This window comes from Trachurus japonicus, chromosome 16 (genome assembly GCF_045865225.1).
Source record: "Trachurus japonicus isolate A0001 chromosome 16, Traja_1.0".
In the NCBI taxonomy this organism is placed as follows: domain Eukaryota; kingdom Metazoa; phylum Chordata; class Actinopteri; order Carangiformes; family Carangidae; genus Trachurus; species Trachurus japonicus.
In genome coordinates, this window is record NC_140922.1 from 4,357,754 (window position 1) to 4,581,376 (window position 223,623).

General features: G+C 42.0%; 9 protein-coding genes across 10 annotated transcripts in view; 6 read left to right on the forward strand and 3 right to left on the reverse strand.

The window, feature by feature from the left end:
• Positions 1-8,147, forward strand: part of tbx20 (T-box transcription factor 20) — a 13,106-nt gene extending 4,959 nt beyond the window's left edge. The window contains exons 5-8 of one of the 2 annotated variants that reach the window (XM_085803502.1): positions 1,277-1,435; positions 3,292-3,368; positions 6,265-6,377; positions 7,345-8,147. In XM_085803502.1, the coding sequence (XP_085659628.1) occupies positions 1,277-1,435; positions 3,292-3,368; positions 6,265-6,377; positions 7,345-7,673 (678 nt within the window). In that variant the 3' untranslated portion in view covers positions 7,674-8,147. Of the gene's footprint in view, positions 1-1,276; positions 1,436-3,291; positions 3,369-6,260; positions 6,378-7,344 lie in introns of both variants that reach the window. The other variant, XM_085803500.1, reaches the window with a different exon arrangement.
• Positions 8,148-21,280: 13,133 nt separating this feature from the next.
• On the reverse strand, positions 21,281-35,112 carry herpud2 (HERPUD family member 2). The gene is made up of 9 exons (XM_085803480.1): positions 35,031-35,112; positions 33,868-34,262; positions 30,582-30,659; positions 29,357-29,470; positions 28,308-28,468; positions 27,472-27,597; positions 25,745-26,080; positions 24,899-25,007; positions 21,281-22,130 (listed from the first exon to the last, which is right to left on the reverse strand). Exons 2-9 carry the CDS (start codon positions 34,012-34,014, stop codon positions 21,942-21,944), a joined length of 1,260 nt encoding a protein of 419 aa, XP_085659606.1. The 5' UTR covers positions 34,015-34,262; positions 35,031-35,112; the 3' UTR covers positions 21,281-21,941.
• Positions 35,113-35,417: 305 nt separating this feature from the next.
• Positions 35,418-37,952, reverse strand: pkdc (protein kinase-like domain containing). Its single transcript, XM_085803481.1, has 3 exons — positions 37,926-37,952; positions 37,230-37,632; positions 35,418-36,490 (listed from the first exon to the last, which is right to left on the reverse strand). The coding sequence occupies exons 2-3, from the start codon at positions 37,598-37,600 to the stop codon at positions 35,854-35,856; spliced, it is 1,008 nt and encodes a 335-aa protein (XP_085659607.1). The 5' UTR covers positions 37,601-37,632; positions 37,926-37,952; the 3' UTR covers positions 35,418-35,853.
• Positions 37,953-40,906: 2,954 nt separating this feature from the next.
• Positions 40,907-44,281, forward strand: LOC146971519 (secretory phospholipase A2 receptor-like). The gene is made up of 5 exons (XM_085803289.1): positions 40,907-41,013; positions 41,165-41,539; positions 42,165-42,500; positions 42,724-42,818; positions 43,925-44,281. Exons 1-5 carry the CDS (start codon positions 40,977-40,979, stop codon positions 44,030-44,032), a joined length of 951 nt encoding a protein of 316 aa, XP_085659415.1. The 5' UTR covers positions 40,907-40,976; the 3' UTR covers positions 44,033-44,281.
• A 27,616-nt stretch (positions 44,282-71,897) lies between these two features.
• Positions 71,898-82,234, forward strand: LOC146971520 (secretory phospholipase A2 receptor-like). The gene is made up of 6 exons (XM_085802383.1): positions 71,898-71,934; positions 72,010-72,160; positions 73,525-73,745; positions 81,297-81,632; positions 81,842-81,936; positions 82,127-82,234. Exons 1-6 carry the CDS (start codon positions 71,898-71,900, stop codon positions 82,232-82,234), a joined length of 948 nt encoding a protein of 315 aa, XP_085658509.1.
• Positions 82,235-84,423: 2,189 nt separating this feature from the next.
• Positions 84,424-95,057, forward strand: ankmy2a (ankyrin repeat and MYND domain containing 2a). The gene is made up of 10 exons (XM_085803482.1): positions 84,424-84,610; positions 85,084-85,148; positions 86,679-86,817; positions 87,045-87,143; positions 88,599-88,759; positions 90,942-91,156; positions 92,212-92,347; positions 92,434-92,562; positions 92,703-92,832; positions 94,068-95,057. Exons 1-10 carry the CDS (start codon positions 84,544-84,546, stop codon positions 94,199-94,201), a joined length of 1,275 nt encoding a protein of 424 aa, XP_085659608.1. The 5' UTR covers positions 84,424-84,543; the 3' UTR covers positions 94,202-95,057.
• A 1,800-nt stretch (positions 95,058-96,857) lies between these two features.
• Positions 96,858-98,989, reverse strand: lrrc72 (leucine rich repeat containing 72). Its single transcript, XM_085803290.1, has 7 exons — positions 98,975-98,989; positions 98,807-98,880; positions 98,657-98,726; positions 98,498-98,579; positions 97,252-97,365; positions 97,063-97,152; positions 96,858-96,984 (listed from the first exon to the last, which is right to left on the reverse strand). The coding sequence occupies exons 1-7, from the start codon at positions 98,987-98,989 to the stop codon at positions 96,884-96,886; spliced, it is 546 nt and encodes a 181-aa protein (XP_085659416.1). The 3' UTR covers positions 96,858-96,883.
• Positions 98,990-105,329: 6,340 nt separating this feature from the next.
• Positions 105,330-108,482, forward strand: sostdc1a (sclerostin domain containing 1a). Its single transcript, XM_085803483.1, has 2 exons — positions 105,330-105,600; positions 107,395-108,482. The coding sequence occupies exons 1-2, from the start codon at positions 105,393-105,395 to the stop codon at positions 107,841-107,843; spliced, it is 657 nt and encodes a 218-aa protein (XP_085659609.1). The 5' UTR covers positions 105,330-105,392; the 3' UTR covers positions 107,844-108,482.
• Positions 108,483-109,616: 1,134 nt separating this feature from the next.
• crppa (CDP-L-ribitol pyrophosphorylase A) lies at positions 109,617-192,671 on the forward strand. The gene is made up of 10 exons (XM_085803487.1): positions 109,617-110,003; positions 113,538-113,841; positions 119,813-119,962; positions 129,466-129,570; positions 131,069-131,114; positions 136,234-136,331; positions 142,318-142,395; positions 142,498-142,590; positions 153,819-153,956; positions 190,257-192,671. Exons 1-10 carry the CDS (start codon positions 109,774-109,776, stop codon positions 190,359-190,361), a joined length of 1,347 nt encoding a protein of 448 aa, XP_085659613.1. The 5' UTR covers positions 109,617-109,773; the 3' UTR covers positions 190,362-192,671.
• Positions 192,672-223,623: the final 30,952 nt, after the last annotated feature.

Consider the following 223,623-nt stretch of genomic DNA (forward strand, 5'->3'; position numbering starts at 1 on the left):
TGTCACATTCATTTCAATCTCAGACTCTTTTGTTCAGCAACGTTATTAAAAATGTAGAGGTAGAAATACCAACAACAAAAAAAGAAGAAGAAGCAATTATGCATAAATGATATTGAACATTAATTGGTGATGAGACATTTATTTATTTATTTTAATTTGTTTTCTTTTTCTTTTTTTGTGCTGCTGAAGCACTGATAAAAAATATAATTTAACCTTGTGGCCTAACAATTATTATGGAAGAGAACTATTATCTGTATACTGTATTACTTACTCATTCATATTTGTAATGGTTTTTGTTTTTACAGATAGACAATGGAAAAAAATGAATGTAATGAATTACAACTTCAGTAAAAAGTCTGAGTCTGAAGCCAGGAAAAGGCAACAATGATTTATTTAGATATTAATCACAGGTTTATTTGTTTTATCATTACATGTGCTTTATGTATTGACTTAATATATTGTAATATATTTCTAAAATAAGAAATGCCAGGAAAAAGATTTGAAATGTCCTGGACTAACCCTTTAGATGTTTCTAAGTTAACTGAAACAAATATTCTCACTACAACATCCATCAAGCAGCTGTTTTCTATCAGCGAATGGAGATGTCAAAACTTACATTTACATTTCTTTAAAAAATACAAATCAGACCAATCTTTGGAAAACATGTTTTTCATATGTAAACCTGCAGGTTGAATGTGTTGTAACTGTCCAGACAGATGGCCCTCTTTTTTATTGCTTCATGTTTCACATCAGTTGTTTTTATATTTTATTTAATCTAGTGAGGATGAACATCAGCTCTGCTGCTGACTGAAGAACAGTAGCTTCTCTAACTGAGCATTTTAAAGGAGGCTGCTTATATATTGTACTTCTTATCTTTCTGTACTTATAAATCTTATCGTCATCAAATCCTGTGAAAAGACCAAATTCCAGCTGCTCCCGTGTTTGGGGTTCATTTCTCAGTATTTTCCACCTCCTCCTCCTCTTCCTCTGTGGTTCGGCCCTCAGCCCACCGACTCCTACTGAAGAAATACATCTTCAAAATGGGTCATGACATTATATTCTTTTTTTTTAAGAATAGTGATTTCCTGAAACAGCTGGTCATTGGGGACAATAGTACATTTACAGTGGACTACTTTGAGCTGTGGATGAACACGTGCAGCAGTGTGTTTGGTCTTTTTAATGGAGGTTGTTAGGAATCATGTCATCAGAACAGACATGTTCACGGTGTATTAACTTCACCCCGTCTCACTCATGTTTTTGTCGTGGTCCTCTGCAGATCATCCTCAACTCCATGCACAAGTACCAGCCGCGGGTCCACATCATCAAGAAGAAGGACCACACCGCCTCGCTGCTCAACCTCAAGTCCGAGGAGTTCCGCACCTTCGTCTTCGTGGAGACCGTCTTCACGGCCGTCACGGCCTATCAGAACCAGCTGGTGAGTGATCGACAGCCGACACTCGCCGGTGCTGACTGACTGCTGAGCTCTAACTGTGGCCGTTCCCCGTCAGGTTACAATCAAACAGCTAAAAGCTCCATTTAGTCGCTGCACTGGAGCTTCTGATTGGATCAGACGTCTCCATCACATTTACAGTTGTCTTTCTTTCTTTGCACTTCCTGTTCCTTCACGAGGAAGATCACGTGATACAAGACTAAAGCTCCTACTGCTAAACACGAGATTACACTTAACACTGAACAGCACAAACAATAATTTGATAGAATAAAACCAGATCATCTGTGAACACGTGACTGCATCGTAAAAAGTCTCAGTCCACTCCGTTTGGATACTCTGAACAGAGACTGAACCAGGACCCACAGAGCCATCATGTATTGACTATGTGTAACATTATCTAGAGTTTTAATGTCAGAGGCTCATGGTTGCATAATTAACCACATATTTGTGACACAAGTTATACACAGTTTATTGTTTATTATTAAATGGATCCCCATTAGTTGTCACAGTGGTGACGACTTTTCTTCCTATAGGGTCCGCAAGACAAACAAACCAAAAATAACAGTTACATAAAAGTAAAATAAAAATAACATAGGAAGCCATACATATGCACACAATTACATACATAACACTTAGTCCTAATTCACAATTCCAGTTATAGCTATATCATAATAATAGACATACATAGCTATCTAATAATATGTCATACAACACATACAATCATACATGTACAGTCCAACATAGATGAGTCATGTAATAGTTATGGTTCTAGAAGAACTGTAGTGTAGTCATATACACAGTATCATACCATCCTTTATAATAATCACATACTGTTATTATTCTCATCATACTACTAATACACAGTCAATAATGCACAGTTATATTAAACATTAACATAACATGATACTGGGCCAAAGCAACACAATGCTTCAGAGACATATACGTACGTATAATAAAATACCGGGAATAAAAATAGATATTTTCTCAGTGAGTTTTAGCGTGAGCAGTCACATTGTAGTCCATGTTACTGTGTCAAGGTCCACCTGGTCCCAGAGCAGCGAAGGAGCCTCTTACTTAGACATTTGTGAATGACTTTAATATTATAAAACAACAACAACAAAAACTTAACACATTTAATTTTCTTAAGAATATAAAGAGTTGCTCAGGTTACACAGAGCTGCACAATTAACCACAATGTTGTCAACATCATAATATGGCCAAATGCAATATCCAATTTCCAGGAGATGCAATATTTAGATTTTCAATATTATATTGAAAATATAATATAATATAATATATTATATTATATTATATTATATTATATTATATTATATTATATTATATTATATAAATATCAAGATGTAAAGGAGCACGACAAAAATTACACCATCAGTTTTGAGTGAAAATGGAAAAAAGAAACTGACCATTCACACTGAAGTATCTGCCTATATAATTGCAATATGATGTTGTATGCATGTGCATATTGTGCAGTTCTGTTTACACAAGTTAGATTAGGAAGGAGCACAGGGCACACCGAGCTATGAAATGGTTAAACATTGAAGGTTGAAGGTTTTCTACCTTGCCTCTCATTTCATACCTTCATTTCAGACCTGTTGTATTTCTCTGCATCAATGTTTGACTAAATGTACTAAAGAGTCTTTAATAGACCGTTGTGTTGATGTGATGTGGTAGGATGAGAAGAGAGGCGCTGCAGGAAACAGCACAGTGAGATGGACTGACAGCTCAGAAAGAGCGTGAAAAATAAGAGAGAAATAGAGGTGAAGAGAGGAGGGTAAATAAGAGGAGGACTGAGCTCTCTCTCTTCTCTCTGGTTCTGACAGATCACCAAACTGAAGATCGACAGCAACCCGTTCGCTAAAGGCTTCAGGGACTCGTCACGGCTCACGGACATGGAGAGGTACAGGGGATTCTGGGTCCTGCACTCTGTGTGTGTGTGTGTGTGTGTGTGTGTGTGTGTGTGTGTGTGTGTGTGTGTGTGTGTGTGTGTGTGTGTGTGTGTGTGTTTCAGTGTGAAACAGATAAACCGTGTTACATGTAACAACATTCATCATCATCAGACATGTCTTATGCTTGATTCTTTACATCTTTTCTTTTTCTTCTTTTTTAATTCTGAATCTTTCCTCCATGTTGTTTCCATTCTTCCTTATTCTTTTCTTCTTTGTCTTTTTTATTTTATTGTCTTCCATTTCTTCTTCTTCTTCTTCTTCTCTTCCTGCTCTATTTCCTGTGTTGTCCTTCTTTACTCTCATTTTTTAACTGTCATTTCATCTTTACTTTCCTTCATTTATTTCTCATTTTTTCATTATTTCATTCTTTCCTTCTCACCTCTCTTTTTCACTATTTTCCTGTCTTTTTTGCAGTCATTCCCTATCTCTACTTTTTTGTCAGTTTGATTCTTTTTTCTTTTATTGTTTATTATTATCTTATCTCTTTTATTTGTTTAAACCATTCCTTCTTATCTTTCTGGCATTTCCCTTCTTTCTTCTCTACTTCCTTTTTCTTGTCTTTCTAGTTTTTCATTATTTGTGCTATTCTTCATTGTTGTCTTTACTTCCTCTGTTCCACCTCTCTTTTTTCTGTCTTTAATCTTTTCAATGAGTTCTTCATTCCCCACCATTTTTTGTAGTTTGTCTTTCTCCCATTTTTTTTTCACTGTTGTTTGTTCCTTTTTTTACCTTTACAGTTGTTTTCTTGTATATATATATATTTTTTTATCATACAACGCGTCTTCATAAACACACACACACACGCGCGCACCTACAGTCATCCGTCCCCCCCTCCAAAGGATTTTTTCTGATGCTGCCAAAACACACACTTCTCTTTATTCCTGATTCCGGCACAACGGCCAAAATTAGCTGCTGAAATCAAACCATCTGCCCATTTCCTTCAATCAAACATAGGCAGAGACCATGAAAACACAGACACCCAGACACCCCCCCACCTAGCCCTTTACCCCTCCCACCCTTTACCCTCCGCCTGCTTCTTCTTCTCTTCTTCTTCTGTCTTTCTCTTTTTGAGGGCTGTGAATTAGACCTGATCAATTGATCTTCGGGGAGCTGCAGAAATCACATTAGTCTGGAGTCGGCCACTGCACTAAAACACACTGTAATTCAATTGGCTGCAGTGACTGATTGAAACCAGCATGCCCCGCCTCCCCCCCGCTCTGCCGTGCATTGTGGGAGTTCTCTGTGGCCTCTGCGCCTGAGGGGCCCGACGCTGATAAAAACACACACATTTGTACTCCTCTGCTGACAGATATTGCACTTTCCTAACCTAATTGGAGGGGTGGGGGCCGCAGAGGGCTGCTAATGTGGACGCATGGCTCTCATGATGCAGACCACTTGCCTGTCCACCCACCCACACACACACACACACACACACTACCTCCCCCCTTAACAATTTGTGTCACTGTGTTTGAGAAGTGCTGTCTGACAAGACTCAAATGAGCTAATGCACTTTGTGGAATAGTGAACACACACACACACACACATTCAAAATACATGTACAGTCAACACAAACATGAGAAGGGCAATGCACACACACAGTGAACACACATGTTCTGATGTTTATATAAATACTGTAAGAACATTCACAAAATATGGAGACAAGAACTTAGCATGACACTGGTGATTCAATGAAAACTTTATCTCCAGCTGGAGCTCTGCAGATAGACATGCTTTCTCAGCCGTCAAATATGGAGCTACTTTCATGTCTTTAAAACACATGTGTGAATATTTTAAACATGTTTTGGGAATTTGTGAAGTTCTGAAAACCAAAAAGCCTACAGACTTCAACAGCTGTTAAATGTGTGACCATAGGGAGGAAATTCAACTGGACATTCTCACTTACACATTAAAATAATTCACAATAACAATATTAGAGGTTAAAATTAGGACAGTCAAATTTATTGCAATAAAAACCTGTTTATGCAAATTCCTCTTAATGCAACTTTTTTTTAAATCCTTTGAATTCATGATTAACACTTGCTCTACTGACTTTTGTCCCGACTCATACACTGCAAAAACTCAAATCTTTCCAAGAATATTTGTCTTATTTCGTGTCAAAATGTCTCATTTCTAGTCAAAACTAATCTCTTTCCATTTAAAATGAGACTCATCACCTAAAAATTAATTTGTTTTTAGATCATTTTCACTTGTTTCAAACAAATTTTTACTTAAAATGAGTACAAGAATCTGCCAGTGAAAGCAAGTTTTTTGTGCTTGTAATAAGAAAGAAAAACTTGCTCCACTATCAGATTTTTCTACTAATTTCAAGTGAAAATCTGCTTGAAAGAAGTTTAAAAAGTGTCTAAAAACAAGCTGCTTTTTAATGTGATGAGTCTTATTTTAAGTAGAATGAGATTTGTTTTGACTAGAAATGACATTTTGACTAGAAATAAGACAAATATTCTTGGTAAGAGTTTGAGTTTTTGCAGTGTAGTTTGAATCAGTTGCATACAGTATGGAGCCGTTGTTTTGATTTGAGCAGATTTTTTCATACAAAATGCAGTGAGGTCTTCTGAAAAATATGTGTTGTTGTTTTTCATCAGTGTATAATAATGTTAGATTTACATGGCAGCATATTGTTATTATTATTAAAAACGTTCAAAACATCCCGTCAGGTACATTTAGACCAAATAAGAATAAAAAATGTGATCAGTCGTGGTTAAGCATGGAAGTGTTAACTGAGAATAAATATTTTAACAGTGTGTGTGTTGTTAGCTTCAGGTGTATCACTGTGGTTGGGAAAAAAAGAGATTTATTTTGGGGCTCTCTCTTCGGATTCTGCTGCAGGGAAAGTGTTGAGAATCTGATCCACAAGCACTCGTACGCCCGGTCGCCCATACGAACCTACACCGGCGACGAGGAGAACCTGGGCGAGGACGGACACTCCACACACGCCAGAGGTGAGCAGTCATCTCTCACACACACACACACAGTCACCTGATCCTATCAGCACAGATACAGGGGGGGGGTGGATGGCAGATCTGATTCTATATTTGTGTTATTGTCAGCAAATCTCATGGAAGGATCAAATGTGTTTGCCTCTAACTCAGCCCTGTCTGACGTCCCTAACATTACGTGTCACTGTCAAGCCCACTGATTCCTGCTGACACCAACCACAGTGTTTAATGACAGAACAGAATCTTCCATTATTTCTACTAGTCATTACTAATCTGTTGTCAATCAGGAGGGAGCAGGGACTATTTTCAGGGGCGGTATTTGTGCAGCAGAAATGTGGGATAGAATCATCAGCCTTGTCCTTAAAGGGACATTTCAACATTGCGGTGCAAGTTGTTTTTAGATCGGCGGGGCAGAGTTGTGAGCTCTGCACGGCACGTGGTATTTCCGCCTTTCCCTCATCGGATTCATCAAATACACAATCCAACAACTCCAAAACGCTCTAATGGACAAGTTGTGACCTGCACATTCACCACACTATGCGATACATTACGAGACGAGGCAAATGCGTAGCCGGAACTACATTCCAGACACGGCTGCTCGGCAGAGTGACTTCAAAAGCGCAAGTAGTTCCGAGTATTTGCTTCATGTGTCGTAATGTTACATAATAATTATTTTCTCACAGCGTGGTGAATGTGGAGGTTACAACTTTTCCACGACAGTGTTTTGGAGTTGTTGGATTGTGTATTTAGTTTGATGAGGGAAACGTTGCGCCTCTGTTGTGTTCGCTGAGCAGCTTGCGTTTCTGCCCCACCGATCTAAAAACAGCTTGCACTGACAATTAAAGTTAATGAACCTACTCCTAAAACTATAGGGATTATGGCAATAGGCCAATTTGCCCAAGTGTTGAACTATCCCTTTAAATGTGTGTAATACTCCTCTAACATCCATATGTCCCTGCTCCTCCTGCAGGCTCGGCCTTCACCGCCTCAGACAACCTGTCTCTGAGCTCCTGGGTCACCACCACCTCGGGCTTCTCGGGCTTCCAGCACCCGCAGTCCCTGTCGGCCATGGGCACCGGCGGCGCCTCGCTCCCCCACCCCATCCAGGGCTCGCTGCCCCCCTACAGCCGGCTGGGCATGCCGCTGACGCCCGGCGCCCTGGCCGGGACCATGCAGGGCAGCGGGCCGTCCTTCCCGTCCTTCCACATGCCCCGCTACCACCACTACTTCCAGCAGGGGCCCTACGCCGCCATCCAGGGACTGCGCCACTCCTCCACCGTCATGACGCCCTTCGTATGACTCGGTCCTGGGGAGGAGACCGCCGAGCCCCACGCCAGCGCCCACCCCCGGTCCAGTCACGTCTCCGCGCCGGCTCATCACTCCTCATCCAGTTTGTATCTTCCCCTCTGGTCTTTGTAAATAGCTGAGCTCAGTGAGCGAGCTGCTGGTGACAGCGTGAAGAGGAAGCGGTTCACTGAAGCCCGTTCAGAAAAAAAAGACGGACTGAAAGACCCTCAAACGGGTTTCTACAAACTCTCCGGTGACATTGTACAAACTATGAGACCTAATGCAAGATGACAAAGGGAGCATGTTTGATCTCGGCCCTTGAAGAACAGTGGATCCTCAACATGAACTCATTTTAACTATATTTAATACGACCCTGTCTTCCTGTAAAGACCCCACTCTCACTACTGGCCACAGGGTCTCCACCTTAGCTTTAAAGATGGCAGGTTGCCGTGTGATCCTTGGACTGCGCAACCTGAGCCGACTGCCGTGACGCAGCAGCAGCAGCAGCAGCAGCAGCAGCAGCAGCAGCAGCAGCAGCAGCAGCAGCAGCAGCAGCAGCAGCAGCAGCAGCAGCAGCAGCAGCATGTTGGACAGCGGGTCCCAGACTGCCAACGTTTCAGCATATCAGCTTTTCTGTGTTTTCTAGAAAGCCAGCCATATGTACAGTGCAAAGCTACAGCTCCGTTGAAAATAACGTCAAAAACATAAAGTTAAAAAAAGTGTTGTACAAAGACAAAGATGCTACATTTACTCATAGGAAAAAAATCTCATTGTAGAGTGAAGAAAATGAAAGAAAAAAAAAAAGAAAGAAACCATAGGACGCATGCAGTCGGCAGTAGACCAACACACTGGGTAAACTTTATATGGAAAAATGTGGGATGAGTAAGGGTGAAGGTTTGACGCTCACTTTAAAGGCCCGGTCACACCAGCAGAAATCTGCAGTCATCGTTTTGGATTTACTCTCAAAAGGAAGAGAGATTTTTCAGTTTCTCTGCCCGTTGCAAATCTGATAACAAACCACACAGACAGCGCTGACGCAAGACCGTCCTAAACAGAAGAAACTACAGCTTTAACTGCAGCCCATTCGCTCTGTTACACCATAACCCTCCCCTGTTGCTAGGCAGAATGCTAACCGACTGTTAGCATTAGGGCGTTGGGTGACCGGGCCTTAACCAGGAGAATTCTCACCACATTATGTGTTGAGGTCATGTTTTAAAATATTCATAGCTCAATAGTCATCATTTTTACATGTGGCCATGACTGTAGCCCAAATCACTCCGTTTCCAGGCCGACTCACTGATCCTGCGTTCTAATCTCTTCCTCCATATCAGAACACACCGAGGCGTTTGAAGGGGACAGAGCCATTTCATCTGTTTCCATTGCAAACAAACAGCAGCAGTGATGTAGAAACAGCACGTCCCAGTCCAGCGGGTTCTCTGGCGCCCCCGGTGTGGACTGCAGCCTGTTGGCAGAGGTTAGCGCGGCTGATTCATGGCGGCGCGGGAGCGTGCCGACAGGGCGTCCACACCTGGGGAGTAATGGCTCTGTGCCGTTCATTTAAAACACACAGGGAGGAAGAAGCTGCGCGCTACACACTCTGAGCTGGTGTAGCCCCACTAGAGTGTGCAGTAAAAGCAACATGATTCATTGGAAAGTTTAATAAATGTACGAGCAGCACAGGTGAGATGGCTCCACCTGGAGTGATGCTGCTGCTGCTGCTTTATGCAGCTCAGAGGCTTCACAGCAGAAACTCCACATTTAAGAAAAGTACCTGTTTATAAGAAACAGCCGATGCTGAAAGTTCATGAACTACACAAGACTATTTTTAGACAGATGCTATTATTGATCAGATGAATTAAATCCTGATAATAATTTCCCACAATTTAACAGGGTATATTCAGATTTACGGTCGTATGTGACACAGAGAAGCCTCAAACATTCACATCTGAGAAGCTGGAAGCTGGAAGCACTGAAGTTTGCTCGATCAACAGATCAACTGATCAATGAACGGATTTATTGTCCAAACTGGTTTTAACATTCAAAGTTAAATGATCCTCATCAAATCTGTGTCTGTGTTCTACACCTATGAAAAATAATGATATGTCTGGTTTTTAAACCCAAAAATACCAAAATCTAGTTTTATTCATGCTACACTAAAATCACTCGATTTGTTTCCAACATGAATAGCTACTAGGACTTTCTATTTAATCACTTCCTGGACAGAAACTGACCCTTTTAAAATTACGTACTGACACAGTTTAAAACAAATTTGAAAGACAGTTCAATTTGACTTTTCAAAAAGAAAAACAATAATCGCTGATGAATTTATGACGTCAGATTGAGATTTCCTGCTGTCATTTCCTTTCATTTCAATTCAGCTAAATTCAGTTTATTGTCACTTCCATGAAGACGTCCCGATGTCATGTTACGTCCTGTTATCTGCTTGACACATTTAGGACAGGATAGGCCATCCTCAAACCCCCCCCCCCAAAAAAAAACTTTCTGTACAAACTCTTGTTGGCTCATGAAAACACCAGCATCGGCTTGATTCAGAGGTGTGTGATGATGAAGATGTTTTTAGTGCTGTTCTGTGGAGGCTTTTGGAGGATTTTGAACTATAGTTGGTCACACAGACACACTGTAGAAGTCCTGGTTTGACTTGTGCCACATGTTCCGACCCCTTGCATATCATTCACATGCGAGCAGTTTTATCTCATCTGTTTATTGTGGAAACACAAGTGCACGGTTCCTTTTTCTTCCTTTTCGTCTCTTTTTTTTTTGCTTTTGTAACCAAACCCTGGTCGTTTTCTGATGTACAGCCTGAACTACGCGTCGATTTCCATCTTTCTAAATGTGCAACAACACGTCCTTCCCTTCCAACTGTACGCACATTCCTGACTTGCCACTGAAAGTAATCAGTTTTCCTTTTCTATTGTGTTTTTGTTTTGTATGCCATAATCTGACACCGAACGAGATTGTGTTTCAATGATTTTTAAGTGCAATATATTTATTTTGCTCTCTGGAAATAATGTGTAATATACTATGCCGCATTTAAAAAAAAATAGTTATTTGTAAACCTTGAGAAATATATATCACCACCAAAACACTTTGAGTTTTTTTTTCCTCACAGACTGACATCATGTACAAGTTTCTCCATCGCAGTGAATCACAGATTGTCAGAAATAAATGAAATCATGAAATGACTAAAAAAACACACACAGCTGATACACAGATATTTAATGAGCCTGTTTTTACTGTTTTTAGCCAAAGCAGATAAGACTTTTTAATCTGAGTCATTTATTTTCCACATGCAATCGTTTATGAACGCTCCATCTTCTAGTTTATGGGATAAAATATCATTAAATATACAGTATATGAGGAGGCCGGTGCAGAAATGAGTCTCGTAAAAGTTCAGTGAGACAAAATACAGACAACAAAAACAAAACAGTACTGTTCTGTTTCCACAGCTTCATCGAGACTTGAACTGCTTTGTCACAAAAACAAAGCTCGCTCCGCCACCTAGTGGTCAGCTGTGTGCTTCACACTGCCCAAAAGGAAATGAGCTCACATTATAGTTGTTCCCTCAAGAATGGAAATGTAACAACAAAGAGCAGAGAATAAAAAATAAGATCATCAAGATGACATATAAATATAAAATGTTGTCTGTATGTGTGTGGGATAAAGTCAGGATCATGTTTATGACTATAATGCAGCTCTGTGATGGACTGGTGACCTGTCACACATAGACATATAGATATAGATATAGTCCAGACCAGGATTATAATAGAAACAAAAAGGTTCCTCCTCTTTCCCCTCGACATCACAGCTTCACAAACTGATCTAAACATCATCAGCCTTCTCCAAAGCAGGAGTAGGAACAACATAGGTTTTACTAACGACCAACAGGCTCTGCTTTGTTCTATTCTCTTTTTGTCCACCATCAGACTTTCTGCTGTTCTATTTAGGGGAGAGAGATAAAGACAGGTTATCCTACAAGAGGAATGTGTTTACATGTGCACAGGTTGCTCTGGATATGATCAGGACTTTGGACAATCTGCTCATGTCTTTGCACATGGGGGAAAAAAACACCTGAGTTTTGATGAAGGCAGAAATGATATAGGACAAGATAAAGGTCCTTTCTGTCTCGGCCCAAACTGTTCCATTCTTCTTGTTCCATGGGTTTGTCCCAGCCGTTTCTATTTCAACACTTCTATGTTGAGATGTTCTCTTACTGTAATGATTTCATGTTGCCTCTATGTTCTGTTAGTTATTGATTTGTGAGGCTGGAAACTCTATTGAAGATACATTAAAGTGAAGATGAACTGTTGCTTTTCTTTATATAGTTGAGCAGTTCCTATTGGATCAGTTTTTACAGTAGGGTTATTTACTCTAATGTCTACCAACTCTACTGCATTACAACTCAACAGTTGGTCTCAAATGCATCATGAAGGTAAGAACCTCCACTAATTAACTCCTGATAAGTCACAGCTGAGCATCCAGCGTCTCCCAGGACAACGCCTGCAGCTCGTTGAGATCATGTGTTGTTCCAAGCTGTCATCACATGAAACACATTTAGTTTTTAAGTCTTTATGGGCTATTAAACATGTTTTGCCCATTAGCCTACACCTCATGCGTTTGAGGGAGTAAGTAGATAGCTACTGTAGCTTGACCTTCTTTTTTCGTTAGGCTGTGTTTCTTCTGAGCCTTAGTTTTGACATGTTGAGGTCCTGTTGGTACAGTACATGTCTCTAAATAAAAGAAGAGAACAAGCACATTTGCAGTTTTTAATTTAATTGTTATTATGGGATTTAAACTCACTTTCATTTCCCTGACATAACTATAAATGTCATTGTCTTTAGGAAATCAACTATGAACTCACGCTGTGAAGATAATAATAAAATCATTGCATCATGGCTGTCCTCTGGGTCCGTGCATGAAGTATAATTCAGCTGCGTTGTTCACTTCGTACCATGAAAGATGCTGTTTTTAGGGGTATTTCCTATTTGATTGACGTGAGACGTACAACGCAATTCAGCGCACCAAAGTGGGTCCGTGCATGATGTATAATTCAATTGCATTCTGTTGGTTTTGCTCTTTTTTGGGAGTGGAGTGGCAGTTTGTTGACAATAACAACAATCTAAAATTTCATTTAATTTCTTTTTATTTGTTCATTCCAATGCAGGATGAAAAGAACTTATACCTGCTCCTTTCTTAAAACAACAAAAAGCATACATCAGATAAAATGCCATAATAATGAACAGCCAACAACCAAAAATCCATAACTATTGTTTTTTATTCCATGTTTTTATATAATTTCCCTATTTTTTAGGCTATAGCTACATCCTCTTATACTGGAAGATATTTGTAAAGCTTTTTTTGTCGACTGTTAAGGAATTCCATATTTTGACACAGAGAACAGAAATACACATTTGTTTTAACATAATCTTTGCAATTTTGTGCTTGGAATTAAATTTTCTTCTGTGATTGTCGTCCTGTGATACTGATACAAGCAAATTTGCAAGTAAAAGTCCACTTTTTGCTCCTCAATTGTTTGAGCTTCATCATCCCTGACTTTGCAAACAAACTTTGTGTTCGTAGAAAATCAATCATTGTATAATATTCTTAGTGCTCTTTTCTGCAATAAAAACAATGGTTTTGTGCTGCTCATATGGGCATTGCCCCACATTTCAATACAGTAACTCAAATATGGCACAATAACCGAACAATACAAAATCCTCATTGCTTTATAAATAAAATACATATTTTTGCTTTACTAAATAAATGAGTAAAACAAACCATAAGCTCTCACTAGAGTCGTTTAGAAGATGCAAAAAAGCAAAAGGAGGTTTAGAGAAACGGAGCTAATTGAACAGACTGGGCCTAAAACTTCTCCAGTCAGGAACTTCAAGAGTTGTTAAATTATTTAAGTCAACGGTGAGTTCTTTCAAGGATGCTGCTCTCCATTAAAATCTATCATCTATCATAATATTCTGTAAAGCTAATAGATCTGTAATTGATGTGCATAAAAAGTGTCTTCAGATAGGAGCAGTTTAATGTTTTACATTTACATTTTAGACATTCAGTCTATGCATTTATGAGTAACAGGGTATGAGCATAAACATTATGGGCTAGCCTGAATGTGGATATTTGAATGGGTTTAAAAAAAATAGAGAAGAAAATAATTCACAAAAACAAACATGATGTCAGAACCCGCTCAAAATGATTTTCACATGAGCTTTTGGTGTTGTCACCCTCTCAAGTCAAGGACTGAAAAACACTGCTATATCTGCAGTATTGACTCCACTACATAAAGTATACACTCTCATACATATAAACACACACACACACACACAAGTCGTCTATCACCAGAAGCATCGCCCGCCACCGCAAGACAAACTGACGGATCAATGGCTGGACGTTAGTCACCGTTTCACCAGGAAGAAGGCCCCACTTCGGCCCTGATAACAATCGGTTACATCCTTCGAAAATAAATAAATAAACAAATAAATAACATCCATTGTGGCTGTGATTGGATTAGAGGGAGAGGGGAAGGGCAAGACAAGCCGCCATGAGGTATGGCCCAACAAATTGGAACTAACAGTCGGGCCAGAGAGTCCATTTTGGGGCATAATTTACACGGTGAGGAGCATGAGCTGAATCTAATGTCATTTCCATCAATTTTGCATTTTGGCCCTTTTTTCCTTCCCCGGGGCTTTTAGCGGTCATTTGAATCGTCTGGCGGAGGACAGCCGGCCAGCATTACAATGTCGGAGACGACGTTTAGCACAGCAGCAGAGTGAGAGGTGGTTCTTTATGGCGTGGTGACTGGCTGCAGCACGGCAGCGCTCATCCATTGATGCACCATCCTGCAAATGGCTAAGAATATGCTAATAGAGTAAGAGCACAGAATCGCCCCAGACAAGACACTTAATGGATGTTTTATCTGCAGGTCAAGAGTCTCATCAGCTGCAATCTCCCCTGACAAGACGTGCCAAGTCAAATTTAGCGATAAAGTGCTTTTAACAAACAGGCCACAAAAGTGCTTCAGGGAGGACAAAGGACACAGACACACACGGGAGTTTGTGGTGAAATGTGAAACCTGTTGGCAAACAATGGGAAATTGTTTTAGAGGAAATACACCTTGAAAGCAAAGTTGCCCCAAGACAAACAGAGATGACAGGACTTCCTGACAGAGCTCAGACTAATTTCACTTCCTGCCCGCAGACATTTGGGTTTCCGCTCAAGTACAAATGATTTTGCCAAAAGTTTCTCAAACTAAATGCAGTTAGACACAGAGGTTATGCTGCGTCGTCTTCCAGATCTCTCCTGATGTCAGTGGGACTTCATCTGATGCTTTAACCCTAACCCTTTTTTACTCTAACTGCTTTGACTTTTAACACTTAAACCAAGGCCGTAATTACTATACATTGGGGGGGCCACATCCCCCCCAATATTCAGATATGTTCAAAATGTCCCCCCCAATATATAGCTAGCTGATTTAAAAATAAATAAATAAAAAGGTATCCCATGTGTTAGCGAATTTACTGTGCTTTCCGGACTATAGAGCGCACCTGAGTATAAGCCGCACCAGCTAAATTTGAAAAAAAAATACATACATAGGCTGCACTTGAATATAAGCCGCAGGTTTTCATGTTGTAACATGAGATATTTACACAGAAAGACAGTAGGGAACAATGCAAGTCCACTCGCTTTTCCGCTGTTTTGGTTCCGCTCCTCTCGCCCATGTGCATTTGTTTACAACGAAGCCGGCCAAAAATCAATAAATGGAGCGTGGATAACGTTACATAACATATACGATGTTACAACGCGTGTGTTTATGTAGTCTTAACCGTCATAAACAAAAGATTATAGGGGTTACAGAGCTGGAACACTGGGGTGGGGAAAAAAGTAGCGGCTTATAGTCCAGAAAGTACGGTATATATAGAAAGAGAGAAATCTGGTCCCCCCCAATGTTGACTCCATGGTTACAGCCTTGACTTAAACCCACTTAAAAGACTGAAGTGTATAGCTCTAACACTAACCAACCCAACCCATACCCTGATCAATGGAATAGTAATGGGTGCCAATTTATGGATCCTGTACACAACAAGTAAGACAAGTTTTCATTGGAGGTCAGGCTTGCATCAACCCTAACAACAATACGACCTCTAGTTTGGTCTCCACCTCATGATGAGGGAATTATCTGTCTCAGATTAGATTACATTAGATTAGATTTTATTTATCATTCTTATGCATCACATTAAAACAAAATTGTGTTTCCCACATCCACCACTAAGAGTTCAGTGCTTTAGTTGCTAAATGCTTCACTGTGTTCACCAGCCGGCTGCTATCTGAACAAAGCTACCGGCAAGTGCTGAGTCTTGTGATGACCCTCCATCATAAAAAAAACTATACTTTAAAAAAAAAAACAGTTTTGCTTTGACCTGTTCCTGTGTACTTCCTGATCACCTAACTTCACCTCAGAGGAGCATATTTAAAGGGATAGTTCAACATTTTGACAAATTGGCCCATTGCCATAATCCCTATAGTCATAGCAGTAGGTTCGTTACCTTTAATTGTCGGTGCAAGCTATTTTTAGAACGGTGGAGCAGAGCTGCGAGCTGCTCAGAGCTACGCTACAGAGGGTCATGGAATTTCTTGGTTTCCCTCATCAAACTCATCAAATACACAACCTAACAACTCTATTCAACAATATCCTTGTGGGATACATCAAAAAGATTTCAAAAAGGTTTTCGCAGCAGGGATAGAAGAGTTTTTGTGCAGTTGGTTTTGCACCTTGGCGAATCTACAACCTGAAGGAAGTACTGAGAATTCCATAAACAAGGGGCGGGAAGTGTCGGACGAGATATGAGCCTTATGAAATGTTGTTAAGAGTGGAAATTTTAATCTTGGTGCAGACTTTAATGATGACTCGAATTCTACTTTTGTTGTGCAGAGGCAGTGTACCAAACCAGCTGATAAAAGATCAAATAAAATATAAGTAAAACATTCTCACAAAAGTGTTCTTGGTCATGTGAGTTGGTCACTCATCTAATTTTGAAAGTAAGGCTGATGAGAGTGGGAACAGTTGTGTGGCTGAATGTAAAAGCAAAGGAGGTGAAAGAGGCTAAAATGTAGAACTGAAGGAAACTACAGGTTTCTGGTTTTGTCATTACAAATTACACATTTTACATTTGATATATTGTTGATATACAAATATCAAATAGATAAATGGTGTTTGCACCAGTTTTAAGGACTTCTATTTATATTCCTACAAGGTCATATTGCCACTTTGTCTTGATTATAAGATCTTAAAGGGTCCTAAACTGAGCAAGATGGGGATAGGGAACTATGATTAGTTAATTGGAAACATAAGGGACTCACCTGGTACCAATCTGCAATCGAGCCGCCACCTCACCTGCTGCAGTAACTGGCTCTGTCAATCTGTCCAGTCAAATGGTGTGTGTTCACCTGCCTCAGGTTGCTACAGGTCCAGTACTCACCTCACCTTCCTCTGCCTCCTCGCCTGGTCCTGGTCTGCAGACTCACCTGCTCATCTCTGGAACTTTGGACCTCTTGCACAATACACAATCAAATGGTCAAATGGTGTTGCTTCACCTCACCATCTCACATTATCCTGGTTCTCTTTGTTCTGTGCAGTTGAGTCATTAAACTATGGATCCCAACGGAACAATGGCATCAAACTTTTTTCACTAAAACTTTTGAATAAATGTCAGGTTTGAACTCCAAGCTAATGCAAAAAATAGCATGTTGTTTTGATGCAGATGCATTTGTGTTTGTGAGTCAATTGAATCATGAGATAATCATGTTAATCCCATCTTGTATGAACAGTAGCTTTGACAGTTGTGTGTTGGAGGATTACAGCGGATACAAGATTTCCTTTCAGTGTCAGACTTAGCCCAGAAATTCACTTACTATGTTATATGATATTACCTCTGACACACGCCTGAGTGTGTACCAGAGTCTGACCAAGTTAGATACCAGGTTTCTGATATGATGCAAATAATAATGCAAGAAATGTTAACTCTCAAACAACACAAACATTTGATGATCCTGAGCTCCACGACTGAAGATGTGCCCTGAAATGTAGGATTGACCACCTGAATCAGATATTTAAAGCCTTCGTATCTAACGAAACACAAAACTCAAGTTGAGTTTATTCCATGTAGGAACCTGATTGAAAATCTCACACAGAGAAAACTTAACCTCGCCCTGGAAATGTGAAAATGACGATCTGCAACACAGACATCTCACATAAAGTAATCCTAACACAATAACAGCAGTAAAAAGCCACAAGAAAATCCACTGAGGTCATTTGGTCATAAATTGGACGGGGTGGGGTCATCAAGTAATCGAGATAGCTTTGATCTCAACCAAACACTAACATATGTTCTAAGCGGTGGCGTGCACAGACGTTTTGAAGGTCACAGGAGGCAGAGCGGGTTGTTCACTAAACGGAAAGTCGGCGGTTCAAACCCGGCTCCTCCAGTCTGCAGGTCGAAGTGTCCTGAACCCACACTTGGTTTCTGATGTGTCATCGGATGTGTGAATGTGTGTGAATGATGATTACCTTCCAAAGCCTGTCTGTGACCAGTGCTGTATCAATGTGTGTGAAATGGTGAATGCAACAAATACAGTGTAAAGTGCTTTGAGTAGTCCAAGGGGTTAGAAAAGCGCTGTAAAAGTGCAAGTCCATTTAAATCCACGGTCCCTCTGTGGCTCATGAGAGTGCTGCATTTTAACCATAGCCCTGATCCCAACTCTAGCCCCTATAACTCTATAATGTCTTCAAGATTCTTCAGGCCAAGGACCCTCAAACTGATGGAGAGATGAGTAGGGGGCTGTGCCACTGCCATTTATAAACACACCTAATTAACTGCCAATGCCAGTATCAATGATGTCTGTCCATTGCATGTTAATCATGTAGACAAGCTATGCCAATTGACATTTTTATTTCAAACATAAGTGTGGAAACAAAAAATTTTAAAAAATTGTTCAACCAATGGAGATACTGCCCCCACTGCAATACCTCCAAAGACCCCCTAGGGGTCACAGACCCCCTGTTGAAGACCTCTGCCCTGCACACAAATAGAATGATAGTACTCAGTAAAGGTGAGGTATGGTCAGTCAATATAGTCTATAGTCTGTGGTAAACTGACACAAATTAGACCACGGACCCCCATTGGACAAGACTTTGAAACAAATACACAAATATTTGTTCTGACACTGAATAACGTTACTTTTTAATCAATGTATGTTCAAATTACACCATTGGCCCTAATTTGAACATACATTGATTTTGGGGAGAAATTTAGAGAAATTTCTGGAAATAAATGTAATATTTCTGGAAAAAAGTGGTAAAACTTTGGAAAAAGTTAGGGACCCCCTTGAACCCTCGCAATGACGCCTGGGGGTCCCTGGACCCCACTTTGAGAACCACTGGTCTACACTATTACTAAAGCAAATGTCTCTACATACTGCGCATGCTCAGTCAGGCTCGTTCTCTGAAAGCAGGTGCGTCAACGTCCCGTCCTCACAGGTGTCACACTCTCTATCTGTCCTCTTCATCTTCCCTCTACTCATAATAAACCGAGTCTATCTGCTGCCCCCTCCTCCTCTGTGGCAGGTGTCCAGCCCAACTGCTGCCTCTGCAAAGACAACGAGGTCTGATAGCAGGGAAACAGGGCCGAGCTGGCTGCATAACAAGGACTTATTATGATGATGAAATGTCCTACAAGGCCCCAAACACCCTCTTAAAGAAATCTCTCCCTCCGATAAGGGGAGTCTTACCCTCACCCCAGGGGGGAGGAGGGAGGTAAGAGAGGTGGTGGGGATCCTAACCTGATTGGATCGGCGGCTCGGAGGGGGCGCGCGTAACGAAATCAAATGGCCGTCAAGCCGCTGTCATGCATAATTAATTGGGTCTTCTACGACCAACTACACAAAAATCCATGGTCATTTGATTAGGGGGTTTTGGAGGACTCTCTGAAGTGCATCGCTGTCTGAGCTGCTTCCCCGCTCACCTCTCTATCTGTGAGGATAGTGTCAGAGCAGCGTTATCCTGGCCTGGACAAACAAGGTTCTACCATTAAACCTCTAAACATCCAACGCAGACACAGTCCTGCTTTTCTAGAAGTTCCTCTCCGAGCTCAAGGACACTTTGCCTCCTGAGATGTGTGAGGTTTGCTGAGAGACAGTAGGATCTTTACAAACCCAGCCTTCTCAGGGGGTGAATGAAACACATCCCACCTACCACTGACTGAGCTGCCCTTGAGAAAGATACCCATCCTCGCTCTCAGGGGCAACAAGAGCCTCCTGGATTTAATCTCTAGTAGGAGTCCAGAGCTGCACTTCTGTGATGTGAAAGGTTTTGACCTTGTGTTTTTATGACGGCCTGTGAAGTTGTTGTCTTTTGCATCTTCTCATACACTTTTTTTATTCTCTGGAAGCTCTGGCACAGTTTTCTGGGTTTAAACAAACACTCTTAACTAAAATTTACATCTGTTTTTATCAGACAGCTTAACATGATTTTTATTTTGCCTTCAGATTAATTCTCTTTTTATATATTTTACCTTGATCGTAATTTACATGGCTTCAGTTTGATTAATCACCATTTCCATTTGTTCCTGTGACTGTTCATTTACTTGTATGATGTCATTAGCTTTTTGTCTTGTCACTTACTCATCTGTTTAATTATTTATCTGTTGCTATAATTTCTATGTCATCTGCTGTCTATATTTAATCCTTTGCCACAATATTCATTTATCTGCTGCTACATGGCCCTGTACATTTATTATCAGATTCACTTGAACTGTCTTATTTCAGATCTATCTCTGCTGTTTTTAGATTTATTTGTTGTATTTATTATTCATCTCCTGTGCACATTTTGCTATATGCTACAAGCTTCCTTGTATATATTTAATACCTTATATACTTTATCTATAAATTTAGCATATTCATTTAATTCAATTCACGTGTTGTGTCAAATTTGTGTCGTGACATACTCTCCGTGCCCTAGAACTGCCCTCTGTGTACAAATAAAGTCACTGGCTCAGTATTAGAAACTTTTTTCTTTTCTTTTTTTAAATAAGAGACAACAGAATAAATACGGAAATAAGAAATTGTTGAAATTAACTTGTTTCTTCGTACAAGAACCACAACTATAAACGCAGATAGCATGAATATACGTGAATATCCACTGTCAATTTAAAATAACAAAACATGGAAGGCATTTTCTTTTATTTCTCTGGTGGTATTATGAATCCCCCCTTAGAGATAAATGAAGTATCTATCTTTCTATTCATATATCTAATTGTCTATCTGTCTGGAGGAGAGTCAGTATGGTAAGAAGTTGCAGTAAGAGTCTGTGGTATGTGATAGACAATTAGAATATAATGGAATTTGTGAATATATGACATACCTTTTACCTTTAAAATATATTGACATCTACGGTATTACACAGACGTCTATATCTACAGGAGAAAGTTCCATGCGTCCCTCCCCTCTCCTCTGAGTCAGTGTAACTGTGTGAAATGTCGCCACCTGCAGGACCTCAGGAAAACTTCAGAGCACAGCACAGGAGGAAAGACGCCAGCAAGTCCAACTGCAGCAAGATTTTTATTCAAAAAAGCATATATTCAGGAATTAAAGATGCATATACTTACATGTGTAAATTACATGTGTAAATACACAAAGTGGGAAAACAATGTGCTTCAGTAGCTGCAATGTCAGTATGCACGCAGAGTGCATACATAAGAATGTCTTTAGGGATGCGGTTTCATGGTTCATGATGTCACGCGTCTCCCTGTGGTTCCAGGGAGTCGGTTCCTACTGATTCTTTCACATCCCTCATTTGAAACGTTTCAAACTCATGACCTCTTCACTGCTTAAAATGGAAGACAGCTCTCTCCAGCGTCTCTCACTATCACCACGAATCAATGAATACACGATCGATGAAATTAAAAAATAATAATAATAATAATAACTTTCACTGCTGAAGCATTTACTTCATTAACACAGCGTTACATTTGTTTTTCTAAATGTTCATTTATTCCCCTAAACCCCTGCTCAGCTCACACAGCATCTGCTCTAGACGTCAGGGCCGTCGGCTCCTTGGTTGGCAGCATGGAGGAGGTTTGTAGCCCGGTGGCAGCGGCCGTGCCCGGCGGTCTGGGGGATTTGGGACAGTATTAAATGGAGGCAGGAGGAGGACAGGGGTTTGGAGAGGTATGGGGGGGCGGGGGGGGGCGGGGGGTCTACCTAGTTGGCTGCATGGGGCCGTCCCTCAGGGATGAGTGAGGTGAAGAAGGTGCTGATGAAGGACCAGGCCGTGGTGAAGAAGCTCGGCTCAGGGAGAGCAGCAGCAGCAGCCTGGGCCTGGTCCTCAGGGCCCCCGCCCCCTTCCTCACCACTGTCATCGTCCTCCACCCCCTCGTCCATCAAACGCTCCTATGAACAAAGACAGAGACAAGACGCTATTATTTGTTCTTCAGCATTAAAGATAATATTTACTCTAAAGACACACTGAAGAAGAAAAAAAAGATTCATTTTTGGTGCAAAGAATTAATCAGAAGTTTTTCCTAACAACTTCTGAGGTTTCCTAAACATTTCAGATGATGATGAAAATGAAAATCAAGTTTCACTTAAACCTGGGTAAATAGAGTCTGGAGCCACCACCCTGAACCTCTGTGGTTCTTAGGCTGTCTTTACACTGCACGGTTCAAGTGGCCCAATTCAGATTTTTTGCTCTCAAGTGGCACAGATCGAATCTGGAACATGAACGTGTAAACGGGACAAATACGCATGGAATCAATCGGATATTGTCCAATCAGATTCAGGCCTCCATCATATGTGGAAATAAATCAGATACAAATCGTATTATCTGCCAATACGTCTGCAGTCTAAGACAGATCGGATCTTTCCTGGCAATGTGTGTCATATGTCATCAATGATAATATTAATCCTGTGCCCACACGTTTTACTGAACCTCTGTAGCCCATGATTGACACGTGGGGCTGACCTGGACTACCATGGCCAGCTGTGGCCAGCTGTGGCCAGCTGTGGCCAACTGTCACAGGAATTATAGTGTTTCATTTTTGTGTTGTCTGCGAGTCTGTTCTTTTTTTTTTACTCACTAGTTCTTGTTTTCATATAACATTAATTTATATGAGGATCGAGGGCAAGAGGGAGTGTGAAAAAAGAGAGCGTGCGAGACAAACACCAGATTTCACGTTTTCCTACCAGCAAAAACTGACACGAGCCGATTAGAAATCAAGAGAGGAAAAACAAACAATATGTGTCCAAGAGGCTTTGTCCCGTCCTCACTACGTGAGCGACAGAGAATCGGAAAGTGGCACAACCGACGCACTGTATCACTCCACCTCGGCGGAGTGACACCGCGTTTAATGGAGCCTGCCTGTGTGGAGGAATACTGAGCAAGTTGGTTAGTTCCAGATAAACAGCTTTTTTCTGACCAGTTGATGAACTGAAAATAATATGTATATAACGTACACTTTAACAGGTGTATTATTTTCTGATGGGACTTCTTCAGTTAAGTAACGGTGAGTAACAGTGTATCTTACTGTCAGTAGCGGTAACTTTTTTGATTATTCGTTACTGAAAAAAGTAGCACTATCTATTAATAACGCTGTTTATTATAACGCCGTTATTCCCATCACTGATTCAGACACAGGTGAAGCATCAACATGGCTGCATGAGCTGATAACAGTGAGGAGACCAACATCTCAGTCGTCTGAAGGTGGTTTTCTCTGTGCATCATCACAACTCATTTACTGAGCTTCTCAAACAGAGGCAGCAGGTCTGTCACAGTTATTACTTAATCGCCTAATGCCAAATATTTGAAATGACCATAATCATTTTGCAGCATCGTTTAAATTGTTTCCATTCATCAGTATAAAAACAGCTGGATGACACTAACAGAAGTGTCATATCTCCGGCACTATTTCCACGTCGTTTTCCACCATTTGCAGTTTGACTGCCACTCTTTTAATGACATCATCACATTTGGATCCACCACCCCACCCAATTGGCCAAACTTGGAAAAACATACGCAGCTTCAGTTCTGTCCCAGCAATTAGCTACCCCCGAAGCATCCGGACGAGTGTCTAAACATAAACATGACAGTACCAGATGCACATTAACAGAGAGAGTTAATGTATGTATGTAACCAAAGATAGGCAGCCGTTTAATACGGTTGAAAAACCAGCAAGACACGTTGCAAAAGTTTAACGAGCAGAAAAAGACAATTAAACTGTTAATCATAATTAACTGTATGGCAATTATTCATCGACTAAAAATTCCTAATCATGACAGCCCTATATGTGAGCTGCAGCCCTCAAACTACTGCTAACAAGCAGCTTAGCACAACCATTTCCCACAGTGTCCTGTATGAGGAGAAGAGGAGGTCCCAGTGGACAGACTTTACAGATGAGGTGATGTTTCACATCAAAGACATAACACCGTTTATAAAGACTGAGTTCATCAACATGTTTAAGTCAGTGGAGCCCAGATATAGACTACAGAGTTTAATTTGAGTGATCCCTTTGTGTTCTGTAGTTGACTCCTCAGGTGGAGAGGGATCGAAGTGTAAATTGAGTGTGGGTGAAAAAAAATCTGATTATATTTTCTGGCCGTATTGCCAAGCTCTAGCTCTGTGTGAGCGCTCCCCTTTGACTGTAACAGTGTGACATCATGAAACTATATGTCCGTCCTTTCACTTTATCCTGCACTGAAGCTTTCTCACATTCATTTTTGACATTCGGTGATAAAAATAGTGGCACATAGATGCTTTGGGGGAACTGGCAGTTCTGTATTCTTAAGAAATGCATGTAAACTGCAGTGAAGGCACATTTGCATATTAAAACATCTCCATCAGTGAAAAGACAACATTTTAACAGAGGAAAATAAATCACCTAGTTGTCATGTCACAGATAATTATAGATTCTACACATACAGTGTTTTGATTTATCACTAACTGATTGACTGAGTCAGTTTATTGGGTGTTGCTGTGGTAGATGGAAGCAATAAAACATTTGTGGCTTTTGTATCTAATTGAATTATATCAGCCTGAGACATGTTGTGAGCCATAAAGCACTTCCATATGAATAGATAAATGTTTTATAATGCCATGTGGACATAGCACCAATTTAAAAAACTCATTCTACTATGATTTTGGGACATGGCAGCATTCAGCTCACCATTTCCTGTATGTCCTGATGTCTCTCTGCTTCCTCCTGAGGAGCTCCAGCCTGTTCTCCTCGGAGATTCTGCTGCTCCGGCCTGAAGGGAAACCAACCAGCCTGGTGCCTGAAGACACAAACACACAAACACACTCATGGGTCTGGGTTTTAAGGTTTATATTTGAAGGGATAGTTCAACATTTTGGCAAATTCGCCCACTGCCATAATCCCTATAGTCATAGCAGTAGGTTCGTTACCTTCAATTGTCGGTGTAAACTGTTTTTAGAGCGGCGGAGCAGAGCCGTGAGCTGCTCAGAGCTACGCTACGGAGGTATATGGTATTTCTTGGTTTCCCTCATCAAACTCATCAAATACACAATCCAACAACTCCAAAACGCTCTGGTGGACAAGTTGTGAGCTGCACATTCACCACGCTATGAGATAATAGCGTATAAATATGTAACATTACAACACACGAAGCAAATACTCCGAACTACTTGCGTCTGGAAAGTAGTTCCGGCTACGCATTTGCCTCTAAAACAACTCTGTCTCGCAACGTTGTGTTATTATCTCATAGCGTGGTGAATGTGCAGGTCACAACTTGTCCACCAGAGCGTTGTGGAGTTGTTGGATTGTGTATTTGATGAGTTTGATGAGGGAAAGCCAGAAATACCATTATTCCTCCGTAGCGTAGCTCTGAGCAGCTCGTATCTCTGCCCCACTGATCGAAAAACAGCTTGCACCGACAATTAGAGGTAATGAACCGACTGCTATGACTATAGCGTTTATGGTAATGGGCGAATTTGCCAAAATGTTGAACTATCCCTTTAATGTTCACATGTATAGAGACAAACATTGACTTACAGGTAGACGAGAAGCATGGCGCCGACCACCATGACGAAGCGACTGAAGGAGGAGTAGAAGTAGACGATGCTGAGCAGAACGCCGGCGCGGGACACCGTGTACAGCCAGTCCAGCCAATCGCGGTTCAGCTCGTCGTCGTTCAGCACCGCCCCGCCCTGCGCGTTCATCTGGATGTTGGGGTTGGCCGGCTGGTTCTCCGGTAGAGGGTTGGGGGCCGGGTTGGGCCCCAGCGGGGGCTGCACGGCCTCGTTGGGCGGAGGGGGCTGGAGGGGGCCCGGCGAGGGGGAGGGGGGGGCGGGGTCGCTGGGAGGCTGAGAGGCTGCTACTGCTGCTTGGCTGAGAGGGGGGAGAGGAAGAAAGCACAGGGTTGACATGTTCTTCTGATCAACACAACACAACAGGAGGAAACTAGTTCTACACATCGTTGCATTAGTGTGTCCACCAATCACACAAAACATTATAACCACTGAGAGATGAGGTGAGTAACAGTGAATAACACTTCATCATGGCTCCTGTTAGTGGGTGGGATATATGAGGCAGCAAGTGAACATGTTGTCCTCATAGTTGATGTGATAGAAGCAGGAAAATGTCAGTGTAAGGATTTGATCTGATTGATTTGAAAGCTGCAGCTCTTGTGGGCTGTTCCCGGTCTGCAGTGGTCAGGATCTATCAGAAGTTGGTCCAAGGAAGGAACTAGAGCTGCACCATTATTGGAAAAATGTCACTGACAATTTTTTTTTGCTTAGAATTGAGATCATGATTCCTTGGCTTATTTATTAGTTAAGCACAGTCAAGTGGCGGGGTGGCAAGCATGTTTTTTCTGATGGGGTCCTGACACAGGCCGTGGCAGGTGGCAGATAGTTTTGACATACCAACTGTATAATGGAAAACACCATGGGTCTTTTGTTGTTGTTTTTGTTCTTTGATTGTCTGGGGTTTTTTTTGTTTTTTTTTGTTTGTTTGTTTGTCTGTCTGCTTGTTTTTCTTGTTTCTTGTTTTTAATCATTGTGTATTATCTTTACTATTATGAATTTGTATTCTTTTGATGATTTCTTTACAAAAATAAACGGTCAGAGATATTTTGGACATTACCACTGCACTGCTCCACCGTTTATTTTTGTAAAGAAATCATCACAACAAGGACAAAGTGTTAGTTTCTGTGGCGGGGAGAGCAGGCGCTCTGCGATCGGATAGTAATGTCTTTCTGGGATGTTTCAGAGTTCGGCTGTCTGAGGTGAGTGGCTACATGCAAAAACACAAGTTTATACTGTTTATACTCTACACTTTATAAGTTCAGTGGTGTCTCTAAAGATTCCAGTCATGTAGATGTTTGATTGTTTTTTGGGTGTTTGTTGTGGTTGAAAGAATTGCCCCCATAGTTTAGCGTTGTGGCTATCCCTAGCGCCGTCTAGCCATGGTGTAACTCCGGTTTGCCTGCATCAATTTTAGTCACGTTTTTTGGGTGACCATCAGGACAACGATTTAGGGGTCAAAAATGACCGGAATTCTCCTTTAAGTGAATCCAGTCAGGAAGTTGTGAATTCTTTATAAACATGTCTTTTTATCCGCTAACAGACATACTTGGTATAAAAAAGAAATAACATTTATACACTGAAATAAAAGGGAATCAGTGGCATGAACACCTTTAAATTCACATACCTTGAATATATACACATACACATACACAGTGTGTGTGTGTATGCAGAGAGACAGACAGACAGACTTACTATTGCATGTAGTAATGGCGTGCGTACATCTGCTGCCACCACAGCATCTGCATGGGCATGTACATGGGGTGGGGGGGTACGTTGGCAGGGAGGCCGCCTTGTAAAGGAACCTGGGCTCCTCCTGGCCTGGAGACACAGACACACAAAACACACACATTAACCACGACAACATCCATCCTCTGCCTTTCTAAATACAGCATCTCTGTGACTGTTTAAACATAAGGATGTTCATTGTAACTGTATATGAGCAGCAACATTTTAATTTAGTGAGTAACAAAATTCAAAACAAAAGCTAAATAAAACACCAACACAAACTGCAGTCTGGAGATGCAACAATTAATCGAACAATAATCAATTAATAAATTAATTTCAAAACTGAGTATCTCTTTGGTTTGTGGACAAAACAAGACTGAGAACTGAGGACGTCATCTTGTGGTTTGAGAAACGCTGATTTTATCTTTTATTGATCAAACAACAAATCGATTAATCGATAATAAAAATAATTGTTAGTTGCAGCCCTACTGCAGTCTTTAAACCTGTTAACAGTCTCAACTAAAACTGAACATCACCAGCTTCTGTTACCTTGTATTACCTTACATTATACATTTCCTGTTTGTTTTAAAAACCACAACATCAGAAAGATATTGGAGTAGCGTGTGTGGTAAATAAAATTGAAACAACTTATTAAATAGGCAAAATTAAAATTTGTTTAAAATTTGTCAAACCAGTACAGATTTACAACAACACAATATAAGGATTTTCTAAATTCGGGAAAAGTTCTCATCAGTCCTGGTTCATCTGAGTTCCATCTATGAATGAAAGCTGAGTCTTCTTACCACTGAGGGACACCAGGCGGGCTGTCAGGGTTGTAGGGGGGAAAGCCACCACGGTACCTCAGCCCATCATAACTACCGGGGACAGAGGAGGAGGAGGGGGCTGACTGAGGGTCCTGATTTGGCGTGGTGGCGGGGGAGGCGGCGCCTGCGCTGTCTGGACTCTGAAAACACAACAACCAACCATAAGACACTGTTTGGAGCGCACACTCATCTTGTAATCTTCAGGGGTTTAAGCTGAAGCTGCTCACGCTGCAAACAAGTGGGAGTCATCATGGCTCAGCAACTCCCATCAGTGTTTGACGGAGTCCATTGCCATAATCCCTTTAGTTTTAGGAGTAGGTTCATTACCTTTAATTGTCGGTGCAAGCTATTTTTAGAACGGAGGAGCAGAGCTGCAAGCTGCTCAGAGCTACTAATGGAATTTCTTGGTTTCCCTCATCAAACTCATCAAATACACAATCCAACAACTCCAAAACGCTCTGGTGGACAAGTTGTGACCTGCACATTCACCACGCTATGAGATAATAACACAACGTTACCACACAGAGTTGTTTTCGAGGCAAATACAGAGACTGCTTGCCGAAAAACTGCCCTCGACGGGCACACGCATCAGCGGTTTTGCATGAATTTGCCTCTAAAACGACTCTGTCTGGTAACGTTCCGTTATTATCTCATAGCGTGGTGAATGTGCAGCTCACAACTTGTCCACCAGAGCGTTGTGGAGTTGTTGGATTGTGTATTTGATGAGTTTGATGAGGGAAACCAAGAAATCCCATGAGCCTCCGTAGCGTAGCTCTGAGCAGCTCGCAGCTCTGCTCCGCCGTTCTAAAAACAGCTTGCACCAACAATTAAAGGTAACGAACCTACTCTAACTCTAACTATAGGGATTATGGCAATGGGCCAACTTGCCAAAATGTTGAACTATCCCTTTAACATTTCAGCACATGTGTTTCCTGTAATGAGCCTGGGCTCCAGACAACAGAGCTGCAGGCACACTTTAGTTTGTTTTTGAGGCCCGCACGAGGAGGAAGAGGGAGACGGCTACTCACGCTGGAGTCAGAGGATGAAGAGCTGGAGTTGGCCATGGAGGGGCTGCGAGGCGTGGGCGAGCCGGGGGGGCTGTGAGAGGCGCACACTAGATGCATCATGTGGTATTCATCCTGCTGCAGGGTCGGCAAGGTCAGGACGAGACACAGAGGAGTGGGTGGAAGAGGAGGAGGAGGAGGAGGTGAAGACAGCAACAGAACAGAGACAAAACAGGAAACAGATAGAGAGAGAGAGAGAGAGAGAGAGAGAGGGAGAGGGAGAGAGAGAGAAAATGGGGGGATTAGTGTAGAAGTGACCAGAACCCCGACACAAAGCTCGGCCTTTGTTGGCAGAAACACATCAGATCAGCTGTTGTTTCCCAGGCAACATGTTTCACTACACACACACACACACACACACACACACAGTCTGAACAACTGCGGCTTGACAAGTCATTAGAGGACTCAGTAGCTGCATGGGTACGACTCTGTCTTTCCTTCCTTCCCCCTTCCTTCCTTCCTTACGTTCTCCCTCCATTCCTCCGTCCCTTCCTTCTTCCTTTCTCCCCCCTTTTTTCCTTTCCCTTTTGCTTTCTTCCTTTCCTCCTTTCTCAGTTCCTTCCTTCCTTTCTCTCCCTCTTCCATCCTTTCTCCATCCCTCCCTTCCTTCTCTCCTTGCTTTCCTCATCCCTCACCTCTTTCCTTCCATCTTCTTTCCCTCCCTCAGTTGATAGTTAAATACTGTGACATCACACTCAGATTAACACTGTTTAGTTTTCCTTTCTTTTTCAAGACAAGAAGTTGTTTCTCATACCTTGTTTGTTAACAGTTTCGGCGTGTTCTTCCGCCTTCTTCAGAACTGTCAGCGTGACATTACGGTGACAGTTCTGAAGAAGGTGGAAGAACACGCCGAAACTGTTAACAAACAAGGTATGAGAATTGAGAAACAACTTCTTATCTTGAAAAAGAAAGGAAAACTAAACACTACATTCGGACATAATGAACTTCTACAACAGATTAACACTATATTACTGTGACAAGCACATGGCTTGAACAAATTAAAATAAATCAAAGTTGATAAGAAATAACCATACAGAGCATCGGCACCTACAGTAAATTCACAAGCTGACTAATTATATTTCACTAAGGCAATCAGATGTCAGAGTCAATTAACAGTGTTCCCCAACTCAATTATTTATATGAATACAAAATATTAAGACACACAACAAGCAGTGCAGTCGGGCCTCACCTTTCTGAGCACATCTCTGAGCTGCAGGTGGTCCTGAAGGAGTCGTCCTGAGTACACCAGCCGCTGGTCTTTAGACAGCTTTAACACAGAAACAGCATCATGTGTCTTCATTGGCTTATTTCAAAACACTAACAGCAACAGCAACTCAATCTCTCTCAGTCTTTTCTGCACAGTTAAAAGGGTCAAGCGATAAAAATACTGACCTGACCTGAAATGTTGTGGCTCTTCCTCGGACATAAACTCTAACACTGACTGGGGTGGAAGTGATACTGCCGAGGACCCGGAGCAAATCTGGCTCTCCGAGCTAAAATTAACCCTCAAACATTCTTCGAGAGGTTTCAGAGGAAAGAATTTTTTTTTTTTTACCTCAGATCTTAAAATGTAAACTTGGATATCTAGTTGAGTCAGTTGAATAACAACTGGGTGAACTCAGTGTACACGATACAAATCGAAATCAACAGCGTCAAAATGGACACGACAGTAAAACTAGTTTCTCAACTGGTGTTTTGCAAAGTGGCGACAACAACAGCTTTGTTTTGAGGATACAGAGCCAGGGTGACGGGCCCACAGTGAAAGGCTCGTGTTTCATACAGCAGAAACATGAGCCTTTCAGATAAACACAGAGTAAACACACTAAGGTTTTAGCTCAGGTTATCAGAGCAGGCAATGGAGTTTCCATGTAAAGTAACCAGGCACCTTGAGACAAAGATTAAATTAGATTAGATAGCAGGACTCGATTAGAAGCTAAAGGCATTTTCTGTGTGTACGAACATATTCTCTGTACGTCACAGAGCTTTCACTTCTCCTCAGTGGAGGAGGGACACTTGACCACAATAGAAAACTGACAACCAGAGTCACAGAAACTGTTAGAAGCTGTCCCCTGGTTCAAAGTGACAATGCAAAGACTATTGATGTGTTTGTTCTTATAACATTTGCTTCTATTATAGGTTTTAAAGGGCCAGTGAGTGGGATTTAACGGCATCCCCCCTATCTCTAACTCTGTAACCTATGTTGGCCTGAAAGTTAAACATATGCAACTCCCAGCCTTTTAAAGGCAGTATTTGATTTGTCTGTGTTGGGTTAAATAAAAATAATAATACATTTTCACCTCATGATGTAATAACGCCACATTTTGTTATAAAATTCTTGAACACAACATGTAATAAACATTGCCGCATTTTGTAATAAATTAATTATAACAAAATGCGGATGTTGCACTTTTTTTTATGAAAAAAATGTAATAATTTGGTGCAATATGTAACAACTTATTACAAAATGCGTTCAAGAATTATATTACAAAATGTGGCAGATTATTACAAAATGTATTATTACATTACTACAGTCCCAGTTCAGGGGCTGGATCCTTCAGAGGAAGCAACCTACCCGGTCTACGGAGGCAACGGCTTCCAACCTCCAACGGCCACGTCAACCGTTGGTCAGTGGGAGGGTCTAGCCTTCGGAGCATTTCTTCATTGCGTCCGAGCGTAATCAACGTCCTAACGTCAGACATTTGAAAGTGTCGGCTTTTTTACCCTTCCATCGGCTTCTCAGCTCCTCGCCTCGGGCTATAGGCTACAGCCTTCAAGCCGGCTGCAAAGTGGGGTTACCGTGGCTACAGCACAGAGCCGCCTCAACATTCCCATAGCTAGCATGCTAGGTGGCTAATATCTAATGGCACGCAAAGAATCCTGGGACACGAGAGGCCAAGAAGGATATGTGTATGTGTGTCCTCCTAGGACAGGCAGCAGAAGGCCGGATGTGTCGGCCACATTTGGAGGAGCCTTGGAACTGGGAGAGGCCTCGTCGTGACGCTGTGACCTAATCGACCTTCAAATGCGTCCTCTGAAGGATGCCGCCGCTGAATTGAGACACAGCTCCTATGTGGATATGAAAGGCTCATTCTGGAAACGCAGTTTAGTTGCAGCAAACCTGGTAGTGGAAAGTCCTACATTTCGAAAAACATCTAAAATATCGGCAAAACATTTTTACGCTCTCATGAGGTGTTTTTTCAGACGTGTCGATATAAGAGTGTATCGCAAAAGTGTAATGGAAACACTTTTCTCGCATTTACACGTGACTCCAGGTCTGATCAGATCTGATCCCGTTGGTCATGTTTTTCTCTCTCCCTCTCTCTCCCTCTCTCCTGTCTGTTTTGAGTCGTGCCGTCCCGTGTACCATTTCCACCCAACCGGGTTATTTTAATAAAACTTCGGCATGAGGTCCAATCATTCAACTCAGTCTGGTAACTCAGGCAGTGTCACACAATAACAAGTCCTCTTGAATAACCAAACAATAGTTCCTTCTGTTACAGGTGCAAGACTAGACTTCATGGGAATTACGGTTCAATTGCAAAACACCTTTCAATGGAAACACCTGCAATTAAGAATTGTCTGTTTTGCGAAAACCTGCAATGGAAACGCAGCTACTATCTCTCTTCATATCTGTGGCCTGTTTTTTTATAGTGACAAAATGTTGTGAGGTACAGACACACATAGACTAGAGTGTCCCCAAGCATCTGAAGGCCTTATCTTTGGAAATGCAGCATTATCTATCCACTAAACACAACAAAAGTCAGAGAAGACATTATTTCTACCAGACGTGGGAGCAGCATGCAGGTGCTCCACTGTGTAGAAACCAACACAGTGCACCTGTTCATGACCTCAAAAGAGCCGTTGCACAGCGCGTGTGAGGTATTCAGTCATATGATTGTTTGAAACATACTGAGCTGACTTTGGATCGTGCTGCAGGAGTACAGCAGGTAATTAACTATAACTGACATTTAAAAACACTAAGCCACATACCAGCCCTACAGGGGACCACTAGGCTCTGCTCAACAAATAACTAGTGTGTCAGTTGGATTTAGTCTTCATGCTTTTTCACTGCATTGTTTCCTGAACACCATGGTTACTGCTGAGTCCCAAGTGAAGACATTTAGTTTCATAGACAGAATATCACTGACACGTTTCTGTTTACCAGTCAAGCTGTGAACACGTGTTTGTCTACAGCTGGAGCAAATTATCAATTAGTATAGTTTATATGATTATTATTAAAGCAAAACCGATCGATATTTACTGATTCCATCTTGTTGAGTATGAGAATTATAAATAAATTGGAAAATGAATCGATAATTAAAATAATTTTAGTTTTGGCTGCTTATGTCTTTTGATAAACTTCAACCAAAGGCCCAAACACATCATCATGAGAAATCCTCCTCGTCTATAAGTCATTTTAAACACAATCAATCCAAGTGGAGCAACAAGAGAAAACATAAATGAGAGCTGTTTACCGGCTTGCTGGGGTACACGATGGAGATGTGACTCTTCAGCTTCTCTACGGTCCAGTTGAGGAAACAGTTAATGGTCTGGTCTTCATACTTCTGGTTGGGGGCCTTGATGACCAGGGTTACAGGACTATCAACTGCCCCAGAGTCCATGGCTCATATTACTAGCAGGGTTGGCTCTGAAGAACCTGGGCTCAGGAGAGCGTAGTGTCACAACTCAGGACTCACCTGAGGAGAAAACTTCCTCAAATCCTCTCCATTCTGGACTAAACAGAAACAGTCCCTGCCGTACTACAAGTGGAGGACTTGACGTTCCCCCTCTATAACATCTGCTGCATCTGGTAGATCTGTTTGTGGTTCCCAGTATAATGTATTCTTGTGTGATGGCTGCTCCTGGGTTTCTGTAGAAAAGATAAGAGGAAGAATCTGAGTCTCTTTGCTCTCTCAGTCTTTATATTGATACAATATAGAAATCTGTTTAAAAACTTGAATTTAGGAAGTTCAGAAATGATCACCGTTACCAAAATTCCTTTAAAAGGGCTCTGAGATATTATTATTGTATTAGGTTAAGCAATAAATATCAAACACTGGATTTGCCATGTCTTCCAGTCTTATGCTGTGGTAAACAGAATGTCTTTGGGTTTTAAAGCTAAGTAAGAACATCTGTTTGGGCTCTGGATAATGACTGTGACAGGATGTCAATCTAATATGTAGCCTACGTTATCATATTATTATGAATTCTGTTTGATGGGCATCGAAACGGAAAGTAGAGGTGGAGGGAGGGGTTCACACCTGCCCTGTTGCTTACTGTAAAGTGTCATGATAACTAACTTAGTGTAAATGAGCCGGAGTCAAGCTGAGCCGGGGGTTCAGAGCTAACTTAGCTAACCACTCCGTTTACCAGCGCAGGCTGCGTGTTCACAGGCGGAGTGACACACAGTGTGAGCAGGCTTTATAAGGCAGCTCACTCCGGACAGCTCTGTTTATATTTTGACCCTTGTCATAAAGCCAGGCTAGCGGGGTTAGCTCGTCGGCTAACGTTAGCTCCGCTGAGGTTCGCTGGGAACTGGTTCGGGCTGACACGACGCCTCGGTGGTGACAACACATTCAACACACTAATTACATGAAACTAAAGCGGGTTAGGTCCTCGGAAGTGTCTCGTCTTGTACCTGTTTGGTGTGGTGGTGCCGTCGCCTCTCTTGGCCCGGGCGCCTCTGCGCTAGCCTGCCTTGTTGTTGTAATGTCGGGTGTGAGAGCGGAAACACGTCATCATCCTCAAAAACAGCTGATCAGGGGCAAAACACACCAGTCGTAGCCGTGGAGCCGTGGTCGTAGCACAGCTACAACACTGATGTAGAATCCACTGCATCGTTGCATTTATTTTTAATGCTAATATGGTTGCTAGGAGACATCTAACGATAAATTAAAATCAGATTGGATAATCCTTTATAATCCCGCAGTACTGGGGACGATAAAAGGAAGATAGCCTATACGACAAAAAAAGAAAAAAGGAAATAGGAAACGTTTTCGTTAAAAGACAATGTTTTTATTTTAAAAATTAGTAATTTGTTTGACAGTTAAACTGCATAACAACTTCACCTTCAAGAAACCTTTAGGATATGTGTCCTATTAATCCAAATCTTTGTCAATTTATTGATTAAAGTATTTTTCAGTATTAAAGTCTGTGGGAGAATCTTTAAATTATCTTACACCACATCAGAAGGCCCAGTTCATGAAGTTTGGGTACAGGACAGTTCTTTCAGGTTTTAATGGATTCCTCATTCAGTTCTCAGTAATTAATGGGTGTATGGGCAGAGAAGTTTGTCACGTTTCATCCGAAGAGCTGCAGCATAGACAAGACAGAAAGGCCCAGGTATTTTTCAAAAACTTTTATTGATCCACAAACGTTTCAATGAGGATGCTGTAGGCATGGAAAGAACCAGGTGTGTGTTTGTGGATGATTAATTTTGTCATATATGAATTCAAAGCTGATCAGTTGTCAGCCACAGGCTTACTTCTCTGTTTGTCTGCTATTTGGTGCCGTTTTAGTTTGTGCAGCACCTCCTTTGTCAGCTGTTTGCTGTAGCGGTTAATCTTCCAGTGTCCAGGCATCCATCCCAACAGGAAACGGTGGAAATCTGTCCAGGCGAATGCAAACATCTCCCTCCACTCCTTCTCTAGGGCACCAAAGTCCACATCTTTTTTCACAGCTAGCTTCAATTCTGTGAAATAGTAGTCCAGTAAGTCTGGCACCCTCTTTTCACACTGCTTTTCCTCCATGCAGCTTCCTAAAAAATACACCACGTCTTTCATCCCACAGCCCCCACCAACATACTGGAAGTCCACAGCTGCCACGTCCTGTCCACTCTGGGAAAAACAGAAGTTGGCTAACTTAGCGTCTCCGTGAACGATGGTCTTTAAGGAACATGCGTTGAGTATCCTGTCGATGTCCCCGGCTGCTGCTTTCAGCTCGGCGTCGTCCATGGCCTCCAGCTCATCCGGCCTGGTCTCCAGGTGCCAGTAGGTCCCGACAGGCCACAGCCCCTCTGGCGTCACACCCAGGAACAAAGCATGGAAGTGAGCCAGCCAGCTGAGGCAAGCCCTTATCTCTTTGTCCTTCACGCTGGTTCTACAAAAAAGGTTAAATAATTTAAATTATGCGCTTATTCATAATGTCTCACTCTTCATGCCTTGAAAAACCTGGAATTACGCAATATGAAGGATGTTGAAAAGGAAAAACCATTGATTCTACAATTCTGATGTTATTACATCCACATCTTCTGAACTTCAGAAAACAAGATTATGTTCATTATTCTACAGAAAACTCATGCTGTGGTTTCTGCTCCAAAAACATGTCCTTAGCATGGTGTTTTGGAAATGTGGGAAAGATGAATGAGTTTGTCTAATGTAATTTAAAACTATTTGCACAGGGTGGGTTTTGAGGGCTGAGATTAGGCATTTAAATTGAACTGTTTCTGAATATTAGAAAATGTTATAAAAGGGATTTTGTATTTCCATGTAGGCTATGCCTTGAACATGTATATAGTTGGATAAAATTCACAGAAAATATAATTAAATATTTTATTATTTGTTTTTTTTTTTAAATGTTTTTATAAATTACTTATGTCACAAAGTGTGTTTTAAAATGTGCTTCTCATTAAAAAAGCTCAGGTGTGTGGGAATGTCCTGGACTCTTGACCCCACTCTTTCTAGAATCTCTTTCCATTGCAGTCATCTCCATTTTGTATGTTTTGTGGATACTAATCTTGTCAAAATGCATTTTTGCATCGTTACTAAACTGTGTTTAACGGTGTCATATTATCAGCCAGAAGCCATCGAGTATTCCATGCAGCATTCAGTGGTCATACCTCCTCTGATCATAACCTGCCACATCCAGATCCTCCAGCACCATCAGCATCTCGTCTCCGTGGGAACAGGCGGCCAGGCAGGCAGGGATGCGGCAGCTCAGACCGGTGGAGTAGTTCTGGTACCAGTGCGTCTCCACCTGGTAAGATCTCACTTTACGCATGTGGGACAGATCAGTGTTCCAGCCGCCCGGGTGCTCTGCGTCCTCGGGGAACTTGACGTGTTTGACCACCACAGAGGGCCGGTCGCAGCCCTCCAGGTGTAACCTCACTATCTGACCATAGCCGCTCCACAGGGTCTGGATCTTTGCACCGACACGCAGGGAGGAGGCACCACATGCCTGCAGGACCAGGTCCTGGTACTCCTGTTTCATTTCCCAGGCAGTGCTGGATCACCCAAGAGCATCTGTGAAAAAAATATAGGTATTATTCATATAGAACCATTCAAAACAAAATGCTTTACACAGCAACAAAATGATGGCATGTTCTAGTGGATTAGAGCGCCTCACAAAGCTTTATTGTCAGCTACCTTGTTATTACCGGTGTTTGGTCACTGTTCTGTGTCACTTGCTTTGTTCACAAACAACCAAGCCTCACTCTCACACACTTTCACTTTAATGCTGCTATGACCGATAATGAATACTGACAACATTACTGTAGCAAATATGTATAAAATAGAATGAAACTGCTGTACGTTACCCTCTGCCTCCTGCCAAATGTGCCTCTGATGGCCAAACAACAGGAAGTATAGTCTCCAGCCTGCTGCTGTGGTGTTTAAAGACACAGACCTGGACTAAAGTCAGCCTAATAAACAACACTGCCACCTGCTGAGCTGGAGGGCACAATACAACTTTTTCAGGGTGAGACCATATGAAAAAAAAAAAGTGAGACACATGAGTCTAATTCATTTCTCCTTCTAGTGCTGCGTTTCAGGAGCTGCTCAACATATGTTCGGACTGTGAGGCAAAAATTAATATTATTATAATTTATTATAATGCCAAAAAGAGCTCTGTTATGTTTTGTAGACCTAAAGATGTTAAGGAACTGATGTTCCCACTTTTTTTGTCAGGGCAAGTGTTACCTTTTGGTAATAATGTAAAGTATTTGTGACACATCACTGATGATTTGTCTGATGATGATGATGATGATGATGATGATGATGATGATGATGATGATGATGATGATGATGATGATGATGATGATGATGATGATGACATGTACAGCCAACGGCCAGTGTGCTGAAATGTAAATTCTTCAGGTGTTCAGACAATGTTAAAATGAATCTCTTCAGAGCTACTGTAGGCCTACCCCTCTTTATACCGCCCCTTTGTGGGTTTAGTTTTAAAAAGTAAGTAGGCTACTCGCAAACTTCAGGTTGACTATAATGATTGCATATGAATTCTGATGACAAAACGACTCACTTGCAGTGCACCACCTATAGTTTTTCTCAAGTGCGAGTTAATTCATTTCATGCTCTATTAAGGAAACAAAGTATGTATTTATCTGTTGACTGAATGATACACATAATGCTGTCATAATGCTGCTGTCCAATCCTGGTCTCAGTGCTGTGATCTATCTATCTATCTATCTATCTATCTATCTATCTATCTATCTATCTATCTATCTATCTATCTATCTATCTATCTATCTATCTATCTATCTATCTATCTATGTGTCAGTCGTGGAAAACCACCCATTGTTTCACATACAAAATCATGGGTATAACAAGAACTTTACACTTGTATCAGCTATTGGCCTCTAATACAGTAATATTTAATTCACTGGGAATATGAAACAGCTCATTTGCACTCAAACATATCAGAGATATTCAAAAGCATTTTCAAAGGACATATGGATACAGTTTATAAAACAGTAACTGAACCTTCTTGTAAACCTATAGCCTCCCAATGAAAAGACAGGTTGTCACAGCTCAGTACTAGGCTATGCCACACACACTAGATGTCAGCATGGAGGGTTCACCTTTAGTTTGCCCTTTAAATCCATTAGCTTAGTTTGCATTTATCATAACCCAGTGTTTTCATATGTTTTACATACTACGGAAGACAAAGTAATCAATTACATCACTTTGTTGTGCCTTTTCTTTCTCTCTCTTTCTCTTTTAATCTTATTGTACTTTATTCATAACATATTTCGTTCCTTCCTTCTGAAGGAATATTCTACGTTTGAGTGTGAAGAAGTAAATCTTCTTTTCTCTTAACATTGTTGGGTCTAATTCTTCTTCTTTCAGGTCAATTGTATGCCTTTTTGTACATGTAAATTTCAACCCCTTCTTCTCAGCTGAGGAACATATTTGAGTGATGTGACATTAAAGGGATAGTTCGACATTTTGGCCCATTGGCCCATTGCCATAATCGCTATAGTTATAGGTTCATTGTCTTTAATTGTCAGTGTAAGCTATTTTTATAACAGCGGAGCGCAGCTGAGCGCGTGCTGCTCAGAGCTACGCTCGGAGGCTCATGGGATTTCTTGGTTTCCCTCATCAAACTCATCAAATACACAATCCAACAACTCCAAAATGCTCTGGTGGACAAGTCACACATCGGGGCAGTGTGTGGGGGCCTTAAGATCAAAAGTATGCTCTCCACACAGGTCCAGCCTGGTTGCAGTTAATATCACCTCTCCAGCCTCCATCAAAAACTCATATTGCTTACTTAATGTAAGATCTATCGCCAACAAGTCTTTTATTTGCCAGTATTTTGTTGTTACTCACAATACAATACTCAATTCTTTCTAATCACTGAGTCATGGCTAAATCCTGATGACTGTGCCCCCCTCATTGAATCATCTCCCCCTGACCACTCATTCTTCCACCAGCCTAGAATGACAGGCAGAGAAGGGGGGCTTGCTGTTATCTATATAGAAGTATGTTCAACTGCTCCCCCCTCTCTCTGGACTCTTTCTCCAGCTTTGAGTGTCTCAACCTCATTCTAACTGCCAATTTTATGCATGTTAGTTTACAGGCCCCCTAAGTCTACTGCTGGTTTTTAACTGAAATTTTCTTATCTGATTTTAGGGGATTTTAATATCCATGTCTGCTGTCCATCTGCCTCTCATTTATCTCTGGTTTTATCAGACTTATAAAACTGTTTTAATCTGACTCAATCTGTAAAGCAACCAGGCCTGGATAGAGGACACTGGACCTGGTCCTTTCCCACGGGTTCTGTCTGGATGATGTGTTTCTGGCATGACTTTGTGGCCTCGGATCACAACCTTTCAGGGTCCCTCACCTCTCTCCAGTCCCTAAACCCACCTCACAAATCCACTGAAGGTATTTATAGGAGTTATAGGAGAAAATAATTCAAACAAATCATAATTTTTGTATTTGCACTGAAGTCTTTGTTTGGTTGTTTGTTTTTACATTTGCTCTCTACTGGAAAGTGCCCTTGACAGTGTTTTGAATTGAAACCCATGATGAATGGCCATGCAAAAATCTGGATTTAGGAGATGAAGGAAGAAAGGATTAGCCTAAGTGTTAGACTGAATGCAAAGTGTGTATTGAGAGTTCAGCCCCTGTCAGTCATGATCTTGAGCAGATGAACCATCTCTTAAATAATGAACCAGCAGTTTAATCCTCGAGGTGACCGGCAGAGTGACTGATGCTTTACTTTGTACAACATTGCAGAACAGCAGAAAGTCAAATTATTATTGTTGCTACCTTCTGAAGGAATATTCTACATTTCTAGAGTTTGAAGAAGTAAATCTTCTTTTCTCTGTTATGAACATTGTCATATGGAGATGATCTCACATCTAACTCTGCTTCTATCAGGTCAGTATTATTCTTTATAGTTTTTTTTTATAGTAGTATTTTGAATATCAAGTCTTTGAATGTCTCTTCATTTCTTTTCCTCCTCTCATTGGCTGTTGATCATTTTTACCACTGAAACACAGCCTAAAGTGTTCTGGTATTTCTTCCCCAGGACTCTGCTCTCTGGCTTCATGTGTCCCTCAGCATCAATATGTTGTAGTGACGACTCCAAAAACCTGGTCTGAGGCTCAGAGCTACTGCACAGAGAACTGTTTGGACCTGGCCACCATTGATGACATGGAAGAGATGGAAAGGCTTCTCAGAGATGTTGAGGACAAATATGATGACGGCCTGTGGATAGGACTTCAGACAGGAACAACTAGGACATGGCACTGGTCTCTGGCAGACAAAGATTTCTACAAAGAGGGAGAAAGAAATTATTTGGTTTGGGGTCAAGAAGAATCAAATTCAAATTGTGGTTATTTCCAACATGGGAAGCTGTATAAAAATGGCTGTTTAACAACGTATCACTCAGTTTGCTACAATGGTGAGTGTCATCCATTCTCATTCTGGCATCACACATTGAAATGCATGCATGCAAGTTTGTGTTTTATAGATACACACAGACACACACTACATACTGTATTGATCATATATTTTCATATTGTACATGTGCACAACTTACCCTGCAAAACATAATAATAATAATACATTTTATTTAGAAAGCGCCTTTCAAGCCACTCAAGGACACTTTACAGAGGAGTGCATCAGATAAAATCATCAATAAACAACATCCAAACACAAGAAACATACAATAAACAATATTCAAAACATCAGTAAAAATAAGAGCAAATATTAAATATATAACAACAATGAATAAAACTGTGGTTTGTTTGAGTTAAGGGTGGTGGAGTGGGTTTGCATGTAACATGTTTAGTTTGTCAGATGTGCAGTATGAAACGCTTATTATTTCATTTGTTTGCTGGATCTGTTCAGGTGCAGGTAACAACAGAAAAAAGACTGACTTTAGAAAATTCTTACTGCATGGGGTCCAATGTGTCCTGATAACTAGCAGACAGACAAAGACAAGAGACCACACAGACTCACAATCCTGCACACATTCATCATGGTGCAACACAATAAGTGGCATTTATCTCTCCTTTTTCATTCAGGGAAAAATCTTGGTGAACAACAGTATGTTCTCTCTAACAACATGGTAACTTGGATTGATGCTCGGGACTACTGCAGGACATATCACACAGACCTGGCCAGTGTGAGGAATGAGGCTGAAAGCCAGATCATTCAGAAAGTAGCTGGAGACTTGAGGGTGTGGGTCGGCCTCTTCAGAGGACCATGGACATGGTCAGACGGGACCTACTCCTCATTTAGATACTGGAGACAGGGCAGAAGTAACATGGCTACAGACCGCTGTGCTGCTATGGTGAAGAGTGAATCTGGTAAATGGGGAGCGCTCCTATGTGATGAAGTGCATCCATTCATCTGTAACTGTGAGTAAACCACTTCATTTAGGTTCCTCCTACTCTTTGTTGGTGACGGTTGATATTCTAATTTAAATTTAAATTTGAACTTGTAATTTGACAGTGCTGATGTTCATTTTCCCTATGATAGAAATATTGTAAAACAGCAGGAAACAGCACAGAACACTTTACATCCTACTGTGTGTTGGCCTGTCATGAAGGTCATGATGAAACGTGTTTGTGTCATTATCAGGTCCCATTGTGAGGATCATTAAAGTTAGGATCAGCTCACAAGACTTAGTGCTGGAACATAACAACCCTGAAGTGGAAGAGGACATCTTAAAACAAGTGAGTCAAAGGGAACGTTTACTTGAAGGAGGCATTCCTTCATCTACATAGATATGTCAGAGAGACAGACAGTGTACAGACTGTGGGGTCAGGGGAGGGAACAACAAATAAAAGAGGATGTCGTCTGCATAGCAGTGGACTGAGAGGCACATTATTAAAGGGATAGTTCAACATTTTGGCAAATTGGCCCATTGTCATAACACATGTGTGTCTATATAGGTTATGTGTCTCCCTTTCGTCCTTCGTGCACCCCAGCCCCCGTTTCCAGTTATTGACCACGTCCATAGTTTAACTTCACTTTCTTGTTCCCTTGCCTGTTTTGCCTTTTTTGTCTCAACATCTGAGTGTTTTTGTTTCCCTCCTTTGGAGTGGTTTTTGGTTGTTAAATAAAGCTGGCTTCGGCCTTTTGCCACGCTGCACCTGAGTCCTCTTTCCAGTCCAGACGTCACAGAATTTCCCTCTAAAACAACTCTGTCTGGTAACGTTGTGTTATTATCTCATAGCGTGGTGAATGTGCAGGTCACAACTTGTCCACAAGAGCATTTTGGAGTTGTTGGATTGTGTATTTGATGAGTTTGATGAAGGCAACCAAGAAATCCCATGAGCCTCCGTAGCGTAGCTCTGAGCAGCTTGCAGCTCTGCTCAGCCGTTCTAAAAATAGCTTACACCGACAATTAAAGGTAAGCAACCTACTCCTAAAACTATAGGGATTATGGCAATGGGCAAATTTGCCAAAATGTTGAAAAATCCCTTTAAGAATAAGAAATTGGATGAAAATAAACAGTAAATCATACAGACAAAACTGACTTAAAAGTTAGCGGTGAAACATGTAGATCTATATGAATGAAAATTAATAGGCAATGACATTCTAGAGCTACAGTGTTATTTCTAACAAGTATACCACGATCATTTCAAGTGCATCATGTACACCGTACAGTATGAACCCAGATAAGCAGCAGATGATGGATGGATGGATGGATGGATGGATGGATGGATGGATGGATGGATGGATGGATGGATGGATGGATGGATGGATGATGGATGGATGGATGGATGGATGGATCATCTCTTTCTTTGAACTGTAAATTTTGTTCTGTGTTCCTCAGATCACACAGCAGCTGAGGAACATGACTGGGACCACTCATCTCAGATTAAGATGGAAGAAGTCTCCTGATGGAAGAGTTTTCATCAAGGAACCTCGTCAGGATGGATGAGCAGATGAAGGATCAATCAGAGGCAGATGAACTACAACTCACAGCAAAATCACACAACACCAACTTACTCAGCCAAAACTGACATAGACGACATCACTGATGAATTAGTAAACCTGGGATACTAACAATGTGTCCAATGGAGAAGTGGTCAAATCTACTTTACTGTGGTTTCACCTGCAGGTTCAAGTTTAACCAGCTCATCGTGCTCATCTGCTCTCACCTACACACACATACACACCTACATTCTCTAGCAGTCTAGTAAAACATCACAGATCCTGCTGCACATACTGTATATCAATGCTTTTGTTCATGACTATACATTTAGTTGTGTTTTTAAATGAGCTTCCATCTGTTTTGTGTGTAACTATAGTTGTACTACTATTGCTGTAGAAACAATCATTCCGTTGCTGGTGTTTTAGTTAGATGTTTGAAGTTAAATAACAGTGAGCACTTAAGAACTGACATCATGTAAGTTTCATCATCTTAACTTTTATGAAGCCTTAGCTGGTTTTGGTTTTTAATCTATTTTAAATGTGTCCCAATCAGGCCTCTTTTTATTTATCATATATCATATATATCATATTATGTATGTATTGAAGTTATGATATGTAACTTTTTCCACATTAAAGTCTTGAAAGAAATGTCTAGGTTTATGTTATATTTTTTGTGTTGTGTACTTACATGATCCAAAATGTTTCTAGCAACATTAGTCCATAAGTTATGAGAGGACATGAAGACAGCAGCAGTCTCAGCTTGTGTCATCTGTTGATTGCTTGGGTCCCCTATTTATAAGCAGTTTCTGCTTCTTTGGGGTTCTCTTTCATGTACATCGTTGCACCTGCTCATTCTGTAAGACATTCTCTTGCTAAGTACATAAATGAAAAATCTGAATCTGAATCTGAATCATTACAATGTTGGTGAAGCTGCAATGATTTTCAACTACTTCATGTCATCCAACACGGTCTGTTATCATTGTCCTGAGTGACAGCCCATAGTAGCAGAAGCTACAGATCTGTTGCTACACCTCAAGATTTTAAATCAATTTGTTTTCATGTTAAGAAACTAAATATTCACAGTCTGCAGTTTGTTCTTGCTCAGGTGCAAATTTGAACGGGACTGGACAACAAGTCCTCCAACCTAATAATAATAATTATTATTACATAGACACGTTACATGTTTTCAATATTCTCAGTTGTCATGATGATCATAATAAACATGGCATGCATAGCACACTTCTCCCTCTGCCCCTGCCATCATTATTACAGCCACTGGAGGGCGCCCACCAACACACCATATCTATGGGTCATGATAACCTGCAGCTCATTTTCCACAGGAGCACTGTCTTAGATTGGATTTAAAATGAAGAGAATTATTTATTCTCAATCAGCCACTGGATTTGTATATTTCTGTCTGATTTCCAAGTGGGTTAATGGGCATTTATTTGATAATGATGACTCCACTATGAATTCATATATTCTAAACATATTTTAATATGTTTAGAATATCTTTCGACGGATTTGACTGAGTTATGACTGATTTTATACACAAATGAGCAAAAGGAACATTAGCTTCTTGATTACCAGTGCTGCTGCAAAACTGTTCTAAGTCCACAACTACAGGACAATGGCATGTTCCTGTTAGGTTCACCTCAGTGTCCCTTTGCCCATAGCTGAACTTTTCCTTCTTGTAAATCTCAAATCAACTTTAGCCTCCAAATGAAAAGATAAGATGACCAACTGGTGTCTAAACACTGGGTGTCAGCATGAAGGATTCACCTTTAGTTTACCCTTCAAATCCATTAGCTCAGTTTGCATTTATCATAACCCAGTGTTTTCATATGTTTTACATACTGAGGAAGAAGTTATCATTAAAAAAAAATCTCATTGTGGTATACAAAAGAGTTCATGTCCTTATGCAGAAGACTCATAATTGCTGTGTCATCAGCAAATTTAAAAATAAAATTATTTGGATGTACTTTACTGCAGTCATTGGTGCAGAGCGTAAAAAGGAGAGGTGAAAGCACAGCCTTGTGGAACTCCTGTATTACAGTGTTTGATGTCTGACAGTGTCTGATTAACCTTCACTTGCTGTGTGCGGTGGGGTGCAACCTGATCTCACAGAAATGCGTGAAATGACCACGAACACCTAGTACCAGATTCCGTGCTCCTTTCACGTAATGTGTTAAAATTACGTGAAAGAAGCACGGAAACAGTCTCCACTGAAAGCCAATGAGTCCAAATTCCGTGAGATGGCCACGCAAACCGTGTCGTGGTGGATGCACGCATTTTTTTTTACTTTTCCTTAAAGCTTTATTGAACCTGATGCTGCTGTGTCTGACGTAGTTTACAGCAAGGACGTCCTTTCGGTTATCTATTTATTTATTTATTTAGTGATCATGGTGTTTGGTGCAGAATAATCAATCAATCAATAAATAAAATAGGTCGGAAGCTACGTCAGACCGGGGGGGGGGGGGGGTTGTGGATTCTACCTGTGGTGAAGACCACTTCCGCGTTCAAAAAGCTGCTCTGTTTAATCAATATTCTGAAGAAAGATCTGATTATTAGCCACAACGCTGTAACCATCCAAGGAAGACTGTGTAACAATATTATGTGCTTCTGCTGAGTCCAAAAGCCCTGTGTAATATCAACTTTATTTTAAGAAAACACGTTTTGTTTCCAATGTCATATCACGGAGAAGCACTACATTACCCATAATCCTCATATTTATCAGCGACGTGTCTAATTGGTTGAGCTTGCTGTTACCAGCAAATGAAAAAATAAAACAAATTGAGCTTATATTATTTTCTTAATAACTAAAAGGTCTTAACATCTTTTTTGTTTTCAACATTGAATAAAAGAACGGTGCGATATTGTTAAAATTCAACAATAAAGTGCATAAAAGTTGGCTTGACTTCTTTCTTTTTTTCTTTTTTTTCATAATTTTCACCAGCATCTTTCTGGTCCACATCACATCACATTTATTGTAATTTAATTCAATGAGTGACATTTTATTTTTTATCTGAAAAACATTATTATGAATTCAAGGGTCAGAGGTAACTGATTAGTGTTAAATTTAACCTTTTTGACCCTGTTTCCTTGAATAAATCACTAAGACTTTGATGCGGGAAGCTGAGATTTTGATTTGATTTTGTTCAGAGCACTAGGGACAAAGTTTCTGTAGAATTTCAGACCTGTCGGACATCCAGAAGGGTCACAGCTGACCGTCCAGGCTCGTTTCTCGGCCTTCAAAGCCTAGATTTAGAAGCCTTTTGTCTAATAAAGTCCACATTCTTGGGGTTATGAGGCTGAAAGTTTCATGTCTTTGTCCGGGGCCTAAGGCCATCCACCATGTGCAATTTCAAACCCGTGTGACCTTCACAAGTGTCAAAGGTCACTGATTTGTGACCTTTTTGACCCTGTTTCCTTGAATAAAACACCAAGACTTTGATATGGGAAGCTGAGATTTTAAAATGTGGTCCAGAATGTCTAGAAGATTGTGTGTGCAAAGATTCAGAGCTCTGTGACATTCAGAAGGGTCACAAATAGCCAAAAAGCAATGCTGCTTTCTCTGACCTCTTATTAAAGGAGATATGTTTCAACAGCAATTCTTTAATAGCTTCCAGATGCTTTGGCCTATCAGGCTGAATTTTTAGCTAAAGGAGCTGGTGTACGATCAGGAAGTAGGGGAGCTGTGCATAAAGCCAATTGGTAAGTGTCAAAGGTCACAGGGGTCAAACATCAAAGTGAATCCAGCCATTCCTGCTTTTTCTCAACAAAACATACACGCTTTAAGTTATCATCATGAAATATTAATAGGTTGTATATCAGAGAGTCCTCTATCAGAATATTTTGGTCCCGTTGCTCTAGGGGCCCCGGGGGGCCACTTGGCTTTCCCATGCTCCCACAGAGTTGGGTCTCGGGGTGATGGATAAGGGCCTCACCATGAGTCCACAGGCCAAGTTTCAAGTGATTTGGTCGGTTTCTATGGAAACGGCGGCCTCAAGGATACAGAGGAATGCGACTGTTTGAAGCCCCGCCTCTCGAAAAGTAATGGCTCAATCAGGACCAAACACACATCTACGCGTTCGTCTTGGGCCCTCGAACCATATATTACGAAATCAGAACTGTACGACTTTTGGAAATGTGTTTTGTCCATTTCGGCTTTTCTGACTCAGAGTCTGTCAGACTTAAAGCTTGAGAGACCCTCTTAGTCAGAAAAACCGAAATAGACAAAACACATTTCCAAAAGTCGTACAGTTCTGATTTCGTAATATATGGTTCGGGGGCCCAAGACGAACGCGTAGATGTGTGTTTGGTCCTGATTGAGCCATTACTTTTCGAGAGGCGGGGCTTCAAACAGTCGCATTCCTCTGTATCCTTGAGGCCGCCGTTTCCATAGAAACCGACCAAATCACTTGAAACTTGGCCTGTGGACTCATGGTGAGGCCCTTATCCATCACCCCGAGACCCAACTCTGTGGGAGCATGGGAAAGCCAAGTGGCCCCCCGGGGCCCCTAGAGCAACGGGACCAAAATATTCTGATAGAGGACTCTCTGATATACAACCTATTAATATTTCATGATGATAACTTAAAGCGTGTATGTTTTGTTGAGAAAAAGCAGGAATGGCTGGATTCACTTTGATGTTTGACCCCTGTGACCTTTGACACTTACCAATTGGCTTTATGCACAGCTCCCCTACTTCCTGATCGTACACCAGCTCCTTTAGCTAAAAATTCAGCCTGATAGGCCAAAGCATCTGGAAGCTATTAAAGAATTGCTGTTTAAACATTTCTCCTTTAATAAGAGGTCAGAGAAAGCAGCATTGCTTTTTGGCTATTTGTGACCCTTCTGAATGTCACAGAGCTCTGAATCTTTGCACACACAATCTACTAGACATTCTGGACCACATTTTAAAATCTCAGCTTCCCACATCAAAGTCTTGGTGTTTTATTCAAGGAAACAGGGTCAAAAAGGTCACAAATCAGTGACCTTTGACACTTGTGAAGGTCACACGGGTTTGAAATTGCACATGGTGGATGGCCTTAGGCCCCGGACAAAGACATGAAACTTTCAGCCTCATAACCCCAAGAATGTGGACTTTATTAGACAAAAGGCTTCTAAATCTAGGCTTTGAAGGCCGAGAAACGAGCCTGGACGGTCAGCTGTGACCCTTCTGGATGTCCGACAGGTCTGAAATTCTACAGAAACTTTGTCCCTAGTGCTCTGAACAAAATCAAATCAAAATCTCAGCTTCCCGCATCAAAGTCTTAGTGATTTATTCAAGGAAACAGGGTCAAAAAGGTTAAATTTAACACTAATCAGTTACCTCTGACCCTTGAATTCATAATAATGTTTTTCAGATAAAAAATAAAATGTCACTCATTGAATTAAAAATTACATTAAATGTGATGTGATGTGGACCAGAAAGATGCTGGTGAAAATTATGAAAAAAAAGAAAAAAAGAAAGAAGTCAAGCCAACCTTTATGCACTTTATTGTTGAATTTTAACAATATCGCACCGTTCTTTTATTCAATGTTGAAAACAAAAAAGATGTTAAGACCTTTTAGTTATTAAGAAAATAATATAAGCTCAATTTGTTTTATTTTTTCATTTGCTGGTAACAGCAAGCTCAACCAATTAGACACGTCGCTGATAAATATGAGGATTATGAGTAATGTAGTGCTTCTCCGTGATATGACATTGGAAACAAAACGTGTTTTCTTAAAATAAAGTTGATATTACACAGGGCTTTTGGACTCAGCAGAAGCACATAATATTGTTACACAGTCTTCCTTGGATGGTTACAGCGTTATGGCTAATAATCAGATCTTTCTTCAGAATATTGATTAAACAGAGCAGCTTTTTGAATGCGGAAGTGGTCTTCACCACAGGTAGAATCCACAACCCCCCCCCCCGCCCCCCCGGTCTGACATAGCTTCCGACCTATTTTATTTATTGATTGATTGATTATTCTGCACCAAACACCATGATCACTAAATAAATAAATAAATAGATAACCGAAAGGACGTCCTTGCTGTAAACTACGTCAGACACAGCAGCATCAGGTTCAATAAAGCTTTAAGGAAAAGTAAAAAAAATATGCGTGCATCCACCACGACACGGTTTGCGTGGCCATCTCACGGAATTTGGACTCATTGGCTTTCAGTGGAGACTGTTTCCGTGCTTCTTTCACGTAATTTTAACACATTACGTGAAAGGAGCACGGAATCTGGTACTAGGTGTTCGTGGTCATTTCACGCATTTCTGTGAGATCAGGTTGGTGCGGTTAGTTAAAAAAGAATAAAACCATTTAATCAGGGTAGTGTTGACATTTATGTCATTAAATTTTTCTAAAAGTAGATGAGGTTGCACAGTATTAAATGCTGAACTAAAATCAATAAGTAAAATTTGAGCACAAGTCTACGTCTCTTCCAGATGCTTAGAAACAAAATGCAACATAGAATTGCATCTTCAGTACTGCATTCATGTTGTAGGCTAACTGACATGCATCTAACATGGACTGTACTTCTGTTTTGAGCAGTAACAAAACACATTTTTCACAACATTTCACAATTTTCGAGGTCAAGGCTACAGGTCGAAAGTCATTGATCTCTGTAGCAAAGGCTTTTTGGGCACTGGTGTTATTACTGACCTCTTACAAAGAGCTGGGACAGTGTGGGTGTCTAATGACCGCTGGAATATTGTTGAGATGCATTATATTCTGTTTATTTTTCTCATGGTGAGGATGTTTTAAATGTTAAATTGTGTGTTGGATATGTACCAGATATATGCCAGAGGGCAGTTTGTGGGTCTGAATGTTCACTTTCAGAGAGAGAGTGAGAAGCACCAGGGTGATGAGGCTTGGTTCAACACCTGGGCGGCCTTTTGTCTGCCCTGGGTGCAGTTTGAGTAGAAGAAGCACAGAGACGCTATTGGTATGTATGGTTACTCTCATAGCCACAATTAATGCTCAGAACAGCACCAAACTGCATCAACAGTACACAGGACGAAAACAACTCACACACTCTCCTCCAGGCATCTCTCCCTCTTTCACTTTTCTCATCCATCTCCTTCAGCTCGTCTTCGGTGAACTCGGTCTCAAACTGAAACCAGACGACTAGGTTTCATTGCGATGGGCGACCCTATCAATTTGTTGGACCTGTGGGGTCTGAGTGGTCAATCATGTGTGGTCACTGCCTGCCAGTGGCCGCTGAGACTGAATGTTTGTGCTGCCAGTCGGACGCCGACGTGTTTTGTCAGTGCCTGGACACTATGCTGGACGTGGAAAGTTGCTGCATAACGTATAACTGGAGGAGAGTGGGTGAGTTGTTTTCGTCTCTTTTCAATAGAAATCAGGCTAAGCTAACAGATGTTTGGTGCCTCATATTATGGGATGGGACCCTGTTTGTACTGTTGGTGCAGTTTGGTGCTGTTCTGAGCATTATTTTTTGGCTATGAGTGGCTTTTTGATCACGGTTTGCACATGGAGAAAATAGACTTGCTAAAGTTGCTACAACTAGAGAAGCTAGCGGTCAGCAGACTTCATCTCTCGAGGGGGGGTCTAACTCGGTGTCACGGTGCGTTCGACCATAGGTTAAACTTTCGCCGGAATATCCCTTTAAGATATGAAATTGTAAGATTAATTTGATTGAGGATATGGATCTAAATGTATTTAAGACAGAGAGCTAATGGCATGTATGATCCTGATCATGAGGGTCCGTGTCCACCAGACGTGCTTTTGGAGCACTCGCTCTCTCTCAGAATGCTAACCAGGTTACAAAACAAGCCGTCTCACACCGCTTGATGAGCGTCATGCTGTTCCAAAAGTTGAATAGATTTCAACTCTGAGCGCTCTGAGCGCCGCGACAAAAAAAAAGGAAGCACCAAGAGTGTTTTTTCCGCCGAGGGCGCTGAGCGCCGAACTCCATAAGATCTGAATGGTAAGGAGACGCCCAGAGCGCTAAAAGCGCGTCCAGTGGACACGGCCACTTACAGTGTTGACACTAATTTCTGTTTCTTCTCTTTTGAAGTTATCAACCTGACTGATCAACAACAAAGCAAGTCAAATAAAAGGAAATAAGAATTGAGTTGACTCCTGCGCCCTCTGTGCCAAGCCTGGTCGAGTTCAGGCAGATGAAGTTGTAATAACCTCAACAAATATAGAACACCATGCTGGCGTCAGTTCCTCTGCACAGCTTTTGAGCAGAAAAGCCGTCAGTTTGTCCGGGCCAGTGGATTTATCAGTTCACACAGTATGAAAAAGACGCTGGGCATCATGGGTCCACCTCCAACCAGCCAGTGGTGTCGGTTTCTGGTACTGACTGCATCACTCTGTCACACTCATTAGAAAGAGGCAGAGGCAGATGAACTACAACTCACAGCAAAATCACACAACACCAACTAACATCACTGATGAATTAGTAGCTAAACCTGGGATGCTAACAATGCAGTATTTCCCATACATTCATTTATTCGGGGCAGCCCGCCACAAATAAATTACGTCCACCACAAATAGATTCTTCGGCTTTTGGTTCAACCAACGCAATAACGCACACAGAGAGAAGCTCGCATGCATGACAGCAGTGCACGGTAAAAGCAAAGCCCTCCCCACCAGTCTCCTTGCAAACCTGGCGAGAAACACTGCAATGACTGTGTCCAATGGAGAAGTGGTCAAATCTACTTTACTGTGGTTTTACCTGCAGGTTCAAGTTTAACCAGCTCATCGTGCTCATCTGCTCTCACCTACACACACATACACACCTACCTTCTCTTGCAGTCTAGTAAAACATCACAGATCCTGCTGCACATATGGGTGGTTGACGTGACACTCCATTTTTGTGTTCTTGGTGACAAATATAAATAATAATTTATAATATTTAATTAAAATCTCTGTTTTTCTATACAGTATAAACTTCCAGAATAAATACATCTGTAATTAATGAGCATTACAATTTAAATATGTAAATATTTAGTTTTAAACATGACATTTGTCCACTGGCGTGACTGTCCGGAGTAGCATTGCTCATCTCAAAACCACTGTATTTAAATTAAAAATAAGTGAAACTAAAGGTTATAAGTCTTAAGGTCACCATTTAGAATAATTATGACACATTATATGTTGTCCGCAAAACTGGTGTCCACCTGGTGTGACGCCACTCTGTAGATATAAAACAGGCATTAATTTGGGTACCCTATTACTGAGAGGGGTCCTTCTTCATCCAGTAAGTACAGTAAACATCACTGGAGCATATGCACTGCAGACAAGGTGAGTTCTGTCTCAAATATTTTCATGATTTTTCTATTTCCGTGCATTGTTAGATATGGGATCCATTGTGTAGTCCTTTGGTGTGACGTAATTTAAGTATTGATCTGAAATTTTTTATCAATTTATATTGATTGACTATTGAAAATAATGTAAACCTTTACACTGCTAGTCAGGATTGAAGACTGTCTCTCATATAGCTAGGATACAAACTGTCCTTGATCTTGAAAACGTCCACTGGTGTGACAGCACTGTCCTATGGTGTGACATGAAATCAACGTCACACTGGTGGATATGGCTGTCACACCAGTGGACGTAGGTTCTGTGAAGGAGTACAAACCCAACACTCTCTCCCTCATACTCCCCCTCCCTCCCCCCATTCTATACTCCCCCAACCTCCCCCCTCCCTCCTCCCCCTCCCCCCATTCTATAATCCCCCAACCTCCCCCCTCCCTCCCCCCATAATACATATCCTCAGAGGAGAGAGAACACCAGGAGAGAGAACGCAGAACGTAAATTTGACAAGCTACCAAAATCTCAAAGGAGGTTAAATCGAAAGCAACTGGACTTAGTTATTTGTCTAGGAAGACGTTTCACCTCTCATCCAAGAGGCTTCATCAGTTCATGTAGCATCTGACCAGGCTGGGACTGGTCCAACTAACTGGTGTGGAGACCCAGGTATTTAGCCTCTTGTGTGGGCGTTCACAAGACTGATGATGTCACTGGTTCCCTTTTCTGCTCCAAGTGCCAACGACAGTTGTTTGAGTGACTGTCTTTGGTGGAAAGTTGGTTTCGACTTCGTTAGTGCCCTATGTTGTTATAACGACAGTCGTTGGAGGCACTTGCCACTTGTGAACAGTGGTTGTTCTTTCAAAGTTCAAAGTTCAAAGTTCAAAGTGTTTATTGTCATTTGCACAGTGGAAAGGTGAGTTTCCCTGACAATGAAATTCTTACTTTGCTGTCCTCGTCATAGAAGCCAGCAATTGATAAAAAGAGCAATTACAAAACAACAATAGTACAACACAACAACAACAATGGGCAGCAATAATAATAATAATAAAATAAATAAAAGAAGAGAGAAGGAGGTATGATGTGTGTGTGTAATATGCACTATGTATAATAATAAATAAATAATAAATAAATAGTGTGCAAGTTGTGCATGTGCAGATGTGGTGCTACTGTGTGAATAATGAGTTACCGACTCATATTGTTTAGGAGTCTGATGGCAGAGGGAAAAAAGGAGTTTTTCAGCCTAGAAGTCCTGCTTTTCACACTTCTGTACCTCCGGCCTGAGGGCAGAAGTGTGAACAAGTTGTGCTGGGGGTGGGTGTGGTCATTGAGGATGGAGGCAGCTCTCCTGTGGACTCTGCGTTGGTGGATGCTCTGCAGAGAGGGCAGTGGGATCCCGATGATCTTTTCGGCCGTCTTCACCACTCTCTGCAGGCGTTTGCGGTCCATCACTGTGGTGTTACCGTACCAGACGGTGATGCAGCTGGTCAGGATGCTTTCTACCACACAGCTGTAGAAGTTGCTGAGGATGTTCGTTGACATCCCAAACTTCCTCAGCCTCCTGAGGAAGTACAGACGTTGTTGGGCCTTCTTGACCAGCTGTGTGGTGTTGAATGCCCAGGTGAAATCCTCGCTGATGTGGACACCCAGGTACCTGAAGTTGCTCACCCTCTCCACCTCCAGCTCTCGGATGTATAGTGGCTGATGAGGTCCCCTCTCTTTTCTCATGTCCACTATCATCTCTTTGGTTTTGTTTGTGTTGAGCGTGAGGTTGTTGTCATCGCACCATGACACCAACCTGGCCACTTCCTTCCTGTAGGCTGCTTCATCCCCCCCAGTGATGCGCCCTATCACTGCTGTGTCATCCGCGAACTTTAAGATGATATTGTCGTTGTGGGAAGCGACACAGTCGTGGGTGAACAGGGTGTAGAGGATGGGGCTGAGGACGCATCCTTGTGGGGTGCCAGTGTTGGTGATGATGCTGGCTGAGGTTCTGTCACCAATCCTGACAGACTGAGGCCTGCCAGACAGGAAGTTTAGGAGCCAGTTACAGAGGGTGGGGTGTAGACCGAGTGTTAATAGTTTGTGGGTGAGTTTGTTGGGAATGACCGTGTTGAAGGCAGAGCTGTAGTCTATGAAGAGCATCCTGATGTATGAGTCCTTATTTTCCAAGTTTGAGGCTAGATTGTTGAATCTCCTGGGAAGGGATGAAAGGGCAGCATTGTAAATTGGAGATAGGTGGTGTCTCAGGCCACCTCCCCTGTTGAGGGATGGTTTCTCTACTTTTACAAAAATAGCTTCTTTAACTCCTCTTTCAAACCACCTGTCCTCTCTGTCTAGGATGTGGACATTGCTGTCCTCAAAGGAGTGGGCTTTCTCTTTGAGATGTAGATGGACAGCAGAGTCCAGGCCTAAGGACTTAGCTCTCCTGTGTTGGGCCATGCGTTTATGCAGTGGTTGTTTTGTTTCTCCAATGTAGAGGTCTTTGCATTCCTCGTTGCACTGGACTGCATAAACCAGATTGCTTTTGTGGGTGTGTGGTGTTCCGTCCTTGGGATGTACCAGTCTCTGTCTGAGTGTGTTGCTGGGTTTGAAAAACACAGGGATACGGTGTTTGTTAAAGATTCACCTGAGTTTTTCTGATACTCCAGACACATATGGAATGACTATGTTGTTACTCTTGTTTTGTTTTTCTTTCTCAACCACTTTGCTGGTAGTAAAACAGTAGTTTTTAGGTCAGTTCCATTGTTTATAAATTGTATGGTTATTTGAAAAATGATTTTACTTGAGTTAAACAGTGTGACAGAATTTAATACAGAGAAATCTAATTTTAACTCTTTATCCTGTATAAAAGTGAAATTTTAATTTTGACATGAACAAAAATGTAATGAATTTTAAGATAAATTTGAAAAAGAAAAGTACTAAGTCGGGACAAATTTGTTTACATGTTCATGTTGTGTTGCTAAATGTTAAAATAGCTCCCAAGTCTTTTTTATGGGAATGTTAGTTTCTTCTTCTGACTTATTGTACAAAAAACATTTGAACTTGAAGTTGTAACTGTATTTTAATGAATTGATAATGATTTTGAAGGTTAAGAAAATTAAAAACAATTCGAACAAGAAATAATAAATGTGACTTTGTAACAAAATATGGGCATACGGTACTTTTTGTCCACTGGTGTGACGGAATGTCCTGTGGTGTGACAAACTGAATTATGAGTGGAAAAGGCATTTTAATGCACAAATTAATGTAAAAGGTGCTGAATAGTATAATAATGATATCATCACTATGCACATATAAGGATGAATTGAAGCTTCATTAGGTTTTATACTAATTATAAGGAATATAGCCCAGCCGTTTAGGTAAAGTCCCTATGTGTACATCTTATAATAGTGTAATGACATGATTATGAATTTTTATTGGTTACTTTTGATGTGGAAATATAATTAGTACAAATTGATAAGGATTGTGCATATTTGTCTTATCTGGCAAACAATCTCTGAATTAAATATTAATATTTAAAATGTTGTCACACCGGTGGACAATTTTTAGGACAACCACACAAAAAAGTGTAAAAAAAATCTAAAATAGATAAGGAATTGGTAATGAACACATTCAATTTTGAGTTACTCACATATAAAGCAATACAATAATGTGTCATTTGACATACATTTTAGAAATATATTTTTTTCCACTTTGGATTTGAGTTCACATCAACCACCCATATATCAATGCTTTTGTTCATATACATATAGTTGTGTTGTTAAATTAGCTTCCATCTGTTTTGTGTGTAACTATAGTTGTTTCTCTTATATATTTTTATTTCATGGCTAGCAGGAGATGAAAGTGTTTATATATCATTTCAGTTTTGACCCTTACATGTTGAGATCCCTGTGTCAATGACATTTGATACAAAAACCTTCTTATCATCTGACTCTAAAGGTTGAGTTCATTGATGTTTTGTGTAGCCTACTACTACTATTGCTGTAGAAACAATCATTCCGATGATGATGTTTTAGTTCGATGTTTGAAGTTAAATAACATAGTTTCATCATCTTAGCTTTTATGAAGCCTTAGCTGGTTTTGGTTTTTAATCTCTTTTAAATGTGTCCCAATCAGACCTACTACTCTTTGCTATATAAAAAGAGGCCATCATCAGCATAATGTTATGTATTGAAATTATGATATGTAAGTTTTTCCACATTAAAGTGTTGAAAGAAATGTCTAGGTTTATGTTATATTTTTTGTGTTGTGTACTTACATGATCCAAAATGTTTCTAGCAACATTAGTCCATAAGTTATGAGAGGACATGAAGACAGCAGTCTCAGCTCCCAGATGTCTTGTGTCATCTTTACAATGTTGGTGAAGCTGCAATGATTTTGAACTACTTCATGTCATACAACACGGTCTGTTATCATTGTCCTGAGTGTGTTTTATGTTAAGAAACAAAATATTCACAGAAAAACAGAGTAGTTGTGCGTACATCCAGTGCCTATTTTAGGCCAGGTGCCGGATAGTCATAGGATCATTGAAAAAGAAAAAAAGGGAATATCCGCACACTGGATTAAGGCTCCCATTTATTGGATAATTGCAACGTGCCCTTAAACGCAAAGGGGCAATGACAGGACCGTGCTCTGCAGTGAGCACTTTGATAGGACTGGACAGACTGTCCAACTAAAAGTTGGTGTTGTCCATCCATCATATCATTAGGCTATTAGACTATGAGAAGGACCACAAAAACCTCAGAAAGAGCTGAAGAGAACCTGGGAATGGATTTGACTCAGCATCATCCTCAGCCTTGTGTTGTGAGTATTTGCATGTGGAATGTTAGATAATAATGAGAGCATCTCATGCCTTGTCATTAAGTCATTTACAATTGTTGTATAAAGTATTCTGAGGGGAGTGATCTGTGGGAGAATTGCGTGGGGTAGTGGTTAAACAGCAGAGCTCTTTAATTCTACAAAGGTGGTCAGTGTGGTGGGGGGGAGCTGAGCGATCTTGCGCTGCAGCTGAGAAATTAGCGCGATATAGCGCATTTATCGTGCACAGTACGTAGACACGCGTGAGAAAAAGAAAAAATAATTAATGGTAAACACTGGTGGTTGAGCTCCGTTGATTCCAGACCTGGTCTCAAAATGATGCTGGATATGCTGGGAATACGACACCAAGAAGATGAGGCTAAGTATGGATGCGTCACTCTGATGCTCGATGCCATGGCCATCTAGAAACACATCCAGTACGATCCCCGGACCCAAGCTATGTCTGGATATGTGGAGATGGGGGGTCGACTAAATGAAACGGATGTTGCCTCTGAGGCTCTCGTTTTCATGGTGGTGGTCCAACCAAGCAGCGAAGGCAACGTCACGGCACAGGACAACACCAAGTCCCTACCAGCCGTAGCAACGTCCTCTACTGCCCAGTCCTCCCATCACGGCATCAACACATCTCCAAACCTGTCTGCTGCAGATATGTCCTCTGCAGAAGAAGCAGAAGATCTGCCATTGCCCTTTGCCAACATTCCTGCAATTATACATGACCACAGCTACCTTCCCACCCGCTTCAGTGGTCTTGTGGATAATGCTCTTGTCTACATTTCAGGATTTTTTGTGCGGTAGACTTTGAAGAAGCTCTCCTGTGATGTCTGCCGTGCCAGCCTGGTGACAGATGTCAATCAGAAAGGATAGAAGCTACCACCTGTTGACTCTAAAAAACAATGGAGGCCTGATGATTCCATCAGAGGGCACAGTGAAGGTTGTTAGAGCAGCAGAGTGGGTCATTCGGCAGGCATCAGTGGACTCGGAGGATCACTGCCCATCAAGGTGGCAGAGGTCCTCTACATCGTTCAGAAGAGGATAGGTCCAGATGATGTGTTTTTGCTTGGGGAGCACATTAATGACACACAGTATGGCATTGACAATCACCACCACATGTTGGTGGCATTAGTTGTGTCCCTGTTCTTTAAACTTTTAAAGACTACACCATGTAGCTAAACTTACAACTCTTGATTTACAGATGGCAGCATTAGACAGAAGCTCTGCTAAACTGTCCTTTCAAGGAGCATTAGCTTTGCTCAGCTCAGTGGAAGAGGAGGAAGTGTGGGTAAGTGGGGAAAGAGGTAGGTGAGTGTGTGAGTGTTAAAAAGCGCATGAGTTGCACAGGTACTGAATAAAATGTGCGGCTGCAAGATTAACAGTGCATCTATCTTTGCATAAGTTTACACTGTTTGTGGTGCCAAACTACGAAAAGACAAATGCAAACACAATGGAAAAAATACATTTAAAGGAGGGTGTGTGTGTGTGTGTGTGTGTGTGTGTGTGTGTGCGTGTGTGTGTGTGTGTGTGTGTGTGAGAAAGAGTGTTGGTGAATGAGAGTGAGTGGAGGTGAGTGTGACTGTACATTGAAATGCTGGGTTGGTATTGTCAACAAAGTACAGTCAAAAACATTTGTGTGGAGTTTTAGCAGCAGTGGGTGAGTTATCTCTAGGCTGTATTCGAAACAGCATACTACAGTATACTGCTAGTACGAACTGATTTAGCCAAAATGCAGTATGTATGTGTGGTGAGGTTTGTTAATTAAAAGAAACTAAAATAATAATTTAGTTTAAAAGGTTGCCAACAACGCCACCTAGGTTTGAGAGCCTAGGACTGTAGCACAGGGTGAGCAGAGTTAAACCACAATCATTAGAATGGAAGTTCACACAAAATTTATTATAAAAAAAAACCAGTCCTAGTCTCTTTTCAGGTTCACACAGTCCTGGATGGGTTCTTCTCAGGACCAGATGCCAGGCTCGGCTCCCAGAGGTAGTGGTGGTGAATCTTTAGACTGGAATGTTTGAGCCGAACAGACACGGGCTGCTGTGCTTCAGGCATAGGTGGTCTCTGCAGTGGCGGTGGTCTTCTGGCTCTCCGCTGGTCCTCTATCCTTGGTGTGTGTCATCTATCCTTGGAGTGCCTTTTTCCTGATACACTGCCACTGTCGAAATAAAAGGGTTACCTGTGCATGCCACACCTGTGGCTTGTTGCGCTGATTAGCCTGCTGGCTGGGTGTAGTTCAGGGTCAGTTCGTAAAAAGAAACACTACATGTAGTCCAACATAAATCTCAAATAATAAACCCTGTAAAATACACAAAGTAACATAACTACTACAAAACAACACAAAGTAACACAACATGCAATATACTGTAACAAGGCAACACATGTTTCACAATTTAAACACAAGAAAACATGCAACAAAAAAACTGACCCCGTCACATATGCAGTATGCAAACAAAAGCAAAATCTACAGTATGCGGAAAAATTCCCAGATGTCGTACTGATTCGGAAAATATCTCCAGTATGCATCTGATCAGTCTACATTGCGTACTCCACAACGCAATGCGCCCCTGACGTCTAACTGTAACCAAAGACGTTTTAGAGTATGTTATCTTTGCCGTGTACCGTAACCATGTTATATAGCGTAATAAAATAAAAATGAATGCAGACTGATCGGTTCATTGTAAAACATTTATTTATTTTTGTAAATGTGGAGATTTCTGAACATACAGAGCCATGGGCGGCTAGGGAAGGCTGAGCCTTTGCAAATGTTATTCTGGAAAATTGTTAAATTACCTCTCTCTGGAAAATTATTGCAATCGTTCAAGAATAGATTCGGCTTTTGGCTCGACCAACGCAATATCGTTCCATTCATTGATCTCTGCATAGCGCTCTTTCTCCGTTATTGGCGTTCACACACACATAAAGAGAAGCGCACATTCATGACAGCAGTGCGCGGTAAAAGCGAAACTCATATGGTCCGATCAACCCCCCCGCCCCCCCCACTTTTCATTCACTTTTCATTCAAACAAACTAATGCTACTGCCACAATTGTTAGATTTCATCAATGAGACTAGGGCTGACCCAAAAAATGCGAAGCTTCGAAGCTTCGTTCGTTGTCATGGTAAGCGATCATGAAAGTCCGTGATCGTTTTCTCCCCCGGGATGACGATGAAAGTTGGCCGGCCGACCAGCTCTGCAGACCAGCTGCTGCCGCTGGGATGTTGCTGTTGTTGCGGAGCTTCACTTCTCCGAAAAACATTTGAGCAAACTTCTAAGCAGCCGTCATTTGGATAAACTGGCCGTATATTTGGGATCTAAACAGTTACTTTCTCACAGGAAAAAATATTAAAACTTAATAAAGTTACATAATAACAGTGCGAAAGCGGGAAATAAAACAGCTTTTCGCCTGTTTTACTGCTGCTGGTTGCCGCGAAATGCATTTTGGGAAACTCGTATACTGCATACTGCAGTGTGAACGGTGTCGGTCTGCTGAAGTAGCATACTGAATCCCACATTCAGTATGCAGTATACAGTACATGCTAACGCAGATTGTAGTAGGCAGTATGTGGTTTTCTTAGAAATATCAATGGTGGAAACACTCCTTCCTTGCCCCGTCACTACCCTGCCACACCTCCTCGTCAGCCTCATCATTTCCTCCTGTGGTTCCAGCTGCACAACATCACTAATCAAACTGTTAGCAGTCCCAGGGGCACACTTTGGTGACGTTTTGCCGGCGGAACGTATATTTAATGGTGCGTTCCAGGCAACCCGTAACTCGTATTTTTCCGACCTGTTCCTATGGTTACCCGTTAGAACGTACAGTCAAACTCGTAACTTCCCACCTGTGAACTCGTACTAGACCGATCTACTCCCAGTTCCCAGTTCGTAACTCGTAACTTGCCTGGAACGCTACAAACTCGTAACTGGTGACTTGAAGTCGTGACTTACGGGTTAAAAAGCCTGCCTGGAACGCACCATTACATATAGTGTGCAAGCATGGATTAAGTGGCCAAGCGTGTGGGGGGAGATTTAAAAGCAATCGGGACACACTTGACAAGTGCAGCCTGTGCCATTGCGCACAGTAGCAACACACACACACACACACACCACAGCAACAGTTTTAATAAACAGTGCTGCTGGATCACAGTCTCATCTACTCCTAAAGAGTCTCTATGCGCAAGATTCAGATCATAAATGTGTAAACCCAACTCTGCCTAAATAAAACAAACAAGAAAAACTAAAAACATGAACAGAGCATGTTGAATATAAAATATGACATTAAAAAGTCATAATTATGAGATAGAAAGTTAATTTAATTTTATTGAGATTAATTCAATCGCATTTCCTAAACGGGCTTGTGGCTGCCGGTGACCTGGGACTTCACCATGGTGCATTGTGGGATGTATACCTCGCCAAATACCGCTCGGATGCGGTCTTACCATAAGTGTGGGTAAAGTGCAAATCAAGCGTGCTGCACTTCTGGTCGTTGGAGAAATGGGACACACTTGCGCACTGACACTAAACCCATGAACGCGCACGGCAAGTGCCCAAGTGTGTAAGTGTGATCGAGTGTGCATATTGGGACAGGCCCCCAGTCCACACACTCTCTGTGCCCATTTTCAGACTTAGGCCCCGTTTACACGACAACACTCGCGGATGAAAATGCAAAATATTTAATCGGGTGGGCCTTTCATTTAGACAGCAACAGCGTTTTCGGGGCTTGAAAACACAAAAAAGTGAAACCACCCTCCAGAGTGGAAGTCATGAAAACGCTCCGCCGTTGCGTCTCCGTGTAAAGGGCGAAAACGCAAAACTTCTGCTCCGATTGCAATGACCTGTGGAGGGCAGCATAACGACGGCCGGCATACAGCCTGCCGGAAATCAAGAGGAAGAAGAAGAATACACAGGCTTGACTTGGTGGTGTTGTTGTGTGGCGTGCATACAACACTGAATTACACAGATTTCCACCCCAAAGACGCTTGTCTAAACGCGGAATAAAAAGTGAAGACGCGACAACAGAAAACACAAAAGTGGCGTTGCATTCTCACTTTTTATTTCGCGTGTAGATGAGCGTTTTTAGGGAGGAAATCCGCGTGCATACGGTGACGCAAAAGTCTGTGGAATTTAATGTTGTATGCACGCCAGGCGCCTAGGTAGCAGTATGCCACACAACACACAACACCACCACGTCTGCACGCCTGTTTATCATTATTAGCATTAAAACATAAAGAGCATTAGAACAATTAAGAATAAAACAGGCAACATTTAAGCATTCAAAGCAAGCTTGAAAAGGTGGGTTTTGAGGGAGGTTTTGAAGGTGGACAAGTCAGAGCAGGTGCAGGTTTGTTTGGGAAGGGAGTTTCAGAGGGAGGGGGCAGCAACGCTGAAGTCTCTGTTGCCCCAGGTCCGGGGCTTGGTCATGGGGGTAATGACAGGTTTGCATCAGAGGAGCGGAGGCAGCGGTTAGGAGGATCTGGATGAGAGGGTTTCATATAGTTTATACTAGTCCCGTTAGCATCTAGTGTTAGCACGATGAGCAGTTAGCTGCTGCCCTTTCTGCCAAACAGACAGCGGTATACCGTCATTTCAGGGTCTCAGACATTACAAAGCATAACCTTACACAACACTTACCGACTGCACTGCAGGTGTGTCCCTGATGGTTGGAATCGCCCCTTTTTTTAGACGTAGCGCTGTAGCCAGCTGTGCCTGATACTGCCCAAAGTTTGTGAAGGAGTCTGTGGTGAAGTGGTTACCACAAACATGAAGAGCGGCAGGGAGGGTACCAGGAACCAGGAACATTGCCGTCATATATGAAATTGATCCATTGGTCCCTGGTGGATTGGTCCGCCGATGCAGGGATATTAAAAATACTTGTGTTGATTTTGGCAACCAACCACCATGCAGTTTAGCCTACATGTGAACGACGTTTTGACATCTTGCTCTCCTGTTCTCCTCAGTAATGGCGGCGCTTCGGTAATTTCAGGTAGCGGACGGGATTGCGCCCTGGGCGGTCACCCACATTGCCCATAGCTAAAACCGGCCCTGACGGTAGGCTACCAGAGCTGAGGGAGGTGTTGATGATGACAAGGCCAAAGACTACACAGAGACTCAGTCGCAGAGTGATCACACAAGCACTAAACAGTCCAAGTTCCAAAAACCTTTACTGGAGGGCAGGCAGGGTCATACACAGGAAGGCAGTCCAACAAACAGGCAAACAAATCTGAAAAAGGACAAGGCAGATCTCCAAAAACCAATATGTCAAAAACAGGTCATACACAAAGGGTTTCACAAAAGACAAACGCGAGAGAGCAAAGCACACAAAGGTGCGTTCGAGATTAACTGCGCCTCGCCTGGAAGGTCGGCGAGAGCAGGCGGCAGCAGCAGGGGGCGCTGACGGAAAGCTGCAGTCAAATTGGACAGTTTCCAGCTGCCGTCATAAAAAGGAAGTCACAGAAATAAACATCCTGTCAGATCCAAAGGCTGCTCGCAGTTTGTTCTGATGGAGGAAATAGCGTTTGCATTTTTGATCACTGAGAAAATAGAGTTAGAAGAGATCCCCCTACTACACGAAGATGGACTGGAACGGAGAAGGTGATGTGTAAACATTGAAAATGAACCAGAGATATGTATTCTACATGAACACACTAAACACCAAGTTGCCGTTGCCAAACAGTGTTCTTGCGTGTCTGTGGACTCTTGCCAACCAGGAGTCATACAGGGGTGTGGTGGACCGATTTAACATCTCCAAATCCACAATGTCATCACATCTCCATAATTTTTGCTCCCTGGTTAACACACATCTGTCTCATCACATTTCATGGCCCAGAGGCACTTCAAGACATCCAGGTTAAAGTTTGAAGCAGCAGGATTTCCAAATACCATCTGTGCCGTTGATGGATGCCATATACCCATTGTCAAACCACACAACAATTCCATAGCCTATTATAACAATTATAACAACGCTTCTGTCACGCCAACGTAGGTCACCCTGGTAGTTGGCATGACGCAAGGGCATTTCAGAACACAGATGTTGCACATCTGTTGGAGGAAGATCCCCAGGCCCTGGTCCCAGAGGGGATGTACATCATTGGGGATTTAGCCTATCCTCTGTCCATCCACCTGATGAAGCCCTACAGGGATAATGGCCACCTAACCACCAGGCAGAGGCGTTTTAATCAGAAGCTGAATTCAGCTCGTGTGATCATTGAGCATGCGTTTGGCATCTTGAAGTCAAAATTCAGGAGGCTAAAGTGTCTGCACATGAAGGATGTGGCAAACATCAGTGCAGCAGTCACAGCATGTTGCATCCTTCACAACATCTGTTTAGACCCAGGTGACCAGATGGACGAAGATGAGCAGGGTCCATTCGAAGAGGATCCACACCCACCACAGCCCAACAACCAAGATGCATCACATTACAGGGACATGATTTGTGCTCGCATTTAGGAACAGGATACACTTTCAGAGGATAGCTACACTTTCACACTCACCCTTTTTGTAAAAATCTTCTATTCACATTTTGTGAGCTGGTGGAAGCATGCCACAGGGTGATGTGAGGAACTCTGGTCAAATATTGGGTTTAAAATAACTACAGTACCACCTTGCAATACTTAGTCTACAAGGCATGAAGTTAATTACCATGTGATTTTAAGTGCCTCTACATCACCAAGACTTCTGCTGTGCCTCCACGTGGCAGTTCATGGTAACTGGGTGGTAAACCCAGGCAAAACCAGCAGGGGATCTCAGAGTGTCAGCGGTCCCCAGAGGCAGTCATTTGTGAATGTGAACAGCCAACCACTGAGCTGTTGAGTTTCTGATGAGATGTATCGAACAAACAAAACACAGACACACATATCTTTTTTTTTTCAACATTTATTTGTTGTTGCTTTCTTCTAGTAGAGTTATAATGGTTTGTTGCTGCTGCCCAATTTCTTTTAGTTGGGAGACTATTTGACCCATGCATGTCAGCATTTTTTTCTCAAAGTTTCTTCTCCTTCTCTCTTTAAGTCGCCTAGACCTGGCCAATTCCGGCCTCACCAGAGCTTCCAGGGCAGTGGTCCTCCTCTCTGCATGGGCTTCATACGTCTCCTGGATTGGTCCATGGCCCTTTTTTGGTGCAGCTCTTCTTCTCTTCTTTTGGTGCTGTGAGTGGCTGTTGAGGGACCAGGCTCCTGCTCGTCCATCCCACCTGGCTGGTCCTCAGACGGGGGAGCTTGACTGGGGGGCTGGTCCTCAGGTGATGTTTGACTGGGGAAGAGCGGCGTGGACATGATTGTTCCAGGTGGTGCACTCCCCACCCCGGAGCCACCAAATATTTCATCCATTTTCTGTAATGACACAAGAGAATTTCCAGTAAAATCAGAGAAGTGGTATTTTCACACAAGTTTGCTTTCATAATAACCCCCCCCCCCACACACACACATGAGGCACTAAACAAAATACTGAAATGCTGAAGAGGACAAATGGGAGATTGATATCTTCAGAAAGGTCAACTAAAAAGTTTACAGAGCAAGCACTTACCAAGAAATATTCCCAGGTGATCTTTTCTTCTCCTGTTGCCTTGGATCTGTCTTTGGCCCTTTTGTATGTGGTTAACATGTTGCCGAGCTTTTTTCTTATTTTATCATTTGTGAATTTGTACCCTTTTTCAGTGAATGCTTTTTCAAGTTTTTTGTAGAATGCTATTTTGTTGCGGTGATAAAGGTCTTTGTATGTCCGGGTGAGTTCAATCAGAAGTAATGTGGTCCTGTGTCTGAATTCTGAGAAAACATAGCATTGTTAAAAACATTCTTATTGTATTTTAATCCACAGATTAGAAGCAACCACTGTACCTGTCTGGGATACATCGCATTCTGGCTGGATGGATGTAGATGGGAATAATTGCTGTGGTAAAATGTGGGTTTCAGGAGTGGGGGGCACCTGGTGAATGTGGCTGCAGGCTGGGTTCGGACCTGAGTCGGGGTGGCAGAAACTGTTGGCTGGGGAATAGGAGCGGGGCACAGGGTGAATGTTGGAGGTGTGGGAAAGACAGGAGGTTGGGTGACGCTGATTGGGTTTACTGCAGAGAAAGAAAGCCAGAAGATTGAAAAGACTCATCTATACGTATTTGAATATTCATGTTTGGCTGGTATAATAAAAAAGAGAACATACCTTGATTGTGTTCTGTGGCTCTTATTTGCTTAACTAGGTCATCAGCATACTTTTTATCTGGGAAAAATCAGATTTAATTTAATACATGCCATCCAAGTGTCTCATACTTTACTTTTGTACTCACACTATTGTTATTCGGTTCGGCCATTTTCTGCCTTTCTTCGGCATTTAACTAGTCCTTCATACTTTGTGCTATTTCAACAATTCAAATATCAAAATGTTCAGCCTTTTCGGGACAGGTGTGCTATGTCTTTTCTCTTTTCAACTATTCATACTTTTTGCAATATTCAACTATTTCTGATTTTTTTTTCCCCATAGAGAATGCATTGGAACAGTCTTGAAACTCTTCAAATCTTCTTACTTCTTTCAGCCTTTAAAGCGTCCACATACTTTCAGCTAGAGACTTCATTCAAATTCTGAGCTGTAGACAAACTTCTAATGTATTCATCCTGTATTTACAACTTTTTCATAGCTTGTACCGTTTTTGAGATAAATCCTTTAAAAGCACATGAGGATTTCTGACAAATTTCACACTTTTCAATGAGTGTGTATGGGGTTGGGTCAGAGTGGGTGACATCATCGTTAGAGTGAGAGGGATCGAAAAAACATTCAGGATTTTTTCTGGATAAATTGCCAGCACGGCCACAAATTAAACTCTAGACACATGATTTCCTCACTGGTTTGTAGCCACACTTGTCGTGTCGCATTTAATGTGCTCAAAACAGCAGACAGACTTACAGAATTGTCTCCATGAGCCTAATTGTCCAGCTAGACCCGCTCCAGTGGCTCATCCACTTCAATATAAAAGTAGGAGCTGATTTTTTTAGAAAAGCAGAAATGCCCCCCTTTTCTTGCGACCCTGAGAAAAGTTTTTGCCCTACAAACATTTAATGCACATCAATGTGCTCAGGAAGGTCTCCTTGCCCAGATGGTCAGGACCACATTCTGATAAGAGTTACGGTTCTCTTTTACTGGGCTGTTTTCAGAAGCTGCTCCGAGCTCAAATCTCTCTGCTCTGCTCTGTGTGCAGTTGGTCCAGCTGTAGTGGCCAGCTCGTTATCAAAGTCTATAAATAGAACAGTGCAGGTGCAGCCTGGCCGCTCGTTAAGATGTTTTTAAACACAGCCCCACACACACACATGATAAACCAGACTGACAGAGGATGTCCACGCACAAACACAGGCATCACACTCACACAGACAGACACACACAGACACTCACACATGCACACATACACAAACAAACAATTCCATTCCATTCTTCATTCTTCCATTCTTAGATAATAATTTAAAATATTTTTTAAATGCAGCCAGGGAGCTCTCTGCTCTTATTCAGCCCAATGCATTTTTTTCACAGCAGCAGGAGAAGGAGCTCAACTTTGTAACTTGCTGTTAAAGCAGAAGTAAGTGATATATTTGTGTTAATATAAGTCTTAAATAGTTATATCTTCCGACAGCAATCACTTACATAGAGTGTTTGGTCTGAAACACGGGTCTCTCAGTCACTCTGCTCTGCTCTGAGCCGAAGAGAAAACATTTATCGTATCCTACAGTTTTTATCCAATGAGGAGAGAGAACGGCATGCAGGGCTGTGTGTGCAGCCAAGGAACGCCGTGAATGTGGCGACGTAGGGACGAGGACTGTTATGGTGCGTTCAAGGAAACTCGTATTTTTCCGACCGTGAAGTCGTACCAGTTCGATCTGGTACGAGTTCACGGGTCGGAGGTTACGAGTGGCCGTTATAGTGACTTTCACCGGTAAAACAGGTCGGAAAAACACGAGTGGGTTGCCTGGAACGCTACAAAGTCGTAAGTTGTGACTTGAAGCTGTAATTTACGATTTCAAAAGCCTGCCTGGAACGCAGCATTAGCGAAAACGACCGGATCGCTTACTTCTGCTTTAAGTGCTTTTCAATTCATTTTAATTCACCAAAAAATAGTCACAGGTCACAAAAAAGTCCTTTTCTTGCTTGGTGTGGCTAATTTCTGCACTTTCCTTACTTTTTTTTTTAAGCATCATTGAAAAATTTCACATTCATCAAAGTCTCAACCTCTTTTGCACAACTTCACTGTAGTGTAGGGGGTAGGGTGGCCGCTTGCCAACCCCAAGGTCACTGGTTCGAATCCAAGGGAAGAACTCTTGTTATGTTATGTTGAATTCTGCTCTCCTCCCCCGCCTTCAATTGGTTACAGGTGTTTGTTATCTCCTTGATTACTCATACCAGTTTGCAGCACATCATCACATTACGATGAATGACAACAGTCTTGAAAGCAGTGTGCTCTCTGTAGCCGAGTGGCAGAGTAAAGGCTTAATGATCATAAGGTCATGGGTTCGATTCCTGCCTCAGTCATTTCTCATCATTGCTTGACTTTTGATTCCAATTATTCAGCTGTCATTGGACAGTCTTTGATTCCTCATAGTATAAAGCTCATTGTAACTCAGGTTCTCTGTGACCGTATGGTTAGTGTGTTAGGTTACTGCTCATGAAGTTGTGGGTTCAATTCCTTCCATGGACATGTTTCTTGTATGCCATTCCGCATGTCTTTGTCAATTTATTCTGCTAATTCAGCATGGTTCAGCATTGGGTTTCAGCATTCACACGCATGTTCCGTTAGGAAATGCTGTTTCTAGTTCTTTTTGCAGTTTCTCTGCTTACTTTTAACTGAATGGCACCTTCGTTATCCCTCACGGTAATCACAACTCTATCCATTGTTACAGGTCAAAACCAGGTTCTGCAGGTGCCTTATATACCCAGCTGCATTAAAAAAAAACTTACCACACCTACTTGAAATTAAACAGATCTCTTTCTTTTGCGGGAACCCTGTGACCAGACTATTGCCAATCCCAGTGATTGCAGATTTGGTGATTCTTCGACCAGAGTTGTATGGGAGCTGGCCACCCAGAATGCCAGGAAAAGGAGATTTCCCTTTACTATAGGCTACATTTTATCACAATTGTGGACCATCATTACTACATTTATAAAAGAAAAACATAAGACTTTTGGGGTAGGGGAAACACTGAACCACACATAGGCTACTTTTTCCAGGACCCCCTTATGTAAATGAGGTTGTTTTTGTTCTTGGAGCTAAGGGAGGTCAGAGGGTGGGGATGTCTGACAGAGATAACAGGTTGGATGGCATAGGGAGGATCAGGAGTAGAAGAGAGCAGAAGCAGCTGGGGTGATGAATCGTTGTGGGGCTGTAGGGGAAGTGATGAAGATGTTTGAGGTTCAGCTGCCAGAGGAGGAAAATCTAGCAAGGACATCAAATTTATTGTCCAGTTGGATGTTATGGTGGGGTGCTCGAGGAGGCAGTGTGTTTCTTCTGTTCCCATTCACAAGGGACCAGGATGCATGTTTCTCGAGGAGTGGAGGTGGTAAGAGACTTGGGTTTAGCCCCCAGCCTGGTCCAGGAGGGGTCACAGTTGGATGGTAATACAGGGGGGCAAAGGTAGCCGCTGTAGGATTGGGGGCAGAGACTTTGGGCACTGGAGAAGAGATGTTGTCAGCAGGGCCAGTAGCAAAGGCAGGGCTGGAGGTTGGTGTGGACTCTGGTGAAGCATAGTGGAAGGTTATGGTGTCCATTTGCTCAAGAAGAAGTACTCAAGAATTCAACAAAGTACTTGGCAACATTAAAGATGTGGGGATTTGGGTAGGAGGTCTGACACACTCAGTGGTAACACTCACACACTCTACAGGGTCACATGGTGTCTCATGATCACATGACTGAAATCAGGAAGTGATAAATGTTTGGGAGATGTCAGAGAACACAGACCACTGCATGGCCTTTTCACATTGACGGGACCACCACATTGTGACTCCAGCTGGAGATATGGACACTGATATGCTGGTAACAGTGTTTCCCATCGTTTGGGCCCGCCACAGTCTCTCACAGAATTTTATTTTTTTTTTAATTTTTTTAGCATTTTTTTTAAAGTGGGGTTGTATGATCTACAAATAGCCCCTAAGTACTTTAATTGCAGTAGCAGACTCTCTGCACTCCTCCCGTTAGCAACGCCAGCCCATAATAGCCCTGCCCAGAGATTTACAACTTACAGTGTTGTGAACAGACCCAAAGAAACGGCCTATTTTCGCGGCCTAATAGAGGTTTTCCCTGAAAAAAAATACACAGTTCCATTGTTCACTATAATATAATTTTTTCCAGCCCCTCAAAGTGCAGGAAAAACACAGTTTTTATTTGGACCTAACCAACTGCTGATCGGCGGGTGCTAACCCTGGGCGGGGGGAAATGTGAGTTGGTTAGGTCCAAATAAAAATGAAAATGAAATGCACGGTTAATTGCCAGGCAAACTTCTGGATGAAGGAGAGTCGGGCAGAGACGACTGAACTTTGTGTGAGGGCAAGTCTTGGGTTTGACTGATTTGTGAAGCAAAGGCTGAATGCAAAGTGTGTGTTATAGGTGGAATAAGCAGATGAACTATCTCTCGACCAATGAACCAGTTTTATCCTTGAGGTGACTGGCAGAGTGACTGATGCTTTACTTTGTACAACGTTGCAGAGCAGCAGAAAGTCAATTTATCATTGTGGCTACCTTCTGAAGGCATATTCTACATTTCTAGAGTTTGAAGAAGTAAATCCTCTTTCCTCTGTTATGGACATTGTTACAGCTATGGAGAGGATCTCACATCTAACTCTGCTTCTATCAGGTCAGTATTACCGTACTCTTTATAGTTAATGTAAATGTAACTCACAGCTAAAGTTTTCTGGTATTTCTTCCCCAGGACTCTGCTCTCTGGATTCATGTGTCCCTCAGCATCAATATGTTGTAGTGACGACTTCAAAAACCTGGTCTGAGGCTCAGAGCTACTGCAGAGAGAACTGTTTGGACCTGGCCACCATTGATGACATGGAAGAGATGGAAAGGCTTCTTAGGCCTAGTCCACACGAGCCCGGGTATTTTTGAAACCGTGAACGTATGTTCCCGGTTGTATGTCCTGTCCACATGCAACCGTGCTTTTGGAACCCTGAAACCGTGGTTTTTTGAAACCGGAGTCCAGGGTGGGGTTTTCGGCCGGGGTTGGTTTCACCGGGTGCGTGTGGACACTGCAACCGTGATTGTTTTACTCGTTTACGTCATAGCTGCACACGTGCTGATGTAAACACTGCCAGCCTGCAGAGGTTGTTTGCAGCGGTTTGCAGGTGAGCTCGCAAAAATGGAGGTGACAAAGTGGATTTTTATCACTTTTTTTTTATTTATTTTTTTACATCATCTAAATGCTAGGCTATTTGTATAGTTTTTCGATGAGAAAAATATAACGAAACGGTCGTCAGGACGATCCTCTTGTCAGCTCCAAACTCACCCTCAATCACAGACCACAGCTGGTTTTCCACACAGCATCATTTACAGTAACAAGTGACGCTACAGATCAGCTGTTTTTAAAATGACAGAACTACGACAGTAGCGCCGCAGTTTCTTATTCCCCACCTTGTTTGATTGAGAGCTTTTCGGGATGATTTTCATGAATGAACAGGCAATAGCCTATGTCACTGTCAGACCGGGTACGACGGGAGGGGGGGTCGCGCTGCTGTCATGTAGTGATAAAAAGAGCCTATGCGGAGATGAGGAACGAGCCAAAAGCCGAAAATGTATACGTGACGTCCGCGGTCGATATAAAGTGGATATCATGTTTCATTCATCCATGTTTTGACATACACAACAGCCAGTGATAAAGAGTTGCGCCGCACCGACAGACAGTCATGTGGCTCAGCAGCCAGGTGATGCACACAGCACAACAACACAGCACACAACAACACAGCACAAGAGTCAAGACACAGCGCAGCAACATGTGCAGGCTGCTGCAGCAGTGCACGTCAAAGGGACACCGCCGAAAATAAAATAAATAGGCTACACATTTTTATTAAATTAATTAATACCTATTTAATTGTTGGACTTGGAGTCTGTGAAATAAAGCTATAATAACACGTAGTTTTGAAATGGTTTTTGCGCATGTTTTCATCCATAAAATGACCAAAAATGAACACTATAAGCGGATTTCTTGATAACGAATTATTTAAACAGCATTTGTATAGAAATGATTTCGCCCCAAGCCTTTTGATCCAAGCGGTTTCCACTGTATTTTGATTGGTTAAAACAGCCTTCCACACGTGCATTGCGTCACTTGGTAGCGGATTTCACGGTTGCGTGTGTACGGAGTGTTTTTATTACACCACTGGTGTGGACGCGAAGCAAAACTCCGGTTTCAAAAATACCCGGGCTCGTATGGACAAGGCCTTAGAGATGTTGAGGACAAATATGATGACGGCCTGTGGATAGGACTTCAGACAGGAACAACTAAGACATGGCACTGGTCTCTGGCAGACAAAGATTTCTACAAAGAGGGAGAAAGAAATTATTTGGTTGGGGGTCAGAATCAAAAAGGGGACTGTGGTTATTTCCAACATGGGAAACTGTATAAAACTCACTGTTTAAATAAGTTTTACTCGGTTTGCTATGATGGTGAGTGTCATTCATGCTCATTCTGGCATCACACATTCAAATGCATGCAAGCAAGTTTGTAGATACACACAGACTATTATAGTATTTATATATTTTGTTTCATTTGTCAGTGCAGTATGAAACTCTTATTAGTGTGAATGCTGGAAGCATTCACACATACTTCATACTTCATACTTTGTGCTATTTCAACAATTCAAATATCAAAATGTTCAGCCTTTTCGGGACAGGTGTGCTATGTCTTTTCTCTTTTCAACTATTCATACTTTTTGCAATATTCAACTATTTCTGATTTTTTTTCCCCCATAGAGAATGCATTGGAACAGTCTTGAAACTCTTCAAATCTTCTCACTTCTTTCAGCCTTTATAGCGTCCACATACTTTCAGCTAGAGACTTCATTCAAATTCTGAGCTGTAGACAAACTTCTAATGTATTCATCCTGTATTTACAACTTTTTCATAGCTTGTACCGTTTTTGAGATAAATCCTTTAAAAGCACATGAGGATTTCTGACAAATTTCACACTTTTCAATGAGTGTGTATGGGGTTGGGTCAGAGTGGGTGACATCATCGTAGAGTGCAGGAGATCCAAAAAAGCGACTGGAACTTTTCTTCTGAAACTGCCAGCAAAGCTACAAATGACACTCTACACTCATGATTTTGGAAACAGTTTGTAGCCACGCTTGTCTTCTGTCTCACAATGCCGTCAAAAATGCACAGAGACTCAGAGAATAATTAGTTGTTATTCGGTTCGGCCATTTTCTGCCTTTCTTCGTCATGTAACTAGTCCTTCATACTTTGTGCTATTTCAACAATTCAAATATCAAAATGTTCAGCCTTTTCGGGACAGGTGTGCTATGTCTTTTCTCTTTTCAACTATTCATACTTTTTGCAATATTCAACTATTTCAGATTTTTTTCCCCCATAGAGAATGCATTGGAACAGTCTTGAAACTCTTCAAATCTTCTTACTTCTTTCAGCCTTTAAAGTGTCCACATACTTTCAGCTAGAGACTTCATTCAAATTCTGAGCTGTAGACAAACTTTTTAAGTATTCCTCTATGACTCAGCTTATTGATATCTTCAACAGTTTCTGATATTTGGCCGCTTTAAAATCATTAAGTTTTTTGACAAAATCCAGCTTTATAATGGGTGTGTGTTGCGTCTAACGAGCAGGGCTTAGAGTGAGTGACATCATCGCTAGAGTGAGAGGGATCGAAAAAACATTCAGGATTTTTTCTGGATAAATTGCCAGCACGGCCACAAATTAAACTCTAGACACATGATTTCCTCACTGGTTTGTAGCCACACTTGTCGTGTCTCATTTAATGTGTTCAAAACAGCAGACAGACTTACAGAATTGTCTCTATGAGCCTAATTGTCCAGCTAGACCCGCTCCAGTGGCTCATCCACTTCAATATAAAAGTAGGAGCTGATTTTTTTAGAAAAGCAGAAATGCCCCCCTTTTCTACCTTGCGACCCTGAGAAAAGTTTTTGCCCTACAAACATTTAATGCACATCAATGTGCTCAGGAAGGTCTCCTTGCCCCAGTAGTCATGGCCACATTCTGATAAGAGGTACGGTTCTCTTTTTCTGGGCTGTTTTCAGAAGCTGCTCCGAGCTCAAATCTCTCTGCTCTGCTCTGTGTGCAGTTGGTCCAGCTGTAGTGGCCAGCTCGTTATCATGTCTATAAATAGAACAGTGCAGGTGCAGCCTGGCTGCTCGTTAAGATGTTTTTAAACACAGCCCCACACACACACATGATAAACCAGACTGACAGAGGATGTCCACGCACAAACACAGGCATCACACTCACACACAGACACACACAGACACTCACACACAGTCACACATGCACACATACACAAACACACTGTTCCACACAGTAAAATGTAAGCAGTTACTTGAGTCGCCATGGTAACTTCTGAGGGCAGGCTGCCAATCAATCAGATCATTAGGGAGAGAGGAGTTCTGTGGCTTTCTACACATGTACACGCAGACAGAGAGACCGTCAGACACACACACACACACACACACACAGGTTTTCAGCTCACATTCATCAACCTCTCAATTATTTTATACTTTTGATGTAAACATCTCCAACAATTTGTATTTTTCTCATGAATTTAAGTTCAGACGTTTAGTCTTTCCAACTCTATTAATAGTAGTACAATTACAGGTGGAGCCTGGGACATAGGACGCAGCTTTTAATAATAATAATAATAATAATAAACTTTATTTGTATAGCACCTTTCACAGGTAGAAACCACAAAGTGCTTCACAGTGTCAAAACAATAGCAACAAAGCAGAGCAAAACAAAACAAGATAAAAGACATACAAGAAAAGCATAGATACAAAGACCCACAGGTTAACCAAATGCCTGTTTAAATAGATGGGTCTTTAAGTTCTTTTTAAAAGTATCGACAGAATCCAAAGAGCGTAGTGAAAAGGGTAAGGTGTTCCACAACCTAGGAGCTACAGCAGGAAAAGATCTGTCACCTCTGGTTTTAAAGTGCGTGTGCGGAACAACTAAAAGCCGTTGGTCAGAGGACCTCAGACTGCGGGTTGGGGTGTAGAACTGTATAAAATCAGACAGGTAAGAAGGAGCTTGACCGTGTAAGGCTCTAAAAGTGAGAACTAAAATTTTAAAATGTATTCTAAAATGCAAGGGTAACCAATGCAGTGAGGCTAAAACAGGCGTGATATGTGCCCTTCTGTTTGTGTGAGTTAAAAGCCTTGCGGCGGAGTTCTGAATAACCTGGAGACGGTCAAGCTCTTTCTTATTAAAACAAGTAAAAAGACTGTTACAATAATCTAAACGAGACGAGATAAAAGCATGGATAATCATTTCCAACTCAGCCTTTGACACCAGAGTTCTTAGCTTGGAGATATTCCTTAGTTGGAAGAAGCAGTTTTTTGTTAAAAGTTTTGAGTGGTGCTCCAAGGACATTGCTGTATCAAATGTAACGCCCAAGTTCCTGATCTTAGGTAGGACAGACAAGCCTAAGGTACCAATACACTGCTTGATCTGCGGAATACTGCTATCAGGGGCGATGATTAGTGTCTCTGTCTTATCTGAGTTCAGCTGTAGATAATTCTCATTCAACCACTGCTTGATGCTCGACAAGCAGTTAATTAACTCATTGAGTGCCGCGCTCCTTTCCAAAGTTTTAGTCAAGTGTACCGGCAAATTAGACCATATTTGACTTTTTATTTTAGAGCCATAGTGTATTCTATATTATTGCCACCAACACATACTGTAGCTCATTTGAAAGGTTTAACTTTATCCTTCAAATGGCCACAAACCGTTTGTTTCTACGTGCCTCCGTTCCTGAGAAAAGTCAAGCTAAACATGGCTGGGTTTCACCAAAATCCCTCCTTTTTTTCTAGAAAAGGAGATAGAGCGTCTTTTATGAAAGGTGCGCTGTTTGTGTCTGTCGCTCTTCAGACACTCGCATTTCTGGATCAAAGGGCTCGTATAAGATAAATATACACAACAATTGTTGTTCTATTCACAAAACCACCATCGGGGGCGGGGGGGGGCGCCACTAAACAGCAATAACACAGACGCACCGTGCCGTGTCACAGCCTCTCGCCGCGGAACGTGAGGCTCTGCCGGCCACAGCGGCTCGCGAACACCGGTCCCGCCGGTGGTCGCGGTCCGTCTGTGGTACAGGTCGGTGACGCCGGTCTGCTTTGGTCCAGAGACCATCAGATTTTACCGCGGGAGGACTTTGGGGAGGACACGGTGTTGCTCCAGATGAAGACCGGGCGAGACAGTGGGCTGAGAGCTTCCTGGTTCAGCTCCCAGCTGCTGCAGCCTCGCGGGTGAGAGCAGAGCAGCTGCGGCGCAGCTGCGCTGCATCCACATGCAGAACTCCGTTTGCAGAAGCTGAGTTATGATAAAAACTTCCAGATCATGAGCTGTCATGTGACTTTGATCGTCATCTATTTCAGTTCTCCTCGTCGTAGAGTCCCCAAATTTACATATAATGTGTATTAAAGTGTCTATTTTCATAATTTAAAAAAAAAGCAAAAAACGAAAAATTTCGTTTTTGGCACTCAACGCATGGGAACGAAAAACGAGAAATTACGTGGTTGGCACTCAATGAGTTAAGGAAGACAGTTTGTGTAACTCAGTCGCTTTGAATGAACAGTACAATTGGATATCATCAGCATAAAGATGATATGAAATATTCTTGAACTGTCTGATTAACTGACCAAGGGGAAGTAAATATAACAGAAACAGGACAGGTCCTAGGACAGAGCCCTGGGGTACCCCACATGGCAGCCCTGTGGTTTCAGACATGATATGATTAGCAGAAACACTAAAACTTCTCTCAGAAAGGTAAGAGGAGAACCACTTTAAAACCAGACCAGACATCCCAACCAGATCACAAAGTCTATTAATCAAGATGTTGTGGTCAACTGTGTCAAATGCTGATGATAGGTCTAACAAAACCAAGACTGTGTGTTCACCAGAGTCAGCTGACATCAAGATGTCACTGGAGACTTTGAGGAGTGCAGTTTCGGTGGAATGCTTATTGCGGAAACCAGACTGAAATGTGTCTAAGACCTCATGTTTCTCTAAAAACACAGTGAGTTGTTCCGCTACAGTTTTTTCTAGTAGTTTGGATATGTAAGGCAATTTAGAAATTGGCCTGTAGTTTTTTGGCTGTAATGGATCCAAACTGGGCTTTTTGAGTGTAGGTTCCACAATGGCATGTTTAAAAAAGCTAGGAACCACACCTGTTGAAAGTGAGGAATTAATTAACTCCGTGATACAGGGGCCAGTTGAATCGAAGACTTTCTTGAGCAGGACAGTAGGGAGAACATCAGTAGGGCATGATGTGGGTTTCATTTTATTAAGTAAAGCAGTGACATCCTGTAGTGACACAGGTTTAAAGGAGGACCAAATATGAGGGGGAGACCGATCAGAGACAACATTGAGGCAAATTGATGGAGGGATGGTGGACCTTATGTCTCTTATCTTATTAACAAAGTAATGAAGGAAGTCATTGCTGTCTGTTTTAGAAAATACAGGGACGTGGGGGGTAGTGGGAGAAACAATGGAGTTGATCGTATCAAACAAGACTCTGGGATTATTCTTGTTTGAGGATATCAACTTCGAAAAATATTGGGTTCTGGCCGTTTTCAACATTTCATTTAAAGAGGCCCTGAGTTCTCTTAGATGGAGCCTGTGCACCTCAAGGTAGGTGGATTTCCATAAGCGCTCTACTTTCCGACACTTTCTTCTAAAACTCTGGATGGAGTCATTGAACCAGGGACTGTGCTTTTTCTGAGAGACAAAGTTGGACTTCACAGGTGCCACTTCATCTAAAATGGCTAAACAATGACTATTAAAAGACTGAATAAGAACCTCTGGATCATCATATCCTGACAAACAACGAGGGTCAAATGAAGCAGAAAACCTCTCGACAACATCCTGGGTAATGATCCGCCTTCGGGCCTTCATCTTTGGGGGCGGAGGATCCCGAGCAAAGATGAGGTCGAAGCGTACACAGCTGTGGTCACTCACATGTAAATCCTCCAATGACACATTTTCAATGTTTAGGCCAAGTGAAAACACAAGGTCTAAAATGTGACCCTTAACATCTATCTTTAACATCTATCTATCTATCTATCTATCTATCTATCTATCTATCTATCTATCTATCTATCTATCTATCTATCTATCTATCTATCTATCTATCTATCTATCTATCTATCTATCTATCTATCTATCTATCTATCTATCTATCTATAAACCCTTTGTCTCTTTTTTTTTCTCTTTTTCTTTCTTTCTTTTACTCCTTCATTTGTATTTTACATAACTTCTTTCTATCTTTCCCTCCCTATCCATCCATCCATCCATCTACCTATTTCTATCTATCATCCCCCTCTCTCTTTTTCTTCTTTCTTTCTTTCACCCCATTTCTTTTTACTTCTTTGTTTCTTTCTGTTTTTCTTTCTACTCCTTTTCTCTTTCTATGTTTCTACCCCATTTCTTTCTTTCTTTCTACTGCTCTCTGTATATCTCTCTCTTTCATTTATCCACCCCAATATCTTTCCTTCTTTCTTACTACTCCTCTGTCTCTTTCATTCATTCTCTATTCTCTTTATGTTCTATTATTCTGTTTTTCTTACCTTTTTCTTTCTCTATCTACCCTTCTCTCTGTGTCTTCTTTCTTTCTGTCCTTTTGTTCTTTCTTTCTTTCTCCATCTACCCTTCCCATTTTCTTTCTTTCCTTCTGTCCTTTTCTTCTTTCTTTCTTTCTTCAGCTCATTCAGCATTGTTTCAACAATTTCTTCAGCTCATTCAGCATTGCTTTCAGCATTCACACCATTTCCATTCTTGGAAATGTTTTTTCTAGTTTAAAATATTTTTTAAATGCAGCCTGGGTGCTCTCTCTCTGCCATTCAGCCCAATGCATTTTTTTTCACAGCAGAGTAGCAGGAGCTCAACTTTTTAATTCACTGTAATGGGCATTATACTTTGTTTGATTTCATCAAAAAATAGTCACAAGTCACAAAAAGGTCCTCTACTTACTTGTTGTGGCTCATTTATACTATTTTCTGCTTTTTTTAAGCATCATTGAAAAATCTCACATTCATCAAAGTCTCAACCTCTCTTCTCCACAACTCTGTCTGTAGTCCAGTGGGTAAGGTGGCTGCTTGCCAACCCCAAGGTCACTGGTTCAAATTCAAGGGGAGCACTCTTTTTATGTCATGTTGAATTCTGCTCCCCTCCCCCACCCTCAATTGGTTACAGGTGTTCGTTAAGAGACGCATTAATTGCTACTGCCACCGTTTGCAGCACATCATCACATTACAATGGCAACATGCTTATGTCTGTGCTCTCTGTGGCAAAGCGGCAGAGTAAAGGTTTAGTGAACATGAGGTTGTGGGTTCGATTCCTGGTTCAAATCTTGCCTCAACAACAATTATAGTGAATTATTTTCCCAGTCGTCCTCTGTTGACTTCTGATAACTTGCTTCATGTTGAAACTGCTGCTCTCAGCCTGAAATTCACAGACATTTTCATTCTAAGTCATTCAAGCTTGACTCTCAAGCTTTCTTGGTGTTGACACACTGTGTTTCCAACAGGTGCAGCTTTGGGCTCGTTAACTTCAGAGTGAGACAGAGTGCAGCTCATCAGCAGACAACAGTCTCTGTAACTGTGTGTATACTGTGGCTTTGAGGCAGAGTGGAAGTCTACTGACCATGAGGTTGTGGGTTCGATTCCTACCTCAGTCAAACATTTGTATGGTGATCACTGCTTGCACTGTTTGCTAATTCTGCAACAGTGTTCAGCTGCTTTCAGCATTCACACCATTTCCATTCTTGGAAAAGCTTTTTCTAGTTTACTTTTGTTTGCTGGATCTGTTCAGGGTCACTGGTGCAAGCAAAACAGAAAAAGGTTGGTCAGAATTTAATCTTACTGCATGAGGTCCAATGTGTCCTGCAGACAAAGAGACCACAGAGACACGCAATCCTGCACACATTCAGCAAGGTGCAACACAATAAGTGGCATTTATCTCTCCTTTTTCATTCAGGGAAAAATCTTGGTGAACAACAGTATGTTCTCTCTAACAACATGGTAACTTGGATTGATGCTCGGGACTACTGCAGGACACATCACACAGACCTGGCCAGTGTGAGGAATGAGGCTGAAAGCCAGATCATTCAGAAAGTAGCTGGAGACTTGAGGGTGTGGGTCGGCCTCTTCAGAGGACCATGGACATGGTCAGACGGGACCTACTCCTCATTTAGATACTGGAGACAGGGCAGAAGTAACATGGCTACAGACCGCTGTGCTGCTATGGTGAAGAGTGAATCTGGTAAATGGGGAGCGCTCCTATGTGATCGAGTGCTTCCATCTGTAACTGTGAGTAAACCACTTCATTTCCTCTTTGTTGGTGATGGTTGATATTCTAATTTGAATCTAAAATTTGAACTTGTAATTTGACAGTGCTGATGTTTATTTTCCCTATGATAGAAATATTGTAAAACAGCAGGAAACAGCACAGAACACTTTACATCCTACTGTGTCTTGGCCTGTCATGAAGGTCATGATGAAACGTGTTTGTGTCATTATCAGGTCCTATTGTGAGGATCATTAAAGTTAGGATCAGCTCACAAGACTTAGTGCTGGAACATAACAACCCTGAAGTGGAAGAGGACATCTTAAAGCAAGTGAGTCAAAGGGAACATTTACATTTGTCATTTAATCTGTCTTGTATCCAAACAAAATCCAGAGGAGATTTACTTTTGCTTAGCCACATTTGCATGTTGGTTTTCCAGGCTAAATGCAAATCAACAAATCTACATGGGGATATAATGAATGTCAAGCTGTTTCTTCTAATTCAAGTCGTCTCCTCCTCAGATCACACAGCAGCTGAGGAACATGAATGTGACTGATGTGACATTAAGGTGGAACAGGTACCCTGATGGAAGAGTAGTGACTGACGATGTTAACAAAGAAGGTGTCTAATGTAAAAGTGGCGTGTCACTTTTCAAAGTTGAGCACATGGCATATGAATTATCACACCCTTCATGTACACTACACACGTCTACACACACACATGCACATTATTCTCCCTGTGCAAAGGACAGTAGCCAAGTAACCCACACATCATGTATCATGTTGCAGTTATATTGACAATTTTGCTTCAGACTAGTTGTGGCCCTGGGTCACTGTTGTTTTTCATTATTGTTTTCTGTCATAGTTAGTTGGAGAGCAATGTCACATTTCACTTGTACCAGGCAGTTATCTACTTTGGCATGTGAACCTACTCTCATAAATGCTAGTTTCAAAGCAAGTTCTATACATAGTCTATAAACACAAAACTCTTTTCTCACACTACATTCACAAAACCTCAGCTTCTTTTTGCAAAACCAAACCATCGCCTCAAAATAGTTTTACCTGTGCTCAAAACCAAACAATGTCGTCAGATTTTGCTCTAATCGGTCAAAATATAGACACAGAGAATCTATTGATGTTTGGTTGGACCCTTTGGCCTCCCTCATTGTCATGCCATACACAAGAACATGGTCTATGACAGTAGTCCGAATGTCATTAGAAATTATCACTGTCTACTTGCATTCTAAAAGGATTTATATTGGTTTTCACATTATGAGAAACAAGTGTGATAGGAGTCGTGTTTGACAAATGACATGTGTGTTTTATTTGTGTTCATGTTTTATTAGTGATAATAAAGTTGTGGGCTTTTCTTTCTTTCCCCCTCTTTTTTTTTGCCTGAATGACAATAAAGTGAAGTTAGTCTGTGTAAGTCACAGTGAATGCGGTGGTGGGGAGCTTCTTTCTTCTGCTGCTCCTCTTGTACAAACTTGTCAAGTCATCAAACTACAAGGACACTGGCATGTGCCCATCCAGTTTACCTCTCAAAAACCCTTTGTCAGTGTGTCTCCCTCTCAACCTTCCTCAGTTTGAAAATCTCTGGATGCAGCCAAATGTTTTGGATTTAAAAACTGCCCTAATGAGTCGAAATTATTCATTTTTACCTTCCAAATGCAAGAATAATTTGTAGAATTTGATTTGTGAAAGAAGCTCATCCTTAGGGGTGTGTCTTGGCTGGGTTAGAGTTCATAGCTTGATGAAGAATATGGTGCTTTGGGATCAAATTTAATGAATTGTATGTCCAATGTTAAGCCCATTTTAAAATTTTGATGATTCATTTCTTGAGAAAATTCAAAACCATGATTTAAACTTGCCGGTCTTATTGGGATCAAAGTTGTGTGTATGTGTGATGTTTGCTTTTTATTCTGGCTGTGTAAAAAAAAAAAAAAAAAAGTCAACTTCACTGTAGGTTTTTACCACAGCGCACAAATGTTGGTGTGTGTGTATCCATTACAACAAATAAAGATGACAACCAATATATTGGTATGGGCAGTTGAACAGCATCACAAACAGTCTAACCATGAACACCACTCCACAGAAACTGAACATTATAACTGTCACAAGGGTAGTATTTATTGCATGATTGCTGCATAACTCTTATCTAAAGGCCAGCAAAGTGTAGGCCACTTCCACAGTCCATCTTTGATTAACACATTGACAGAGACAAACACCCGACTACAAGCAACACATGCAGAAAACAGAACCCAACAACATACATTGAGAACAGGATGAACTACAGTAAAATGTAAGATTATGTTATCAGCTAAATTAGGTAATGAAAGGAAGTAGGTATTAAACAGCATAAAGCACAGAATTGAGATCAAAAGAATTAAAACATGTAAAAGGCAAGTAAGAGGTTAAAAAATGATATAACAAAATAAGATGAAAATAAAAAGGGTTAAAATAAATAGCGAGAAAGCAGAAAACATAAATAAAATGTAGATATAACAGCGCTGGTTGCAGAGGAAGTTGTCTTTTTTACATACAGTCCATGAACAGTGAAGCACATTCTCTTTTGTGGATCTGATTATTTCCGTTAAAGAAAGGGGTGTACGTAACCGTCATAGCTGCGCCGATGTTAAAGTTGTGGCTTTAAATCATTAATTTTATTATTGTATGTCTCAGAGTCAGTTGTGGATATATCTGCTGAAGACATAATCCAAGCTTCCTGTCTAATGTTGCAGTTTGCCCTTTGCTTGTGACCCAGTCTCCCCTACTGCCAGGACAAGATGGTACGTCCTGAATGACAGCTCAACCTGTGCTAGCCTTTATACCCGAGCGCAAGCAGCTCTGGAAAGTCGTACACACACGTGCGTTTTAATAGTTATTTCTTGACTTGACTCGTGTCTTCATACTCTAGAATCAAACTATTAAACACCACCATGTCTGCTCCTAAGAAGGGAGACCTGTCTTCAAGCGAAAAGGAGTTGTTTGAGGTTATTACTGCAGGTAAGTCCCCCTCTCCGGCTAACGCTAATCCCTGAGGAAACCATGCATGCAGTAGTTAGTAGTAGTTAGCGCGTGTTAGCTTCTTCGTGATAAGTTAGTGATGGAAATAATACAGGATGATGTCAGTTTATCACACGTGCTGACCTGGGACTGCTTTGTGGAAGCGGACCAATGCGTTTAATGTGAAGTGTAACGACGAAGCTTGCTAGCTGGGCTAACGTTATAAGAGCTAATGGGTAGCTTCCATCTGATAGCTTGTTGTGTCCATGTCCCCATCAGCTCCCAGGATGAAACCAATCTTTGATGCAGTTTATATAGAAATGTCCGCACTGTATACGTTTAAGAGCATGTGCTATGTAAGTTAACTGATGCATAAACGTGACTGAAGACATACCATTAGGGCTGCATAAACTGCTGATGAAGCTATAGCTGCTCTGTCTCTGTTGGATTAATGTTGAGTTTTGTGCCTTTAGGAAATGTTCAAGAGGCCTCAAGGCTGCTGGGCTGTAAGGATGTTCGAGTCAACTGTCTGGATGAGGTAAATTGAACATGTCTGACAAGAATAAAGTCTCAAAAACAGGCTCACACATTTTGCCTTAGTCCACATGTCTCCCAACTCACATGCCAGGACACTGATGTGTGCTGTACTGGTGTATTGGTCATTCACTGGTAACATAACACTATAAAAAAAATAGTTAGTTAAATTAGTTGTTCAAAAACAGTGACTGAGCCTGTCAGCTGATATCGTATTTATCCTTAATTTTGCATCTTGAATGTAACCAGAGTGGCTTCTTTCCCAAGCTGTGGCTGGTGCATTTCAGTATGACAGCTTTTACTGAAGAACCCATGATGGGATCTTTAGCAAAGCTCTTCCTTTGTTCACTGACATGTGTGGGGGACAAGAGGACTCGTGAGCCTCCACACTCAAGGGTTTTGGAGGACATCCGTCACGTCCTTCTTTCTTTCTGTCAGTCTGTTGTGTCGACCTGCCAGCATCAGCTGTCTGACACAAGTAGGCTGCTAAGTAACACAACCTGTGTGAGTCTTTTCAGCACTTCAGTAGATACCGGACATATTACTCCATTTTTTCTGGAAAACTGTGTTGCAAAATTAGCCTTTGTCATATAGCAGATAACTTGACATCTACTGTAGAGGTATCTTCTATTACATCTTATGTTCACAGATTTGTTATACAAACAGTACAGATTAATATACATATAAAAAATGTGATGGATAGTTGCCAGAAATCCTCAGAGGGGTTTAAAAAAAGATTACAGCGCAGGAATTAATTATAAAAATTAAAAGAAAGGCAAAACCTAACTTAGTAAAACTGAAAAAGAATAGTAAGGATTCATTAGTTGGTTAGAAAGATGATCAATAAGTATAAAAATGGCAAAAACAAGAACAGCTTTATAATAGTGCATCTGTGCCAAATCTAACAATTTCTTTATCACTTTCCAAATCTATCAAACAAATTATTATGAAATTGATGACAGTAAGATTACAGTTAATGACAGTTGAGGAAGAACCTGGCTGAAAAGCTGTAAACAAATGAAGCCATCTGTAGTTGGTTGACTTGATAGACTGAAGGAAATGCCTGATCTCATAAACAAAGGCTGAGTTTTATGTACAGTGGGTGATTCTCAATGCAGGAAGAAAAATAGACAGCAGTGTTGGTGGGATGAGTATTTCCCCAGGTTGGTGCAGTAATAAGGAAATATGAACTGCAACAGGTGGAGGTAGCTTCTCTTTGCAGAATGGGATTCAGTTTATGTTGCCCATGAAGCTTCATAACAATAACTTGAAAATATTTGTTTGGTGCAAAAGACACAAATGGAAAAACAATTAAACTTATGCATACAAAATTCAAGCACCTTTTGATTGTTATGTAATTGAGATGTTTTATCAAGATAATTACATGTGACAGTACAAAAGTGTTTTTGTTTGTGGTTTTGATAAAAACTGTATATGTTTATGCTGTAAATAGAAACCATGTTTGTTTTGTGGTTTTTCCACATTGTCCATGTGAAGTGCGGCGGATGTGTCAGTGTTGTTGTGTCATCCACAGTATGGGATGACCCCTCTCATGCACGCTGCTTACAAGGGGAAGGCCGACATGTGCAAGCTGCTCCTGCAGCACGGAGCGGACGTCAACTGCAACCAACATGAGCACGGATACACGGCGCTGATGTTCGCCGGCCTGTCGGGTACGTCGGTGGTGGAACAGGTGGAACGGTTCAGGGGTGTGGATCGTACGGCCATTATGTTTTGTAAAGGGACAGTTCTTTAACTGTTAACATCTTAATAATGATATTGGAATTCTTCAGATCAAGTTGCGCTGTATGTGGCCCCTGAACTAAAATGTTCAGCCCACCGTCTCTGTTGTGTGTTGCTCTGACTTTTCTCCCTCTGTGCCCCCCCCCCCCCCCCACAGGGAAGACTGATATCACGTGGATGATGTTGGACGCGGGGGCGGAGACGGACGTGGTCAACTCGGTGGGAAGGACGGCTGCACAAATGGCCGCATTTGTCGGTACGTCTGGATGCGACGCGTCCTCAGTCGTTGTTCTGCTCATGGGCTTTTCAAATAAAACCTCCATCATCTGGATGTTTACTCACTCCAAACTAAGGCTGCACCACATCAGAAAAAACTGATATTGCGATTTTTCACTAGATGACTTGAATAACTCCATTTGGAAACAATTAGGTTGACACACCATGATACCGTCATATTCTTATAATACCCTTCTATGAATCTTAGGCTTAATAACCTAATTTTCATCATATTTATATAATATATTTAATAATATTAACATTTTAATAATATTAAAATTAGGCTGAGTCAACGATCTAACATGAAACTCAGTGGGCTCATCTGTGGATGAAGAAGATCCTGAATGAAGAGTGTGTGGCTGACAGCGTGTGCATTGGGGGGGGTGACTGTCAGCTGACTGCTGAGAGAGAGAGAGAGAGAGAGATCTCAACCAACCCGACCTGCCCCGGGCCAAAAAGACATACAAATAACTCGGGTTGAGTCGGGTCTTGTGCTTCTTTTTTTCTTTTCTTCCATTATTTTTGGCAAGGTTCAGTTAAAGCAGAAGTAAGTGGTCCGGTCGTTTTCGCTAATGCTGCGTTCCAGGTAGGCTTTTGAAATCGTAAATTACAGCTTCAAGTCACAACTTACGACTTTGTAGCGTTCCAGGCAACCCACTCGTGTTTTTCCGACCTGTTTTACCGGTGAAAGTCACTATAACGGCCACTCGTAACTTCCGACCAGTAAACTCGTACCAGATCGAACTGGTACCACTTCACGGTCGGAAAAATACGAGTTTCCTTGAACGCACCATAACAGTCCTCGTCCCTACGTCGCCACATTCACGGCGTCCCTTGGCTGCACACACAGCCCTGCATGCCGTTCTCTCTCCTCATTGGATAAAAACTGTAGGATACGATAAATGTTTTCTCCTCGACTCAGAGCAGAGCAGAGGGACTGAGAGACCCGTGTTTCAGACCAAACACTCTATGTAAGTGATTGCTGTCGGAAGATATAACTATTTAAGACTTATATTAACACAAATATATCACTTACTTCTGCTTTAATGCTAGTGAGTCGGGCAGCGTTGGGTCAACACCCACGGTTGAGGTTTTGATTTTCAGGCCCGTTGAGAACTGTACAGCTGAGCAAGAAGCTGGTTCAGAGATGATTTCTGAAGCAAAACAAAATTTAATATGTTATAAAAAAAACACGTCCTGTGATTATGGCGATGCTCGGACGACATATCGTGCAGCCCTGCTACAGACCTACAGTGCTGCCATCTTGTTCGGTCCATCTGGTCTGAAGCTGGTGGAAAGGTTTGACGCTTCGAGGCCTGAATTCCTCCACACTGACACAGACTGTTTGACTGCTGTCAGACTAGAACAGCTCTGACTACACACAAACATGTAACTTACAGTGTGATTATTCATGAATCTGTTTCCTCCTCCTCAGGGCAACACGACTGTGTCACGGTGATCAACAATTTCTTTTCACGTGCCAGACTGGATTACTACACCAAGGCCCAGGGTTTGGAGAAGGAGCCCAAGCTGCCGCCCAAACTGGCCGGACCTCTGCACAAGATCATCATGAGCACCAACCTCAACCCCGTGAAGGTAGAAGCCCACTGTTCACACACAGACTCAATTCATCTCTCTAGTTGCCCCATCCTCTAATAGACTGCCTCTTAATACATTTATTATTTCCTCCTCCCCCTCCTTAAAGGGATAGTTCAACATTTTGGCAAATTCGCCGAATCCCTATAGTCTTAGGAGTAGGTGCATTACCTTTAATTGTCGGTGCAAGCTGTTTTTAGATCAGCGGGGCAGAGACATGAGCTGCTCACGAAAAGATGTTTTCGGCTTTCCCTCAAAACTCATCAAATACACAATCCAACAACGCCAAAACGCTCTCGTGATGAAGTTATGACCTGCACATTCACCACACTATGAAATAATAACGTATAATTTTTAGGGCTGTTTTCGACTAAGGATTTACATAGTCGAATCTGATTCGTCAGATTTTGCCGTAGTCGACTGATCGTCGAACCTTTTTTTTTTTTTTTTAAAGATAGCAGCAAATTTGCGACTTTTTCCCCGTTTCAAACAAAAGAGCTAAAACACCCCAAAAATATGGTCGGTGTAAAACAAATACCTTTATTTATTTCCCACACTTTGGATGATTTTTAGTAGCCATTGGCCAGGGTATGCGTTTATGTTACGTTGCCCTGGACAACGCTCCTTTTGCTCGGACTGAGTGGCAAATCAAACATCCCTCAATGTGGTGAAGGATAGCGGTGGTCGTGGACACAGAGAAACCAGGTAAAACATGTAGTATCAAAACAAACTGAGGTCAGAAGGACTCGACAATCCGTACATTACGTTGTGTGTTTTAATTAATCCTGTAACACACAGTGTGACCGCGGCAGCGGCAGAGTGACAGACAGGCTCAGTGTTAAAGTGCAGAGGGACGAGATCACAGCTGTTCTCGCATCCCGACTCCCGGCACTTATGATGCGTTCATGACAACTCGGAAGTCGGAAAAAACGAGTTCCTCTTCTGAAAAACTCTGACATGTCAAACTTTAGGATGTGTTAGGGACTAATTCATCTGTCTAACCATCAGAACTATTAACACTTGAAACGGTAAACACAGCTGATCCATCGAAAAAAAAAATTACACCTCGAGTTAATTTATTTTCCATGGTTGAAAGCAGGTTCTTGAATGTAACTCGGTCAAAGTCAGACGTATCCTCACAATGTTTTGTAGTTCTGTTAGGTCATGCATGATAAATGCTGACAAAGTTAGACTGTCAGACTTGATTTTAAACTTTGGCGGCTCTGCCTGTTCTGCAGTGACTTCTGAGTACCGTGACGTTGACGGTCCTGTTGTTGTGTGTACTGCTCACCTCCGCTCATTTGAAAAAAAAAAAAAAAAAAACCTCCGCTCATTTGTGCAACTGCAGTGGGTGATTTATTAATACGTAGTAAGAAGCTAAGACTACCGTTTAAACGCACACATCATTTTGAACTCTTTATTAACAGAAAGTAGCCAGATTTTGTATCAAAATAGGCTTTTTATAATGAAAAAAGACATTCTATTTATGTAACAATTTATGCTCAGCAGCCGTGGGCACCCCCATATAGTCAGAATGGTACGGTCTTATGTAGATTCGACTACGAGGTTCATAGTCGAATCAGACCTCTCCGAATCGAATCGTCGAATAGTCGACTTTTGGAGGTCAGCCCTAATAATTTTGTAACATTACGACACATGAAGCAAATCCTACTTGTGTTTTTGAAATCACTCCGCCTAGCAGCCATGTCCAGAATGTAGTTTCCGGCTACGCATTTTCCTCGAAAACAACTCCATCTCGGAATGTCCACGAGAGCGTTGTGGAGTAGTTGGATTGTGTATTTGATGAGTTTAATGATGGAAAGGCGAAAGTACTGTGCGCCTCTGTTGCATGAGCTGAGCAGTTCACATCTCTGCCCCGCCGATCTAAAAACAGCTTGCACCATCAATTATATGTAATGAACCTACCCCTAAGACTATAGGGATTATGGCAATAGGCGAATTTGCCAAAATGTTGAACTATCCCTTTAAGGAATAATAACGGTAGACAAATATTCAGTTTTGCCATTTGAAAAACTTTTTTTTTTGCTCCTTTTAATCTGTAGTAATAGTAAAGATATTTGAAAAATGACAAATCACAATGAAAAAAAAATTAAGTTTGATTATTTCTGGATAAATGGACCATTTTTTTTAAGAGTGTGTTGTGTTTTCTTCTTTGTTCCAGATGGTGATGCTGGTGAAGGAGAACCCCCTGCTGGCGGAGGTGGAGGCTCTGGACAAGTGTCGGCGGGTGATGGAGCTCATCTGTGAGAAGTGCATCAAGCAGCAGGACATGAACGAGGTGCTGGCCATGAAGATGCACTACATCAGCTGCTTGCTGGGGAAGTGTGCGTCCTTCCTCAAGGACCGCGAGGACAAGCTGGAGGGACTCATGAAGAGGTGAAGAAAACTGCATCACGATGAGAAGCTGTTCGCCGTCAGGAGAGGAGAGAGAGGGAGGGAGAGTCGTAACGTGATGTGCAGTTTTAGCGTAGTAGTTGTGCTAAAATCTCCCCCATCTCATCTACTCCATGAATTGGAAAGGAAATAAATTATCTTAAAGAGATAGTTCAATATTTTGGCAAATTGGCCCATTGCCATAACCCCTGAAGTTTTAGGAGTAGGTGTGTTACCTTTAATTGAAAAAAAAATAGCTTGCACGGATAATTAAAGGTAACGGACCTATTGCTATGACTATAGGGATTATGGCAATTTTTATTTGCCAAAATGTTGAACTATCCCTTTAATATGGCAGCTTACTCTTCAAGTTGAGACACTTTCTTCCCCTTGAAAGTTTTCTTTCCTTGCGCCAGTCTCTATTTGAGCCTCATTTAAAGATATTGTAATGTTATGGTGTAACACATATCCTAGCTATCTCAAAAAATTACAGATCTTACAAAAGAACGTTGAGCTTTAAATGCTCCCTCTGATCCTCTTTTTTATTATTACAAACTTGTAATGTATAATGTAGCATTTAGACCCAACGACAGACTCTGTCATCTCATCCCAGTTTATTCTCCCACTCATGAACACAACACCGAAACTGAAATGAACAAGTTTTGGTGTAACCTGTAAAGGTCCACACTCCACAGATTTGGAATGAGGTTGACAGCATGATAAGAGTCAGGATCTCTGTCTGTTAAAAAGAGATTTAAACAACAGATGTTATTAAAATATATTTAATTCTAAACCCAGTACAGCCGAGGGTTCAAATTATGAGAAATTATTCACTTGCATCTCTGTTTAAATCCTTTCATGTAGTAATATCTGATGTGTTGTATTGTTTTGATGTTGTTGTGCTCCTAATAATCTTAATGTGCTTTAGATTAGAGTTAGCTAGAAATAGAAAATTGTCTTATGTGATGTCTGGGCCCTGTTTAGAAGCTACAGAGAGATTCTGGGGAGTCTTATTTTAGAAAAATGTATCTTGCTGAAACTGAAACTCTGTCCTGCAGTTTGCTGAAGGGGCGGGACAGCGACGGTTTCCCCGTCTACCAGGAGAAGTTCATCAGAGAGTGCGTTCGCAAGTTCCCGTACTGTGACGCCACTCTGCTGCAGCAGCTGGTGCGGAGCATCGCTCCTGTGGAGATTGTGAGTTTGTTAAAGAGGCCGTCTAAATGTAAAGGTTTCTGTGTTAATGTTACATTGTCATCATTCGTTTCCCCTCCGTATCACAGGGTAATGACCCCACAGCTCTGTCGGTGCTGACTCAGGCCATCACTGGTCAGGTCGGCTTCATGGACGCTGAGTTTTGCACTTCCTGTGGAGAGAAAGGAGCTGAGAAGAGATGCTCCATCTGTAAAATGGTGAGAGTCGAGACAACCGCAGTGTTTCAGCATTCACACTACTATTCTTCTTACTTTAGAAAATCCCATTTTTTTCTGTATCTTTTAATACAAATTGCACATGTTCAAATGAAGTGACTTGGGGTGTTTTTGTCCACCAGGTGATCTACTGTGGTCAGGCCTGTCAGAAGATGCACTGGTTCACCCACAAGAAAGTCTGTAAGAAGCTCCAGGAGCAGAGAGAGACGCAAGAAGCAGAAACAGCCAAACTGAGGATGCAGCAGAGTCAAGGTACTTCACCTGTTCAGCACTCAGTGAGGAGCAGATAATTCACTGCAGCACAGTCTGAGCAGACTAGTAACATATGAGGTGATGACTTCATAACTGTGAAACTTCGACAGAGGTTTATTGTTTAAACACCTTTTTTTTTGGACTCCAAAAGTAACCGGTGTCTGTGCAAAACATGGAGTCAAGTTCGGGGAACATAAAAAAAACAAGCTTTTTGGAGCTTTGTTGTACATTACATACACAAAAATCTGTGCATGTGTTTTTGTTTTGGGAAAACATTTCCAGAGCTCCATGTTGAGTTTTCAAAGGGGGAAAAAAATCAGGGAATCATCATTATTCCCATTATTGATAAAAATTAATGAAAATCTAATAGTGTTATAGTGTGAAATCTAATAACAGTAATTATCAGCTTGTTTGCGTTTTCTCTTGATTTTCTAATGCACTTTTCATAAGAGGATCTATTTAATGCTGCAGTGATCAGTGCCCTCAAAAAAAGACTTGTCATGTAAAATCAAGATTTACATCTGTCTGTTTAAAAAAAGAAAAAAAAAGCTTTGAAAATCTCTCAGACTGATTTAACTCTGAGTCTTATGTCAAAAGTTTTACCATTTTTATTGGCCAATATAATGATAAAAGTCTGGAGCAGTAAAAAGCAGATGGATAATTAATCAGCCGAAATCCCACAGGGGAAAAAAATGACATTATTGTAAATGAAAAATCTTGTTGAATTTCCGTGCAATCATATTGGCTTGTGCGCAGAGTTTGCAGTCATCATCACATAGGTCATCTCTCATTATGTGGCCCACATATGTTTTTATTATTCTCAGCTTCTTTTTATTATTTAGTTTTATTTAATTTTATTTCAATTTGACTTCTCTTGGTGGTTTTAGTATGTTGTTGTCAGGCAATTCTATCTGATATGTTTTTATTTCTGCTGTACAGCACCTTGTAACTCGTTTTTGAAAGGTGCTATATAAATAAAGTTATTATATCTAACTTTGTTCACAACACCAAGCACTTGATCAGCAAGACAAAAGGAAGGAAAGTCTGACTTCTTATCCTCCTTGGTTTCTACAATCATAACAACACTCTTTTTGGAGTTAAACGTTACGTCATACTGTAGCGGGATCAGTTTCTAAGCAACTGCTGTAAACCACCACCAGAGGGAGACATAATGACCAGCTGGGGGTCTTCAACACCTTCACTGACGGTGTCTGTGTGTTGTGTTTGTGTTTCAGAGGAGAGTTCAGAGGTGCAGGAGGCCACAGACTCCCTACAGGAGCTGTCAGTGGAGAGCAACAGCGAGGCCGCTCCCTCAGAACCTTCAAACCCCCACGCCGCCGCTGCCGCCGCCACAGCCGCTGACAACTGAGGAGCGTCTGACGAGTCGCGGTCAGCAGAACACATCCATACTCCACAGACAAGAGGCAGCACAGCAGCATGAGACTGAAGCCAGACAGACGAGGCCTGGTCCGGCAGCAGAGAGGAGCTGGTATTTATTGTCGGCCTGAGGCGTCTCGAGCGCCGGGCGCCGCTAATGAGGAAGGTTCGTGCCACGGCGGCCATCTGTGTGTCATTTTTATATCTGTTTTTTTTGTTTCTTTTTTCTTTTCTTTTTCCAGGACATCGTCATATGTGAATGTGAGACTTTTCGTTAGGCTGGTGTGTTTGTGGTAGAGGTCACTGAGAGGAATTATGGGTAATATTTAAAGAGCTAATGGTTCACATCCACGATGGAACATAAATCTGCCTTAAGAACCTGTAGCAACCGGTGCAGGAAAGACGTGACTGTGTAGCCAATCAGAGCTGTGGTTTTGTGTTTTGTACCAATAACGTGGTGGTAGATTGTGAGTGGATAGCAGGGCTGCACAATACTGACCAAAAATGTATATTTTTTAAATAAGGACATAAACATGATTTATTTTTAATGTTAAAGGATGATGTTAACACTCAGGATTTTCAAAATTGTAACTGAAAGTTTGTCTGTTTTTTGTTTTTTTTTCTCCATGAAATGCTACATCATTTGTTGACCAAGCGTTGTTGAACGCAGCACAAGAAACATCATGTCCAGGAAAAAAAAAAAAAAAAAACTCAAACAAGTCAGTGATGCTCTTTGGTTTATGATGCAGCCTGAATGGACAGAGACGCCGGAGGCAAACGACACGTCAGCTGAGGCGTCGTTTCCTCCGAGTCGTCCAAAAACCTGATCTTTATCATGGTAATAAAAACATCTTCACCATTCTTCTGCAGCAGATTTTGATATTTCACCTGTTACCTGTATTTTTTACCACACATTTACTTCTCTGTATCTACAGTTGAAGTCAGAACCCCAGACAGATATTCACATATTTTATTTATATACAGTATATGCTTAAAATATATATATGCTTAAAAGTTTACATACCCTGGAAGATTTTGTAACTGTGTACCATTCACTAAGGAAAACATGAGTGATCAGACAAAACAGATTTCTCTTATTTTTAATGGGATTCAAATTACTGTAAACTGTTGAGACATCCAGAAATAACACAATCATTAAAAAAAAAAGATCATCAGAGAGTCTGACCAACAAATTTTTGATGGTACTGGACCGTGTCTTGGTATCAACAGAACCCCTCAACTTCCACTTTTATGAGAGCTTGAACACTGCTGATTGGCTTTCTCAAGTCTTTGAATATCTTTTTATATCTTTTTTCTGTTTTATAAAGTTGAACAACCTCCTCCCTCAGGACTTTAGACAGTATGTGTGTGTACATGTGTATATATATATATATTACTGATATAATATAATAATTCTTCGTCTTATTCGTTAACAAACTTAGACTTAGGATCACAACTTTATTTTTGAGAACATTACAGTAAATGTCAGAGAAATAAGAGAGTGAAGCAGTTGTACTCCAAATTCAAAGACCTCTTATTCTGCAGGATTGATCCTGTTTTGATTCGTGTTCACTAGTTAGTCAGTAAAAAAAGTCAGTAAAAGTGGCACAAGGGTTTGTTAGAAACACAAGAGTGTATCCATGTATCCATCCATCTGAGTCGGGTCTACATCTGATAAATCAGTCACGTTTAAAGTGTGTAATCCTGTTGACTACTCAACAGTAAATCCACCCAATCGTCTTCAACCTGCTCTATGACCTCATCAGCTGTCACAAATCATATTGTATAACTGTGCACTAAAAAACTATCATGGGTGCTATCTCTACAGAATACATTATTTTACACACTAGCTATAATACATACTTTGAATTATTAATAAAATAAATAAATAACTTATCAAAAAAGATTATCTTAATAAAGAATTATTCTAACTCAAGTCAGTAAATAAAGTTTAAGTATATAGTACTTTCACAGATAAAAATCACAAAGTACTTCTCAATAAATGGTAATAGACCAAACACACTGGGGAGTGTTCATAGGTGTTTTTTCTACTTTTTTGTTCAGTACTTTATGAAACATTTAGTAAAACACATTGTAGCAGTGCAGCGTAAATGTTCATCTGAATAGTTTCTTAATCATTTACTGACACTTAACATAACACAATTATGTTATGAGCCACTGACGTCTCCTAAATAACTGATATGATATTGATATAGTACTACCGTTGTATATATGAGACAACAGATTCTAACTGTGTTTATAAATAGTTTTGAATATCAGTGTAGAAGAATGCATTATGAATGATAAATTAAGTACTTTATGGTGCCTAATTAATGCTCAACAGTGTGTAGATACAGCTCACTTCTCCCAAATGCTGTAATTATTAGAATTTTTTCTCTGCTCATCCAGATTTTTAATGAGCTGAGGTGAACGAGCTTAAAGCTGTTAAATGAAACAGCATTTTACATCTTTTCTGCTCACTGTTGTGGTTTAACATCCTGTTGTTTCCCTGTTCCTGCTCCATCAGTGGTAAGAGCCTTATTTTGAAAGGAGCATCCTGTTTTACTTGTTTTTTAATGTACTGGATAACCACAGACCTCAGATCAGTTTGAGCAGACTTCCAGACACAATGTTACAGTGGTGAAACCGGCCGTCATCGTCCTGGTCTTCATCTCTAGTGTTTAAGTCGCCTGCCGAAGGCCACGGTCTGGAGGACACGGTGACTGTCCTGTCTGAACATCTGGAAGGACTTCCTCCTCTCCTCTGGCTTCACCTCTGCACACACAGCAGGTAGAGACCAGACTACTGACAGATGTTTGGAACAATCAGGTGTGAAATGTGACGTGTTTTCACCTTTCCTGTCTAAGACCTGGACCGAGGGCAAACAGTGGATCGCCTGGTGTCGATACCCGGGTTCATGGGAGATGGGGTTGAGGAAAAAAGCTGCAAAAACCCAAAAAGAACAGTACAGTCACATTTCAGGACCTCTGAGTGGATGTGAACATCAGTGGAGCTGCTGCTGCTGCAGGAAAAAGTCCTCACTGGCGCTGTGGAGCTGCTGCATCCTCCTCAGCTCGTGCATGGTGTCCTCCAGACCTCTGATCCGGTTGTTGTGGAGGAAGAGGAGACGCAGGCAGGTCAGGTGACTCAGGGCCCCTGAGTGACAGAGGAGGGCGGGACGGTCAGATAAAGATCTACCGTCTCTTCTAAAGTCTGTTTGTTTAGGATTATCTGATATCTGCACAGATTTATTCCTGAAACAGGTGTTTTACAGAGCTATTGAATAGAAAACATAATGAGGGACCACTTTTACAGTTAAAGAGAAAATATATAAAAGGTAAAAATCAATTACATCATTTATCATTTATCACTGTTATAAATAGCAAAAGTGCTGGCAAAGTGCAAGGATTAAAATATTTGAAATGATTAATTTGAGTAAAAAAAAAAAGAAAAGTAAAGCAACAGCATTTTTAGCTTTGACTTGAAATGTTTCCTACCATAGTAATTAGTTTGTTCTATATAAGCACACAGTTATGAATAACTCTGAACTAATCAGCTCATCGGTAAGACTTTATAATAAGTACACACTATTAAGCATTAGTTACGCATTATTATAAAGTGTTACCAGCTCATCTATAGTAATGATTGTATTTTCATACTTGGTTTATATTGATATCATATTTAAAGCAGAAGTAAGCGATCCGGTCGTTTTTGCTAATGCTGCGTTCCAGGCAGGCTTTTGAAACCGTAAATTACAGCTTCAAGTCACAACTTACGACTTTGTAGCGTTCCAGGCAACCCACTCGTGTTTTTCCGACCTGTTTTACCGGTGAAAGTCACTATAACGGCCACTCGTAACTTCTGACCCGTGAACTCGAACCAGATCGAACTGGTACCACTTCACAGGTCGGAAAAATACGAGTTTCCTTGAACGCACCATAACAGTCCTCGTCCCTACGTCACCACATTCACGGCGTCCCTTGGCTGCACACACAGCCCTGCATGCCGTTCTCTCTCCTCATTGGATAAAAACTGTAGGATACGATAAATGCAGAGCAGAGTGACTGACAGACCCGTGTTTCAGACCAAACACTCTATAGAAGTGATTGCTGTCGGAAGATACAACTATTTAAGACTTATATTAACACAAATATATCACTTACTTCTGCTTTAATGTAGAGTTGGTAATAAATGACTTACTAATTAGCATCTATAAGGTTTTATAAATGACTAACGATGACATTTTACTGGCGTCATGACGACAGAGAGAAGACACGCTCACATTCACCTGTGATGGACTTGATGTTGTTGTTGTGAAGGTGGAGTTCAGTCAGGCAGCAGTTGAGGGAGCGACAGCTGAGTTCTCTGATCTGAGGCAACAACATCAACACAAGTAAACGTCACTTTAAGGTTTAAAAACATAAAACCTGTTGTTGTTGTTGTTTACCTTGTTGTTATTCAGACACAGCTTCCTCAGAAAGTGAAATCTTGAGAAGTCTGGGACACTGGTGAGTTTTCTGTTCAGTTAAAGTTGCATGTGAAGTGAAACTGCACCAGTGAATCAGTTTGAAACGCCACAAAGAGAAGTCAGTCTTACTTTGACATGAGGCTGAGGTGGCCGACGTCAGCGTCCCTCTTTATCCCACACTGCTGCAGGAAGTCATTTATCTCCTGTGTTCACAGGAAGAAAAGAAAAGAAACTCACATAATGTCAAAAAGTAAAACTCCTATGTCTTTGCACTAAGGTTTAGATAAAGCTGCTCACCTCGCCCACCTCCATTGTCTGTCTTTTGCATTTCCAGTTGCTCCTGTTGCCAGGAAACGACAACAACAAAATGAAATGTGATTCTCCCGTTTTTCAAAAGATTATACTTTTTTTGTTGGTTTTCCCTCCATGCACAGAGTCAGTGTTATTATCTTTAGTTATTTTATTAAGCAGAGATTAGAAATAAAAAGTTTCCTTCCTCACCTGCAGGGGGGGTAGTGGTCCAGCAGAGGGGGGTGTTTCACCAGAATTCACAGATGAATAAGGTCAACTCAGTTTCCACTTGTTCGCCTGTCGCAGTCAAACAGATGATTTACTAATGACATGTATTCATAAAGCTGCTGAAGACTTTGTTTTCTTCTTGCCTCATTACATATTACTTACTGGTTCTTACTTTATTATAACTATTATTAAAGAAATGGTTTGGGAAACTCACTTATAGAGTCAGGAGATCTATTGTAAGGAGCTACAGTGTGCCTAAACAACACCTTTAATTTATATGCATCTATTGTAAGTATCTTCTTTGTACATAAAGTGTTTGAAAAGTGCTTGACAGAACCACTCCAGACTGGATTATCAGCCTATAGCAACAGCAGGTAAATGCCCAGGGGCCTCAGACTGCAGAGAGACCCCTGGTTGTCTCCATACTCTACTCTCTCCAATGTGAATACAGTAGTACCAGTATCAACTATGACACCTCCATCCTGAAGAGAGGCCCGGTGTCAAACTCTAGTTTTTGTGTGAATGAATGTGGTGTGTATGAAATGTAGTGAAACATATTTTGTTTTAAAACATACTAAACTGTTGAATTTGCTGACAATGAGGGGTCTTTTAACACTGTAAAGCACTTTGTGTTGCATTTTTATATGTATGAAAGGTGCTATATAAATAAATAAAGTTTGAAGTTTGACTGGAAAAACAGCAAATATTCATTTAAGAAGGTTTCCCCTTTGGATTTTTAGCATTTTGATGGGAAGGGAATTGAGTTATTGATAACTTATTAAAATAATTGAAAAAAAAAATCATATCAATTGTTTTATCAGTTGAACAGCCACAGTGAAGATTAGTAGGAGTCATAAGACCTAAGTTTTGCAACAGGACCCTCGGGGAGATTTTAGCCTGACTGTGGTTTTATGAATAAGAAAAGTATCTTTGATTGTGATCTGAGGGAATAACTCAGGCGATTGAGACACAGCCCTCATCTATTGTTTGTTTCCTGTCTGGATCAGTTCCAAACCTTCCTTCTTGACTCTTTCCCAGGTGTTGTGTGCACCCCCCCCCCCTGACATGCTGCTTGCCAGTGAGCTATTAACCCAGCCACCTTTCATTTCCCATGAGGGTTCGGGGCAACTGTTGGTGTTGGAGTTTGAGTGCACAGAGAGGGAGTCAGCTCCCAGCTTTGTGTTTCCTCACACAGTGAGGGCACAAAAGCTGAGGGGTGGGGGGGTTGGGGGGCACTATCATATTCACTGTTCAGCATCCGTTTAACCCGCTCTCATAAGAAGCTAAGAGGGGTGTCGGGGTGTAAATGGCTTCCTGAGAGGAGCGGGCCATGTTGTCCTTTTATTTTCTCTCGGAAGTGGTGTGAATGAGCCTCTGGTGTCGCTGTTTGAGGAAAAACAAAAGAGAGGAAACAATAACAGAAGCTGAGTGTGTAGCTTAGTGATAGGCTGGGGTCACCTGCCCAGGAGGTTTTAAACAGCAGCATCAGGAGGGAACAAAGACACTTACAGCTCTGCTACTGTAGATTTGTATTTGAAAAGTTAGTTTTCTTCTGTCTAAAACCAAATGAATATGTGAACAGCATTTTTTAGTATTTGCAGTGGTCAGAAGCAGCCAACTTTCTGACTAAACAGCAGCTGAGGCCAGTTTTCTTAAGTTGATTGTTGCAGTTTGTTTAGTTACAGGCCATGTTAAATCAGAAGGCCAATATTCTATCCTATCAATTCTGATCAGATTGATCCTTGTTTTAACATGATACGATACAAATTAGAGCATCAGCATAAAAAAAAAAATTTAAAAAAAAGTTCACCGTAACTGTAGGACCACCTATCCAGAACAACATCAACAGAACGACATCGTCATGAACAAAAAGGCATGTTCATTTAAACCCTTCATTGCCTGGCCAGTTAGACCGCTATGTGGTGTTTCCTCACCACTCTGTTAGAGTTCATGTATTCAGAACAAAATTCAGGCTGTACGAGGGTCACATACTTGTTGTCTTCTGGCCCGGTTCCTGACCCATGAACAGATGCTACTTCCACATCTGGATGAGTCCTGGTGCACAAACTGAACATCATACATATATCAATGAATGCCTGGGGGTAACAGCCAGACTGTTGACCCAGAGGTGGGAGTATACATGGGCCAGACTCTGGGAGGCGGACCAAGGCATATGTTGGACCAGAAGCTTCAATTTGCTCCTGTTATTTAAAAGGCAAACATGCAATATTAAGTACAAACATGAATCTAACACAAGACAACATTCATTTGATCTGGAATTGTATCCGTTAGACTGTTTGTGGATTAAACTCTTGCCTCTTTCTAACCTAGTTTTAACCCTGTGTTTCGCTGAATGTGATCATTTCCTCCACTGCTGATTCAAACGATAACCTGTGACTCTTAAAAGGAAAGACGACACAGCCTAAGGCCTTTATTATTCCTCTCTGCATGCTCTCTCTGAAAAGGGGCCACAGCCCTGAAAAAAGTGCTGGTGTGATAATAAACCAGACAAGTGATCTGCGTATCAGCTTTCCCTCACATGAGCAACAATTAGTGTCTCTGCACGACGCCTCTTTTCAAATCAGTAAGACAAGCCTGGGTCGAGCGTTCCCCACAAAAGTAATTATATCTCCGCTTGTTTTGTGCAGCGGACACACAAAGACTCCAGTTAGTCTGGGCACTCGGATCATTAGATGTGTAACTGACAGGGATTGAGAGGTAGGCAGACGGACGACGACAAAGACAGACAGCAAATTACACACAGACACTATCAGCTTTCATCCTTGAATTAAATGTGCGCCTGTGAGAGACATGTCGCAACGTGGAGAGCCTCCAACACGAGGAGCCAAACGGGAGGTAAAATATGAGTTGGTGTCTTAAATCTTCAGCTGTGCACACACACACATGTGATTAATGCTGCTGAGGACGGGGGTGAAAGACGTGCAGCTGTGGACAAAATCAGGGTCGAACACACTGAAGAAACTAGATGTCACAGAGTTCAGACACGCTATTAGTGAAACTCTTCAGTTTACACATGTGAGTCTGTTACCTGGTAACACCAGGTAGGTAGGCAGGTAGAAAAGCTGGCTAGGTTGGTATAGGCTAGTGAAGGTAGGTAGCTCACCAGCTATGTAGATAGATAAGTAGGTAGCTGGTGCACTTTGTCTCCCTCAGGTTTACCTCAAAGATTTTGGAATAAAGTAACATTTATTTTGCATTTTAAAGCCTTAAATTGATAGATCCATGTGTCTTTGGATTATACAACACAAAAAACAATAAATCTTAAAAAAGAAAAAAAAGAAAGGCGTAGATGACAGCCAAATTTGTATGTTCTTGTTGACCAGAATCACTTTTTCATTGAACTTAAATAAATAAAACAAATAAAAAATTGCAATTAACCTTTTGGTTTTGTTAATATAATAATATTCCTGACTACTTTACCCAAAACAATACAAGAATCTCTAAAAAAATGTATAAATTATTTATGAAATAGCAATATTTTATCATGTCCCCCAGTTTTGTTCAACCCCGTAACAACATCCCAATTACCCCCGTTTTAGAAATAATGGTTCAGTTCAACATCTTCAGCACTGAGGAAGTGACATCACTGAAGTCTAAAATACTGTAAAGAAAAGAAAATGTTAGCATATTTATTATATTTCATTGTTTTTATTGTGAGATTGACATAGTCAAGCTCAACCTTTCAGCTCAATTATATGAATAAATGATAGTTAATATTTAGGAAAAAACAAACAATTATGTTACAAAATGTTATAATTTCATGATTTCCTTAAAGCAGAAGTCTCTGTCCTCATTGGATAAAGGTTGTAGGATACAAGGAAAGTTTTCTCCTCGGCTTACAGCAGAGCAGAGTGACTGACAGACCCGTGTTTCAGACCAAACACTCTATAGAAGTGATTGCTGTCGGAAGATACAACTATTTAAGACTTAGATTAACACAAACATTCTGTTTACTTCTGCTTTAAGTGTCCTGCGTTGGCTAATTAAGGATTTTTGGCTACTTTTAGCCAAAATCTTCAACCCTTTAATAAAAAACACTGGTAGGGGATTGAGTCATTGTTACAGGGTTGAAAGTATTTTTTTCAAAAATGAGGTAGTAGAAGCCTACTACAGTACCAACCTTTTTAGCCACAAACCTACATCCACCTTCTAGTTGGTGCAGGTGGGTAGGTAAATAAGTAGGTAGCTATGAGGGTAAATGGCGGGTAGCCTACTGCCTCTTCCTGCTACAAATAGGCGGAGGTAGGTAGGTAGCTGCTGCTCTATCCTGTCTGGTCTGAAGGTGAGGGCGGCTGATATTGACAAAGATGGCTGCATCTTACAGAGTCTCTGTACAATAAGTGGTGCACTGTCTGCAGCCCATACAACATGAACTGTGATCATTTTGTTGATCCCCTCAGTTTCCATCTACTGCCACCATCAGGTCAAAATGTGAAGTTGTTGATAACTAAAACATTTCCATCAGCCTCTCCTCCTCATCCCTTGAATCAGCTGTACAAATCAGTCGTTCAGGCTACAGACCAAACTCTAAAAACAGACCAGACTCAGCTTGTTACCGCATCACAGCATCCAGGATGGAAGATTTACTGCAAATAATCCAAAGTGGAGGTTTCAAAGCTTTTTTTCTTTTACTGGATTTAGTCTCAACAGCTGTAGAAAAAAGTAGCCTATGATCCAGGACGGTTTTGGGCGCTTGTATTCAGCTGCCAAGTCCCACTAAATTTAGATCCCAATTTCTGTTGTTATTCTTAAACAAAGACCTTTTCTCATGCTGAAAGAATCTGAACTTTCATGTCGTTTTTTTCCTGGAAGAAGCAATATGTGATTTCATGATTGCAAACCGTTTCTGTCTCATTTAGAACGAAACTGCTGTGTTTAGATAATCTGAATATAGAACAAAAACTGAAGCTGACCTCGGATCTAATCAGGACATCTTGATTTTGAGAAGTAGCCTTAATCTTTCTGTGTTGTGAACCTCCTCTGCCCAGCCTTCAATGCACTGCATCCCCCAAAGCAGCCACTGAAATCACTGAATAAGACAGGTGGATGCCAAGTGGAGACCAAAAACGTATTCAGAAAATCAATTTGTCCCTGACAACAGAGGCATTGGAACAGGGCAGGCAACCCAAGCAACTGTCTATAAAACTTTAAACTTTATCTATTTTATTTTATTTTACTTTTATTTGCTCTTGCTTTTAACTCTGTTTTTAGTGTTTGTTTTTATTCTGTTTTATGCTTCTCTTTAAAAAAAAAAAAAGTTTTGTCTTTATGTAAAGCACATTGAGTTGCCTTGGTATGAAATGCGCTATATAAATAAAGATGCCTTGCCTTGCCTATAGGGCCCAGGGCTGACGGGGGCCTCCTGGGACAGCTGACATTGAGGCTGTGACGAAAGAATTTCCCACAGGGGATTAATAAAGTATGTTCTATTCTATTCTATTGGTCCATATCAATGACAACAGATGTTTCCAGTGGCTGTCTACACAAAATACTATGCATAGTATACACAATGCTGGCAATGCCTAAGTTAATTTCTCCCATTTATGCATTTGTTGTCAAATGCTGATGATACATCAATTCTGCTGTCAGATCAGCTTGTTCTGTCCTGTTACTCATTTGTATTTGGAAGAGGAAGGTAACCTATTATTTATCTCCTTGAATATTCTGGTATAAATGTTCCATTAAACTAAATGTTAACATTAAGTAGAGTTACTGCACAATTCAATCATCAATGGTTTGGGGCCTAGGGTGCCTCTGCCTGGGGACCCAGAGTGTCTAGAAACGCCCCTGCCTGATAATATGTTGGTTTACTACCAGAAGTCAATTACATGATTGACATCATCATCATCATGCATGAGCATCCCTCCCAGCATCCACGATCAAATTTGACACTCCAAAATAAAAGCAGTGGGCGGGATGGTATTGTGAGTATGGACCAATCAGAGCCTCCCATCAGAGACGCACCTGAGCAGCTGCTCGGAGTGGGAGGGGGGCCGGCTGCAGCGCTGCATAAAACCAGCGGGACAGACGAGACCTCTGTGCAATTCACCCAGCATCACCCTCCCACAAGCTGGGCCAACATCCCATAAACTGGGCCAACATCATCTCATCTCATCTCATCTCATCTCCATCCGCCGCGCCGCGCTCCACCCCACCTCTCCCCCCGCAAGCAGCCATGCACCTGAGCGCGCACGAGTCGTGTCAGTCCCTGGTCTTACTGTGCCTCGTGCTGCGGACCAGTCCGGGCCAGGCCCTGAAGAACGACGCCACGGAGCTGCTGTTCTCCCACGCGAGTCCACCGGCACCGGAGCTGCAGAGCAACGTGTCCCTGAACCGAGCGCGCACTGGCGGGAGAGGAGCGGGCGGCGCGGGGCACAGAGACGGTGAGTGGAGGGGGGGGGCTTCCCTGCTGCTGTAGGGATGAAGCTGCTCCTCTGGTTTTGCTGCAGGGTCTAATGTGTGTGTGTGTGTGTGTGTGTGTGTGTGTGTGTGTGTGTGTGTGTGTGTGTGTGTGGTCCTGTGGAGTGACTATGTTCACTTTGTTTGAGAAAACTTCGAAAACAGCATCTTAACTTTGTTTCCTTTCCTGATGATATCCATATATTTTAATGTTGTTGATGTTTGCATGGCTTTAAACAGTCATAACATTTGAACATCATCTTTGTTTGATTTGGTAATGGCTTCATGCTGTCCAGCGTCCTACTTTTCTGCTGCTCATGCAGCCAGAGGAGCATGAACAACAGATGAGAGTGAAGAACCAGGAGAAACTGCTCTTTCTCAAGTTCTCCCATGTGCACGTTGCAACATCTTTTCCTTGTTATTTTTCTTGATCTCTTCATTCCTGCTCATTACAGGCTGCATGCAACACAACGCTGTGTGATAAAGTTCAGGTTGAAACATCACGTTTTCCTCTTTCTGAGAGGCAGGTGATGGATCTTTCCATCAGGAACTTCATCCTCATCGTTTCAGTCGGTTTACACATGATTCTCGCATCCATGGAGGGAATTATAAACTAAGAAAAAAAACTATAAAAAGTAGCCTAAGCCATTCACATCCTGCCACTGTAGAGGAGTATAGAACCCCACAAGGTGCACTAAGGTCACTGTGAACTTGCCACAGTCTTGTATAGACATTATGGGGTTGGAATATGATAAAACACAGGAGTATAATCCCGTCAGTGTGATCACACCAGTGTCTCTGCTGCTGTAATCACGACTCCCAGCAGAGAGAGCTGTCCCCCCCCCCCCCGACTGGCCGGTGTCCAGCTCAGGATGAGAGGCTCCGACAAACTCTGGCTCTGGCAAACTGACCCGGGGTCAGTGCAGCTGAATGGAGGTGTTCTCCCTGTGACTGGGACTCGGAGCTCCCCCAGCAGCCGGGGGGGGGGGGGAGTCGGGGAGGGGAGAGAAAGATGGAGCCTCAGTCTTGTTCATTCATCAAACACTGTCATGGAAGGAGGATGGGGGGGGGGAGGTATTGTCACTGAGGTGTATGCAGTTGTATGAATGGACCTGAGCTTGGGTTACAGAGGTGGAGGGGTGGTAGGGGGGGGGCAGTGTTTGCACCCTGCAGCAGAATATTACTGACTAGTTCAAGATGTTGCACAGAAATAATCCTCCTGTTTAATCCCTGATATGAAGACAGTTTTTCTTTTCCACAACAACATAATTCCTCAACTTTTTTGAAGTAGAAAGGTCAACATGCCTTTGTGCTGCTTCCCTGCACTTAGCACAGGCTGCAAAGAGGCTCACATATAAAGGGCCTGTCAGTAATCCACTGCTTTTTATGGATTATCTTTCAATATATGTTATAATAATAACACTGAGTCACTGGTAGATGCTATAGGTCGTTGTCTCGATTCGTGCTGGAGAGGAAAGTCATGGTCACATCTCTCAGGAAATATAAGAGCTGCAATAATCAGGCAGCAGAAATGTAATAACTATTTCAGTTGTTTTGGCTTCTCACATGTGAGAGTTTGCAGCTTTTCTTTGTCATGCATGATAGTAAACTGAATATTCAGGGGTTTGAGACTTGGTCAGATGAAATAAGCGATGTGTGGACGTCACCTTTGGACTTTAAAAACTGTATACAGAACGATGAATTGAGAAATCAGAGGATTATTAATGCTATTCCTAAACTGCAGCCCAGTGTAACTGATTAATTGTGTTTCTCCACAGAACGAAGCCAAATCGGATGCAGAGAACTAAGATCTACTAAGTACATCTCTGACGGCCACTGCACCAGCATCAACCCCATCAAGGAGCTGGTGTGTGCCGGCGAGTGTCTCCCGGCCCAGATGCTTCAGAACTGGATCGGCGGCGCCTACGGCAGGAAGCTGTGGGGTCGCCGCGGCAACAACCAGGACTGGAGGTGCGTCAACGACAAGACCCGCACCCAGCGCATCCAGCTGCAGTGCCAGGACGGCAGCACGAGAACGTACAAGATCACCGTGGTGACCTCCTGCAAGTGCAAGAGGTACTCCAGGCAGCACAACGAGTCGGGGAACAAGTTCGAGGAGTCGGCCGTTTCGCCGCCGCAGCTGCTGCACAAACACAAAGCCAAGGGGAGGCCGAGGAGGCTGGGGAAGAACCGGCTCAGCCAGAACTGGCACGAGACTGAACCCTGAGGCCCCACGAGACCTGCAGACTCTCTCTGAATCCACATCATCCTACAGGAGTTTGGTCTCAGTGATGTTGAGACACGACATCCAGAGCTTGCAGTTGTGGATTATCTCTCAACGTGACTGGGACTCGATTTATGTGAAGCTGGTTCCTCACTACGATGGAGAACTCCAAAAGGCATGCTGAGGACTTTTTCTGACATTTTAATCCACGAGGTTAAAGATAATGTGAAGAGATGGGGGATGCTCAGCCTGCAGAGCTCCCTGGAGCCCCAAGACAACACACATTGTCCCAGATGTAGCCAAGTGCATGTGTTCATAACTATAATCATTTTATACACAGATGGAGATCTGCCTGTTTAGGCACCAACACCAGTAAACCACAACAAACATCTAAAAAACAAAAAATCTTGTGTAAATACTTGTACATATATCAAATTCTTACTTGCCTTTTGAAGTATGGCCATGTGTATAAAATTTTACCATGTAAGATTTATGATGTATGATGTAATATATTTTATGTGGCAACATATTACAGTCCTGCTTACGTGGTGGCGTCAGTTTGTGGGTGAGGTCTGGAAAAGCTTCTCCATCATTCATTCTTGTAATAACTCTATATGAAATAATAAATATCACTTTTTATCACATGTTGTTGTCAGTGGAGACTTTACCAAGTGTGACAGTGTTTGTTCCACCGAAGGATTCACATTTACATTTAGACTTGATCACAAATGCACCAACAATGTATAGAGAATGAAGAAAATGTGCATTTCTAGTGGAATTAGTTGGAGAAAAAAAAAAGTCTGTATCATAAACTGCACACTAACACAAAATAGGATTTCAGAATATCTTTGGCATGGCTTTCCCTGCAGTAGTAGTTTTCTATTGCTGAAACACAATATCACGAGAGTTGTTACCATAAATAACTTTCCACAGCGTGAGAGACTCTGAAATCACGCGAGAATCTTGACTTGTGGCGGCTGAGAGAGCAGCTGTCAATCTTTTTCAAGGGATGCGTCAAGTGGGGGGGGGGTTTACTTGAATTTGACCAGAAATTAAATAGTTTGTTCTTAAAAAATAAGAGTATTCATCAGCCAACTAGGTGTAGACATAGCCTACATTTTAAATGTAAGAGCAATTAAGTAGGCTACTTCCATTTTTAGAGACTGAGGCTACTCCTTTTTTCTCACTCCATTTAAAGGGAATAATCTGTAGGCTAGGCCTACTTTTCTTTTTTAAATTATATTTCTGTCATTTGTCTTAAATAAATTAGGCCTATTTTGTGTCCGAATGGGTTGAGAGTTTGGTCTTATTCCAGTGCATCACTTACAGTAGGCTACTCAACATTACAATATTATTGCATTTTATTAGGTAGCCTACTTTAATGCAAAAATTGCATTCATTCAGTCTTTCCTCAGTTGAACTTAGTTTTTTTTTTTTTTTTTTTACAGCTATCTTAGAACTGTAGTTATATCATTTTGATACAAAGATTTTACTGGCAAAGAAAAACATAGAATACACTGTGTCACCAAACATTAATATAGCACTATCATAGCTATTTATTTTTATTCTTAGGGAAGTAGGCTACAATTTTAAACATTTAATGGACCACTTGTTATTGACAAGGACTTATTTACAGCGTTGGCATTGTAAGTAAAGACCTGAATATTTTTCTTCTTACTCTCTTTTTCATGTGGTTTCCATTTCATGAACTTTCCAACGCAGAGTTTAGGAGCTTTATTTTGAAACACGTCACCGGAAGTGTGGTGTTGTATCCAACCTGACGGCGGTGTTTCCCACATCTCCCTCCACGTTACCGGTGTTTCCACCCCTCCACCCCCACCGCCCATCAGCTGGGGGTGGACAGTCTGGGAATGCTCTTCCTCGACCCCCCACAACCCTCACCCATGAACTAACATCGATACGTCTCATCAATATGGAGGGTGATAGCTGTGGTCCAGGCAGGCCCGCTCATCCCGGGAGTTTCCCAGCCGCAGACCCCGGCCGCAGCCCCCGGCAGCCGGCGGAGCGCAGCGTGGACTTCCCGGTGTCTGTGGTCCTACCTGCCGGCGGCACCGGGGAGAGAACCGGGCTGCAAACCCCGAAGCAGTTCTGCTCGTTCCTGGGCAGACCGCTGATAAGCTACACTATCCAGGCCTTCGAGAGGTAGGAACACATGGAGACGAGTTTATTACAAAGAGATGGTGACTGTTGCTGAGTGTGTCCAGGTCCAGGTGCAGGGGGAGTGACTGCTCAGACTTCTCCTCCAACGGGCAGTGAGTGTCTGTACAGGCAGTTTACACCATCCACTTCTCATGTCTTGATTATCTGACAGGAGTAAGTGGTCACTTTGTCCCCAAAACAACATTTTATGGGGGAAGATCAACTTAATATTTAGTTTAAAGTGAATTATTATAGATTAAAATGAATAGCCACACTGGCTACAAAAATAAAGGGCTGCTACACCTTAATTCACAAGTGTTTATTCAATTATTTAGGCTACTTTTTAATTAACGATTTTTCGTAAAAGAGGGGCAGATAGTATTTATTCTTTTTATTCAAGATTAAAGTTTTACTGTTGCATTTTTAATACATTTATAAAAACAATCTAATGTCACACAGATTTATGTTCCAAGAACTTTTACTTCTTAATAGCCTACATTTTTGATATTGTAGATAGGCCTACTGAACTGTTCAAAAAAATACAATAAAATATATAAAACAATCATTTAAAATCATCATCATCATCTTCTACACAGTCCTCTTGTCATGGAGATTGCACTGTCATAGCCTAATCTCTATGACAACTGAGCATAGACCTCAGAGATGCAGTTGAGGGGCAAAAGTTTGGGGGAATTTTTGCTTTTTTTAATTGTCAAAATGTGCTGATATGTTTACATGTGCTGATTAATCCTGTAACAGTATCTGACGGCCTGAGGGTGGGTCTCTTTTTATTCACAGCACATGGAGTAAACATAGAAAATAGTTTCAGTGAAGTCTGTCCGCCCCCTTTCTGTGGAGCATCACATTATGAACTGATGCACGTCAAAAAGACCAAACAAAGCTGTTACACCATCATAATGTTTGATTTAAGGTGAACAGAGCAGTGTGGGGATAAGGATGTAATATATTGATATTTGTTGATCAGTGAGAAACTAATGATAAAATAATAATTATTCATTAAATGATTCTATTTGGCTAGTCCAGAAAAAAAAAGGATTAAAGACATAAGGAACTGTTTATTGTCTTTGAGTATTTTAAACAAAATTTCATTTTGGTATTCTCCTTGTCACAGCAGCAAGATTAAAATAGAACTGGAACTGAATAAAATAAAATGAAATGAAATGAAACAGAGTGAATTAATGAATAAATGAATTAAGAGCAGTCATAAATAAAAGGCAGCAGGAGAATCAGTGTGCATTTAACAACATCAGACATCTGATATTGAACAGAAGAGCAGGTAGGCTATATTGTTTTTTTTTTTATCATAGAAATCTTATGGTGTGGCAAACCACAGGTTGACAAGTTCTTTGATGATATGAGAAGTAATATTGTTATCTGGATGAATTGATCATTTAATACTCCCCAATATTTCTTCACTGTTATTTACTTTTTAATAGAATAAAGCTTGCTCACATACCTTCTGTAGTTCTGAGTGACCTGGCTGTTCCTCCCACCACTGACGGACAGAGCCTGATTTTTTTTTTGTTCTGATTTCAAGCTCCATGTCCTGTGATGAGAAGGTGGATGTTTACAGTTTGCCGTGATCACTGCCTGACCTTCATTATAACCATACAATAACAACCGGTGTTTATAATCAGAAGTGTCTCTTCCCAGCTCATGGTCAGTGTTTACGTGCTGTCAGGAAGCGAACGCAGCAACATCCTGGGACCAGGGAGCGGCGTCGGGTTCTGCCTGTGTGGCCCTGTGATTACAGAGGAAGACGACCTGAGCGGAGGGTCAGAGGCCGTTAGAAATGAGCTGGACCCAAAACCCCCAGATCTGCTCTCTCATTGGAGGGATGTGGGATGTGCTGTGTTGACATGTGCAGATGTATTTTCGTGTAGGTGGAACACATCAACCCTGATATATGGAGCTAAATATGGGTTACATGTTTTCAAAGCAGTTATTTCAGCAAGGAATGATAAAAATTATTAAAAATCTTGTAATCTTGAAAATGTAACATACAGTCGCAAGAAAAAGTATGTGAACCCTTTGGAATTTCTTAGCTTTCTGCATTAATTGGCCATTTAATGTGAACCGATCTGCATCTAAGTCACAAGTATAAACAAACACAATGTGCTTAACCTAATACCACACTACAATTATAATACTTAATGTCTTTATTGAACGTATCCATTAAACATTCACAGTGCAGGTGGAAAAACTAAGTAAACCCCTGGATTTAATAAGTGGTTGAAGCTCCTTTGGCAGCAGTAACCGTCCTCAACCAAACGTTTCCTGTAGCTGATCACAACTGCACAACACTCAGGATGAATTCTGGACCATTGGTCCTGACAGAACTGCTTCAGCTCAGCCATGTTATTATGGGATGTCTGGTGTGAACGGCTCTCTGGAGGTCATTCATAGCATCCCTATTGGATTCAGGTCTGGGCTCTGACTGGGCCGCTCCCAAAGCTGGATTTTCTTTTGTTGAAGCTACTCTAGAGTCTAGATTAGCTGATTTACTTCGACATTTAGGGTCATTGTCCTGCTGCATCACCCAACTCCTACTGAGCTTCAGCTGGTGGAGCCACCCTGACATTATCCTGTAGGTAGCCTTGATAAACTTTGAAAGTCATTTTGCCCTCGATGATGGCAAACTGTCCAGGCCCTGAGGCAGCAGAGCCCCAAACCATGATGCTCCTCCACCGTACTTCACCTTTAACATGATGTTTACATGCTGATGCAGAGCCATTTTTACACCATACAAAAATTACAAAAAAAAAAAATTAAAACAATACAAAAAATTAAATCATCATCTGTCCCCAAAACATTTTATCATTAGTGTTGTGGAGTGGCAAACTTCAGGCCTGCAATCGAAAGCAAAGCAATTAATGCAGACCCTATGATGCTTAAGCCAGAGACCATTAGCTTAGCTTGCAGCTCAAGACTGGAGACAAGCTAGGTAGCTAACTACAACTTGTCATGTCTATGGCCTATATGGCTTCAAAGAAAAGCTTGCATTTGTTAATTAGAGCTCATTACAGCTGCTGGTAGTGAGATTTTATTGTGCTTGCAGCTTCCACCTGTTTTCAGGGTTTATGCTAAGGTAAGCTAAGCTAACCATTCACATATTTTAGAGAGTGGTGATGATTTTTTCGATTATTTCTTGTTGAAAAAAAGAAAATTTCCAAAATGTTATTCATTGAACAATCCTAAACACTGATTATTTTTTAACTTTTTAATTTTTATAGCAGCTTTTAGTTGTCTTTCTGTGCTACTGTAAATAGAATATCTTTGGTTGTTAGTCTGGCAGAATTTGTGATGTGTATGTTTTAAAGTCTGCAAGTTAAATCCATAATGAATGAACATATTGATAGGTTATTGACAGGACAGATTCCTACATGTAATGTAATGGATGAGTGTTGGAACCACCTCTCCTGCTCTGTCCACATCCCTTATCCCTCATCCTTTATAAACCAGACCTCGCTGAGCAGCCACTGTTGCTGAGCAGCCACTGTTGCTGTTCTCTCTCAGGGTGTCGTGGATCCAGAGCATCGTGGTGGTTGTTGCCAGAGAAAGCACGGACCTGATGACAGACATCGTCCAGCGCTTCCAGCACAGGAAGGTCCGCGTGGTGCCAGGCGGCGCCACCAGACACAGGTCCATCTGCAACGGCGTCCGGGCCCTGGGCGGGCCGGGGGAGGGGGAGGAGGAGGAGGGGGAGGGGGAGCGGCCGCCAGCAGACAGGCCCAAGGTGGTCATCATCCACGACGCCGTGCGGCCTTTTGTGGAGGAGGAGCTTCTGTACCAGATCACCATGGCTGCTAAGGAACAAGGGGTCAGTAGAAGATGGATTTGATCTGCTGATTATTTTCAGTTTTAACCCCCTGTTGTCTCCTTCTCCTTCTGGGTCAAATTGACCCAATCTGTTCCTTTCCTCCCTCCGTCCTTCTTTCCACAATCCTTTTCCCTTCCTTCTTTCCTTTCTTCCTTCCCTTCCTTCTTCCTTCCTCTTTTGATCCGATTGACCTGATCTGTTTCCTCCCTCCATCTTTCATTCCTTCCTTTTCCCTTCCTTCTTTCCCTTCTTCCTTCCTTCTTCTTCCTTCCTTGAACAAATCTGTTTCCTCCCTCCCTCCATCTTTCTTTCTTTCCTTCCTTTTTCCTTCCTTCTTTCCACAATCCTTTTCCCCTCCCTTCCTTCCTTCCCTTCCTCCTTCCTTCCTTGAACAAATCTGTTCCCTCCCTCCATCTTTCTTTCCTTCCTTTTCCCTTCCTTCTTTCCACAATCATTTTCCCCTCCCTTCCTTCCTTCCCTTCCTCCTCCCTTCTTCTTCTTTCCTTGAACGAAACTGTTCCCTCCCTCCATCTTTCTTTCCTTCCCTTTTCCCTCCCTCCCTTCCTTACTTCCTCTTTTGATCCAATTGACCTGATCTGTTCTCTCTCTATCTCTCTATATTTCCTTCATTTTTCCCTTCCTTCTTTCCTTCCTTCCTTCCTTCCTTCCTCCTTTCCCTTGTAGACAACTACAAGTAGAAAACTATCACATTCAAAAAGTTACAACCTTGATTTATTTGAAACACAATTGTTACTGAAATAACTCAAAACTGACAAGTTAAGTACCAAAGGACGTTCTCCCAGAAGCTTTGTGAACATATGAGACAAAACTGGAGCTTTTTGATCAAGTCACATCAGCTCATCATCGTACACAGATGCAAAAATGAAGCATACAAAGACAAGAACACTGTAGGCTACCTACTGTGAAACATGGATCAGGCTCAGTTCTGTTCTGGGGCTGCGTTGCTGCACCTGGCACAGGGTGTCTGGAATCTGTGCAGGTACAATGAAACCTCAAGACTATCAAGGCATCTGGAGACAAATGTGCTGCCCAGTGTCAGAAAGCAGGTCAGCTGTCCTCCAACAAGGTAATGACCCAAAAACTCACAGCTAAACACACCCAAGAATGGCTCAGAACAAAACATAGACTATTCTGTAGTGGCCTTGTATGAGCCCTGATCTAAATCCTATTGAACACGTGTGGAAGGAGCTGGAACATGAAGTCTGGAGAAGGAGCCTTCAGACCTGAGACATGGAGCAGTTTACTCACCAGGAACCCCCACAGGTGCAGAAGTCTCATTGAGAGTCATAGAAATCACCTGACTGCAGTGATTGGCTCAAAAGGTTGTGCAACAAAATATTAAGTTAAGATTAAGTTAAGGGTTCCATCCTTTTTGTCTGGGCCAGTTTCAGTAGTTTGTTTTTTAAAATAATTCTGTTGAACCACAATTTCAAAACAATGTCTGATTTTCATTATCCCTAAATTTCTATTTATTCTAACTTGTCAGTTTCAAGTTGTTTCAGTAACAATTGTGGGTTTTACTTTCTTTAACAGAAGGGTACCAACAATTTGGTCCACATCTGTATGTATATTCTTTTTAATTAGTTTTCTGTTGGTGGACTAATTAATTCATTGGCTGATGGATGCAGTGCTTGTTTTTTATAGCCTATGAATTATAAGGTCAATATATTTGTGCTTTGGTTTGTTGTTGAGATAAAACAAGACATCTGAACAACACACTGTGGACTCTGGGAAAGATTTTCTCATGTTTAATACTAATAGGCAAAGAATAGAATTGATTGAGAAAATAATGTTCAGATTAATAGAGAATAATCATTAATTGAAGCCGTGGCCTGTATGAGACAAAGTTGCAATAAATCCAAGGCAAATGTGAATTTGTCACTATGTCAGGGCATTTGAGACAAATAGATTTATAGATAATTAGCAAAAAATAATCAGATTGATCTATAACAGGGTGGGCAAACTTTAATATTTAACAGATGGGTGGGGTCTGTATCAGATGGATGGATGGTGTTTGTGTGAACTGATAGAAATAACATGTAAAAAGCCATTACCTAAAAGTAAAAGAAAACATACATTCAAATGACATCCAGTTTCAGTGAGAACAGTGTTGTCGGTCTTGCCAGTGCATTTGTGGTCTGGATTAAAAAGCCCTGCTCTATAATGAAAGGAATCAATAGTTGCAGCCATTTAACACAAAGCAATTCTGAGTTCCTACTAGTTTAACTTTGGCCAACGTTAAAACACGGCAGATATTAAGGTTTCAAACACAGAAATACATATTTCTTCTGTCAGCAATGAATGGAAATGAGTCTTTGCTCGCTTCAAACACTCAGTTACTCGTCCTCTGCCGTGACGAAGCCTTCAAAGCTCTGCGAAAAATTTGCAAATTAAAATAATCATCATTACCTCCATTTGTGAATATGAATTGAGGATGTATTGTCAATGTTTCCAGTAGTTTATGAAGGGCAGGATGTGTCTATTTCCAGGAGCAGTTCAGAGAGATTGTAATCCCTCTACAAATAGAGGAAACAAGCTGAAAACGCCAGTATTTCCTCATGCTTGGAAAGAGCTCCACATCTAATTTAATCTCAGCCGGAGCTCATACCTCACTGCTGCTTGTGCCTTTGAGAAGCAGAGAAGGTCATTCACATCACAGCTACAAGTATAAACAGATCCATCACGCTGAGCAGCAGCTGAGTGGAGGCCTTCACCTGGTGGGAAAAACACGCCACTGTTGTACGTGTAGATTTGTCAACCAAGTAGTGTGAGTGTAAACAAAACAAACAGTAAAGAAACTGACAAAGTCAAGATTCCCAGAGCCGTGCTCACACCTACGACGACAAATAGTCCCTCTGACGACAAATAGACCCTCTGATCGCCGCCTCCATCTTTTCCCAAAGTGTTTATCAGATTGACGGTGTTTATTTCATCAGTGACGGATGGAAAACACCAGGTCGGAGAAAACTCACACGTTCATCTGCACCCTGATTCATGCGTGAGGTTTAGCTGAATGCACACACTAAAACAGTTGGGTTAAAAAATAACCCAATTTTAACCCAACTGCTGGTTCAAATAAGAACAAACCCCTTTTTTGGGTTAATATTAACCCAACGGGTTGGGTTATTCTTTTTTTTTTTTTCTTTTTCTCTTAACCCATTGGGTTAAAATAAAAAAGGGGTTTGTCCTTCTTCAAACCAGCAGTTGGGTTAAAATTGGGGTTGTTTTTTTTTAACCCAACAGTTTGGTTGTTAAAAACTACAGAGAGTGCTCCAAACTTTTCTACCAAGTGACACCACTGTCACAGAAATGAATGGCAGTGGCGTCACTGGTTAACAAGTTTGGAGCGCTGCCTGCAGACCTAGATTGAAAAGTGGTTAAGTGGTCCTCCAAGTACAATTACTTATCATTAGTACCTCTTCAAAAGAGAAAGAAAACTTTCTCGATTGATTATCTTATGTTATGTTACTTGAACAACCCAGGAATTGGGTTAAATTCATAGCCTATAACCCTGAAAATGGGTTACACTCTGGAACAATAACCCAAAATAATTAACCCAACACCAATAACTCAGAAATTGGGTTACAGAGATAACCCAACATTTTTTAGTGTGCAGGTCACACAGGTTGTGAAAAAAAAAAGACAAGAGCTCTCTTTTTTTTCTTTGTGTGTGTGTGAGGTTTTGTGATGAACTTTCGCAGCAGGCGGTCTGGTGTTCATTATTCCTCCTGCTCATGACAGAAAGCCTGTCTGCACTGTGAAGCAGGAGATTAATTTTGATTTTAACAGCATGTGTAACACGCAGAACACATGTTTGCTTTCCTTTCACTCGCAGCAAAGTTTTTATCCCGCACACGCTCGCTGGCGTCCGCGCCGCTGGAAGCTGGCTTTAATCACGCTATAGAGAGGAGGTGAAAATATTATCGCGCAGACGATGATTATTTTCAATATCCGAGGGAGGAAGTGTGAGCGCTGCGAGCTCCAGCTGGCTGCTGACGAAAAGTAAATGTGCAGCGGCGGCTGGACAACTCATGGTCAACTTACTCAACTTTTCTTGGGTGTCTACATCACTCTCTGGTTTTCATTCATAAATATAAGGTTTAATTCATGATTACCTGTGCTGATTATACAGACGTTACAAAACACTGCCTTTCCATCGTCCCTATAGGAAGAGGAGTCGTCGTTAGGGACGTAACACTGTGTTTACAGTAGTTGTGGGGTCAGGCAGTGGAGTTGCCTATAGCAACAGATGTGACAGCTCAGCAGTTTTTCCTATTTTCTGTCTTCATCTTTGAGCTGTTTATTAACATGACAGAGTTGTTTTCGAGGTAAATGCAGAGACTGCTGCCGAAAAACTGCCCCTGACAGGAATGCACATTAGCGGTTTTGCATTAATTCGCCTCTACAGTACAACGACTCTGTGTGGTAACGTTGTGTTATTATCTCATAGCGTGGTGAATGTGCAGGTCACAACTTGTCCACCAGAGCGTTGTGGAGTTGTTGGATTGTGTATTTGATGAGTTTGATGAGGGAAACCAAGAAATCCCATTAGCCTCCGTAGCGTAGCTCTGAACAGCTCACGTCTCTGCTCCACCGTTCTAAAAATAGCTTGCACCGACAATTAAAGGTAACAAACCTACTGCTAAGACTTTATGGCAATGGGCCAATTTGCCAAAATGTTGAACTATCCCTTAAAAAACTGATCAGTTTCCCGAAAGATTTGAAGAAACTTCAACTTCATTTCATGCTGCACAGTCTGGATCTTCTGTTCAATGGCATTGAATGTCATCTAACTATTCACAAAACTAAAACAATAAATAATACAACAGATAATCGCAGCAGTCGACACATTTCAGAGTGAATATTGTGATTTTAACCCATAGACTGTAAAAAGAATGGACGTAGCGTCCGTGACGTCCCCCATTGGTTTTGGGGAGTCGTTTTTGTGACTCAAATATGGCGGCCTGAACAGCGCCATGTTGGATTGGCCGGCCGAGAGCCCGCCCACTGGCCTCGAAGCAGCTGTCCACGGAGCTGCTCGGACCTGTCACTCAACGTTTCCGCGCCCTAATTGGCCAGAGTTTTAACCTAATAACAGTAAAACGGTAGAGTTAAAAAAAAATTCACCCCCCTCAGAGTGTGTGCGGGGGTAGAAACTATCGATTGAGACGAAAAAACGCTCTGACACCAGGCTTTTAACATGTTTACTGAGGATGTAAAGTCGGCGATTTTAACATGGGGGTCTATGGGGAATGCTCCCTTCTGACACCAGCCCCCAGAGGAAGCCGGGGGGATTGCAGTTTTTTGAACGCGGAAGTGAGCTTCACTTCTCAGACCGACAACTGCCCCCTTGTTTTAACCTCAACCAAGATGTTACTCCAATATTCTTTTGTCTGTCTTGACATCTTTGTTCTTTACTGTAATTTAATATAGATTAAGGTATTTATAAAATATGGATCTGCTTGTAAAATCAAGATTCAAAACAAGCCAACTAGTGTTTGTCATGTCTTTTTCTCTGATGATGTCATATAGTGTGTCCTAAATTGCATACTTTTGCACTTGCACTTACACTTAATATTTTGAGTACAGAAGTGCAATTGACTGTATCCATATAAATATGGAATATATTTAAACTAGGGCTGTCAAACGATTAATTTTTCTAATCGCGATTAATCGCATTTTTTCCATAGTTAACTCGCAATTAATCTCTATTAAAAATATTATATATGGCGCTTTGGACTTTCAACACTCCAAAGTGTTATAATCTGGTCCCACACTCCAGTCCTCCAGTCCAGCAGACAGAGGACAAAATGGGCCGCGATTAACCACGATTAAAAAATTTAATCGCGTTAATTTTTTAAATTAATCTGATCGCGATTAACACGTTAACTCTGACAGCCCTAATTTAAACCAAATACTAAAAGCTGAAACCTCTTTTTTCTTCATTCAGGCGGCTGGAGCCATCCGACCTCTTGTCTCCACGGTGATCGCCACCACATCCGAGGGATACCTGGACCACTCCCTGGAGCGAGCGCGCTACAGAGCCAGCGAGATGCCTCAGGGTTTCACGTACGACGTCATCTCTCAAGCCTATCAGAGGGTAGGAGCTGCCTTCTCTTTTACCTCTAACACACCTGAGGGCGTCGGTGTGTCAGTCAGAGTCTAGAATGAACTGATGAACCACCCTGGAGGTTTTATTGGAACTATTGATGCATTCAAGTGTGGTAAACGTCACATAGTATGAGCAATGTGTCTGCTGGTTACAAAAAAACCCAATGCCATAGCAACCAGTCTGTCACTGTAACTGAAACACAGATGTTCTAACTTCATATAAAAAGTTGAACTAATTCATTGACTTTATTACATTTTAAAAATGTATTTGATTAATTTATTATCATTTATAACTTTTTGAATTTTACACAAAACGTTACATAAGAGCCCACATAGAGAGGTGCGCTACAAAACTGTCAGTAGTTATCAGACCGTGCTGCTCAGCTGAGGATGTCAGAGCTCAGGGCCTTTTAATGACATTTGCACATGCAATCAAAAGTGCGATTTCCACAACAGCAACAGCAACACTTGATCTCACAAGACGGAAAAAAAAAAAAAAAATCCTGCAGGCATGAGTCGCTCGCTCGCTACCCAGTGTGAAATAATTACAAAACAAGTCTCTGGAAGCTTCAGAAACGTCAGTCAGCCCCAGATTTATGCCGCAAAAATTACACCACTTTAAGACGACAAAGGAACTCTATGGCTCTCATACATCACAGTCCCTCATTGTTTGGGCTGATGCGCCAGAACCTGCAGGGTCTTTTCACTGGGAGCAGCTCGCGGCCGTTCGGTGCTATCGTTTTCACTGCATCTGGGAAAGAAATGACATGTTAATACATTCTGTCACACTGCAGCAAGATTAGTCTGTGGAACAAAAAGTGAGCGAAGGCCGAGCTGGAAAAAAAACAAAAAAAACTGAAGTGACATGGCACATTTAGGTGGATTCGGATTAATAGTCTGAGCAGTAGAGCGCGTTTTTAATATGTGTACCTGAAAAAAATGGAAAGAATTCCTCAGCTGATGTAAACCGTAAATGTGTTGATTCTCCTCCGAAGGCGGCGGCTTATTGTAAAGACCTGGCAGCACGGCTTAATGCGGCAGAAGTTGAACCTATTTATTTTTCAGACACTTTGAGTTTGCTATTTCAACCTTGACTCCATTTGATGGGTTCTTCCGATAGCCGCTTTAAAAAAAAAAAAAAAAAGAACCGCTGCAAACTTTGAGCTAAGAGCTAAAGCATGCCTCCAATTGGAGCCCCATTAGACTGCAGGTTATTTTTATTCCTGGCACATGTGGACGTGGAGATTGCTTTCAGAGCCTTATTGGCTTTGGCCTTTTTCAGAAAATGAGCTCACGTTTGCGCTGCAGTGTCAAGGCCGGTCAAGTTGCGAAAATGGAGACAAACTATGGAGGTCGCTGGGGACGGAGGAGGAGGAGGAGGAGGAGGAGGAGGAGGAGGAGGAGGAGGAGGAGGAAGAGGAGGTCGGGGGGTCGACTGACTGAGTCTCTCCTCTTGTTTTTCGTCCCGTTCAAAAGAAGGGAAGTGTCAGGTTAGGACTGTAGGACATGTGCATGAAAAATCTCCAGAGCTGCACATTTGTAGCCGGGCATCCATTGAGCACAGAGGAACTCAGGGCTGAAAAGACAAAGGGGGGGGGGGGGGACACTTTATCCACTCCCCACTGACGGCTTTTGTGCTGGGAGAAAACGCTAAAGGTTAAATTACCTCAGGACCCAGAGCGCATTTCTCCTGTAATTTCTCTCTCTTCACTCCCAGGGTCTCTGGAATAAAAGACCCCTCTCTCTTTTATAGCTTGATAAAATATTACCCAGGTAGCAGGGTAGCAGGAGTTGGTCTTTGTAGTCCGGACTGTATTTTAAAGCAAAATGAGCTCATCGATTCGCCTGGATCCAAACTTCCATGTGACCTGCACAAGCTGAGCTTTCCCAGCGAAGGAAACGTCACCGGCACAATGAGCTGTAAAAATATTCATCTTAAATCAGGTTGGTTGAGGGAGAATAAATCACAGCAGCAGTGATGACATTAAATACAGACATAACAAGGGCTGGATGTCATATGACACTGGTGCCGACATAATACCTTAGATGATAAAATGATGGCGTTTAAAGCTGCTTTAATGAATATTTTATAATAGCACTGGATCAAATGACTCTGTAATGCAAAAGTCATCATTTGTTGCCCAACTGTCTAAATTCTCAGCAGAGAGTTTTTATTTATCATCTTCAGGGCTTCATTCTGGTGACAGGACAGCCAAGCAGAGAGAGGGTGAAATGCCCAACAGCGCTGTGACACATTTTAACCTTTATTGAGAAAGAATTGCAGCACCAGATTGCATTGGTATTAAAGGGATAGTTCAACACTGGCAAATTGGCCCATTGCCATAATCCCTATAGTTTTAGGAGTAGGTTTGTTACCTTTAAAGGGGAATTGCCGTTTTTTACAATCTGGACCTTATTTCTAAAATAAAATACGATCATTTACTCACACAGATAACTTTGGTGTCATTACAAGTCGTTCCGACGAAATGAGCTCCAGCCGAGAGGCGCGTATATCCATATAATGCGAGTCTACAGGGCAGCAGAATGCAGCCTCTAAATAACACATTATCTGCCACGATACTCGTTCATTTCACCAATATTTTGTAATGATACACTAGTGCTATTCCCCTCTTAGTCCGGGATTAGCTGTTATCAACATCTGTGGTCGTTGACCTACTGACCTCTGACCTGGATGATGTCATCTCCGACCGCTGCCCAGCGCGGCTAACTTGCTACCGCTAATGCTGCGGTTGGTTTCTGCGTGTTTCTGACTTGTCAGAACAAAATGAGCAGCTGGACGAAGTTCAGCTTCCACAGGCTTCCTCTCCTCAACCTGGACTCACTAAAGCTCCGGCTAGTTGAGATAAAAATGGACCCGAATGCCGAAGCAGAATGATTATTATCAGAATGAGCTGTGCAGCGCTCAGAGATGACATCATCCAGGTCAGAGGTCAGTAGGTCAACCTACAGACCCCGGATGTTGATAACAGCTAACCCCGGACTCAGAGGGGAATAGCACTAGCCTATCAGAACTAAATATTGGTGAAATGAACGACTTTCACGGCGGATAATGTGTTATTTAGAGGCTGCATTGCGCTGCCCCGTGTACTCACATTATATGGATACGCGGCTCTCAGGCCGCAAGCTGCTCAGAGCTACGCTAGAGGCTCATGGGATTTCTTGGTTTCCCTCATCAAACTCATCAAATACACAATCCAACAACGCTCTCATGGACAAGTTGTGACCTGCACATTGACAACCTATGAGATAATAACGGAACGTTACGAGACAGAGTTGTTTTAGAGACAGATGCATGCAGAGACTGCTTGCCCCCAACGGGAACGCACATCAGCGGTTTTGCACGAATTTTCCAAATGCATCTGTTCGCCTCACACTCTTGGCCGATTTTGAGTCTGTTGTTGAGTTCTGTATCAGGTTTCTGCGCCAACTTGCCATGCTGACCTGACCAAACTAATGCTGACTGGTGCAGACGAGGTCCAAATGTGAATCATAGGTAAAGTTGGGCAACTGGGAGCAGCAAAGTCTGGTAGCTTTGAGTTTTTACTCAACCTTTGCTTCATTTTTGTTGTGTTTTTGTATGTTTTTGTCGTATTTTGTCAACTACTGATGGATACTTCTGTGTGGAGAGAGAGGAGCTTCTTTCACTGAAAATGGAGCAAGTCTGGAGGACGCCGCCCTGTTGCCATGCTGCTGGTGGTGCAAAGGTTAAAGGCCTGGAAGTGGAGATGAACTAGGTCCTTTCTGCTGTCAGTCATCAAGGGGAAGATCAACTCTCTGCCCATCAAGAGTGATGAGCCGGAGATACTGGTGACGACTCAGAAAGTAGACATTTTTTCAAATCCAACAATACTTGTGTACATCCCACCAACGGCTACTGCTGAAGTTCCATGTGAAGTTCTCCATGAAGTTGTCGCTAGGATACAGGCCAAACATCCTGAGGCCATTCAATCATGTTTCCCTGATGGGCTCACTGGGGGATGTGGTGGAGAGATGAAGACTGAAGATGGTGGAGGCCGTCCTGAACAACTGGGATCATCCACTTCCTGGCACCTTGGTGGAGCAGGAAAGCAGCAGTGGTGGTGGACGGCTCCTTCTCTTTGCTGCAGGACCAAGAAAGAAGACTCTTTGTACCTCCAGCCATCAGGCTTTTTTATTCTTCTGCAAATGGTCGGTGAGCTGACAGACAAATGAATTTCTCTTTGGGGATTAATAAAATAATTTGTATTCGTATCGTATTTAGTGATGCAGTTCAATGTCCAATGTATTCAGGAAACGACTTTGCACCTCTGCAGCGTGAGGGACGACAGGACAGAATCCTGCATCAGAAGACGTGGTTTCTCTCTACTAGACCCTGATCCTCTGCTGCTGCTGCATTAACACACATGTTTTACTGATACAAACTTCAAGGTAGAACATGAGTCACCTCACGTGGATCCTGCTCAGACAACACCAAACACCAAAACTAGGGCTGCGGGATCTTCTCCGTACTCAGAGCTTTCATCACCTTGTGAAACCACCAGCGGTTGCAGGCTAACTGGATCAGAACAAACTGAATCTGTGGCAGAGAAATGAGCTGCTCCATTTGTAAAACATACAGCGCTGCACCTTTCAGGTCCTGTTTCTTTAGATTTTGCACCTTTATATTTATTTCCCTTCTTTGAGATGTGATCTTATTGTGACACTGCCCACTTCTGTCATAGCGTGTGTAGCTCCTGTCAGAGATGTTTATGTTATGTAAGTCATTATAGAAAAAAGCATCACATTTGCATGTGTAGCATTTTCCTTCAGTAAAATCCACCAGAGCCACATGTTTTTAACCTACTAATGAGCCTTGGAAACATTTTCTTGAAAATCCATGGAAACAAACTGATGGAATAAACAATGCAAGATCTCCGCTGTTGCGACGGGCCCATAAAATGTAATCTGCTTAAACACTTACTATAAAAGTTGTTAAAGCATCTTTGGTTTTTGAAAATAACAGGTGTTTTTGTTGCAAACTGTGACCCAATTTGGTAGAAACCCCCTCGCAGAGTCATCCAGAGGAGATACATTCCTGTGGGTCTCAGTGTTGTGAAGTCTTTTTCAATTGAGAATGGGAAACAAGATTTAAGATTTAAGAGGAAGAAGAGAAAGGGAAACACTACAGGATCCTGAAATAGATGACGCTGCTCCACCCAGATGAACGAGTAAACACGGAACAACTGTGCGCTGTGCACCACCGCTGGCACCAGACGACCAGACGGTTTTGCAACTTCATGCACAAGCAGGATGAAGCATTCGCGTATCGTGCACGGTGGAAACGTGGGAAAATGTCTCATGATCTGAAGGAACCCCAGCTCGCACCTTTTAAATCTTAATTCAAGAAGATAAGAGCGTTGCAGCACCAGCGCTCCCTTGGCCAAAGAAAACAGAATCCACTCAAGTATCTTTTGAAAAATGTGGTGATGGCAGCTTTGTATTACGAGACAGTTGCTCCGCAGCGAAGACGCAGTGAAACGGCTCCGGATTGTGAGATATTTGATGAAATATGTGCATAAAGTTCAAGTGAAGGGGCCAGATTATCTGAGGAATGCCTGGACAGCAGAGCAAGTGGTAGATCAGAGAGGGCACAGCAGGTCAGGTTGTGATTTGACAGAACGTGAACCTCCTGACAGTAACAACGTGAGGCTGAACACAGCTGATGGACTTCTCAACGGGCCCTGAAATTAAAACGCGACCCGGCCCGACCCCGTTGAAGCCCCGATCTAACAGACCAGCTACTTCTGCTCAAACTGCTGAAGAAGTTCATGCTGGATAGATTTCCATTGGTCTAGAGCATACATGGGCATTTTACGGCCCGCGGGCCAGACCCGGCCCGCATGCCGTCTCAATCCGGCCCGCGAGCCGAAGTGCGAGCCGAACTGGTATTATGACCCGATTGCTTTTATTACGTTGATGCGCACTAATCAGCTGTTTGAAACAGTGACAGCCCTGTTAGAACAGGAGCCTGCACATCGCAGACAGAAAGTAACAACGTAACCTCCTCCAGGTAGAAGACAGTGATGAACGGCTGCTCAGTCTCTTTCTCTGTCTGACACCAGAGCTCCGACGGAGGAGAGAGAGCAGCCGCTCTGCTGCAGCTTTTCTCCACAGCGGAGTTTCTGACCACCGCAACCTGTCAGCGGTAGCCTAGACCGCGGGACCGGGCCGGTGTTTCACAACCCTCCGTCAGCCGAACCATAACTGCTGACGGTTATAAAGCAACATCGCGGCACCTAATTATTATTTCTCAAACACTAAGGTTTAGCAAACTGTGATTAAATCGCTGGGTTTTCTGACGTGATCGACCATAGGACTGATTGTAGCCACCAATGGCTACGCTTGTAATCAAATCAGTCTTTTTTTTCATGTTGGTGCTGTTAGGCAGCAGCAAATTGTGTTTCTTCATAAATAAAAGGTTATCTACATACAAATAGAACAGTCTCACTGAATCAGAACTGAAAAGGATCTGAGTGCTTAATTATAATATTCAGGTGTCTGTGAACATTATTAATTGGTGCAGTCATTTATGGTCAGTAAGTTTTGATAAAACAATCTGCCTTGAGTCCATATTTATATCATAATACAGCATGTTTCTTCAGTGATCTGTGATGGATAAAAGTTGAAAATGCGATTACATTGATTGTGGGCGGTCAGCCTATTGTAATGCAATCATTTCCACCAAATATATGTAGTTATATAGGCTAATATATAATTATATATAATTCAGCAATAAATATTTGATGTTTCAATTTGATTTCGAATCGTGTGGCCCTTCACTCACTTTATCAGAGTCAGTGTGGCCCTCTGGAAAAAATAATTGCCCACCCCTGGTCTAGAGTCAGAGGTCACTGGCTGGCTGCTGACCTTTCTCCTCCCACCAGTCTACAGAGATCTCCCTGTGCACTGCTAATCTCCAAATCAGAACTACAGATTTATGAGAATTGTATTTGTCACTCTCCTCAGAGAATCAACTCTTGTCACTGGGATTTCTCTTGAAGGACCTAAGCAACAGAAACTTAAAGCAGAAGTAAGCGATCCGGTCGTTTTGGCTAATGCTGCGTTCCAGGCAGGCTTTTGAAACCGTAAATTACAGCTTCAAGTCACGACTTTGTAGCGTTTCAGGCAACCCACTCGTGTTTCTCCGACCTGTTTTACCTGTGAAAGTCACTATAACGGCCACTCGTAACTTCTGACCCGTGAACTCGTACCAGATCGAACTGGTACCACTTCACGGTCGGAAAAATACGAGTTACGGGTTGCCTTGAACGCACCATAACAGTCCTCGTCCCTACGTCACCACATTCATGCGCATCCCTTGGCTGCACACACAGCCCTTCATGCCGTTCTCTCTCCTCATTGGATAAAAATTGTAGGATACAAGGAAAGTTTTCTCCTGGGCTCAGAGCAGAGCAGAGTGACTGACAGACCCGTGTTTCAGACCAAACACTCTATAGAAGTGATTGCTGTCGGAAGATATAACTATTTAAGACTTATATTAACACAAAAATATCACTTACTTCTGCTTTAACTTTGCACATAAGATCTGTCACAGTCTAATCAGCAGAGTTGACGTTCAAAAAGAGCATAAACTGTAAAATCACTAGTTAGGTTAGGTAAGGTTAGTTAGTCCAAAACTTTTGTTTTGTTTGTTGGAATGATCATTGTAGCCACAGGGGCCATAGAAAGTATCAAGACTTATAAACAATATTACTGCCAATACGATAATAATAACTTAATCGAAGGGCTGTCAAAGCCCTGTGTCCTTTCAACACAACTTTTTTTTTGATGCACCAATAACACACGTTCTGTTATATTGATCTTTGACCTGACCCAATGACTGAAATGAATCAGCTCTCAGTCTCTGCTACCAGTTTGATGGTGCTGCAATGAATAATGAAACAATGGTGACAGGGAAATGAATGGAGTTGAGTTGCTCACAGTCAGCAAAGCATGCTGCATTTTTGTAACTAAATGTCACTGCGTTCGGTAATCGACTTGTTAGGGCTTCCACATTAGTAGGAAGTGACTGGAGGAGAGTGGGTGAGTTCCTCAGACCATGGGTTAAACTTACTGCGGAATATGACTTTAAAAACAAAGTGCTTCAGCACGAGCAAGAAGCACTTGCTGTAAGAAGTAATGTTACAACATAAAGCTGCAAAGTCAGGCCAAACTAAAGCAGGTTGAGTTAAAGAAGGAAGTAGATGCAGAATAAAGTTATTAAAAGGACAAGATAAAGTAACAAAATCATTTATTTTGTAAAACATTGGACTTATGCTGATCTTTAATAATGTGCATTTTAAACACTCCATCAACTATTATTACTGCTACAATTATCCCTCTCTTCCTATCTTTATATACACTGTTGCCAAAAGAGTTGAAATAATTGTGTTTTCAGACACATTCCTCTTTTTATTCCTATTTATACACATCAGTAATCACCTTTGACCAGGTGCAGTGATTTCATACTGAGTCCAAGTTAACCTGGTGAAACAAATTCATGTATGTGGACTGGACACAGTATGCCACGACGTGCCAGGGGCCATACTCAATATTAGAGAATGAGTGACATTTTATAGCGTAATATTGGACATTCTTATGCATGAATATGTGTCTCTGTTGAACAGACCAAGGTTGAAAAATTGAAACAAAACCCTCAAATTCTACTTTTTTTAAGCCTGAATACACAGTTTGCAAAGGTTGATTGTGGTTTAATTTTCACAGTAGTATGTTTGTAGGAGATTGATCAATACCATCTTTTTTACAATATACACACAATATTAAAGACATTTTTTTTTATTCCATTCATGGTATACATACTACACATAGTTGCACATATGTACATAATGTACACATTGTCACCATGAATGAAAAGGAGCCGGATGAAGAAAACTTATCGTACCTGCCCCTCTCTGTTACTATAATTACACTGGCTTACTCCAACACCAATATTATACTCTATTTCAAAATATTAAGAATGATGAAACATAGTAGTGACAAGAAAACAAACAAAATAGCAGCGGACACCACTCGTCTATCTATCTTTTCTTTTTTCCCTTCTTTTTCTCTTTCGCCTTATTTTTTGTAGACGCTTATCTTTTCTTTTTTAAATATTTTCTTAAGCTGAGACATACTTGTACAACTTTTCAATTCCTTGCTTTGTGAATGCCATCATTTTACACATACACATACAGATATACAAACATACACTTTATCTATAAGGAATACATCATACTGTCACAATCGTTTCATGAGAAGAGGTTAAAAAAATATTATTCCAACATGCAACAGTGCATATACCACTGTCAGTGAAAGTAAATGCATCATCCAGCTGGTTGCAGCCACTTGCTCTTCCAGCCCTGCAGCAGTGGAACAACACAATGTCCCACGGTTTCTCCTGTCCAACCAGCTGTCCTCCTCAGCCCCGTCCTCTCTGTCCTGTCCCCTCTGCAGTGCACCGAGTCCGACTTTGACTTTGGCACCGAGTGTCTCCATCTGGCTTTGCAGTACTGTGGCACCAACGCCAAGCTCATCGAGGGTCCGCCAACACTGTGGAAGGTGAGCTCGCCAGGATCCTGGTTTGGGTTGGGGATTGTGGATCTGGTAATAGTTTGGGCAGCACAGCTGTGTGCCCACTCTTTATTTATCATATGGGCACAAAGAGAGTTCATGAATTAAAAGTGAGAGTTGCTGGCAGAGGAGGAAACCCCTCATATATTGAATGTGACATCTAGGATTAGCGTGTGGAGATTAGGTGAAATCTAAATGTTTTGTTCTCAAGCCTCCATAAGATCATGTAACTTGACATTTTAAAGATTAAGTCCAAATTAAAAAAGACATGTTTTTCTAGTTCCACTCAGCGTTATCTAACCGTGGAGATAGTTTTGGTTTAGTGTGCTGAGGTTTTGAGATTTTGGTCTCCACCCTGGTACAATGGACCAGGTCTGAACTTTGTTTGTGGTGCTAAAAGCTTTAAGGGACGACATTTAAATGACATTAAGAGAACCAGTTGTTTTTGTAGGAACAGTGCCCTGCTGACTCCATGATCCAAGATCATCCTGAGTGGTGGTTCCCCAACGTCTGCATAGAGATGAATAGAAAGCTGAGTGACCTCATGCTGCAGGTCTATGAACTCGGAGCAGCTTCAGCACAGCAACATTTTCTCTTTCTTAACCACTGCAAATTCAGCTGAACAGATTCTGGGCTGCTGTGCTCCCTGCTGTTTCTGCTTGTTTTTGCAATGATTATCGTTCCTAGACAAGAACAGATGTAACCAAACTACAAATTCTAATTCTGTCAATGCAGAGTTCTTCAAAGCCCCAAATTGATGTACTTGTGGTATAAATAAACATTTGATGTATTTTCTACCTTCTCATACTGTACCTATACTTTTTATTTACTCAAAGTCAAAGTAATTTTATTTGTCGATTACCACAAGAGCAACGAGACAAATTGAGACCCGGCCCGGACATTAAGACCTTACAGTCTGGAGAGCTGGAAGCCACTGCGTACGTCGGCCCGCCATGACTTGTGATTATTCTCTCTTTCATTATTATTTTTCAAAACTACAGGTTATGACGTCTAAGCTTAATTCTAATGTATACATTGCAGAGATTTAAAAAAAAACCTCCTGCCAGACACCAGCCTTTCACTGCTTTGAATTAAATTGAATTAATTATTGCTTCCTTCACCAATGTGAGACAATGACAGATGAGCCACATCGCTGGACAGGCCTGGACTATGCCAAGATACCAAGCAAACTCTAAACAAACAGCTGTCCCAATGCTGCTAAGTAGAGACACAAGGTCACAGTATCAGAGGTTGTTTTCAATAATGCGGAGCTGTGTCTCTGAAACGCTGCAGCCTCATCTCTTTGGACGGAGACGCTGCATTGAACAACAATGTATTTTCTAGATAATGAGTACGATGATAAAAAAAATATTCAGCTTCATCTCATCATCCATGCCTTCTAGAATACATGTCCAAGTCATGCATTTTCGTTTTGTTTAGTTTTTTAATTTCTCTGAACTGACTCTTTACACTACTTTGTCTCCAGGTGACCTACAAACGAGATTTAGCTGCTGCAGAGTCCATTATCAAAGGTGAGCTGTCTTTATTACATCACATCACATTTCTTTCCATCCTATGTGCTTCATGGACTTCCATCTTTATACATTATATGCCCACAATATTTGTGCAGGTGTACACACACACACACACACACACACACACACACTAGATATAGTGCCTATAGATAGTCATCATTCTCTGCCAAAAGGAAGGACACAGGATTTTGAGAGTCGATTGTCGAGGCCCATATGTTGAATTTTTGTCAAATTGTCGGCCTAATTCTTTTTTTTTACAGCAGCATCAGCAATGCAGAGGGTGGAAAATATTCTACACTGTACTACTTCATTTTAGGATAAAACACATGGCTGTAATGTCCAGTATTCAGCACCTTTTAAACTTCTAATAAATACTCCGGACCTACTCCGGACCGCTGGAAGCAAAATATAATTCACAAATACACATGAAAATCCCACAAGCCCCACCCCCCGACATTTCAACTCTATTTTTTTTTTTTGTCAAAGTGAGCACGTGTTGATTGTCGGTCGTTTTGTCGAGAAAAAAAAGTCCCATCCCTTGTCTTGAGGGATTCCACCACTACTAGTATGTGGTGGAATAGGAAAAGTGCAGGATAAAGTTGTGGAAAGGCACAAGCTGAAGGCTACAGAAAGATTTCCAAGGCTTTAGCTAGCCTTTTGAGGAGCGCTCATAGCATCATTAAGAAGTAGAAAAGGTATGGCACCACCAACACCTGGCTTAGATCAGGATGACCGAGCCACTGACTGAACTCGAACAATTCTACAAAGAAGAATAGACAAATACTCCTTAATCCAGCTGTGCAACGCTATGGAGACATGACCAGAGAGACTGATGGCTGTAATCACAGCAAAAGGTGACTCCAAGTATTCAATCAGGAGAAAGATGACTTTTCCAACCCTGTTATTCTAGTTTTTAATTGTTTTTATTAAAGGGACAATGAGGAGTTTTGGAAAAGCAAAGTGTTTCCTCACTACATTTATGAGCCCCGCACCGTGAAATTCTTTGACCGGCGCAAGACAGACTCATGTTTTCAATCATCAAGAATTAAAGTCAGAGGTTGGAAGACGATCACATACCGTCGTAGTTCCCACCATAAACGGAGATTCGGTGGCGTTATTCTCATGAGCGTCCGCGAAACCGAAAGTAAAGAAACGCTGGTCGGCTCGCCCAGCATTTCCACCACCACTAATAATAACAAAATAATGATAGAGACAAAACCATAGATTTATCGAAAATGGAGCCATTAACAAGTGGTAGCATAGATTCATCCACATTAATATGAGACTTTTTTATTGTCGCGGAATTGTTCGTTCTGCCGCTGGAGAAAACTCCTTGTTGTCCCTTTAATTTTCAGAACTGTCATAATTTGTTTTCATTAGTTTGATGTTGTAAAGGTAAATGTATGACACTGTATGACAAATAATCTTGCTATTTCAAGGGGGTATGATCATTTTCTATAGGCACTGTAGATGCATAGTACGTACACACACACACACACATGAAAGAGTGACGGCAGCAGGTTAAATGGCCTGACAGGAGCAGTGTAAAGTGTTTTGTCTGTTTTTGAGTCGCAGCTGAATAGGTGACATTGGCCCCTCCAATGGCTCCCCACTGTACTCAGAGGGGATCATTGTTGAGCTGGGTTGAAAAAGGGCGTGGGCGCAGCGTCTGTGAACACTACAGAGAGCAAGTCAGGACAAGGGAGACAATCACAATCAGAGAAATGGAAATAAACACAAGCCCTGTATTTCACCCCAGCAGCACCTGGACCAACAATCACCTGTTTGATGGTGACATAAGGTGCACGCTGATGATTCCCAGGGCCTCTGAAGTCAATGAATTCATTGTGTGTGTTTTTGAGAGAAGATGTGGAAAAAGTTCTCACATCTGTCAGTGTGAGAAACTGTCAAGTGTGTGTGTGTGTGTGTGTGTGTGTGTGTGTTTGTGTTTCTGCGTGTATGTGTGTGTACATCCTGTTGAGAAGTGTGCGCCTGTCAACTTGGATTTGGAGCTGTTTTCTCAGTAGAAGTGCAGCAGCCATGAGGGAGGTCCTCAGTGTTTTGCAGCAGTGGCTGTGATGAGCTCAGGGTTTGAACCAGAGAACGCCGCTGCAGCAGCAGCAGCAGCAGCCGCCGCTGCAGCAGCAGCAGCAGCAGCAGCAGCATTAACAGCAGCAGCAGCAGCAGCAGCAGCAGCAGCAGCAGCAGCAGCATTAACAACAGCAGCAGCATTAACAGCAGCAGCAGCAGCAGCAGCAGCCGCCGCTGCAGCAGCAGCAGCAGCAGCAGCAGCATTAACAGCAGCAGCAGCAGCAGCAGCAGCAGCAGCAGCAGCCGCCGCTGCAGCAGCAGCAGCAGCAGCAGCAGCATTAACAGCAGCAGCAGCAGCAGCAGCAGCATTAACAGCAGCAGCAGCATTAACAGCAGCAGCAGCAGCAGCAGCAGCAGCAGCATTAACAGCAGCAGCAGCAGCAGCAGCAGCAGCAGCATTAACAGCAGCAGCAGCAGCAGCATTAACAGCAGCAGCAGCAGCATTAACAGCAGCAGCAGCAGCAGCAGCAGCAGCAGCAGCATTAACAGCAGCAGCAGCAGCAGCAGCAGCATTAACAGCAGCAGCAGCAGCATTAACAGCAGCAGCAGCAGCATTAACAGCAGCAGCAGCAGCAGCATTAACAGCAGCAGCAGCAGCAGCAGCAGCAGCAGCAGCATTAACAGCAGCAGCAGCAGCAGCAGCAGCAGCAGCATTAACAGCAGCAGCAGCAGCAGCATTAACAGCAGCAGCAGCAGCAGCAGCAGCAGCAGCATTAACAGCAGCAGCAGCAGCAGCGACCCCTTTAAAACAGCTGGTCCCCACAAAAGCACTACAATAACTTATTTTTACTACATCTTTGGGGTTTGGGGGAAAAAAATGATACAAGATAGTATTGTAATATTTTGTGAGGCAGTATTGTATCAATTGAATTACAAATATGAATTTAAGTCTTAAGTACTACCAGTAGTTTTAAGACTGTGTTGGTCAGTCTGTCTGCTTGACGGTCCCATTTTGTAAAAAATATTAATTATTTAAGCAAGATCCTAACAGACTGAGAACTTAATTCAATGATATAAAACAGAAGTTGACAACGTTTTGCTTACAATTTGCAGTTGCAAACAAGGGAATAAATCACAATGTATCAAATTATGTTATTGCAGTAATCATGATGTTGCAAAATGTTTTAAATTGCCAGTCTCATGGTGACTTACGTATCATGATAATATCGTATGGTGGGTGATAACATCTCTATTAATATTCAAAACACTAGTGAGGATTCTCTGTTTTTGATTTTCACAAACAACAGTGACAAGTCTGTCAGTCAGTGTAAGATTTTGCCTTGGTGACAGATTTTAACCAGATACTGTAACTGTCGAGCCCTAAAGACCCACTCCCGTGAAAGTCGTGTTTTTTGAGCTTTTCACATGTTCCTGTGGCATTTTTCTTGTGTTAGAGCACTTATCAGCAGAGAAGGAAGTGCAAAATTGCATTTCAGAGTTTTTCTGCCTTCAAACTGCTGTGAACCAATGGCAGACTCAAACTGGCAGTTTCAGGAAGACTGGAGTTGAGGGTGTCACAGCTCCAGGGGAGGGCACTAGTGCTACAAGCTCCCGCCCCGCTCTGCATCTGGCTCAGAGGTGAAAGCCTTCACAGCTCGGTGTAGCTGTCTAGGTATAATAGGTATAGCTCACCTGGTAGAGCAGCTTGCACTGTGAGCAAGAACTATGCTCCAGTCTGGGATCGAATCCCAGTGTGGAGTTTTACGCTAAACGCGCTGAATCTGTAATTGTACAATGTCCAGCTGTCAGCAAGCGGGGGGGTGGGGTGCGAGGAGGTGGCTGGGCGGGTGCAGAGCAGCGCAGTCTCCGCCCAACCCCCGGAGGTGCATTGCTAATGTGCATGGCTAATGAGCTGGTTTTAAAATGGCCGAAAAGGGTCGCGGGAGTGGGACTTAATGCAACAGCTAAGTTAACAGATGGTAAACCTACAGTGTAGCTAACATTAGCTCTGCAGCTAAACTGAAGGCTGAGCTATCGACAAGTTTGAATTTAAGTGAAATCTGAAACCTTCATCTTTGCCCGTCAGACTTCACATCTGTATCTTGTTATTACGAGAAGGTATTTGTAAGTTTTGTAATCGCTACATAGCTAGCATTAGCATTAACCACTGTCGCCAACAGCTGTTTCCTGAGGTGAGAAACATGTTACCTTTTATGTCTGTCAAGTCATTTCTTCTGCTAATGTTAGCATGCTAGCTCCAGTCTATCTCATCACTTTTGATAGCAACTCACTATAGAAACCATGTTTTGGCCACAGAGATAAAAAATAACCCCTTTAAAGCAACTACAAAGAACTTTTAACTGGATTTGCAAAAGTCTCTGGTTTCTGCTGGTGTCTCTGTTTGACCCACAACAGCAAATGAGGCCATCGGTGGGAAGATAAGCTGTTTCTAAATAGTCTAACTATACCTTTGGGAGGCAGTGGTTGGGTCGGTCCATTGGACAAAACGATTTATGGCACTAGACCGCACACCTGACGAGGCTCAGCATTGAGTTGTTGCTACACTAGCCATTAAAAACCAAGCTCGATTTCATCGTCATGGCTGATACTAGCAAAGAGAAACCTACCACTTTTGTCCACAGGGGTCACCAAAATCAACACAAAATAAAAGTTCTAGTAGTTGCTTTAAGTAGCAACCACTGAACTTTGACTAAATGTCACTAAATATGATGCCACCCTTGGATGTAAAGTTATATAGGAAAAGCTTTTTTTTGTTTTGATGGGTTAAACTCAAGTAGCATTTTCTAACTGTGGCTGCAGGATAAAACACACAGGTGAAACTTGTTAAAGCATAAAACACCAATAATATAGAGCAGAGTTTACCCTACCTCATGTCCTGCATTTGCAAAATATCTATCTCAGACTCCACTCCCTTTTATTTCTATGACAGAAATGATTGATATCAACCTTTTGAACTATCTGCTTCTCCTGGCTGGTTGTTATGAATTCACTTGTTAATACAGAGCTCCTCCTCTTCGCCAGGAGATTTAACCCAGAACCAAATGTGGATTTATTCCCTCTCCAGAGACGCTGTCTCAGTCGGCCTGCCTCATCACAGGTGGATCAGCAGGAGCTGTGACGCTGGCTGACGCCCTGCAGAAGGCGGCTGGATCTCTGGACATGGTGAGACACAGCGCCTGGAACAGCTGATTAAATGTTGATTGTGTTGATGACAGCATCACTGAAGACTCCCCCCAGTTTTTACGTTTTTATTTTCCTCCATCCTCCCGTCCAGCACCTCCAATCCCCCTCTCAGACTCAGTGTTTGCTCCACTTGGGTGGCCCGGCAGTGAGACTTGCCATCTGCGGTCAGGCCTCTAATGGAGCCTGTCTGGGACATCCACACTCTGCAACTTTTCCTCCTCCTCATTCTCTCCCCCTTCCATCCCGACCTCCACCTCTCACTCCCCTGCGTGCAAGAGAGCAGATGGCAGTTATATTTCCTGTATCGTGGGAGTTTGCTTGATTAATGGAGTGCTTAGTGATGAGCTCTTGCCTTCTCCTCATCATCTTCCTACCAGCTCCGCTCAGTCAGACCTGACAAGCTCCCAGTTTCCACCTCAGTTCACATCCCTCCCTTTCACTCTTAATCTTTTCTCGGGCACATCAAATTCCCGTGTTGTCCTGGGCCCATGTTACAAACATCCTCTGTTTAATCTGTGAAATTGTTCCTAATAGACAATGGAAAACAGCGTCCATATGCAAAGCAGGAAAGAGTGACGGCCTGAGATATTGAATGTGACGGGTCAGACCACGCAGAGGATCCACATGTGAAAGTCTCTCGTTTACCTCAACAGCTGTTGGTTTCCTTCGAGCAAACCACGTAACCAGCAACTCATACAAACTCTAATACTTCATCTGTCTTGTAGGCACATGAAGAGTGGATTGGAGTAAAATAAGCTTTGGTGAAATGCAATGCACGGCACTGTACAGGCTTTCCTGTTTCCATTGAGGATGAGCTGTAAGCATCTCATGTCTTCCATAAATACCCTACACATATGTCAGAATCTGGGTCAAAAATATATTTTATAGGGCCTGATGGATGTGGGATTTTTGGAGGCAGCATTAGGGAATAGAAAATTCCAATAAATGATTGATCTTTTCAACGATCCCTCAGTTATGTTGTTGGCATAACATTTTAGTGTTTAAGAATAAATAACTTTTGTTATTTAAAATGGCCCCAGTGAACCACTGCAGTAAACTGTTGGGAAATGTAGATCAAATTGAACACAGAAAAGGACAAAAGCCTCCGATGAATAATGAGGACACTTTCTTTTCACAAGCCTGTTGTGTGGAGCAAACATAGAAATTAGATAATCAAAAAAAGGATGAACAGAACACTGCTTATTTTTCTCAAGTGAATCAACAAATGTAAGGACATCATGTCTAAATGAAACCCAGACAGTTGTTTAGTTCCTCTGCAGAGAGGGGGGGGTAATATAATAATATGACACAATCATTCAACGTCAGTTCATGTTTAATCCTGAAACCTTATACCCTTCAACCACAACTGTTTATGCTGTTTCATCCACTCTCACAATATCAAGTTAAAGCGACAAAACAACATTAAAATGACAACAGAGTTGATCACAATTTCTCCAACGCAGTTTAAACAACAATATCACTAGCAGACTGCAGAGGTTCATCCCTCTGTCTGCTGGTTTTTCATTTCCCATCACCTTTACTCAGACCCTCAGCCTGATGAACTGCCCACACATGGCTTCATGTACAGAAACGTGTTTGCTGGTTCATCCTGATGTGTGTGTGTATATATATTATTCCATGGGTGTAGCTGCTGATAGTGGGAAGGAGGGACAGAGCACGCCCCCGTCGTGTGTTTTCTATGTTCCACCGTGATCCAAACAGCCTGTCCTCCTTTGAACTGGCTCCAGGTTCTTCATCAGCCGGTGTCAGAAGAGGCCGATCTCCCTCTCCAGCGCTGGACCAGGACCGGGGCAGGAGGGGCATTAGTGTCAGGCCTTCTTTGGCTGGCTTATTGGAGCCATTCCCGTCCGTGCTCAGGTGGCTGTAGTGGTGGGGGGGTCGGGTCTTTTCCGGTGCGTGTGTTCAGAACCAGATACATCCTTCTCTTTGAGTCGGGGAGGGAGGAGATGAAAGGCCGGAGCAACAAGCGGAAGGTGAAGAATTACCTTTGTCCCTGTGCCATGACGTGAGCCTTAGAACAGTGATAAGAAGACCGGGCCGCCTAAGCTCAGCTGAAGACCGACTGTATAATGTAACGTGTGTGTGTGTGTGTGTGTGTGTGTGTGTGTGTTTGCAGGTGGAGGATTTGGCAGCGTGTGTGTGTGTGAGAGAGGAAGATATTCAGAGCAAGAATACGATGAAGATTTGTCTCAGCAGGATGTTACATGAGAGAGCCGGTTCAAGTCCAGGCTCACGCAGAAACAGGAAAAGTTGCCAGTGGGTGAAATTCATACAAGAATAAGAGATTTGATTAATGAGTAACAATCACATCTTGTTGTTGTGATCAGTTCAGTTTTTGTAAAAGTACAAGTAGTCTGATAGATAGTACAGTTTTTAACCCTCCTCTTGTCCTTCTGGGTCAAATTGACCCAATCTGTTTCCTTCCTCCATCCTTCCTTCTTTCCACAATCCCTTTTCCCTTCCTTCTTTCCTTCCCTTCATCCTTACTTCTTCTTCCTTCCTCTTTTGATCCGTTTCCTATACCTCCATCTTTCTTTCCTTCCCTTTTCCCTTCCTTCTTTCCCTTCTTCCTTCCTTTTTCTTCATTCCTTGAATGAATCTGTACCCTCCCTCCATCTTTCTTTACTTCCTTTTTCCCTTCCTTCTTTCCTTCCTTCATTCCTTCTTCTTCCTTCCTTGATGAATCTGTACCCTCCCTCCATCTTTCTTTACTTCCTTTTTCCCTTCCTTCCTTCCTTCCTTCCTTCCTTCTTCTTCCTTCCTTGATGAATCTGTACCCTCCCTCCATCTTTCTTTACTTCCCTTTTCCCTTCCTTCTTTCCACAATCCCTTTTCCCTTCCTTCCTTCCTTCTTCCTTGAACGAATCTGTACCCTCCCTCCACCTTTACTTCCTTTTTCCCTTCCTTCTTTCCACAATCTCTTTTCCCTCCCTCCCCCCTTCCTTCCTTCCTTCCTTCCTTCCTTCCTTCCTTCCTTCCTTCCTTCCTTCCTTCCTTCCTTCCTTCTTCCTTCTTCTTCCTTCCTTGAGCGAATCTGTTCCCCCCTCCATCTTTCTCTCCTCCCTTTTTCCTTTCCTTCTTTCCACAGTCCTTTTTCCCTCCCTTCCTTCCTTCCCTTTGTCCTTACTTCTTCCTTCCTTTTTGACCCAATTGACCCAATCTGTTCCCTCCCTCTTTCTATCTTTCCTTCCTTTTCCCTTCCTTCCCAAACTTTTGAAATACTCTTTTATTCATCTTCTTCCATGTTCTCCTCATGTTACATACTGTAATTCAGAGGCATAAGTTGCTCAGGCATTTGGCTGCTGAAAACAGACAAGTGGGTGCTTTATGGACACTTAAGTACATGCTTGAGGAACTAAGTGTTTCATTTGAAGAAAACTCCTCAGACTTCTCACCCTTATCACTAATCCTCTTATCTTGATGTATGATCAGATTCTTATATTCAGTCCACTTCCACACAAATCCTCAGACTCATGTATCAACCAGGAGAAGGTTTACAGCGATGAACCTCAGTCTATAAGAGGATCTGTCATGTAGACACAGATACCACAGTGTTTGTCTCTGTCAGTCACTGACACAGGAGAGAAATTAAAGCCTCCATGTGAATTACTTTAGTTAATACATCAAACTGTTATTAAGAATAGAGAATACTGCACCTCTGAATGTGCAGTATGGAGAAATCTGATACAATATATGGCCATTTAATTTCATCAGCACTATAGTGTATTATTTTCCCACTAACACCAAAATAAAGTCAATATATAGATTTTTATGTGTATGGACACATCTGCAGAACTGTTTCTTAATACTTCCTTTATAAGTCATATTTTGGATTCTTTAAAGACCCACTCCCATGAAAATCGTGTTTTTCGTGCTTTTCACATGTTCCTGTGGCATTTTTCTTGTGTTAGAGCACCTATCAGCAGAAAAGGAAGAGTTTTTCTGCCTTCAAATTGCTGTGAACCAATGGCAGACGCAAACTGGCAGTTTCAGGGAGACTGGAGCTGACGTGTCACAACTCCAGGGGAGGGCACTAGTGCTACAAGCTGCCGCCCCACGCTGCATCTGGCTGAGAGGTGAAAGGCTAGACAGCTCGGTGTAGCTGTCAAGGTATAATAGGTATAGCTCACCTGGTAGAGCAGCTTGCACCGTGAGCAAGGACTATGTTCCAGTCTGGGATCGAATCCCAGTGTGGAGTTTTATGCTAAACGTGCTGAATCTGTAATTGTACAATGTCCAGCTGTCAGCGAGCGGGGGGTGGGGTGCGAGGAGGTGGCTGGGCGGGTGCAGAGCAGCGCAGTCTCCGCCCACCCCCCAGAGGTGCATTGCTAATGTGCATGGCTAATGAGCTGGTTTTAAAATGACCAAAAAGGGTCGCGGGAGTGGGACTTTAAAAGATACGCTTTTTGATTTTAATAACCAGAAATCATCTTGTTTTCCATCTTCTCCTCTCCCTGGCTTCTCTCTGGAGTTCTAGTAACAGCAAATTGACGTCAGCCAATCAGAAGAGAGGGGGCTCTCACTCACTCTTCTGATTTGCTGGCTGTTTTCTGAGCGATCTGATAAAAATCCAGAGAATGGTGGATCTTGGTGGGCAGAGCCTCGTGACTGATTTGTTGTGACATCACAAAGTGGCAGGAAGTCCTGACAGCTGGTTTTAAGCCTCAGTTTCTGAATACAGGCTGTGTACATTTCTCTGTCAACTGAGGCTTTGATACTTTCACAGTATTAATATAGAACCTTAAATTGCTTCATAATTACACTACATGTGGACATCTACCTTGAGCTTTAATACAAACATCTACCTTTATACTGTATGGAGCTTTAATACAAACATCTACCTTTATACTGTATGGAGCTTTAACACATTTAAACTACATTCAAATGTGTAAGATGTGGTCTCTCATCATAGCTGAGCTCTGGGGCCTTGTTTTTCCTCTGTCCCTCTTCGGTGAGGTTCAGTTGTCGAGCCTCCGTGGCCTCTTGGCTCCTCAGCCCATACCTAAATTTAAATAAACATTCCTTCTTCAAGATTTCATGGCCAACCTGGTTTAGATCATGTTAAGTTTTTTTTATACAACCCTGCAAATTTACATTTCGGACTGAAATGATTTTCCTCCTGAAGCCGTTGGCGGTTATCTTTCAAAACCAATTAACCCTCTGACATATGTTTTCCATAACCATTTCATATTTTCAATTACTCTCTGTGCTTTTAATAAGTAGAACAAGTGTACCTCGGTGCCAAACACAGACTCCCTAATGTTTATTTCTGTGTTTATTTCCTGCGTGTGTGGAATGGAAGTACCAGGCTGTAATTAGAGACACAACAAGCGGACATGGCCGACACTGTGAGCGATCTGGTTGCCTCATGTGGCTCTTTTGCCAGGGCTCAAACTAAATGGAAAGATCAGGACCTAAATGTCCTGGTTCTTTGAGTGAAAAAGCTTTTACGATTCTTGGCTGTCCGTCGGCCTTTCGACTCAATTTGCAACGTAATGAAATTTAAGTTGGCTTGTGTATGATTGCTGTCCCCAGCTTTTGCATATGACAGAATTTTCCTGCCAGTCCAGAGGTATAAAGGAGCCCAGAAACTTTTTTTTTTTTACCTCCTCCATTTGTTCTAATAAGCTTCTGATTACAGCCGGTGGAAATAAGCCACTCAGTTGCGTAGTCCCCAAGCGTATTTATATTTTTTATCCCTTTTCTCTAATCATAAAAGGATTCATGGCAGGAAAACAGGTGGCTGCACTCTCACACTAAATGACTGACGAAGTGGTTGAAACAAAAACCAGAAGCCTCTTGACCTTTGAGCGCTGACGTCGATCAGTCAGTCCACATCAGATGTATTATGGGGCTCCGGTGCTGCAGCACCTGCTTTAAATCCTATCACTCAGGATCCAGTGACAAGCAGAATATTTAACATCAGGGTTTCTCTGTGTTACAGCAGCTGGACGTGGTCCCGGACCTGAAGGGAGACAATGGCAGGTATCTGCTGAAGGAGTGGAACTTCATCCAGCTTTCTGTGAGTTCTCATTTCAAGCACAAATTCTTCGGAGACATAACAACTCATGAAAGCTTCTATCATAGTGGAGAAAAGTGAATCCTCTGTGTAAACGTCTTCCAGGTGAGTTGTTGTTGCCTCTCTGAAGTGGAGTCCTTGCTGAAGGATCTGGAGGCAGCAAACCAAGCCCTTCTTCACCCACTGGTTGTCATCTGGGTGAGTTCACTGTTACACACAGACTGAAGACTAACACAATGTCCCAACACACACTATACATGATCACATCCAAAACTGGGCTATTACTGAATACCGGTTCAAGTCTAATAGTCTTAGTTTACAGATAGATAGATAGATAGATAGATAGATAGATAGATAGATAGATAGATAGATAGATAGATAGATAGATAGATAGATAGATAGATAGATAGATAGATAGATAGATAGATGGATGATAGATAGATAGATAGATAGATAGATAGATAGATAGATAGATAGATAGATAGATAGATAGATAGATAGATAGATAGATAGATAGATAGATAGATCGATAAATAACTAGTATATAAAAACCCAACATATTTAAGTACTAAGCACCAGAGCCAAAATAAAGCTCAGCGATGAGGCCAGCAGAACCTGGAGAGTCTCCACTGGACTCTGTGATTAAAAAATCCCCACAACAACTCCAATTTAATTAGTTTGAATGTCATAAAACGTCCAGCAGGTCTGATCAGTGCAGGACTGACTTGTCTCCGTCGCACCAAATAAAAGCATCTAAGTTTTTACTATCACAGAAAGTCAATAAAGAAAAACTCAGGTCAGTGTTTGTCTTGTTCAGCAGCCACATTCAAGTAAAAATCTGAGACAGCATCACTGCCAGTTTATGATCCAGGATGTGGATGATCTGACACATGCACAGATAAGAAACCTAAGGTTGAATTTACGTACATCACATACAGTGATTTTTGTGCAACATTTGACCACTTTGGCCACAAATCCAGGCTAATGATTAAAGGGACAATGAGGAGTTTTGGAAAGAAAAGTGTTTTCACACTACATTTCCCATGAGACTCCACATGCACAGTGAAATTCTTGGACCGGCGCAAGACGGACGAAAGTGAATACATTTGCCAAGAATGTTTTCTTTCATCAAGAATGAAAGACGATCAAAGACGATCAGATACTGTCCGACCATAAACGGCGATTCTGCTGCGTTATTCCCATGACCCGCCGGACAGCGTCTGGGAAACCGAAAGTAAGAAATGCTGGGTGAGCCGACCACTAATAATAACAAAATAACGATAGAGACAAAACGATATATTTATGGAAAATGGACCCATTAACAAGTGTGGGCAACGTAGATTCATTCCCATTAATATGAGACTTTTTTATAACCAATACAAACTCCTCGTTGTCTCTTTAAAGGGGCTGAGCAGCTCCATGTTGACTCAGTATCGGAGAGTGAGGAGACAGTCCGACAAGGGCGTGGCTAGCTGGTTAGCTTGTTGACCTTAGTATAAGAAGACTCAGAGAAATGGATGCAAAACAAAAGTTAACACTTTGATTTTCAATGCTGGAGAGTAGAAACATTAAAGGACCACAGATCACAGGATTTTACTATTTCTTTGCAGTGTTGTTTTCGTTAACGATGGCGATGACGAAATGATTTCGTTGACGCCCCTTTTGTTTATGACGATAACGAGACAGTGACGAGATAAACATGGCGCTCTGATGACGAAAACATGACGAGACGTGTGTGAGTTTTCGTTGACGAGACGAGAACGGACGTAAATGTTAGTGGTCGGGCTGCGATCGCCTCTACATTTCATATTGTGGATTGACTCATTAATAAGCTTTACGCGATATTGTGCGTGTAAATAATCTGTCCATTAAAATCAACAAGTATCTGCAACGCTGCTGCATCCTTGTGTGGTCACACCACCACCTGGCATGCAGCGCACACTCTGCTCAACACACCTGCCGTCACTCCACCAGAAGATATATGGACGTATTTTAAATATAATCCAGCAGAAAAAAAACTGAATGCACTAGCTACTGTTACCACTTTATCTGTGTGTAGGGTAATGCATAATCCTTAGACCATAAGCCATTGGGTGGAAAAATTATGTGTAAAACCATTCCTTTATTGAATTAATTTGTTAAAAGACTTTTTTTTTTTTTTACTGAAACTGACTAAAACTAGACGAAAACCTTTTTGAGTTTTCGTCGACTAAAACTAGACTTAAACTATCACATATAGAAATGACTAAAATTGACTATAACTAATAAGTATTTTCGTCAATAAGACTAAGACTAAATCTAAAATGCCTGCCAAAAACAACACTGTTTCTTTGGTTTTATTATTGATCTCTTTTTGTCTTTGTTTCTAAAATACTTTATTTTGTCTCTATTTTTATTCTATATTATCTTTACAAGCACTTTTCATCTTAAGTTAAGAAAGGTGATATAAATAAAGTTTGTTATAAATATTATTAAACTGCTAGCTTGTAATGCTAACATTGGCTATGTAGCAGTAGCAGAAAAATAGCATACACTATAGCTCCTTTAAGGCTGTTAGAGTTAGAAAAGCATGAAGTCATTGAACTGACTTAAAAAAATATCCATAACACTCTTCACATTTGTCTAAAGCTAGCTAACATTAGCTTTAGTTAGCCATTTTTAAACACTGGTTATGACAGAGTTGTGCTGGTCACATTATTCACTTTATTTAGTCTGATCATCAGATGCTCATCTACAGAACTGTATATACTGTACACAAGCAGAGCTAAAACACAATATTGTATGTCATTATGTTGGATCCGCTGCTGTGTAGTGTAAGCTGACTGAAGCCTCTGAAGTCTCTATTCCATTTTCCAGCCTGTGAATGAACTCTTCTGTGCATGGCTGAATACAGACGTCTGGGGCAGGACGGATTCATAGAGCTACATGTTCTACACGCCGAGCCAAACCCTCTCTGTTTTTCCTCTTGTAAAACCGTCACCTGTAGTCAGCCCCCGGCCCCCGGAGGAGCTCTGGAGCTGTTTGGAAACCCAACACCTCCCAGGAGAGCGCCGCGGCCGCTGTTCAAACGTCCACCAAGAGAAACACTGACCTGAGACTCACAGAGAGAAAGAGAAAAAAAAAAGCAAACAAAACCGATCAAATCTGCTCCAGTAAACATTTCAATATTTGTGAAAGGCCAGTTTACACTTTTTTGATTTGGAAAAACGACCCGTTTAACTAACACGGCAAAACAAAACAACGGCAGGTAACGAGGAAAAATAAACCAGCAGAGGCTGAATCCTCCGACAACACACCGCTCACTCACTGAACATGTCTCACACACACACACACACATTTAACCACATACACAGGTTCACGTGTAAACACACAGTCTGAAGTATGAATTCCCACAACACCTCTGGTATTCTGTTTGATTCTGTTTGATTCTTTGAATATTCTGCAGCAGTCCACTCTGTTGTTGTATTCTATTCTAGTTTATCACTTTGTTTCTATTTTATTCAATTCCATTCTATTCTACTCTGCTGCACTGAATTGTGTTCTGTTGTTTTTCGTGTGTTCTTCTGTTCTGCTCTGTTGTTTTCCACTCTATTATTCTATTCTATAGAACGAATCACTACTTCCAGGTAGAAAACCAGCATGAGAAGAATGACGGACGAGAGTTTCGCTATATCTCATTTTTCACGTCACTATCACCGTTTAGACTAAGGCCTAGTCCACACGAGCCCGGGTATTTTTGAAACCGTGAACATACTGTATGTTCCCGGTTGTATGTCCTGTCCACATGCAACCGCGCTTTTGGAACCCTGAAACCGTGGTTTTTTGAAACCGGAGTCCAGGGTGGGGTTTTCGGCCGGGGTTGGTTTCACCGGGTGCGTGTGGACACTGCAACCGTGATTGTTTTACTCGTTTACGTCATAGCTGCACACGTGCTGATGTAAACACTGCCAGCTGCAGAGGTTGTTTGCAGCGGTTTGCAGGTGAGCTCGCAAAAATGGAGGTGACAAAGTGGATTTTTATCACTTTTTTTTTTTTTACATCATCTAAATGCTAGGCTATTTGTATAGTTTTTCGATGAGAAAAATATAACGAAACGGTCGTCAGGACGATCCTCTTGTCAGCTCCAAACTCACCCTCAATCACAGACCACAGCTGGTTTTCCACACAGCATCATTTACAGTAACAAGTGATGCTACAGATCAGCTGTTTTTAAAATGACAGAACTACTACAGTAGCGCCGCAGTTTCTTATTCCCCACCTTGTTTGATTGAGAGCTTTTCGGGATGATTTTCATGAATGAACAGGCAATAGCCTATGTCACTGTCAGGCCGGGTACGACGGGAAGGGGGGGGGGTCGCGCTGCTGTCATGTAGTGATAAAAAAGAGCCTATGCGGAGATGAGGAACGAGCCAAAAGCCGTAAATGTATCCGTGACGTCCGCGGTCGATATAAAGTGGATATGTTTCATCCATGTTTTGACAGACAACACAACAGCCAGTGATAATGAGTTGCGCCGCACCGACAGTCATGTGGCTCAGCAGCCAGGTGACGCACACAGCACAACAACACAGCACACAACAACACACAGCACAAGAGTCAAGACACAGCGCAGCAACATGTGCAGGCTGCTGCAGCAGTGCACGTCAAAGGGACATCGCCGAAAATAAAATAAATAGGCTACACATTTTTATTAAATTAATTAATATTTAATTGTTGGACTTGGAGTCTGTGAAATAAAGCTATAATAACACGTAGTTTTGAAATGGTTTTTGCGCATGTTTACATCCATAAAATGACCAAAAATGAACACTATAAGCGGATTTCTTGATAACGAATTATTTAAACAGCATTTGTATAGAAATGATTCCGTCCCAAGCCTTTTGATCCATAAGCGGTTTCCACTGTATTTTGATTGGTTAAAACAGCCTTCCACACGTGCATTGCGTCACTTGGTAGCGGATTCCACGGTTGCGTGTGTACGGAGTGTTTTTATTACACCACTGGTGTGGACGCGAAGCAAAACTCCGGTTTCAAAAATACCCGGGCTCGTGTGGATAAGGCCTGATCTGATGTTTGTAAAGTCTATAAAACCAATGATTGGACAAACATTACTATTTCTGTCTGCACATTTTTGTAATTAGTCATGGTTATCATAGATTAGCCGGGCTAACGGTTAGCTACCTGTTGAACTTTAATAACTCAGTGACTCAATAAACGCTCCATGAAAAAATATTTTCTCCAGCGGATATCTGAGTTCCAACATGACTGAGCTAACTGGAGTAGTTTCATGTCGTGTCCCACAACAGGAGGGTTTTAACAGCTGACGTCCTGCTTGTCAGTGCCCGATCCGTACCCGGAACACGATCCGTTCCAGGACGCTTCTGCGCATGCGCACGCACATGCGCACTCCCCCCTTCTTTTAGTTTACGGCGACACCGCGGATATGGATGAAAACAGAGACGTTCTATGAGGAAAAACACAAGCACGTTGCAACGAATTCCCCTCTGTTCTATTTCTGATTAAATTAAATGTAATGTAGACCGATCAGTTAATTGTAAAACATTTATTTATTGATGTAAATGTGGTGATTTCTGCACATACAGACAGCAGCAAGTCAGCACTGCTCCTCTGACCAGCTCCACCTGAAGCTTCACTTTTCATTCACACAAACTAATCAATGAGACCATAAATTAATCTGCTCCTTTCTCCACCGGCATGACGACGTCTGGGTGACCGGTCGATCACCTCAGCCGGCCGGCTGCTGCCTCTGAGATGAGCCGAGCAGCGAGCTAACGTTAGCTCCCGGTGGCTACTCCCAGCTATGCTCCCAGCTCTGCTCCCAGCTCTGCTCCCTGTAGCTCTGCACTTCTCCCAAAACCGGAGCAAACTTCCAAACAGACGTCAGTTGGATAAACTGACCACAGATTAGGACTCTAAACTGTGACTTTCTTGCATGAAAAAATATTTAAAATTAATAAAGTGACGTTTTAACAACGCTACGGCGGACTTTTAGCTGCTCTACTGCTAGGCTATCAGTTAGCATAGCTTTGAAGCTAATGCCGTAAAACGGCGCATGCGCAGAAGCGCTGGAACGGATCGTGTTCCGGGTACGGATCGGGCACTGACACTGCTGTTAGCTTAGCTACTGCTGTTAGCTTAGCTACCGTTAGCCTAGCTACCGCCGTTAGCTTAGCTACCGTTAGCTGTCCCTGTCAGCTGCAGCCACTGATGCTTTCTAGACACTGTGATTCCCCCAAACTCATAGCAACACAAAACACACACACAGAAATAGTAATGTTTCTTCAATCATTTCAGATTTGTCTAAACGGTGATAGGGCCTGAAAAATATGATATATAGCTAAACTCTTGTTCGTTAGTATTGTTCTCATTCAAATTACGTGCTGGTTTTCTACCAGGAAGTAGAATGTAAACAACAAGGAGATTCGGTCTATTCTTATTAGAATAGAATTAGAAGACTTTACATTCTGTTATATTCTATTCTGCTCCCTCTGCATGATTCTATTGGGTTCTATTGCAAGATACTTGGTTGTAGTCTATTCCTAACTTTCCTATGATGTTTCTGGTTCACTCCGATTACCTCTACTGGACTGACACCGATTTGAATGACTATGAACTGATCAGTTGATTGATCATTCAATCAACAGAATGAGAACTAAATGACTCATTGCTTAGAAAACAACGGCAAAAATGAATTCATCATAAAAAATAGTCTCACAAACTTGTACATCACATGACATCCATTGTATAACAGACAGCTCTAAGAGTCTAAGTGCACTTTAAAAGAAGAGAGAGGTTCAGTTGTATCCAAAGATCAGACAAAGTTGACTTTTCCCTCCCACTAACCTGATTTCACGGTCACGTCTGAATGTGCGTGAACTCGGTGTGAGAAGCCGTGAAGACCAGAAACGTGAAGCAGCCGCGACTTTCACGCTGATAAGCGACGGCGGCTCAGTTCGGGAGCGCCGTGTTGTTCTTCCCCTGCGCTGTTAGACTGCACACATAGCTACCTCCTTATGCAGCACAGCTCCCATCACATGGTGTTGATCAGTGGAGGCATTATTGAGTTTGAAGTGTAGGTGGTAGCCTGGAGGGCACAGAGGCAGACTGACTGATGAAGGTCACCGATTCAAACGGTCTGTGAAAACCAGGCGTTATGTCCCTGAGCAAGATATTCAAAGAGAGACGCCCATGTTGTTGATATTATCACTTCATGTCTTGTGTTGTTAGGCATCGTAAATCTGTGATTCATGTCTGCTCCAGGAGTTTCTGTCTTTATGTAATCACCATAAAGGCCGCTTGTTCCTGACTAACTGGCAGCGTAAACTCATGTCAGGACACAGCAAACAGTTTAACTGCTGCTCTCAGTGGGTACAGCAGGTAGCCATAGCAACAGCTGTTATGTTTTACACCATGTTGGCATTTAATTCACTGCTGAAACTGTGACCGAAAGATTACAAACAAACAAAATGATGAATGAATGAAAAAAAACCTGACATTAATTACAACTTGTCTTTATGGAATTCATAATCATTTATCTTAAATGTCACATAATCATAATCAGTGGTTTCAACTGAAGGAGACACTTGTGCCATTAAATGTATAAGAACCCAAAGCTTAAATGTATTTATATCAATGAAGCTATAGCACAGATAAACACAAAGACACTGTAAAAGAACTAAAGTATATCCAGTAGGACGGTTTGTAAGGCAGTGAGTTCACCGTTTAGCTCTCATCAGGATACAGTGTCATGCATCATCACTTAAATTAGATGTTTTATAGAATACAGGAAAATGGGCAATACCTTTGCTCTTACTCAAGTTGTGGGAAACTCCTACTGGTTACCGAGCAACAACTACCTTATAAAAAAATACAGTGTGCACATGAGTCTCGTGGCTTCCAGTCATTTTGTCTTTTAAAGCTGCTGCCGGAGGAAAGTTTGTTAACCACGAGGGCTGCAGGTATTATGACTTTGATTCTCAATTAAGCATCTCAATCTCAGTGTTTCAACTAATTGATTAGTTGTGTGAAAAATTGGAAAATACCAGAGATAAGATAAGCTATGATAAGATAAAACTTTCTTTATCTCTCAGTGGGTTAATATTAAACAGCAGTTCAAGCACCGACTTAGAAATACACAAAATAAAAAACCAAGAAAACACAGACTATGTTCATTATACACAACCAAAATAAGAATGAGACTATTGAAGTTCTTGTTAATAATATATGAATAGAATATTGCACCAAAGGGAATTAATTCACATATAGGTAATGGTGAATGTGAAAGTGAAAAAGTGACAGATCAGTGTTGTGGAATGAAAGGCTGTTGATGAGGAGATTATAATCAGATAATATCCCCATAAGATTGTTTACCTTGATATTTATGTTGGTCTCCATGGAGTTATTCCCAAGGTCGAATTGGAGCTCAGAGAGATGTTATCAAAAAGCTTTTTGTATTCAACCAACATGAGTTCATTACCACACAAGACTGGAAAAACTGGTAAATCAGTCAATCACTGGAGCAGCTGGAACCATCTATGTAGTTTTTTTAAAGGCCTGAGAATTTTATAATTATTCATAGATTATCAATAACCCATCGCCAGTACCTATTTTTTGATAATAACTACTTTTAAGGGATAGTTCAACATTTTGGCAAATTGACTCATTGCCATAATCCCTATAGTCATAGCAGTAGGTTAGTTACCTTTATTTGTCAGTGCGAGCTGACAGAGTTGTTTTCAAGGTAAGTTCTTGCAAAACCGCTGATGTGTGTTCCCGTCGGGTCCTACAGTTTTTCGGCAAGCAGTCTCTGCATTTGCCGAAAACAACTCTGTTTTGTAACGTTGTGTTTTTATTATCTCATAGCGTGGTGAATGTGCAGGTCACAACTTGTCCACCAGAGCGTTGTGGAGTTGTTGGATTGTGTATTTGATGAGTTTGATGAGAGAAACCAAGACATTCCATTAGCCTCCGTAGCGTAGCTCTGAGCAGCTCGTGACTCTGCTCCACCGTTCTAAAAATAGCTTGCATCGACAATTAAAGGTAACGAACCTACTGCTATGTATGGCAATGGGCCAATTTGCCAAAAATGTTGAACTATCCCTTTAAACTTCTCATCAAACCTGTCAAATGACCTTAGTGGTTTCATTGTAGAATCCTTATGTATTAACAATTAAGACAGTGAATATCAACGTTACTTTGTGTGAGAAAGAGGAAGAACAATCATCTTAACCTCCGATGGCTTTCAGAGAGTTTCCACATCAGAAAAATGGCACATTGTAAATGACTGAAGTTCAGCTCTTGTTTTAATTTCTATCTTGGAGCTGAGTGATACTGTGATTGATATTATTGGAACAAATAAAAACCACCGAGGTGTCAGCGTTTCATTGACTCAGACCGACCGGTGGCCTGGAGGTTCAAACACCTGCTAATGTGCTGAATAATCAGTCTGCAGGCGTCACCTGATGACAGCCGCCGTCTGATTGATATTCAAGTGCGAGCGCTATAATTGCTGGCCCTGACACATTCGAAGCGATCCTCGCCACCAGAACGTCTCGCTGTCACAGCTCTGGAGGATATATGACGGAATAATTGCGGCGAATAAATCACGCGTTAAGTTCCTGTCAGAGGGACGGTTGTGGAAATACGCTGCGCTCCGGGTCCTGGTGGAGTCGACACGGCAACGTGAGCCAGTGTGTCTGCATCGTCACCCCCCCCCCGATTGGAGCAAACAAACCTCAGAGGTCCTAAAGATTTACAGCTGAATTAGAGAGTCATTATATCCTCAGACAGGACTGTGCATCACCCCACTCTGTTTACTCTCAGCACAGCAGAGTGCACACTTCTTCTACACCCCCCCCCTCCCCCCAACCCCCTCAACACATCCTTAAATAAACAGGCTTATTCAGTTGCTACGTGTTGAAACTGCTGCTGCAACAATGAGCTGTAATTGCTCTTCAATCTCCCTCCCCCACTTCCCACTACAATTTATTATTTTTTATTTTTTATTATAATCTTTTTTGTTTTTCCTCTCTCTCCACTATCCCAAATATCTCTCATTAGACCATACAATAGCGTCTATCCCTTACTTCTCCTCTCCTTTCCTAACTCTATTCTTTATTTTGATTTATTTAAAGGAGAATTCCGGTCATTTTTGACCCCTAAATCGTTGTCCTGATGGTCACCCAGTGTTGGGGGGAGCAAAAAACGCCACTAAAATTGATGCAGGCAAACCAGAGTTACACCATGGCTAGACGGTGCTAGCGCTAAAGTATGGGGGCAATTTTTTCAACCACAACAAACACTCAAAAAACAATCAAATATCTATGGTACATGACTGGAATCCTTAGAGACACCACTGAACTCATAAACTGTACAGTATAAACCGGTATAAACAGTATAAACTTTGTGTTTTTGCATGTAGTCACTCACCTCAGACAGCCCAACTCTGAAACATCCTGGAAAGACATTACTATCCAATCACAGAGCGCCTGCTCTCCCCGCCACAGAAACTAACTCTTTCTCCTTGTTGTGATGATTTCTTTACAAAAATAAACAGTCAGAGATATTTTGAACATTACCACTGCACTGCTCCACCGTTTATTTTTGTAAAGAAATCATCACAACAAGGAAAAAGTGTTTTACCCCATCTCCATCTCCCCTCCCCCCCTTCCTCCCCCCAAAAACATTTTTTATTTTACCCTTTTTTTTCCTTCTCTCTCCATTTCCCCATCTCTTTCATCTCTTATCATACTCACCCAATAGCATAATGGTTTATTACCCACCAATTCCCTGACCTTGAATCACAAAAATTATTTTTCTACTCCTACCTGACAACCAACAACTATGATTACCCTATTCATTTTTTTAAACCTCTCCCCCTTTTTTTGCCACCCCCCCCCCTCCCTAATCATGCAACAGCCATAGTCTAGTGGCTAACCCCTCTGTCTACCAACCAGTAGACCAGGGTTCAATCTCCAACCCATACTTTATAAATGTATGGTCCCTCATAATTTATCATTTGCCTTCCCCCCTTTACTTCTTCATTTTATACATACTTCCTTTCTCCCACACCCCCTCCCCGTTTTTTAATTATCTTTGAGTCCCCACTCTCTTTTCTACTATTTCTATCTCTCCTCACAATACTTTAGGCCAGTGCAAAACAAATTGTAATCCAAACCCCAACCCCCCCTCCCCAACCCCCTCAACACATCCTGAAAAAAACAGGCTTATTGAGTTGCTACGTGTTGAAACTGCTGCTCCAACAATGAGTTGTAATTGCTCCAAAGAATGGTGTATGTGTGTGTGTGTGTGGGGGGGGGGGGGGGTATAATTGCAAATCTGGCACATAGATCCTCAGTATTGGCAGGTGCGTTCTGATTGGGCGTGGTGGCCTTTTGTTTTGATAGGTGCATCTGAGCGGTCCGGATGAGCCGTCGTCCGCCAGCGGGAAGATGCCGGAGTTGCCGGCGGCGATTGCGGACGCGGCCTCGGCAGCCAAGCTACGAAACATCCTCCTCTACGGCGTCCGCCTGCGAAGGTCAAAGGTGAGCTCTCTCTCTCTGCGCCCCCCCCCCCCCACACACACACACACCGCCGCTCTTTTCTTTTATTTCTCCGGCACGTGAGCGCAGAGTTTCTCCTGCGCTGCATATTTGAGAGAGGCCAAGCTAAACAGAATGGGGAAATGTCTCGCTCCAATATCTTGTCATGCTTTTATGCTCCGGGGCAAGGTAGCTGTCTTTTATCGCCCATCTGTCTGTGCTGGTGTGTGTGTGTGTGTGCGTGTGTGTGTGTGTGTGTGTGTGTGTGTTCGGGAATAAATGTGTCATTACGAGGGCAGGATCTCAACTTTTCACCTTCCACCACATGTGTTGCAAAGTGTTGTTTGAACTGTGCGCCAGCAGGATGAAAAGGACGCAGAGGTGCTTCAGGTTTAAAGCACCACAGCCGCCGCCGCCCCCGCCGCACGTGCACGCCAAAACCTCGGCAGTTAAGCCGCGCGTCCTGGGAATCCTCGGCGAGCGCTCGCTGGAGTCGTCAGGGTGGATGCGGTTGACCTGAAATCCATAACTGACTGCTGGGTAATTACAGGATTATATAAGGTTGAATTATTCATCCTGCGCAGCGAGAAACGTCAGGATTCATGCTACCAAAGCTGTCAGGTCCAATCACAACGGCTGGGGCCAGATGTGTAGGGCAAACTAAAAGACAAATGTTGAATATTCATGCCACTTTTGGCCTTAAATCTGACATCCGGTATGATTTATGTCCAAGATTTACTGCAGCCGTGTGACAGATGAGGCTTCTTGGCAGCTGGATGGCTTTCTCAGACCGGCCGGCGGTAAAAGCCTCAGTTCCCGGGGCGGATGTTTGAGCAGGTCGGGTGGTTTTATTCCGCGCCACTCAAAAAAAAAGGAAACGTGAATCTCTGCGGTCGGCGAGGTCTGCGTTCGTGACGTCATGTAATGAAAAGGAGATGCTCCGTATCCGTGATAGCCGGGGCGTTGCGATACGCTGCCGGACCCACATGTGAGTTTGATTCCCACTATCGGATGTTGGACATTGTTTGGTTTTCTTCTGCATTACGGAGACTAATGCTGTTAATTAGTCATCCGGCTTCAGCTCCTCGGACGGAGAGCAGAGCAGAGCAGAGGAGGGAGGGGGGAGGAGGAGGGGGAGTGGTCCGGGAGGATGCGTGTTTCACCATGTTGCACCATGATAAAATGCTTATCGCTGTGAGATAGGCTGCATTCTGCTGCTCCACGTCTATAAATCACTGTTAGCTTTTTGCTGCAATGAAGATAATTCTCCCCAGATGGACTTGAGACTCTGCCTGCTACACTCCTCCTGTCACATGTACGCTTTATATATGAATAGTGTTCATGAAGTTTGTTTTATTTCTCCGGTTTCACCAGGCAGTAATAGAGAGTGAGTGGGCAGATTTAGAGTTCATGGTCTGTCCTCAGCAGTGGTTCCCAACCTGTGGGCTGCGGCCCGCTGCTGGGTCCACAAATCATTAGCACAACAGCCAGAGGATGTGATGTTGAAAATGATTTTAAAGATATTGAAAATGCCTTTCATTATTTTTTCTCATATTTCAAGGGATCACTGTGTGTGTTGAAACAGGAACAGGAACAGTAAAGGGATACTTCACCCAAAATCAATAATTCACCAATTTGTCATGCCAAAGAAGGGTTTGGAGAACTTTTGGTGTCATCAAAACGCTTTTGGAGTTCCAGATGGGGTCCAGTTGGCAACGGATTTTCATATAATGGCGGCGGTTAGAGTTCACTTCAGGACACCTGGGTCAGTACAGACGAGCAGTATGGAGGTATCTGGATGTTTCATAGTGTGTGTTTTGGACCATTCAAAACTGAGCTCTATCCGCCGCCATTATGTGAAAATCCGTTGCCAGCCGGACCCCCCATGGAACTCCTAAAGTGTTTTGATAACTCAGTTCTCCAAACCCCAACGGTAGGGATGGGTACCGAAATTCGGTACTTTTTTGGTACCGACCGAATTCCCACCAAAGTACCGAGTATCGATTCACATAAAGTCAATCGGTACCACATTTCGGTACCTGAACGCACCTTCGTCATGCGTCAGCGAGAGAGTGCAGTCTGCATGAGCCCCGCACACTCGCGCCCGCCCCCCTTCTCTCTCTCTCCTTCTCTCTCTCTCTCTCTCTGAAATGAGACGTGGAGAAGCGGTAGCACCAGCCCGTCGTTTAAAATCACTACGTGAAAAACAGCCGCCTGTCATTTAACGTGAAGAACGGACTGTTGTGACGATCCGTACCGAAGCGGTCCGGTCCCGACTCCCGAGTCCCGCTTCTCATCACAGTGGCGCCATTCAAGTCCTCGTCACGTAATGAGAGCATCTAAACATCTAAACATCTAAACATCTAAACAAGGATGAAGTCTCCCCCTCTCCTCTCGTCAAAACATGAAGTCCACATGTTGCAGAGTTTGCTGCAGTTTCAGTTGTTTTTTTATTTAACAAAGTTTCACACAGAGCTTTCTGATGGCTGTAGAAGTCTCGCCATGTTTCTCCTTTTCCCACAGTAAAAACTGACATTTTTTCAGACATAAACTTTTTTTTTTTTTTTTTTTTCATTGAATGACTATTCCATTATATGAAAATCACCATCCCTAAAACATAAAATACTCTTAAAGGCTGAGGAGTTGTGATGTTGCTAAGAGGTAAATATTAAAATTTTAGACATTTTGATTTTTTTTCTTTTAAATTACCACACACACAAAAAGTACCGATTGGTACCGATATCGGTTCCCAGGTACCGAGTATCGATACCGTATCGATTCAAATGCGAAAGGTACCCATCCCTACCCAGCGGTGAGTAGAAAATTGGCGAATTATTGATTTTGGGTGAAGTATCCCTTTAAAGGGAAAGTAGCCTGAGCTGGAGGAAGTTCGCTGCTTCGATTAGCCTCTCATTGGCCGAACGAGCCACCTGGCGGAAGTCCCGCCTTCCTGTTGCTGTTTTCACAGTCCCCTCGGAGAAAGGAAACATCAACAGGAACCACGGATATTAAATTATGATGTTTACACCATTTGCTATCCAAGATGGACGTTCTGGCTCGTTTGCCGGCCGGCTACGGCAAAAGTTTTATCTATCAAGCTTAACCCATTGTCTTCAGTGAGGCTAGCAGAAGAGCGCTATAGAAGTGCAAGTCCATTTACCATTCCATTCATTATTTATTGTCTTTTTCTGATCATTTTATGCCACTATCATAGTATATATATAAACATAGTTTAATAGTACACACCCCGTATGAAGAAGAAGAGCTATTTATTGGCTTTGACACTAACTCCATGATGTTAATGTCAATAGATGCTCAATCAATGAATCTGGTTGTTGAATGTTATAAATGAAGCGCCTCCAGATAAACAGTGTGTGGCTTCCCTCATGTGTCAAACCATAGAGGAAGAAGAGGGCGCAACTTGATGTCGTTAAAAGAGGACCAGTCAAACCTCAAACGGTGGAAAACGATGTGGAAACGCTGATGGAAATATGACGTCCAGCTGTTTTTATACAAAGAATGGAAACTATTATAACGATTATGTGAAATGATTGCGGTCAGCTCTAATAATTGCAATCAGGCAATTATGCAATAATTGCAACAGGCCTAGCAACAAGTGATCCTCTGCCTTATCAACCAAAACAGAAGCATTCAACTTCCTGTTTCCCTTGCTTTCAGCTCAATCCTGAATGCTGATTCATTATTACAAGTTCGATTCCAACCCTGTTACATATTCATTGTACTCAAAGCTGTAATAAGAGCAACTAAGTTTAAATGGAAAGTGCTCTGACAACCTGTTATTTAGCCTGTTGTTCCAGGGTCAGGATTTAGCCAAAATGTTTTTTTGTTTTTTTTAAATTTTCAAGTGGTCCATGGTTTGGAACAGGTTAGGAACCACTGCTTTAAAAACACATGAAAAAATAGTCTTTAAATAGAAAACACCTGATATGGTGTTTGATGCTGTTATTACAAGATCAGCTCAACTGACTCACAGTATCCAGTGTCAGCTTGGTCACATGATGGCCGACATGTTTGTTTTTTCACCGCAACAAAAGAAAGGTCAAGTCTTTGAAAGGGATTTTCACATCCACCAAACCATTGTGATTGTGCTGCAGTTCACATGACAACACAGTGTTGCACTTTGCTCACATTGATAAGACAGTTTAGATAGATTCTCTTTTTCCTTTTATTTGTGTTTGTGGCTTTGTGTGTTTATGTGCGCACCAGCTTCTGCTCCACACAGTAAAAAATAACACTGGTCCACTCCACACCATCACAGTCCTCTGGTTTGTGGCTTCATTAATCATGTTGTCCAACACAAAACGAACCGACTGCACTCACCGCAGTCGAACAGATAAAATCTAGAATCTAGCTCCAGATTTCAGCTAAATTAAGACTCTCGTTATTTTTCTTCGGTGCTTTTTTTGTTTCAGGAAATAGTTCATATGATATAATAGCTGAGGCCGTTTTCATTGGCAGCGACGGTTTCTAGTGAAACAAAGCACAATAACCAAAGCGAAGCCATAATCTGCGAACGATTGAACTGTGACGGCTGTTAGTGTTTTTAAAAAAAAGACTGGATGTTCTCCCTCGTCACCTCCACAGAGGAAGATGCATCACTCCCAGCTGCTGCTCTGGAAACAGGGAGGAACAATGGCCTGACAGTTTAGAAAGTACACACCCACCAACTCCTCTCACACTCACTAATTAACACGGCGTATCTTGTGTGTTTTAACAACTACACAAACAGAAAGGGGAAAACTGCAGCTCCATGCTTAATGCACAGATATGTGGATTGTTTCAATCTATTCATCCGACTGATGTTAAAGGGATACGCCAACATTTTTTTTTTCGTGTCTTGCCTCACTCCCGAGTCCATGACCAGCAGATAGACACCATCCTTTCGACTGTGCGTGCAGTAACAAGGGAGATAGAGCCGTATCGCCGTAATTAGCTTAGCTCAAACGCTGGAAGTGTATAGGAAACCGGCGGGCCGATCTTCGTCTCAGAGCTGACACAACTCTCCGGTAAGGCATCTTGAGCGGTCAAGACGGTCAAGACATAGACGAGATCGGTCAAAACGGAGGGTTCAAGCAAAGACGCTTTATTTTGGTTCAAGCTAGCTACATCCAGGGTAGGTTAGCTTCCTATTTCAAAGTAAAAGCACAAATTCTATCGTCATGGTTTTCTGTATGTAAAGGGAAACGGGTGTTTTATTTTGTGAAAGTAACCGGAAGTGCGTTGGTCACAACGGCTAGCTTGTAGCGCTGAATTCGTCCGAACAAATTGTAAACAGCTGGGGTCTCATTTATAAAACTGTGCGTGGGATCGTTACTGAAAGTGTACGTACGCTCAAAAGCCAAGTTTTGCGTGCGCCAGTAAATATTCAGACTTATAAAACCCTGCGTACGCACACTTGCAGGCAAACTTCCCTTTATAAATCACAGAGTTCCTACAAGTGTGCGCAGCTGAATCCGCTTCACGTTCCGCCCTGTACACGCCCTGTTTTAACCCTAGATGGTCATACAAACCACCACATGAATGCGATCTGCATGTAAATGAGCCTGACGTGCTGTTGTTCTGTCGGTGTTGTGAATCAGCTGCAGGTGTGAAAGTGGCAACGTGACGTGTTGCTGCAGCTGTTAACGGCGTCAGCGGCTCAGAGCGCACGCGGTGTTGTTTTGGTGCACTGCCTCTCACATGCTGGACCCGGTTCGGCACATAGTTACAACAATGACAACAGTTCTAATCTGAAACCAGTTATTAACCTTCATCATGGTCTCCCTCTCCCTCCTTTCTCCTCCAGCGGTGCCGTGGTGCAGCATTACGCACGGGGCTCACCGCTGTATTCATACATTTACAGTAATTAGACTGATTGATAAAACTTTGAATAATTAGCGGAATCAGTTACATTCTGAGGAATGATCATTGACACTTCTCTTGATAACAAGAAAACAGAATGTAATAATTGTGCGAACGATTACTGGATTTTTTTTCCAGGCTTTGAGATTTAATTGATTCTCGATCATATGTTCACAGTATCATAGGAACATATAGTTATTTACACCATGTATTTATCCCATGCAGCCGCGCCGTCCTCTCCTCCTCCTGCGCTCTGGGAGTGGACAATATGACGGAGAGACGGTGGTGATTAAATATAGAGAAGGAATTTTGATTTTGAATTTTAAGTTAGATTCTAAGAAGATGTTTCTGAAACACCAGTCCGATGCAAAATAAGGGCGCTGTTGAATTAAATCACCGTGGCAACATGGATCTAACGCATACGGGTTGAAATTAAATGTGTGACGGCCGATAATAAAAACATAATCGTTCTTCTCACCCTACATTTCTTCAGTCTGACTTCAGTTCACCACCACACCGTCTGTGTCGCCAATTCCCCTTTTCCTTCAAACCATGCGTACGCCTGGGTCAGTGTTTGCTTAGAGCTGCGCACATTCTCCTGTCAAGTTTGTTTTTTATAGATCACAACCTTGGCGTGAAAAGTCACGTACGCCACTTTCAGCCCCGTTTTGTGCGTACGCAACGGTTATAAATGAGACCCCTGGTATTTAGACAAATTAACGACACACTGCTGATCTAAACGGCTACTTTCTCACCTAAACATGTTTGAAATGTTGATAAAGTGATATATTTACAGAGTTTAGAGCTAAAATGAAATCAGCTTCTGACTGCTGAGTTCAACTAAGGTAGGAGGCAGGCTAACACTACCCATACACTTCCAGTGTTTGAGCTAAGCTAATTACGGGCGATACGGCTCTATCTCCCTTGTTACTGCACACACAGTGGAAAGGATGGTGTCTATCTGCTGGTCATGGACTCGGGAGTGAGGCAAGACATGAAAATAAATGTTGGTGTATCACTTTAACATATCAAACTACTTAGTGTAGACAACTGAAGCTGAAAAGATCATGTTCATGGTCATAATGAAAATATCAGCTAGACTGAGACATGAACAGTAGGTTGTATCCTGTACGCCACACCCTTACATTCTGTCCCACCGTGTGAACAAACCAGACACATACACATACACATACAGTACTGTACTGTGCAAGGCACTTGATGTTGATGTTTAGATTCTTATCCATTAGGCAGTACCGTCCCAGAGGCCTCTGATCGGTTCCACATTATTCTGCAGCGTGACAATGACCCAAACATCCAGCCAGTTAAAAAATAACTATTTGAATTGACAAGAAGAAGAACTGAGTCCTGCAACAGATGATATAGCCCCCCCCCCCCCCCCCCCCACAGAGTCCTGCTCTCACCATTATGGAGTCAGTCTGGGATTACATGGAGAGACAGAAGACACTGAGACAGCCTACTACAATGACATGCAAAAGTTTGGGCAGCCCTGGTCCAAATGTCTGTTAATGTGAACAGTTCAGCAAGTGGAACATTAAATGATCTCCAAAAGACAAAAAGTTAAACATGAAACAGTCTTTTGCAATATTTTAATCAACATCAGTGTATTATTTTTGCGTTCTACAGTTTTAGAGTGACAAAGGGAAACAAAGCTGCAGCCTGCAATAGAATGAGAAACCCAGGAGACTGGAGCTCTCAGATAACTTTGACCAAGGTATCAGACAAGATATTTACTATTTACACACTGTCATAGTTTCCAAAGGGGGGCTACTAGCTACTAACTATGCAGGCTGCCAAACCTTTGCTGCAGGCCCTTTTCCTTTTCTGGCAGTTTAAAAATGAAAAAAAAAAAATATATATATATATATAGTTTAAAATGTAAAGTGAATGTGTCATCTGTAACGTTGTGCCTTTTGTAGATCATTTCATCTTCCACTTGCTGAACTGTTCATATTAACAGACATTTTGACCAGGGGGGCCAAACTTTTGCATGCCACTGTCCAGTACATCCACAAAAAAACTATGGCAAGTTCTCCAGGATGCTTCAACAAGCTGCCAGTCAAGAACCTTAAAGGAAAACTATGCACTATGCATAAGTCCGCTCACTTTTCTGCTGTTTTGGTTCCGCTCCTCTCAGCCATGTGCATTTGTTTACAGCCGGTGAAAAATCAATAAATAGAGCGGTGGATAACATTACATAACATATAGGCTACGTTGTTACGACGTGTGTGTTTGTGTAGTCTTAAAGTGAAATTCCGGCGTAAGTGTAAACCATGGTCAAACACACCTACTTCTCCTCCGGGAGCCGCTCGTTGGTGAGGAAGCCCTGACGAGTCGATCACCGAGTGCACCGGAGTTCCGCAGCTCTTAAAAATGCTCATTTGCGCCTATATCGTGGCCAGCACTCGATAATAATAGTTATAAAGTGATATGCAAGATAAAAAAAAAAAAAACTCTGATTGTATTTCCATGAGGTAATTGTTGATTGAGCTGCGGAACTCCGGTGCACTCGGTGATCGACTCGTCAGGGCTTCCTCACCAACGAGCGGCTCCAGGAGGAGAAGTAGGTGAGTTGAGTTGCATCTCCTTGCTAAAGAAAACAGGCAAAGCTAGCAGATGTTTGACAACTCGTACTACGTGCTGGGACCCTGTGTGTACTATTGATGACATTTGGTGCAGTTCTGAGCATTATTTTGGGCAAATGGTGGCGTTTTGGTTGCGGTCAGACAGTGGATCCGGACAGCGCCGTGTGTGGCGATATTGCGGTATTTGCTGAAGTTGGTGGATCTCGTGAATGTAGCGGTCGGGCAAATTGATCTCTCGAGGGGGGGTCTAACTCGGTGTTACGGTGTGTTTGACCATGGTTTACACTTACGCCGGAATTTCACTTTAACTGTTTGTGTTAGCTGGGACACCAGGGCGGTGGCCAGGTACTACACTGATGTTACAAGGTTGGTTTTCAGCCGTGAGACGCCAGGTGAAGACAGAGAGCCTCCGTTGTCACTCGTAACAAGTCACAAGTCATGTAGTTAACGATCACAATTACTCCGGAGCTTTTTAATGAAGGTAAAAATGTAGCAGAGCCACGGGAGAAATCCTGCTTAGTTCCTCTGTGTGCAGGTGTCTGGAGGAGAACTGGAGCTGTGGTCACTCTGACAGTTTCTTCTGTTGACTGAGCTCTGTAAAAAGTTAATCCATAAATAAAGACTATTCATGGTTTTATTTCTGAAAGTATCTTCACTTTATAGCGCCTAAAACTTTTGCACAGTACTGTAGAAGTGAGGTTTAGGGTTTGGCTTCATGTCTTTTTGAAAGCTAAGAAGAATAATGTTTATGTAGACAAGTTGTCTTTTGTGGTTTGTAATGTTGTAAAGTTCAGCGAACCACTGACCAGACCATGGCCATACACAGAAGTTGAGTATTATTTTCTGAGCTGCAGGTCACTTGAACTGTTCAACTGGATCCACATTTCACAAAAACAGTTCTCCAGTCCTGTAAGGCAGCACTGTTTATTCTCCTTCCTCCCCTCCACAAAAGATGAAGATGTGAAGGTCTGATTAAAGTTTCTGATGCTTGAAATTTACTACTGATGATAAAATCAGATCTTACATCAGCGCAGTGTGCATCTTCCAGGTTTTCAAAGACAGAACATTGTTAAAGATAATCCACCATAAACTCTGACTGCCTTTTGTTCCTCCCTGAATGATTTCATCCTCAGGCACGAGTGTTTGTTGTCAAGTGGACATCAGTGAGGAAAAACAAGCGGGGAGAACAGTAAAGCATCCCTCGCCCCTGATTATGTATCACTCTGAGGAATCGCTGGACGCACCCACCGCTCTGGAAAAGAAAGGCCCGTTTGGCTAATTGAATTTTAACCTTTGACAGTTAAAATGCATGAGCACTTGGAATTGCGTTCGAAGCTGGGAAACCGATCCACCTCGTAGACCTTCAGCGACGTCTCTCTGGATAAAACCTGGTTTTCTCGAAACGAGGCCCGACTCTGATTTCACATTATTCAAATACTCAGCCGACGAGGCGCGGAGCGTCCAGCGGCGCCGTGCGTGCCACTTGGAGGAGAGAGTGAAACGCAGTCACGGTCAATGAACAGCAGCCTCTCTCTGCGGGGACGTGTGATCAAAGCGCCTCTTTAAAGGGATAGTTCACCCAAAATTCAAATTTCACTCATTATCTACTCACCCTCATGTCGACTAAGAGCTGAGAGAATTTTCAGAGTCCTCCGTTCCTTCTTTGAGTTACGGGGGGGTCCGCGCAGCAGTATTTGTCCATATAATGGTTGTCAAAGGATACCAACTTTCTTCGTCCAAAAAGACACACCAAAAAAACATCCAAATACCTCCACACTGCTCGTCTGTAATGTCCCTCTTGTATTGAAGCCCCGACATGAGAAATTGGTCCGCCGGTCGTGATTTGCACTGACACAGGAAGAGCAGTGAACTGAGACACTTGTAGCTTCCGCTACAAACAAGCTTAAAACATACACTTATTTAATTTTTTTCGGAACAATTTCTCATGTCGGGGCTTCAATACAAGAGGGACATTACAGACGAGCAGCATGGAGGTATTTGGATGTTTTTTGGTGTGTTTTTTTGGACGAAGAAAGTTGGTATCCATTCACAACCAAATACTGCTGCACGGACCCCCCCCCCCCCCATAACTCAGAGAAGGAACGGAGGACTCTGAAAATTCTCCCAGCTCTTAGTTGACATGAGGGTGAGTAGATAATGAGTGAAATTTGAATTTTGGGTGAACTATCCCTTTAAAGATTTGTTTTCCATTTGTGTTGCTGCCTCTGTGAAGATGCCCACAAGCCAAACATCCGGCGCGATAGTGTGCGAAAAGCTCAAACCGGTTCTGAGGATGTCGAGTGGAGAATATTCCGACACCTGATCTTTCTAAACTGACACGATGTTGTGAAAACGGTGACGTGACGGTATACTACACTATCAGTGTCTGCCGCGGTGATAGGAAGTGTCATCGGATCCCTCCTCGCACAGGGTCCTGGCGACTTGTCATCCGCTGAAAAGGGAGTTGTCACGGTGATATATGGGTGTTGTAATCCCTGCAGTGAGAGCCCTGATGTTTACCCAACCCCATATTTCCTCCTCCTCAAAGAGCCCGGACCGGGAATCCTAAACCTGAGAAGAGATTAGCCGGCCGGGAAGAAAAGAGAGTGAGAGAAAGGAGAGGAGGGAGGGGATGAAGGGAGAAAAGGACAGGACTCTATAGGTGTATTCTCCTCTGCCTGTTCAGATCTAGGTCTGAAAGGCGGACAGGTGAAACCGTACACGACCCATCCAAGCTCTTGCTGTGACACACGTAGAGTTGTACCCTGGCCGGGGTCAAAGGAGATCAGGCGACGACCGCCGTCTCTGTGGCTTCAACACGCCGCCGACTCTTCACAGGCTAAGTCTCCACACTTGTCCTCCACTGAATAAACAACTGGCCTTTTCCTTGTGTGAAAGACGATGGAGTTGTCAGAATGCTGTGGTGGATAGGTTTATCTTCTCTACAAGCCACCACATGGGAACAACTTATTCAAAGGTGGAGCTCCCTTTCTAAATCCTCAGGTTGTGAGATGATTGATGGGATGGGAAAGAGAAAAATGTGCTGAAATTGATCTGAAATGTTTTGGGGATAAAAAAAAAACACCCTTAAGTTGACCGGTGCTAAGAAATATTTTTTAATATGTACAAGGACACATATTTCTTCAGTTGTTGATCTGTTGTTGCTTTCTTTCTTTGTTTCATTTTTGTTTTGGTCTTGTTTTATTCTTTTCTTATCATTTTCTACTAATTTTCTATAGTTTTTACTTATTCACCCCCACTTATTGATATATAGTTATATGCATTGTCGTAATGTAAATTCTGACAATAAAATAAAAGCTTAAAAGTTAAAAGTTTATGACCAATCAACACTTTACAGTTTGTGTCAGCTTAATATGTACTGTATATGTTAAACAATAGTGTACATCCATGATAGTGGTACTGTGAGGCTGAGCTGTGAGCTACCAATGCTAACATGCTCATGTTTAATGCTTACGCTTGCTGATTGGAATCTCGTTTGTTTTTTGTAGATTTCTTTGTATTTATTCAGACTTGGACAAAAAAGAAAATGGTGACCTAACGATGGTTCAAGATGAGAAGTTAAGGGATCACTAAAGTGATTTTTCATTGTAACCCACCCAGTGGTTGTTGAGAGATTTCACAGCAAACCTCCTGGTGATGCTGGAGGAGAAGTCCATCTCAGTCATTAGGCCTCATCATCTGGGAGCTCAGAGTGATTGCACTCGATTTGGCTGCGAGTCACTTGATAATTGTTGAGATATTCCGTCTAGACCAAAGTGGGTCGAGTGAAGAGACTGACTGATGTTGCCGTCCCTCGATGTTCTAACCGAGCCAAAGTTAATAAAGTCATTAACAGTCAGGTTTCACCGTTCCATCACCAGAACCTGCTCCTTTAGTTAATGCTCTCCAAAGGAATTACACACTCATGGAGAATTTTCTAAATAAAGCGCCGAGGGCAAATGATTTCTCCAGAGGTCTTTTGTCCACACTTACTCTCACACTACATCTGTCAGGCGACATACGCAGCTTATCCTTTGGTTTAGGTGCCATGAAGTAGACGGATGAAACCCTACACAAGTAACTGAAGCCCTTGCTGTGACACCTATGTATTTGCACCCTGGCGGGGTCAAGGGACATCAGGGACGGCTTCTGTCTCCGCTGCCTCAGCACACTCCCCACCTTTCTCCTGGCAAATCCAACAATTGTCCTCAGAAGAAAGGCCAGCGGAGGCTTTAATGTACCATGAGAGTCTATATCCATCCCTAAGGATGAGGACTTACTAAAGCTGGGGACACTACAGGGTTTTTTGCCAGATTTTATCCACGATTCACATTTCGGTCTCGTCTGCACCAGTCGGCACTAATGGGGACAGTCAGCATGGCAAGTTGGCACAGAAATCTGTTAGTGTGTGATGGGGTACAGACTCAAATGGGCAAGTGTGTGAGGTGAACAGACGCCGGCCGACTTCAGTCACAGCAGTTCAAACATGTTTGAATTTTTAAGCCGAGGCTGGACGCAGTCGGGTAGTGTGTACTGGTTACCGACCCAACCGCAGACACGTCGCCCACAGCCAATAAAAAAGAGGAGGTCAAGCAGGCGCCCCATGTGTTGAGGCTAAGGTCCTCGCTGCAGGTGGCCCCGGTTCGAATCCTGCATTGGGCGGCCCTTTCCTGCATGTCATTCCCCCCCCTCTCTCTGCCTTCCCATTTCCTGTCTCTCGCAATTGTACGATCAAATAAAGGCATGAAAAGCCAAAAAATATATATTTAAAAAAAAAAAAAGCAGGTGGAACATTTGAAATAGCGTCTGAACTCGACATCGGATCCTCCACTATTTGGCTGTTTTTTATAGAGAGACAATTGTCTCTTTATTATTCAGTCAAATAGAATAGATTTGCAACCAAAAAAGAGATTTGAGAGCAAAAGAGAATAAGTGGCGATCAAAACTTTTTTTAAAAAAGCCATCACACTCTGCCACTGCTGTGGTACGACACAGTTTTTCTTGATCCCTTCCTGATTGGCCCCAGGCTTGGCCCCCGCAGCCCGCGCTGGAGCCAGGTCAAACCCACCAATAGAAACTCTTCTCTCCTCCATCGGCGTAGGCCCCGCCCATTAAGTGCAGTTGAACTCGCAAGCAAAGAGGACTGATGTTCAAGCTAAACTTTTTAACTTGCAAGCAAAGACGACTGATTTATAAGCAAAATGATTATGTTTTACTTACAAACATTAGTAGTATTATGTAGTAGTAAGTAAAATGCTCTCAAAACATTTTTTTTTTTTTGCAATTGCAACCTGTTCTGTTTTGCTCTCATTTTTTGATTGCCACTTATTCTCCTTTGCTCTCAAATCTCTTTTTTGGTTGCAAATCTATTCTATTTGATTGAATAATAAAGAGACAAATGTCTCTCCATAGTTTTTTCTTTTTCATGGATTTCTCACCGCAGATAGCTGCGCAAACAACTGCAGCAGCAGCAGTGAGCCGTATGTCGTCCTTAATGAAGGAGTCAATTGTCGGCTACAGTGGCATCTTCCTCCAAGAAGGACTTGGAGACCAGCAGCTTGTTTACTATATGTATTGATTGAGAGCTTGAGCATCCTCCCGACTTTGGCCTTCTGTGATTGGCCAGAAGGGCGAGGCTCGGACAGAATCTCTGGAGGTAAATATATCTGCGCTGCTGCCAAGTTGTTCATTGAGTCTTGGTGATCGAAGCCTTTGACATCCTACAGTAATCAAGATCTGTTATTGCAACCAGCAAAAAACAGATTAAAAAGATGAAAATGTTAGCTTTAACTGAAGTGTTTGATAGGCCAATCAAAATATTGCAGAAAGCAGAACAGATAAGAAATGACGTGGCAGTTCATGAAGTTATTGGTGTTGTTACCCAAACAATGTCTCTCTGGGAGGACTGACAGATTTGGCGAGCCTCCTTGTTCTTGTCCTTGATCCGCTGCACTTAGCATCAGAATAAAAGCCCAAGAATCCACCCTGGCCCTCCACGCACTTTTTTCCCCTGCTGTTTGCCTAAGTACTTGTCTTTGTTCAGACGATTATGTCTTTAAACTTTATCTAAGATCCCCATGGAAATGTGGATGAGAGCACTTGGCTCCCTCTGTGGAATCCTGACATCTCCATACAGACAGAAGCCCGAGGATCGCTCTCCTCCTCGGTGATGTATTTGAAGAGTGCTAGGGTCAGAGCCTGGGGAGAGACTCGCACTGCCGCAACATGTGCAGGATATCAAGCCTGATCTTCCATGCCGAGAGTGCTCCAGATGTGTGTCGGCATGTGTGAAACTTGACCGCCGGAGTTTGGCTCAAGGAATTAGACATACCAAAGCGGTGTTTACTCAGCTTTGATTTCTTAGATTAAAAAGACCAGCGAGCACACTGTTTGGGCTGATGTGCCTCCACTCAGACTCTCGCAGACAATTTGGAAATGACATTCCAAGAGAGAATTAGTGTTACAAACAGATGGTATGTTCTTAGGCGGGATTATTGTCAACCATCTCTTCACAATGAGTTTGTAAACATTCAATCAAACACAGCGAGGTCAAAACATACGTGTATGATTGTTTTGCCACTTGGTTTTGGGCTTTCTGACCACCCACAGTAGTCCTGGTTCTAGTTTTCTCTCAGCTCTTCAGTCAGCTCACAGCACAGCACAACTCTGTGGAGATTATGCTCTCATTCAACAGGCCTCATCAAAGTTTGTTTTTGCTGCGCTCACCTTCCTGCTCTGCACGTGATTTGGGTTTCTGATTGGGTGTTGGATGGCCTGATGCCCCAAAATGGTGGTAGAACTTTAGCTAAAGCTGATGCATTTAACTGCTCCAGTCGCTCTGGCAAACTGGAAAGAGTGCAGAGGCCACAGTGGATATCTCTGATATCTACATTTGCTGTATTGACAGAAAATGTTATAACAATTTAATTATGATTTGGATCCAGACCTTTTTCAAAGATGATCTGCTGATTATCTGGTGCTGAAAACACCTGAAACATTTACAGGAACATTTGGGTTTTGATGATTCAGACATCACCAGAATTATTGCTCTTAATATCTTTATAAACAACTTCAAACTTCTTGCCTACAAGAATTTAAAGGGATAGTTAAACATTTTGGCAAATTGGCCCATTGCCATAATCCCTATAGTCATAGCAGTAGGTTCGTTACCTTTAATTGTCAGTGCAAGCTGTTTTTAGAACGGCGGAGCAGAGCAGGAGGCTGCTCAGAGCTACGCTACGGAGGCTAAAGGAATTTCTTGGTTTCCCTCATCAAACTCATCAAATACACAATCCAACAACTCCAAAACGCTCTGGTGGACAAGTTGTGAGCTGCACATTCACCACACTATGAGATAATAACACAACGTTACCAGACAGAGTTGTTTTAGAGGGAAATACATGCAAAACTGCTGATGCGCGTTGCGTTCAGGGACAGTTTTTCAGCAAGCAGACTGTATTTACCTCGAAAACGGCTCCGTTTTGTAACGTTCTGTTATTATCTCATAACGTGGTGATCATGCAGGTCACAACTTTTCCACGAAAGCGTTTTGGAGTTTTTGGATTTTGTATTTGATGAGTTTGATGAGGGAAACCAAGAAATTCCTTTAGCTTCCATAGCGTAGCTCTGAGCAGCTTGCGGCTCTGCTCCGCCGTTCTAAAAATAGCTTACACCAACAATTAAAGTTAATGAACCTACTGCTATGACTATAGCGATAATGGCAATGGGCCAATTTGCCAAAATGTTGAACTATCCCTTTAACAAACTTATTATGTATAAAATATCAGAAAACATTAGATTAACTTGTTTTTGAATTAAAATATATTGTCGTGGTCTGTGTCTTTTCTCCCTTTTGAGTTCCTGTTTTATTTTGAAGTGTCCTGTCTTCCTGTGTGCTCTGCTATGACCTCATGTGTGTCACCTGTGTCTGATTGCACCACCTGTGTCTCGTTTCCTTGTGTATTTAACCTCAGTGTTCTCCTTTTGTCTCTGTCAGATCGTCTGTTGTCCATGCGTTGCATTTAGTCCCTGATGCTCTTTGTCCCTGTGTTCCTCCCATCCTGTTTCTCCGCTGACTTTCTGTGTCTCAAGTCTCTCGCTTTGCTATTTTGTGATTTTTCTTTTGAACTTTGTGCTTGTCCGGGGCTTAGGCCCGTTGACCGTTTTTGTTGTCACTTTGTAGACTCCGTTTGTGTGTTCCTTCATTCAATATATCTTTTTGTTTCCCACCACTTTATTAAAGGGATAGTTTAACATTTTGGCAAATTGGCCCATTGCAATAATCCCTATAGTTTTAGGAGTAGGTTTGTTACCTTTAATTGTCAGTGCAAGCTATTTTTAGAACGGCAGAGCAGAGCCGCAAGCTGCTCAGAGCTACGCTACGGAGGCTCATGGGATTTCTTGGTTTCCCTCATCAAACTCATCAAATACACAATCCAACAACTCCACAACGCTCTGGTGGACAAGTTGTGACCTGCACATTCACCACACTATGAGTTTTAGAGGGAAATACAGAGACTGCTTGATTGAAAACTGCTCCTGAAGGCAACGCGTATCAGCAGTTTTGCATGAATTTACCTCGAAAACAACTCTGTCTCGTAATGTTACATAATTAATTCATAGCGTGGTGAATGTGCAGGTCACAACTTGTCCACCAGAGCGTTTTGGAGTTGTTGGATTGTGTATTTGATGAGTTTAATGAGGGAAAGAAATCCCATTAGCCTCCGTAGCGTAGCTCTGAGCAGCTCACGCCTCTGCTCCGCCGTTCTAAAAATAACTTGCACTGACAAATAAAGGTAATGAACCTACTGCTATGACTATAGGGATTATGGCAATGGACCAATTTGCCAAAACCTGGTGGAGATTTGAGTACATCCACTCAGTAATGAGAAATAAAAAGTATGTACCAAAAATTGAATCTTTTCACCAAATTCTTGCTTTACCGTACAGGTTTTGATTTGTTTTTAACTACTGACACCAACCCAGTGTCACCAGGGATTCCACCTTCTAATGCTTAATTATTTTAACCACAGTAACTGTTTGATTCCACGCAATGCTACTAAAAACACTGAACATTGTGTTTATTGGATTTATTGGGTTTGAGTAACACATTGTGAACATATTCTTTTAACCCAAGCCCCCCTTCCACTCCCTCTCCCTATTATCCATTACTGTGTATATATATCTATAAAAATGCACTTACAGTACTTACTAAAGTATAGTAAGATCATAAAAACATAAAGAGCAATAAATAAATAATAAAATAAAAGAATAATTGCATAGTAAAGAGGCAAATAATAAATAATAATTAGATTTCTCTTGTTTTGGTTCTGCTGTTCAGATGCTCCATCAGATTACCCCATACTCCCTCAAATTTATTTGGCCTTGATTGTACATTATTTTCTCGTTGGGGATACAAGTGGTCGGTTCACTAATATAAGCCAAAGAGAGGCTGGAAGTGGCTGTTCATTCTTCCATTCATAGTAAGGGCAACATATGAAAATCTGGGAACTAAATCCTTACCAAGAAATTTCTTCACAATTGTCTTTAGGAACATGCATAATATGATGTCTTAAAATGTTGAAATTCAACTCCCGTGGGAAACCCCCTAAAAAACTACTCAAAGTTGGGGTACCCGTAACTGGATTTTTGAACATTCCGTAATGTTAAATTTGGCCTTAAGTAACTTGTGAGGGGTCAAACTAGGGGTTTTTCATGATTCTGAGTTGATCGCAAACATTAGTTTTACACCCAAAACACTCCTTGGTGGAGAAAAAAACAACCACACCCACTTTTCTTGTTCATCGGAACCCCCATCACCACCACCAATAGAATGCATTACAGAGAAGCCATTCCTTAGCATGGCAGAGGTTGTGTCACTACTAAATACTCAATATAATATAACTTATATTCTATAGCCTTTTTTCTATAGGACATACACACCCTCCAGGATTTTGTGGTGTCACGATTGCAACTATTAATGCAAATTCAATCATGAATTCTTTGGCCTTGCCACTGCAACTTTTCTGCAAATTCGCTATCATAGACCGCTGTGGCTAGCTGTGGTCAGCTGGGGCCACAGTGTTTCCATTACTTTTTTTTGCATGTGTTTTTATTACTAGTTATTGTTTTCATATAACATTAAGTTTTATGCGGATCGGGAGCGAGAGAGAAGGAAAGACATCAGGTGCACACCAGATGTCGCATACCAGTAAAAACGGAAACATACACATAGCCTACACACACACACTTCTCACTATTGGGTACATGTACATTAAAATGTTGCTTTCTTCTACTTTTTATTTATTGCCATGGTAAATCGGCCTAAGTATTGTTTAGTGGTAGTTGTAGTTGGTTAGCATTAAAAGTGAGGAATTTTGGAGTTAGCTAGTGCTAGACATGTTGAAGCCATTTACAACCTTCGACCATTGACAAACATACTACTTTTTACACCTTTGTGTTATCTCCTTTTTCTTTTAAGAACTTGAAATATGTCATGTCATTACGTTGATAACATGCATAAGAAACTTAAAAATTGTGGTAACACTTTATTTGATGCCTATCTCTATAATGCATTATTATCATGCTTATAATGGGTTATAATAATAAAAGTTATAATGCAGTTATAGCACTGTATAACTACAGTTATAAACACTCATAAATGATCATAATGCTTTATAACAATAATCATAACACACTATAAAGCATTTTATCTTGACTTATAAGGTCAGGTATTAATATGTTATAACTATTAGGAACTCGCTGACAATGCCCACATCGATAATGCATTAAAAATATAGTTATAATGCATTACAATTGGCTCATAGTCGTGTATAACTATCATAATAAATACTTATAAATTATCATAAGGCTTTATAACAATAAGCATAACACATTATATAGCATTATAACTCTATTATAATACTTGACCTTAAGCCATTATAAAATGCTCTATGATGTGTTATGCTAATTGTTATAAAGCCTTATGATAATTTATGAGTATTTATAATGATGGTTATACACTTTTATAAGCAAATTATAACACATTATAACTATATTTATAATGTATTATCGACATGGGCATTGTCAGCGAGTTATAACGTATTATAATATCTGACCTTATAAGTCATCATAAAATGCTTTATAGTGTGTTATGATGATAAGCCTTATGATATTTTATGAATGTTTATAATTATAGCTATACAATGCTATAACCACATTATAACTCATTATAAGTATAGTTATAATGCATTATAGAGATAGGCATCAAAGTCTTACAAAAATGGTTGTTAGTTGGCTAACAGTAAATAATATGGTTAGTTAGCCAACTCCTATGTACGACTGAATCTGATGACCATCTGACCATTTTATTTTCCTAAATGCTAGCTGACTGCCCCATTAGCTATCAAGCTAGGAAAACATGGTGTAGGCCTAATTGTCATCGCGAGAATTTTTGCAGTTAGGTTTAGGCTATTATAATAAAGGTGATCTACTGTACTCAATAGAATACATTAGAGATCAGCTATTCCTGTGCATGACAGAGGTTTTCTTTAATGTCACAAAAAAGCGTCTACTATTACTACTGAATACTGAATATAACTTATATTCTACCTTTTTACATTGTTGGACATTAATCTAGCACACACGTCAATGTCATGTCAAAAACCTGGGGGCCAGATCTGTCCTGCGATACACTTTTATATGGCCTTCAAGAAAAATATTATGTTAATAATGGCCCACCAATATAGCATTCACATTACTCACATTACAAATCCCATAATACACTACAACAGCTACCATACGGTCATGACCAAGCAATAGGCCCAAGCTGGAATGAACAAGTTTGTGACACACTGCAACATCAATCTTTTTCCATTCTTCAAAAAGAGCCTGGATGCTCGATGGAGACTGATGCTCAGTGTGTGTGCAGATTAACATGATCATGTTTGCAATCAATGTAGCACCACTGTGTATTTTTTGTGCTTTTCCTATCTTCATTTCGAACAAACTTGTTTCAGTTGTTGCTGGTATATGAAATCTGGTGCATGTCCACTGTATTTTCTCTCTCGCTGCTTGCTACCGGTCCGCATAATAAATTACATTTATAATAACTTTTTAAATAAATTTAGCGACACCACAAAATCCTGGAGGGTGTGTATGTCCTATAGAAAAAAGGCTATAGAATATAAGTTATATTATATTGAGTATTTAGTAGTGACACAACCTCTGCAATGATAAGGAATGGCTTCTCTGCAATGCATTCTATTGGTGGTAGTGGGGGTTCCGATGAACAAGAAAAGTGGGTGTGGTTGTTTTTTTCTCCACCAAGGAGTGTTTTGGGTGTAAAACTAATGTTTGCGATCAACTCAGAATCATGAAAAACCCCTAGTTTGACCCCTCACAAGTTACTTAAGGCCAAATTTAACATTACGGAATGTTCAAAGATCCAGTTACGGGTACCCCAACTTTGAGTAGTTTTTTAGGGGGTTTCCCACGGGAGTTGAATTTCAACATTTTAAGACATCATATTACGCATGTTCCTAAAGACAATTGTGAAGAAATTTCTTGGTAAGGATTTAGTTCCCAGATTGGTCAAATGTCTGCTAAAATGCCCTTACTATCAAGACCTATGCATTTATTGGCTATTATCAAAACTGTTCAGATGATTTAGTTTAACTTTATTCATTTTGTCTTCACTATCAACCACCTCCACCTGTTCCCATTTTAACTTTATGTTGAATTCCTGTTGGTGCAGCTGCCCTCAATTGCAGTTAAGGTGATGGATGTCATTTACAGCATGAACTGTACACGTTACCTTCCAACAGATTCTTATACTTACAGCCGCTGTAGCTACAGCTATAACTCCATAAGGCACCACCTTAAATCAGCCTTTTGCTCACTGGGTCATGACCCAACTTTCTGCAAACCTTTGGAAAACTAAAAAGGACTGAATCAGCCTTAAAGCGCGACTTTAGTGGAGGTAATGACCAACCCAGTTTTTTTGGAGGTCTTCCCCAGCACTCTGAAGGTTCGGTTGGCTGGTGGGTATTGGGATTTGGGCTTCAGAGCTAAAGTCAAATTTCCTGCTCTGATGGAATTTCAAGGTAGGATTCAAGAACTTAAAATTGGTCTTTGTATTTAATGTCCTCAAATGAATCACACAGTCCTGGACTTTTCACATGCATGGTGAGTCGTGTAAAAAAAAAAAGATTTTTCTCACCACTTTCTCGTGGCGACCCCTTCGTGCTCTCACACTACATCTGTCAAGTCACACGGCCGGCTATATCCTCCTGATGTTTAGTCTGCGGTACGCCATTATTTTGACAGCGGTACAAAAACACGGTGTTGCACCTATGTTTATATGTTTGACTTACGGCCTGCTACGATAACAACCGCATGCTTGTGTTAAGGATAGAAGTGAGGGCACCGGGCCTTGGCCAGGATGTGCGGCGCTGAAAACCCATGGTTGTAATAAATGTCTTGTTTTGTGAAATGTTCCTGCACCTGCAGCTGACCTCAGATGGCCCTACGATATACACTGTGTTTGGCTTCTCTGGTGTTCTGTAAATGATACAGTGTGATAAGTAAATGAGGCATCTGTGGAGGGTGTGTGTGTGTGTGTGGAGCTCTCTCACCACATGTGGAATTTGCTATGTCCCAGTTCATAAATCCCACCCATGCTTTCATGCTTTCATACCTCCTCAACTAAGGAGCCATTGTTCTGCTTACTGTTTTGAGGTATATTTTTCGGTGAGTTGAATTCACACAAAGTCGTCTCTCACCAGAGCTCCACCAGTAGAAGAAGGTGCTACTGAGAGGATGCATTGGAAACACAGACCCCCCCCCCTCCCCTCTCTGTGTCCCATTCTTAGCAGGGTTTATCTTCTCTGAAGAGGGTACACAGAAAGAGAAGCCGTTCATGAGACGTGACTAACAAACTGCTGTGTTTGCCCAGTGGTCGCCCCTAGACAGGATATTTTGGAAACCTGTGTTGAAAGAGCTTTACCAGTGTACCGTGAAAGGACTGTGTGGCGGCGATTGTTCACTCGGCGGGTTCTGAAAAGCAGTTATCAATACAAAAGTTTGCCTTTTCTATGGCTGGAAAGTCTGAGGAAACTCGCAGTCACACAAAAATAGGGTGGGATACAGACTTATTCATTTTCCTACATTACGATCCCTTTCAGATGAAGTGAGGCAGAGTGGGAACGACACGGGTATCTAAAATACAGACATCCAGGCAGCGACACTAAATACCTCGGCGAAATTCAATAAAACACATTCCCCCTGGAAACGCTTCATCTGTAAGAAATACGAAATAATGCTTATGTCCTTGTCATCTCTGTCGACCCAAGCTCTCAGTCTCTCAGCTTGGATTTGAGCGGATTTTTATATTTATGGCTGAACTCTCGGTGTAAGCGTGATGTACACTCTGAAGGTTGTTTAGACCCAAAGCTCAGCAGTAAATATTAAAACTGGCTGGATGTGAGTGCATAAAGGTTTTCTCTCTCCTCTGTGGACCTCCACGGAGCGAAAGCTCCTGAGTGAATTTTGGCGGGATTATCGGTGGTCTTTGAATCATTTCATCACGGCAGGTCTTTGATGTATCATCTGCTCTTTTTTACTGTTTGTTCTCCAGTCAACATCCAGCTCATTGTCACAGCTGAAAAGCACCGAAGCACTGGACATCTTCTTTTTGACCTTGTATCATTTTCTTCTTTCCATTTTTACAGTTGATCTGCAACTAGACACAGAGGTTTTCACAGCAACTAAACCTAAACCACTCAGGGACATGACAAATAAAAGACATGAAAAAGCTAAATATTCGCTGGCAAATATTTTTTACATATTCAACACTGGTGTGTTTACGTTGCTATGGTCTTGTTAGACAAGCCAATTGTATTTGTATAGCCTATTTTTACCAACAGTTTGTCTCAAAGGGCTTTACATGGCATCATAACAACATCCTCTGCCCTTAGACCCTCACATCCACTGAGGAAAAACTCCCAAGAAAATCCTTTTACAGTTTTTCTCAGTCGCTTTGGAACATTTTTCAGATCAGAATTGAAATTTCCAAAACTAGTTGTTCAGTCTTCACATCAGAAAAGCAGTTTCTCATTTATTTGAACAAGTTGCAAATGCTTTGGTACATCCATGCAAATGATTATGTGCAGTTCTCTGCTGTTTCCTACATTATGTCATGCTGATCAAAATGTATTATAATAGGTCTCATGTGTTGCTTCATCGCATAAGTCTTTACATGCAAAATGGTTGTCAACTTGTCATAATATGTCAAGCATGTTTCTATACATTTCCATTAGACTTTTTTTTTCTAAATCTGTCCAGATTGGTGAATTGCTCCCAGGTGAATCTTGACTTTCTCTAATGAAGGGAAATGTGTGAAGCATTAGATCAACCAATGATCAACCAGTTTTCTGAAACAGCTCAAATGGTGCATCTCATGAAACATCAACTGGCAAATATACTGTAACTGTACATACATGGTCTGTCAACAAATTACAGTACAAACAGTAAAATAGTAAATGTGAATCTTGTCCAGTCCAGTTTACAGTTTACAGTAACTGTCATCAAAACTTTAGCCATAGTTTACATCAGAGTACAATGTTATATTGACAACATGACTAAGCAAATTTGGCTGTCTTATCCGTACACAATGACACAGTTGTAATGTTCATGCAATAAGGAGGAGCTCTTGAGTTGTTATTGTTTTTGTTAAGCCTGCAGAAGAATAAAAACGGGTTCAGAGGTAAACAGATAGCAAGAGAAAATGTAACATGGGTTTTCATAATAACTAACATACATTCATGGGAAGCTGACTAAAAGCATCTTAACGTCACAAATTGTGTTGGAGTCTTTTTTCTAAAACTTTACAACAAGGCCTTGTCATTCTGATGGCACTGACAAATATTTACTTGTGAGAGGTGAACTAAGGATATTTCTAGGAATTATTTTGAGAAATGCACTTACTGTTTTGGAAAAGTTGAGGATGATTCGAGAAATGGACCAAAGCGACTGAGAAAAACTATAACTATATAACTATAAAACAATTGGGGAAACCGCTGGTTGAGCAACAGAGGAGGGAAACAGTTTCTAACAGAATATGGAAAAACATGGAAATGGTTACCAACTGTACTACTGTACCTCCAAAACAGCAGCTGATCACTGATCACTATCTGATCACTATCTGATCACTATCTGATCACTATCTGATCACTATCTGATCACTATCTGATCACTATCTGATCACTATCTGATCACTGATCACTATCTGACCGTTGTTGGCGACGCTTCGCCACACGTTGTCCTTCAACCTGTGGTCTTTGTAATGTTTATGTCCCTTGTCAAAGAAGACAAGGTGGTGAGACACATGTTGGTGACATTGTTGTCATGGTGTTGCACAGGGTTGTGACGTGCCTCCTTTCTACACAACATGATTGGCTGATTGGTTTATTGGCTGTTCAGTCGTCTCAATGCTCACAAAAATCGACCTCCGACAAAAATCTGATGTCTCATTTTCACTGCGTAACATTTCACTGTCTGTGTAAAAGGACTCATGATGGAAACCAGAGTTTGGAAAACAATATTGATGTGCGAATTACCCGCAAAAATACATCCCCGGTGTGTAAGGAAGGGCCTTTCGTATTAAAATAACCAAGCACAGAACTTAATCTACAATACTTTTTTTTTTCCTGTATTGATTTTGTTGTGGAGTTTCCATTCCAAACAAAAATAAAAGCACAGACACTCATCAACAGAAAGATCAACAAAAAAGATTGTTACTGATTAACAAGGGGACAAGGCACACACAAAGTCAGCCAGTATAATCATTCCCTGTCCCGACAACACTGAGTCAAGCCAGACTTTTATAGGACTAGGCACGGAGAGATTATGACCAATAGTAAACACCCAGGAGATAGATACACTGCACAGAAACTTGTCTGCTGCTTGTTTGTAGGTTTGTTTGTAGATACAAGAAACCTACCTTGGGGAGACACTACAGGTGAATAGGGGGAAAACAATAACTAACAGATATCACGATGAAACTTCTCAAGTTTATCACTTACATTAAGACAAATATTTTTTGTATTACAAGTTTTGTCAAATTGTATGTTTAAATAATGTAAATGAAGCAATATCTAATTGTTCCACCTCTACAATATGCGCTATTTTGCATACATTTCCAAAACCGAAATCTGAACAATGGATCTAAAGCCACTTTCAAAATCCTTGTTTTATTTTGTTGACATATTAGAGTCAGAAGTTTTTACAGAGGGGATTTTGGATATCTCTTTTTATCACTCTGTAAATGAGAAAATACTGTCACAAGCCCTAAAAAAATCTAATTTTGCCATGTTTTTAGGAACAAAACGTTGTATAAATCAGGCTTTGAATTATATATCAACAAATCCCTCTGTAAAATCCTTCAGAATATAGACAGGAATAAAACTGGAAGGTTTGGTGTCTGTAAGTGCTGCTGAAGTGGAGATTTCAGGCTCAGAGTCTGAGGAAAAACTCAACTTTAAAGACTTGTACAAATACTGTAAAATTCCATAGATTGTTAATGTAAATCATACTTTTACGATTGGTTGCAGATACAGAGGAAATGACAATTTTTGGAGCCTTCATAATTGTGCAGGAGATAAAGAGCTCTACAATGATACCTGACATGACATGGGTCAGACAACACAACACAGTCTGTCACAATAGCTGTTAACTTTTGGTGAATTTAGGAGAAATCTACCGACAATAGAAGACAAAGTGAAGTAAAATAACCACCTTAATGTGGATTTTCTACCATTTCTTTCGACTTTTCTGAAAGTATACATGTTCAGGAAGAAAAATAGCCCAAAATCTCAAAATTGATCACTGCATGAAAAAACAGTATTTTTGCCTGTAGCGTCTCGGCTAAACCCCTCTAAACAAAAACAGGATGCTGTGAACAGTGGGCTTCTTCAGCATAAAACAAGAGCACAGCCATTGCCCAATAGTAGATTCAGTATCATGAGACTAACCCTAACGCTAACTCATGACTGACTGAGTGGTCAACTAATGATTTAACTACCACACATATTGATATTAAAACTGATAAACAACCACTTTATCTTCTCTTATGTTCAGAAATGATTCTTCCTGCTCTTGTTTTGTTTTCCTGAGCTTGAAGCTTGAAAAATGGAACCAAAATACAAAGCTTTCACACTTTTCTCCAGTTAGTACTTGTTTGTAATACTTGAGGATGTATATTTGAGGATAAACACCGTTCATCAGCATGAATGGGGAAGAATGTAAAAAAAAAAATAAAAAAAAAGATATGTAAGGATTTTTTTTTTTACTTTCAGTGCAATATTTTCCCATTATGTTTCTACCTGAATTGCCCTCTGTCTATAGCTAGTGAATGTTTACAACAGTGATTTAGAGTAATATACAAGCAGTGATAGCAAGATCCTTAAATTCGGGAAAATCTAAGCTGCATATTGAGGTGAGAGTATTTTTCAGGCACAGACCATTAGATATCATTTAAAGAAGAAGCTGTGATTCATTTTTGTTCTGACAAGCATGGTGAGACACAACTGAAGCTAAAGCAGTTAGTCAGTTCATCTTTTAATGTGGATATTTGTTGCTTTTCTTGGTCATCTTCAATTAGACTAGACTTTTATTTTGGAATGCAGATCAAACAAAACAAGTCTGGGAATCTAAAACTGGAAATACATAAAAGATTTAATAGAGGAGCAGTTAAAATGAAACAACTTTGAAGCATTATCGTTCCCTTTTTGTGTTCTTCCCTGAAAACTGATCTAAAAGCATTAAAATGAACAGTACTATGAATGATAAACTGTTTTCTTTTCGAGGAACAGTGAATTCTAACACAATTAGTGCTTTTACATGTGACACTGGAGGATATTTAACTGCTAACACTTGTTTACGTCTCCCTTTTTCGTAATACCGCTGACCAGCCTGTGGCTCGGTCATTACAAACTCGCACCGCGCAGCCAAACATTATTCAAACCCGCAGATCTTTATTTCATTTTTAGTGGAGAACCCAAAGTTTCCAAAGATACCAAACATGTCAGACTGAATTTCAGGGAGAACGAGTACACGAGTATAAAATGATGCACGCGAGCTGGAGAATATTTCCAGCCATATAAATATGTAGTCTTTGGTTTGAATGTTTCATTCAGTATAAATATTATGCAGATACAGAATATGCTCTATATGATACCAGACAGTGTGGAATAACACGGCTTTCCAACTGTAAAAAGGAGTTAGAGAATTTAAATGCAGGTCTTTTGCTTGTAACTGTTTTTTTCCCCTCACTGGTGTTTCTGCTTTTACTAAAAAAGATTTGACTCAATCTGCTGCCAGTGTTCATTATATCAAATGAGTCACTCCTGGGCCTTAGTGGTGTAAAACTTGGGGCTCAAATCAGACTTTTGGACTTGGGAGTAATTGGACCTGTTACCCCCTTCTCTCTTCTCAGTTTAGCCCCTAGCTACTGCCTGTCTTCAATGATACACGGAGAGGAGGGAGGGCGAGCGGGGACCACAATACCCACCCAGGGACGAGCTGTCAGAAGCCCTGAAACACTATCCTCTCTCAGACCAAAGCGCTGGGTGTTTTTTAGCTGTATTGTATCGCTGGGATTCAACACGCTGGGTCATCTGGGGAGAGTTTTTTTTTTTCCGAGAAATTACTTCATCTATTTAAGAGCTGGAGTTCGAGCGATGCACGGTGAAGTTCATGTTAGGTGGCGGTTGAAGCTTTTAAAGACTCCCACAGTAGGGATTTCTGTCTGGATCTGAAAGCGAGTAATGATACTGCCCTCAAGTGGATCCTTCAGCACCGTGGCACCCTCATATCACAGGCAAACATGCCGTGACAGTGAAATTATATTTAAAAAAAAAAAAAAGAGCCGATAAAAACTTTCTTAATGTTCTTGGCCACTTTGGTTATTGTAGCTGGTGTTTCTCTTAATAACTCTTTCCAGGTCTCTTGGCTCGGGCTCAGTGCCAAGCTTTTCCATAGGCTGTTTTTCAATTAGGACCCAGCAGCGCTCTTGGCATTTCATGAAGGGAACAGAAGTGGAAGCCCTCAGCAGCAGCAGCAGCAGCAGCAGCAGCAGCATTAACAGCAGCAGCATTAACAGCAGCAGCAGCAGCAGCAGCAGCAGCAGCAGCAGCAGCAGCAGCAGCAGCAGCAGCAGCAGCAGCAGCAGCAGCAGCAGCAGCAGCAGCAGCAGCAGCAGTGTAGTGGTAGTCCTCAGGGCTGGGGATATCAGAATGACAGAGACGTGCAAATTGTCACCATTAAAAGGTCCTAATTGCCTGAAACCTTTGAGCTTCAAAGCCAGTCCTTCTTGTGTGGTGGGAGCACTGCTGCTGCTGCTGCTGCTGCTGCTGCTGCTGCTGCTGCTGCTGCTGCTGCTGCTGCTGCTGCTGCTGCTGCTGCTGCTGCTGCTGCTGCTGCTGCTGCTGCTGCTGCTGCTGCTGCTGTTAATGCTGCTGCTGCTGCTGCTGCTGCTGCTGCTGCTGCTGCTGCTGCTGCTGCTGCTGCTGTTAATGCTGCTGCTGTTGCTGCTGCTGTTAATGCTGCTGCTGTTGCTGCTGCTGCTGCTGCTGCTGCTGCTGCTGCTGTTAATGCTGCTGCTGCTGCTACTGCTGCTGCTACTGCTGCTGCTGCTGCTGCTGCTGCTGCTGCTAATGCTGCTGCTGCTGCTAATGCTGCTGCTACTGCTGCTGCTACTGCTGCTGCTGCTGCTGCTGCTGCTGCTGCTGCTGCTGCTGCTGCTGCTGCTGCTGCTGCTGCTGCTGCTGCTGTTAATGCTGCTGCTGCTGCTGCTGTTAATGCTGCTGCTGCTGCTGTTAATGCTGCTGCTGCTGTTAATGCTGCTGCTGCTGCTGCTGTTAATGCTGCTGCTGCTGCTGCTGCTGCTGCTGCTGCTGCTGCTGCTGCTGCTGCTGCTGCTGTTGCTGCTGCTGCTGCTGCTGCTGCTGTTAATGCTGCTGCTGCTGCTGCTGCTGCTGCTGCTGCTGCTGCTGCTGCTGCTGCTGCTGCTGCTGCTGGAAAAGGTTGATTGCATCTGTGGCATTTAAGAGTAAAAGAGAGTTTGAGGATTGCTTATTGTGTGGTCTTCTGACGCCCCCCCTCCCTCCTCCCTCCTCCCTCCGCTCCGTGTTTCAAAGACCTGTCACCTCATGGCTTGTCAAAAATCCTCCCTTTAAACAGTAAGCAAAAAATAGAAGCTAATGATTGAAGTTCCATCCCATAAAACCCGCGGCTACAGTTTGGAATAACAAGGCTGTTGCACGTGTTTGTGTGTTTCATACACATGGGAGCCATTGAGACCATTTCTCTTTTTTTTTAGTCACATGAGCGTATATCGCATTGTTTATGCATGAAAACACTGTTGCTGTCACTTAGTTCTGCAGCAGGACTGGAATCTGGGTCCTCGCTGCGCTAAGTGAAAAAAAAAATGGAAGCAGAGTGAACTGGCTCCATCTATGACTCCTATCCAGTGGTATTTCTCCCTCGATACCAGCAGCACATATATTGTTTGCTGACAGACTCTATTTTTAAATATGAAATCTGTCAAGAGAAACTATATAAATGCCATCTCGGCCACCAAGGGATTGGATGCGTCAGTAATCGATGTAGCAGGAACTCTGCTGGAAACCAAAAAAAAAAAAAAAACGTGTTGCATTTCAAAAATGTAAATGTGTCGCTTTCACATTTTAATGTGGCATAAATTACAAATGATAGCCCGTCCACTAATGTGAATAAATGAGGGAAAGCTTTGGCTGGGAAATCCTTTAAGTGAGGATTTGTGGCAGGTAATGATCATGAAGTGGAAAGTGAGGTTCCCACACGTCTAATAATAGTGAAGTGAATCTCGTAAAGCAGGCCCTTTTAAAGTAAAATAAAATCAAATATAACATCCTCCTCCTGACTGCACTTTGGAACTGGCACTTTTGATCGTTGGGAATTTTATAAAGACGAACTTGTGCGTTGTAAACAGGTGAGGAGAGCAAAGTATCCATCAGTCAGGCTAATTGGCCTGTGGTTGTTCATCTCACGGGCTCAGTTTCTCCTCCGCTCCTCCCGTGTCTGTCCAAACGCCTGCTTGTCTCCGCGGTGAGAAGTCTTCACTAGCTGCTTTCTCCATCGGCACAGAGACAATGGAAAGCCCTCGCCGTCAACGCTGGAGGACATCGGCCCTGCTGGTGATGAGGAGGAGGAGGAGGAAGAAGATCTGGAGACATGCAGATCCCTGTGTGGATCACATTCCACCACTGTCTCTGTGTCTTCGAGGGTGCGTGCACTCAAGCACAATGAAGTGTCTCCACAGTTTGTGCATGTGTTTTATCTTTTGTGTGTGTTGCGTGTGTCCCGACACATGTATTCCGTTTCACGAATGTCGTGCGTGCCCGTAGCAACGAGCCAGCGAGCCAGCGAGCTGCTCGTTAGCGAGGCGCTTTATTCGTCCTGGACGAGCCTCAGTGGAAAGAGGAGACGAGTGGACAGAGAAGAAGCTTTGAGATCATCGTCCTCACACCGAAGGCCTCCGGCTGGTAGATACGTATGCAAGTGCATCTGCAGCCTCAGGAGTTTGTTGCTGTCGGGTAACTCGAGCCTCTTGTCGCACCGTTAGTTGTTTTTTTCTCCCTACACCACATTTGAAGCCTGAGTGGCAGTTGTGACTTTTTAAAACTGTGCCACGAGTCAATGAAGAGCTCAAACCGTATTTGTGTTCCACTGTGCAAGCAACTACTTGATTTAATGACGGCGTTTTATGAAGCATGATTCATATTTCAAAGGCCGCGTATCTGGAGTGGAAATAATTCAGCGCTCGGTGCTTTTACACAGGCTGAAAACTTTGATCCTCCTTGGTGATCTTGATTTGCTTTTTCTTATTTTCTTGTGTGCAAACTTCACTGTGTGTTTTTTTTTTTTCTGTCTATAAGAAAACAGACGTCCATAATAGAGTCATTAGCTGTGGTTTGATGGCTGTAGCTGTCTACAATATGCCCGAGACACCCCCAAAGTTCTCGTGACTTTCCCATGGTTCCTCCCGGTCCATGTGCTTGGGTGGTAATCGGCCGCCGATCGCGCTCATCACATTTATCATCCCCGAGGCCTTTTAGCTCCTCCAAACACATGTAACATCTCAAATACTTTCCGTGTGAAGATGTAATTGCTTTTAGATAACAATCAGAGGAATGCTTTGATCGGATAAACAATGACAAGATGCCGTCAGATTTAGCAGAACTCTTTGATAACTGGCCCTCGGAGCTCCGGGCCCATCGGTGATGAATCCTATGCATTATTCCCCGGGACTTGTTGTGCTATCAGCGCTATTGTGTTGACTGATTGCAGATGTAGCGGGGCCCACCTCCCCATGCCTGGTGGTAATAGTGATTAAACCACAGAACAATGACTTGGGTACATCATGAAGACAAACAAGAAAGTCTTCCTTTTTTCCACTTCAAAGGTTTTTCCAGTTGTAAATATAAAAAGCATATTAAAGAAGGATGGAGATGCTTCTGGATCACATTCAGACCGATCATATTTAGATTTATTTTGCTTTTTTTGTTTGTTTTTTCCCCAAATTTCATCCCTCTGTGTTGCTTTAATCAATGAAAGGCTGATGTGTAACTCCAGTGCCTTGGTTCCCCCCATCAGTCAGTTGGTGTGGAAAATCCATGTCATCTGACTCCCCCCCCCCCCTCCCTCCCCTCCTCCGCTGGTTCTGATTAGGGACGAGTGCTCCGGGAGTTCTGGATCCCAGGTCTCTCGCTCCCATTAACCACGGTCAGGCCCGATTCCACGCGCATCGCTCTCACACCTCGTCATCTTACCGTCCAATCCCGCCGCACCGACCGGGGGCTCTTCAAGAAGCCGGTCAGCGGAGCCGGGCGCACGGTTCGAGGACGGCCCGGGTGAAAGGGAGATTATTTTCCTCCCGTTGATTCGGCGCTCAGCTCCAAATGTGTGAAACTGCTGACACATTGTTGAGAGGCAAGATACATTGAGACGCCAAAGCTGAAGTTCACAAATCATAGATATTTTTGTCATTTTAGGGGGATATAGTTTTAATCATTTTTTATTTTCCCATCTGTGGATGTTACAACATTAAAAGCTTTGTGAAAATCCTCCTTAAGCTGTTTTAAATGATTTTATTCCACTCTGAGAAAACCTTCCCTTCGAGAGCTGGCTGAGAAAAACGGTCGTAGACCCAAAAAGAGAGTTTGTCACTTTGGTTGGTGTTTTTCTGGTGAACTAATATCCATCAGATCCAATCCTGTTTTAAAGGATAATTACAGTTTATTGCAACTTGGATCTACTTATTATAAGGGTTTTCTTTTTTTTCTTTTTGTTTTTGACTGTTTTGATGACATCATAGTTGCCAACGTAATGGGCCTGTTTAACATCACACGTTTGACGTCTTATAGCAGGAGAAGCACAAGGGGAACCAATTACATTAATGAAAGGCTGCATTCCAAGTAGGTGGCACAGTTCACTGTTAAGACTTGCACTGGAGCACCAAAAACGCCATCCTTAAAGGAATAGTTCACCAAAAAATGAAATCAGTTATTGTTAATTCATCCTCATACTCCGGAGTAGTTTTTTATTCCTCAAAGGAATAAATCTGGAGACCCGGGGGGGGGGGGGGCGTTCAAAACTTTATATGAGAGTTATACTGTAGTAAACTCTGGACTTTATCCCTCCAGGACACTTGGATTGCAGTGGACGAGGAGCATGGACGAATATTACAAGGTTTTTGTATAGTTTTATGGACGTTTTTGTGTTGGGTGCTATTACTCTCATATAAAGTTTTCGTTGGATTACGAACTGACCTCCCAGGTCTCCAGATGCACTTTGAGGAATAAAAAAACTACTCTGGAGTATTCATCAGCATGAGTGTGAGTCAATAATGAATTTCATTTTTTGGTGAACTATTCCTTTAATGTCATTATTTACACCTGAGTTTTTCCTGCTAAAAAGCACTTCTGTGGTCTGTTGTTGAAATCATAAACTGTCAATAAAGTTGGATGTAGCTCCATGACGTCACCCAGTGGTTGTGAAGTTCAGACTGAGCTGCTTCACTGTCGCCATCTTGGCAGTGTCATGTCGGAATTTCTTCTACATTTTTCTCATCACACACAGTGCCTCTGTAGTCATGATTGACAAGGACGATCTCTGAACTCGCACTTGGTCGTGACGGCAACACGCGATGGCTTGTCGGGGTGAAACTTGTAGTGTGGTCACTCTCCCAACCAAGACATGGCAAGAATTCACAACACATGATTGTCTAATCTGACATATGACTAAAAAACTCATGTATTGTAACCCTGGAATTCCTCCCAGCTAATCCATAAATTGGCAAAGAGGGTGTGAAGACAACTTTAAGCCTTATTAACAAGTTCTATAGAAGTTCACCACAACAATTGTAATTAAAGAAGCCATAGAGACGAAGAAGAGAAGTTGGGCATTTTAACATAGGCCTCAACCTAAGTAGGCCTAACCATTCATATGGTCACTTACTGTTCATATGTGTTTATATTATTTATCTACAATGCACACTTGTATTCTCTCATCCCAGCCTGCTCATCATCAGTTTGATCCGTCGCCCTCAGGGAGGCTCTTCAGGACAATCACATCTAAAACAAACTGACCTAAAAACAGCTTTTACCCCACAGCGGTCGTTGCACTGAACACTGCACTTTAAAATGAATCAATACTCTGTGTAATATACTGTTTGCTGGTGCACTATCCTAACGTGCAATATCCTGGTGTAAATCTGCCTGTTGTGAATGTCTTTATTTAACTCTGCTGTGTCTTTGTTTCTTTTGAACATCTTTTTAGCACCACATTTGAGAGTCTATACCTCAATTTTGTTGTACAGTCGTGCAATGACGGTAACGCTTTCCTGATTTCTGATTTAAACATCCATCCACAGCTCACAGGTCGATTCCTTCAATAAATTTGACCTCTTCTTAGATAATTCTTAGATTATTTAGTGACATTTACTCCACTCACTAAACTAAACTCTTTTGTTTGACCTCTGAAGTTGTGGATAATCATAGTGGTCCTGGCTGAGCTAACGTTAGCGGCTCTGTCCTGCATGTTTGCTAATTGACTTTGGTAAAGTTTACTCTCTGGCAGCTCCAGACAGCGTTAACACATTAGTAAGTCCTCTTGAACAACTCAAGCATCAACAGGTGCGGACACTGACTTTGTGTCTGGTGTTTGTTATTTTTTAGCTTTAGTCTTTCAGCATGATGTCACTGATGTAGAGTGTGTATTATGTGGAGTCTTAGTTTTAAATCGAGTCATTAGCCGACAGCGTTGAAGGTCATCTGTAACCCTCAGTGTTAAGTTGTGAAATTGTCATTGTGAAAAATACCCAATGATTTGATGAACCAGATTATTCTTCCATTTAATTTCAACATGTAACATTAATAGTTTCCAGTGCATGAGCCGAAATCTATCGCAGACCTTTCTTTTTTTCTCCACTTTTGTGTTTTCAGCTGAACACACTGTACAAGAAATGAAAATCTTTTATATATGTTCCCCCTTGTGCACGCTGCGACATCAAAAGCCTTATTAAAGCCTCACGATCCATTTATGAAAAAGTCCAGGTAGAGCATGAAGCATAAATCTACGTCAGGAACACGCTGGTGGTTAAAACAAAGCCAAAGCTGCTTGAACTGCAGAGCCTTTGAAAGATGGAAAACAGGTCGGTCTCAGGCCTCATCAAGAAACTAAATCAAAGTAGGGAGTCACTGTAGTCTGAGGAATGAAGTCAGGGGAGTGAAAAGCATTAAAAGTGCATGGTGCAGGCGGTTTGTAGAGGGAAAAAAAGAAGAAAGAGATACAGAGGAGAGGAATCACGACAGCAAAACAACCACAACAGTGGAGTTTGACTTTGAAAAACACAGGCCGAATGAACGAGAGAGAGCATGGTCTCCTTTTGTCTTCACGTGTGGTTTATTGTAGATCTGTCTAATATCATGCACCATAAATCTCAAAGTAGGCCTTATTGGTTCGCAGGCTTCAGAGGACTCGGCATTAACACAAATTTTGTGAGAGAAAAAAAAAAGAAAAAGAAAGTTAAACTGCCTCGATTCTGTGGCATTTTTTTTCTTTCCCCTCCTTTAGAAAATTGCTTCCGTCTGTTGATTGAACAAGTTGTAACATAACATGGGACTCACGAAAATCCTCCACCAGAATCAGTGATTTCTTCCAGGCAGATTGAACACGGTGGTGGATTCATATTGTCGTCCATCTCCCGTAGCGTTTCCTTGACCTCGCTGCAGATCCAGAGCCGGGGTCGAGAGGTCAAAGCGTGAGAGCAGAGGAGCCTCGTGGGAAGTTCAGCACCCGGGATAGAAAGTGTCTGCCAATGCTAAATGCTTCAAATCCTCCAGAACTTCCCCCTTCGCTGTGTAGTCAGTGATGTTCTGGCAGCGTCGGTGGTGTTGACCTCGCACTAACTTTTGCCATCACAATAAAAGAACAGCATGAGTGTGGTTTAACTTTGTTTACTGGTTTGAACCGGCAACTGGATGCTGCTGGCAGGCCCATAAAGAAAAAAACACTCATACAAACATTTTGGATGACTCAAACGGATCCGTGACCAGGGACCAGAAAGATAAATGTGAACATGTGAACCTCCAGGAAGTCAGGAAGTCTCGGTCTGTTGCTGCAGGATCTCAGCGGCGAGGTGACGTAACGAGCCAAGGCCGCGCGTTGCTGTTGTGTCTGTGTGTGATTTTATGTTTGTCGATAAATGACCCCACTCTCTCTCTCTCTCCCTCCTTCTCAGGACAGCGAGCGCTGGGAGAGGTCAGTGCTGAGGGTCGCTGAGATCACCACAGCCCTGATCCGGGACAGGAGCCCCGCCCTGGTGGGACAGCTTTTGCAGGCGTGAAGAGAAGCAGCGCTGACAGAAAATCCCCTCAACGTGACTGAAGAACGCTGCTCTACATCTCTACATCTCCTCATCCGTTACACGTGATGATTGAACACTGCACCTCCAGAAAGCTTCGGGAAACTTTCAGTTTTGTCTCAATTGTGTGTCAAGCTCCAGACGCCCCTTGATCCCTATACTCCTTCCCATAATGCCATGCACGCACTTCCTCTGTTAAACCCTCTCTGTCTTGTACACGGTACTGTTATTCAGACTGCATTCCTCTCATCTGCGAGAGCAAAGGAAGCCATTATGTGTCGTGTTTTCACAGGCTGAAAACAACAAACCATGACTAATGGCCTGGCTTTGACGTGTGAACTTGGTGGAGTGTCTCTTTAATAACCATCTGCCAGATGATCGTAGCGGCGGTGATTAAAGCCTAAGTCATTCTTTACTGTAATCAGCCACACGTGGCTTCTTCTTAATGTGGCTGATTGGTTAATAGTCAGTGTTTTGTGCGGTGTGCAGCGGCGGCAAATAAGAGGAAGTTCCTTAAAATGGAAAAAAAATCATAATGTTGACAGCTCCTATTGTGAAGGTGCTGCATATTTTCTCCGTTTGTAAATGCACTGTTGCATTTTCCAGAAATTGAAAGGCCCCATGTGTCAAATTTTAAACTAATGCTTTGGAGACGGTACACATCACAGGCTCATAGCAGCTTTCAAATGGTAACAAACCAAAGAGGAAAATGTTAGGGGAACTTCACTTTCCAGTATAAAGATGTAAATTAATGAAATCAATCAACGCTCTCTTTCAGTTTTCACATGTTTGGCGACTCACTGCCAAAACAGAAATGGCCTCCAGAATGTTTGTCCTCATCATTCATCGTTTACAAGGACTGTGGTGTTACCTCTTTGTAACACTGCTGCAAATCATCTCATCCAACTCAAGTATCATAAACAGTTTGATGATGTGTTGATGTTTGAAAAAAAAAGAGAAAAGCCATCAGAAGCATGTATGATCGTCATTACAAAACACATGATTACTAACACATCACTGCTGAAATTGAAATTCACAATAGAGTCGGTGTCACGACAAAACAAGCAGTCAAACAGCATTCAAGACGTCCGGTTCAGACTCTGCTGCTGCTGCGTCTGTTTGTTTGGTTTGTTTCAGCTGGTGTGAAAGTCGTTGAGCAAAGTTTGTGTTTGTGTGTTTGTACATGCGAGGTTTCAGCAGAGCTTCAAAAACTGAACCGCTATTAAATCCATCTGCTGCCTGTAAACTGAGTGAGGCGGTCTTTGTGAGCTGTCGGCACATGTGACAAATATATTGAGGCTAATCATTATGGAGACCTTAGTGACATGTAGGGACCACACAGTGTTTGTTCCACTGTGATAAAGGTCACCTGCGCGCTGTTATTCATGACATGAGGCTGATTTGTTGTTTGGACTAAAATCATTCACTATTAATTATTTAATGATCAGTTCTTGAGTGCAGTGGCAGAATCAATAAAGTGCTGCATTTAATTAAAAAAAAGTAGTGTATTGTGTAGCGTTGATGATCACAGGATGAACACCTTCTGCAGAAACCGTCAGTGTTGAGTTCACGTGCAGTCGGTTCATTTGAAACAAGCCGGCGTGAACACAAACTGGAGCAGGAATAAGACATAAGACAACTGCACAGACATGAGAGCGTCTTCAGGGACGTCCTCCCCGACACCGTCTGCTGAGAACGCTCCTAATGGTTTATCTGTGAAGTGAGGTATACGACGTTCGAGGGGTGATTGATAAGACGTGGGCCCGCCGACGTGAGTTATTCAGCTCCGGTTTCAACTCCGTGAGCGATTCTGCAGAAAGTTTGAAGTTAATGACTTCTGTGGTATTTCTGTTTCGGGTAATTGAAAATAGCAAGTCAGCTTAATCTTAAAAAGGACAGCATCATCAGCCGTTCACCATACCTCGGTCTCAAGGGCTCGTCACCTCAGGGGGCCCATGAGGACACTGTGGTAACACCGGGGGAGGTTTCCATTCTTACAGAGCCGGTGTCTTGCAATTTTAAATTACCCAAAACAGAAATACCACAAAGGTTATTAACTTCAAACGTTCTGCATAATCACTCAGAGACAGTGAGCTGTTTCACTCGTCTCCTTCTACCTTAGACTGTGAACGTATCAATCACCCCGCTTACTGCAGCATACATCTGCAAGTGATGTGACTGATGGAGGTCAATGATAAACACTGGAAAAAGCTGAAAATAACTGAAACACATATGTAATCAGAGTGGGCTTATATTTTTTGTACTCATTAAGGCAATAAAGATGTGTTTTTTTCATATCTCACTGTACCTGTGCTCTTTTCAGTAAACAACATAGGAGTAACATGATGTATATGGCAGGTGTATTAGAGGAAACCAGTGTCTGAAGTTTGGATGCAGGTCTTGGGTGTCTGTCTGCGAAGCTCATGCTTCACTGAAGCCTTTAATGAAGCAGCTCAGAGCAGAGGAGGCTCCTGTTTCCTGCAGTGAAGCAGCTCTAATACCAGCCACAGCCTGCAGCAGCCTGCAGCAGCCTGCAGCAGCTTACCCGTGCAGCGGGTGATGATGGTTGGGGGAGAGAGGGGTGATGTTATCCACCCAGGTATAGATGTGGACAAGTCTTATCCTACATTTGTATCTCTATTTTCTGCCGTTGGCCACTTAAGAGGCTTCTAACCACCTCTTCCTTCAATGTCCGACTTCCATTCTTCCAACCTCCACTGAGTTTGCACTGGAATTTTCCAGTCACGCCTCATATTCTCCCTTCAGTGAGTGTCCCTCCACTGGAGAGCACCTGACCACTCACCTGACAGCACAGCTGCCTCGAATTTCCCCCAAATACTCTCATTGCATATACAGTGACTAGTTGGTGTTCAGTTTTTGTTTATGTTGTTGTCTTAGGTCACTCTGTATCAGGTGATCTCTACTTTCAGAAATGTAGTTCAGTTCAGTTCAGTTCAGTTTATTCTTGTGAGAATGAGGAGTGTAATTACTTCAAGACACAAGATTGTTGAAAGTGATTAAAGGTAAATGAACTCCAATTTAACCAAAGCTGTCTCAACAGTGACATCTTCATTTGTAAATTAATGAGTAATTGCAGTGACCAAAATAAATATAGATAAATAAAGAGCAAGTAGCAAGGCAGGCAGCTTACAAAAATAAAATTGTTTATGTAAAATTTAATAAAACTGTTCTGAATTACAATAATTTAGCAAATGTACCTTGAAATCCTCAATTTACAAAGCATAAAATGCACATACATATTGCATTGTATAAGAGCTGCACATGTAGGAATGCCGCTGTCCTCATGATCATGTATTTGTCACAGGAGGTGGGAAAAACAGGCTCGGACATCAAATAGTCTTAAAGTGTTGATGCTGGAACATTCCTCAGATCACCCACAAAGGCCTCATGGCTTTGTGTACACCTCTCACTTCCAGGGCATCTCCAGTTTCCCCGCATTTCTCCGTCCTCCTGCAGTTCATTGGAATTCCAGCTGTTGATAGAGAGACGCCTCAGGCCAGAGAAGCTGCGTCTTCATGGTCAGGTTCCTGTAATGAACTCCTCACAACATATACTTATATTTCAGGAGATCCTATGGAGATTGTAACCTTCAGTGACATGTGATGAGTTGTGCACAGCAAGTGGAAGTCTACAGGTGTCTGCAAGCATAGCATTTGTTGTGTTTTTTAATTTGTTGTCCATTTGAATGTGTGACAGAGAGGATTTCTTTCACTCTTTATTTCTGGGTGGACTCGTCCTATTTTAGATTTTCACATTTTTATTCACTAATATCTTACATAATATTAATACACTGCATTGGAAGACTTTCAATAAGTTCAATTCAATCAGTTTACACAAATTGAATTATCCACAGAACTGTTACCAGATATTTCCACATGACTTAGGTAAGCTACTGCACATGGGTGGAAGTAGAAATTAGCATTTCTATTTTATAGAATAAACGTATTATAATATTCATAAATTGCATGTTTTATTTAAAGAGTAACCCTAAAACTACTTTTTTCTGCTGTAATTGGGTATTCAGCAGTGTTGTTGATTGATTCTGTACCAAATCTTGACATTTTAGTCAAAGTATTTCAATTTGGCATAGCCTATTTTGTTGTAAGAATGCATGAGCGACTGCCCTCTATGGGTTGAAACTTTTGCAAGCAAATTTTTCTATTGGCTGATAAATAAATAGCTAAATAAATGAATGCATTTATTCAATATTCATAAAGCAATAATATTTATGTTATATGAATATTGTCAAATGTTTTCAAAATTTAAAGTGAAGCCTGCTGGGTAGTCTTAATTTGGCCAATGAGATTGGTTGATTCCCTACTACCAGTCACAATCATAGACTGTAAAAAGAATGGACGTAGCGTCCGTGACGTCACCCATTGGTTTTGGGGAGTCGTTTTTGTGACTCAAATATGGCGGCCTGAACAGCGCCATGTTGGATTGGCCGGCCGAGAACCCGCCCACTGGCCTCGAAGCAGCCTGTCTCCGGACCGCTCCGGACCTGTCACTCAACGTTTCCGCGCCCTAATTGGCCAGAATTTTAACCTAATAACAGTAAAACTGTAGAGTTAAAAAAAAATTCACCCCCCTCAGAGTGTGTGCAGGGGTAGAAACTATCGATTGAGACGAAAAAACGTTCTGACACCAGGCTTTTAACATGTTTACTGAGGATGTAAAGTCGGCGATTTTAACATGGGGGTCTATGGGGAATGCTCCCTTCTGACACCAGCCCCCAGAGGAATCCGAGGGGATTGCAGTTTTTTGAACGCGGAAGTGAGCTTCACTTCTCAGACCGACAACTGCCCCCTTGGTCACAATCAAAAAGATTCATTTTCTTTTTAGCCATGTCAACATTAGTGCCCTCCCTAGCTAACAGCAGAAACGCTCTTGTATTAACTGTATGGACTTTGCTAACAGCCATAGTTTTTTTGTTTGTTTGTTTTGTTTTAGCATGTTTTAACAGAAAAGCGGAGGGGAAATAAGGGGAATAGATACGGGAGCGTTAGCTACGTCGATGAGCAGTCCGGAGCTAACATTAGCTTGATTGGCTATATGCTAAATGGAGAAGGGCAGAGCCAGGGAATCGAGCCTGGACAGCGCTGTTGGTGACTTTGTGAACGGGAGCCCAGGCGGTTGAACTTCACATGGGTGAGTACAGTTTTATCTCTTTTATTGAAGTCGCATTTAAAGCTACAGCAATATCATTATATTGGAAAATGTGCAGCTGCTGCTAATCTCTGCTGGTGAACACGGGGCCGCTGTCCCACAAGCCCAGGGCTCCACACTCACTTTATTCAGTAGGAGCACTGAGCACAGCGGCCCCTAACTTTTTTTAGGAGCAAGCAGAAAAATTAAGGACGCACAGTGTAAATCCACTTGCAAAGTATTCACATTTCTATTTAATTCATGGTCTTCACACACATTGGTCTGCTACCTGTAATGACAGAAACTAGAGTCATTGAACTCCCTTCCACGTTGCACCAGTGTTTAAAAAAAAAGAAGAAACTTTACTGACTGCACCAAAGTAGATGAAAAATATAATGTCACTGTCTCAAATTTTAGGGGCAAAATGCCCCCATTTAGGGGCAGTCTGGAGCCCTGAAGCCAATCATTCACACTCACAAGTTTCTTTATGGCTATTTGTCCTTTGCCTAGACACTGTTAGCTAGGTATTGAATCGTTAGTGTTAACCATAGGCCTATACTGTATGGTGATAGCTAACTAAAGCTCATTACAAGCTGCACCCATAGATATATAGATATAGAAACGAAGAATGAAAGTTTCATGGTGACATAGGCCCTCATTTATCAAACTTGCGCAGGATCTGGTGTAGATTCTGGTGTAAATATCAGTGTACGGCAAGTGTCACGTGTGATTTACTAAAAGTGTGTACGCTGCTGATTTTGGCGTAGAACCGGCGTGGTGGTGATAAATCCGGCGGCTGAAAACGAGTTTAATTTAAATGTCACGCCCCGATATATTCCTGCTTTAGAGGCGTCGCCCTGCCCCTTTTACGACATGGAGACACGGAAGACGGCCAAGAAGAGGGACTTTACCGACATTATCGCGTTGAACAGGGAGAGGGCGGCAACATTAAATATCTGGACATTGATAGATTGATAGGTTTTGTGATTGATAAGCGTCATCCCGGTGGATGGAGGCTGCAGACGCACGTGTCACCGACCACGTCAGGAAACCCAGCGATCTCATGAAATGCTCCTGCAGTTTACTAAACACAAGTGACTGAGGAGAAATCATAGGCATATTACTGCTGCGAACGCGACTTTATAACCATCAGCACCGCTGGCATGGTTCGGCTGATGGAGGGATGTGAAACACCGGCCCGATGTCCCGCTGACAGGTCCCGGTGACGGGAAAAAGAAAAGAAAAGAAAAACACTCCGCCGCGGAGATCAGCTGGACCTGGACAGGTAGCGGAGCCCCCCGCCCCGCCCCCCTCCGGTGTCCGGCAGAGAGAGAGACTGAGGAGCCGTCCGGTCATGCTCTGGTGCTGCAGATGTTGGAAGTTTGTGTGTGTGATCTACAATAACAGGTCTGTCTGTCATTGACTGTTTCTGTTTACACAGCTGATTAACGAGCATCTGTCACGTCGTGGTTTTTAATTCATCTCAGTTGCCCAAAATAAAACTTGAGTTATATTTTCAACACGGACTTGGTTTTATCGTTTCTTTTTTTTTTTTTTTTGGCTACTTTTTATCTTTTTATCAATATAAACAACAACAACATGTGGTCCACATCGCTGCGTTATTAGACTATGGTTTAATAATCATTGTGATACAGCAGCACTCGTTCCTGCATGTTCTACGCTGGTTCCAAATGTGCGTACACCTGGTCAGAGCTGGCGTGAGATTTGTGCGTACCGTACGCTCACGCTCAGATTAATAAATGCCGATCCTTGCGGTGAATTTGGTGTACACCCATTTTTTTGTACGCAAGTTTAATAAATGAGGGCCATACTGTGTAGCAACATGCACAAGGTAGTGTCTGTTTTGGATGTCACAATAGATGTTCTTGGTACGATTATTGTCAGAGAAATAATCACGGTATTACGATTATCACGATATGCATCAATACATTTCACAACACTATGAATGAGTAAAATCAAACATAGTCAAAATATAGGCCTAATTATATTACTAATCTCTTAATATAGGACCAGTTATGAATCCCCCGGGGGCAGTGTTTGAAATATTTAAGTCACTAATTGTCATCTATTGTTTACGTTTATTGAAATCATTTTTTAAAATTACAAATGACACGCTAACATTTAAATTCCCACCAATTCAGTACGTTAGAAATGGGCCAGTATCTGTGCAGCTTCCTTTACTTTGGCGCACATCTGCCGATATGGTTCTTCTGACCTAATCTTTTTCGGAAAGTGACAGTATTTAGGAATCTTTACAATCAACTAATTGTGGTGTTTAATACTGTGATAAATTGTGAAAACAAGTAGGCCAATCGTGAATCGTGACATCCCTAGTCTGTTTTGTGCTTGTGTTTCTACTGCGAGCACACAACTAGGGACCTGTCACTATTATGCTACCGAACAACTTAAACACAAGGAAACAGTGCATTTTGCTGGGGACTGTTTTCAGCTGTGGATGAATACACATTTCTTGTTTTACACTGCATATTTCTGGCAGCTACGTGGTGTGTGTGGGCTCCAGTCAAAATAAACTGCAGCTGAAAGAAGAAATATGTCACCAACTGTAACTGTGTGGCTCATTGATGGATTTTGAATAGTTTTTGGACGCCAGTGGAGGAAGGAGATATATGAGGGTTTGGATACATAGACAATAGTGGTTAGTTGGTAGGATCGATTCACTGCTGGTTTTGGTCTTTATGAGGTTTGTTGACATGGAGGGGGATATAGAATATCAGGCTTATTCTTTAGGGTCCCTGAGCGTGTCCGTATCAACTTGGAATTGTAATATGACGTTAAGTGGAGCAGATCAGATGAGTTGCAGACACTGCTGAATATTTCTTAATATATGTTTTTGTTTTTTAAATATGCTGTCAACTTAATACTCTTGTGGTCTTAAATCAAGCAATTGTACATGGAAGTAGACCAAATGTTCTTTTAGGTGATGATAGTAATTGCTGATATGTTGTCAAGAGTTTCGAGGTCTTTGGGGTCTGCTTAATTTCCACTTAGAGTGATTACCACCTTCTAGGACCCAGTGTTGCTTTGTGGCCATGCAGTTTGTCTGCAGTCAGGTGGAAGGACATTATCAGTACTATAAACATACTGTAATAGTTATTATACTGTATGTTAGACTGTGCGGATGAAAGCCTAAAGATGTTTTACTCTGTATGTCTTTGAGTGTAGTGACATCTGGTGGACAGAATGGTCCACATGCCTGGTCTGTTTTGATTGTTTAGCTGTCCTGTCTCCAGTAGAGGGCTGTATTGGACTTAGTTTTCAGTCCACACCAGTTAACCTGCTGCTTCAGCAAAGTCTGGATGTTGTTTTTGGTCAGTTTGTTACCAAATCTGCATAGAAATAAGTTTGTTGAGGTGCTGCAACTGTAGTTTTGCACTTTGTTGGTTTGAAAGGTGGACTAGTCAGTATGGTATAAAGCCTGTACAAAACTAATTTAGAGTGTTTAAACTACTTCTTTTGGGGGTTACATGCTGGGAACAATAGATCATTTTATCTGTTCTGTTCATTAAATTCTGTTTATTTTAAATCTAAAAGCATCTCAGAGCTGTTTAAAAATAGACTCAGATGGAACACAAATAGGTTTCCACTGGTCTCAGTTGTGTTTGGCTCTCTGGTCACATTTTTTGACCTTTTTGTGTTTAAGGTTATCCACACTGGACCTTTTGAAGATGTTTTCCCAAGAGGGTAGGGGAAAAAAACACAGTCTTGGATTCAACTTTAAACAGGGAAAAAACAATGCCTGGCAAAAACCAGAACATCCGCAGTCCCAGTCTGGATAGAGGCCTCTGCTGTCGCACGTCATTCTCTCTCTCTCTCTCTCTCTCTCTCTCTCCCTGCACTAATTTCCCATAATTCCTAACTGTCAAATCTCTATGGTGCATCAGCTGATTGCCAACTATTCCATATAGAGTAATATTTTGCAGTAGTTTTAATTTCCTCAGCTTGTGATGAAGCTCTGATGCTGCGGTTGCAGATGCTGGCAGCTGCTTCAGTTCTGTCTGAGCCCAGTTAGCTTAATGCTAACCAGAGCCACGGGCCTTGGCTGCTACCTCAGACCAGGTCCTGTTTAGATAGTGCCACTGCTGGTGCCGTGGGGAGGAAGACCAAAGCCAGATCCCCACAGGCTGACTGTGTGTGTAGGTCTGCCAGGCTCAGACAGCACGTCGTCACCCCGACCAGCCGACCGCAGCTCTGATTACGGCCTTGGTTTTTATAATAGAGCCTGCGCTCACAACTAGGTGTGTGCGCATTTTCATACACCCTAAGTTTTTTCTGCGTGCGGAACGAGTGTGACAGCCCTAAATTTACTCCCGTGTCCGAGTTCATCCTGGCCCAAGCGTTGCCAAATCCGGATCACAATAAAAGCGTCACGTCCATGCCAGCGACGCCTAACACAGGGCACACCACAAGAAACCTCTTCTTCCTGGAAACTAGAAAACAAACACAGCGAGGGGGTCAAGAGAGCAGACTAAGAATATGAGGACTTTGGATGTGTCAGGAAGCTGCAGGAGTCGGGATGCCAAGTACAATAATGCAGCCATGAATACAGGAGGGAAGGTGATCAGGAATGTGACCCCATGAAGTCACCGCGAACCCACAGTGTCTGGTGTCCTGGAGTCAATGAAACTCGCTCTATTTGTTGGACATCGGTAGGATTCAGCATCTGTTTGTGTCGCTGTAGTCGAAAGGATTACACACAGACACCGTCCGGTGGTTCGATTCCCATGGATTCTCACCAATTCTTACAATTTAAAAGAAATACAAACAGTCGCAGACAATCCAACAGATGTCACCTGAATTGAGAAGGACACATCTGTGGGGAATGGTGCCATCTGGTGGAGATCACCTTTGGATTTCACGGTGGATTTGAAACAGCCTCAATCACCAAATGTAAGCAGTCGTATGGAAGTTTGCTGTCTTGCGTATAAAGCCGCAATTACCGCGATGGAAGGCGCTATGAAACGCACATTAGACTCTCCCTACAGATTCATCAGGCTGCTGCAGGGACTGATGGATGTTGAAACGGTTGTTGTGAGATCACAGTGCAGAGAAGCTGCTGTGTAAACACGCCGGCAGTGATGTCACTGTGTAGAAAAATGAGTTTACACAGACCCACTCCTACATATTTCCTCCATCCGCACAAGCTGAAAAGAAAATCACACAAAGCTGTGATTTCGGTGGTTTGGAGGAGTTTAGATACACAGTCGGCCTGGGAAAATCCAAGAGGGGGAGATTTAGTAACACATGGTCCTCTTACATAATTTTCTCTTCTCATCCAGAAGGATGGGCTTTGGATGGGGTGGGGGGGGGCACACCTAAATCACAAGAGATTGCACAAGTGGAGAAGCTCAAGTGCCCCTGATGTGAAAAATGTGTCGGATTATATTAGATTGTTTGCAAATTAACAATATTTATGCAACTGCTATCTAGTATTTGTGTCTTATCTTGTCCTATTTGTTTAATATTAGGGAAGCATGATAACTTTTTTTCTATACCACTAACCAATAACTCTCTGCTTCTCATAACCGATGCTGATAACTGATAACATTGTTAATAGTTCATATACACATCTCAGGTTAAGGAAGGCTAAGCTGTAGAGTAAAGATGATGTCATAAAACTGACATCAGGACAGTTCACAAGAACAGTTACGAATCTTCCAAAATCAACATTTATTATTGTTTCAACAGACTGAAAATGAGCCAAATCAAGGCAATTTTGGCTACGGTACCTAGTTGGCTCTAGTAATCAGCAAAAAAAATGTAATATCAGACTTATCTGTGTACTTTGGCTGATATGATAATTATTGGCCTGATATTGGCCAATAATTATTACTCATGAAAGACTGAAAGAGACTGTGTTAGAGCCGGACATAGCTACACACTTAAATCATTACTAGGGCTGCAACTAAAGATTATTTTCATTACCGAATAATCTTTCGATTATTTAAACGATTAATGGATTGGTTGTTTGGTCAATAAAATGTTAAAAATTTTGAAAAATATTAATCAGTGTTTCCCAAACCACAAGATGACGTCCTCAAATGTCTTGTTTTGTCCACAAACCAAAGAGATAGTGAGTTTATTGTCATAAAGGAACAAAGAAACCAGAAATATTCACATTTAAGAAGCTGAAATCAGAGAATTTTGACTTTTTTTTTCTTAAAAAACTCAAACCGATTACTTGATTATCAAAATAGTTGACGATTAATTAAATAATCGATTATGGTGTGATTAAACAATTAATTGCTGCAGCTCTAAGCATTACCAAACACAATACTGCCTTAGGTCTTCAGATGATGAGGCTGTGACACTATAGCCTAAGTGCTGTTTAGATGAGCGCTGATGAAACATGAAACAATATTACGGTAGTTGGATAAATGCTCTGGTGTTATGAGGGTATGGCTTTCCCATTTATTGTTGATATCAACTTATTATGTATCCACAGTTCCTTTTCTTTGTTTGTGTATTTGCAGTAGTTTCCTTAGACTCTTTGCTCTTGACCTGACATTGACTGAAGCGCTGGGTGGAGCTATTGCCAAAATATCACTAGTATGATATCACTAGTATGATAAAGTATGAAGGCTGCTTTGAGTATCATCAGGATTGATACAAAAATGCTACGGTTGTATGCATGGATCACTTTAGTTCAAAGACTTAACAAAATAATCATTAGTTATGTTCCCTATCAATACTGATGATCCTGGATCTGTTTGTGTGTGTGGTATTAAAACAAATCCAGATTTTGTGGTTTCGGCCAGCTCCAACTGATTCAGCCCTTTTCGATGATTCACCTGCAGATTGATCACAGATGATTTGGTCTCTATGGGATTTTATTCTTTTGACACTGCATCGCAAACTGTGATGGTGTTGCCTCACATTTAAACAGCTCTGTTTGAATGTGTAAACAGGTTGTCTGCTTGATGAGTAATCAGGAACAGAAAATGGCGTTTGATTATGGCTCGTCCGTCTTCATCAGGAGTAATATGGCAGATTGGCTTATGATGAGTCAGTAAACAGCTCTGCAATGTGATTAGTAGGCTATTAGATCAATAACAACAAGAATGGTATGACAAGTCAAATCAAGAGTAAAACAGAAACATAATTCAGTATAAATTCTTTCCAAAAAACTTCCTTTTATTTTTTCATTTCTCCTGTGGCTTTCATATAAACTGCTGGATTTTATCTTTTACTCCCAAATCTGAATTTTCTACAGTTGAGTTTTGAGCTAGGAGTAAATCAGGTAAATTATAGACATTCTACCTTTTACACTACAAAATGAAATCGATTCCAAGTTAAACAAACAAACAAAAAAACTGAGTGTAAATTATGTTGGTCCTGGAAAACAAACAGACAAATGTTAGTGAATAAACCCATAATGAAGAAAAGATGATAGAGATCAACACTGCGGTAGAATAGCTTTCATTCAGTCTTGCGTGTTGCTGTTCAATCACCATGAAACAGTAGAAATTGGCAGATTCTGTTCCATTGTATTCTTCTTCTTTTTTTTACGCTGCTGTCTTCTCCCCACGCACCCACTCCTACATATTTCCTCCATCCCCACAAGCTGACCGCTCCTAAGGGCCAAATGAATTCCACATTTCTCCCCCTCCGAGCTGTCACTGGTCCACACACAGCTGAGACCGGCCTTATAAATGAGACTCAGCAGGACGTGGGATCTCTCGCTGACAGCCTCGTCTGAAACGACCTGCTGGAAACGGGGATTCGAGTCGGTCTGTGCGAAGCTTCATCGGACTCTCATGGTGTGTAAATGTGGACAGGCCCCGGGGCCCAGGTGGTGCTACGTGGTGAACCACAACTGTGTGGCCAGAGGCTCGGTGTTGAGTGGCAGCTTTGTGAAGCTCGGCCACAGCTTGCTGCAGCTGAAGGCAGCAAGGTTTTTGTTCAGTAGCCTGAGATGAGAAAGTTTTTCTCCACTACAAAGTTAATGCTGGTGAACAGAAGCAAGACTCTGGACAAAATAAAAATAAATACATTACACATAGAGCAGGTCTCTATCAGAATCTCTACCAATGTTGAACAAATTTAGCATAAAAATACTATGGAAAAGTTGACAGTAAAGTTCATTTTTAGAGTTATTTTTTATATTTGGATTTGGATTAAACATTAACTATTTGGATTAAAACCTTATGTCCATTTTAGAGATCTTTAACTCTTCAGATCAGGTAAAGAATTACTGAAATAAGATTAGATGAACATAGATTAACTTTATCGTCCACTTAAAGTGGAAATTTTCTTTGGCTACCATGCAGACAAATTGTGCAGTCATTTTGTATTCAGTGAAAAAAAAAAGAAAGGAGGAGAGAAGCAAAATGTGTCTTGTGCTATAAAATCTTTACTATAAAAATTGTAGTAAAAAAAAAGGAGGGCATTTAATGGAGGAAATGTAGGAAGTAGCTCAGTTCTGGTCTCTGCCAACTCATGTGAGAAATATCAGGCTCTTCAGCAGCTTTTAAATGCTTGGAGTGTTTTTTCTTTTTTCAACCCTCAGCCCACATGAGTGTTCTTTCAATTATCACCCCTGTCTGCATAGATGAACTGTGCCACAGATTGATCTAAAAAAAAAAAAAAAAAGATGAATTTAACAAATCATTTTCTGATTTGACAATGCTGTAATAACAGTTTAGGAACAAAAAAACTTGGATGTAGGTGTGAATGGAGGTTAAATAATCCTTTATTGAGTACAAAATGAACAAAAGGTCTCGTGTGTTAAATTCTCATTATCTTGTCTTGTTAGCTTGTGACACTATTACTGCAGTCAATAAAATGGAACTATGTGCTGTAATAAAGAACTCGCACAAATGACCCATGGGGTCATTTCTTTTAATGGGGGGGGGGTGGTCTCCTGAAAAAAAATCCTGCTGCGACTGGACATGACGCTGAAGACTGAACCAAAACAATGAGCTGAAAGGAGCTAATAATTTTCTAATGCTGAAAATCTCTAGGTTTGTCCCTATTTGCAACTTATTTTTATACCACATAATAAGATTATTTGGGTCATTGTTAATATAAATACTTAAAGGGACAACGAGGAGTTTTGGAAAAGCGAAGTGTTCACACTACATTTATGAGCCTCCGCACACCGTGAAATTATTTGACCGGCGCAAGACAGACTCATGTTTTCATTCATCAAGAATTAAAGTCAGAGGTTTAAAGACGATCAGATACCGTCGTAGTTCCCACCATAAACGGCGATTCAGCGGCGTTATTCTCATAACTTGCTACGAAACCGAAAGTAAAGAAACGCTGGTCGGCTCGCCCAGCATTTCCACCACCACTAATAATAACAAAATAACCATAGAGACAAAACCATAGATTTATAGAAAATGGAGCCATTAACAAGTGTGGGTAGCGTAGATTCATCCACATTAATATGAGACTTTTTTATTGACGCAGAATTTTTCGTTCTGCCGATGGAGAAACTCCTCGTTGTCCCTTTAACTGATGTAAAAAAAATATTGCAGCATTCAATACAGTACATGGATAATGTTCCTGGATTCAGTGTCTAACATCACAATCTTAGGCGTTGTCTGATTTCTGATCTGATGTTCACTCTTGAACTTTACAGACTTGATCGCTCAGCAGGACTCAGATCCAAACCTTGTCTACATTACCAGAGCCAAAGGGGTGGATTAGATGTAACAGAGTTTAGTAATAGGGGGAATTGGTCCAAATTAGGTCCAACAATTATCTACAATTATGGCAATGGGAAGACGCGATCACATATGAGCTCTGCTTATTTGTGTTTGGAGGCGGCTGGGTGCTGTGGGTTAATGGGAGCTCCATCAGAGGTGGAGAAGAGGAGGGATGACTCATCCTCTGTGGATGTGGATGTGTGTCTGCGTCTTTGGGTGTATTCTAGTGTTTTTGCTCTTAAATGGCTTTATAAATGGAGAGTGGATCATGTAGGACAGTATGAGGGAGTGGAAGTGTTGGAATTTACACTGAATGTAAAACTGTGGAGAAAAAGAGATGATGAAAAGGAGGAGGGAATAAACAGGAAGTGAGGGATGGAAGGAAAGAAGATAAAGGTCAAAAATGGAAAGAAAAGAGGAGTGCAAGAGAAGTGGGGACAGGATCGTGAAAACGGAAGAAAAGCTAAATATTAGAGAGCAAGAATGGACGGTAGGTAAGAAAGAAGAAAGCAAGCACAGAGAGTGAAGGAGGGCGGAGAGGCTCGTAAAAATGGATGGAGGTAGGAAAAAGGAAAAGAAACCAGGAAGGAAGGAAGAATGGAAAAATATAAATGGAGGGAGAAATGGCAAGAAAAAAATCCAACAAAACAAAAGAGGGATGAAAGAACAAGAGAAATGGAAAGACGGAATTACCATGAAAGCAGATGAAAGGAGGCAAGAAAATGGAAAGAAGAGGGGAGAGAGGGAAGCAAACAAACAAGTGAAAAAACAGAGAGAAAGAACAGAACCTGCAGCGTCCAGCTACTGAATCACTCGATGATGGAAGAGAATGGGATTTAATTAAAAAAAAAAAAAAGACTGATGTCTTATCTTGAATTGGGAAATATTTCTTTTTACTCCAATGCCAATAAAGTTCATTGAATCAAGCTGAAACTGAGAGTTAGTTGGAAGCAGCTGTGGATTTGGCCGTTGCCCCCCTCACCCCCCTCCCCACCCCTCCACCCCCTGATAGCAGCTCCATCATGCTGACAGCCATGTTGCAGCTCTGTTCCTGATTCAGACGATGAAATATCAGCGGGGCTCGGCGCAGCGTCTCCTCTCTGCATCCATCCTGGCTGCTTTCTTTCGCTCCCCAACTCCTCCGGCGCCGCTCAATCAAGCCCACCTCCAGCGGGCGAGACAGGACGTCCATCCATTACAGCTCACACCCACACAAACAGCGATGGGGGCTTCAGCGCAGACACGCACATGTGAACACACACGCTCCTCTGAGGAAGTTACACGCCGACCAGGCCGACCCCTCAATCATTCTGTAAAGTAACAACCTACAGCTTTTTCCATATCAATAAATGTCTGATTATGTATTGTGGTTGATGGTTATACTAGACAGCAGAGATCCAGCTTCCACCCAAACTTATTGAAATATCCACAACTTTCACAAAGAGCTGCACAGTTTGTTCAGCATTTACAAAAAACAAATTCCTCAGATTGAACAACAGACATTTGACCCTGTTTGTTCATGTCCAGTAGAACCACACAAAAGTGTATTCTTATCCAAATCCAACAGTACAATTCATGGTGCAAACTCAAGAAATTTGAATGTTTCTCTGGTGCTGAATAAGGCTGCTAAGATTAGTCGACGAGTCACAATTACGTCGACTATCAAAATCATCAACGACTAATTTAATAGTCGACACGTCGTTTATTTTTTGAAGCTTTGTTTTTTTCTCTAAACTGCTGCTACACCTAGGCTATACCTTCTGCTGTAACGGCAACGGAGCTCGAAAGTTTGGGAGCATTTTACCAAAATAAAAGAGAAGAATGTGCAATGCAAAATCTGTAAGACAGAACTTGCCTTCCATGTACGACGGCGATGCACCAGCATCTGAAAAAGATCTGATAAGCTGCAATTTATGTATGATCCGATAGTCGACTAATCGCAAAAATCAGCTTCATTGTCTTCATAATAAAACCAGTAATAATATGCTGTTTGAGCAGTACTACGTCTTTGTGGCAGATTGGAGTCAATATCCCAGTGTGACCAGGCCAGCCGGGACTAGCTGGTTAGCACAAGAGCTAACGCTACCACTGTTTCCTCCTCTGGAGTAAATAAGCTTTCACACCTACCTTGTTTGTTCTAGATATTGGACTTTTCTGTTTGATTACAGGTGTGAAAGCTTCCCCGGACCATGGTCCATAGCAAAGACTCAATATGGTCTCTCCAGACCTGGAGCCAGGGCTCACAGCGTAGCTCACAGTCGTCTTCTCCTTTACTAGCAGCGACAGTAAAGCCTCCGCATGACGAGGACATTTATCTGAATCTGAAGTAGGCTCGTATCTTGGGTGTTGATGCTGCTGGTAGCGACACAATAACAGTAGCAAACTTGTTCATTCGTTTTCCTGGATTGCTTCTTTTCTAACTAGCTAGCAAATTTGAGGACAGCTTTAGTGACGTGACTATGTCAAATGTGTAGGGAGACGCAGCACACGTAGGTAAGGAGGACAGGGCATCAATATGTCAATTTGTTGGTGTGCTCACATTAATGCAGTAAAACCCAAACCAATCGGAGCAAATGTAGACAATGTAGCAAAAACGTTTCAGGTGTGAAAACACCCTGATGGTGCGTTCACACCGAAACCGTCAGGAGCGTCCTGCCGGCGTGGGTGCTGGTGTGACACACACAAATATGTGGTCACGTTTGTTGTCGTTCAGGAGAACACTGTAATTCAGCTCATGCTGTAAAATTAAGTTCAAATTTAAAAAGAACTGTAATTAGTCAGTGGAGACTCACTGCTTGACCAGACAGTGCCAGTAGGAGGCAATAGAGCAACATGTTGCCACTTGGGACTTCCTTTTGCTCTTGTCGGCTTCCGGGTTACTCTGTGACCGGAGATAAACAGAGCAACAACCTGACGTGTTCTGGTCCTGGTTTTTCTTTAAATAGGTTACTATTGTGCAAAACCACATACACAAGAGTTGTGAAATTGTGTTTTATTGTATTGCGATGAAGTGTGATTTGAGAATATCTATCGGTTAATTGTCCCGCTATAGTAGATCGGGGGCCATGTAGTGTGTATGTGTGACTCCCCTCATGTAAAATGGAGACCAAGAGACTGGCGTTCTGTACACTTGCATATTTTCATTATGGGTAACACTGATAAAGTTGTTAATAAAGTGTTACTCTGCAACAGGAGATGAACAGAGTAACAACCTGGGGCCTCATTTATCAAAGAGCGTGTAAAAGTCCTCTTAAATTTTCAGTACGACGGAAAGGCAAAATGTGCGTACGACCAAAAAATATACACTCTTTTCAGATCTATCAAACTCCGCGTACACACACGGCTGCACGGTATTTCCCTTGATAGATCACACCGGACCTGAGAAAAGCGTGGATGAGAACACGCCTCATACCCAGCCCCCTAAACGGCCCCACGCAACCATATGTGGTCAATGCAAATCAGTTACGTGCATATTAAGTAGCCATGTGCACTCTGGAAACCTGTGGAATGACGTCAGTGGAAGACGGTGAAGACAACAGACAGACGGAGAGCGGAGAAAGAAGCGGAATTTCTCTGAAAGCGAGATACACGGTAACACGGCAATATCAGTCAGAAACATCATCTTGCATTGAAAGGCTACAATAAAAACAAAAAAACCTCCCAAATCTAAATTAAACAGAACAGAAAGAAGAAGAATCATATTTATTCTGCCACTTATTTTAGATTATGTCATAATAATTTAAAGCAGGGTTTCCACTGCCAGTCAGTACTACTTTGCACCCCTTTCCACTAACCCCCAACTTCCGTTCACTGGAAGATTTGATTTTCATTTGTGCATAGCTATATATTAAAAAAAAACAAAAAACAAACAAACATTGAAGTCCACCAGTCTGTGACTTTTCCTAAAATGATGTTGGGCAGCACCCATTTTTGTTAAATACAATAAATATTATTCACACAAAAAATATCGATCATGTTTTCTCATTTGCTTTGATTTGCGCCGACATTATTGTGCTTGCTGCTTGCTTTGTGTGTCCAGTCTGGCTACGTAACACACGCACGTCGCAGTAATTATTTTCCAGACTGGACAGACGGGTTGTGGAAGAGGTGTAGCCTACATGCAAGGGAAAAATATCAATATGATATCAAAAGAAAACGAAATTCGTTTTATAAAGCCAGTATTTAGGAGCAAACTAGTGTAAATGCACAGGGGAAAAATCTGAGTCGCTGTGCTTTTCATGTAAAGTGCCGACGTCAACACGTGTGCGGTGGTGGTGGTGGTGGGGGGGGGGGGGGGGGGGGGGGTGGGGGGGGGGGGGGGGGGGGGGGGTGGGGGGGGGGGGGGGGGGGGGCTCATCATCACCACCACTTGCTACTTCAAACAGTGTCCGTGCTTCTCTCTCCCTCGCATACTGCAGTTCTCTGACTCTGCAGCGGCGTCGCCAATTCCTCCTGTTCTTCAAAAAGCGTGTAAATGCCGGTACGCCATGGTCGGACTGGTCGTAAATTTTTGCACTTACTCCCGACAAGTTTTGGTTTGATAGATCCCAAATTAGGCGGAGAAAAGTGCGTACGCACAAAATGGGGGAAAGAGCGTGTAAAAAAGCGTGTATCCACAATGATAAATGAGGCCCCTGACGTGTTCTGGTCCTGTTTCTTCTTTAAATAGATGGGTCCTGTGCGCGGGACCTGCAACACTGGCGCCGAAGGGCGTACGGCACGTCGGCAGCGGCGACCATCCAGAGTGTCAATTTGAAGTCGAAAGAAGCTCAACTTTATGCAAAGGAGCAGCGTCACCGCCAAAGCAGCAGCCAACTGCAGACTGGGATTCCCAAGGTAGGAGGAATTGAAAAAGAAAAGAAAAAGATGGAGGAAGAGCTCATGCGGTCATGATATCTCTTTATTCATATACAGAGTTTAACGAATAATACACAGCGAAAACAAAGAATAAAGGTCATGGTGACAACTTTTATTTGAAACTGTCACAGTAGCATCACCTGACCTCCTCTGCCTTTTGTAATTACCTCTGCAGCCATTAGAGGGCTTTGTCGCTTCAGTGTAGACACGTTATCATGGAGGAACTTTTTCTTTTGAGGACAGTCTGAAAAGAGCCACGTGCCAGAGACGGTGCTGCACCACTTAAACGTAGTCTCAACCCAAACATATGGAAATCACAGTATATTTTGACTGACACTTCACGTGCTTCCTTCAGGTTCACAGAGATTCAGAGGGAAAGAGAGAATCACACGTTATCCTGCAGCCAGTTTGAAGCAGGAGCAGTCAGTGGAAGCATTAGGCTTCCTGTTGGTGAGAGATAACTATCAAAGTGCCATTTACCACAGTGACTATTAGAGATGAGAGCAGGGCAGTTCAGTGATGCCTTCAAGCCCCTTCAAGCCCTGTAGCTATTATGTGAAATGTTGGCACATGAGCATAAAATAGAAGGTGTCTGGTGTGTTTTGGGGTTTTAACTTCACTGTTAAATACTGACAACATGTACTTAGTTTTGAGGTGATCCATCCCAACTTGCCTCAAAGCAGTTACATGCTTGTCTCTAATCTGTCCAAACTGTCAACTTTCACTATTTTGTGCTAATTTAACCATGAGAACGACTTCTTAACAGGGAGAATTTTTCAAAAAGATCAATTTCAACGTCTGGAAAACAGAAGCTTGTGTGAATGGGAGTTGGAAACATGAAAAAAAAAGATTTGTCTTCACATTTATCTGAATCACTGTGGACCGTCTCAAACTCAGCTGCCTCTTTCTCTCACTCTGACTTTCACACACACGCACGCACACACACATTCAAAGTCTAACTGCACCACAGAGACAAATCCCCGGTTGATCTTTCCCATGAACATGTCTCCCCCCCACCCCACACCCACCCCCCCTTCACCAGGCCCGAGCTCCGAGCCTCGCCTCCCTCTGGGCCATGGTGAAGGATTCTAACTATTTTCTCCGCAACGCAACCTCAAACACAACAACAGCAAGTTAGTCATCGCGAACTGCCATAACATCTTGATTTGTGTTAGAGCGTGGGAGCTGCGATACACACACTCGCACACACAGAAACATACGGCCGCTCTCTCTGCAGCAACCTTTTGAGGGATCAGCTCATCAGTTGTGCATGAAAAAGACTCGGGGATTTTGGAAGCTCCCTGCATCTCTCTCTCTCTCTCCCCCCGAAAAATGATTTATGAGGCCGAATCATTCACAGCGCTCACTTCCTGTGGGTGAAATCTCCAGACGTCCTCCTCTGTTTTATACTGTCATGTCCCATCTAGATGGCTGGCTCTGGAATTTAGTGCACGGCTGGATTAGTCTTGTCCGCACATGTGTTGCGCTGCGGGAAGCTCAGTACCGTTTGACTGTCCTTATTCAGTTTTAACTGCTTTTTTTCTCCTCTTTTATACGCACAGACTCACTTTGGTGTTTTCTTTATATTTCTTAATCATCTCTTTGGCAGTGAGTTAAACATCCATACTGACAGAAATACAGTGTCCTGGAAGATTCTCAGGCTCCCAAATTGCTCAAAAACCCCTTTGGCTTCGACTTTGGCGTCATCAGTTGGCTTGACGACTTCCTTTCCGATGCCGCTGTGATATTTTACAGCCTTCTGCTCAGACACTTGAAGATGCTGAAACACTTGCACAAGACGAGACAGAAGAGAGACGCGGAAAGCGGCCGGTAGTATTTCAGTGACTTCAGCGTCCATCCCCGCTCGCAAGATCCACTTTTTTGCTTTTCATTGCACATTAACCGTGCGCCTCCAAGTAGCGACATGCTCGGGTGATATTTATTGATATGCAACAGCCCCAGAGCGCCTAATTGGCTGTTTTGGAACTGACCCGACCTGCGACGGCTCCCTCGGCTGCCAGCTTCCCTCTCAAAATGGCGGCCGCGACCACAAGCCCTCGGTCAGCCCTGCACTTTTCATGGAGCCGGGCTGTAAATCCTCTTTTTTTTTTCTTCTTCTCCCTACTCTCTCCCTTCGACTCTAACGTCTTCATTACCCAAGTCATTTTGTCAGCACACCATTGGGTGTAACAGAATACCATGCTGACCAACATTTAGGTCGTACGCATTTAGGTCATTTCCTCCTCTTAAGACCAGATATTGCGCCGCCGCAAAGGTAGCTGGATTGCCAGATTGGAGCCCTGGGTTCGCCAGATTGGGGACCCGGCTAATCTAATTAAAGAGTGAGGGAAAGAGGCCCGAGGGGCCCGCAGGACTGGGACTGTGGTGGAGCCAGGACTGGTTCCCCCTTTTTGAAAAACTATGCACCGCAAAATACAATGTGGTAATGTCTGCGGGCCTAATTCTTCCGGAGGGGAGAGAGCTGGATTCTGAGCTGCAGACAGCCACATCCCTCGCTTCACAGAGAGTGAGAGAGAGAGAGAGAAAGGGCGAAGAAGAAAGTAAAAGCAGAAGAAAGAGAGTCCGAGGATGATTTATGTCCTGCTGTGCAGACGCAGAAATAAATCCAGTGACCTAGCACAGAGGGGGAAGCAGGCCATAAAGCACAGGATCAATTCAGAGCTGGTACCCTTTTTTGAAAAACCCCAAATGAGCTAAAATCTCCTCCCACGTCAAAGCCAATCGCTTTGTTTTATGTCATCAAGGCCTTTTATGATATCGTTCCCACTCTTAAGAGGGGGGGCGTGGCCATGTGTCTGTCGATGACATACGAGGTTCAGTCTCTGGATTGAACCCGGCGCTCTCGGAGCTGATAATTAGGGTCTTCAGCGGTGAAAGTGGTGATAGCTGAGTGGGAGGCCTCCTTTAAAAAAAGCACCACTAATTTGAGCCGTAGAAGTTACTGGGGTTATTGCTCCTCACCTTACCTTCAGGCTCTCAGCGGAGCGTACCGGGGCCTTCATGGTGTCACACGCATTTCAACGCACGCACTCACACACCCGCGCACACACGCACCTCCAGGTGGCCGAGGGCTGTGCATATATTTCACACCCACCGCGCTACGATCAATTTCACCTCCTCGCATGCGTCCAGTTAAGTGTGCAGCTTTTACAAGTGAGCGAGGGATCACTTTCAGACTCCCCCTGAAATCCCAGCTTCTTTCCATCTCTATTAAACGGACCTGATGTTGACCAGTAAAATGATCGCTATGCTTATGTCTGACCTCTTGAATCTGCTGGGGGGGTGGGGGGGGCAGTGGCAACACTCACCCAGAATATTTTAGACAGATGGATTTAAGCAGCAACGCAACAGATAAAAGCACAATTATTGCAGTTACTAATGAGCAGCACTGAACTCCAAGACTTTTTCAAAGTTAATTTCATATGATGGAAAAATTACTAGTAGTAGAGTTCAGGAAGTGTTTCAGTTTTTTCTAATATAAACAATTTGAAATAAATTTATTAAATGAATGGCATTTAGTCTATGATGCAAAACAGACTTAATTTCCGAATATGATGGGCAATATAAAAAAGAGAATAGATCTTTCTTTTTTTTTAAAACAAAAACAAACAACATTCTTAGTTCTGATTAAAGCCAGACAACTATTTTTTTTCCCTACTCAGATCATTAAAAACAATAATGGGAAATGAAATAATGGAAATACTGTCAATATTTCATCCATTTCATTTCAACTATCCAGGAAGTCATGGATAGATTGAACTTTTTTTCATGTGATTTTCACATACAGTGTATTTTCAATGAAACCACAACATTGTGTTTTTACTCAAAAGCCCTCATAATGCCACTGCAACATTATAAATCACGTCTCGGCAGCACTCTGACGTAACATCAGCCAAACAATGTGACTATAAAAACGGTATAGTTAGGGAGAAATCAAGATGACTACACTGACAGCGCAGAGTCGTCACTCATGAAAAAAGTCCACTTTAAGTGGTGCTTTTGGATGAAAGCTGAATTTGAGCTGTGTTTCATCCATGCTGGAGAGGCTGTCTGAGTCCGGTCCAAACCGTCTGACACAACAGAGCAACAGGCCCACGGACAAATTGAAACAGGATGCTGCACAGAGTATATAGGAAACCACCTGGAAAACTTGCACAGCTTGCAGTAATATAAGAGAGGTTTGTGGGTGACGGGTACTACGTAGTTTGGTGTAATATAACTGCAAAATAGTAATAATCATGAGCCTCAAGCTGTTGATGGACGGGGTTAGCAACTTGTGAACGTTGTGGAGTATTTAAACGGATAGTTCAACATTTTGGCAAATTGGCCCACTGCCATAATCCCTATAGTTAGTCCCTATAGAGTAGGTTTGTTACCTTTAATTGTTGGTGCAAGCTATTTTTAGAACGGCAGAGCAGAACCACGAGCTGCTCAGAGCTACGCTACGGAGGCTAATGGGATTTATTGGTTTCCCTCATCAAACTCATCAAATACACAATCCAACAACTCCAAAATGCTCTTGTGCACAAGCCTCCGTAGCGTAGCTCTGAGCAGCTCGCGGCTCTGCTCCGCCATTCTAAAAATAGCTTGCACTGACAATTAAAGGTAACAATCATACTCCTAAAACTATAGGGATTATGGCAATGGGCCAATTTGCCAAAATGTTGAACTATCCCTTTAACAGATAAGATTTTATTTTTTAGCTGGTAGAGACCAAAATGGAGCCAAATGAAACGTAAACATTGGACTTGGATCTATCGAGTGGCCAGAAAACCTGACTCCAAATAAGTGATAATGTTGCTCCATGTCTGCTGGATGTGAATGTAAACACAACCCACACACCCACCACCCCCTCTGTCTGAATAATGCAGCTTTAATGTGAATTTACAAAACAGCTCCACTCTTTAAAACAGGAAATATAAACCGTAGGAGCTCCAAAAATAAATGTTTGGCTCTGTCTACACGCAAACAAACAAACAAAACAAACAAAACAATCCATTTTCAAGCACTAAAAACATTTCACAAAGTTTAAAGTAATTGAGGTGACTCCTCACAACAAGCTTGTTCTGAGCTCATTATTGTAAACCACACACATCCTCTGATTCTGTTAGTGAGTTGTCAGTGTGTGCTGCGCTGGATATTAATGCACGAGGCAGTTACAGAGTTGATTTCCCTCATTATAATATCATTGTACAAGGCCCAAGGGAAACACATTTTTTGCGTGATACAAATTCTGGCACAACACCCGTTCTTCCTCTCTCTCAGTCTTTCTCACACGTTTGTGCGTCCTGGACAGAACCCTTCATCTCGCCTCCTCTCCATCTCTCTGACGTTGACTAATTGTGCTTTGTTGTGATTAAAGCCACCAGATGCTCGGCAGAAACCGGCCAAAAACCCCGTAAACTCGCAGCCCCCTTTTTCTATCGCAGCTCTTTCTTGTGGAGAGCAGCTGGAATGTCAGCCATCTTCCCATCAGCACGGGACGCCACAACACACTGGGGTTTTAAGAGTGTGTTTACAGTGAAACGTTCCGCTGATGTGGGATAGATTTATTACTTATTTACTCTCCAGTTTGGCCCGGCCTTTTCTTGGTTTCGTTTCTGATCACTTTCGATGCCGCACGCCAGACCACGAAGTGATGGCGGCATGTAAACACACCCAACGCGAGCTGGAATCCAGTGTGTTAGTGTTTGTGTGGCCGTGAGAATGAGGCAGGGAATCTGTGTATTTATACCCACACCTGGGTGTGTACATGTGTATCTGTGTGGGCGTACAGCGTGAGGATCTGTGTGTGTGTGTGTGTGTGTGTGTGTGTTTTTTTTAATGCATCCATGTGTTGTCGTTGTGCATGCGTGTTTGTGTACAAGTGTATCCTTGTGCGTCCTTGTTCTTGGTTATCGTGTGTCTTTTAACTCTGTGTGGGTTCCTGTAAGTTTGTGTGTGTTCAGCATTGTGTAATTAGTTGGTTGTAATCAGCGCCTTATAAAGGATCAATCAGGTGGAAGATAAACATGGCCTGGCTGTGTAACACACTTCATTAGGAGGGAAAATGGAGCCGTGTGATCACAGAACATCGTTACAGTATTTACACCAGCTGCTGCTCTTTTTTTAATACCTCTAATGTCAGCCATTTAGGAATTAAAAATAATCCCACTTTACACTCTGCTTTAGGGCAGCCAATTTGAGGTAATTTTCCATTTGGATTGTGATAGAACATTACAAATTGAGTCTTATTTCATTGTATAATGTGAAAAAGCAAGAGGCACAGGAATACAGTTAGATATTGGAAACAAATCAACAGTTTGGTCAGATGACCTGAATGACATGGAATATGAGATATATTTATAATGGTCTCTAACTGCACATGCACGAACACACAAGGTCATAATTATGAGAGACGTTTAAAATTTTAAAATAAATGCGCCACATGTTAGTGTTTGTTATTCTTTTTAGTTCTCAATCACATAAATCAGCACCCTTACATAATTGTGTTGCTATAACCAGCAAAAGATTCAGTTTAAATTCAAAATATCTAAAAAAAAATATACGTAATAAAAATAAATAAAAAATATAAAAAAATAAAAAATGTAATAATAATATCTGATCTCTCTAACAGTCTGAATTTTTATTGGTCAGACTGGTTACTTACTGGGACACAGATGTTATTATAGCACCTGTTGTTGTCCTACTTTGACAAGTCAAAAGATCTGATGTGAAAAGGACCCATTCGCTTGAAGTGTGCAGGGATTTTAAGCATTTCAGATGTTTAGATTGTAATCCATTATGTAGCACCGTCTGAGATGCCCCTGATCAGTCCCACATTTATTCTGCAGCGTGACAATGACCCAAACATCTCAGCCAATGTCAAAATAATTATTTGAATTGACAAGAAGAACTGAGTCCGCAGCAGATGTCCTCATCTCTACAGTATGGTGTCAGTCTGGGAAGAGAAGAGACAGAAGACACTGAGACGGCCTCAATCCACACAAGAACTATGGCAAATTCTCCAGGATGCTTCAACCACCTGCCAGTCAAGAACCTGGAAAACCTGTGTGCAGGTGTCTGGAGGAGAACTGGAGCTGTGGTCACACCAGATGATCAACTGACTGACGGTTTCTTCTGTTGACTGAACTTTGGATGAAGTTAATCCATAAATAAGGACTATTCATGGCATTATATCTGAAAGCTTCTTCACTTTATTTATAGTGCCTAAAAGCTTTGCACAGTACTGTATGTGCAAGGAAGTAGAAGGTCCAAGCCGTCCCACTTCAACATTTAGAAACATTAAATATGTATCTCCACAGTACCAGGCTCTTGATGAGAACCATCACACAGGGTTGAGACTGGGTCGTGAGTAAAATGTTCTGGGAGAAGTTGAGTTGTCAATGAAAAAAAAAAAGAGGGAACAAAGTCCAAAGGGAACAGTCGGGACAGAAGAAAACTTTCACTAGTGTGTCAACCCTCAGCTGTCTCTGCTCTCTGTGATTTATGTTCTGAGCCTCTACATCAAATTCAGACTTTCCAGAGTGTCAGAGTTTAATAGCTGGACTGAAAAGTGTCTGAGAAATCCCTTTATATAAAAAAAACCTAGGGGATAAAAAGACAAGTTCAAAAGCAACAAAAAGCAAATAATTTAATGGTTAACATGTTCTGAGTTTTAAAAAAACACAAGTCAACATGTGGCGAGTCTAACAATCCTGAATGTGACGCCATAAGCAATTTGTTATCTCTTCTATCCCGGCGTGCGATAGTGTTTAACCTCTCTCTGTATTGTCCTTGTAGCTATTAGGTGTCAAGAAGCATTGCCACGAAAGTTATTTGGTTGATGAACAACATCCGCATCTGTTGTTTGCGTACTTGGCAGATAGCTGTGAAATATGTGTCAAAATCACAAAACGAAATTTAAACCAGAGCGTTTGTTTACTCCGAGTTTATTTTTTCAGCTCACAGGGCCATCGATAATGAGGCCAAGATCACAGCAAAACCAGAGTTTTTATTCAACTCCCTGTCCAAAGATTCAATAATTTCTTGTTTGATTCCCTTTCCTGATTGTGAACGTAAATCTACGGAACACACGATGCGTTTTAGATTTGTGGAATATTTGTGTGAAATGACTTCTTAATGCTCACTGAAAATTTGAAGCATAAACTTCAGAGAACGACCCAGAGGTCCGACAGTTTTATAGCAAACTTTCAATATCATGACCGCGCCATTATGATTCCCACATTGACCCCCCTGCACGTCGATGAAAACAATGTCTTTATCTCTGTCTTCATCACTTGCTCGATTTATTTTGCTGTCGTCTCTCTCCGTTATACGAGTGTCCTCTGGTCACAGTGGATGAGACTTTGACACTCGCCGCTTTTAATTCTAGTGACCTGGGAGCCTTTTTTATTTTTCTTGTTTCACTCTCTTTGCGTTGCACAGGATAAGAATGTCATCCGAATGGCTCAGAATTGAACTGTAAATCACTTTTATGGAAAACAATCTCTGATCCAAGTGGCAGTCGTCCCAAACACTGATTCCTGAGCGAGTCTGTTGCTTCAGACTGACAACATCCCTATTGTTTCCTGTTGGATGATGAACTGCAGTAATGTAACTGTCAAACCCCAGGTGCTGCTCTCCTCTTCCCGCTCTCACCGCATCTTCCCCTCTTTTCCATGGATCCGAGCACGGCGGCATTGAGCGCTGGTCACTCAATAATTCAGCTGTGCAGCAGTAGGTAACGTTTTCTATTATAAATCTCCAGCGCTGGAACAAAAGCACTTGACATGATGCTTTCCAATCCTCGCCACAAGCTTCTCATTATCCAGTTGTTATGCTCCATTGTGAAGGACATGAAAACAAGGACACCCGCGCTAAATAGTGTCTTTGGCTGCAAGCTGTGGTCGAAACTTTTAAATGCTTAACCAGCTAGCATAAACATGTGTCCTAAAACTCTAACTTACAGTGAACGTCTTTGTAAAAGCATTTGATCTTTTATGAGCATTTTTTTTTACTGTTGTTTGTGAGGGTTTATGTATTATTTTAATGATAATAATTGGGAACAGAGTTTCAGGAAAACACACCCAAACACTGCTTTTCTAGCTCCAAACTTTACAACTTCACTCATCAATCAGTGGATTTATTCAACCTGTAAAGTGTAAGGACAGTTTCCACCTGAGCATTTTTGTATCTTTCTGCTTATTGTTTTGGGTTTGTTAGCCCAACCCTACAGATTCAATCTGTATCCAACATTTTAGCAAATTCGCCAATTGCCATAATCCCTTTAGTCATAGCACTAGGTTCATTTCCTTTAATTATCGGTGCATGTTGTTTTGAGATCCGCGGTGCAGAGACGCAATGGAGGTGAACGGTACAGGTCTCCTATATCCCTCATCATACTCAACAATACACAGTCCAACAACTCCATAACGCTCTGGTGGACAAGTTGTGACCTGCACATTCACTACGCTATGAAATAGTCATGTATAATTATGTAACATTACAACACATGAAGCAAATAATACTGGGAACTACTTGCGCTTTTGAAATAACTTCGCCCAGCAGTCGTGTCTGGAATGTAGTTCCGGTTACGCATTTGCTTCAAAAACAGCTCTGTCTCGGGGCGGTGGTTAAGGCGGTCGCCCCATGTAGAGGCTACAGTCCTCAACGCAGGCGTCCCCGGTTCGAATCCCGCGTAGGGCAGACATTTCCTGCATGTCATTCCCCCTCTCTCTGCCTCCCCCTTTCCTGTCTATCTCACTGTGCTATCAAATAAAGTCAAAAACGCCAAAAAATATACTTAAAAAAACAAAAAAAAACAGCTCTGTCTCATAACGTTCCGTTATTATCTCATAGCGTGGTGAATGTGCAGGTCACAACTTATCCACAAGAGCATTTTGGAGTTGTTGGATTGTGCATTTGATGAGTTTGATGAGGGACAGAGGACCTGTACCGTTCACCTCCACTGTGTTCACTGAGCAGCTCACGTCTCTGCCCCGCACATCTCAAAACAACATGCACCGATAATTAAAGGTAATGAACTATAGGGATTATGGCAATAGGTGTTTTTGCCAAAATGTTGAACTATCCCTTTAAAGACATTGGCTGTATTCTACTTTTTACTGAATCACACAAGTTGGTAAATCCGCAACATACGTTTTGTGTTTTCCTTTTCAACATTCGCTTGCACCAGCTGAAGCATGATCCGTCTTTTTGTGGAGATTGTTGAGGAAAGGTCATGATCTTGGTGAAGAAGAAAAAATCTGTAAATTGAAGTATGAAACTGGATCTTCAATTCAGACTTTTCTAAAAAAATATTAATGTTTCTGCAAATCTAGATAGATGCTAATTTCAACTGCACATCAAGAGTTTGGATAAAAGAATACGTATGTATATGGGCAATAGATACAAATAAAGAGGTGAAGAGTCACTTACATGCAGTTCAGAGAATTCCAACTTTTCTGTTATGCAAAGGCAATTATAGGAAATCACTCACTCAATCATTGGGGCAGGATTGGCAGGGCTTGGTGCCGCAGTTTAGATAAGGTCAGATTACTCCTCTGTTCAACAGAACCGGCCTGCACTCTATTGTGAAAAGTTTTGGAAGTCATGACTCTGATGCGAGTGTTAAGTAAACACTGATCAGAGAGCGATCACAGACTTTCAACTGTGTGTGAGAGCAATACTACCGTATTGGTGATGTAGCATCTCATCCCAGTAGATGGAGGTCACAGTGGAACAGGAACCACAGGCTGGCAGCGGGTCTTCTTGTAGACATCAGGACCTAGAAGTTGTTCAGAAATGGCTGTTTGTCCTGTTTGTCGCGCCTCCTTCCACCAGTTTACCTGAGTAAGGAAAACTAATTTGATTGGTCGTTATCGAGCGGGTGGGATATTCAATGTTTGGGGCGGGACCGAGCTCGGTGTGTGTGTGTGTGTGTGTGCGAGTGTGTTTAGCTAACGTAGCTAACTGTTAGCTAGTGGACTTGCTACGTTATAGCTTGCTAACTTAGCTAGCGAGGCTAAGTGATGGAGCGCAGGGATCTGGAGGAGGAGAGAGGAGTAGAGACGGAGGAGAGTTTGTGTCGGTGGTGGTGGACGAGTCTCCTCGTTTTTCTCAGACGTTTGATTGACAGATGACGGATCCAATATCATTGGCTGATGAATCATGAGCAACGTGACGCATAATTTGTGCGCCTGCATTATCCAATTCGGAAAAAAAAACTACCCCACTTTCACCCCGGATTTACTCGAAAATAGAATTTTGCACAAAGTTTGGGCTACATCGTCTGATAGATGAGTTATTACACTAATGCTAAGACCCATAGTAGTGGAATCAAAATCAATTTTCTTTTCTGAACACCTTTAAGAACTTGAATGGAAGACGACGTACGTGGAACCTTCAGTTGCAGTAAGACAACACAGACTGTTGCAGCACTGTTCCATGTAATGCATACACACTGACATTACTGCAGCGTGACTGTGGACCTTCTGTCCACATTAAAAAGTTGCAGTTCCTATGGGGTCGTGGTTGGTCTGCTGCTTTCCAACAGGAAGTCCCACCTCCTCCTCCTCCTTTTGTTTTAATGAAGCCCCTGGGAGGTTCTGGAAAGCCCTGGAACCGAATGCAGTCCATCCCGTCCAAACCGCCGCCTCCTCTTCAGTCCCAGCGAGCTTTGGACCAAACCCTGCCCTGCCTCCTGCACACTACCCCGTCACCACGGCAACTGCAAACAGGACGGGACAGGGTCTCTCTGAAAGCGGGGCTATGATTTCAACAGATGTCACGGCACACACAGGCCTAGCAGCAGAAAGCAGCGCCGGGCTCTGGTCAGTTCATAGCGTGACTCGGTGTGTGGAGCCGGTCCACAGGCAACACATTTTATATATTATCAGCCTTAGAGCTCCATATTTGGGTTTCTTTTATGCAGCATGGTTCATCATTTTTAACGAGGCAAAACATGGAGACGACCTCAGCTGGCTTAAGGTGTCAAAGTATAAAAATCAGGAAATCGACATCACACTGTATAAGAACCTATCTCGCCCTGCCGTCATGACAATTAGGGTATTTCATCCATATACTATGCGTCCGTATCCTCCTATTGTCCCGGCCATGCGTCATGTCCACTCGGCCCAAGCCAGTCGCTCCAGTCTCCTGATTGGGCGACAACATGGGATTGTTCTGGATCACAGTCGGGGGAAATGCTTGGGAACTCCACTTCCCAGCGTGAGAGGAGACGGGAGAGCAGAACGGCTCCCCGGAGGCAAAGCCGGTGACCCCGCCGAGTGCAAAATATGCAGAGGTCGCCGGGTTTCTATTGGCCAAGAGCTAAATCTGACTGACACCAAACAGCAATAACCCTTGACTCCAGAGCTGCTGGGGGAGACACGCTATTTATTTGCAGGCAGATAAATGTCAAGCAAACAGTCCTGAATTTCAAACATGCCTTCAATGGAAAACAATCCGTGATGTAAACTGAGGGAAGCGAGGAATTTTCAGCTCAGCCAAAGCGCAGGAAAGAAATAAAACATGAAAAAAAATAAACAAAGAAAGTTCTAGTTGTGGAGAAACACATTGTAGCTCTTCTCAAGTACAGTTTTGACAAAGGCATATTTATAATTATGCTACTTCATAATTGTCCTCCATATGTCAGAGACATAATTATTATTGCTCCTATAGTTACAAGTCAAGGCACACAGATGAACATTTAATATATGAAATACAACAATGAGCTTATAAAATATGATGCACAGTTTATTGAATACAAAGGATTTAAAATCAACAACAACAGCATCCACAATAACACATTAGTGATAATGATCCATTACAAGGGCCATTCTGCTTTTTATAATGAGTTTGGAGAGTTTCAATAGAGCACTATTGCTAATGACTGTAAACAACTGCATAGATGATTTACATACATCATCATTTACCCAGCGATGAATGTATCAGTACCCAGATGCCTTGGTTAGGATCGTGCACCATGCAATCACAGCATAAGATACAGTGGTGGAAAAAAGTTTTGGGACACTCTTAACATTGGTTTGTCTTCCAAGCTGTTGGTTCCTCTGTGTTTGTGCAGAGTGGATCCAACTGTTGAAGGACTGCATCTGTACTTCCTGGCTATCTGACAGCAGCTGGACCCTTCCTGGCTGAGTTCTAGCCATGTTTGTCTCTGAAGAACTTTCAAATGTGCTAGCTTTATTTAGACACGAAGCACGGCAACAACAATGTCGTCTTTAAAATTAGTGGATCACTGGTACCAAAATTTCTTATGTATTTTTTAGTGCTGTCAATCGATTAAAATATTAATCGGTGTGTCCCCGGCATTAATCTTGCGATAAAAAAAATTGACGCTGTTAAAATTGATTTGCGTTAACGCGTTAATAACGCAATATTTTTGACAGCACTAGTATTTTTATAGAACCAATCAATTTTAAGTTTTTAATGGCTTTTTTAGGATTTGTTTAGTATTTTGGTTGTGAGTGCACTAAAAGAAATTGCACTTGAAGACCTAAGAGTGA

Excerpts from the sequence above, each read along its gene's own strand:
- crppa (XM_085803487.1), top strand. The coding sequence starts at position 109,774 with ATGGAGGGTGATAGCTGTGGTCCAGGCAGGCCCGCTCATCCCGGGAGT. Across the intron at positions 136,332-142,317 it reads CGGCTGGATCTCTGGACATG|CAGCTGGACGTGGTCCCGGA; the intron begins GTGAGACACAGC and ends TCTGTGTTACAG. Across the intron at positions 153,957-190,256 it reads TCCGCCTGCGAAGGTCAAAG|GACAGCGAGCGCTGGGAGAG; the intron begins GTGAGCTCTCTC and ends CCTCCTTCTCAG.
- sostdc1a (XM_085803483.1), top strand. The coding sequence starts at position 105,393 with ATGCACCTGAGCGCGCACGAGTCGTGTCAGTCCCTGGTCTTACTGTGC. Across the intron at positions 105,601-107,394 it reads CGGCGCGGGGCACAGAGACG|AACGAAGCCAAATCGGATGC; the intron begins GTGAGTGGAGGG and ends GTTTCTCCACAG.
- LOC146971519 (XM_085803289.1), top strand. The coding sequence starts at position 40,977 with ATGGAGATGATCTCACATCTAACTCTGCTTCTATCAG. Across the intron at positions 41,540-42,164 it reads TCACTCAGTTTGCTACAATG|GGAAAAATCTTGGTGAACAA; the intron begins GTGAGTGTCATC and ends TTTTTCATTCAG. Across the intron at positions 42,819-43,924 it reads AAGAGGACATCTTAAAACAA|ATCACACAGCAGCTGAGGAA; the intron begins GTGAGTCAAAGG and ends TGTGTTCCTCAG.
- lrrc72 (XM_085803290.1), bottom strand. Across the intron at positions 97,366-98,497 it reads CAACATCAAGTCCATCACAG|GGGCCCTGAGTCACCTGACC; the intron begins GTGAATGTGAGC and ends TCTGTCACTCAG. Across the intron at positions 96,985-97,062 it reads CCAGGTCTTAGACAGGAAAG|AGGTGAAGCCAGAGGAGAGG; the intron begins GTGAAAACACGT and ends CTGTGTGTGCAG.
- ankmy2a (XM_085803482.1), top strand. The coding sequence starts at position 84,544 with ATGTCTGCTCCTAAGAAGGGAGACCTGTCTTCAAGCGAAAAGGAGTTG. Across the intron at positions 85,149-86,678 it reads GAGTCAACTGTCTGGATGAG|TATGGGATGACCCCTCTCAT; the intron begins GTAAATTGAACA and ends TGTCATCCACAG. Across the intron at positions 92,563-92,702 it reads GATGCTCCATCTGTAAAATG|GTGATCTACTGTGGTCAGGC; the intron begins GTGAGAGTCGAG and ends TTTGTCCACCAG.
- pkdc (XM_085803481.1), bottom strand. The coding sequence starts at position 37,600 with ATGAAACAGGAGTACCAGGACCTGGTCCTGCAGGCATGTGGTGCCTCC. Across the intron at positions 36,491-37,229 it reads GCAGGTTATGATCAGAGGAG|AACCAGCGTGAAGGACAAAG; the intron begins GTATGACCACTG and ends CCTTTTTTGTAG.
- herpud2 (XM_085803480.1), bottom strand. The coding sequence starts at position 34,014 with ATGGACTCTGGGGCAGTTGATAGTCCTGTAACCCTGGTCATCAAGGCC. Across the intron at positions 26,081-27,471 it reads CGCCATTACTACATGCAATA|CCAAGCAGCAGTAGCAGCCT; the intron begins GTAAGTCTGTCT and ends CCCCCCTCTCAG. Across the intron at positions 22,131-24,898 it reads ATCAGGACATACAGGAAATG|GAGCGTTTGATGGACGAGGG; the intron begins GTGAGCTGAATG and ends CTTTGTTCATAG.
- LOC146971520 (XM_085802383.1), top strand. The coding sequence starts at position 71,898 with ATGGAGAGGATCTCACATCTAACTCTGCTTCTATCAG. Across the intron at positions 73,746-81,296 it reads TTACTCGGTTTGCTATGATG|GGAAAAATCTTGGTGAACAA; the intron begins GTGAGTGTCATT and ends TTTTTCATTCAG. Across the intron at positions 81,937-82,126 it reads AAGAGGACATCTTAAAGCAA|ATCACACAGCAGCTGAGGAA; the intron begins GTGAGTCAAAGG and ends TCTCCTCCTCAG.